The following is a 288,358-nucleotide window of genomic DNA, read 5'->3' on the forward strand; positions in this document are numbered from 1 at the left end:
AAGAGGACATACATCCCTACTTCAAAATTTACTACAAAGCTACAGTAATCAAGACAGTTTGGTACTGATCTAAGAATAGATACATAGATCAATGGAAAAGAAGAGTCTAGATAAGTCCTTAACACTTACAGTCAACTAATTTTTGACAAAGATGCCAAGGCAATTCGATGGAAAAGAATAGCCTTTTCAACAAATGGCAGTGAGACAACTGGATATCCACGTACAAAAAGATGAATTAGACTCTTATCTTACCCTTCTTTCACATCAGACAAAATTAACTCAAAATGGATAAGCCTAAATGTAAGAGCTAAAACTATAAAATGTCTTGAACACAGGATGTAAATGTTCTAAAATTAGATTGTGGTAATGCTTGTACAACTCTGGAAATTTACTAAAAATCACTGAATCGTATACACAGAACAAGTGAATTTTATGGTATGTAAATTATACCTCAACAAAGATGTTTAAAAGCAAGTCACCTCTAAAAATTGACAATGGCTATAAATAAATTCCAAAATTACAATTACATAGTATACTGGCAGAGCCAAAAGGCTAATAATGGCTATATAGAAACAAAAAAATTATAAGATTGGAAAATGATGATTGCAACTATCTAAAATTACAAATATTACAATAATAGAGACCATAGCAAATAGTTAGAAGAGCACTTAATGTTGCACACATTTTTTTTAAGTGCTTTACAAGTATTTACTCATTTAATCTTTGCTACAATGTAGTTTCCCCATTGTAGAGCTGAGGAAACTAAGGCACAAAGAGGTTAAAAAAACTTAATCACGAATCAAGAGGTTATTTCAGATAATGAATGATTTTTTTCTCTTTACCCAAGTATCTTTAACAATACTATTATATTATTATGCATTTGAAAAGGAGAATAGTGGACATCATTGGTTGCCTATGCAGCATTCATTCACTGTTTCAATTTCTCACCCAGATTTTTATTTTTATTTATTTTTATTACCCATACAGCCCATGTACTTCAGAGAATATTGACCCCATCCTTAGGTATAGCAGTTGGCCTTGGTTTGCTTAAGCCAATCAGTACATTGCCAACGGCCACAGTCATTGGTTCAGTGGTCCAATCAGGACTCTTGGTTGGAATGTTAGGACAGAGAGGCTTTCTCTCCCAAAAGATGTGAACAGGAATACATATGGCCCCAACTGCCACTGGCAGCCATCCTACAACCATGAAGGGAACAGCAACAGATTGAAGCTGACATCACAGAAAGCAGAACAGAAACAGAAAGAAACTGGTCTTGGGCCGGCCCCGTGGCTTGGTGGTTAAGTGCGCGCGCTCCGATGCTGGCGGCCCAGGTTCGGATCCCGGGCGCACACCGAGGCACCACTTCTCTGTCCATCCTGAGGCTGAGTCCCACATACAGCAACTAGAAGGATGTGCAGCTATGACATACGACTATCTACTGGGGCTTTGGGGGAAAAAATAAATAAATAAAATCTTAAAAAAAAAGAAAGAAACTGGTCTTTAATATTATTGAGTTACTCTAAGTCTTGCCCTACCTTTGGACTTCCAGATAAATGAGCCTATAAATCCTTTTTATAGCGTTTAAAATAGTTCAAGTTTTCTATTCCTTATAACATGAAGTACAAACTGATGGGGTAGGGGGAAAGCCCATTAACAAGCATGTTTCTAGACAGGATTACTCTCACCCCTTAAATTTATGATGGCAGGCAGTAAGGAGGAAATAATTCTAGATACACACATCAGAACAGAAACGTGCTAAATGATTATCTCTCTAACAAAGATTCATACAAAAGCTTCAAAAGTAACTACCTATGTTTTATGTGTTCCACACAGTATTTTCTAATATTTTAATTTGACATTTTAAAATGTTATTTTTTTAAATCTAGATTTCCAATTCTTCCTGAAAAATCAAAAGGTATGACACCATTGGGACCATGTTACTGTAGGACAACAATCAGCTAGAATGGAATACCAGCTGCGCCTACAAGTATACTCTCTGCACACAGTGATACAGAGCCTTGTGTGATCTGCTCAGCTCCTGCAGGTATTAAGAGTTTGCACCATTAATATTTAGTAGAACCCATATCAAATGCCATATAATGAACAATGAAAAATTATATTCCATCTTTTAAGGTTTAACATTTTAATTAAAATCATATACTGACTTTTTAGACAAAAAAATTTCAGGAAAACATGTATTTGTCACCAGCTCATGGGAAACACTATTCTTGAATTCAATAGCATTGAATACCTTTAAATATCTGATGGAGGCCTTAAACTCAGCAGCAAGTTCCTGAAAACATGCCAATACATTAATTATTCTGGGTCCAAAAGTTTGACAAATTACTTTAGCATACAGATGAAGACAAAATAAAATGGTTTTAAACCACAACAAGAAAAATGTAAAAGTTGACCAGAAGTTTGGAACACTTGAATACACAGGTGTACTATTAATCAAAATTTATCTATAAAACAGATTTGCAAAAGAAATTACAAGAAGGGTGGTAAATTTCAAAAGAATTTACAACAGAGTAAGGTCAAGCTATATCAGCAAAGTTGGGAGGCAGCAATTTGTAAAAAAGACCTCTGGAGTTATATGGTTCTACCACTTACTATTTGGACAACTCTGAGGGAGGGAAGGTTGTTTAATTTTAACAGTACAAATTTTATTGTTTAAAGTAGCTAATATGTAACTAATAAAAAAGAATCAGTAGAACATAATCTAAGTTAATAAAATGTCTAAAAAATAGGAAAAAGTTATGATAGTTATAAATGATAGTTTAAACTTACTAAAGGAAAAACCAGTGAAGATAGGATAAAGGAGGAATACACATGAAGATTCAGCGATATTGGTAATATGCTGGTTCTTTAAGTTAGATGGAAGGTTCACAAGGCTTATATTGTTATAATACTTCATTACTTACATATGTTACCTTTTCTTTTGGCTGCATTCTATTTTTCACAATTTTAGAAATTTTAATCCAGTATACTGACTGTAAAAAAAAGTTAATCAACTTTCTGCATCCACATTCTGAGTGAAAAAAACAACTGAATGACCTGAAAAATGTTTTTTTTTACTTTAAAGGTCTCTCTCAAGCAGTTTTTTGAAAGCTATTTGAATGTTAACTAAGAAGAAATGAAAAACTGATGGAAGTTTCACTGTTCATCTTTAGTAGGACCAACAATTTCTGTGTCTTTAAATTGGGAAAAGCTATGCCTAAGCTATAAATACCTCTACATCAACTCAAAAGACAAATGTACTCCTGGAAGGGTTGCCATTCTAAAAATCACCAAACCGTAGACAATCTACTTAACCTCTCAATGTCTCAGTTTCCCCATCTATAAAATGAGATATATGAGGGAAGAATTAAAAGATACATGTAAAGCACCTGGCCCATTGCCTGGCACATAATACATAGTAGCAACTTTTTTTAAATCACACATTATTAGTTAACGTAACTTCCTTTTTTGAGTAGAATCAGACTAAGGCCGATAACTACCAATTAAGAAAGTGCAGCAGTACTAACAACATTGAGATGGACCAGCTTACCAGACTCCCAACATTTCAGTTCCCAAGATTTTCTAAAGACTGGCCACGATCCTAGATATCCACCAAGGAGCATGAGAAGTATTGTAAGGAGAGGAACTAATCTAATGCTCTCAGCAACTTTCTTTGCTCTACATGAGAAGAGAATGATGGTGAAGAGGACATGTAATTGAACCGATTTTCCCTCTCCTTCTACCTTGACAGCTATTACCTGCAATCATGTAGCTATGAAGGACTCAACCAATAACCTTAAAATCTCTACCAGGCCTACAGTTCTAGGCAGCATATAGGCAAACTACTACTAGAGAATTTGGATTTTCTTTAATGATAAAATGCAAGTGACTTATGTTTGGTCATCCACCTCCACACAGGACATTCTAAAGAACAGAGGAGTCTGAATCCTCCTTCTGCCAGAAGAATGTTGTGTTTCACACACAAACAACTAATTAAGGACTAGATCGCTACCACAGATTTCTGTTTATCATCCAAAGTACAAGAGGTTTAGAAAAAGAAAAAAAATCAAAAAAGAAAGTTTTCAAGTCTCTCTATTTTGAGGTAAAGAAATACATCAATTTACCATTTATCTCCGTGAGACTCACAAACTTTTAAAGTACACACACAAAATCCCCAAAATGTTAGTAATTGTTGAAGCTGGATAATAGATACCAGAGTTCATTATACTGTTCTATTTTTGTGTATCATTTGAACATTTCCATAATATATAGTTAAAAAAACATAGGTGTACGTGTGTGTCTGTAGGAATTTGTATATAAACTCCCAATACAACAAACTGGTAGAGAAATACTCTATTGTTCAAAGTTTTCATACTCCAAAAGTAAGGGAATTTCATTTAGCTATTTTCTCATTCTAGAAGTAGTATTGCAGGTGACCAGACTGTCTAGTGAAGGAAATAATTAACTGCCCTGGAATAAAACAAGCCTAACCTTGAAAACACAGAGGCAAAGGAGAAAGGTGCTAAACAATTAATACAACTATTGCACATTCATATTTGTTCCCATCTATTATCTTCTACCATAGATGAGTAGGTAGAAGGGGAAATATTTTAAAGCCAAATTTACTTTTTATTCTTTAAGTTGATGGGCAACAGAGGTTGGAATAAAGAAATCCAAAAAGTCCCCATTAGAAATGATAACCATTTCTAAGAATGGAACAGTGAAAAAGAAAGTACTGCATATCCACCTTTTAAAAATAACATTCATGGGACCGGCCGGGTGGCGCAGTGGTTAAGTTCTCACGCTCCGCTTGGGCGGCCTGGGGTTCGCAGGTTCAGAGCCCCTGCGCGCACCGATGCACTGCTTGTCAAGCCATGCTGTGGCGGCGTCCCATATAAAGTAGAGGAAGATGGGCACGGATGTTTGCCCAGGGCCAATCTTCCTCTGCAAAAAGAGGAGGATTGGCATCGGATGTTAGCTCAGGGCTGATCTTCCTCACACACACACAAAAAAAATACAACATAAAAATAAATAAATAACATTCATAGCTCACAGTAGTATAACCAGCGACTTCCAATGAACAAATATGCTTTACTGCTAGACATGAATTCACAAAAGAAATACAGATTATACCATATCTGCGCAATCCTGTTTTTAAAAATTGCCATTCAATTTTCACAAGATGTAATCCAAAATTCATTCCAAAATTTCTTGTTAGTTATGCCTAAAAATAAAACTAGTCAAAATTAAAAATAAATACTAACTTTGAGCAAATTAATCTATCATCAGCCCTATGAACGAGAATTTTGTGTTCAAAACTTACAGTAAAACATAACTTAGGCAGACTCAACAGAGTAGGTAAGGCTACCATATACATTATTTCTCTCAAGTTCAAAAAAAGGTCACAAGAACTTATTTAAAATGTCAACGAGAAATGCAGACTTAGATATACATATCCCCTAAAAAATTTATAGAATAAAACTCCTCCACTGAAACCCCCCAAAATACTTCCATAGCAACAATTATTTCTTTAGCACAAAAGTGATCTGTTCAATTTCACAAAACCTGGAGCATCTAAGTTTACATAATTCCCCTTAAACAGAAAAAAAATTCCCCTTAAAAAGAAATTGTTTCATTTAGGTCAGTAGAATTTTGAGTTTCTATCCATGGGAAAAAACCGTCATCAGTCTGAGTAAACAAAGCACATGGCTCCAGCTTTAACGTCTTGTTCCCCAACCCACTGAGAAGAATATATGCTTATAAAATAGATATCTACTTACCAGGTTAAAGACAGTTTCTACAATATCCCTATTGGATACTTCTCCAACTTCAACCAACCCCGTCAACACGGCAAATTTCATTCTGATGCCCCTGATGGGGAGCCCTGGTTTCGGGGACAATGCACCCTCTTCTCCTTTCCCTCCACCTCCCCCGTCATCACCTGTTGGTGGCGGGGAAGGGACATTATTGTCTTCACTAGCCATTGCTAGTTCACGAGAAAGGACAACTCGGAGTCACACTGGGACAGCAATCGCTGCACTAGTAAAAAGCACACACACGCAACATAAAACGCAAAGGGTCACTCTTGCAAGTTGCGGAGAAACCCCAAAAACAGTTGATGTAGAAAGTCCTTGGCGTCGCCCTCCTCCTCTTGGAGAATATTTGTCCAATCTCTCTCCCCGAGGCTGACAACAACGCCAAACCCTATTGGAAGATTAGATAAATGTTAAATAGGCTAGGTTTTGTTTTAGGGTTTTTTGGGGGGAGAGGGGAATAGTTACTGTCCGTCAAATAAGTTGCTAAAGGGGCCCCCCCTACCAGCCACTCGCTGCTCCCGGGCTCGAAGAGCTAGGTTCTGAGTGAAGGCGGGTTCAAGAGGCCCCTGAACAGGTTCACTCCTCCCCCACACTCTCGCAGGTTATCGGCGCAGGGCAACCTCTCCTCACAGGTGCACGGAAAGAGAAACTGTCGCTGGGAAAGGAGGGGTCGGAGGAAAGGAGGGGGCCCCCAAGCTACCATAGAGGTAGAAAGTTCCTCCTCACCCAGATACTCCGGACTCGTCCTCACCCCCCGCCAGGGAGCCGCGAGACAGAGGTGGCGGCGGAGATCTAGGGCAGGAAAAGGCGGGGGAAGGGGGCGGTGATTATTCTCAACGCTCGGCCCAGGGGGAGGAGTGGAGCACCTCTCAGGCACCTGAGGTTCGACGGGGAGAGGAGGGGTGGTGTGTGTTGTGGCCAGAAGGGAGGGGAGGCCTGGTGGCGACGGCGAGGAAAGGAGGGAAGAGAGAGAGGTCAGTGCACCTGGTCGCCGCCTCCAAGTTTCCCTAGTCCGCTCCCCGGGAGTCCGCGGCTGCACAGAACTCCATGGCTTCCTGGCCCGCCCCAACCCTGCGCTCAGCCTTTGCAAAACAGCCGCTGCTAGCGCTACGGACGCCGCGGCTGAGGCTGCTGGCGGTGGTGAGGATGCTACTGCCACAGTTCGCCCCGCCACAGCTCGTGCGGTTGTCCCTGTACCCACTAAAGCTGCTCCCCGCCGCCATGACAGCGCCGAGGGCTGCCGGGCGCGGCGTGCGCGTGCGCGAGCGCGCGGGGCTGTGGGACGGGCGGGCGCGAAGGCGGATGCAGCCGCGCGGCGGGGTGGGGACGCGCGGGCCGCCTTGGGGGCCCGGAGAGGGCGGGGGTGCTGGGCGCGAGCTTGCTGGCAGGACTGCGCGTGAGGGCGGGCATCTAAGCTGGCGCGCTGCTGAGGTAACACCAGGTGCGTCCCCAGCCCGGCGAGAAAAGACCTTTCCGTCCAGGCGCCGACTCTTCCCCCACCTACCCCTCCCGACCTGGGAAGGTGCTTTGGCAAGTGCTGAGGCGGTGATTCTGACGCTCCTTCTGTTGTTAAGTTACCGTAGGGTCTCTTGGCTCGGAGGGAACCCGCCCCACGTTGCCAAGGTGTCTTCTTGGACGTGGAGAAGGACACCTGAGGGACCGCTACGAGCCAGAGAGGTGGCAGCGCTGGAGCCAGCGAGGCTGCTGTCCTTGTCTAAGGGGAGCAGAGTCCCCACCTCTGACTGATTTCAACTGCTGCCCGCCCACCGCGCTCCGCGAAGACTTGGAAAGAGATTCCCACTGGGATGCCCCGGCAGCTGCCACCATTCGGAAGGGGGTGGGGGAAATCGCGTCGACGAGGAAAGGGAAAGATTCCTTGCTTTGCAGCTGCCGCCCCACCAAACCTCTCCCACATTCTAAGGAAGGGAGGATTCCTGAGACAGCTGCTCCAAACAGCCTGGAGGCGGGGTTCATATTGCCTGTAGACCTCTGAGGGGTTTTTTTCCTCTCGTAATTTTCCAATGTGGAAGTTAGATTCGCCTCCTTCTCAGATTAGCTTAAAAGATAAATCATATTAGGAGTGAAGCCAGCACAGATCATCATAATGTATCCTTTCCCTCCACCCCCACTATTAACAGTAAAGCATTCCTCCTGAGGCATTAGTGAAAAACAAACAAATATCATAGAAGAAAGTGGTTTTTCACCCTTATAGTACTCCTTGAAATCATAAGGCCTTAAAAAAAAAATGTTTAATATACTCGTAGTTCCCTAAAATGAAAGTGAAGCAAGAAGTGGGGTCAAACAAAAGTCAGGAAGTACCGTGGAGGAGTTAGAAGAAAAAATTGTATTGGTTTGAGAGATGAAATAGTTTCCTAGAGAAAGGGTTTTTTGAGATGGGCTTGAAAAGTAAACTGAATTTTAACTATCACGTGGGAATTTGGGAGGAGGGAGGCAACGTGAGAAAAAACGAGAAGCACAGGAGTGTCTTTCAGAAAAGTGTTACATCTTTTTTAAAATACTAAAATGAATTCCACTGCACCAAATCTCATGGGGTTGCAAATGTTTGTTAAAAAAGATTTGTTTTCTATAACTGGGTTTAAATACTCCAAAGATGAGGCTGATATTTTTCACATCTGAATTGGTGATTTCGTGCATTGCCAGGGTTAAGAGGCAAGCAGCGTCAGTGGCTTGCCATTCTCTAAATCCTTGAAAAACTAAACACTTCAGGTTTATATTTCAGATCATTAAATGAATAAGTCTAGAATAAGGGGAAGTGGAGTGTACCTACAGGAAAGAGACAACTTGCACTTGACTTTTAACATGTGTAGGTAGGGAGGGAGGCATTAAACAAGGAAAGGCTTCTTATAGCATTTTGCCTCCTCAGATTTAGGCAAATAGTCTAACATTAAGTATGTTAATATATCTGGCATATAAGTGCCAGTAAAGTATTTTTTAAATAAATAAATGTCCTCCATAATGAAGGAGCAGATGATGGTAGTGAAAATGCCCTAAACACAGTGTGGTCACAAATATTCAGTCTAAATGATCTAGGGCTAAGGTTTGCATCTGTCATGGATTTGTCAACTCACTGTTAACACTTGCCAAACAAAAGGGGACGTAAGACAATTATCCAAATATTTCCCAGAAAATTGTTAAATATTTTCAATAGTTTTTCAGAATTATTCAACCTCCTGCTTTAATTTGCCCCCGGTTACAGTAAAATAGTTGGCAAAAATTGGAGGTTCACTGCAGAAGGAAGGGTAAGGAAGGTAGAAGAAGAAATTTCACTTCTAGCCACAGTTACAATATGATAGCTGTGTATTGTTGTGTAGGTGTGAAGAATAGAACCATGAGTGCTTCAGAGTGAATTATCTGTCCATCAACTATTAATCTCCTTCATGGCACAATACACTGAACATGTAGGTACTCATTTGGATTGAGTTAAAACTCTAAAGTTACTTGCTTTAATTTTTCTGACCTGAAAGCCCTTGCTTGAGTCTATACAACTACTACGAGTTAGAGGAAGGAAGATCTTGATATAAATAGCTATATTAATATGGAAAGCAGTTTTACCATCTGTTAAAATTTGTTTATATTTTTGGTACTATAATGGAAGTTTTCTAGTCAAAAGTCTTCATATGAACTATCAGCAGATGAGTTTATAGGCCTGCCTCGCTTGTATCACTGTATCATATACTCAACTACAACACAAAAAGAAAGAAAAGAGGAAAAGAAAAGAAGGGAAAAAAGATGACTTCCTATAAAGCCAGGCTTAAGTTTTCTATCACCAATTTGTATCTCTCTCTGACATCACCATCTTGACAGAATTAAGGACTAAAGACTTTCATAATTTTAGTCGCCTTCAGCATACATTGCAACCATAGCAGAAAAAAAAATGCACAGTGGATTCGGAACAGGAAGCCTTGTGCATAACTCAGAGGAATTCAAGCAAAGAGAATGTAATTTCATAGTGAAATCAAGAAGATTATTGATCTACAAACCCTTATCTATATATACGAAGAAAGGAAAATTTTGATAACAAAGATGGGGTGGAATTTTCTTTCTTTCTATCAGAAAGAACACCCAATCCACCCAATTGTAACTTCTTGGCATTTTGCTAGGATATGGATTAAATGATAATTTAGGGGAAAGGTGTCACCTACATGATTTGCTGTGCACCTGGATGTGTATCCCTGGATTTGGAGTTTTCTTCAATTTGTTATTCAACATAGCTTATTATATCACAGGCTGGAAGTTCATGGCCCTGGCTTGCAGCACCCTCCTTGTGAGAAAGTCAAACATTGCTTTTACTATTCACTAAATATTACAAATGTTAAATACAATTTCAAATGTTAGTAGCCTTAATTAATGACATTTTTTATTGGGCATTAGATGCTGGGCAGGCACAATTACAATTTAAAAGGAAAAGACATTGCCCACTTTTATAGTTGGAAACTCAAAAATTTAAGATTAAAAGTTCATGTGATTGTTCAATATCTAGAAATTCAAAATGATCCACATCAACTTATTACATTTTGGGCATTTTTAAATTCTTCTTTTCTTATGTATGTCACACAAGGGGTAGAGCCTTTGAATAGGGCAACTTCACTTGCAGTAAGTATGCTGGCCAATACATGCTTTTTAAGACATAAAATATTAATGCAGTATTTAGTGTAGTTGACATGGACATAGACTAGGTTGGTTGATTTGCCTTTTCTATTTTCCCATCTCTATTTTGTTCTTAAATAATGTGTAAATAGGTTGCCCATTTGCAATGTTCTCTTAGGATAGTAAGATAGTAATTGTCATGAGACTGCAATGAAATGTACCACCACCACATCCCACCTTTGCAATTTATATAAGTGCATATCCCTAGAATGACTATTGGCATTGTCAGCTAAATTCCGAATTACTTGTCCAGGAGGTCTCTGAGAGGTCAGTGTGTCACCTGAAAGAGGTAGATTACCATTTCAGTCATCAAGATATAAGTAGGGGTTCACATAGGAAATAAGATTGACCTCAAGCAGACAGGAGAGGAAATTTTTTTTTTCTGGCCCTCACCCTCTGAGGTTTGAGCTTTGAATTGCTTACTAGTACTCCAAGTAGAAGGAGAAAGATGACTTCCATCATGTGGAGGCATGCTTAGAGCCTTCCTTCTTGAAACCCAAGCCACATGGAGAAGCTATGTGGAGAACAGTCAAGGCCCTTCAGTCAACAGCCCCAGCTGAGTTCCCAGCCAACAACCAGCACCAACTGCCTATCATGAGAGTGAGCCGATTTGGATGTTCCAGCCAGGTTGAGCCTTCAGATGACGACAACCCTGCCACATGGTATAGAATTGCACTGTTGAGTCCAGTTAACCTGCACAGAAATTGTAAGAGATAATAAATAGTTGTTGATTTAAGCTGCTGAGTTTCGGGATTGTTAGTTATATAGCAATAGATAGAAAACTAAAACAGATTATTTAGTTTTGGATTACTCTTTCTAACCATATTACTTTTGTTTGTCCAGAGTATATACTTTTTAAAATATTCCAGCCTGGTCACAGCTGTGCTATAAATTACAGTCCCCATAATTGGGCCTATATATTAAAGAAGGTGGTAGCACAGTATTTAGCCAAAGATCCTGAAGGGAAAGGGGAATTTTCTGGGATCACATTTGGGGTTATAAGGTCCACAAGAAATTTTCCAGGGAGGTTTTCTCTTTGTTGCTCACTGAGAAGACCTAGGTTTAATTTTATTAAAGAAAGCACCCATTTCCTTACAGACACTGCAAATTATTTTCTCTGCTGAGAAATGTACAGCCACCATGGGTAAGCATACCTACATTAAAAATACAGGGAAAAAAATGTTCTATTCCATTAATAATCAAAGAAATGTAAAATAAGACAGTATTGATGTAAAATTTTTTTACCTCTCTCATTACAAATATTTATAATACCCAGTGTTGGCAAAGGGGAAATGTGTACTTTTATTCGCTGCAAATGTATAATATCACTGAGGCAGTTTAGCAATATACTCGTCTTCCTCTCTTAAGAATTATCCTAAGCATAACCAGGTACCTCAGAGGCAGAGTTAAAATCATGTTCACTTTAGTATTAATTATAATTTCAAAAACTTAGAAGCAATCTACATATCTAATGAACAAAAGGACAGGATGAGTTGGTTAGATAAATTATAGTTCTTTCATGCAATGAGATTCTTTGCAGCCGTTAAAAATAGCATTGGAGGAGCTAGCCAGTGGCATAGTGGTTAGGTTCACGCACACTGCTTCAGTGGCCCAGGGTTCACGGGTTAGGATCCCAGGTACAGACCTACACGCCGCTCATCAAGCCATGCTGTGGTGGCATCCCATATACGAAGTAGAGGAAAATTGGCATGGATGTTAGCTTAGAAACAATCTTCCTCAAGCAAAAAGAGGAAGATTGGCAACAGATGTTAGCTCAGGGCCGATCTGCCTCACCAAAAAAGAAAAAAAATAGCATTGGAGATAAATAGTTAATAGACATAGAAATTTTAGTGATTTATAAGTCAAGAGACTCATTACTATTTTGAGTTATGTGCCACTGATAATGTGGTACCAAGCAAGAGGAAATTCACTCATTAATTCAAATCATTCCAAAAAACATTTATTGAGCATTCCTGTGTATTAAGCACTGCATTAGACATTTAGGTTAAAAGAGAAAAATCCAGTTCCTGCCTTGAGAACTCACAGTCTAGTCATTGAGACAGACATTACAACACAGTATGTTACGCCTATAAAAACCTAAAAGAGAGACTTCCAAGAAAATATGATATCAGAGCTGAGTATTAAAGAATAAATAGAAATAAGCCAGATGAAAAAGTCGAAGAAGGCTATTCTATGATATGAAAAGTCTCCAGAATGGTTGGACATTTTAACCTTAGAAGACAACTGAGTCCAATTGTCACTCTTAAATAGTTAGATTTTTATTCTGGATAGAGCTATAGGCAGTAAAAAGGTTACTCTGTTAATATATATTGAAAAGCACATCCTACCACCCCCACTTTATCACACCCTCTTTACCACACATTATGTATGAGGAACCTAAGTGTGGGTAACTCTCATCCCATGACATTAAATAGTATTGTGATTGCTTAAAATGTCATTATAGTGTTTATTGTCCCTGCACAAAGGAGGAAATGGAACTGAATCTGCTTACACAATAGGCTACAGGAGGAAAATGAATAGATTATGATCCGTTCTTGGTTTTATTATGAATGAAAATTATGTTAGCATAACTGAGAACAGCAATGAGAAGTTGACTAGAGATGAAGCTAGAGGGATAAAGTGGACCACAGTAAACCAGGCTAAGGACTGGACTCTACCCTGAAGACAACCTGCGACCTTTAGGGGATTTCAAACTGTAAAGTGATAGCCTCTTAAGAAAACCATTAGCAGCTACCCAACCCCAATACATACTTGGGTGGAATCACCCACTTTATAGTATTGGTAGAATGCAGTGTTTATATTACTTTATAATAATTTGCATTTATAAAGGTGCAAAATTGGGATAATGAGATGATGAACATATTCGTTGAGGGAAGGTACTTAGCTTTAGGCCTTTTCCTCAAAATGATGATAAACTGAAGATAACGTAAAAGTGTCTTAGATTATCTCCCCATAGATATCACACTATCTTTAGTGAGGAGCTATAGGAGTGTATAATTTATTATTATTTTATAATTTGTTATTTTATAACTTGTTATTGTTATATATAAAATAATATTTTATAATTTGTATAATTTATTAATAGTTAATATTATTTAGCTGTTAAGCAAATACTTGCGTTGAAACATATTTGGAAGATTGACGTTACACAGTTTGAGGAAACTGGTGTGGTGCAAACCTGGGAAAATATATTGCCACTGGAAAACTGAATAACCACATGAAAAATGAAATTGGACCCTTATCTTACACCACTTACAAAAATTAACTCAAAATGGATTAAAAACTTAAACATAAGACCTGATACCATAAAACTCCTGGAAGAAAACATAGGGAAGAAGCTCTTTGACACTGGTCTTGGCAATGACTTTTTGGATATGATACCAAAAGCACAAGCAACAAAAGCAAAAATTAACAAGTAGGACTACATCAAACTAAAAAGCTTCTGTACAGCAAACAAACAATCAACAAAATGAAAAGGCAAGCCATGAAATGGGCGAAAATGTTTGTAAACCATATCTCAGATAAGGGGTTAATATCAGTGTATATAAAGAACTCATATTACTCAATAACAACAACAACAAAAAAAACCTGGTTAAAAATGAGCAGAAAAACGAAATAGACATTTTTCCAAAGTAGACATCCAGATGACCAACAGGTACATGAAAAAATGCTCAGTATCACTAGTCATCAGGAAAATGCAAATCAAAACCACAATGTGATATCACCTCACACCTTTTAGAATGGCTATTATCAAGAAGACAAGAGATAACAAGTGTTGGTGAGGGTGTAGAAGAAAGGGAACGCTTGTACGCTGTTGGTGGGAATGTAAGTTGGTTCAGCAACTGTTGAAAACAGTATGGAGGTTCCTCAAAAAATTAAAAATAGAACTACCATATGATCCAGCAATTCTACTTCTGGATATATATCCAAAGGAAATGAAAACAGGATATCAAAGAGATATCTGTACTCCTATGTTTATTGTAGCATTATTCACAATGGCCAAGATATGGAAACAACCTAGGTGTTCATCAACAGATGAATGCATAAAGATGTGGTATACATATACAATGGAATATTATTCAGCCAGGAGAAAGAAGGAAATCCTTCATTTGTGATAACAGGGATGGACCTTGAGGACATTATGCTAAGTGAGATAAGTCTGACAGAGAAAGACAAATATTGTATGATATCATTTGTATGTGGAATCTAAAAAAGCTGAACTTGTAAAAATAGAGAGTAGAATGGCAGTTACAGAGGCTGGGGGGGTGGGAGAATTAGGGAGATGTGTAAGGGTACAACTAGTAGATAAATAAGTCCTGGAGATCTAATGCACAGAATACTGATTATAGTCAAGAATACTGTATTATAAACTTCAAAATTGCTAAGAAACTAGATCTTAATTGTTCTCACCACAAAAAAGAAATGATAATGATGTGATGTGATAGAGGCGTTAGCTAATGCTACAGTGGTAATCATATTACCATATATAAATGTATCAAATCAACACATTGTACACCTTAAACTAACACACTGCTATGTGTTAATTATACCTCAACTTTTTTTAAAAAAAGCTTCCTGGAGAAGGGAATGCCTTGAGCCTTGAAGGACAAAGAAGATAGTGTGACTTAAGAAAAGGAGAAAAAGGTATTCAAACCAAGATAGCAAAGTGTGCAAAGACCTAAAGGGCCTGTGGGATATCAAAGGGGAGATGTCCAATGAATAGTAGCAGCTGGAGTTGGAGATAGAAACGTGGTATCACCCACAAAAATGAGAAAGATCATTAGGGAGAGCGTGTAAAGTTTGAAGAGGAAAGCAACTACAGACTATGGGGCTTGTGGTAGGCAGTAGAATGGCCTCCCAAAGATGTCCACATCCTAATCCCTGGGATGTGTGAGTATATTACCTCACATGGAAAAAGAACTTTGCAGATGATTAAGTTAAAGATCTTGAGATGAGAGATTATCCTGGATTATGTAGATGGGCCCAATGTAATCACAACGGTTCTTATAAGTGAAAAAAGAGGCAGAAAGGTTAGAGTCAGTGAGAGACTAGAAGATGCTACACTGATGGCTTTGAAGGTAGAGGAAGACGCCACAGGCCAAGGAGTTCAGGCAGCCTCTAGAAGCTGGGAAAGGTAATGAAAAAGATTCTCATCTGTAGTCTCCAGAAGGCATGAGCCCCTCTACCAATACCTTGATTTTAGCCCAGTGAAACCCACTTTGGACTTCTGACCTCTGAACTGTAAGATAATAAATTGGTGTTGTTTTAAACCACTAAATTAAAAAAAAACGGTATATTGGCACCTTTTTCATACATGCAGCTAGCCTCAACTATAGAAAATGACATCTTAAAACTGTAATTGCCTAATTCTGTGGGTCTTAACCTTGGGCATGCTTTAAAATCACCAGAACCTTTTATGAATCCCAATGCCCAGGCCAATTAAATCAGAATCTTGAGTAGGACCCAGGCATCAGTATTTTTTACAGCTTCCCAGGTAATTCCAGTGTGGGGCCAAGGTTTATAATCAATGAACCAATTTATTTTTATTTGATTTCATAGTACTCCTTTGATGACACACACATATATCTACATAATAAGTTTAATTTTAATTTAAAATAACTTGTATAAAGATTTTAGTATCACTCATTTAAATTATTGGAAACAATCTAGAGTGTCCCTAAATCTAGACTATATATTTCTATTCCAAAAGCAACAATCTTCTAAATCAAAAGGGAGAAGAATTGAGAATTCTCTCTAAAGACAAGAACAGACAGTTGCTAGATTTCATGTTAAATGCAACACAGAAATAGTCATCTTCAAAGTAGTTTATTTCTGAAGCAAAATGTGGTTAGTAAACATGAAATTACCATTTAGGAAAATGTACTCTAATTTCCAGGATCTAAATGAGATTACTAGAAGTTCTGTGATCAGCAACTATGGAAGAAATAGCTGGGGAAAATCATTTTATGTTGTACAGTAAAATGAGCAAGTCTTTATTCCTCTGCTAAATCCAATTTCTTTTCATGGGAGGTTGTTAGACAGTTTAACTTTGTGTCTAAGCTTCAGAAAAACAAAATGTGTTTGCTTATGTCATTTTAACCATTTGAGAAAAATCTAATACAGAAAGTAACACATAGCAGTACTGATCTATTTCCATGAGTCATAGTTGTAGAAGCTTAGAAGGCACAAAAAAAAGAAACCAACTGAATTGAGGTCCTGGGAAAATAAGGTAGACTAACCTAAGTGGAAACAAGTTTGGTAAGCCACCCCCAGACTATGATACCCATTTGTTTCAGCCTTTCTATTTTGTTCTTTACAGATGGATGAGAATTAAGAATAGAATACAATTCTCCTTTTTTTCAATTCTCTCTCAACCATTGTTAACCAAGGTGGCAGTGTACAAAGTGAGCAGAACAACTGAGCAAATAAATTTTGTTGCTCTTTTCTTTTAGGTTTCCAAATATTTGACAGCTAACAAATCAAAATGGATTCACTTTTTTTTAGTACTATTAAATTAATTCTGAATTGTAATAATTAAGACAAGCTAGGTAAATCTTACCTTATCAATGGGAAGAATGAAAGAAGACCAGAGCCACATCTTCTGAGTTTTCAATTGCAAATCTAGAGATTAGTATGACTGACTGTGTGTGAAGAGTAGATGGTGGCCAGGGGCAAGAATACAAGTAGAGACCAGTTAGAATAACACTCAAATAGCCTAAGCAAGATGGAGGCTGAAAGAGGAAAGAAAAGAATTCAAGATACATTTTGAAAATAGAACCAACAGGATTTGCTACTGTATTGGATGTGAGGGGGTGAAGATGAGGAAAAGGAGGCAATGAAAGATGGCTTCTAGATTTTTGACTTGAGCAATTGGTAGATATGCTGTTGAATGAGGTGGAGGTGATTACAGTTGGGCTGGTGGAAGAGCTGGCTGTGAAATTAAGGACTTGCTTCACTCACTTGTTACTGGCCTGGCTCCTGAATGTATTTTATTTTTTCCTCCAAGGTAGATGGTGAAGAGGAGACCCAAAGCCAAGCCTGGGGCTTTTTGAAATGTAAAGGGAGGTGAGGAGAAGAGAAGGAACAAGGAAAGGAGATTGAGAAAGGGGAGGCCAATGAGGTCGATGGAAAATAGGAGAGGGGAGTTACGGAAGCCAAGGGAGGAAAGCAATTCAAGAAGGAGGAAAATGATCAGGATGTGATTGTGCTTACTCATGACCCTGGTTAATATGATATCAGCTAATGGAAAATTATGAGACATATCTGCACTGGTGGCTGCACCTGTGAAAGAACATGCATTTGTGTCACAGCTACATTCATATGTTCAGTTCTCCCCACCCTTCTTTCCCCACAAAATTTCCGTTATCTGTCACAAAATCAATGATGGTACATTTGTTATTCCTCTTACTATATTTCTCTCTTCGACTTTAAGTAACATTGAAAGGTCTTACATAATTTAAAAAGTAATGCATGTTAATTGTAGAACATTTGTAAAATGTAGAAAAGTTCAAAAATGAAAAGAAAAAAAAAAACCGTAATTGCAATCCCCAGAGATACCATCTCTAACATTTGTTGTATGTCTGTGTTCCCACTAAATAAATGTGTATTACAACATTGAGATCATGCTAAACTTACTACTCGTAGCCTACTTTTTTTTTCACTTAGAAATGTATCATTAACATTTTCCATGTCACTAAGCAGTCTTTTAAATATGACCTTAATAACTGTATATTATTGGTATTATATAGAATACCAATCTTCCATCGTTTAAATTCAAGTTGTTTCCAATGTTTTGCTATTATAAACATCATAAAATTGTGTACTAGTTAAGAGCAGAGGGTTTGACACCTAACACATCAGGTTTAAATTCTACTTCCATGACTTACTGGCTGTGTGCTTTTGAGAAATTATTGAACAAATTATTGAAGTTTCAGTTTCCTCATTTATAAAATAACTATATGTAATAATAGTACTCATTGTAAGGAGTACAGATAAAGTACCCCCAAAGCAATTAATGCTTAATAAATATAAGCCTTATTACAATAATTAAAGCATATGTTGTCAAATGACTGTATTTTTAATTTTTTGAAAAACTTTATAAAAGCTTTTCTGGGGACTGGGCTAGTGGCATAGTGGTTAGGTTCTCACGCTCTGCTTCCGTGTCCCAGGGTTCACGGGTTTGGATCTCGGGTGCGGACCTACAGATTTCTCATCAAGCCATGCTGTCGCAGCATCCCACTTACAAAATGCAGGAAGATTGGCAACAGATGTTAGCTTAGGGCCAATCTTCCTCACCAAAAAGAAAGGTTTTCTGATCAATTTAACTGTTTACTGTTCTATTTATCAGCTAGTTTGGTTAGCATTTAGGACATCCAAATAATCTTTGATTCTGTCACAAATTCTATTAGTTTCTTGGATCAAAAGAGCCAACTTGTGACAATGGGTTCTTCTTTGCACACTCAGACCATTAGGAATCCATGAAGTGAAACGATTTAGTTGATTTTTTTCAGAATCAGAATCTCAGGTACAATTCTTTCAAATCACATAAACAGTACTATTCTGTTAAAATATATCAAAAAGAATCTAACACCAAACACAACAAACCGGTACAAACTCCTGCTCTGCCTGCTCAGCTCCCACTATTGCCTACTTCCTCTCCGCCACTTTTTATTAAGTAGTGAAAGGAGAGAAGGCTGAACAAAGTTCACGTGGCACCTAGGAAGAATAGAGTTACTGAATTCCGTCCTGCTCACTACCACACCCCCATCATCCTAGACCCTCCTCTAGCGCTCCCCGACTGCTCAGAGACTACAAACTCCACTAGGTTTCCAACCTTAACAGATTCTTTTGTTCCTGTGTCAATAAAAAATTATTCTGACTTCTTTTGTAGTGAACTGAGTTCTCACTTAGGTCTTGGTCACTTTTTTATCACTGAAAATTGTTCAGGGTTCCTACGTGTGAGTTACTTGAATCAAAAAGTTTTGGCCAGAAGGTATTTTGGACAAAAGCAGAAGCAACCAGACACCCTCCTCGCTCCACTTCCACCCCACAAAAAACCTCTGTTTTGTGGATTGTGGGTTGTCTCCTGTGATCTCTTTCTGCTGGGTTCCTAGTGTGCCATGGAAACTAGAGAAAGTACAGGTACTGTGTTTACACAGCCTTCATTTCTATTTACAAAATCTCTCTGTGAAGATTGCATGCAAAATTTTTTGGTTTCTGTTTTTTTCTTTTTTTCACCGCCACACCTGTCAATCCAACTCTAACCATTAGCCAATGAGCACTAAGGTCTGAAGCCAGTTTCTGATGGGGGAAGTAGGAGGGGTACCCATCAAACTGGTTTGACTGCCTGAAGATGACTGATTACCTCATTTTTAGCAAAAAATGGAACATATGAAATAATGTCAGTCTTTGGATTTCCTAATGCTGAAATTGAATTTCAGGGCAGCAAACAACTACTAATACACTTTTCACTTTTTAACCATTTTAGGATTGCCATGTAGACACAGCTTTAGAGAGCTGCATGTTCTTACCAGCATTATAGACTATTGTACCCTCTTGGATAGAAAGGGTTGTTATGTCCCCAAGCACCTAAGGGATTGCTGGGTCACTTTGACAATGAAGAACATGAGTCTCCTGGGTTAAATACAAGTTACTGAATCCAAGGGTCTGTGAATCCATTCAGTTTAAGTGCTGGCATTTAGCTTCTAGACTCAGTAAAAACCAAAAGAAAGAGTATACTTGAGTAAACATTCTGCCCGCAGTTCCCTTAAGAATTCATTTCAAATAATGAGGAAATCAGAGTTTAATTCTACTTGATGTCAGTCTCCTACATTCTTATTTACTTCCTCTAACTTTCTTCATCCGTAAAACAGGGCTAATAATACCTACCAAGTAGGATCATTCTAAGGATCAAGTGAGAAAAGGATTACCATTAGATATAGTAACCACTTTATAAAGGAAGTTTGTTTTTGTTTTTGTTTTTTTGGTGAGGAAGATTGGCCCCGAGCTAACATCCTTGCCCATCCTCCTCTATTTTGTATGTGGGATGCCTGCACAGCATGGCTTGATGAGCGGTATGTAGATTCGAACCTGCAAACCTGGGGCTGCTGCCAAAGTGGAGTGTGCAAACTTAACTACTACACCACTGGGCCGGCCCCAGTTTTAAGTATATCACCTTAACCACTTGGCACTACTACCTGTTAAAAAAAGGAAGTTTTAATATTTATAATGTAATGAAGCAATAATGCAGGAGGAAAAACAATTTTTCTTTAAGAATCACATAAACTTTATAACTTAGTTTTTCTTCTTAACCAATGGGTCATTGGTAATAAATGCCCTCACGCTTGGAAAGATATGAACAGTTCTTATATTCAAGGTCACTTTTAATTGCTCTTGCTTTTTGCATCCATAGAATGCTGCTTATGCTTCTTATCAACACTTACTTTTTTCTGCTTTGAGTTTTAATTACTTGTTTACTAATCTCTTTCCTCCACAAGACTGGACACTCCATGAGTCTTTTCCCCCTTACAACATCTGGCATGGTGCCTTGGATTTTTTCCATAAAAGTTTGTGTTGAAATGAAAGAAGTTGAATGTAGAACCTGTTGTAGAACTTCACTGTTTCCCCTTGACAGCCATATCCTAATCGGAGCCTATTTTTGTTCTCTGTCAATGGAAAAGGGACCAGAGGAGGGAGTATAGGTACCATCAGAATGAGATGGAGAGGACTGAGTTTTAGGAAAGAAGGAAGATGAAATTGTTGAATGCTGCAGATAGGTAGGGAGGGATGAGGGCTGATCAAAGCCCATTGGTTTTTCTGGTGGTTAAGGGTGACCTTCAATAGAACTCGAAGTTAAGTGATAAGGAAAAACCAGATTACTGTAGGCTTGAAAGCGAGTGGGTGGTGACAAATGACTGGAAGAGACTATAGACTCTATTTCTGGGAAGTGTGTTCTTCCTGGGTTGAGCTCCACTCCAGCATGGCACACCAGCGCCCTCCACAGTTCTGTGCTCCAGCCAAGCCAGCAATACCACAGCTTCCTCTTTACACACTGTGATTTCCCATCTGCAAGATTTTGTTCTTGGTCTTCCCGTAAGACCTGAGAGTCCAGGGTCAACTACTCTGAAACTCTGAGGTCTTTTCCCAATTGCTGCAGCTTAATGTGTTCTGTTTTGCCCTGAGGCCAGTAACATGTAAGCTGTAACTTTCTGATGGCGCTTAACACATTCAGCCTAGTATTAGAGTTAGGTAAATGTATGATTTCCTTTACTAGTCTATAAGGGATAAACAAACTTTAACAAATACTAAAACTACTTTTCATATTAAGATGCTACCTATTCAAATGGGTAGTAGTTGTGTAGAGCCAGACAAGGAATTTTAGGTCAGAAAAATTAAATTAAGAGATTTTAGAGTTTCAATTCAATCCAAAACACATGTATTGAATGCCCTCTATGTGCAAAGCACTGTGCCCTCAAGAAGTTTAAGATCTAATGCAGGGGTCAGCAAACATTTTCTATAAACAGTCAGAAAGTAAATATTTTAGACTTTGTGGACCATATAGTCTCTGTTGCAAATATTCAACTCTGTCACTGTAGCAGGAAGCAGCCCCCGACACTACTTAAACCAATGAGGGCAACTGTGTTCCAATAAAACTATATTTATGAACACTGAAATGTGAATTTCATATAATTTTCATGTCATGATATGTTACTCTTTTGATTTTTTTTTTAATGATCTACAAAGGTAAAAACTATTTTTCGCTTGTGGACCACACAAAAACAGGTGGCGAACCAGATTTGGCCCGTGGGCCATAGTTTTCCAACCTCTAATCCAAAGAATGGACAGATGGTTCACTCAAAAGCACTTTGAAATTCTATTCTTAACACCATAATAATCTACCACGTTGCTGCCATTTTGACAGGATTTGTGATTAATTTATCCTATAGAAGGTAGATTTTCATTCATTTATTCAAAAAATATTTACTCAGTGTCTACTTTATTCCAAGCATTGAGGGTACAGCTGTGAAGAGGTCAGAAAAGATGACTGTCCTTAGAAAAATCACCATTTTGCAATTCCCACTGTAAAATGATTCAAGAATTATCCAAGGAGGCTAAAATCAATGTGTGAATGATCGTTGAAGAACTAAATATTCACACGTTCTTGACATCAATATTAACTATCAAGGGGGAAAGGTATTTTTACAATGAAGCCATCTGTTAGACCCCATATTAACCAAGTGATCAAACTTAGCATCACCAACAGCAGCACAAACTAATAGTAGGTGTCTCCTGATTTGATGTAATGAGAAGTACAACATCACTTATGTTAGTATTCTTAACCAAAAATAGGTTGTAGAAGAATCTAGAAGACAAAGGGCCTGGACTCTTAAAAAATATCAATGTTAGGCTGGCCTGGTGGCATAGTGGTTAAGTTCACGTGCTCCGCTTTGGCGGCCTGGGGTTCGAGGGTTCAGATCCTGGGCGTGGCATAGACCTACACACTGCTCATCAAGCCAGGCTGTGGTGGCATCCCACATACAAAAAATAGAGGAAGATGGGCATAGATGTTAACTCAGGGCCAATCTTCCTCAATAACAACAACAAGTAATAAAACTTAAAAAAAAAGAAAATATCAATGTCATGAAAGACAGAAAAAAAAGGTAGGGTGACACTTTTGTAGATTAAAAGAGGCTTTAAAAGACTTAATCAGGGGCCGGCCTGGTGGCACAGTGGTTAAGTTCACGCATTCTGCTTCAATGGCCTGGGGTTCGCCAGTTCGGATCCTGAGCGCAGACCTACTCAGCACTCATCAAGCCAGGCTGAGACAGTGTCCCACAGAGAAGAGCTACAACTCTACATCTGTGATATACAACTATGTACTGGGGCTTTGGAGAGAACAAGAGAAAAAAAGAGGAAGATTGACAACAGATGTTAGTGCAGGCCAATCTTCCTCCAAAAAACAAACGAAAAAAAGAATGAAATAAAAAAATGACTTAATCAGATACAATGAATGATCCTTGATTGGATTCTAGATTGGGAAAAAAGAGACATAAGGGATAATTGGGGAAAATTGAATATAGGCTATATTAAATAATAGCATTATAGCAATAGTAAATGTCTTAGAGTAATAATGGTATTGTGGTTATGCAGGAATGTTTACTCATTCTTAGGAGATTCAGGCTGAAGTATTTGGGGGTGAAGTATGATATCTGCAACTTTCAAATGGTTCAGAAAAATATAGATGTACATATATAAAGAGAGAAGTATAGCAAATGCGATAAAATGTTAACAGTTGGAGACTAGGTGAAGGTATATGGGTGTTCATTGTACTATTCTTTTAACTTTTCTGTAGGTTTGAAATTTTTCAAAACAAAAAGTTGGGAAATTTTTTAAATAAAGAGAGCTAAAACAAGCAAACAAAATCCCTGTCCCATGAATTGTATGTTCCAGTGGGAAAGCCAGGCAATATACCACTAACAAATAAGTAATACAAAACCATTTACAGATTTTAAATCCATTGAAGAAAATAAACAGGGTGATATGACAGAGAGTAGCTGGGTGGATGGGAGGGCTTTTTTTTTAAAATTTTTTGTTTATTGCAGTAACATTGGTTTATAACATTGTATAAATTTCAGGTGTACATCATTATACTTCTATTTCTGCATAGATTACATCATGTTCACCACCCAAATACTAATTACAACCCATCACCACACACATGTGCTGAATTACCCCTTTCGCCCTCCTCCCTCCCCTCTTCCCCTCTGGTAACCACCAATCCAATCTCTGTCTCTATGTGTTTGTTTGTTGTTGTTATTATCTACTACTTAATGAGGGAGATCATACAGTATTTGACCTTCTGGGAGGGCTATTTTGGATACTGTGTTCAGAAAAACTTCTCTGCAGAGGTGTCATTTCAGCTGAGACCCTCAAGATGATCCAGCAGTGTCAAATGCAGTGGAAAAAGTATTCCAGGATTCTAGGTTAAGGAAATAGCAATTGCAAAGGCAAATGTGTCATGAAATAAATTGGAGAGGTGCAGGCAGGAGCCAGATTACACAAAGCTATAGACCATTGTTAAGAGTTTGGATTTTACTTAAAATCCAATGAGAGATATTTGTACAACTTTATGACTTGTACACTTTATGATTTTTTTTTTTTTTTGGTGAGGAAGATTGGCCCTGAGGTAACATCTGCTGCCAATCTTCCTCTTTTTGCTGAGGAAGACTGGCCCTGAGCTAACATCTGCACCTATCTTCCTCTATTTTGTATGTTGGACACCGCCACAGCATGGCTTGATGAGCGGTGCATCGGTCCACACCCGGGATTCCAACCTGCAAACCCCGGGCCACCAAAGTGGAGTACATGAACTTAACTGCTATTCCACCAGGCCAGCCCCTGAGTTGTACATATTAAAAACCAGACCAGCCAGGTGGCGTAGCGGTTAAGTTTGTGCGTTCCGCTTTGGTGGCCCAGGGTTGGCCAGTTTGGATCCTGGTTGCAGACCTACTCACCGCTCATCAAGCCATGCTGCGGCCGCATCCCACACAGAAGAGCTACAACTCTACAACTATGATACATAGCTATGTACTGGGACTTTGGGGAGAAAAAAGAAAAGAAAAAAAAAGTGGATTTTATGGTATGTAGTATATCGAAATAAAAATAATTTTTTAAATTAAAAATAAATTCAAGAAGAATCCATAAAAGGTTTTAAGCAGGAACATGACATGACCTAATTTAGCTTTAAAAAGTTCACTCTGGCTGACTGCAGCTTCGTTGTCACATATCCTTACTGCCTTGTATTAAGGTTCCAAATGTGTCTGATCTCCCCAGTAAACTGTAAGTCATGGAACTGGTGTCCAATTTATCTTTATATTCTTCAGTGTCAAGCCCAGTGCCTTACTCATGTTTTATGTTCAGAAAACATTTGCTAAACAAAAGAATTAACAAAGAGAAAACCACATCTCAATGCTAACTATATGCTCTGTATATTTTACACAATTTACATTTTTGGAATCAAGAAATCAGTGTCCAAATACATATTCAAAAAGGTTTATACTCAATTTCAAATGTTATTGATATACAATACCCCAAGATAGTTTCATTCAGCCATGAGATTGTTTATGCGTGACTTTAATTTTATTTTTGTATACTTTGTCATATTTTTCAAGTTTCCTACACATAGACTTATAATACTTTTATAATCAGAAAAACAAGTGGTTCTTTTAAGCCCTTGAAATGCTCACCTCTTCTAGACTATAAGTAAAAATTTTAAAAAACTTAAGATCATTAATTTAAAAAACTGAGTACACATAATCCGAGAATGATTCCTGCCTGAATTTCAGTCTCTGCAGCGCTCTTCCTCACCCAGCTGAGGCTACTCATTCGTTTATTCATCAATAAAACACTGTCAGGCCACGGCTGATAGTTACACAATTCCAGGGGGGACCCATTCACATAGAATACGGTGTGAAGTGCACCCTGTGGAGTTGTGTAACACTTAGGCACGAAGCAGTTACTGGTCCGGCCACTTTGTAAGCCCTGGAGGTAAAAGAGTGAACAGAGCAGTTCTCACACTGTTTTATAATTACGTGTTTAATTATCTATCTCCCCCAGTGTAATCTAAGCTCCGTGAGGCCAGGAACCAAATAGACTTGGTAAATCAGATTTCTGAATGTGTTTACCAAGTAGAGAAGGGTAAAGTCAAGAAAGGGGATTCCATTCAGAAAAAAACAGTAAGTGGGAAAGCAAGAGAGGATTGTGTTTGACAAATACTGTCTGGCTAGGAAAGAGAACAAGAGTAGGGGAATGGAGAGAGACCCATGTTGGAGGGATTTGTGCATAATAAAGAATTTAGACTTACTCCTAAAGGCCACGGGAACCAATGAAGAGATTTAAGCAGGGAATGGCTTGATCAGATTTGTGCATTCCCAAACCAGACACTGGATTAGAAGTAGAATCTGACTGAAGACAGGGAACCTTGTTTAGAAGCTACAGCCTAAAACCAGGGTTCATAACCTGGGTCTATAGTAGATTGAATTCAGATACGGAAAAAAAATTTTTACTTTTACTAATCTCTAATTGAAATTTAGGAATTCTTCCAGTTATGAATGTAGGCAATAAACCAAAGTATTATTAACAATATCTGTGACTTTACAACCAATAGAAATCAGATATTTTCATAATACATCCCAGTTACTCAAACATGGTTTATCCTCATTGCTACTGTCAAATTATAGTAGTTATTACACTCACTGCTGGACCTTATTATTAATGGATTAATAAAGAAATACATATATTGCACTTGTATTTTAAATATTCTGATAAATGCACTGTAACATAATAGTTTCCTACTTTATACATTTAAAAACAATGCTCCAAGAAGGGTTCATTGGCTTTACCAGATGGACAAAGTGGGCTGTGGCACAAAAAAAAGGCTTAAAATCTCTGGTTAGGCTCTAGTTCTACTAAATACCTGTGACTCCTCTAAAGCACCAGGCTCCCCTCTCTGATCTCCACCCATTTGCGCAATCTCTTCTGCTTTAAATGCCGGTTCTTTTCTCCACCCTCAGACCAACTCCTCCAGACCTCACCTCAGGATTTGCTGCGTCCACTCCACCTTCCTCACTCAGGCTTCCTTTCTATCTACTCTCATGACAACCTGTTTTCACCCCCAACATAGTACTTACCACAAGGACCTGGCACCCCACAGTTTAACATTTGAGGTTTTAAACATCACAAGTGGCCCTGAAACTCCAGGACATGTAGTAATTTGTCAGTCTGCTGAGGCATGAAATAGGATTGCTAGTGCTGAAATGGAGTCACTGAGCCAGTCAGGAGCCCACCGCCCAGGGTTCACATTGCTACATGATGTTATTTAAGGCACACAACAGAGCTATAAATGAAGTCATATTATCCCCATTTTACAGATGAAGAGTTTGATGAAATCACAAATTAGAGTAGAATGAGAGGATCTGGAGATTTTCAAAGGTCTGCAGTCACATCTCTTAAGACTACTGTATTGTTTCCGACTCAACCATAAGGAAGTGAGCTCCCTGAAGGCAAGGACTATGTCTTTAATCTTGGCTCCCCCAGGGCACATACTAGGCCTGACACTTAGTAGGTGTTCAATAAATGGTCTCCTGATTAATGAGAGGAGGAATCCTAAGAATTCTGCCCTCCCTCACCGAAAGGGAATTTCCTGGAGATCATGGCCTCCATCTTGATCCCGCTGAATTCCTAGCTCCTAGAATAGTGCCTGGCTCATAAAAAGTTAAAGTATTTATTAATTGACTGCTTGTCTAACTACTTAAATTTGTGTTTGATACCTGACACACATTTTCTTTTATTGAGGGTTTTCTATAAAGGTCTTTGAACAGCAAAATAATGTACAGAAGTATAAATAAGACCAATTTTATAGATGATAATTCTTTTCAGCTTTCAACTTTTATATTGTTTGGAATAACTTGAACATGAGTCTCCTTGATCATTATAGGAAGTTTTTACTTATAAAAAAATGGGAAATTGGGGCTGGTCCAGTGGCCTAGTGGTTAAGTTTGGTGCACTCAGTTTTGGCGGCCCAGGTTTGGTTTCTGGGTGCAGACCTACACCACTCGTCAGCGGCCATGCTGTGGCAGCAACCCACATACAAAATAGAGGAAGATTGGCAACAGATGTTAGCTCAGAGCAAATCTTCCTTGGCAAAAAAAAAAAGAGTATATTTTGTTTTGGCTATTGATCATCAGTATACATACAACTGACACACACAGGTAAGTGTACTTTTATATAATTATATTTTTCCTTAGGTTCAAATAAAGTAAAAAAAATAATATTTAATTTCTTAGTTTTTTCAAACTAACACTTTATCTTACAGAATGAAAAAAATTGAGGGGCCGGCCCGATGGTGTAGCAATTAAGTTCACGTGCTCTGCTTCAGTGAACTGGGGTTTGCAGGTTCTGATCCCAGGCATGGACTGATGCACATCTTATCAAGCCATGCTGTGGCAGTGTTCCATATAAAGTAGAGGAAGATGGGCACAGATGTTAGCCCAGGGCCAATCCTCCTCAGCAAAAAGAGGATTGGCAACAGACGTTAGCTCAGTGCTAATCTTCCTCACCAAAAAAAAAAAAAAAAAAAAAATTGAAGCAAAAATAAATATAATCAGGGAAAAGTCTTGATGAAAACTTTTATTAAACTGTAACATTTACTTAGGCGTAAGTTTTGTTTTTGAGAGGGATTAAATTTTATGGTACTATTGGTTCAAAGAAAGAAGGGTACATCATTTTCCACGTCTAGAATGTGTTAAGTATAAAAAGTGTCCTATCTCAAAATGCTTCCCTTCCTGACAGATCCAGAAATAGATAAATAAAATACTAACACGAAATGTATAAATTTCTACTTAACAGCCTCTTGCCCTTTTCCCTCATTAGCTTCAGTTGAATTGAGCTTGCTCAGACAGTCACTAATAACTATGTGCCCCATGTATATTTAGAAGCCACCTTGCAGTGGCATTTGTCTTTGCCTCTAATTGTAGAGTTTAAATAAGTATTTCAGTTACTGTTTCTTACATATCACAAAAGCCTCAGCTTTGTAAAATTAGTCACTTTCATGTTTTTTTTGTGTGTGAGGAAGATTAGCCCTGAGCTAACATCCAATGCCAATCCTCCTTTTCTTTTTTCTTTTTTGCTGAGGAAGATAAGCCCTGGGCTAACATCCATGCCCGTCTTCCTCTACTTTATATGGGATGCTGCCACTGCATGGTTCAACAAGTGGCGTGTCGGTGTGCGCCCGGGATCCAAACCTAGGAACCCTGGGCCACTGAAGTAGAGCGTGCACACTTAACCACTACACCACTGGGCATTTTTAAAATAATGAATTCTCGTGTGGTAAGGGATGACAAAAGCATTTGGTACTATTTCTTTATGTGTTATGCAATAAAAGTGAATTTACTAATGATTTTTTAAACAATTTACATAAATATATGAATGAAATGTAATAAAGGAAAAACAGTTTCAGTTCTTCTTTGTGAAATTTGGGGATACATTGACAAATGGGAACATTTTATTGAATCCTAACACATCCTGAGCCTACATATGAGTGGTGTGATATAATGGGACCAAAATCATCTTCCTATCAGTGTTCTACCACACCTAAAAAGTCAACAATGAGATTAGTCATTAAAGGTTTTCTTAGCACACAAACATTTTAACTGTGTTAAGTCACTCTGTTAATTTTATCTATGAATTCGTTACTACTAATGTCATCTAGAGGAAACCATGGCCCTGATGAAATGGCATACATAACAGCTAAGTTTTTATGAAGAAAACCTTTCCTAGAGAAAAAGGCCCACCTCTTGATATGCCAAAATAGGGACCCAGCATAGCCAGGAATGAATGCTTCACCATCTTTCTCTACGGCTAGTTCTGATCCCAAGGAATCGTGACTTTGACTTGGGAAAGAAGTAAAGAAATTTAGTAAACATTGTCAGTCAAACCTCACACATATGTCTTGCTAAGTGATAATTCTAAAAGACAAATCCCAAAAGCTCCCACGCTTAGCACAAAAGAGGCAAAGATTTAGTTCAGATCTAAAATATACTATAATCTTATATCTGAATGATATTAAGTAAATAAGAAAATATTTTCCAAATCTCTGAGCTAGGATGGCAGATCAAACAGAGGCATTCATTTCGCTTTCCTTCCCAAATACCACCAAAACTAAAGAAGTACAGGGGAAAAAGACAGCAGCATCAAAATTTTGGAAATTGAAAAAAAAATAGACCAATGTTAACTGACTTAGATCCAAGAAACCTGAATCCCAAGACATTAGTAGGAAAACTGAAAACCAACTCAATTTATTCTACTAAATCTTCAAAAGACATGGGAAATGGCAGCAACAGGAACTTCCAGAACTTGCAGTTAGGAAGACCAGGGTAAAAACATTTTGACCTCCCTCTTCAACTGCGAGCAATTGCTCTGCCTCAAGCCTGGTGATAGATCAGACATTTATTCTCTGAAGAAAGTAAAACTTAAGGTCTCCAGACTGTGAACGTGCCTGGCGCAGTTGAGGGGATAGGTGTTGTACCCCAATAGGCAGACTTATCAACTTTATGCATATTGAATGCTTACTGCAGAGACCCCCCCAGCCCTCTTCCCTCACTTAGTGCCCAGAATGCTAGCAAGCAGGCACTTATCCACCTGGCAGGAGATTGGATGTCTCTTACCTGGTGAGTCTAGCCCAAGAGTTAAACTTGCCCACCCAAGTCATCCTACGGTGAAGTGTAGTCACTAAGCCCCATGTTTAGCACATCAAATGAGTTTTATAGTCCCTCATGCTTAATCATGGGGGTAAGTCCCCACGCTTAATTGTAGGGTTACATACCAGTCACTCAGGGAAACTTTTAATGTGAAAGATACAGATAAATACAAACAGAAGAAAAGCAATCTGGAGGAGTTAAAGACTATTCAGGGAGAAGAAAACTTTAAAAAGAAAAAAATGTCTTTAATATCTTTAGAGTTATTTAAAAAAACATACAGCATCCATGAAACAAGAACAGGATGCCATGGAACAGGAATTCTCGGAGAACAAAAAAGAGTCCTTGGGAATTAAAAACTTGATAGAAGAAATAAAAAACTTTAAAAGATGGGTTAGAAGATAAAGTTGAAGAAAATATCCCTGAAAGTAGAACAGAAAAAACAGAGATAGGAAATAGGAGGAAAAAGATAAGAAAATTGAAGGAACAGAAAAAGTAGAACAAAGAAAATCATCAAAATAATTCAAGAAAAATTACCAGAATTTAAGGACTTGGGTTTCCAGATTAAAAGAACTCACCAAGTGCCAAAGAAAACATGAAGATAGATTCATAACAAGTCACCCATTGTGAAATTTCAGAACACCTGGACGAGGAAATGATTCCACTAGCTTTCAGGAAAAAAAAGTAAACAGGGTGGTTACACACAAAGGATAAAGAAACACAACAGCTTTGGACTTCTCCCCAGCAGTGCTGGAAGCGAAAAGATAGGCTTTTAGTAAGCAAGAGAAATACAGTAAAAATTCTGAACAAAATGATCTCTAATCTAGAATCCTATCCTCAGAAATTATCAATTGAGAATGAGGATTGAACAAAAATATTTTCAGACATTGAAGGTCTCAATTTATTTCCCATGTATCTTTTCTTAAGAAACTATTGGAGAATTTGCTTCACCGATATGGGAGAACAAACCAAAAAAGAGGAAGACATGTAATGCAAGGAGTAAGAGTTCCAAAACAGGGGAGAGGGAATCCCAGATGATAGCTGCACTCCTCACAGGGAATAACCAGTCCAGGAGGGGCAGTATGACTCAAGAATCAGACATGGTCAGCACTGTCATCACCAAGATCCTCTGCCATTATATCCTCTTTTTTTGTGTGTGTGAGGAAGAGCAGCCCTGAGCTAACATCCATGCCAATCCTCCTCTTTTTTTTTTGCTGAGGAAGACTGGTGCTGAGCTAATATCTATGTGATCTTCCTCCACTTTATGTGGCATGCCACCACAGCATGGCCTGACAAGTGGGGCGTCAGCGCGCATCCAGATCCGAACCCTGGCTGCCAGCAGCGGAGCACACGCGCTTAACCACTATGCCACCAGGCCGGTCCCCATTATATCCTCTTTTAGCCTGAGGATAGAGTACCTGAGTGAGCCTGCCCAGGTTCTTATCTGTATTTGGCTTGTGTTGACCGTGTATTGATGGAGTTCTGCTCTCTTCTTCATCTGAGGACAGTCATTTCACCCCAATCCCCAAAAAGATTCTGGCTTCACCTACTCCTAAGACCTAGAGGTAGGCCATAGGAGTTAAAAGTAGAAACTTGTAACTACAGAGCAGCCATCTCTGACCAAACTTCAGCTGTGTGACCACTATCTGGTCCACACTACATCCATGTCAGATGGGTGGATTCTAATAAGCTCTCTGTTTCCTAGGAGTTACTACCAATAGAGGACATCTCTTGTAAACTCTCAGAGGAGCTAAAGCCAGACTATGACCCAGAGACTCGGTTCAGCATACTTTTTCCTGATAGCCTTCAACAAGAGATGACAATGACGCCTTTTCCTTTACAACTAGGTTTGTGATTGCTACTCTAGTTTTCAAAACTAAATAATATATTCTTTTTTTTTAAAGATTTTATTTATTTATTTATCTTCCCCCAAAGCCCCACTAGATAGTTGTATGTCATAGCTGCACATCCTTTCAGTTGCTGTACGTGGGACACAGCCTCAGCATGGCCGGAGAAGCGGTGCGTCGGTGCGCACCCTGGATCCCAACCAGGGCCGCCAGCAGCGGAGCGCGCGCACTTAACTGCTAAGCCATGGGGCCGGCCCCTAAATAATATATACTTTAGGGATGTATACACAGATGATGGGGCTTTGGGGAAAGCAAATGAATGGTGAACACGAAATCGAAATAATAGTTGTCTCTGTGGAAAAAGAGGGAGATGCAATGGGGAGGGACACACAGAGCACTGGTGCTAGTAATGCTATCTCTTCTTGCTGGTGGTGGGTACACGGATTTATTGCAATTATTTAAAGCTATGCATGTGTGGTTTATACACTGTTCTATATAGATGAAGTAGGCATTTTACTAAAATTATTTAACTGCATTTTATTAAAAGATGCTTCTGGGGCCAGCCCTGTGGTGTAGTGGTTAAGTTGGCACCCTCCGCTTCAGCAGCCCCGGGTTCGCAGGTTTGGATCCCCGGTGCAGATGACGCACCACTTGTTAAGCCATGCTGTGGTGGGCGTCCCATATAAAGAAGAGGAAGATGGGCATGGATGTTAGCCCAGGGCTAATCTTCCTCAGCAAAACGAGGAGGATTGGCAACGGATGTTAGCTCAGAGCTAATCTTCCTCACATACACACAAAAAAAGATGCTTCTTTTTTACTACCAACTTTGATTTCAGATCTTAATCAAATTCAAAGTGTTTATAAAACTTCATCTCTCTTGGTGCAACTATTTGTTTCAAATAAAAACATTTAGACAAAACAAACAAAACACCTCATCTCTCCTATACTCATGGAACATTCCATTCAGAAGGAAATCAGGGGCCGCCCCGTCGCTTAGCAGTTAAGTGCTCGCGTTAGGCTACTGGCAGCCTGGGTTCAGATCCCTGGCCTGCACCGACACACCACTTGTCTGGCTATGCTGAGGCGGCGTCCCACATACAGCAACTAGGATGTGCAACTATGACATACAACTATCTACTGGGGCTTTGGGGAGAAAAAGGGCAAAAAAAGGAGAAGGATTGGCAATAGACGTTAGCTTAGGGCAGGTCTTCCTTAGCAAAAAGAGGAGGATTGGCATGGATGTTAGCTCAGGGCTGATCTACCTCAAAAAAAAAAAAAAGGAAATCAAATGATATATTATTCCTGCTCTATGGAAAACAGAAAGCAATTTCAGGGGGCCACCCCGGGGCTTAGCGGTTAAGTGCCCACGCTCAGCTACTGGTGGCCCAGGTTTGGATCCGTGGGGGCACCGACGCACCACTTGTCCGCCCATGCTGAGGCAGCATCCCACATACAGCAACAAGAAGGATGTGCAACTATGACATATAACTATCTACTGGGGCTTTGGGGAGAAAAAGGGAAAGAAAAAAAGGAAGAGGATTGGCAATAGATGTTAGCTCAGGGCCGGTCTTCCTCAGCAAAAAAAGAGGAGGATTGGCATGGATGTTAGCTCGGGGCCGGTCTTCCTCACAAAAAAAAACAAAAGAAAAAGAAAGCAATTTCCTCCCAAAGAAGCATAACGGAACATGCTTTTGTACTGTGTAAGTTTTCTGTTCCCCTGACTGGCAATTTACTTGGTTATATTACAAATATAAAAATTAGGAATGTTTGCTCAATATTTATGATAATTCTATAAGCTATTCAAATAAATATCAAATATATTAATAATATTATTTAATTAGGTAACATTAAAAGTATATTAAAAATCAGAAGATCTAATGTTGCCACTAATTTAACAATCTCAGGTACTATTTACCCTTCTTAAAACACTGAAGTATATATGCAGATTTACTTATTAAATCAACTGTGGCAATCTTAAGAGAATCTACTTACCTTTGGTTTCGAGATTAGCTGATGAAATACAGTGATATTTTGATGTCCCTGTTTTGGATTTTGGTTTGCTTTATTTTTAATCCCTGAATCATTGCTGAGGTCAGGTAAAGGAATTTTACAAAGGTTCACAAAGCACACAAATATTTTTCTAGCTTGACTAAATATAAACTATAGTTAAGAAAATTTCAATTTTCCTCTAGACACATTGCCTCAGGCAAATATCTACTTTTACCTACGCCTAGGGGTTGTCTGATTCATCATTCATTAAAACTGCAATTCACTTTATATCTGAAAAATGCTAGTTATATCTACTTTTTCTAATATGTACTACAATTGCAAAGCAATTGTTAATCTAAAAATAAAAATAAGTCATTTGCTCTAGTTATCAATAGTCTAAGTACTTTCCATATAAAAGTCTTTACTATAAATAGTAAGGTCTTCCTGATTAACAAATTAATTAAACGAAATTTTATTGAGTACCTACTATGAGTGAAGCACTCTACTAGGTGCTTTTGATACACCAGGGTATAAAACAGACAAAAATTCCTGATCTCATAGAGCTTATATTCTAATGGGGGACAGATGATAAAAAATATAGGTACATTATATAGCATATAACAAGGTAAGAAGAAATGTGGAGGAAAATATAGTAAGCAAGAAATGTGTATGTCATGGCAGTTGCAATTTTAAATAGGGTGGTTAAGGATGGCCTCACTGAGAAAGTGGTATTTGAGCAAAGAGTTAGAGGATAAGGATGTGAGACCTGAGGATATCTGGGAGAAGAGCATTTTAGGCAGAAGGAACAGCAAGTACAAAGGCCCTGAGATGGGAGCATGCCTTGTGTGTTTGTGAAAAAACAAGAAGACCAGTATGTCTAGAGTGGAGTGAGGGAAGATTGTTGTAGATGAGATCAGAAAATTCAGAGGCCAGATCATGGATGGCTTTTAGGCCATTGTGAAGAGTGCAATGGAAAGCCATCAGAGGGTCTTGAGCAGAGGATGGACAGAGTTGGCATATAGTATTTTTAAAGAGTCACTCTGGCTGCTGGATTGAGAATAGGCTGAAGGCAGGACAAAAGCCAAAGTACAAAGGCCAGTTAGAAGAATCCAGGCAAGAGATAATGAAAGCTTTGACCAGGGTAGCAGCAGCAGAAGTGGTAAGAAGTGGTCAGATTCTAAGTATATTTTGGAGATAGAGCTGATAGGTTTTAGATGTGGAATATGAAAAAAAAGAGAGGAGTTGAGGATAATTCTAAAGTGAGCTATTGGAAGAATTCAGTTGCCATTGCTTACCTGGGGGAAGGCCACATTCTATCATGAATATGAGCCTCTGGGTTTATAATGTTGTGAATTTATTTCTAAATAATGTTTCATCACTTATCAAAGTATTTTATGGTAAGGGATAATTATTTATAACTAAAAAGCAACTTGAATCAGAGTGTGATTTTTTTTTATTCCTGAGGATCTGATAAATGAAAAAACATTCACAATTGTTTTCTAAAAAAGCACTTCTTATATAATTGTTAAGTGTAACTTGCAATCTTTGCTCTAGTTGAGCTGCCTAAGTCCTTGTTGTCTTATTGTGGGTGTTAAAGTACTGGTGACACATGCTGGTATTGTCTATATAGCATTTTAATTGTAGGAATTATCTCTTAGCCTATCCATCTTCTGATTTTTAATTATCTTTAGAGAGAATTATACATGGAATTTCCACAATGATTACCCACTGTCCTACACTGGTAACGCTTAAATCCGTTCATTATGATGTAAATAGGATGAAACTATATTCTCCACTCTACTTCAGAGGATATATTTCACTGTAGTGTCCCTTTCCATTTCTACAGATAATCCAAATCTAAAAATATATGCTCTTCTCTACCTTTTTGTTTCTTGAAAACAAAAATTCCTTGTTTTCAGAGATTTACTCTTATTTTGACAATGGTTACTGTGCCTGCATTTTATTCTGATATTCTTTAGTGGAAATGTATTGTTTCTATAAAATGAGTTTTGTTTTGTTTTTAAGATTCTGGAATTCTGTTTTTACTGCCATCATAAATACTGGTCTTTTTATATTCTTTTTAACCTTAAAATTAATATGGAATCACATGTTAGACTTGGTTGGAAGCTTGGAAGCAATCCGATTCAACTTAATGTCTAATTAAGCAGGTACCCAGGCCATTTATTTTAACCATTTCCAGTATCAGGGAGCCCACTACACCAGATAGCAGTCCATTGCAGTTTCGAAGAGTTCTAATTGCTAGAAGGTTCTTTCTCAAAACTAATTAAAGTTGGTCTTCCTATGGCTTCTATCCATGTATCCCTGGAGCTACAACAAGCACAAATGCCTTTGATTTAGACATCCAGAGTTATATACTCAGGTCAGCCAGTAACTAGCCATGTGACACTAGGTCAGAGTCATAACCACTCTGAGCCTCACTTTTCTGATCTATAAGATGAGGGAGTTAGACCACTGAATACCTCTTCTAGCTCTTAAATTCCAGGTTTCTAGTAGCTCTTCCATAGGATCTTATGATACCTGAGAGTAGCTATCAAATTCCTCCCTAAATTTACTTTCTTTCCACCCTAATGTCCTAAGTTGTCTCGACGATTCCTTGTGTGACACGGTTTCTAGCTCCTTCACAATCCTAATCTCCCTTCCCTGGGTACACTCCAGATTGTCAACATGCTTAAAGATAGCACCCAGAACTGAAGGAAATAAATTCTCTAGATGTGGTCTGGGCACTGAGTTCCATGTTACTAGTATTCCATTGTCCTTGTATTACTTATCTATTCCTGCATAATGAATTACTCCAAAATTTAACAGTTTAAAACAGCAACAAACATTTATTAACTCACAATTCTGTGGGTCAAGAGTTCTGAAAGGGCTTAGCTGAGTGATTCTGGCTCAGAGTCTCTCATGAAGTTGCAGTAAAGTCATTGACCAGGGCTGTAGTCATCTCAAGACTCAATGGGGGCTGAAGGATCTCTTTAAATTGACTCATGTGGTTGTAGGCAGGCTTAACTTTCTCACGGGATATTGAATTGAGGGCCTCAAATCCTCAACACACCATGTGGGCCTCTCAAAGGACTGCTCGATTTGTGACAGCTTGCTCACTCTAGGGCAAGTGATCCTAGGGAGGGAGGGAGAGAGACAGAATGGCCACAGTTGCTTTACAATATAATCTCAAAAGAATACTGCCATATTCTATTTGTTAGAATTGAGTCACTGGGTCCAGCCCATAGGATTACACATAGTCATTGAACATCAGGAGGCAGGAGGCTTGGGGACTATCTTAGGGGCTGTCTACTTTAGGTGTGAACACCAACTTTCTATAAATGCAGCCTAAGATTGCATGATGATTTTGTGCCAATGGTTCACATCAAGCTTCTGGACAATTAAAACACAAAAACTTTCTGTTTGTTTCACAAAGCCATTGATTTTGCACTTGATCCTTTGAACCTAGGGGCAGGAATGATCTCTGATATTTTATTTCATTTGCCTCTAATACATTTTTAAAAAAATTACCTCCTATATCTTATAAGTTAAACTTCTATTGAGAGAATAGGGAGTCTGCTAAAACATATTGTTTCAGATGTTGGCCAATTTACTTTCAGTAACTCCTGCGATATCTCCTGAGGTTTAGGGGGTTTAAAGTAGTATCATGGGGCCAGCCCCGTGGCTTAGCGGTTAAGTGCGTGCACTCCGCTCCTGGCCACCCGGGTTCGAATTTGGGCACGCACTGACGCACCACTTCTCCGGCCATGCTGAGGCCGCGTCCCACGTACAGCAACTAGAAGGCTGTGCAGCTATGACATACAACTATCTACTGGGGCTTTGGGGGAAAAAAGAAAAGGAGGAGGATTGGCAATAGATGTTAGCTCAGGGACAGTCTTCCTCAGCAAAAAGAGGAGGATTAGCATGGATGTTAGTTCAGGGCTGATCTTCCTCACACACACACACAAAAAGTAGTATCATGAGTAAATGCATTATCTTGTTAAGCCTTAGAGGTCTGTTACAAAACTTGATAAACATTCTTTATTAAATTAATTGACTATAACTATAAATAAATGATTATATCCGTGTTGGTCTCTAAGGGCCCTTTCAATCTGAGTACTCAAGACTTGCAGGAACTGAATAGTAGTTAATATCTATCCTACTTTCTATTTCTCTGAGTTACTTGAAGTCATTGTTATCTGTGATTAAAAAATTTTATTTTTTTGACTCGGTTAAAATAAAATTAATATTAGATATAGTCTCCACTTGGAGATTTATCCTCTACTTGTTTGCTTTCTTTTTTTTTTTTTTGTGAGGAAGATCAGCCCTGAGCTAACATCCATGCCAATCCTCCTCTTTTTGCTGAGGAAGACTGGCCCTGGGCTAACATCTGTGCCTATCTTCCTCCACTTTATAAGGGACGCCGCCACAGCATGGCCTGACAAGCGGTGCGACGGTGCAGCCCGGGATCCAAACCCCGGGCCGCCAGCAGCGGAGCACAGGCACTTAACCGCTATGCCACAGGGTCAGCCCCATACTTGTTTGCTTTCTAATTAAAAAGTTTTAGTGTGCAAAGAGAATATACAAATTAAAAATGACACAATCATTAATTTTTAGACTAAAGAGATGCAGTACAATTCATTACATTTTTTAAATCAACAATATAAAAAATGTATTTAGGGTTATAAATCCTGTCAATTTCAGTTTCTAAGTAATTCTTTTTCCTTTTATGGAGAAAAGAGAACCTAAAAAATAAATACGAATAAAATGGCATCTTTAAATGTTGTAGTTGTGTTGTAATGGTTTTGCAAAATATGAAATAAATATCTTTTGAATGGATCTTTTTAGTAGCATAGTACAGTTGTGTACTGTAAGTTAAGGAGGTGCATTTCATGTTAGGAATCACTAATCTGATTCAGAAGTACAATGAAAATAAAAATCATATAGGTTTTTGATAAGTGGGAGAAAAAGAGGTTTCAAAGGTGTTTTTCTCTTTCAATAAGAAGAACCATTTTTTTATGAGTCAGAAGACTGGGGCTCTGGACATGGCACTACGTGTATGGTATGATCTTAGACCAGTCATCGATTCTTCTATATCTTGATTACTGGTCTGTAGAAGGAAATGGTTGGACCAAGCTTTCTTTCAGATTTCAGAATTTCTGATTCTATGAATTTCCTACTGTTCCCTCTCTCTTCCTTGATAATTTCAATCTAAAGTTATAAGGAATTGTAGAGAAGACAAGCATAGGCAAAACTAAATGAGCATCTGGGTCCTGGTCCATTGCTATACTTGGGAAGCTTCACTCCTCTTTTTTTTTTTGTTTTGAAGACTTTGTTTTTTTAGAGAAGTTTTAGGTTTACAGTAAAATTGAGAGGAAGGTATAGAGATTTCCCACATACCCCGTGCACTCACACATGCATAGCTTCCTCCATTATAAACATTACTCACCAGAATGGTACATTTTTTTGCCAAGGATGAACCTACAGTAACATCATAATAATCCAAAATCCATAGTTTACCTTAAGGTTCACTCTTGGTTTTGTACATTCTATGGGTTTGGACAGAAGTATAATGACACATATCTATCATTATAATATAGAGAATTTTCACTGCCCTAAAATCATTAATCTTTTAAAAAAGAACAAATAGCATTTTTTGATCATAAAATGCATAATCTTTACAAGAAATTCAAATATTTCAGAAATGTATAATTTAGAAAATAAAAGTATACTCAACCACTCCTAGAATTAATCTCTGATAGTTTTTTGCATAAATCTCTAGATTTTAAATGCACAATTTAACCTTCATATTAGTTAATTCTAACCTAACAAGTATTTAATGAGCATCTATTAGGTACTTGGATTATTTAAAATCATATAAATATTAATTTTACAGAAGTGCAGTTACATTATTCACCCAATATATACTATTCAAGCCAATTTCTTTTTTCACCTAATAAGGAATCTTGGAATACTGCATGGTATTCTGTTGCCCCATTAATGGATTATTGGGTTGTTTCCAATTTTCATTATTATGAATAAACTTTCAGTGACTATTCTTGTGCTTACATCTTCACACACATGTGAAAATATTTCTCTAAAATAGATTCTTTGAAAATGGAATTGCTGAGTCAAAGGGTATACATATTTAAGATTATAATCAACATTGCAAATTAGCATCCAAAAAATGATCAGACCTTTTATTCTGCCATCACCAGTAAAATGAGAGTCCTTATTTCCTAACACTCTCTTCCACAGTGGATATTATCAATCTTTAAAATCTTCACCAATCTGGAAGGTATAAAATGATTTCTCATTGTTATATTAATGTACCCTTCCTTAATTTTTGGTGATGTTGAGCGTCCTTTTATAGATTCATTTGTACTTCTTCCATGATCCATCATCCATGATCCATCATCTAGGGGGCATCTATAGATGATGGATCAACACTTTAGAGTAATCTACACTTAATCATCCACACTTACTAAGAAATGGTGACAAATCCAATAAATGGCAAATTTAATTGGAACTTAAAACTCTTAAAATGTCTCCCTTTTTAAAAGTCCTACTTAAAAAAGAGACAGAGATCGCATTCTCTGGATGATAGCTTACACTTGTTTCCTTTTTGAAATCTGACAGTTTGGAAATAAATTGGCTGGAGCAGATAAAGATGAGTACTAATTTTGACTCCACCTCCAGCCAGTGGCAACTGATAGGCTGTTATTTTAATTGCAGCCTTTACCTCCTCAAGGACATTTAGAGAGATCTCTAGAGGTAGTTAAGTTATCTCATTGCAGAGAACAGTACTTCAGGGGAAACAAATGTGTGTGTAAATCATGGGTAAAATATTTGAAAGAGTAAAGTGTGAATTTGTACGATTCATCATTGTTGACTATTGATATTTTTCTATATACTTCTTACCTTGACTCTGTATTCCAGAATTAAAGTTTTGTTACAATAACAGAACCTAAATAGATAGAAAATTGAATTGCCTTTTTATTGAGATATAATTCACATGTTGTATAATTCACTTTTTTAAAGTGTACAATTCAGTAATTTTAGTATATTTGCAGTGATGCACCATCACTATTATCTAACTTTAAAACATTTTCATAACCCCAAAAAAGAAATCCCATACTCCTTATGGGATGAGCAGTCACTCCTCATTCCTATATCTCCCCTCAGCCCCTAGCAACTACTAATCTATTATCAAACTCTATGAATTTGCCTATTCTGGAAATTTCATATCAATGGAATCATACAATATGTGGCCTTTTGTGTCTGGCTTCCTTTACTTAACATGATGTCTTCAAGGTTCATCCATGTGTAGCATGTATCAGTACTTCATTCCTTTTAATGACCTGTCTTAGTCAGCTCGAGGTGCTATAACAAAATACCACAGACTGGGTGGCCTAAACAACAGACATTTATTTCTCATAGCTCTGGAGGCTATGAAGTCCAAGATCAAGGTGCTGGCAGATTTGGTTCCTGGTGAGGGCCCACTTCCTGGCTTGCAGGCTGCCACCTTCTCACTGTATCCTCACATGGTGGAGAGAGGAAGCTCTAGTGTCTCTTCCTTTTCTTGTAAGGGTACTAATCCCATTCTGGGGGCTCGTCTCTCATGACCTCATCTAAACCTAATTACCTTTCAAAGGCCCTATCTCCTAATATCACATTGTGGGTAATGGCTTCAACATATGAATTTGGGAGGGATACAAACATTCAGTCCATAACATGAATCAATAATATTCCATTGTATGGATATGCCACATTTTGTTTATCCGTTCATTCATTGACAGGCATTTGGGTTGTTTCCACTTTTTGGCTATTATGAATAATGCTGCTATGAACATTTGTGTACAAGTTTTGAGTGGACACATATTTTCAGTTCTCTTGAGTATATACCTAGGAGTGGAATTACTAGCTCATATAGTAACTCTATGTTTACTCTAGGAACTGCCAATCTAATTTCCCAAGTGGCTGCACCATTCTACAATCCTACCAGCAATATTTGATGGTTCTAATTTCTCCGAATCCTCACCAACACTTGTTATTGCCTGTCTTTTTTTTTTTTTGGTGAGGAAGTTTTGCCCTGAGCTAACACCTGTTGCCAATATTCCTCTTTTTTTCCTTGAGGAAGATGAGCCCTGAGCTAACATCCATGCCAATCTTCCTCTATTTTGTATGTGGGTGGCCACCACAGCATGGCTGCCAATAACTGGTGTAGGTCCATTCCTGGGAACCAAACCAGGGCCGCTGAAGCAGAGTGCACTGAACTTAACCACTAGGTCATGGGGCCGGCCACTTGCTGTGGTTTTGATTTGTATTTTCCTAATGACTAATGATGTTGAGTGTCTTTTCATGTGCTTATTGGTCATTTGTATATCTTCTTTGGAGAAATGTCTGTTTGAATCCTGTGCCCATTTTTAATTGGGTGTAAGAGCTCTTTATATATTCTGGATACAAGTCCCTTATCAGACATATGATTTGCAAACATTTTCTCCCATTCTTTGAGTTGTCTTTTTACTATCTTCATAGTGTCCTTTGAAGAAAAAAAGTTTTTTTTTTTTAATTTTGATCACAAATCGCTTTTTAAAAAAGCTTTTGGAGGGGCTGGCCCCGTGGCACAGCAGTTAATTGCGCGTGCTCTGCTGCTGGCGGCCCGGGTTTGGATCCCAGGCACTCACCGATGCACCGCTTGTCAGGCCATGCTGTGGTGGCATCCTATATAAAGTGGAGGAAGATGGGTACAGATGTTAGCCCAGGGCCAGTCTTCCTCAGCACAAAGAAAAAAAAAAGAGGAGGATTGGCATGGATGTTAGCTCAGGGCTCATCTTCCTCACACACAAAAAAGTCACCCTTGTAAAAAAAAGCCTTTGGAGATGTGGATCCAGAATAATGTTTTCCAACACATAATGAATAGTTTCATAGAATTTTATAGGAGGTAGGAAAGTAATTCAGGAGGGTATTACAAGAAGAACAGGAGAACCTAATTGATAATTAAAAGGAAAAGTATTTTGATGAGTAGGAAATTAAATTTCACTTAGTTACTATATAAGAATAAAGGCTTTGTAATATATTTTGATTTCTTTTCATGTGTAAATGTACATAAAGCAGACTGCAAGAAGTTATTTTACAAACAAAAGCCAGAGAAAAATCTGTGCATACCCCTAAACCTGACTAAGTGGAACTGAAGGGAAAATGGAGTTTATTACTCAAGTTAATGAGTTGGTGTCTATAAATGACAAATGGCTGTATTAAAGACATTATTAACTTTATATACTGAACTATTGCTAATGATATTTTAATCAATAAAAGTTGCTCTTGAAATAAACCTTTCTGGTTAATTTCTCCTCTCTCTTTGGAATCTTTGGTAGTTGAAAAAAACTAAATTCAATATGCATCTGAAACATTTACAACAGTTCATGCAGAGCATACCAAGTTAACAGCTTATAAATTCTCCTTACCTAAAGAAAGAAAATGGGCATAAGAAATTATGAACCACTATTGTGGTCACTCCTGCTAAAATACTTCTCCAAAGTATTTTGGCCTATTCATTTCCTTCTTGCGAATACATTTTGCCACGCTTTAAATAAACATGAAGACACAGAAAATCAAAGAAGGCATGGATCAGAAATTCAGGTAGGCAGGGGAGGCTTAAACAACGAGGGCGATCTTGAAGGTAAGCTTGGAAGTAGTCTCTTCAATTTGTGTCAGTAAAACAGGCAAGAAGGGGAAGATGGAGTCAGAAACCTATTCAAGCAGTCTATTCGAAAGAGTTCAGAACTTAAGCAGAGTTTAAGTAACAAATATAGGCACCAGCAGTAAGCAGGATCTTGACACCTGGGAACTTTCATATGCTTCCTGTTAAGGACAGAATTAAATTCTCAAACCTGGCCTGAGTCTGCAAGGGAGGTCAGGGGAGTACCTGGTTGAAAGGCAGAGAATAGCAGCTTTTGACATAAACTAATCCTGACAAGACATTGAGGGCTGGGTACCTGGGAGAGTTTCTAAAATTTTGGAGCCATGTATATTTTCCAGAGGGTTCTCTAACTACACTGGAAAATACAGGATAAGTTGAAGAAAGCATTTTACCAGCTTTTGGGGAAAATCAGTGTTACCAAGTGGCACTAACATTCAACAGATCAATTAGAATGCTTTGGCCGTAAATAATTAACAAAACCCATTCACACTGTGAATAATACTCAAACAATAAGGAAATTTATTATGTCATATGACAAGGAAATTCAGAGGTAGGGCAAGGGTGATAGATGCAGTTGCATAACAATGTCATGAAGGATCCAGGGTTCTTCCATCCTTTTACCCTGTCATCCTTCAGACAGAACTTCATCCTTCAGGTAACAGCTTCATCCTCAGGCAATAGAAATATGATAGCAGAAATTCTTGGCATCATAACCCAGACATGCCAACATCCAGAGAAAGAAGACCACTCTTAGGAGTGAGGAAGTATTTCTAAGAACCCTAGCACAATTGGTCACATGCCTAATTTGGAACCAATTACTGGCAAAGGAATAGAATAACCACAGTTGGTTTAGATTAGTAATCTGGGGTGGATTAAATGTCAGAGTCAACTATTTATATTTAGTAAGATTTTGCTTTTGTTGAGATTTCCTTAGTTTTCCTTTAAATTGTCTATTAAGTTATTATAAGTTATAATTATTGACATATCACTAAAGAGATATCAGTTAACATTTTTGATCATCTGTTTTGATAAAGAATTCTTTTTTTTCCCCTAAACCATGAAGCCATAACTGAGGTGCTACTGTCTTTCCATGATAACCTAGAAGGAAATGGATATCTGAGTACTCGGCTTGTAAACAAAACTTATAAAATAACGAAAAATGTCTGGAAGATGAACTCACATTAACTACGGCATACATGTATCAAACAGTTTAGTCACATGTAATTCAGTAGGATTAATGTTCAGGATTAATGGTATAAATACTTACTATTGAACTCAAGGGAGCAGGGGGTATGAGAGGGGACATGGTGACCTGTCTTGATCCCAGAAAGACGGGTAGTTAAATTATACAATGATGCGAACTTATCTAGCATCACACTAAGGTAACAAGGACCAAGCAATTGAGGGGTGATGAGTAGTAGTTCATTGTCTCTGCAATTACAACTGGCAGTGTTTCAGGTGAAGAGTCACAGCGTCCCTGTCCATCAGCAGGCCTGGGTGAACAGTGCCACAGATGTGACAGGGGAAGGCCTAAATCTTTCATTCTTAAAAGAAGTAAGGAGGTTAAAGAAGTTCGAATTCCATCAAAGATGGAATTTTGCTGCCAGGCACCTATGCTCATAGCAGATTTGTGTCTTCATTCCTGGCAGGCCAAATAAAGGTGTTGACAGAGCTGTGAACTATGAAATAGTGCAAAATTCATGAATGAAAACACCCAAAAGAATTTTTCTAAGGGAGGTTATTTTTTATATATGTTAAAGGGCAAAATTGCTGAGTGTACAAATAATAAAGTGAAAAAAAATACAAGGAAATGTAAGGATTTTTTCCCTTGATAACTCTAATTGATTTCATTAGCTATATACTTGTAGCAGTAGTTTTCAAACTTTTCTGATCATAACCCATAGTAAGAGATATATTTCACATGGTGACCCAACACACACACACACACACACACGCTTTATGTTTTTTAAAAACTGAAACAAAAGCTCATGAAACAATAAACTTTCTAAGTACACGATGGTTTCTATTCCATTTCATTTAAAAAGTGCTGATTGACATCCACTAAATTGATTTCATGACCTACCGATGGGTTTGACCTGCAGATTGTTCTGAGGTAAATAGATAAGGAACCGCTGGCTTCCTTAATACAAATCACATCTCTGTTCCTCCTTAACAAGCAGTGGAGAGGAGGAGTTCATCCCATGGACAACGGTGAGACATGGCTGGGCTGCTTACCCCGCAACTTTGATGTCCTGAGTTTTACCTTCTCTTTGAGAGCTCACAGTGAATGCTGCCACCACCAAGCTGGCCTCAAGGGGACTACTCTCCCCTTTTAGCCTCTGGTCTAACTTGAACAGAGCTCTATTCTTAACTCCCTGTGTCCTAGTTAAATCAGGCAGAAACATTTAAATAAGATTTTACTAAAAGCTGAAGGATAACAAGAGGAAAATGAACAAAAAGAGTAACATGAACCTAGATAATGTTTTGTTACGATAAGCCTCATTCATCTTCAGCTTTGGTGCCTAGGCCTGTCTGCCTCTGAGCTGCAGAGGTCATCTCTTCTTTTCCTTCCAGGAAGGCCCTGAAATGAATTCTCAAGAAAACAAGAGTGAGTCCCAGCCAAATACCTGCAGTTCCCCCTCCTGACCCTCTAGTCTCTGGTTTCCTGTTTGAGGTCCCACTTGTTCTTTGATGCTTAGCACAGTAAAGGCCAACTCTTTGGTGGAGGCCCCTCACTCGCAACCTCAGGAGTGTGCACCTTGCTCTGTGGTTTTATCTTTCCCAGACTATAATGCAATGGCTTAACATTCTTATAAGAGATATACATAAAGAAGTCTTTTATTGACTCTCCAAAAGACTGATTAAAATAAATATGTTTAAACTTCCAGAAAGCTAACAAGTTTACCCTGGCCCTTCTGCAAGACCATGATAAGCTCAGATGGAATAGAGACATGATGATTAGAGCAGCAAAAACACCATGCTTCTCAATTTTAACTTTTTTTTTCCTTTTTCCTTCTTAAGAGCACAGGCTTTGGACTCAGGTTTGAAGTCCAACTCTCTTTACCTTAAAGGGCAAGTTTCTTATTCTCTCTCAACTCCAGCTTACTCATCCATAAGATGGACCTAAGTAGTGTTCACCTCACAGAGCTGTGAAAGAGGATTCAGTGAGCTAATCAGAAAATATGTATCAATGATCAATAAATGATAGCTGCTGCTTATCTTAGGCCAGTTGGAGATGGATTAAGAAAGCAAACATTGAGGGGCTAGCCCGGTGGCGCAAGCAGTTAGGTGCGTGAGCTCCACTGCAGCAGCCCAGGGTTTGCCGGCTCGGATGCTGGGTGTGCACCGGCGCGCTGCTTGTTGAGCCACGCTGTGGCGGCACCCCATATAAAGTAGAGGAAGATGGGGGTGGATGTTAGCTCAGGGTCAGTCTTCCTCAGAAAAAAAAGAAAAGGATTAGCATCAGATGTTAGCTCAGGGCCAGTCTTCCTCACACACACACACAAAAAAGAAAGCAAACATTGTAAACTCTTTGCTTAATAAAAAAGTTTTAGGCTGCCCAATATTTTCTGGTCTAATGTTTTCCTTGGAGAAGCTCTAAATATGCCTGTATCTAGAAGGATACTGCTATATATCTTCTGGTATGTTAACTTCTGCTACAACAGTAACCTGATTGTAGTTGCAGTGGATATAAAACAAGACAAAAGGGTAAATACAGGCTTTTGTGTGTTTCTTTCCATTCCTACCATGCCCAATTCAGGGCCTCAAGGGGCTCAGACCATTTCAAGAGGTCTTGTGCCTCCAGTCCATCTTCCTACAATCGAACTGTGATGCCAGATGGACTTCCTAAGGCAGATTGTGTCACTTTGCCGCTCAATAAAGTACGTTGGCTCCCACAACCTACCAAAGGAACTCTGAATTGTATTTTTTGTCATCTGGTGTACCATTTGAAATAAAAGGCTCTAATTTGCTTTTGTTTTGTTTTAAACATTTAAAAATCCATTTTTATTGTTGAAGTCAGTTTGATTTTTTTGTATTTGAAAGTTTTATTTCTTAAACTGGACAGCAGGTACATAGATTGTTTTATTATTATTATTATTATTTTTTTTGTGAGGAGATCAGCCCTGTGCTAACATCTGCCAATCCTCCTCTTTTATTTTGCTGAGGAAGACTGGCCCTGAGCTAACATCCGTGCCCATCTTCCTCTACTTTATATGGGACGCCGCCACAGCATGGCTCGACAAGCAGTGCATCAGTGCATGCCTGGGATCTGAACCGGTGAACCCCGGGCTGCCGCAGCGGAGCGTGCACACTTAACCACTTGCGCCACCGGGCCGGCCCCAAAAGGGTGCTGGATTTTGTCAATGCTTTTGCTGCAACAATGGAAATGACCATGTGGTTTTTGCTTTTAATTGTGTTGATATGGTGTATCACATTTATTGATTTTTGGATATTAAACCAATCACTTTCCTGAAATATATGCCATTTGGTCATGATGTACAATTCTTTTTATATGTCATTGGATTTGATTTGCTAGTATTTTGTTGAGGATTTTTGCATTAATATTCATAAGAGAGATTAGGTTTTAGTTTTCTTTTTTTGTGATGTCTTTGTCTAGTTTTGCTATCAGGATAATACTAGCCTCATAGAATGAATTGAGAAGTGTTCCCTCATCTTCTATTTTTTGCAAGAGTGTGTGAAGAATTGGTAGTCTTTAAATGTCTGGTAGAATTCACCAGTGAAGCCATCTGGGCCTTGGCTTTTCTTTGTGGGTAAGTTTTTTATTAACAATGTATTTGTTATGGGTCTCTTAAGATTGTTTCTTCTTGAGTCAGTTTTGGTAGTTTGTGTCTTTATAGGAATATGTCCATTTCATCTGCTATCTAATTTATTGACATACAATTGTTCATAGTATTCCTTTACAATCCTTTTTATTTCTGTAAGGTCAGCAATAATGTCCCCTATTTCATTTCTGATTCCAATAATTCTAGTCTTTTTCTTTCTTTCTTAGTTAATCTAGCTAAATGTTTGTCAGTTTTGTTGATCTCATTGAAACATCAGCTTTTATTTTCATTTATTTTCTCTATTGTTTTTCTATTCTCTGTTTCATTAATTTCCTTTCTAATCTTTATTATTTCCCTCCTTCTGCTCAAGACTTAGTTTGCTCTTCTTTTTCTAGTGTCTTAAGGTGGAAGGTTATGTTACCAATTTAAGATTTTTCTTCTTTTTTGATCTAGCCATTTCCAGCCATAAATTAACTTCTAAGCACTGCTTTAGCTGCATCCCATATGTTCTGGCACGTTGTGATTCATTTTCATTCATCTCAAAGTATTTTCTAATTTCCTCTTTGCTCTCTTCTTTGACTCTTTGGGTATTTAGGCATGTGTTGTTTAATTTCAACATACTTTCCAATTTTCCCAACTTCTTTCTGATATTGATTTCTAATTTCATTCCATTCTTGTTGGAGAACATAGTTTGTATTATTTCTATCCTCTTAAATGTACTGAGGTTTGTTTTATGGCTTAGCATATGATCGATGCTGGAGAATCTCCCATATGCACTTGAAGATTGTGTGTTCTGCTGTTGTTGGGTGGAGTGCTCTATAGATGTCCATTAGATCTAGTTGGTTTATAGCATTATTCAAATCTTCTATTTCCTTATTGGTCTTCTATCTAGTTGGTCTATCTATTTTTGAAAGTGGAGTATTGAAGTCTCCAACTGTTATTGTAGAACTGTCTATTTCTCCCTTTGTTTCTGTCAGTTTTTGCTTAATATATTTTGACGATCTGCTGTTAGATGCATATATGTTTACAATTGTTATAGCTTCCTGAGAGAATGACCCTTTTATTATTATTGAAATAGCTCTCTTTATCTCTAATAACATTTTTTTTAATAGAATTTAAATCTATTTGGTCTGATATTAGTACAGTCATTCTAGCTTTCTTTTGTTGTTTGCATAATATACTCTTTTCCATTTTTTTACTTTCTATTTGTACCTTTTAGCAATTTTTTTTTTAGGAAGATTGGCCCTGTGCTAACATCTGTTGCCAATCTTCCTCTTTTTTCCCTTTTCTCCCCAAAGCCCCAGTGCGTAGTTGTGCATCATAGTTGTAGAGTTGTAGCTCTTCTATATGGGACGCCACCACAGCATGGGCTGATAAGTGGTGCAGCAGTCCGCACCCAGGATATGAACCAGGGAACCCCGGGCTGCCGAAGCAGAATGTGCGAACTGAATGGCTACGCCACCAAGCCAGTCCCCCGACCACTTGTATCTTTGAATCTGAAGTTTGTCTCCTGTAGACAGTATATCATTGGATCTTTGTTTTTTTCTAATCCAGTCTGCCAATGTCTGCCTTTTGACTGGATTGGTTAATTTATTCACGTATAATGTTATTGGACTGGATTTACCCCTGTCATTTTAATTTTTGTTTTCTATAAGTCTCATGCGTTTTTTGTTCCTCTAATTTATCTTTTAGTGCACAAAAAAGGAGTGTGTGTGTTTCAAGAGGAGTAACCTGAGTTGTTCCCTAGCCAGTATATTCTGGGTTTCCAACCCAATGTTGAATACAGTGCTATAGATACTAGATGATAAATACAGCAGAGTCTTGCCCAGCGGTTCTTAAAGTACGCAACCCAGACTAGCAGAATCAAAATCACCTGGGAATTTGTTAGAGGAAAAAAGTTAATCTCTGTGATCCAACTTGGGTTTCTTTTTTTCTTTTTTTTTTGTGAGGAAGATCAGCCCTGAGCTAACATCCATGCTAATCCTCCTCTTTTTGCTGAGGAAGGCCGGCTCTGAGCTAACATCTATTGCCAATCCTCCTCCTTTTTTTTTCCCCAAAGCCCCAGTAGATAGTTGTATGTCATAGCTGCACATCCTTCTAGTTGCTGTACGTGGGATGCGGCCTCAGCATGGCCAGAGAAGCGGTGTGTTGGTGCGCGCCCGGGATCCGAACCCGGGCTGCCAGTAGCGGAGCGGGTGCACTTAACCACTAAGCCACGGGGCCGGCCCCTCAAACTTGGGTTTGAATCCCAGCTCCACACTTACAACTCTATGATTTAGGGCAAGTTACTAAACCACTGAATCTTGGTCCCTCATTTAATAATCCTACCGTACAGTGTTGTTGTGAGGACTAAAAGAGATTGAGACAACGTAAATAATTCTACTACTAGGTCGGGATTTCCATAATGTTAGTTTTCTTTCCCATTGCCATAACATAGAAAAGCTTCTACCTCTTTTCTCAGTATTTTTCAGTGTAACTACCATGAGAATAAAATACTTAAACCACTTCTCATTTTAGCAATTACTAGGAAGGAAAAATGCAGAAACTGGAATAGGAATAGAAAATATGAGGTTCTGTGGTAGTTTAGCAGAGAAAAAGAGAAATTCAGTCTAAGCTCATCTTTCAAGGTGCTCAGAAAAATTAGGTGGCAATTTAAATACCACCCTGGATGCTGATGTATACTCAAGGCTTGAAATTATAGAAATTTTTAAAATATCACTGTTTTATGTATTTCTTACTTTTACTAAGAGCATGGCAATAATCCTGTGAGGCAGACAGAGCAGACATTATCATCTTCATTTTACAGAGACCTAAAGCTCAGAAGGATTTGCCTGTGATTACACAACTAGTTGGTGGGGACGTTGGGACTGAAGCCATGTCAATTAACTGCAAATTATGTAGTATCACTGTTTTTGAGGTCTCAAAATAAAGGACCTACTGAGAAGATAAAGGTCACTATGCACATAAATACTTTTTAATGAATAAATACCTGATATACAAATAAAAATCTTGTTACAACCAATACCATTGCAGAGATCCTATTTAGAGGATCTCCACGCTATTCAAGAGGAGACTCTATGCTATTTGCAATACAGATTTCAGGAGAAGAGGGTAGGAAGTATGCACGTGGATATTTATTCTGACCAAAAGTTTAAATAACATGCACAATGTTTTTGAAGGCTTTGTAATTTGACTTGATGGTAGTTATGTATTATAACCACTGCTGTTTCACTATACATGGACTTTATGGTAGTTATGTATTATAACCATTGCTGTTTCACTATACTATCTGAGGGTGTCACGGAATAGAATCCATATATAGATTAGATAATGCATAAGTATACAGGCCTACATTACTCAATTTCCTTAGCATACTAAACCATGAGATTCTTGAGGTAAAGCCTATGTTTCTCCCCCCTGACTTCACAGTGCCTACCACTAGTGAATGAATAAATACATAAATAAGGGAATGAATGCATTTTCTTTAAAATCATCCTTTGTTTACTTCTCATCCTGTCAAAATCACCTTTCTCTATTTCTGATCCTTTAGGTTTCTCTTCTCTTGTTAGCCAAAAATATTTCCACCCAGGTCCAGACTAAATTCCCTCCAGAACCAAGATCCTTTCTTCCCCAGACCACTGATTTATTCCGTAAGTGACAGATCAAAGCAAGTCTCATGGTCATTTGGGCCCTGACTACGTTGGAGGTCCCCTGAATTGCTCACATAAATTTGCTTATCACCATTTCCATCATCCCGCTCAGCTCTTATAAACTAAGCTTCTTTCTGATCAAAACCAGCACATTCAAGGTTCTTTCTGGTGCTTCCCTTTTCCAGGCTTTTTAGTTCTGCAGCACCTTTCATGCATTCATTATAGTGCTCCACATTTTATTAGATAGATGAACTTTGTGATTTGCCAGTTAAGAAAAAAGTGAAGTCTATACAATTCTTACTGATAGGTTGTAAATGTATTGCTAATGAATGGCTGTTGGAAATAGCCTTTTTGGGTGAAAGGGTGATGGGAATGGGAAAAAAGGAAAAACTTTGAGCATCTATCTTATGCCAGGTACTTTGCTATGCATTTAATTTTCACAAAAACCTTACAAGTTAGGGAGAAAGAGACTAATAGTTCCTAAATATCTGTTCTTGGAAAGAAATACAAGTTTTGGTGGGCACATGGCTGTACAGCAAAGGTTTACATTTCCCAGCCTCTCTTGCAGTTAGGGATGGCAAAGTGATATGAGCAGAATGGAGGTGTGGAACTTGTGGATGGTATTCTGCAATGAAAGGAATGTGCCCTCCTCTTTGCTTTTCCCTCTCCCTGCTAGATTAAATGTTGACTTTTCATCTTGCACCAGATGGATAAGAGTAACCCACTATGGATGGAAGAGTAATAAGACTGATGAAACCATTGAAATCTAAGTCCCCAACACTATGGAGCCTATGCATCAGCCCTGGACTGTATACACTTGGACAGTCACATAAGTCAGAAATAATTTCTCCCTTTTTTATACCACTATTATTTAAGTCTTTGTTATGGTTTCTGAACCAAGTTGTTGCTTAACTCCCTGTGCAATCTATGTGAGTAGTGCTCCGTGGAGTTCTGCAGCATGGCAGCCATAAACTGAACTTCCAACTAATTAGAGTGAGGAAACAAATTCAGAAAGATTAAAAACTTTTCTGAAGTCAAACTACTCTACTACTACAAGATATCAAATAGTGACAATACTAGATACTACCCCTCGACTTTCACTCTGTGAAATATTGTTGACCAGAAGGAAAATTTCACCACTTGTACTCTTACAGCGTAAGGAAAGCAGTTTCAATTCCCACCTCAAAACATCAAAAACAATGGCCACGTGGGTATCAAAAAAAGTGAGTGTTCCCTGGATGTGTGCTGTTTTTAGTGATAGCAATGGTAATAAGAAATTTAGTTTGATTGTGCCACTATACTTTTCTAATGACACTAGTATCATGATGTACAGATTTAATCTCAGCTTTCCTTCTCAATTCTCTTGCTTTGCTTCCTGGAAGAAGTTTCTTCTTCATATCTGCCATCCACAACGAACCACACAAGCTGAGGTAGGCAGAGGAAATGACTCGAACAAGAGCCAACACTTGACATTTAACAAGGTTAAGGATAGAGAGGTGTTGACATGAGTGTGAGTGGGCAGCTGATATTGATTTTGGAGAGACAGAAACGGAGAATTAATAGTTACTATATGCTAAGGCCTGTGCTAGGCTTCTAATGTATATTGGGTCATTTAAACTTTATAATAATCATAGAAGATGGGTATTATTCCCACTTACCAGTGAGAAAACAAAGATAATATAAAGTCTGGTGACAGAGCAGTGATTTGAAACCAGGTCTGACTACAATATCCATGTTCTTTCCACTACATCTTGCTGCCTTTAAACTCTTTAAAGTCCTTTCAAAAACTTTATTTTCTCATTTTCAAGTATAAGATTCTAAGTATCATCTCCTCTATACAACTTTGAAGATTATCTTGGGACTTAAGACATTTGCCAGGCCTTTAATGTGTTTGGAATGCCCAATAAAATATTCTGCACCATTCAGGCAATCCAGCAGATCTTTTGCTGTAGTGCAACAAAAGGTGCCAGTTGGCAACAAGATAAGGAACATAAGCCAGAATGCAAAACAGCATACTACTTCCTTAACAGACAGAGTTTTGCTATGGAAAAAAAAGTCAGCTGAACTAAACAGCATATTTAATGACACAATTGATTTCATTCTGTCAAAAGCTCATTATCTCATTGCTAACTGCTAATAGTTTATTGACCTGCAACCTTCTGAAGACTGTGCTTTGGGAAGCACCAGTGTAAAGTACATTTCAATAATCCCTTCTAGAACCCCTCTAGAATAAGAACTCATTATTACATACTATTTCCACTTTGTAAATAGAAAAGCAAGGAGAAAAGCTATATTCCCAAAGAAAATGGGTAATCTGCTATAAAGTAAAAATATTAATCAGGATTCATCCATTAATTAATGGAGTCATTCACTCATTCATTCAAGATTAGTATACAAAGAAAGATATTTAGAACAAAGTCTGCCTTCTGCCCAGAGGAGGGAGTCTAGGTAAGCACCAATAAAAAAATCATTATAATACAATGTGATTACCTTTCATTCCTCTTTTTCTTCCCACACAACAATTCATCAGCAAATTCTGTTGGTTCCTATCTTCAATTTATAACCAGCGTTTTCATTGCATCCCTCCACCCAGGACAACCGCATTTCACAACTCCAGAGGATACCATTTGCATCTTAGTCTCTCAGTGAATGGTGTCCTGTTTCCACTGCTCTCCACCCTCTGCACTTCCTCCTCTACCTCCCTAGACCAAGCTATCATCGTCTCTTTTAACTTCTCGATTCTAGTCTGGCTCTACTATACCGTATTCTCCACTCAGCAGCCAGCGTCTCTCTGCTGCTCAAAATGCTCCAATGGCTTCTCATCCCACGCAGAAAAAACATCCAGAGTCCTTAATGTAGCCTGCAAGCCCCGACATTATCTGAAGTAGGCAGCAAGGTCATTTTCTAAAAATGACAGGCGATAGGCCTGAGTACGAGACAGGAGGACGGCGAGGGATTGGACTGTCAGACATTGAGAGGCAGGGGAAAAGGATCTGACAGGTAAAAGGACTGACAGGGGCCCCAAAGACCCAACTGAAATGTGAAATCATTAATTTGTAATAGTTTCAGTCTGAAATGTGCAGTTTCCTCTAATCACACTGTGAGGAAATGTAAGAGTAGAGAAGATGCATGTTAGTGTTTAATGCAAAACAAATTCTCCCAACACTTGACTTGAAACAACAAATATTTATTACTTCTCATGATTCTTTGTGTCAGCCGGGTGGTTCTTCTGTTCTGGGCCAGCTCAATTGGACTGAACGGTTTAGGATGGCCTTATAAATACCTGATGGTTGGTAGACTGGTTGTTTTGCAGAGACCTCAGCTGGGACTACTTATTTTTGCTTCAAATGATCTCACTCTCCAGCAAGCTAGCTCAGGCTTCTTAACTTAATGAGCTCAGTGTTCTAAACAGCAGAAAGAGAAAGCAAGTCCCACATGTGCCAGCATTTTTTAAGCCATTGCTCAAGTCATATTTGTTAATGTCTCTTGATCAAAGCAAGTCACATGATCAAGCCCAGAGTCAGTGTGGGAGGGGAGTGCACAAGGTCAAAGATACAAGTAGTGAAAAAACTAGGGGTGATACTACCACGGAAGGTAGATTGCATATTGAACTAGGGTTAGGGTTTTCTGGGCAGGGTTGCAGAAGGATAAGGCTGCAAGGAAGTACAGAGTTTTGGTGAGAAAGTAATTTATTCAGGTGAATGACCATGGGCTGCAACTGAGAAGGAAAGGAAAGTAGATCAGGAGGTGTTTACAGACTGGGAGAAAATGTTAAACAATTCTGGAACCCATTCCATCACGTGTGTGGGATGTCCCCACACCAACAAGCGATTCTCAGACACCAGGTAAATGTCCTACAATTTAACTCAATTCTGACACTATCCACCTGTAGATAGTGTCACATCCCACAGGTTAAGGGCTCAGTTCTACAAGTCTGCTGCCCATCTTCAGACAGCAATCTCAAGTCTAAGTTACCACCTGTGCTTCTGACTGAAGGCCTACAGGTCCCAATGACTCCCTCCTTGGGTTCGTTTAATTGGCTAGAGTGGCTCACAGAACACAGAGAAACACTTTACTTACTAGGTTACTGGTTTATTATAAAGGATATAATTCAGGAATAGCCAGACAGAAGAGATGCATACGGCAAGGTATGGGGAGGGACTTGGAGCTTCCAAGCCCTCTCTAAACTCTCCACTCTCCCCACATCTCCATGTGTTCACCAACCCGGAAGCTCTCCGAACCCTGCCCTCTTGGGTTTTTATGGAGGCTTTGTTACATAAGCATGATTGATTAAATCATTGGCCACTGGTGACTGAACTCAATCTCCAGCCCCTCTCCCCTTCCCAGACGTCAGTGGGGTAGGACTGAAAGTTCCAACCCTCTAATCACATGGTTGGTTCCCCTAGCAACCAGCCCCCATCCTCAGATGTGGTTCAAAAGTCACCTCATTAACATAAGACACCTTTTTTTTGGGGGGGATGAGGAAGATTGGCCCTGAGCTGACATTTGTTGCCAATCTTTCTCTTTTGTTGCTTGAGGAAGACTGGCCCTCAGCTAACATCTGTGGCAATCTTCCTCTATTTTGTATGTGGGACACTGACACAACATGGCTTGATGAGCGGTGTGTAGGTCCACATCTAGGATCCGAGCCCACAAATCCTGGGCTGCCAAAGCGGAGCATGTGATCTTAACCACTATGCCACCTGGCCAGCACCCAAAAGACACCTTTATTTCTCTCTCGGCTCTTAGGAAATTTCAAAGGTTTTTGGAGCTCTGTGCCAGAAATGGGGACAAAGACCAAATACATATTTCTTACTATTGTGGAATTGAAGAAAGATGGGAGTCTCTCATGTTAAGGCACTAAAATGGAGCTGGGGAGACATGAGAGGAGAGGAACAAATTCCACCTTCAGGATGAACTCTTGAACTCATTAGATGCCTGAAATGAATCTGCAAGTTTTCTCTAGGAAGATAAGATTATCGGGACAGAGACCTCATTCCTGTCAAAGGTCATCTTCTACATTCCTAAGTTTTAAAGGCTTGTTTCAACCAATCCTCATCCCATGACTACCTTGAGCCTGGAATTTTTTAAGACATTCCTTTCCCTTTTTTTTTCTTTGCTTTTGTTAGCCATGACTATAAAACCTTTCCTCTTCCTTCAAGGCTGGAACACAATTCAAGTGCTGCCTGAATCTGTGTTCCTGGGCTGCAGTCCTAACAAACCCTGAAAAAACTTCATTTTATTTAATCTATCAGAGTCTACCTCATAAGTGGTCAACATTATAAATCACAGTATCACAGATGTATTAAAGAGAATGGAGGTTTCCATGAGGAAGGAGAAGGGAAAGAGAGCTGGAACCACCAGAGTATGATATTTGACTATAAAACTGCAGGATTGGCATTTAAAAATTTTAAAAAGATCAAACATTGGGATATTTCATGAATAATATTCACTTTAGAAATTATATCTTTAATTTTTAAATAACAGCTTTATTGAGCTATAACTCCCATACCACAAAGTATACCTTTTATACCATAAATTGTATACCTTTTAAGGTATATAATTGAATGTTTTTAGTATATTCATAGAGTTGTGGAAACATCCCCACTATATAACTCATTTTTATATTTATTTAAAAATTATTCATTTTATACTTAATATCATAGGAAACTCAACAAGAACAGAAGAAAAAAATAATGCCACCCTAATACAAGGATGTTGATTTCCTCTGAGTCTGGAATAGATGGGCTTACCAAATAACCTGGGAGATTTTATTTTTATTTTATCTATTTATTTTTATTTTTTTTGGTGAGGAAGATTGGCCCTCAGCTAACATCTGTTGCCAATCTTCCTCTTTTTTCTTCGAGGTAGACTGGCCCTCAGCTAACATCTGTCCAATCTTCCTCTATTTTGTATGTGGGACGCTGCCACAACATGGCTTAATGAGTGATATGTAGGTCCATGCCTGGGATCTGAACCCATGAACCCTGGACCCCAAAGCAAGTGCACGAACTTAACCACTATGCCACTGCGCCAGCCCTTCAGGGAGATTTTAAACTGGTAAAGTTTCTTGTTTTTGATATGTCTTTTTTCACTGCATTTGTCTTTTGTATAGTTATAATCAAGATGTACATAAATTTTGTATCCTGCATTGACCACTTTATCATTAACATTTTCTATATGTCTAAATAATGTTCATACTCATAATTTATAATGGCTGTATAACCATCTACCAAGTGGATGTGTCATAATTTACTTAACCATCCCCTTATTTTAAAGATTTAGGTTATTTCTAATCTTCTAATTTCATGATTAAGACTCTGTATATTATCTTTACACATTTAGGTTTTTTCCAATTTTGGATTATTTCCTTATAATATATTTGCAGACGGCATCAGGACTTTGACGGCTGTTGAATCATACTGTTAAATTACTTTTCAAATCGCTTATCATTGTAAAATAACAAGTACAAATGAGAGAGCACTGATTTCACTGCAATCTGGTTAGGACTTAGTAATATCATTTAAGCATTTTAAATAATGCCATCAGTAAAAAAACACCTAAAATTTGCATTTATCAGGATGATGAACAGATATAGAATTTTAAAATTTAAGATAACAAAGTAAGATTTCCTTAAATTTCTCCATCTATGAGAGAAATTTCTAACCATGAGCTAAATAAATGACCTACTATATCCCAAGCTCCCAAACTAAAATTCTATTTAAAATGCTATTCTTTTTAGTAAGGAATTACTTGTCCAAAAGAGAAGAGAGAGAGAAAAAAAAAGGAATACACAATATAAACAAATACCAAGTTACTTTTGCCCTAAGGGTACTTCTTGGTTTCAGAAAATTGGAACATTTATTTGGACAGCCACTCTGGGTGACAGGGATATGAATCTAATCGCAGGTCCACAGAACATGTGAAGTCTAACAGGACATCCTCCTCTCAATAAACTGTGACCTTAAAGGGGTACACCCTCAAGATAAGAGCTGAATCCAGAGTAGCACAGCTCCTAGAAGGAATTACAGCTGGGTCTGAACTTCCTGGGTTGCCCAGGAAGCCTAAAGCCACAAGCTGTTAAATGCCTGCAAGACTCCAGCAGAAGGATATGTATATCCTTTCTGGAAGAGGGCATCTTCACCCTAGGCCTCAAATTATTCCCACAAATAAGTTTTCAAATGCAATAAGCAGTGCAGAAAGATAACTAGGAATTTAAGAAAACTAGACTCTATGAGGGAGAACTAGCACAAAAATAGACAACAGAAACAGACCGGCAGAGACTTCAGATACTGAAACTATCATACAGTCACTGTAAAACAATCATGGTTACTGGGTTTAAATCTATATTGAAGATACCTGCAAAGAATAAGAAACTACAAAGTGACATAAATTAAAAAAGAAATGGAACTTTTAAAAATAAAAAACACAATAATCAAAATTCAAAAGTCATTGGATGGATTTAATAGTCACAGATGAAAAGAAAATTAATGAAACAAAAGTAACACCTTACTAGGTTTGATATATTGTTAAATTTTTCTGTTCCATTTTATTCTATCTGAATTTCGAAATTCTCAGATAGTTGAGACCCAATAAATTGTTTCACACCCTCTATGCTATCTTTTCTTCTCCTGTTTTCCTTTTTTTTTTGAGGAAGATTACCCCTGCGCTAACATCTGTTGCCAATCTTCCTCTTTTTTTTCTTTTTTTCTCCCCAAAGCCCCAGTACATAGTTGTGTATCACAGTTGCAGAGTTGTAGCTCTTCTATATGGGACGCCGCCTTAGCATGGCTTGATCCGCTGGTGAGTAGGTCCGCACCCAGGATCCGAACCAGTGAACCCCAGGTCACGGAAGTGGAACGAGAGAACTTAATGGCTACACCACCGGGCCAGCCCCCTATGCTATCTTTTATTCAATATAATTAAATTAAAACTGATGATTACACCATTTAACCTAACAGTATCAGGGAAACAATTTTTTTTTTAAAAAGCTTTTATTACAAAACAAAGTTGAAGGCTGAAATACCTACCTCTGACAAATCCCTTAGGTGCTGGTGTCGCTAGAACAAACTAGATGCAGCTGACTTCATTAATGCCTCCCCTGTGGCTTTTTCACTCTTGGGCAGAAAGAAGAATCAGACCAGGAAAAAAGTAAGTTTGGTTTTTATTCTGGAGTAGGTATCCTGGGGTCTACAACACTTTTCATCGGTAAAGCTTTAAACTAGTGAACTGCCACCTATGAAGTACACACAGTCCAGGTTACTGTAAGTATAGAATTAATACAGAGTTTATTAGACTCAATATTATATTTGGAAGGACTCATTGATTTCACTGGTCACTAGTTTTCACCAGTCTGCAATGAGACAAGAAAAATAACATTTATGAAGTTTCTCATAAAGCTGATTTATTTGTTTAAAAGAGCTGACTTTTCAGATGATACGTCCTCTATTTTTATTTTGGGGGTCAAAATATAATTTTAAAATGAAATGATGCTGATAGTAAACAGCAGTTGTTTTTGTTTTCATTTTATAGCTTGGTGAAATTTAAAAACTGCAGTCCTGGGCCGGCCCCGTGGCTTAGCAGTTAAGTGCGCATGCTCCGCTACTGGCGGCCCGGGTTTGGATCCCGGGCGAGCACCAACGCACCCCTTCTCCGGCCATGCTGGGGCCGCGTCCCATATACAGCAACTAGAAGGATGTGCAGCTATGACATACAACTATCCACTGGGGCTTTGGGGGAAAAACAAATAAGTAAAATTATTAAAAACAAACCAAACAAAAAAAAACTGCAGTCCTGTTGGTTCCCAAAATTATTGTGAAAATCTGGGTTGATCCACCAAGTCCAAAAGAGTGGGAACACCACTGACGGCATCTACCTCTTCTTTGTTCATCCAACAAACATTTTCAGGGCCTACTATGTGCTAAGAGATGGGGCACAAATAAGAAAACGACTGCACTGTATGCCCTCCTGCTCACAGTGAGAAAGGGACACTTTTCAGCAACAGCTACAAGAAGTTGTGTAGTGCTAAGTCTTCCAGGAGCGGGTCTGAGGGAGAGCCTGTCTGTCTGGGGAATCAGTCTCTTACTGAAAGAAGCAATGAAGCTGACTGTCTTGAAAAATGTACAGCTATTTGCCTGCTGATGAGGGAAAAAGAGTGAAGGCCAGAGAAAACTGTTTCGTCCAGGGAATTTTAAATAGTTCTAGATGGCTGGAGTTGGGGTACCTGGTAAAGGCTAAAAGGTGGTAAGGATGAAGAGGGATGAGTAGGGCCAGATAGAAGAGTTTTTGTAGGCTTGCTAAGGCTTTTGATTTTTTTAATTGCGGTAAAAAAACACGTAACATAAAATTCACCATTTTAACCATTTTTAAGTATACAGTTCAGTAGAGTTAAGTATACTCATAGCATTATGAAATAAGGACTTGGACTTTACCCTGTAAGCAACTGAGATTAATGGAATGATTGAAAGATTTCAGGACAGGATTGGAGATCGAGGAAGATTGTTTTAGAAGGTGGCGGTGGGAGCGGGGCGGGGGTGGAGGCTAGAAGGGCTGGAAGGTATTACAGGCTTTAAAGGCTGTGGGGGCATTGAGAGAGGGAGTCGATTTCTGGCTCTGTCATGGGTTTTCTTGCCAGAGGGGAAGTCAGAGAAGGGAACTCACAGACCTCTGGCTGAGGACCAAGCTCGTATGCGCCAGCTTTCCGGGGGCTGCGCATTTGAAGCTAGCGGGCCACATCTAGGCCGCTATCTTGTTAAACCCCTACAATTAAAAAAAAAAACAAAAAAAAAACCTGTTCTTGGATTAGTTGCAAAAATTGAAAAATTTGGGGATTTTCACACAAAATAATTTCCAGCTTTTCTGGAAAAATCAAAACATCTGGGAACGCTGGACCCAGAGTCCCTCAGGGAAACAATCAGCTGAGTTCACTCCACCTTTTTTTTTTCTTTCAATGTTATAGCAGCGTATAAGAAATATAAAGAAAAATACACAAATAAGTGTAGCTTGATGGATGTTCACAAAGCGAACGTACCCCACTAACCAGCACCCATATCGACAACCAGAACGTTACTAGTATTTCCGAAGTGATACTTATTTAACCCTACTAACAATCTTATGAGGTAGATTATATTACTATCTCCATTTTTAATTACGGGGAAACTGAAGCATAGGTCATAAGGCTTAATATTGCTGAAACTACCATTTGAACCTGGATCCGCTGTTTGATTCCAAATCCCACGCTTCGAGAAACAACACGTTTGAAAGTGAGACGGCGAGTTCAGCTTTGAGCGACGTTGACTGGGCCTTTCCTTCCACAGAAACTTACTTCCGGTCGTCGGAGCCACGGAAAGCCCCGGCAACCAGAAGGCTGCACCTCAGGCCGCCAGAGCGCCCCTCTCCGGAGCGCACCCTCCCAGGGAGCGGCCCGCCACATGCTGCGCTGTCTCCCCACACGCGAGGGCGCTGGCGCAGTTCCAGTCGGAAGAGTGGCCCTTTCTGTTCTCGCGATATTTTTGAGGCCGGGAAAACGCAGGATCGAAGGTCACGTAGACGGCGCGCCCCGCCCCGTACAGCGTAAGTTCTCGCGCGAGTTGTACTTCCGCCCTTTTGGCTCTCTGAGCAGCGCCATGGCGGTCGGCAAGAACAAGCGCCTGACGAAAGGCGGCAAAAAGGGAGCCAAGAAGAAAGTGTAAGTGGCGACTGTTGTGTCCCCCGGCTTTTTGGGGTCCTGCTGGTGTCGGCGGGCGGGTTCTGGATCGCGGCGAGGGGCGGATGGCGAGGATGCCAGTTGGATTGCTCGGGCCGTGCCGGGTTGGTAAACGCCGAACCGCGGCCTGGCGGATCTGGGTGCTGCGTCGCGGCGGGCCGGCTCCCTTTCCCCTGGCCTTCTGGGTCTTGTGCGCTCCTCTTTTCAGCCACATTGTTCTCGTGACTCGAGCCCGGCATGTTCCATATTGCGTGCTCACGGGCCTCGTAAATTCCACGGGTAATCGCTGCCACTCCAGGAGCTGGAGTTGAGGAAGGCACGCTTCTTGTCCACCCAGGACCCTACACTCCTCCTCTGCTTGGGCCGGGTGGAACCTGGGAGATCCTAATAGGCTCGCGTGAGGCCCTGAAGAGCCTGGGTTACCAGTACGTGTCTTCATGTACCAGTAAAGTTCGAGAGATGTGCATGTTATTTGGAGGCATTGCTGTCTGTGTAGTCGAAGGACCGATGGGGGTGGGGAGTGTGTACGTTTGTGGCATAGTTTTCTCAAAGCATCCGGTCTGTACGGTGAAACAGACGTAGTGGGAAGAGCTAAATTTACAAATGCGCCCCTCACCTCACTGTGAGAGAAATAGTTTACTCTGGTGTCCACATGCCAGTTAGCCCTTTAAAATGATCAGAATGAGGAGAGTAAAAAAAATCAAGAACTACGTGATCTGCGATAAAACCTAAGCATTTTTTTAAATCCAGGGTTGATCCATTTTCTAAGAAAGATTGGTATGATGTGAAAGCACCAGCTATGTTCAATATAAGAAATATCGGGAAAACGTTAGTCACGAGAACTCAAGGAACCAGTGAGTATCTTATTCTTGGTTTGTATTTTTCTTAAATTGAGACGTGTGTATGTTGGTCTCCTGTTGGTCCTGGTGAGACTTGAAGGAAATGTCAGCTCTTGGTTGCAGCTTTGGACCTCGTGGTGCTTGTTTTTTGGTACAACACTTGTAGAAGCATTGTGGTGCTTTTAGAATCACTAAGAAAATGTGCATGGGTAGTTTTGTGCTTCTAATGAGCACTGTCAGTAAATTATTGGTGTCTAGATGGACTTGGTTAAAAAAGTTAAGGTGTTTATAATTTACCATTAATTTAATAATCTCAACTTTATGTATGAGCATTATTTTATTTGGCTTGACTTTGCTTTTGTGGTTCCTAATGTTAAGACAATTGATTCTTGTTTTATAGAAATCGCATCTGATGGCCTCAAGGGTCGTGTTTTTGAAGTGAGCCTTGCTGATCTGCAGAATGATGAAGTTGCCTTTAGAAAATTCAAGCTAATTACTGAGGATGTTCAGGGCAAAAACTGCCTAACTAACTTCCATGGCATGGATCTTACTCGTGACAAAATGTGCTCCATGGTCAAAAAGTGGCAGGTGAGAACAGAAGTTTTAGAGTGCATGGTCATGTGGCTGGCATGACCAAGAATGTCATGGTGTAATGACAGGAAGGAGCAAATCATGTGATTGAGGTTTAGGTTTCATTTTAAATCCTGGATGTTTTCTTGCTATTATTGAGTGCTGACTGTGGGATTGTCACTCCTGAACTTGAGCAACAGCTGAGCAAGCCATGTTCCTCCTATTCGTTTAAATTGAGTTCAAGATTTAATCCTGGGTTATCGTCAAAGTTAGTTTTCTTGCTGCATGTATTAGTGGCTGGTTGGGGTCTAGGTGCAGGTTTGCAGTTTTCGCCTATCTTGAGAATATCTTTAGACCTCGAAACTCAGTGAATTTTATAGTGAAAGGGTGGATTGGGCTAGTCTTGATTACCTCTGGTAATATAGCATAATAGGAGTGGGAGAGTCTCTGGTGTGAGGTTGAAATCTTGGCTTCATTTCCCAGTTGTGTTCTCTTTGGCAAGTAACTTAAAGCTTCCTAAGCCTTAGTTTCTTTATCTGTAAAATGTAGGTAAGAGTATCATCTCATGGAGTTATGAGGATGAAATAAAAGATCCATTTAAACATGCTTAGTATAGTGCTTGGCACAGAAAGATTTAGTGAACAGTGGTATTATTACAGGAAATAATTACATTGGTTCAGATGTGTCTGGCTAACCATCCAGTTTGGGGATATTTTGTATGTGGGAATGAATGATGACAAGATGTTTCGGTCCCAGATGATACATACTGATTATACCGTTACATTTATTTCTGACATTCCCCTAAGGTTTTATGGTTGCATTTCTGGAAATATTTAAGATCCTTTGGCTATCATTGTATTATATTCATTTTTTAAACTGAGGTATAAAATTTACAAAATGCAAAGAAGACAATTCAGTCACTACCTGAGATTGTTCTTTTCTTCTGGTGAGGAAGATTAGCCCTGAGCTAACATTTGCTGCCCATCTTCCTCTACTTGATATGTGGAATGCCGCCACAGCATGGCTTGAGTGGCGTGTAGGTCTGTGCCTGGGATCCGAACCTGCAAACCCTGGGCCGCCGAAGCTGAGTGCACGAACTTAACCACTATGCCACCTGGCCGGCCATAAGATTGTTTTTTAAGTTTAGGCAATAATATGACTAATTATGGATATTTTTATTCTGTTTTAACTGTGAAATTGAATATTTAATCCTAGGCATGGATTTAGTTTGGAACATAAAGACCATTTAAAAATATGTGCATTTTAGTATTGTTACAACAACATTTCACCTATTCAGAACACATTTTTTAAAACGGTGGAGCAGGGCCGGCCCCATGGCGTAGGGGTTAAGTTCAGTGCACTCCGCTTTGGCAGCCGGGGTTTGCAGGTTCAGATCCTGGCGGGGACCTACACCACTCGTCAGTTATGCTGTGGCAGCGACCCACAAAGAGGAAGATTGGAGGGGCCAGCCCAGTGGTGCAAGCGGTTAAGTGCGTGCGCTCCGCTGCAGCGGCCCGGGGTTCGCCGGTTTGGGTCCCGAGCGTGCACCAATGCCCTGCTTCGCAAGCCATGCTGTGGCAGTGTCCCATATAAAGTGGAGGAAGATGGGCATGGATGTTAGCCCAGGGCCAGTCTTCCTCAGCAAAAAGAGGAGGATTGGCAGATGTTAGCTCAGGGCTGATCTTCCTCATAAAAAAAAAGAAAAAAACAAAGAGGAAGATTGGCACAGATGTTAGCGCAGGGCTAATCTTCCTCAGCAAAAAAAAAAGAAGTGCAGATGTCTTTATTGTAGAGTCTCTCTTAGAACCTGTTTTCCTCTTATCTTGCGGAGTTGTACAGTTGATTAGAGGGGAGGGCAGGCTGTTAGAGGCTGGCATGTATATGTACAAGGTGTGGAGTGGATGCTGTTGATACAGTGATAGTGGGGATAGAGAAGTCACCTAGAGAGGAGGAGGGAAGACAGTTGAGAGGCTGTGGTATTTATTTAATTGGATATGAAGGATAGTAAGGATTTGGGGTAATGTAAGATTACAAGGAAGTTAATTCTGTAAATTAGACATGTAACTTATGCTTTATATTGTGTGATGAATACTTGATCTTCCAGCTTTTTTATATTAGAGTTTAAGGGATGAAATTGATAACATTAAAACCTGGTGTGTCTGACAGTGTCTTCTTTTCACTAGACCATGATTGAAGCTCATGTTGATGTCAAGACTACCGATGGTTATTTGCTTCGTCTGTTCTGTGTTGGTTTTACTAAAAAACGCAACAATCAGATTCGGAAGACCTCTTATGCTCAGCACCAGCAGGTCCGCCAAATCAGGAAGAAGATGATGGAAATCATGACCCGAGAGGTGCAGACAAATGACTTAAAAGAAGTGGTCAATAAATTGTAAGTATTGCTTTCCCTCACACAACACAACCTGGAATCTCTGACAGTCTCTCAGATGAGGGAAAGCACATGAGACAAGGTGGAGTCAGATCAGTGTTTAAATCCTGTCTGTGAAACCGCCTAGCTACATCCCTTGAAATAAAAGCATGTTAAATACTCAGTAACTGTTATTTGGTTTCTTTATCCTTTTTTTTGGATGAAGCTATCGCAAGGCATTTAGTGAGACTTGAAGCACAGGAAATGCTCTTGCCTTAATTGGAAAGTACAGTGAGTAGACAAAACCTTCCACAAACAATTATATATGGGAATAAGTGATGACAGAATGTTTCGGTCCCAGATGTCCAGTGATAAAACTGTTAACATTTTTCTGATGTTCCCATGCAGTTGGCTAAGAGAGTGTAATGGAAAAGGCATAAGGCTTGGACTCAGAAGGCTCAAATGCTAACTTGACTACTGAGCCTTCTAACTAGCTGTATAATTCAAATCATTTAACCTTCACCTGTAAAAGGGGCGGTAATAGACTATTTTGCATGAGGATTCGTGTGGGTTAAATGAGTTATTATATGTGTAGGTTTATTCTAATCTATCACTACTGGTTTGCAGGATTCCAGACAGTATTGGAAAGGACATAGAAAAGGCTTGCCAATCTATTTATCCACTCCACGATGTCTTTGTTAGAAAAGTAAAAATGCTAAAGAAGCCCAAGTTTGAATGTAAGTGAAAAATCACAGGATTCCTGAAAGAAAAAATTGTGTGGCCAAATATATTGTTTGGTGTTTTGTTTTTGTGACTTTCAGGCCAGATGATGGCTTTTTTTTTCTGTCATGCCTACATAGTATTGAAGGACCATTGTTTCAAGATACGGTCTACTCTAACAGAATTTTTCTTCCTTTTAAAGTGGGAAAACTCATGGAGCTTCATGGTGAAGGTAGCAGTTCTGGAAAAGCTACTGGGGATGAGACAGGTGCTAAAGTTGAACGAGCTGATGGATATGAGCCACCAGTCCAAGAATCTGTTTAAAATTCAGACTTTTAATGGAGACGAATAAAAAATCTTATTTGTGATGTTTTATTTCTGGTCATTCTTTTTAAATAATCCGATAGCTTGGTGAATCAGATATTCTGAATTGATAGTAGCATGGTGGACATGTCTGACTTGAATGGATTTTATCCGTTGCTCTTAGATACTAACTGGCTGAGAGGGTAGTGATTTATTTTAAAGCTGTAGTGATGAGGAAGCATTACAGGTGGTTAATAAAAGGAACCCTTTCTTTACATGGCTTAAGTTTTTAGATGGTTCTCAGAACCATCTGGAAGGCTTGTTAAAACAGATTGCAGGGCCCTACCCCCAGAGCTTCTGATTGAGTCGTGCTAGGGTGAGGCCTGAAATTTTGCGTTTTTAATAAGTTCTCAGGTAATGCTGATGGCCAGGGACTACACTTTGAGAACTGCTGTGCTAGACAGATTGAATAATGGAAAGGGAAGAGCCCCTTGACTTTTTGGGGGGGTGGGTGAGGAAGATCAGCCCTGAGCTAACATCCATGCCAATCCTCTTTTTGCTGAGGAAGACTGGCCCTGGGCTAAGGTCTGTGCCCATCTTCCTCCACTTTATATGGGATGCCACCACAGCATGGCCTGACAAGCGGTGCAGGCCCAGGATCCGAACCTGGGCTGCCAGCAGCGGAGGGTGCGCACTTAACCACTACACCACGGGGGCAGTGTCCCTCGTTGATTTTTAGTTTCGTTTTTTTTTTAAATCCAAATGCTGTCTTCTTTCTCTAGCTGTAAAATGCCCCGGTGTGCACCTGCACTGTGAAGCTAAACTTGGCTAGAGAAATTGGTTATTGATCTGTTAATAAGGGGGCATTTAATGCTGCCTACTATACAGTATTGCTTCTCTAGTCACCCATTCTGTTCTATACCCCTTCTCTCAAACCTCCAGCTTTCTCATTGTTGCTCAGCTGATGACCTTAAAATCATGAAGAAAGTTTCAAGTAGATGAGAAAACAACCTCACGAATTCCCATTACTTCCACCCTGCCATCTATGCATGGGTTCACATTTTCTGCCTTCCCTCTTGTCACTGAGTGAATTGTACTAGGAAAGCCTTTCTAGTTGAGCATCAAATCCCACCTCTTGCCTAATCAATTTCATGGTTCCAACAATTCTCACCTTTATTGATATTCCTTCTTCCAATCCCATAAGCATAGAAACAAATCCTCTACCCTTCCAGGTATCATCCTACTCAAACCACTTATACCAAAGCTTAAAAGGGTTAACCATATTTTTTGTATGTAATTTTACTTTTCTTGAGTCTGCTGCAATTCGGCTTTTCCCCTCACACCACTCAAGGGAAGCAGTTGCTGTCATGATTACCAGTGACTTTGTTGCTAGATCCAGTGGTCCATCTTTGGCCTTCATTTTATTTGGCTTCTGTTGGTAACATTTGATAGTTGATTTCCTCCTGTTTTTCTTAACTGCCTTCCAGAATCACCTCAAAGTTTTCCTACATCATTGGCTACTCCTTTGCTAGTTCATCTCAGACCTTAGTGTTGGAGAGCCCTAGGGCTTAGTCCTTGGACATTTAGCAGTCTCTAGATAATCTTACTCAATTTCTTAGTTTTAAATAAACTGACTCCTAGATTTTTATTTCTAGCCTATACCCTTTGAACTCCAGGTTTGTGTATCCAACTGCCTACTTGATAGTTTCATTTGGATGTCAGATAGGTATTTCACATTTAACATGGTAAATGTTTAAAATGGTATTTCTAATCTCAACAATTCTACTCACCCTTCCATTTTAGGCCAAAATCTCCTGTGGTCATCCTTGACAGTTCATTCAAAATATATCTGGAATCTAACCATTTCTTACCACCTCCGTTGCTATCACTTTGGAGCAAGCCATTATTAGCACCATGACTGTTAATTGCCTAGCTGGTCTCTGAGTCCTCTAGTGCAATTTTATTTTAGATGGTCAGTTCACCCGAAAGGTCCCATGTGATCTTGCCTCTGACCTGTCTCTTACTACCATTCTCCTTATTCTTCTAGCTAAACTGCCCTCACGGTTCCTGAATGAGCTAGGTGCAATCTTAGGGCTTTTGCACTTGTTTTCCCTGTGCTTAGAATACTCTCCCTTAGGGCCGGCCCCGTGGCTTAGTGGTTAAGTGCGCGCACTCCACTACCGGCGCCCCGGGTTTGGATCCCGGGTGCGCACCGACGCACTGCTTGTCCGGCCATGCTGAGGCTGTGTCCCACATACAGCAACTAGAAGGATGTGCAGCTATGACATACAACTATCTACTGGGGCTTTGGGGGAAAAATAAAATTATAAAAAAAAAAAATACTCTCCCTTAGATGCCATGGAGCTTGCTCCTTTTAAGTCTCAGCAGACCCTGATGATGTTTGTCTTATTAAAAATTGTACCTTATTCTACACTATTTCCCCTGTTATTTTTTTCTATAATTTTACTTGTGTCTACTAGAAAAACTGGAGGACAGTGCTTTTTTGAGCCTGCTTCACTGCCCTACTCCCAGTGCCTAAAAGTTCAGTATTGAATAAAGGAATGAATAACATTCTCTACTGATAATCCCATAGTGAAGAAGCAACTGTTTCCAATAGAAGAGGTTACATTAGTTGTAGATTTGGGTTTCAAATGACGGGCTTTCTTTCCAGGGTGGACAGAAGTTGGGTCTAAAGAGGTCATTGAGGGTGGGGACCAGGAATAGGGTTATGTAAAGGGTGGTTTTCTTCTTGACGTTGGACATCATTTAGTGAGATAGGATATAATTGATAGTTAAGCTCCAGTCTGCTACATCTCTGAATAGGGCTTAGCACAGTTCTCTTTTGTCTTAGAAGGATTCATTTGAAAAGGGTTCCAGGGCCAGCCCCAGTGGCCTAGTGGTTAAATTTGGCATGCTCTGTTTGGTAGCCCAGGTTTGGTTCCCAGGCGCAGACCTACACCACTCATCTGTTGGTGGCCATGCTTTGGCGGTGGCTCATACAAAATAGAGGAAGGTTGGCAACACATGTTAGCTCAGGGCAAAACTTCCTTGGCAAAAAAAGAAAAAATGGGGTTCCAAAAAGAAAGTATTTTATTTTTTAAAAATGGTTTGGCCTGTTTGGTGATGAATTTTAGTCAAGTTACTTTCCCCACAGGCCAACTGGAAGGTGGTTAACATCCATCTAATGAAAAATACTGAAAGGGGTAACTCTAAGTTTCCCATTTAAGTATCTTAAATATACTGAATATGTAGATATTAAATATTCACAGATGGCTTTTCTCTACTTGATTCTTCTTGGAACAATTTTACATTGTTCTTTCATAGAACCCTCCATGGGTTCTTAAATGTGGAAGAGAAAGGCAGAAGAGGAGGCTGGGATAATGCGATGTGAGGACTCTGCCTGATGTCACTAGCTCTGAGGATGGAGAAAGAGGGCCATGGGCCAAGGGAAGTGAGTGGTCTCTAAAAGATGGAAAAGGCAAGGAAGTTCTCAGTGACATCATGGATGATAGAATATCCCATCATTATATATCCCACATTGCATGCACAATAGTCTCAAAATAACACTACCACCAATAGAATTACTGAGAACAGTTAAAAAAAAAATTTGGCTTATGGCCCACTAAGTTTTTATAGTTGTACCGTGTTAACACTGAACACATGGCCATTACTTATATTCTCACTTTTAGCCCTTATGTCGTCTCAGTGCTACAGGTATATGTTCTTAATGGCCACTTCCAGTCCTTAGTTTGACAGCTCTCTACTTATTTTGGTTGAAGCTTGTTCTCTGGTCAGTTCTTCAGGAAGTTCTCATGGCAACAATATTTTCCGAGTTCTTGCATGTTGAGTACAGTCTGTCAGTGTGCTTTATACCTGGAAGTCACTTTTATTGGGTATAAATTCTTGATTGACTCTTTCTTTGAGCATCTTAAATATGCTGCTCCATTTTCTTCTGGCGTAAAGCATTGCTAATGAAAGTCTGATGATAATCTAATTTTCTTTTCCTTATTAGTCACTTTCTAGTTTTAGCTAGAAGCCCAAAGAATTTTTTGTTTCTTTAAAACAAAAAAATAATTTTATAAAATATGTCTTGGTAGTGGTTCTTCTGATTGAATAGCCTCAGATATGCAATATACTCTCTTAATATATAGTTTCAATTTGTTTTTCAGTAAAGTTTTCCTAAATTATAGTTTTTAGCATTTGTTCTTTTCCCTTGATTTGTTTTCTTTATTGGGGACTTCTTGGACTATGATCTTCTGGCAGCTGTTCTTGTCCTTAACGATCCATGTGATAAACAACTTGGGCTGTATTTCTGGAAGGGGTTGGCTAATTACTACCCATGGGCTAAATCTGGCCAGTTTCTGTTTTTGAATGGCCTACAAGCTAAGAAAGGCTGAAAAAAATATATTTTACTACATGTGAAAACTGTATGAAATTCAAATTTCAGTATCCACAAGTGAAGTTTCATTGGAACACACCACACTCATTCATCTTTATGTGTTGTCAATTGCTGCCTTTTGCACTACAGAGGCAGAGTTGAGTAGATGCGACAGAGCCCAACCATATGTGGCACACTCATCACATTAAGGAGCAGCACTTTGCAAATTGCAGTGACATAGTTATAACTCAACGTTTTGAGTGCCACATGTATCACCTGTGTGAAAAGACATCTTCAAAGCTGCAATACTAAAATCTCATTACAAATCATTTGTTTCCTCTTATTATGCCTACATAATATCCTCAATTTTGCCCCTTGACCCTTTACAGAAAAAGCTTACTGATGCCTGCTGTAAATAAGGAAATAAAGCATTCAAATTCAACTGATAGGGTTTGGGCAAAACTTGCAATGAAGAAAAAGTTATTTTTTAATTTATAAAATGTTTTATGAATATTTATTTTGTGTGTGTGTGTGTGAAGTCTTCTGGGCCAGTTCAGTGTACTGTTATACCTTCCACTGCTAAACATGAGATTGATAATGTTACACGCTTGTGCTGTAAATGCTCATCAAGTTTCAGAGGAGATTATCCCATTCAGAGGACTGCTACTGTTAGAAGAGTGTCAGTGGACAACTGCCACTGGCCACCAGTGGGTGGGCCAGAATTTAACGCAAGGGCCTCTACCCTCTGATGTTCAAAGTTTTCACTATATAGATGATGTCCTGTTGGTTGGCAAGTCAGAATCCTCAATCTCATAGGCCTTGACTGGTTTTATCACACCCCCACCAAGAGGGGTGTTTGATACACCAATAAAATTCAAGGGCCTGCTCACCAAGTATAGTTTCTTGGAACTGTGTGGGTAGATTCACAATGCACCAGTCAAGGAAAAACTGCTGTCTCTTTGACCTGCCACCACCTAAAAGGAGGCCCAACTCCTTGGATGCTTTGGGTATTGGAGACAGTATGTGCCTCAGTAAACAGGCCTTTCTGGTCAACTAAAAACAGTGTGTTCTGGAGTGCAGCAGCCTTAGCATCTTCATTTTGCATGAAGTGGTGACAGCAACTCTTGGAAAACCATGTCTCCCACCCCTTCATCCAAAGCATAGCTGCTGGCTCAGTGGGGCCCTCACTTCACAGAGATCCCCTAAATACCTGGACCCAAATCACTGCTGCCTTAGCTAAGTTAAAAGCTGTCCACTGTGCTGCTGTGGCTGTCCAACCTCAGCACCAGCTACACAGAACTAAAGTGAACATGGTCACTGCTCAGTGGGCTGAACTCAAGGCCATTCTTACAGATCTGGCCAATACTTCCCTTGATGAACAGTCCCCTTTGTTGACTCTTGGGCTTTTGCCCATGGTCTACCCATCTAGTCTGCCACTTGAAAGACTATATTCAGGCAGACTAAAGATACCCCTTTTTGGGGGTGTAAATTGTGGGAACAAATTGTGGCTGCTAATGGGACCATCTGGGTCACTCATGTAGATGCTTATGGTAAATGCCAGTTCTCTGATATGACCTAGTAGAATCAAGCTGCTGATCAAGCCTGCACCACCCAGATTGCCCCATACGTGGCAACATGTCTACCATCACGTGCTGTGCACATGGTGAACACTTTCTCATGCATGCCAGACTTGTGACTCCTGCCAAAAGTTGTCTCGAGGTAAATGAGGCCATATTACACAGATTGGCTACTGACAGACCAACTACACTGGATCTCTGGCCACCTCTCAGGGCGACTGACTGATGGTGCCTCAGCACTGTTGACACATTTTTAAGTTATGATGTTGCTGTTCCAGTCCGATCAACTGACTTTGGCCACACAATTGTAGCCGTTGAAACTAATGTGTCCTATGTGTCATGTTAGTTTTCCAGACCACTTACAATCTGACAATAGGCACTTTTTTGTCACAAAGACCACCCAGCAATGAGCCAATAATGAGAGTATTTGATGGATATCTCACGGCTCCCTACCATCCAGATATCTAGCATTGTTGAGCATTAAAAAGGTTTCTGACTCTACTATCCTCACCTCCTCCTGTTCTATACAACTGAGTAAGGTAGTTGGATCACAGAATACAGTAATCCCCAGAAAAGGATCATCTTCTCTTGGTTGCCTCCTGGGTGATAATCAGGACAAAAGGTTTGGGTGGAAGTAGGGATGATTGAGGAAAAGATGAAATTATAGGTACCAATAATTTGTGTCAGTGGAGGGACGACAATAACCCTGGCACCTGGGGAGAAAACATCTTAGATCCCAGGAGGGAGGGAAGGGGAACAAAGAAGCACTTTTTGTTCCCTAGATCACCGTTTCTCAATCTTGGCACTATTGATAGTTTAGGCTGGATAATTCAGTGTTGTGAGGCACTGTCCTGTGCATTGTGGGATGTTTAGCAGTATTGCTGGCCTCTACCCACTAGATGCCAGTAGCACCTTTCCCCCAGTTGTGACAAATAAAAATACCTTCAGACATTGCCAAATGTCCCCTCTGGGGGGCAAAACTGCCCCCAGTTGAGAACCACTACGCTGAACCCAAAACTGCTACCCAAGTCAAGCGGCAGTTGCAGCTAACAGTCTGACCTGCTGCTGTGTTTGGCATCTGTCCATGGGCTCTGAAAACAGAAAAACTCATGTAGACATGGTCCTGAATTGTTCTGCTGTGCCTGATGCCGTCAACAGCAACTCCCAAATGCAAACACGTACAAACTCACAGATCAATACAACCTTGATTCAGTCTGGCTGATCACAGTCTGAGTGGCCTTGGGCAATGCCAAAAATGGCAACTGAAGCTGCACCTATTTGGTGACACTGTCCATGTGACTTAACCAAACCAATGTGATGATAATCCAAATCAGGTTTGACAACAAATCCTGAAGTCACTTGTGTGCTTTTGGGTTATATTTTTGTATGTGGCGGAAAAAAGTGAGTCATGAGATATCTCTCCACTGGGGACAGGGGTGGCTTTTGGTCCGTCTATTTCCCCTCTATTTATTGACAATGACCCCAAAGATTAGCAGATCAGTTTAAATTCACTGCACAGGTCGTACTTAATGATAACATGGACTTAGAATACATAGTAGCTGCCTAAAATAAGATCCACTGCTCCCCTCTTGACTTATTCACAGTTGGCCAAGTCTGGGACCCTGGAAAGAATGACAGGTCAATACCACAGGTTGGCTTCACCTGCTGCTTGGAGTATTACCAATAGTGGCCTTAATTAAATGTTGTATGAGATTCTAACCTTTGTTGGTTAGATTAATGAGAGTGGCTGATGGAGGATACTCATTCAAGTTTGGCAAGAACATGTCAGGCTGAGGAGTGAATTTTGAGAGGCAATCTGCTATAGAGCCTGCGTGTCCCTGCGTGTTCTTGTTGGGTATGCCAAGAATACAATTCTCTGACTGCTCTTTACCTAGGCCATTTCTCAGGGTTCTGTTTGCATCCTCATGAACAACCTTGAGGAATGAGGTAATGTTTCCCCCTGGAAAAAGAGCAGGCTTGGTTCCACTTACTATGAAAGAAGTAAATCTTAGTGTTCCTCTTCTGTAATGCAACCTACCAAGAGATGGGCCCTTTGTATCACTTGTGGGATTTGGGGGTCATGAGAAACTGACACAAATGAACATGAAACTCTAGCTATTGATTTTGCTGTGAGTAATCAAGTCCTTTGTTTTCGACCCAGGAGTCTCATGCCTTTCGCCAGCATCTACGAAACTGTGGCAGACTAACTTTTTAGCTTACAAGTTGGGTAAAATGTCAAACACTGCACAGTTCCTGACACTTTCTCCTCCCCACTTATTTTGAAGCAAATCTCAGATATCAAATGTTAATATTTCAGCACGTATCTCTAAAACAATTCCTTAAAAAGAAAACAACCACAATCCTATAAACACATGTCGAAATGTCAACAATAATTCCTTAATACTATTAAGTATCCAGTCACACCAATTTAATGGGTGGTTAATTCTCTGTTGGATATAGTGCTGTGGTAGGCAATGCAAATGTAAAAGCTATGAAGGGTAGTGAGTTTCCATTTGCTAAAACTATTCACGAAGTCAAGGTCAAGAAATTATTGCAGGTGCCATTAGCTCTTAGAAGTCTGTTCACGGTACTGTAATTGTTTTGTGTCAAAAGAAAATATAACTCACTACAGTGGCTGAAACTGACAATACCAATAGACTGATAAAACCAAATGTTAGTAAGGATGTGGAGTAACTGGAACTTTCAAACATCACTAGTAGAGTGTAAAACGGTACAACCACTTTGTAAAACAGGCAGCTTTTAAAATAAATTAAACATATATCTATTTTACTACTTAACAATTTTACTCCTAGGTATTTATCCAAGAGAAATGAAATCCTATGTGCACAAAAAGACTTGTTTAAGAATATTCATACCAGTCAATTATATCTCAATAAAGCCAGAAAAAAAAAAAAAAAGAAAGAATGTTCAGGGCCGGCCTGGTGGCTTAGCGGTTAAGTGCGCGTGCTCCGCAACTAGCAGCCCGGGTTCGGATCCCGGGCGCGCACCGACACACCGCTTCTCCGGCCATGCTGAGACCGCGTCCCACATACAGCAACTAGAAGGATGTGCAACTATGACATACAACTATCTACTGGGGCTTCGGGGAAAAAAAAAGGAGGAGGATTGGCAATAGATGTTAGCTCAGAGCCAGTCTTCCTCAGCAAAAAAAGAGGAGGATTAGCATGGATGTTAGCTCAGGGCTGATCTCCCTCACAAAAAAAAAAAAAAAAAAAAAAAGATTTTAAAAAAAAAAAAAGAAAGAATGTTCATACTGGCTTTATTCATAATAGCTAAAAACCAGAAAAAACCTGATAGGAGAATGGATAAACAAATTGTGGTATATTCATATGATGAAATACTACTGAGTAATAAAAGGGAATGAACTACTGTTACACCCAGCAACATGGATAACCTCAAAAATATTACATTGAGCAAAAGAAGCCTGAAGAAAAGAGTGGATGCTATGTTATTCCATTTTTATAAAGTTCTAGAACAGGCAAAACATTTCTATGGTGATAAAAATCAGAACAGTGGTCTCTGCAGGAGGAAAGAGATGAGGGAGGAAACAAGGATGTGGTGACTGACTGGAAAGAGGTATGAGGAACTTTCTAGGTGATGGAAATGTTCTATATATTTATTGATGGTTCTACAAGTGTATATAATTGTCAAAAGTCATAGAGTTATATCCTTAATATCTATGCATTTTATGCAAATTATGCCCCAATTAAAAAAAAATGTTGGTCTAGCCAGACAGGTCATAGACTTGCTGCATTTTAGTGTCTGTCTGTCCCATTCTGGGGTATGCTTTCCACCCAATGAAATCAGCACTTCGTACCTATTCAGGTCTGGAACCAAACCTTTTTTTTCTGTCATGGGCTTCTTGGCTGCCACAGTATTCAGGACCTTGGCTCCATGTATGGCTCTGCATGGTGGTGTGGACATCACCTCCAGGAGTCACATGGCCAGGTCTGATCATGATGTCCAATAATCCAGTGGTCATGGTTAGTATTTCCACCTATGGCCTGATGGTAGAGGTCTTCATTGCTGAATCCTAAACAAGAAAATCTTACTATCTGCAGCTGGGCACCAGATTGAGTGATTTGGTTGCTGGCTTTGTGGGGACCATCAGTGTGTGAGGTCTGCTCAGCAGCCCTATTTGTGAATATGATCTTGATTCTCATCTTCCCTGAGGTACTCAGCTTCTATGGTCTCATTATTACCCTTATGCTCTTTATAAAGTAGTCCTTCCCTGTGTCCATCAATAGGATATAATATAGAGGCCATCCAGCCCCATCTAGCAGGAACAGCCTCATATACCTGCATAGGGGCAATCATCCCACTACGTAGTCAGTCTTATAGATGTACAGTGTTTTAGTGCCCTATTTTCTGTTGCTCTCAGCGCTTGCCCCCAACTCCCTCATTGCAGTGGATACGTAGGCCTTCTTATAGCCCAACCAGGCACCTCTGACCAGCAAAGATACAGGCCTCTGCCTGCTGCCCCACATTCATCTTCCCCTAAAGTACTCTGTATATACAGATGAATTGGATTTTTTAAATCGCTGCATGTTGTTTTTTTTTTTTAATAGCTTTGACATTTCATATGTCTAAAGAGGACACCACTATCTCCCTAGTATAGAGTAATCTTAGATATAGTACTGCACTGGAGGGTTAGCCACATGGTCTGAGGCTCTTTGGAAGTAACAACTCTGCTGGCCACTTGGGGCCCTGGGGAATAATGTGGTAGGCCTCAGTGATCCTTTGAGTTAGGGCTCTATCCAATAAAAAACTTGGATACGATTGGGGAAATAAATGTAGTTGTTGTTTCTTTTAATTGTAAAAAAGAACTAAATATGGGCCAATATGTTGGTATTAAGATTGTCAGTCAATTTCTGTTAAAAGAGGATAGACACTGGCAGGTAATTTTCCTTTCTGAATTATGGATTTGAATCATTACTTCTCCTGAAAAATATTGCATTGAGTTATTGCCTAATTTGCAGTATTTGAAGATAAATAAAGAATCCATGGTGTACATACACTTAAGATTCCTTTATAAAAAAAATCCAGAATGTGTCCCGGACTCTGAAATATAAATTTATTAGCTTAACAGTGCTTGAGTTAATGTGTTGGTCTTCAAAATACTAAAACAGTGTTTTGCGCTATATGTGTATGAAAACCTAGGTTTAGGATTTCTCTGCTGTTACCAAAAGCACAGCCCTATACACACCTTTTCAAGATCTGATGTTCCAAGCATTCAAATATTTCCTATTAAACAAAAAAAGGAATCCCCATTAATGATCAGTTCATGTTTGAGTGTCTAGGTAACATCAATATAAATTGTCTACATAAAACTGTGAAGCTGAGCAGGAATTTTCTTTTCTTCGTGAAAGAAATAAATTCAAGGCTTTAATTTATTCTCTGCAACTCATTCTAATCAGAAGTATTATATCTGAGAAGTTACAACTGTTACAGGCCAATAAAACAGATCAATTTTACTTGTTTAACTGCTAAAGAGAAACATATCACTTTAGCACAAAAAATGAAAAAAGTACTGAATTGGGAATCAGTAGAGCTAGGCTTTCCTTTATGGCTCTACTGTACCTGTATGATCTTAGGCGAATCATTTAACCTCTGCATGTTGAGCTCTGGTCTCGAACCTCTCTTCTGCAGTTTAACAGGATGAGCTTGCAATTAGGTGAGAGGTCCCTAGATGGTGCTGTTGCTCTGAGTTAGGCTTTATATTTTTTCTATTAATTACAGTGAAGTAAAAAGGCATAGATTAGAAAATGATTTCCTTTCAGTTCTGAAAAAATTCACTGTTAAAAGAGTTCATTCGATCGCATTCAAAATGGCATTGAATTATGAATCATGTGGCCCACGTACATGTGACATTAATTAAAAGGAATAAACCATTAATGATTATATACCAAATATCCCCTTATAATTAGCCCATATATCCATCACTATTTCTAGTATATTTATCTAAACTTAAGAAACTAAATAAAAACTAAACAATTATTGTGAAGAGTACTGATGTATAACAAACTCTTCAGAAAAATGACGTTTTGTTTTTTTCAAATGCCAGCTCTAAATAAATTTTGATAAATGCATTGATTTTTTTCATTATTAATGTTTCAGATTATATTCAAAACCTGTGATTTCCATGAGCACAAGGACAGATATATTACATTACCCCTCCAGCCATGTAAATGAAGGCCTCTTTTAAAGAAATCTGCTTTTAGTGTTCAAAAGGGTAAGAATAATATACTAAATGACTTCTCTAGTTTTAACCCACCACAGAAAAAGGATTTGGAGATTCTAGTTTGAGGAGGCTTGGATGAGCAATATGAGGTTTTCATTTAAAATTCCTGGAAGGAAAAAGAATACGTTCCTATTTCTCCCCTATGAAACTAAGTATAAAAATTATGTTCAATCAATATACAGAACAAGAAAATACCTATGAAAACCCATTCCAAGCTACATTTTGGCTTCTTGTCAGTTGATTGGGTAATAAATGGCAAGCAAAAAAAGGTAGCATGACAGAGTGAAATAACATAAAACTGAATTTTGTTTCAATATTTTTGTCAAAAATTAAAAAGGAAAGATATTGGATCTTGGTGGATCCAAGATAGTATATATGTGAAAATTATCCGTCCATCCAACCAACCAACCAACCAACCAACCAACCAACCAACCAACCTTTACTGAGCCTATATGGTGCAAAGAGCTGGAGATATGAAGATAAGATACCATCTCTATTCTCGAAAAACTCAGTCTAGTATGAGAAAAAGACTGAAAATTTCGGTTCAGTTTATTATAGTGTCAAGTAGATTTACAACTATTGCACTTATCACTCAGCTGACAGAAGGCCAAAATTTAAGAGGGATATTTTTCTCCAATAAAGCCAGCTTTTCACGATCTTCAATATACTAGAATTATACAAAGAAATATACCTCACGTCCTACTGCAGACACTCCCTCCTTCCTGCTGTCATATAGCTTGCTGCAAATGGGAATTTAGTTGGGACAATCTGTTTCTCATGAAATTACTCTTGAGTGAGATCTGACAAGAGTTTTCTTTATACTGTCTTCTTTATCCAAACTATGTGGAAAAAACAGCTCCCATACTCCAAAATCAATTGTAACCATATAACTGGGAGATAAATTTTAATCAAAGACAAAGTAAATATCTCCTCCCTTACAGAAAACCACATGGTGTTCACATAATGGTTTGACCACGGGCTGCCTAACTTTGGACAATGGGAAACAACAAAAGCTAAAAAGTGGCCCAGCATATGAAACTCTTCTCAAAAACAGAAGAAAGTCATGAACATTGTTGGGAAAGTGTTTTACATTTCCAATGAAATTCTATTCCATTGATCTGTTTGGAAGATTGTCTTCGACCTATTTGGCTTTAGCCCATAAACGAATTGATTCAGTCAAGTAAAGAATCACTTTTATCTTATGCCTGGAATGCAGAACAATGGACAGCAAGAAAGTGGTTTTTTAATTTACTCTAACAATTGTGCAGGGATGAGGGGGTGGGGGAGACCCAAAAAGAGTATCAGCATTCGGTCTTCTTAAATTATTTTTCATTCTGATTATATTGGGAAGAAATGAGCTGTGGGGGTTTGGCATTGTTTTCCATCTTAACAGTTGCTCTGTACTGAGATATATGTGATTCATAATGTACCACTACAACAAGACACAGCTTTTATATATTACTGGGGTAACGCAAAGAAAATGAACTTTTCTTTGGATACCAGTAATTGTCAAAAGAATGATTGCAGATTCAGAAAATGTGCTTTATAATAACCCTGTTAACATAAAGTATACATGGAGGACAGAAATAAGTACGGCAGGTATGTGGAAGGGTTAGTTGTGTTAGCAAGGCATTTCAGGATGGTTTTGGTTCTTCTGACTAACATACATAAAATGTTAGCCCCCTTCAAATCCTTGGACAAAGGGGAAAGCCTTAGTAACACAGGGAGCATTTGTTGAGCATGAGCTGATTCATCCCGTGCTCACAAAGGCTCCAACTAGTCAAGAAACTAACCCCTCCTGAAGCAAGGATTTGCCCTGGTAATGAGGAAAATGCGCTCAAGCTGTTAGAATTAATTTGAATATCAAAAATGAAATTCAGATTACCAACCATGTCCTGATAGTTACAGCATGTAGAATATCAAACGTCCTCTTTTTAAACTGAAGTAAAAAATGAAGAAGCACGGTTAATTTACTTGTGCTGATGAAAATAGATGTCCAAGTGCAACTTTTACTTGTAAGCCTCCCCATGCTGCCATGTCCCCAGACATTTTCTCTGGGGGAAGGGTGTATCTGCCTTGCTAATCCTGCTTGATGTTTTCCTTGGTAGAATACTTGCTTAAGGGCTTCCACGTGCATGTTTCTACTGTGAATGAAAGCTAACTACAAAATCTAGACATTTTTTGCTTTCAGAAAATTCTAGTGTACCATGTACAGCATAGAGATTTCTTTCAGTTTAAAAAATAGTGCAAAAACATCTGATAGTCAAAGTGATAGTTCAAGTGAGTTCTTGTGCCAAGGAACACAGTCAAGCTTCACCTTTAGCTGACTTGTAAAAACTGAATGTAGTTTTTGGGAAATATTCCAGATTTTCCCATTAGTTCTCCACTCATCCAGTCATCATCCACAGATTCCAGCTCTGTTATTATATCTCCAGCCTGTAGGAAGACAGAAATTGGAAATTATTATTAGTTTCTGTTGAGTACATGCATGGTAAGCAGCCCACCTTGAGAGGTACGTATAATCTTCTCTTTATATAACTCATTTATCTTGATTTGCTGAGAAGATTAAATGAGGTATCACAAAGATGATCTGTACCTGATGATGCCATTTACTTGGCTACTGCTGTTCCTCAAAGCCCATTCCTTTGCCATTGTCACCTGAGTTGTATTTTGATTTTCCTGCTTGTATTTTGTGTGCCCAAAATGCACCACTCCTGATCTAAAGTTCTTCTTTAATAAATAATACCAACTATCGTGTATTACATATATATTTTTTTAATTAAAAAAATTTTATTTTTCATCTGACAATTATTTATTAAGCATCCACTATGTTTCAGACACTGCTCTGCGCACTACAGATACAGCAATGAATAAAGACCTCATTCTAGAGCGGGTAGACAAATAAATAAGCTGGCACAGGAGGACAGAAAGTGTGGGGCTGCCATTTCATTAGGGCAGTCAGGGAAGGTCCCACTGAAGGTGACACTGAAGCAAAGACTTGGAGATGAGAGAGTGAGCCATGTGCTTACTGTACACCTTGTCCTAGTCTATGTACTTCATAGGAATTAACTTATTTAAACAACACTGCAGTCCTAAAGATGAGTATTATTACAATTCCCATTTTACAGAGATACTTTTATAGATTTCCTTATTTTAAAGAAAAGAAAATGGAAGCTCAGAGAGCTTAAGCAACTTGCTCAGTGTCACACGTCTAATTAGCGGTAGAGATAGAATTCAAATCTAGTGTGATTTCAGGGCCTGTATTGCTAACCATTAGGCAATGTGGCCACCACATTTTACAGTGGACCTTTTTACTTAGAAAGGCTTTTACTATAATTGCCTTTTCCCAACATCCTGAGCATTTTGTACTCTACATTTATTCTTCCACATAATGGTATATTCTCCTCTACCATCTGGTTTTATTCCACTCCTCCATGGCCTCAATATCAAATTTGCATTCTTTCGTGTCTTAAAGAGCTTCACCCTGACTCAGAAGACTGATTTATCCTCATCAGGTTAGCCAAAGGGGCTGTATGTCTTGTTCATGTGTGAATTATAATTCCTCAACAGATAAAGACATAATTTTTGAAATTATCTCCTGAAACTATTTTGTTCTTTATGGTTTCTAACCATTTCCTAGAATCTGGGTTTAAGATTCTATAATGGTCCAAGATGACCCTGGCTACTTTTAAGAATATCTTTATAGGCTAAATGGATTTATTTGTAGCCCTAGTACATTGCCCTCTGGAAAAATGGTTTGCTTTAAGGCTTTTCTTTATGGAAAATGGAAAGGAAAAATGCTATCAAATGTCATTAATTTACTCTGCTAAAATCTGTAAAAATTCTGGCTATTCAAAGTTTCTCTTATAAATAAATTCCTTCTGGTTCTTAAATTATAACACAATGGTTGACTAAAACTATTTTTCCTAGCTCTGGTCCACACATACACACCATGTCAGTTTTCTAGGGACTAGGACAATTTTTTAAAAAAAATAAGTGTTATCTACTAATATTCTGTGGATATTTAATAAAGTATTAATGATAACAATACTGAAAGCAGTGCAGAATCCCTTAACTAAAAACTCTAGAACTATCTTCCTTACAGTCAGTCATTTGTAAAATGAAGACAACTTATTTTCTGGAGGATACTGTTATATGAGTTCTGTTATTTATACTGACATAACTTAAAGGCCAAAATAACATCCAAAAAGTGTGAATCCAGATTGTTCACCTGCAGTAACATTTTATGTAAAGAAAAAAGGAATTAATTTTGAGCCACTGACTCTCAAGACTGAAAGGACTAGGGCAATAGTTTCCAAACATTTGGATTTTAAAGACCAAAAAGTTAAAAAAAAAAGGAACTGATATAGGGTTACCAAATTATAATTTTGCAAAAGAAATATCTATAATTTACTAATAATATTTTATAATAGAAATGATATTTTAATATGAAAAAGAATAAATTCTTAGAAGAAAGGAAAACTCCATCACAAAATAGGAAAGTTAGCAACCTTATACTGACATATCTCAGCATGCCCCCTCCTTACTTATGATTCCCCAAAAGCCTGCATATACCCAATATCACCTTGTTTTTCTCATTTTGTTGTAGACAGGTGAAAACCTGTTTCAGTGAAAACACCCACTGTTTTATGTCTCACCTTGTCCAATCACTCCTTGATGCTTTAATTACTCCTATGGCATCCCTGCCTCTGACTATCTCCAATGATGAAGAATTTACCACTGTCTGACACAGGTTCTTCTGACAGCAGTGACTACTAAAACCACCTCCTTCCTCTGGCACAGTCCCATAGCACTACCTGGGTGCTTTTCTCTGACCATGGTCCAACTGTGGACTACGGAAACAGGATCATGGACATATTCTGTTTTTACTTTAAAAAAAAAAATAAGAGGCTTATTAATCTTCCTTTGATGAAGTAAGATTAAGATTCAATTTTGGCTTCTAAGAATACCTTTGCAAAGTAGCTTAACCTTTGGGATCACTTCCCTAAAGTCTAGTCAGTGTCTTTGTGGACAAGACTCCAGCATCTTATGAGGCACTGCCGCAGTGGCCAGTTGTAGTAGGTACCATCTGATTTCTCCACTGATGTCAAAGACATGACAGTAGCAAGCTGCAAGGATCATCCTCTACTAGGGCTACCAATGAAAACTCCAATATTACTGACATCTGATGTTATAAGACCTAGGAATAAGGAATTCACTTGGGAATTGTGGGACTATCAAGTCAATAAGGTTTTCTTTAAGTACCTAAACACCTTGCTGATAATTCACATTTGCCCTATTCACCTTCTCTAAACTCTTCCTTTAGAATTAGGGTCTGAGATCTGTTCATTCTTGGCTAATGAGCAATACTTTCTCCAATGCTCCATCCTTAAATAGAAGACATTTCAAAATTTATAGTTGCTTAATGCAGTTACAAAAAGACACACATTCTGACCTTGAAGGAAAGCTCATCTTCATTCTCCCCATGGAAATCATATAAGGCTTTGGCCTTCCTCCCCTTCAGGGATAAAGCAGACATACTTTTTGCCTCAGCTGTGAAGACACCAAAAATTCAAATATACAGAAAGACGTTGAACTAAAATATGAATCAAACATGTTAAGAAATCCCCTTGTCATTTCCAGGACAGATTATTTCCAATTAATTTTGAATTTATTTAACTTGCAAAAAGACAAAGGATGTTCTCTTCGCAGGAAAAAAATTATACAAAATATATTTAGTAGACAAAATTAGCCATTATTAAGTGAAGGCATTTTTATCTTTTTCCCCCCATAACTCCAACAAAGTATAAAGAGAATTTACATAACTTTATGAATCAATTCTTTCAAATGTAGGCAAACAAACTGAACATGGCCAGAGGAAAAAGGAATATACACTGTTTCAAAGGTCTTGGGTTCCCCTTAGAGAGTAATGGGTCATTTCTTGTAGTTGTCATACCTGGGCAGGGCCGCACAAAGACTGCTGGGAAGATCCCCTCCCTGTCACGCAGTCTCCCCTTGTACCAGTCCGAGTCCAGATGCTCAAGGATCAGGATCCGGTCTCCCCTCTTGAAGGATAAGTCATCACTGGTCTCTGCCGTAAAACTGTGAAGAGCTTCGCACCATTCTCCAGAAAAACTGTTATCCTGTTACAAATCAGAAGTCTGGTAAGAAACATAAGATTTTATCTAAAATTGATTTCTACAAAGCTTATAAAGTGGTGGGAAAAAAGCTAAGGGGTCATAAGATTTCAAAGCCTAAAGACTTTTTTAAATCACTCAACATTTTATGTTACCATTGAGTACCCAACATAAAAGTTTCCAATAACTTTTTTCTTAAAATATAATTCTAAAAAATTTGTGACTATTTTGCTTTTAAGGGATATACAATGCTTAAGTAAAAACTTTTCTCTAATTATCATCTATGACATTAGTTACATTAAAAAAATTAGGTAAAAGCATACAATATTTATGTACAGTATCTATGATACTTTGAAAAAATTCTGGTAAAGCATATAATTTTCAGTAAAGCTCTTCTTTACCTAAATTAAGAAGGATCAGTATGGGCAGTCCGTTAACTTCCAGGTCTTTACCTGATTCAGAGGCTATCAGATTCCATGGCATAAGACTTCATTCATTCGCACTTTTAATTTTATGAGGATTAGTTAGCTCTAAGGTGGGCAGGATAACGACCCAAATGAGGTGGGTAACATGATGGAACGCTCCAACAAGAATGCTTTTACCCTAAACATATCAGAGGAAGCTTTTGATCTGTGAAGAGGTGTCTGCCACATTCGAATGGGAGCCCTATGTTCAAGAAGCTCAAGCAGGGAGAAAGAATAATGCTACGAGCAAAGGCTTGGAGGCAGACAGGCCTGTGTTCCAGACCCAGCTCTGCCGCTTCCTAGCTGACACTAGGCAAGATGCTTCTCTTTTCCCAGCCTCAGCTTCATCTTAGGGTTGCTGTGAGGATTAAATGAGAAAATGCATGTAGAACGCTTAGTTCTAACATCTTAAGTTCTCAACAACTGATAGCTTATGAAACAAGAACAAAAAACAGGCAAACAAAAAATCCAAACACCAGCCCTCTTGCTCCTGCACTTGAGTAACTAACCCTAAAGAATAGTACTTATCACTCCCAAGAAATGCAGGCAACCACGTGACCATTTCCTTTTGGAGAACTGTAGTCACTTTATTTCTTGTTTCACTTGATCAGTGGGCAAGGAAGAAAGAATTAAGAGACACAGCCCAATTACCAGTGACATTTTGAGTAACAACGACTCCAGCAGGCTCACTCTTCTAAAATATGTCACAAAAAACATGGAAGTCACCCACATTCCTATTCAGTTTAAACACTGCTGAAGTCATGTTATACAGTGTAAAATTTTTAATCCATTTTTTTCTCTCTCCCATTATAAAAATAATACAAATGTCCCTAAACATTTGGCAAGTTTGGAAATGTATGAAGAAGAGGGAAAAATACCCACCCACCTATACTCTTACCACCTAAAGGCAACTGAATGTTAATAACTGAAATATTTTTCCTTCTAGTCTTTTTATGCTATATATTCAATTTCTCCATATATGTTTTCCTCTCATGACATTTACTTTATAAATCTAGTTTTTCACGGCCTCAGAACATTCTCCCAATAATGGTCATATTTAGGCTGTTTTCAATTTTTTCCTATTACAATAACACCACTATGATCATCTTTGTGACTAAAATCTTCTCTCATTCTTTATCATTTTCTTAGAGTGAGACATAATAATAATAATAATCTGTACTTTCTCTTTTTAACATTCATATACTTATAATTACTTGTTTAGTGTTGAGATGTATTGAATCTTTAACTAGATATGTTATATAATATTTTATTGCTGCTTTACAAGGTATTTCTTTGATTACAGTAAGTTAAAATATTTTTTTGATATCAGCCACTTATAGTATCTTTTTTATGAGTATTCCAATCATGCCTCTTTCCTTGTTTTCTATCAGTTTGCATGTCTTTCTAATCCATTTGTATGAGTTCTGTATACAATAAAGATATTAATTAACTATTTAATTTATTTCAAACATTTGCTATACCAATTGAAAAATGATTTATAACATTTTCTCTTGATAATTATGATTTTAATATTCCTCTCAGAGTTGAAAACTGGCTTTCACTACAGTTACCTATTCAAGCAGCCTACCTGAGAATTTGCACCAGAATCCTCTTTTTTGGTCTTTGATGGTACCTTTGTGCCTACATTAAAAAAAGAAAAAATTCAGATGTAAAGACCATACAGTATTGGAGAAAAACTGTAGGGGGAGAGTGAAAAGTCTGGGATTCTAGACGAGTCTCTTCATGTATTGGCTTCGTAAGTTTGAATGGCACTACCCTCTCTGGGCTTGTTTACTGTAAAGTGAAGGAGGATACACATTAGTTACACTCTATAGCCCATTTCTGTTTAAAAGTCTATGCTTCTTTGTTGGCCATTTCTGATATGAAGCCATGGCTAATTACCTAAAACACCAAAACTAGCTCTTTGAGAGATTACCACAATAATGACTACCCCAATAATGACTATTAGCATTTAAAAATAATTTTTGCTTCTATCTTAAAAAATATGGCAATATGGATTATTATACAGCTTACATATTATCCTATTATTTGGTTTAGTTGTATTAGGATAGGACATAATAAAACAATTATATTCTCTATACTCACTTAAAACATTTGTACCAGAGGTGGGATGATCCTCAACAAGTTCCACAAAGTTAAGAGGGAAAATCCCAGTTCTGTCTCGAAGTTCTCCTCTGGCCCATTCTTCATTCACATACTCTTTAAGAATAATAATTTCTCCCTCTGAGAAACTTAATTCATCCTTCTGGTCTCCAATATATTCAAATCGAGCAACACATCTTGGGCCTCTGAACAAAGAAGATCATATTTACGGGTTAAACTAAAGAGTACTAACGTTCAAAATGCTTTAAAATCTTCATTTAGTCTTTCAATAAACACTTATTCTGTTTACTATGGAACAAGGTATACTAGGCATAATTTAAAATTTTCCATGACAAAGAATAAGCTACATTTCTAAATGATAGTGCTTACTTTTTAGATATGAACATATTCACTCAGAAAGGCTAAAGTCAAGGTCACAGAGGACATGTAGAATTCCAGATAAGCAGCTGGGTGGTCAGTTTATGCCATGTCTTTTGATCACCTTTACTTCATTACAGAATCTCCCCAGTCTCCATGTCTTTGTTTCCTTGAGCCACAGTAATCATGGTCGAGTCTGAACCCTCTAAATCACAAATGCACTGAGTTTAGAAGTGCTAACCCTGAGAATCTCAGGGCAAGACTTCAAACTTCCATGGCAGAATGCAATGGGCATCAGCTGGCAGAGTAGATGCTCAATATATGCTGAATCAATCAGAGAGTTGTATATATAAATGAATGGCTTTCAAAACTAGAAGGTTCAAAGAAAACACAAATTTGGCATATTTTATCTTATAATACCTAATCTTATACCTAACACTGTTGTTTTAAAAATGATTTTTGTATTTCCTTTTAAAAAGGCTTCATTTCTGAGAATTAGAACAATCCTTAAATGATCTGCAATTTTGACTAAGAATAAAAGTAGAGATGAAATTGTGTCTCTAGAAAGTATGATTTAATACCAAACCTTTGATTTGAGGCTTTAGAAAGGAAGTTTCAAAAGCAACAGGCTAAGGATATGCAATTGCCTGAAGAGAAAAGGTTGGTACCGGCTCCAATCAAAGTCTGATTTAAGTCAGGTCAATGGATCAACGGCTGTAAAAGCCCACTTTAAATTCAACCTGCTGACACAGTAAACACAGCTTAAAAATAGAAGAAAAATTGAAGCCAAAGTAGAATTCAACTACTGTGGCAGCAGAAGTTTTCTTATTTGTGATAACCTTTGCATTTATTTTCTAAAGTCCTCAGGGAGCATCTCCTCATGTCTGACCTATTCAAAGACAGGTTTACAGTCTTCAGCAGGTAGTGAATTCTATTAATTTGCTCATTTAACTGGAAAATAAAGTTGCACTGTGGCAGTGTTTTAAATCACAAAGGAGTCACAATGATGCATAAAAGGTATATAAATTCAGAGAAAGGTCTTCAGACATAAAGGCAGACCCTTCCAACTTAACTCTTCCTCTCTTCCACTTCCTCTTAAAAACAAAACAATACAAGATGTCTAGCAGTGTTTTTTTAGGGTTCATATTTCTACAAAGTTTCAATATTTTCGATGACAAAACTATTTGAACCTCCTAAAAATCTGTTGGTAGATAAACACCAGAAGCCCAAAACAAAATGCACTGGATGACAAAAACATCTCTGCTCTAGCTGAGGCCAGGCTGTGGGAAGCATCAGGATAGACTCTGTTGCTGTCATATGTCCTATAGTGATAGGGAGAGTTGCTTATGTCAGCTTCCATCAGCATGTTGCACTTTCATCAGAATTTTAATCCACTAAGGCTTTTTTTAAAATTTATTTATTTATTTATTTTTGTGAGGAGATCAGCCCTGTGCTAACATCTGCCAATCCTCCTTGTTTTTTGCTGAGGAAGACTGGCCCTGGGCTAACATCCATGCCCATCTTCCTCCACTTACATGGGACACCGCCACAGCATGGCTTGCCAAGCAGCGCGTCAGTGCGCGCCCGGGATCCGAACCGGCAAACCCCGGGCCGCCGCAGCGGAACGCGCGCACTTAACCACTTGAGCCACCGGGCCAGCCCCCACTAAGGCTTTTTAAACAAGTATTCCTCATAATTAAAAAGACACATTGAGAATCTGAATAATCATACATCTGAAGTGTTGAAGCTTGGTAATTCTTTATGATATAAATGCTCACCTCCTTTGTATTTTGTGCAAAAAAAACACAAATAAAACTTACTTAACACAATGAGATGAAACCGATTCTCTTTTCCCATTTCTTCCTTCTGGAACGTCAATCTAGTAAAGACAAAATCAAGACAATAATTCTACTTTTTCAGATTCTAGTAAGATAAATTTAAAGCTAAGTAATTAGAAAATGCGTGATTGAAATTAACCAGTTTAGCTAGGTGTTACACTGATTAAGAGTTACCATGGGTGCTGAAAGGTGAGAAATTCAGAATTTGGATTTTGAAAAAAATGCATAACTTGTAATGTAGTCTTCCTTGAATAGCCCATCAATCCTTCTCTTATTTGCTGGAATAAGTACATTAAAATCATTCTACCCCTGACTGAGTTTTCTCTATCCTATATTCTCCAAGTTGAAAACTTCAGACGAGGAGGACTGAAGATAGAAACTAGGCATCAGGCATTCGTGCACCACCACACCTACTTATAGTGTTGGCAGAATTCTGCAATACTTTCCTGACCCCAAAATAAAATATTTTAATCAAACTTGTGGATTCTCTCCATTTTCATAACTCTGGAACATCTTTTTCCCTTCAGTATGAATAGGGAAGGAAGAAAGGAATTAGTACTCAGTGAGCATCTGCTAAGTCACAAGCACTTTATATAGTACTTCATTTATAAGGCTCAGTAGAGCTGTGTTGTAATAAAATATTTGACTGTAATGTACTAAGTCTGAAAACTACTTAAGGCTCTGAGGTTTATATTAAATAAATCAGTGCCCTTCTTGATGAATTCTAAAAGTTCGAAGTTTTAAAACAATTTTTTAAACTTGTAGGCTTAGAAATAACACTTATACCAATAATGTGGCAGATTCAGTGTGATTGATTTCAGTGTGGTAATTGTGCTTTTTAAAGTACTGCTACATTGGGAAGAAAAATGAGGAAGAGTGCTAAAACTAACATTATTCTTAATATTAATTTAGAGAATGTGGTTGGATTTCTCCAAAGAATCAGGGCATATATATCCTGGTCAATTTTTAAGACCCACATTTTGTAATTCAAGAGACTCAAACTCATTTATATTTGAAAAATACAGGTTTTCTGTTATATTTGTTTTCTAAGTTTTTGATGTAATGGAAAATCATTTGCTTTTTTCTTCCAGATAAGCTGTTAATGCTCAACTATTTAAGCTAGTTTTATTGATAGTTTCCAGTATCAATAAACTATATCAGGGACTGAGTCACACTCTTCCTATTGATATAAGTGTTCAAGTGGCAGTCTGATTTTATCCCCATGTTTCACAGCCACCTGGCCTTAGCACTCAGGGCTCTACCATTTGGTTCTGCTTTCACAAGTTAGGTTGTGAAGGTGTATAAAATTCTGATGCTTTAATATAATATTTCCAAATCAGATTTGAATTATTATGTGAAAAACCATTAATGGACAACTACCTCCAATGAAAGTATTCCCAAATCTACTTTTTTAAAGATGGAAATAAACAGGAATGGAAAGGATGAAAAAAACCAAAAATGAAATGCACTCCAAAGAAAAGAAGTGGTACCATAACCTCAGAGAACACTCCTTCAGGACAATATAGTACCATTCAATTCTTAATGTTTCAAAGAATTAACATATATCCTTAAGTGCTTAGCAACCCTCTAAGAATAGTGGCTTCACCAGTTAACCTGTAGTAGTTGTTCACTTTAGGATTTCAGACAGCTTTCAGGCATTAAGTTCTAATACTCCATAATATAATAATTAACCATTATTTAGTTTAACAAACTTTTATTTTTGGAATTCTCCAAACACCAATTGAATCCATGGAAGAGAGAGAACTAGAACCCAAGAATCCAGGCTTCCTTCCAGTTATTTTCTCCAAACTACAAGCTACACAGAACCCACTGAATATATGACCAATTTAAACAAGCACAATCTACTTACAATTACTTTGACGTAGTTGGCAGGAAATATGCCAGTCTGGTTTCTACATTTCCCTCTGTACCAATCTGTATCTATTTTTTCCAGGAGATAAACAATTTCTCCAGAAGCGAGGTTCAAATCATCAACCTGCTCTGTAATATAAAATTATAATTATGAATGATGAATTACCCTGGTTGCAGATTTGATTAAAGCAGCAGTTGACAAAGTAGCATTTAGTTCTCCCCACTGAGAGAGTATGTTCTACTGATTCTGTGAACAAATTACACTAATCAAATTGAGTTAAAAAATATATTCTTTTTTTTTGATATTGTTGTTATGAGCTTCTTCTTTTAAGACCAAATTAGATGTATTTACCATGCATTAACTGATAGGAAATGGTTAAAAAAAAACAAAATATTGTGCTGGGCAATGATTCCTACTGTGCCAATACGAACTCTTTGCTGAATATATATTGAACAATAAGAGAGTTTTATAGACATGGTATAATATTCTTATTATTCTCAGTCATGCTTAAAAATCATTTCAATCTCAAAATATTAACTAAGGGAGTGCTACAGCTCTTTAGCAAGTAAATTTACTCATACTGAAATAAAAATCAGTCTACCAAGTGGATAAAAAGAGATTATAAATAAATTAGGGGGCGATTTTCTTTGGATATAAAAGGTGTGCAAAAATTGATTACAAAAAATTTATATTTTCATCTCATAAGTACTAGCTGAGCTATGTGTTTAGGCTTTACAACTCTTAGGAGAAAAGAACTTCCCTTACTAAATTAGAATTAATTTTATTATAATTGTTAATTGGTATCCACTGTTTTGAAAGAGTTAAAAAGTCTGCAACTGGTAGGTAATTTGCTATTTGTTCATTTGTAAGGGAAACTAATTCTCTCTCTCTCATGGGGAGTTTCAAAGGCATGAGTATGCAGCTAAGCTTTCTGGAATGATTGGGTACAATCGACTCTTCCTGAAGGTGAGGTGAACGATAAGATGACCTCTCCAGTCCAGGACTCTGTTGGCACAGAAAATGAAAAAGGATGTCCTGGAGAGGTTAACCCAAGGAGGACACCTGCTCCTGGATCCTAAGGCTCTACTACCTTATTATTTATGTCCTTACCTGCTGGAAAATCATGAAGAACGACAGCATGAGGAGCATTACTGTCAACAGGCTTCTGAGCATGGCTTGGATCCTTAGGGGGAAAACAGGGCTGTGAATGATGCATGCAGGATGGATGCTGGATTTATTATTTACTCTGAGACCATTTTTTTTTCCTCATTAGAGTCCTCTTGACACAACTACATTATGAGTACAAGATGCAAACCACAGAGTTGAGCCAAACAGGGGAATCATTATCAAGTTGAAAAGGCATGTGTCCTTGCCAAGGGAGGAGAGAAATAACTCTCAATTATAACGTCTTCTAGCATTTTTTTTTTAACCAAGAGAGTAAAACAAAAGGGAATTACTTAACTTTTCTTTTTTTTTAACCAGTACCTATTCTACCCTGAAATAGTTGTTATGGATCTCTTTACCTAACATGGGTTGCTTTTTCCTTAAACTGTGATCAGGACTAAACCTTAAGAACAGAGCCTTTAAAGTTGTGTCTTCATTAAGACAGGAAAAGAAGAAAGGCCTGCAATTTATGCTCTTGCTTTTTGTAATGAAAAGAGCTAATGACTTCCACAAAAGTATAATTCACAAAAAGTAAAATCCATTTCATTTATTACCACTTAACTGAATGCTTTCTCTAATTTGAAAACTGACGCTACCTCCAACACCTGGCTTGAATTTTCTATTTAATCTGAATGGTTTATTCAACAGTAATTCTAAGTAAATTAGTAAAGAGAATTCAATATTCTCTATCCATCTAGCCAACTGCCTTGATTGGCTGAAGGAGAGGATAAAGTTGAAGAGTGACCTTTTCTTTCTTTTTTTTTTTTTGTGAGGAAGATCAGCCCTGAGCTAACATCCAATGCCAATCCTCCGTTTTTTGCTGAGGAAGATTGGCCCTGGGCTAACACCCGTGCCCATCTTCCTCTACTTTATATGGGATGCCGCCACAGCGTGGCTTGACGAGCGGTGCGTCGCTGTGCGCCCGGGATCTGAACCCGCGAACCCCAGGCTGCCAAAGCGGGGCATGCGTACTTAACTGCTGCGCCACCAGGCCGGCCCCGAGTGACCTTTTCTTATTGACAAGCAGTTGTTAATCTTAGTTTCTTTATGTGAACAGACAGCCTTATTCACATCATGAGCATCATAAAATCTGACTGAAGGGTATTATTTGGAATTACAACTTAAAAACTCTTCAACACTGGCAAACTTGTGAAATAAATGAAGGCAGATTTTTGTGCCCTTTCTGGTCTCTTTATCTCCTTCAATGACTCTTGTCCCCTTAGGGGTATCCCCACACTTTTATTCCTCTACCCCTTCCTGGCCATGATGCGCCAGGTTGATCACACTGTACTGTGGATAATGGCCCGCTTTCTCCATTTCCAACCCAGCAGCCTCTTTGCTCAGATCTTTTCCGAATATCACCTGCACTTTCAACCAAAATGTGCCTGTGGAGGCATGCTGCATTCTCTCAAGTTAGGTAAAATAAAATACTAATTTAGGTCAAGACAGTAATGGCTAATAGCAGCTTACTATATTAGCTTACCAAAGTAACACTGACATTTTCTTATAGGCTTCCCAGTGCTTTCCCTAAATAAATGAGCATGATGGGAATTTCAGGGATTGTGGAAAGGAATTGTAAGATATTTTAAGTATTTATTTAGAGGGGCTTTTAAAAATTATTATTTACATAATTTATTATATGTGTGGTTTTCATTTTTTTCTGATTTACATCTGTGGAAAAAGGAATGACTATTCAATAAATAGTGTTAGGCTAGATGGCTATCCATTTGGAAAAAATGTAGTCAGAGGCCTACCCCACACCAAACACAAACATGAATCTCCAAATGGACCAATGATCTAAACATAACCAAGCCCGAGAGGGGAGAAGAGCTTGGACGGTAACTTGCATCTCCCAATTAGTTTCCCTTCTCTGCCTTCAATGCATGGATATCCTGGCAACGCTGCTCATCAACCTGGCCTGGCAGATGAAGAGCAAGAGGAACAGGCTAAACAAGGTTAGCCACAAGGGGTCAGTACAACTTAGACCACACCATTAGGGTTGGTGTCTGGTAGGTAAATCTCATATATTTCAAAGCTCTTTCTAACATGACTATAATTGCTAATAAAAATGAGTCATAAGAATAGCTAATATTCACTGTTCGCTCACTATGCGCTACTGTATTAAACACCATATATGCATTAATTAGCTCATTTAATTTAATAAACATCTTTGAGATATAATTCACTTGCCACAAAACTCACCCATTTAAAGTATACACAGTTTTAGTATATTTACAGAATTGTGCAACCATCACCACAATCTAAGTTTAGAACATTTTTATCACTCCCAAAAGAAAGCCCCTACCCATTAGCAGTCACTTCCCATTCACCCTCCCCCCAGCCCTAGGCAACCACTAATCTACTTTCTGGATTTACTTATTCTAGACTTTTACATAAATAGAATCACATGATAAATCAATTCTAAAAACAACTTTGTGAGGAATTATCATACCTATTTTACACATTAAAAAAATGAACATTAGAGAGGTTAAATAACCCCCTAAGGTGGTGGAAGGTGAACTGAAACCAACTCCCTGAAACCCAAATCTGTGCTCACAACCATGCACTAGGTAACAATCTCCCATTTCTCCCATGATCTGACAGATTCAACCTCAACCGATAACGTCCAATATTTTCTGTTTACTACGATATGGGTAGACATTTTTAGAAATCTTTACCTTAAAACCAGGCTTTCAAATAGGTAAGTTTTATTTGTCTAAAAAATGTAATGCTAGCCATGAACCCAGAAGCCTAAAGGAGGCTTCATTTTAGTATCACCAGAAGTTGGCCATCGGAGGTCAACTCTCTGCAAGTCTATGGTACAAGATGAGTAAGGTAACGTCTAAAGTGGAAAAAACTTTGGATTGTTATAAAAGAATATCTTCTAATTTTTTGAATTAATAATTAGCTAATTAATTTAGAATAATTAATTAACTAATTAATAGCTTCTATTTTTCATCAGGGGAAGCTTTTTGGCAGTACAACTCCCATTGTTACCCATCAGTGTGTTCTGACAGAGGAAGGACAGCTGTGACAGATGGATAATGCTGTATCAAAACAAGAGGAAAATGAGTATTGGAAGAACTTGCCCTGTGTGGACTAAAGTTAGAATTCTCAGTATCCCAGCTACAATTAGCTTAACATATATCTTCTCTGCTCTCCAAAATACTAATGTTTAGTTTCTCAGCAAACTTCAGAAGATAAAAAGCCTTCTAAAAAGAAAGAATTGGACTAGATTATGAAAACTAGGATGAATGGTAAACCAAATACTTTCTTCGGGTTAAATGTTTGGTGAGTATTATATTTCATGTTTAGTACATTAACTAATAGATAGTGAGAATTTAACTGGATAACTTAAGAAGCTCTTTTAAAAATATACCTCTATAAATTGTTCAATGGCCTTTTTCTTGCCAAATAAACGACCTTCGATAATCATTGTATTCTCCCAGGCTCTACAAATTTGTTAGGCCTAAATTGTGACTTCAGGTTGTTGGATTACATTTTATTTCATTATTTTATGAGCTATGATCAGAGAAATGAGGTTTATACTAAGCTTAAATCTTAAAGGGAAGTGCTTTTTTATGTCAGACTTAGCATTTATAGGGTCCCCTTTAAAATAATTATCCATTCAACTAGGAAACTAATCTCTGGTACTTTGGTAAACATGTTTACCTTATTTCAAAAATAAACAGCTCTCACAGTTGAAAATTAATGACTGAGAGCTCTGGTTGCTATAAGTCAGCACAATATGAAGAAGGCAAAACACATGGTAGTCACACTGTGTATCACAGTGATTAGTGTGGCAGTGACAAGTCTCTTAGACGTAATTTATTCTTAAAGTGGAATAAAACGCAATTGTAATTTTTACTCTGGTTAAAATAAATGTGCTAATAAAAACCTGAGGATGAGAGATAATTAATAGTCGTATGAAATGTGCTGCCGTGTGTGATATGAGGGCTGTACAATATTAATTCCTTACGTTTGGTCTGCTTCTAAGATGTTCATCAAGTGGGGTGATAATCTTTAACTGAGACAGGTGAACTCTGCCAGTATCTTCTCCCTTTTGGCATTCCAAGTAATTATTTTCCGCCTGCTTCAGCATCACAAGTACGTCCCCACGCTGTAAGGTACAATACCACTCTCTGAAGCAATTATTATTTAATAAAACATTATTACTTTTTTCACATTTTAATCTTTGGAGCCCAAAGCATTTAATAATGTGTAAAGTGGTAACAGAGACCAGCAATTTTTTGCATTAGTCAGTAAAGAAAGAGCTCTACTTCACCTTGCAAGAGAGTTCTCCAGGATTGTGTGAGACAATGTCTTCATTGGCAATTCCATGAGGCACAGACAGCTTAAATGTAAACCAATAAAAGGATTATTCACAATCAAATTACCTCCTCATAAATTGCTGGTCATTTGGGGATTTGGCATGTGTGCCTAAAGTGCAACTTCTCCAGCAGTTAAATTCTCTACTTGGCTTCCTCAAGCTCTGGATCGAGTGGGACCTGCCATCACTCATGGATACTAAAGTCCTCAGGGGTGTGTAGTTGAGCCCACAGGACTACAATGGCTGAATGTGGCCTAAAGTTCCCTTTAAGAACCACAACCAGGAAGTTCTATTCTATAGAAGGTCCACTAAGCCCCCTGAGCATCTGAGGGATAAATACTCAGCACCTGACCTCACAGCCCATCAGACACGTCTTTAATTCAGGGTTCTCGATGGCTGCCTTCTAAAGGCTGATAGGGCACTGGTGCCTCCTCTGTAGTGCTTGTCTGACTGCTTCCATTTGCCTTGAATTGCATCTTCTCCTAGAGTCTCTCTGACACCAAGCATCTACTCAAACCCATTTCACTGCCTGATCCCAGTCCCTTCCTGATCAACTCAGCTCTGTCTGATCTTAGAATGGCTTTTACATCCATACCCCAGCCTGGCCAGGGGACTCTGTTCCCTGCCTTAGTAAATTTTGGCTGATGAGTGCAGGTCAGAGGGCCCATACAATATAAAAGGCATACCCAGGAAATGTGATCACACAAGCTCACTTCCAACAAGGAAAGGGAGGCTGCCTGGGCCCTCTGATCACTCAGGATCAAAGATGCAGAGTGCAAGGGTGTGGCCCTGTAAGGCTGGGTTGAGCGGTGCTGCTTCCCAACATCTGTCAGAGTCTCAGGGCTCCCAATGTACCCAGATTCCTGGTTAGCAATTTAATGGTAGGGTAGCCATGGAAAAAACGAGAGATTTAAGGAATTATTTTATAACATAGTACTCTAACATACCATCATTTTGATTTTATTAATTTCTTTGAGTTATTCAAATGCGTTATTGACATTATACAGCTATGATTAGAACCATAAGCAAAATCTGGTTCCCCTGAATAAGGCTCTTACCATGGAACAGCCAAAGCAAGTAGAGACTTTACAACTAGTAGCACTATTTTCATAGTTTGGCTTAATGGTTAAGAGCATGGACTCAGAGCCCGCTGATCTGTGTTCAAATCTTGACTCTAACTGGCTTTGTGACCCTGGACCAGTTACTTAATCTCTCTGTGTCTTATCTTCCTCATTTGTATAATAGAGATAATATCAACCTTACAGGGTTGGTGTGAGGAATAAATGAGTTATTTAATATATATAAAGTGCTTTGAACAATGCCTGGATCATAATAAGTACTCAACACATCAGCTATTGTATTTATTTATTTACTATTTTTAAGTAACATATCCCAAAAAATTGGGTTTTAGCAATTAAAATTTCATCAGTTTAAATGAATATGTATATACATGAATATACTACCTCCTCCTTATCTGTTTACACCCTTCTCTTAGGAGAGATATCTTAAAAAATCCTAAATGGCTTAAAGTGAAAATTTCTGGCTCAGTGATGGAAATGTAGAATGATATAAAATTATTAATTACTGTTCATATTAAGAGCTACTGTTATACAACTGTTTTAAAACTGCAAACAGTCCTGCTCTCCTTATCATTTTTATTTGTTCTAGATTTTATCATGTTAACCTGACCAAAGTAGAGAGAGCAGATCAACTCTGTTTTCAAATGTGGGAAATGGAGACAAAGGTTTAAGGTCATACGATGACAAAAACATTCAAAGAGAACAAAATTAATATCCCAATTATCGATGAAAATTTCTTTAGTTTTACAAAGGGGAAAAATGAGGGAAAAACCATCCATCTTAATAAGAACTTTCTACTTCATACCTTCTGTGGGCAAGGTAGCTATAAAATATAAACTATATTAAGATATAAACTATAATATCTGTCAGAGTTACTCCCATCAGTAGATCTACTGGGTCAGGTTTTTCAGAGTTTCTGTTTGGTCAAGCCAGACAGCAAGTCACAATCCTGTCTGTCCTGCTTCCTTTTCCTATATTTCTCCTAATAATGAAACCCTACTTTAAAGACCTAGGTTTTATTATCACCTACTTATCTAAAGCACTCCTAGTGTGAAGGGGTAATTCCACATTTGTCTTATCGCCTTTTTCTAAGGAATAATGGATCTTATATATACTTTAGGACAAACCTCTTGACAACAAACATTTTTAAAAGCTAAATTTACCATGTATTTCCTGTAGAGAGGGTGTCCTGGTTTGGGGCGAGGGGGCAGCACCGGATCTTGATTTTTAAAGACTTGACTCTTGGCTTTTGAGAGTCCAGATGCCAAGTTACTTTGTTTTTTCTGAAGATCCATGTCAGAAGAAGACCGATTAAAAGGTAGTTTTTTATTTAATGTTCTGGTTGCAGAAAGTTTGGGGGGAGGTGGTCTCTCAGGGGCTCCTTTGGGAGGAGGCTGTCGAGCTGGTACGACTTTTCCATTTGCAGGTCTGAAAGTCAATGTGGTAGCTGTGAGTCAATGTTTGATCAATATTAGGATCTGTTTTGTCCTTTCTCACACACACACACACACACACACACACACACATACACACACACAGAGCTTTCTGCTAGTGTAATACAATTTACTGAAACATGCAGGGTATGCTCTTTTTGAACAAATGACTGCTGCATTAAACATTATATTATTAGAGGAAATGCCATGATGTTCCAGCTTCCTCTTATCTTGCACTAGAGATTCAAGCATTTACTATCATGAGCTCTCTAAGGCCCCATTTGCTCTTAAACACAGCATGACTGTTTCAGAAAACTAAGCACTTTCTACCAAAGTCTGAGATGAAAAAATTATAATAAGACATCAGGTATACGTGATGGGGGCTTATACATGATTAGAAAAGGAACATCAAACTCTCCTGATATTCATGTTATAGGAATTATTATTAAAACTCTAATTTATGTTAATATAAAGAAAGCAAGTTCTGAAAATGGGATAGGACAACTATTAATCTGAAAGCCTTGGGGCCGGCCTGGTGGTGTAGCGGTTAAGTTCTCGCACTCTGCTTCAGCGGCCCGGGGTTTGCTGGTTTGGATCCTGGGCACGGACCCACTCACCACTCATCAAGCCATGCTGAGGCGGCATCCCACATAGAGCAACTAGAAGGATGTACAACTATGATATACAACTATCTACTGGGGCTTTGGGGAGAAAAAAGGGAAAAGGGGAGAAGATTGGCAACAGATGTTAGCTCAGGGCCAATTTTCCTCAAAAAAAAAAAAGAGAGAGAGTGCATTCTTTACAAAAAAAAAAATCTGAAAGCCTTTCCTTAATCCCTATGATAAAAATAATTTCCAACCTAGTAACGTCTTTTGATAGCATCACAGCTTTTTGTTCAAAAACCCCTGGAACTCAGAAGGGCAGGTCACCTCTGAGCTTACAAAGCCTGTCTCCCTTTGGAAATGCCAAAAACCAGGCTGGTTTCTCATAACGGGGAAAGACAGAGAGAGAAAGAGAGAAAGAGAGAGCGAGTGTGTGTATTCATGCCAGAAGTGGAGTTGTTTTAGGTTGAAAAAGGAGTCTTGTTCATTTGTCTGAGGAAAAGTAATAGAGATCTATATTTGTGCTCTGTGAGTTTTTGGATTGTGTTAAAAGAAAGCAGCAGAGATTCCTACAACCTTCTGTCAGAAGCAGACAGTAGGCTGGCAGCCTGGATGAATTTCTGAGTTTAATGTATTTCTAAAAGAAGATCTAAGGCCAACAACACTCAGTTTTGGTGACAGAAAATAGAGTCCAGTCTCTGAGTCATTAGTTTTTCTCTAACTTACTTTTTAAAAGTTTTCCCACTTACTTACCTTGGTGGCAACCTTGGGGGTCCTCGCACAGAACCTCCTGTTTGACCAGTGTGGTCAGATTCCTGCAAGTATCAGAGAATGCTTTTTAGTTAAGGTTAATCTGAAACAAGAGGTTGTCAAGAGGAATTATGGACAACTTTTTGGCTGGATCTATAAGTGGAAATGTAGCTGAGTTACAGAAAGCAGCTTAAGAGTTTTTAGTATTAAGCAATATTAACTCATTACTTGTTCCTACCTAAACTGTCCATGTCCTAAAACAAGTGAAAACAGAGAGGAGGAGACCAGGGGGTCTGCTGTTGTGGACCACAGCCCAACCAATTTCACTGCATGGTTATACACCCAGCAGATTCATGAGGTATTAAGGATTATGTTTAAATCATGATAGGTTACACAGTAGCAATTTAAGCAGGCAAGGTAGGGAATTAAAAAGATACATGGCCTTTACTTATCCTACAACAACATGTAAGATATGCGCTGCTGCTAAGTTTAAACATATAATAAGCGAGGTGGTGATTAGTTTGTTTTGCTTAGAAGGGGCAGATCTCTCATCACTGGATGGTTTATACATTGTGCAGTGGGTTTTGAACCAGAAGGAGGTGGGAACATAAAAGAAGCTTAAGGGATGGCCTAAAAAGAAGGCATGTGAAGAGGATTAGAAGAGGCCCAAGAAAGCAGAGAGCTTGTACCACTACAGAAAAGGGGTTAGATGTGCTGAGAAGAGTTTTGTAGGAAAGAGTAAAGGGGGATAATATGAAAAACAAAAGATTGGCAGAGTTGGAATGTTTTAGCCTAACAGTAGATGAGAGAAATTGGAAGTGTGGAGACCAATAGGAAGATTTCTCTAGGGGAAGAGATTCAAACTGTGCCTTTTAAATAGGTTTTCCGAACATGTTATAGGCCAAGGATTGGGAAATAAGTATAATACATGGAAAATATTTTCAGATTCTCTGTTGAGTGAGAAGTTAAAGGATCTCAAAGCCAAAACTTCTGTTTTTTTAAGGAAAAGTTCTCATCAAATTCTTTTAATTCTGATTGTGTCTCTTTTTCTCACCATTCTACTTTCTAAGCTGCCAACACTGACATCCAGGAAATACTATTTCTCCAAGACCTCATAAAAGGAAAAAATGCTAGCCCTTTAAAATTACACTGCCTTTTTTTTTGTAAAGAAAGTTTAACTATAGCTTGGGAATCTCTGGGCTAATTCAGACTGTTTCCCTCCTCATCTTATAAATGACTTAAAACTCACTTCCATGGTTTTTAATTCAAACTGAATGTTTACAACTTTTCCTTAAATACCAGATGATTGATTGCCAATAACTGTGATCATTTAAATATGTTTCAATGTTTTAAAAATCCCATTTTTAAAAACAAATTAAGCTTGCCCTTAAAACTTGGTTTCACTAATGAGTTCAGTTAATGTAGTGAGGCAAGTCACCAGCTCATAAACCCTGCAATATTCCAGACTATAATCCATGCCTTATAAATAATGCTGCTGCCTATATTTCCCCCTGACAAATACTGCTATGATACTTGAAAAACTCAATTATTTCTTTGGCCACCTCTAAAATTAAAACAAACAAACAGAAAAACACTCTAGGTGGGAACTTTTACTGCTTTTCTCAAAATGATAGTTGTTAGATACCTTAATAATTAAGGGCAATTTTAAAAATATAGATGTATAAATTTGACATGGAAAATAATAGATGACATACTTTTTTTTTTTTTAAATTTTTTGTTTATTGCAGTAACATTGGTTCATAACATTGTAAAAATTTCAGGTGTACATCATTATACTTCTATTTCTGCATAGATTACATCATGTTCACCACCCAAATGCTAATTACAACCCATCACCACACACATGTACCGAATTATCCCTTTCACCCTCCTCCCTCCCCCCTTCCCCTCTGGTAACCACCAATCCAATCTCTGTCTCTATGTGTTTGTTTATTGTTGTTATTATCTACTACTTAATGAAGGAAATCATATGGTATTTGACCTTCTCCTTCTGACTTATTTCACTTTGCATAATACCCTCAATGTCCATCCATGTTGTCACAAATGCCTGGATTTCATCGTTTCTTATGGCTGAGTAGTATTCCATTGTGTATATATACCACATCTTCTTTATCCATTCATCCCTTGATGGGCACTTAGGTTGCCTCCAAGTCTTGGCTATTGTGAATAATGCTGCAATGAACACAAGGGTGCATGTATCTTTATGCTTTGGTGTTTTCAAGTTCTTTGGATAAATACCCAGCAGTGGAATAGCTGGATCATATGGTAGTTCTATCCTTGATTTTTTGAGGAATCTCCATACTGTTTTCCATAGTGGCTGCACCAGTTTGCACTCCCACCAGCAGCGTATGAGAGTTCCCTTCTCTCCACATCCTCTCCAACACATGTTGTTTCCTGTCTTGTTAATTATAGCCATTCTGACGGGCGTGAGGTGATATCTCATTGTAGTTTTGATTTGCATTTCCCTGATAGTTAGTGATTTTGAACATCTTTTCATGTGTCTGTTGGCCTAGATGACGTACTTTAATAGATACATAGCATATAATCCTAATCTTGTACCAAATATTAGCTGTAGTTTTCTCTGGGTGGTGTTATTCTTATGAGGAATCTTAAATATCTTTTTAATTTCTCAATTTTCTACAATGAGAAAATTTTAAATCAGAAAAAGAAAGGCAGTATACTCAAATCTGTCAGGAATGTTAGGCACATTCTGGAAGGCACTGCTGTATCTGACACACTTCAAATATTGAGAACAGGGGATTGGTTCCTGCAGAAGCAACTGTCTTAGTGTTTGTTCAAGTTCAGGTTTGTGCACAGGCTCTGCCGACAGTCTTTGGAAGACCATTGATTAGGGATTTCCTCCTCTTCAATATTCCACACATAACTGGAGCCTCTCTGCATCTCCTTTTTGTAGTTTTTCTCTAGCTCTGACATCCCTGAACTTTGGCTTTTGAAGTGTTTGGATAAGATTTTAGTTCCTGGTGAAGCTGGTTTTTCTGCTTGTACTGTCCCTGCAGATGCCATCTTTTTGTTCATCTGCTTTGGAATGGTTTCTTATATTCTAATTTCAAAATAATTCCTCAGTTTTTTGCTGTATTTTCACAAGACAGATATTTCTTCCAAGACCACATTCTTGTCTGAGCAGCCTCTACAGATGTTTTTTCTCTTCTTTCTCCAAGAACTGGTACCACCTTCTTATATCCTGAATTCATTACCCAGCTTCTGTGCTATAGCTTTGATTCCTCTTACATACTGGGCAGTGTCTCCCAACTCTCCTCCTGCACTGCCTGGCAGCCTCCTTGCCTGGCTTTGGGATTCCTGGGTTCCCATGGTGGGCAACAGGGCACACAAAAGTGTCTACTCCTGCTGACAGAATGGCTCCAGTGGCTCCTGATATTCTTCATCGTTTAAGCAAAGAAAATGAGATTTCACAACTACGGCCATCTTGTCCTGAGATGGAAAGTTCCCCAGCACTCAAGGCAGGAGAAATAGTAGAGGGTTTTTGTCCTGTGCCTCATCAGAAGACACAGTTGGCAAAGACCATGCCTATCCTCATGGGTCATTACCCTGGTGAAATATTCTTTCTAGAGATCCTCGCCCACACCTGAAGCCTTTATGCCTCTGGTCTAAAATTCATTCAGTAATTGTAATTCTCAAACAAAAGGAATTTCTCAGGCGTAGATTTGACTTTCTGGCCTTGGAAATCTGTATGTGTGACTTCAGCCAAATCATTTAACTTGTGGTCTGTTTCTCATCTCTTCTTCCTTCAGGCCCAGTGTGTCTATTATGGTGTGTATTTTTTACAGTACAGCACAGAAGGCTTTGACCCCCCCTCCCCGTTTGTAAACAGTGCAGGAAAGGATTTTTCTCATGCTGTTCGTGTGAGGTACAAACAATTATGAATATAATACCTCTCCAAATAGTTTAGTTTATTCTAACTTCCTTTTCTTGTTTTTCTAAAATGTAGGAGTTGCTTTGTGGACTGCTTAATACCAAATGTAATAATACCTAACATGTTAATAGAGCTTTATGGTTTACAAAGCCCATTACATGACTTAATGAATGATATGGACGCCTACTCATCATCCTCTCACTCTCTTTTACAACCCCTTAGAGTAGAAGCCAGTAACCTTCTCAAGTAACTTTTCCTCCTTGGAAATTTGGGATTTTCCTATTCAACAACATATGGTAGGGGCCCTATCATCTTCTTTTGGGCTTTCTTGGCCCAGTTTTAATAAAACATTTATTACCAAGTACTTTGAAAATGTAAGTGATCACTAAATTTTAATTCAGCTTACAGGAAAATCTCATTAACTTGATATTGGCTAATTCAAGTTAATGTCTCCTTCAAAGAAATTTCTCTTCACTAGATGATTAGATGAGTTTGCATGTATAAAAAGCATAGTTAATGCACAATGTAAAACTATTATGAAATTTAAACTGAAAATTTGGTTCAAAGACTTTAAGAATTGATTTCTTTTGAAACAAACCTTAAAGATACTCTATCATATGGGAATTTCAAAAAGGATGGTATTGAGATTGAAATTAAATATATATATATATTTAATACATATATATTTAAAACTCTTTGACCACCATCTGTTAACAAGTACATGGTAAAGCACTATCTTTTAAACTAAAAAAAAATTTTTTCCCTAAATTTCAGATGAACAAATTCTTATAGTAATTATCTTAAAATTGCATCACTAATTGGGTATTTTAAATAAAAACTGACAACTGAACCAAATCTATTTTGACAAATATTAAAGGTTTTTAGAGATTTTAATAACTTCCTCATTATTAGTGCCGTTTAAAAGACAATGCTATTATATCAGTATAGGACAAATTACTTTATGATGAAGTATAACGGATTGGCCAAATTCTTTTGTTCTATAGGGATTTTTAAAATATTGAATATCACATTAAATAAGTATATGGGTCTTAGAAATTGGTTTGTAATAAAAGTATTTTTTGATCTGACCAACAGTAAAATAATGAAGATGAGTATTTAAAATTAGTGCATAGCTTGGTCTTCGACCTAAGACAGTCTATAATAACCACTTACCAAGTTTCTAGTTCTGTCCACATTACTGAGTTTTCCAGATACTGTACTGTGAGTGTTTCCAATAGGTTTTTCAGTAGGGAGAGGAGGTGGGCTTTGTGGATCCTCATGTAAACCTAGAAAAATAGCAGTAATTCATCAATAATTTCTGGTCTTTGGGGATTCCAAAGGATGAAATGATTGCAGCTTGGTTCCTTAGGAAAATGGCTATCATAAAAGATCCACACAAAAAATGGACAGCTAAGCAAATGAGAAAGAGTTCCCACTGATGGGTTAGTAGACATCAGTTAATTTTACTGAATGTTTTATAGAGAGTAAAAGTAATACTAAATAATTACAACAGCAGCCAGCATTTTTGAGAACCTTCTATGTGCCAGGCACTTTATTTATATACATTTCTCCAATCAACATCTATCTATGTGCCAGATCCGCACAGTCCGCTAGCTAGTAGCCACATATGGCAATCTAAACTTACATCGCAATTAATTAAAATTAAACAAAATTAAAATTTCAGTTCCTCAGTTGCACTAGCCACATTTCAAGTGCTCCATAGCCACGTGTGGCTAGTGATTACCACATTGAACATTTCCATCTTTGCAGAAAGTCCTATTGGACAGCACTACGGTGCTAGATAATATCCTACCCATTTTACAGATGAAGAAACTGAGAAGAAATATCCTACTCCTTTAATAGATAAAGCTGAGAAGAAAATAAATGAATTATCCAAGGTCTTAATGCTAGTAATTGTCAGATCCAAGGTTTTGAACCCAAAAGCCTGGGCTCATTGTAATAATAATAAGGCATTGTAATTAGTAAGGCATGCTGCTGCTTAACAGGTAGTGTCTCCAACCTTCCCCCATCCAAATAATTAAATGTGTTTTCTAATTCATTAGCTCCAGATTAATGGGCTTAATTGCCCTCAATTTAACAAACAATATCTTTGTATCCTTAACTCAGTAATAGTGCACCCCCAACTTATTTTAAAAAAAACAAAAAAATCCCCATAGATGACTAGATTTAATTAGTGTCAGCTAATTAAAATCTGTGTGCAAGAACACTTGGAGAGAGGATGACTGTAGCATACTAAAAGAGGCTAAAGCCACCTTTTACACACTGGTTTAGGCATTTAAAGGAGATGGGAATTTTTCTCATTCTTTCAAATGAACACTCTCTGCTTCCATTTCACAGGAAAAACTTATAACAAGAGGATAATTTCTCAGGTTCCTGTTTTATCCACAGACAGGAAACCACTCTCAAAAGGAGGAAAATACCCAGGCCAGCTACTAGGAAAACAATGATTTACAGACAGGCAAGCATTCTTAGTGAGGCAGGGCTGCTCTGGGAATTAAGACACATGCAGGAACATTCCAACTCAGCCCCCATCCTGAAGACTTTCTCTGTGCTACAGTTTCCTTATTCTTACAAGGAAACATGAAACATTTAGGATATAATACTGTCATGACAAACAATTACGGCTACAAAGTAATAATAATATGAAAGTAGAGAGGAGGTAGTTTACTGGCAGGAAGGGACATAGGGATTATCTGGTGTGGGTGTGTGTGGGAGGTGGAGATTTCCAATTTCAAATAATGTGGTCAGTGGCGGTCTCAATGAGAAAAGTGGCATTTGAGCAAAGATTTGAAGGAATGGTGAAGGAGGGAGCTATGCAGATATCTTAGAAAGGACATCCTAGTGAGAAGAAACAAGTCCCGAGGTGAAGGAGCTGACAGGTTCAAAGAAAAGCAAAGAGTTTCATACCACAAAGCTGTGCCTTTCTTCCTTTGTCCATTCCAAGTTCTTCAGACACCAACAGTCTTACTTTTTTTTCTCTACAGCATATATGCATTGCTTAATAATTGTAATAATAAAATTCTGGGGAACGGGTTTTTTATATAAATAGAAATAACTTTCTAGAAACGGGCACTTCATTTCTCTCACATGTAGTAGTATATATAGAATTCAACTTTCTAATAGTTCCTGAAGCTTTGTCAGGATAATAAATAAAGGTGCTTCCTCAATATATCCTGTTTAGATTTCAGGACTATTAATACAATTTATAAGTGTGCAGAAAAGAGTAGATATAGCAGGTCTGAGACTGCTTATCCTTAGAAAGCCCTGCTTACAAGGCTGGTCCTTGCTGGCATAAAACAAAAGAATATGGCTTATGCTGAACACCTGCTTTCCTTCTGGGTATCTGGAATTTTGGCACGTGCCAAAGTTCCTAGAGGTGCCTATGTGACCAGTCCCCAATAAAAAGCCTGCAGGTTGAGTCTCTAATGAGCTTCCCTGGTTGACAACATTTCACACATGTTGTCACAACTGGTTCCTGGGGAAGTTAAGTCCTCCCTGTGTGACCCTACTGGGAAAGGACTCCTAGAAGCTTGTGCCAGATTTCCTCCAGACTTCGCCCTATGCACCTTTTCCCTTTGCTGATTTTTCTTTGTATATTTTTGCTGTAATAAATCACAGCCGTGAACACAACTATATGCTAAGTCTTGTGAGTCCTCCCAGCAAATCACCAAACCTGAGGGTCTTGGGGACCCTGACACAACAGAAGAACAAATTTAAATATAAAAGTTGTATTACTTAAAACCCACATGAGCTTCAGGCAATATTTATTATCATTATATCTTACCATGCCTGTTAAAATCCAGAATACATTTAACAGGGCAACAGCAAGCAGGCAAACAACCCAATGCGCTACCATTTTACTGATTTGTCGGCTATATAATGATGTCAAAATACAACCGTATAACCTCCTAAGAAGCTAGAACCCACCAGAATTTGGTACCCTTGATTTTTTCTCCTTCTCATTCTTTATAGCAACTCAGTTCAATCTTCTTGTTACTTGGCTTAGGGCCATCAGTTAACAACAAAACCATCAAGAAACTAAAACCAATATGATCCTTCTGGGTAGTATTTTGTAGAGAAACCAAACCCCTAACCTAAAGGAGTTCCATGGCATTCCAGGGTATGCCTGCAATACAACCCTGGGATGCTACAGGTGAAGGACTGGGACACTTGCTCTGCTGTTAGGAGGAATGGAACGGCGGAATCTCTTGTTAGACAAAAGCAAGGATGCCTCTGGGCCATGGAAAGGCACTGAATGAAATGAAAGCAGAGGCTCACGAAGAAAGCTGTGTGATGACTCCAAGCAATGCCAGGAACTGCTTCGGAGCCCATCGTATGTGCATGCGCAGGCACATACACACAGGCTTTTACACATACTTTTTAATAAAAGTATGTCTGGGGTCTAAAATAAATAGTTCTGGCCCTCTTGGCTTCTTTCTTACAATAAATATCAGATTTCTTTGCAGAACGTATTAAAGCTTACAAAATTTCATTTATTGTTCCATTAAAAAAATCAAGTCAAGAAGTACATAAAAATGTAGTGTTACACTAATTTAAAAAATATTTTTATACATTGTTATATATTTCTATAACTTTTGGTTACTGCTCCTTACACAATTCACACATAGCGATATGTAGATTATGCTGATTGAAATAATATATTCCTGACAGACCTATACAACTTGATCTGCTATTAGTTTCAATTATTTTCCTACCATCTTTGCTAGAGGAACTAACACAGGATACTACAATTGTTCTGAGCTTCAGTCTCCCTCTATTCTCTCTGCCTAAAGACAATTGAAATCCAAATTTACTGTAGTAATTGTCTAAAGAATTGTGAAAAAACAACTTGGTTTTAAATGTCCTTGACTATGAATAATAACAAATGGCCAATTACACATAATTTCAAAAGCAGTCATTGATAAATTAGCATATATTTCCCCCAGGCTCTCGGAGAAGCAAATAAAGAAGGCAGAGAAGTGCTTACATTTTCCTGGTTTGGCTGGAATTCGAATCACAGTGGGCTTCCTGGTGGGCGCTGGTTGAACTGCTCGTTCTTTTGTTGGTTCTGTTTTTGTGGGGAGCTGAAAGGGATCTAATGAAAAACACAGTTTGTTTTGTGTGTTTTAGTTAACACGGACTCAAACAAAAAACCTCATTCATAATTAAAGAGCCATATTTTTCATGCCCCAGGGAAAACTATTCACGGATAAACAAAATCTCAGTTTGCAGAGACAAAAACAAAGTCGGAGCTCATGAAAGGAAATAACTTGGTGATCTGTAAATAATTCATACGGCTTTTCTTCCTCTCTGATGACAGAGATCCAGGACAATCTTGAATTATGTAGAAGCTATCTTTCATGGGAATGCAATCATTTCATAAGTACCCGCCTGAAAATGAGGGGCAGTTGAAACAAGGAGCCAATCTTCCCCCTAATGTGAAGCCTCCCAGATCCCCCAGTAAGGAAGACCTCTTCTCCCCCACTCTCCTGTGCCTGGACTGGAAAACTTATGCACCGGGCTCATTAAGGGCCCTCATCCTATGCATATCGTGCCCGGCACAGGATGGGTGCTCAGCAGAGCCTTGAATTTAGTAGTTTAACTACACTTCAGCAACATGGAAATGAAAAACAGAAAAATGGAAATAAAATAAGATATCTCCCTTCAAATATTTAATTTTGGGGCAAGGATATACGACTCGGCACTTTTCCATCTTAATTGATTCATTTAAAATAGACAGTATATGCTTAGAGAAAGTATTTTAAACAAAAGCATAACTACCAAAATTTTGAATGAAAGAAATGTCTTTTTTTTTCTTTTTTCTCCCCAAAGCCCCCAGTACATAGTTGTATATCCTAATTGTAGGTCCTTCTAGTTCTTCTATGTGGGACACTGGCTCAGCACGGTTTGATGAGCGGTGAGTAGGTCCGCGCCCAGGATCCGAACTGGTGAACCCTGGGCCACCGAAGCGGAAGGCACGAACTTAACCACTGCGCCACCGGGCCGGTGCTAAGTCTTTTTTTTCTTTAGTGTAAATGCTCTTTTCAGTAGTTTGGAAAAATGACCATAAAGTTTTTAAAAGATGAGAAATCTAAAAATAAATAGATTAGTAAAAATAAAATAAAATGCTGTATAATGAATACTCTCTACAGCACACAGGATCTCGTGAGGCTGCCTTTGCCTTTAGTCAACAAGAGGCAGAATGAGTATATGCAGTAATTCTGCACCTGTTCTATGGATCTTGCCTGTAGGGAGATACTCCCTGTAAAACAACGCACTTCACAGCTCCCATGATGAACAGCATTCACGTTCTGCCTGTTATAGCTACAGTTCAGTAAGCACCTTTTGCTGACCAGCTCTTTTCAGGATCCTTTTAAGGATAAGAAGGACTTTTAGCTCCCTGATACTTCCCCTTCCCTTCCACCCAGCTCTCAGGCCCCACAATCATATATCCCACCAAAGGCATCACTCACTCACTAGCCCCTTGCTCACATAGTATGTCTACTATGTGCCAGTAACAGTGCTAGGTGGGGAGATACAATGGTAAAGTACAATCCTACTTTAAGTTTATTATCTACCACCTAAGAAGAGCCCCCAGATGGCATACTAGGTAAATAATTATTATTAGGCTACTGAGAAAAAAAAATTAGATGACCCCTCTATGGAAACCTGTCTATCAACTCACAAGTCAGGTAAGCCTTGTCTAAGTTTAAAAAACCAATGCAAGATTATCAAAACAATACCAAACTTAAAGAAAAGGCTCTTGTAATAATATAACTTTCTTCCACTGTAACCTATATCCCCACAAAACAAATAAACAAACAAAGCTCCTTCTTTCAGGTCTAACCAAATTCTTTAATTCCTTATTTTGTTATAACATTTTTTACTTCAAAAGTAATATTTATTGTAAAAATGGGAAACACTAAGAAACATGTAATAGAAATCTCTTCTAATCCCATCCCTCCAGTAATAATTATTATTTAAAATTTGGTATATCTGTCTACAGATTTTTCCCCCTATATTACATGTATTATTATGTAGGTATTTTGAAAAACAAGAAACAGGATAATTTCATATCCATTTCTTTGTAATTTGCTTTTCACTTTTGTTCATTCACTATTGATTGGGTGCCTGCTACACATCAAACACTATTCTAGGCGCTGGGAATACTTCAGCGAAGAAAGCAGAGAACTCTGCCCTCATGGCACTTACATTCCAGCAGGCAGATGGAGACAATAAACAATAAACATAATAGATAAGTAATTCATGTGGTATATTAGAAGGTGAGATATACTATTGAAAAAAGGAAAAAGTAGAGCAAGGTGAGGAACTGCAGGTGTGAGCAGAAGGGAAGCACGTTACAGCATGACACACAAGTGTAGGGGGTGAGGGAGGGGAGAGCTCCATGACCATCTTTCCAACAACTGCATTTTACATATTCTAATAGTTCTTCCAACTTAAATAATACACATCTGGTCTTTAGGAAACAGCAGTGCCAATGGATAAAAAGGGGTAGGTACACTTGTATTAAAGCCCATTATTGCAAGTATTACCTGAATCTGAACTCCCAAATGGTTCATCTATTCTGAGTAATGCTAGCTAAAACAAAAGAATCTGAAGACCCCATGTAATCTTAGCATACATTTTATTCAAACACAGAAACACAGTATCTTTCCTCTGTGTGTATCCTTCCTTTCTGTTCATCTCTCTCTCCCCTGCCATTGCCTCTGCTCTGCCTCCCTGGCCCTCACTGGAACCCACTGACCTCCAAGGAGCCACCTTCCTTCCCCCAGCTGCTGCAGAGACTTGATTGTTCAGGAACTTGACCATCCTCCCTCCCTCCAATCTTGTTGTAATATCCCATTCTCTCAGGGTCTGTTTTCTGCTAGGAAAAGGACCAAAAATTTAAGAAAAGGATTAAGGCTGATCATTGTAGTTCACTGTGTTCTATCTTTCAAGTGGCATTCTGCTTTAACAGCTGCTTTTCGTGCCTATAATCTGCTGGTTATTAGTACACATTTTTAGTTGATTTCTTTGGGTGGGTGTGGAGGCGGAAGAAAATCTTGAGCATGGAACGACTTCCATTGTTTCCCAACTCATATTCAATTCTGGGCCAGTATACCACCTATACTCTCCCACATTCCCGGAGTGAGGGCACAAATAAGGGAGGCAGGGAAAGGAGAAAAGAGGCCAAACAGTGCCCTTGAAGGGCTGGGCACTTCCAAATGTGCTTGTTGTTGGAGGACTGGCCACAGGGAACCCTGCCCCAAATGCCGCACACGGTGCAGCAGATCTCACCTGTCGCATTACAGGGTCCAGTCATCTTTTTTTTTTTTAAACCTGAAGGATTTAAATTGAAGTAGCATAGATACAACTTAAATACAAAGTATTCAAAGTGTCCTAGCTATCCACTCTTTCTCTTTTTTGGTCTTTATTTTTTATTTTTTAAAATTTTTTGTTTATTGCAATAATATTGGTTTATAACATTGTATAAATTTCAGGTGTACCTCATTATACTTCTATTTCTGCATAGATTACATCATGCTCACCACCCAAATACTAATTACAACCCATCACCACACATATGTGCCAAATTATCCTTTTCACCCTCCTCCCTTCCCCTTTCCCCTTTGGTAACCACCAATCCAATCTCTGTCTCTATGTGTTTGTTTATTGTTGTTATTATCTACTACTTAATGAAGGAAATCATACGGTATTTGACCTTCTCCCTCTGACTTATTTCACTATGCATAATACCCTCATGGCCTTTATTTTTAATATTGTTAGCTACTCTTTAATAATTGGCACTCAGATCATGTGTAACTATTCTACTATACATGTCTCTTGAAAAAAAATTTCTTTCTCAATACAGTGAAGTGAGGAATTCTTAGTGTTCCAGCACTGAGGGCTGTTTGGCAGGAGTGGGTCTGTTTAATGACCTACCCCAGCTGTGCTCACTGAGTCAGTGAGCTCGGCATCTGCCTCTCTGTCTGCATGCTGTCCCGGGCTATAATCCAGACGAGGCGTGCAGATGAGTGGGGAGGACAAACAGCATCACTTCAGTGAGAAGGTGGAGCCGGAGGCCTGTTTTTCATCTTGATCGTGTGCAAGTCTCCGTCTAGCTACACAGCATGGAGTTTATTTTTTACGTCTTTTCATGAGAGGGGTATTTTTTCCAACAGAAATGTAAGTAGGCAACATATAAAGCATGGATGGCACCTCATGTCTGGGAACTCCAGGCACTGCCAGGTGGGAAACTGGATCATCGGTACTATTAAAATGTTTCAAGTCCATAAGCTTTGACCCAGAAGTCCCATATTTGGAAAGTCAGTCTTCAGAAATAAAAGCACCAGTAGAAGTGAAAATGTTTATGAGACTGTGTACTGCAGCATTTTTTGTAGTAGCAAAAAAAAAAAAGCCAAAAAAATTCAAAACAAATGAAACCACCTGAATGTCCATCAATAGGGGAAATGGTGAATCAATGACAATACACTCATACCAGGACTATTAGACAGTTATAAGGAAACAAGGAGTTAGACTTAGATCTACTGGCCTGAAGAAATGTCCATAAATCTAACTGTTAAATAAAAAAAGCAAGCTGCTGAGTGATGGGTATAGTATGATAAAAATTTTTCAAAAAAGCAAGAAAAACACATGTACATGTTTGTAAGCTTTGGTTTGGAATGTCCAAAGGCACAGAAGGCTACATACAACACTGTTCACATTGGTTACTCTGGGGATTTGGATGGACTGGAGAGAGATCATTTTTTTTCTTTTACTAAATGTATTGTCTGACTTGTTACAGCAAATATATGTTACTCTGTAACTAAAAAAAATCCAATAAAATAAATTCAATCACAAGAAAAAAGTCACAAGATTAAGCTGAAATAACATCCCTGCCAAACAAACTAAAACAAAAATCACTTAAAAATAACCAGAAAAAAAGAGAAAATTTTGGTCCCTTTAGTTGCTTTTTCAAGGCAATAATGGCCATAAAATTTTCCATAACGTAACCAGAAAAATAAAAACTCTTTTTTTTGGATACTATTCCTTGGTGGGTTTATTTAAATAAGAGATAATGCAGATATATATTTTTGAATTTGTCTAACTTAGACACATTTTGTTCCTAATAATTAGCTGTTATTTGTAACCTTGAATAATATAACTGTTTAGAAAAATCATGTTTTACTATTTTTAAAATTTCTATTCCTCAAAAGGCTGAGGATCAGTGTGGGAGGTGGCTCTCTTTCCGTGGCAAGGACGACAAGATGTAACTCTCCCAGTTCCTTTCATCCTAATTCTGCTTATGTTCAGCTTTGAAAACCAGGTTCCCCCATCCTCTCCTGCCTACTCAGTTCCCTCGTAAAAGACAACCTTTGTTACCAACTTTTTATACATCTTTCCAAAGGCATTGCATAGTTGTGTGTATGTGTGTGTTTCAACACCAACAGTAGCTAAAATACCCCGAATACTATCTGTACCTTGCATTTTTTACCTAATAATATCTTGGAGGTTGGTCCATAGTGGGAGATAATAGGTGGTCTGCCTCCTTTTTAATTACCACACAATACTCCATTGTAAGGATGTACCATAATTTATTTAAGCAGTCCATTGAAGGTTATTTCCAATATTTTGTGGTAGAAGTCCTTAATCTGGTGTCCAAGAATAGGCCCTTGAAGCTCTGGAAATTGTACCTCCAATTGTGTGTACACGAGCTAAAGGGCTATTTTCAAGGGAGAAGAAAGATTCACAGCCTAATCAGATTCTCCGAGTTCTGTGATCCAGCAAGGCTTAAGAACTGCAGTGCCATAATTCTATCACAGACTGTTTGCTTTTGCTTCTACAGAAAAAACACAAAACATCTCCAAAAGAATCTCCTATCCAAATCTAAGGAAAGTCAATGGCATCTTTTTTTACTTTTATTTGCAGTATTTATTCTGCCCTCCTTCTAGCCCCTCACACCAACCCAATTATTCTACACCTGCTGCCAAGCAAGCAGGCCCCATTACACCTATATCCACATGGTCTTCATTACCGAGTTGAGAGAAACATTGATGATAATGTAGTTTTCTGCCCATTACCTGTCTCTAATAATATGCTTGTCATCATAATTAGTTTCACCATCCGTGGCTTGCTTTTCTGTCATTTCTTTCCCTTGAGTTCTGTTAATAGCAAAAATTGGCTGCTAAACTATTATTCTGGTCTGTGTAATGGGGCTGACAGCAGAAGCATTCTGCTTTTTTTGACAACTGGGTATGATTTGTAAAGGTGTGAAGAGGAATTGCTAATACTTCTCAGCTCCATTACATTAACCTGGAAGGCATCCTACCCAAGAAATGAATCCAATATTAAATTGCCTGTTTTATGAGTTTTCCTTTAATAATTTTTCTAATCTTTACAATGTTTTCATAGCTTTGGTATTTTCTGATCTCCATTTCCTGAGATTAATATGGCAACTTCATTTTATGAAAACTATTTTATTAGATTTTCTTTATTTTTGAGGGAAGAAAAAGAAAAGGAAAGACATCTGTGAGTTTCTCTCCTTTCTCCTGTGTTCCTCTCCCAGTTTCTGGCTGATGCCAGGACAATTAGGCAAGGTTTCACAAAGAGACCATAATCCTTTATTACACTGACATTGATATACCATCAAAAAGTCACAAAGCCCAAATAAATAAAGAACAAAAATCTCTCTGCATGTTGGGGAATTCAGAGGTGATCCTGAAGGCCTCTGGAGGTCAATAAGCAGGGAAGCAAGATGGTCCAATGTACACTCTAGAACGATCCCTTGGGTAGCCATAAATAGATGATGATGGGTTTGAGGCAGATGCAGGGGCTCAATTTAGGAGGCCACTGCAGTAATCTGGGCATAGAGGCCTAAAGTGGGGTAGGAGGAGGAGGGACGGAAATGAGAGGAACATTCAAGAACTATTCAGAAGGTAAAACCAGCAGGAGTTGGTAACTAATTGGATGTGAAGGGCAAGAGGTAACAGGAATAACTACTACTTAATGAACACTTACCATGTTTCAGACAATGTGATAGGGCTTTCCTGCATAATCACATTTAATCCTTGCAATACCTCCATGAGGAGTATTATTATTGTGTTTTATAGATGAGGAAGCAGAGGCACTGTGGGGTTAAGTAAATTGCCCAAAGTCACAGAGCAATTAAGTGGCAGACCTTGGCCTGTATGACTCCAAGTCCAAACAACTAGCCATTGAGTGACAGGAAGGAAGACTCAAGAGTATTTCTAGGATTATCTAGGGAAGGCTGGGTGTGTGAAGGTATCACTACTAAGGTGCAGAATATAGGAAGAGGAGCAGGTTTAGAAAGAAGATAAAGTGTTTAGGTCAATATAACTCCACAGCCAAGAGCAATGGTTAAAGTCAGGTACGGCAAGCAAATTACAGATTTTGCTAAAAGACTGCCTCAATAATTAAATGATGTGCAATGAAGTGGTAGAAATCAAAACAGAAAAGGCTGAGCATGAAGCATCAGACTGTATTCATGTTGAATGTATACTACTGACCTTCCTTTTTGAAGATGATTGTAATTATCTGCTTGATGACACAGAATAAATTCTCAGCAATTATTAACCAAGTTGCCATCCCCATAGAATCCAGCAGGTTCTACAAAAGGTGATATTTCTTTGCCCTTGAACTGTTTCCACTCCTTAATGGCTTGCTTCTGTTGGATTTACCCATTCCTGTCCTACCCTGAACCTTGTAACACCAAAAAGGTTTAAATAAGAAAATGAGATAACAAACACTTGAAAGTTTTTAATGTGTTGCCTGGTTTAAGGATTCATGAAAATGTTGAATGCCAACATGATATAGTGAAAATAAACTAAATTTAGAATAAAAAGACTGTGTTTGAATCCTGCCTCAGAAAATTGTTAGTTTTCTGACACTGGGAAGTTACCATACATTGATATCTCTCAACCTTATGTTCTCTGTCTACAAACTGAGGCCAACGATATGCTGCAGAGGGTTACTGAAAGTATTAAGTTAAATAATGTATGTCTGGGTATCCAGCAGAGGGGTTGGAACCCTGCAGAAGCTCAATACATTCTAATGTTCTTCCTTCCACTCTTTATGGACAAGAGGCATTCCATAGCCAGCTACAATATTATGTGCGTGATAAATATTTAATAAATGTGTTTGTTATCATTTAAAATACACCTGTGCTGTGCAGAATTTGGTTTTAAATCACAGAATGTATACCATTTTGACGCATGTTAAACATTTATAAGATGACAGCTAACCTTTTGAAAATACTATCAAGTTTACATGCTCACAAATTCTACCCAAATAAATAAAGAGTAGTAAAAGGAATCTTATCAATGACAAGTAGGGCAGCTTAGTTTGACAAATCAAAGATAAGCTTTACCACCACATCCTCCATCTGAACAGCACGAGGAAAGAAAACATCCTCTCTGCCTCTTGGGAAATTTAATTGTCCTGATCTTGGCAGGAAACTTAGAAGTGTTATATTTTATTTACAAAACTTTGCATTCCCAAGGGAAGATGTTCCGTGAAGATTATGGGAAAAAAATTGCAACATATGGCTGGGTCCTCACTCCTTGCACTGCTCTTGCCGGAGTCCTCCCCAGGGCTGGCCCTTCTGCTGACACTCCCAGCGGGGCCAGTTCAATTTTAGGGGTCCTTCTGGGGCCACTGCATGATTTCTCATCTATGAGAATTTCCCCTGCATCCTCCTAATGCGTGAATCTGTACCTACCAGAGAAAGGGAGCCAGCCTCACATCTAGTTTCATCCTTAGTCCCAGTCTGCTTATTCCTGGCTCATAAAACAGTAATCACCATGCATGTCTCCCTCTTTCTCCATCTCCACCTCCCCCATCCCATATTTCCATTCCTCTCTGTTTCCAACTCCCACCCAGTTCCATGTTTCTTAGTCTCTCTGTATTTCCCCGTTTCTATACACACACATGCATGTGCACACACGCATACGTATATACCGCAATAACTTATGTAGTGGAAACTAAAACAGCAAGTGCCATTCAAGATACCCTATGATGAGTTTAGATTCCCCTCCACTTCTTATTTACTCACCCAGAACCAACGCTGAACCCAGGGAGTCTTCAACCAGGTTCCCAGATGGGGTGGGTAAAACATCATCATCAAAACTGATGAGGTCGATGTCCCCCAGAGGCTTGCTTTGCAGAACTGGAACTGGGGGGTTGGCTGGGGGTCCTTCTCCCAGTGACCTGAATGCTTTGGCTTGTGATGCCACTGAGAGTCGGGGAGGAACAGTGACCGGTTTCAGCGAAGCTGCAGGGTAGGTGGGGTTTTCTGAGGAAACCGATTTCTTCGGCAGCAAAGGCCGAGGAGCAGGAGTTGGGACTTTCTTCCCACCATCAGGGCTCTCAGCCACGGGCCCTCCTCCCAGAATCTCATGAGTAACACTGCGTATAAGGCCAGGATTTGGTTTCTTTGGCAATTCAGGTTTGGTTACTGGGATGCTCCCTGCTTCTTGCAGTGGAGAGTGTGGGGTGAGCCCTTCCCTAGAGGCCACCTTGAGTCTGTTTTCAGTCCAGGAGTTCCATTCTCCAGAAGCTCTGTTAGCAGCTGGTTTGGGAGCCACAGAGGGTTTCCCTGAGGAAACAGTAGGCCTTGGGGGGAGTGTGCGGGGAGCAATTTCTGGTTTCTTGGGCAGTCCCGAGGTTTCTGTATTTGTCTGACCCTCAAATGCTTTGATCCTTGAAACAATACTATTTTGGCTTCGTTCTGTGTTCATAATGTTCATTACTGCCTGACTATCCAAGTCGTTGGTATTGTCCAGCAGAGACTGGGGCTGGCTTGGGGATGACTCTTCTTTTGTGGCCGCAGAGCTGATTTTCTGGTGATTCTGCTTTTTAATGTGAGTATCTCTGGCTACTGGTCTGAGGTTGCTTTTTGATCTTGGTTTTGGCACTGGACATCTTGTAGCACTGGAGTTTTCTGGACAATTCTGTTCTTCAGAAACATCAAAGACTATTAAAGGCGCCACATTTGTCAGAAGATCACTGGCTGAGACTGCTGGGGAAGGCTGAAGAGGTTTGAGAGGTGCCTGTAGTGCTGAAAAGACCAAAACAAACAAAAAGAAGTTGCAATGCTATAATTTAAAAGAAAAAATAACAGAAGATACACAGATTTTTAAAATATATATGTAGAATACAAAAGATTTTGGTTTCCTTAATTTGTAAAAAATAATTCCAAAACCAGTGGGGAAATTGTTTATACTCAGCTTCCTGCAGGAGTGTTCTTTAAGTTATATTTATTCATATAAGAAATATTCGCTATATACTATTTTAAAACACCATTAAATTCCTGATTCTCAGTAGACTTATCACATGAACCATTTCTCTCATCAAAATTCCAACATTTCTTGCTTTACTTTTCCAAAGTTATCCAAATACAATGCTTTTTAAAAACCTAACAGGACAGCCACCTTTAGCATCCTGTCAAGTTTAAGTTGCTAAACATAACATCTTTCTCTATGGGAATAAAGGGCATAAGCAGTAATGCCAACTATGAGTTAAAAGGATGATGTTTTTGTGACATGAACTAGTGTGAGCCCAAGAAATTGGGGCTGTGGCTCGTGAGAATGATCTATTATCATAATAATCATAGCAAACCCAAATAAAGAAAGTACACAATGATCACACTGACTGGGAAGCAGAACTCAATGAATTATGCACAAATTGCAAATTATTTTAAAGGCTAGAGCCTACTACTGACCGCTCCCCTAAAACTAGGTCAGAATTAGGGAAGACAAATTACTTGCATTACTTTGAGGCAGATGGTTGTCTATTTCTTCTGAAAAGTCAGTCTGAGTTGCAGAAGTAATAGTGTGCCTTGGAGTTGCAGCAGCATTATTATTATTTGTAGTATTAACTTGAACTTGGTTGATTTCTTTTATGACTTGTTCATAAGATGGTGGGAGCTGCAAAATAAAGAATGAAGATTTTAGACATCTATGGGCAATAGCCAAGATGTTAACAGTCCCACTGTTCTTATTTTTGAACTTCATTTTGCAAATAAAATGCAAAGAGATAATGTGATATTTATTCACCTCAGTAGGAACCAGCTCACTGGGCCTCCAAGAGCATGCTGCAGAAGATGCAGGAAACCCCAGTCCCGGAGGTGGGGCTCCTGGAAACCACGAGGCTGGCCTCAGTGGCTCAGCTGCCACAATGGTGATCTCTGGGCGCCTAGCAGACAGAAGCCTCAGTGAGGTTTTGCAGGCTGGTAACAAGCTATTGTCTATTCGCAGATGTTCAAAGATTCATGAAAACAACTATCACCCAAAAAAGTTACATGAGAACTTCCATAGTCACAGAAATGACCTCTCTGGCCTGGGCTGTCTCTAACAGTACACCCAGGCACACTTCAAGGGAGCAAATGACAATCATTCTCTACAACTTTGGCCTCAAAAAGTTAGAGATGTACCCTGAACTCACTTAGCTCTGCCTTGGTTGATAAGAATAAGGACTAAGTAAAGCCCATACAATCTCTTTGTTCCAGGGCTCTGCTATCTAGCCTATTGCACAAACAGAAACATATTGGAAGGTAGAAAAGTACACTGGTTGAATAGAACTGTTTAGTTTTCTGTTATTATGAAGTAGATACTCTGAAATGATACTATATAAATAGAATATTCTCTTTCTCCTCACTCCACCTGTGCCCCAATTCAAAGTCACCTTTAAGTGTTTAGAGTTTACGTGTTCACTTTTGGACCCTGACGTGTGTGTCTGTGTTCCTGGTCAGTTTTGTGTATGAATTTGATGATTAATCTTTAGTAGTGAGGAGCCATAGTGATTTGGGCACGGCTCCTTTCATTCTCTTCTTTTCTTTCCTTCCCTTCTTTTTTTTTTGCGAGGAAGATTGGCCCTGAGCTAACTTTCGTTGCCAATCCTCCTCTTTTTGTTGAGGAAGATTAGCCCTGAGCTAACATCTGTTGCCGATCTTCCTCTTTTTACTGGGGAAGATGCGCTCTGAGCTAACGTCTGTGCCCATCTTCCTCCATTTTGTACGTGGGATGCCGCCACAGCATGGCTTGATGAGTGGTGCGTCGGTCCGTGCCCAGGATTCGAACCTGCGAACCCCAGGCCTCTGAAGTGCAGTGCGCGAAGTTAACCACTACGCTACCAGGCCAGCCCCTCATCATTTTCTTAATCTGATTCTATAGTCTCATGTTTAAGTTTTATTTTCAACATGATTTCTTAACAAACACCAACTGTGTGACCCTGAGCAAATTAATCAACTTCTCTGAGCCTCAGTTTTCTCATCTAACAAATAGGGATGATGATATCTGTTCTGCTTTTCTCTAGCACTCTACGGAAAATAAAAATAAAAAAGCACTGCCATTACCAAAACTGTGCACATACACATATTCTCATGCTAGCTTGTGAAACAGTAAAACCTACTCATTGATTAAATTTGAACCGCATTACCCAAGAACCTCTGCTTACAGCTTTGGTCTAACTAAATAAAAAGAGTTAACAGTTAATAAATGTTAAGCACCATACACAACAACCTTATGAGGTAGGTATGATTAGCACCATTTTAAAGGTGGGGATACAGAAGCTAAGAAAGACTAAGTAGCTTGCCCCAGGTCACACAGTAAGAAAGTAGTGAAGTACTTGGTTATGTCTGACTCTAAAGTCCTTGTTCTACATTACTCTATACTACACTGTAAGAAAAGTGAAAGCAGGAACCACGTCTTATAAAAAATCTATTTATCCACCTGTCCACACTTCCATCCATTCTACCACCTGTCTGTCTGTCTATTGGTCCTTCCTTCTATCTACCCAGTGACTCACTCCTTCCTCTTCCCCTCCTTCCTTCTCTCCAACCAATCATCCAGTCATTTATCTATTCAGCTGTCTATCCAGCCTGCTTGACTCTTTTCCTTCTTTATCCTTCCATTCCATTTTTTATCCTGTCATCTACGCATTTATCTGTGCAACATTTACTAAGTAGCTAGGCAGTACAAAGCATTTCTTTGAAGCAGTTACAACAATGCTTTACATATAGAAGTTGCTTAATAAACATTTTTTAAATTGACTTCAGTAAATAATCACTGTCAAAAGAACATTTTCAGGCTTGTATTGCTTCTTCTCTCAAGGAAAATCTTCATCATTCAAACTTACAGATTAATTCAGGAAGTGTACTAATGGGGCAAAACACTGTAATACATTGTTTATGAAAGAGAAATATTTAACTTGCTGATAATACATTTTGATTTCATTATTTGCAGAATATATGCCCTTTGTTACAAATATAACCATACCTCCTCTCTCGATGAAGCTCACTCTGAATAGAAGTCCGAGAAGCTATAGAAGAAAAAATAAACTGATATAACACAAAAATTAGTACATTCTATAAAGGCTTAAATTTGTATAGGGTACCCCATTAGAAAAAGTTAGCTTATACTTGATATCATATAGAATGTATGAATTTTAACATTGATAATTGAAAAGGAAATCAAAATGATCTTTTTACATGGCATAAAGTTATATACATATTTGAACTGCATAAGAAAATATAGATTTCAAAAACTCCCCAAAACATATTCTGTGGTTCTGAAAATAATCTGAAGAATGAACAGAGATAAGAAGATAGCTATTAAATACAAAGTGCATGGTAAGAGCATTATGACAATGACATGAAATAACAATGAGCAGAAAAAAAATTAAATATCTATTCTCAACCACATGACTATACTTTTGTCATATTTGTTTATAACTCTATTGCAAAGAGAGTGGAAGTGGTCAAATTTTCATCTATTTTCTAACTCTTCTGGAATTTTATAACATTTATGTTGTTTTATTACCTAAATTAAGAGATAATAAGAAAAGCAAAAAGTGTTCAAAACACTTTTATAAACGTTTATAACCTATACAACTGTATATGCAGCATCGACTTTTCCCTCAAGTCTCAAACTCAAAAAGCTAGATGGCTTAAATTTTTTCCAAATTTTATTTTAAAACTAAATCAAGTCTTAATCAGATGATCTGGAAAATGTCACATATGGGGTCACATATTACCCATATGTGTAATAGGGAATATTATCCCTATTTTCAAGGAGCACATTCTAAATATATCTCTTAAAAATCTTCAAATATGTACTACTTTGTAAAGATTTGTGCACAAAAGGGAATATGTTTCAGATAGAAACTATTTCTACCAGTTGCCTTTGTATCTCTACAATACTTTTTCTGATTTCAAATCAAATTCTTCTGATTTGAAAAGGTTGAAGATGTGAATCTTTTCTTTCCTCCTCCTACTAACTTTTGATTCTCTCTGAACAAGGAGGCTGCCAAAGCCGGGGAGGCAGAGGTGGAGGTGGGAGGTGAGAATGGAATTTAGGCTGGGGTTGGAGCTGTGACAGCTGAACCTATGCTGGGTTGGCACAGCAAACCCAACATCTGAAACCAAACCCTCTGGATCTTGAGTTGCAGGATGTCATATATTCCTATCATTAACTGGTCTGACTGTTACATTTTTGTCAAGAGCTAAATCTTGTACATTTTGTCTACTGGAATAAAAGAGGACAGAGAGGCTAAAGCTCTGAGTGGCGCATCTGATTCATAAGAATGGCTTCATTAAGTCAGAGGCTCACCAAGTACTACAATCACATCACCGCTATCATGAAAGCCAGAATCAGCAGACAGCACTATTAAAAGACATCATGTTATTGTCACAAACATACCTCTTCCACGGGGCATTTTTGCTGTGCACTATTCATGAGTGCTAAGGGAAAAAAAGAAGGGGTTATAGAAGAGGAAAGGGAGAAAAAGGAGTGAACCCAGTTGCCTATGCTCTAAAAGGAATTCAGGAGGAAGACTGTTTTGCCATGCCACTGTCCCCACTCTGCACACTTCGACAGAAAAGAAAAGTTGATGAACCATAGTTTCAGAGAGTAAAGCAATATGTTGCGGAAAAGATAAGTCTGTACAGACCAGGATGCTCCTACACATAACCACAGTAAAAAAATCTACCCATCATTTTTAACAACAGTGCAAAAAAATCTAAAAGCCATTTTGTAAAATCAATTTGCTACTTCAATAGGAATCAATTCTAAAGTATGAATACAACACTTAAAAGGTAATTCAGTAGTCAATTTACATTCTTTTAAATCAGTGGCTTTGCACTTGATTCTGCCCATTCACACCAGAGGTCGTTAGCAACAGGTCCCCCTGGTTAGCAGAGTAGTATTCCTACTCTGGATGTAGCAGAATGAGAGGAGAGGAGGTCTCCCAATCATACTTACAGATCTTTTCCGTATCCTTTGAGAATCACTGCTTTTCCTTCTTCTGCTCTTAATTTTTTTTTTCAATTTCACTCATCTATGAAATCTCTTTTCTCTCTTGAACCTCATAGAAATGACTGACACTTTTCGTCAGTGTTGAACAAGTTTAGCGGCTAGAAACACTCGATTTTCATGTAGTGTCTCACACTCTTCCTGCTATTTTCTCAACTATCTGCTTAATCTCATCCTCATTTTTCCAGATTACACAGATTTGGCATAGATGTTGCCAAGAGAATTGAATTTGCCACCAATGCCCATACAGACAAACATGTTCCTTTAATCCCCTGCCACAAGCTACTCGTGTTTCATGCATTTTGGATTAAGGCCACAGAATAAAGGCAGTATTTTCACTTAAAGTTATTCTGCCATTTTACAGAACTATTTTCAAACTTTCCTAGTTCATATAGTTAAATTCTAAGTATAAAACAAATTCATATTCAGCTGTTTATAAAAGATTGAGATCTGGACTTGCAATATTAGCACTAATAAAGAATCCTCCTAAATTTCAACAGGATCATAAGCCTGGAAGGATCCTCAGTGATCATCCTACTCCTCACCTTACAGATGAGGACACTGAGATACAGAGAGGTTAAACAAATTATCCCAGGTCACATAGCCCATTACGGGAACGGCTGGGAGCAGTTTGTTCCTTGAAGCAGTTTAACTCCTTGTAGAGCCAGGAGAGCTGGATACTAGTTCTGACCCTAAATAATTCAAAATTATCAACTAAATGATGGTAAGAAGAAATAAACACACAGAAGGATTATTATACTACAAGCATCTTTGCTATAATACTGTCTTACCAATGAAAATCACAATAATAAAAAATAACTCACTAACTCAGTAATAACTACATTTGCTTGAGACAGCGTATGAGCTGGATGCATTTGACATGATAACAAGAACATCCGTGGAGTAGAAAGCTCAATGGCCTTGGAGTCAGGAAGTCTAGGTTCACAGCTCAGATCTACCTTGTGAAGCATTTAACCTCTCTGAGACTCAGTGTCCCTACCATCTGTAAAATGGGGTTAATACCTACCACGTGGAGTGTTATTTTACAATGTATGTGAACAGTTCCTGACTTACAAGAAGCAGTGAATATTAGCTAAATCTGAATTTCAGAGAATAACTTTCTCTTAAACAGTTAATGAAAGGAAAAATCATGAAATTCCAGATATATTCAATTAGACACTTTTAAGATCTTTACTCAAAATATTTAGGGATCACAAGAATGAATGCAAAAAAAAGGACCTCAAGGCTTTATTGGGACCAGAATCATTATGAAAGAATTTAAAATACAACCAGTTAAGGAATATTGCTTTAAAAATCTGATAAAGTCTTTCTCCTTGCCAGGGTTAGATGACTGAATCTGGGGTAGTAAAGCAAACATTTCAATGGGTTGGGTAAGACAAAAACTGTTTACAAATTTTTCTTATAGAATGGGCAAAATGGGGAAAAAGACAAGGGATGACACAATTATTCCTCATTCTGTATTTACATGGCATCACTTGAGGATTAGGTTTGGCCTTCTTGCCTAAACATCAGGGATAAACACAACCAACAAATATTTCTTTAGTGTATACAAAGCGACTGACACCTAAGAACTAAAAGACAACTGGGTTAGTTGTTTTTTTTTTTTTTTAAAGCCTCAAAGCAAGAGTTTTCCCTTTGTTTCATCTCCTTCCTCTCTCTTCTAGGGCCCTGCTTCACCAATTTCTTCTTCTGATCTCTGTCTGATTCCTTCCCCGCTGCCTACAAATGTCTCCAAGCTTCCTCATCCTAAACAGTCTATGAAGACATTCAAATCTCTTCTCTGCTTGACCTTCCTCCTTTCTCAAGCGACAGCCCTTCCCTCTCCTTTTGTTTACCACCAAATTTCATAAAAGAGTGGCCTACCCCAGCTGTCCCAACTTCCACATATTCAATTTGTTCAAATTGAAGTGTGGCTTCCAACTTCAATGTTCTACTGAAACTGCTCTCTCGAAGGTCACCACTGACCTCCTAAGTGCCACATACAATGACCTAGTCTCAGCCACCTTTTGTTTGACCTTGCTGCAGCATTAAGAGCTATTTGTGGTTCACTCATTCTTTTCAAAAACCTCTCTTCCCTTGACCTCTAATACACGGCTGTCTCCTAGTTTTTCTATTATTCTCATCATTCTTTTTCAGCCTTTTTTTGCACACTCCTCCTTAGCTGCCTTCTCCTTAATCCTTGCACAGCACAGATGCCTCAGGGTAAGTAAAATCCATCCTGGAGGATCTATGGGAAGTCAGGAACAAATTACAATCCCCAACAAAGAGGTCCTGAAATCCAAGAGGTAGGAAAGGTAAGAAGCCAGAGAACAAAAGCAGGAACCAGCAGACAGGACTCAGAGAAAGGAGGCCCTCATCCTCAGCAGGTCTGGGTTTTGGGGTCAGGCATCTTTTGCCCTGCGGCAACGTAAAGGCATAGTCGGCCTCAGATATCAATGTTTCCCAAGATTCTGCCTTTGTCATCTTCTCTATCCTCTACACTTTCTCCCTAAATGTTTAGCTACTCCCAGGGTTTTGCCTATAACCTTGATTACCACAAATTATATCTCCAACAAGAGATTCTTGCCTAAATTCCAGACCCTAATTTCCTTTTTAAATTCTCTCCCTGCCCTTTCTCCCCCTACCCCTACTCCAAGGTCTTTAAGGCATGTAAAGCTATCATGCATTTTTCATTTTGATATCTGAATCTCCTTCACCATACAGTGTGGCATTCTCACATCTTTATAACTCACCACCATCACCAACAAAAGGAAACGTGGGGAATCATGGAATATCTTTCTGTATTGCCACCTTACAAATTTTTCACCGCAATCGTTCCAATGGATGCTCTTTACAACCTGTGGATATCCTAAATTCATACTAAATATTACAAATTAATGTTTCTAAAAGCAGGATGCATCCTCCTCAGGGTGGTGACCTCAGCTCAAATAATGTGAAGAACATTTAAAAATCCCTCCTTTCTTTTTTTAATAACAGGTAATCCATGCTCTATTTGGAAAAGAGACCTTTGTAGAGTCTTTTATTTTAAAAAATGTTAAAGTCTTGGGGGCCAGCCCAGTGGCGCAAGCGGTTAAGTGCGCATGCTCCGCTCCGGGGGCCCAGGGTTTGCCGGTTCGGATCCCGGGCGGGCACCGACGCACCGCTTGTCAAGCCATGCTGTGGTGGCATCCTATAAAAAGTGGAGCAAGATGGGCACGGATGTTAGCCCTGGGCCGGTCTTCCTCAGCAAAAAGAGGAGGATTGGCAAATGTTAGCTCAGGGCCGATCTTCCTCACACACACAAAAAAAAGTTAAAGTCTTACACCAAGAGTAAGTTTTAAAGATTTAACTAAGAGGTAAAGTCAGAAAGTACGAATGCACCATTTTGGAGAGAATATACTACAGCATTTCTATCTTGTATGTGGAAGTGTGAGCTGAACTCCACAGGCATTTATACAGTTAAATAAAAATACTGTGGGAGCAAATGAATCAAAAAGGACAGGGTCTGATATTTTTTAAACCCATCAGATGTCTCTATATATGGAAAATGGTTACATAAAATTTATATTAGATCATGAAAATTGACTAGAAATCCAGATTTTTTTTTTTTTTTTTGTGAGGAGATCAGCCCTGTGCTAACATCTGCCAATCCTCCTCTTTTTTTGCTGAGGAAGACTGGCCCTGGACTAACATCCGTGCCCATCTTCTTCCACTTTATATGGGACGCCACCACAGCATGGCCCGCCAAGCAGTGCATCGGTGTGCGCCGGGGAGCCAAACCGGCGAACCCCGGGGCGCCGCAGCAGAGCGCGCCCACTTAACCACTTGTGCAATCGGGCTGGGCCCCAGATTTTTTTTTTAACAGCTTAGTTCTGTAAGAGAAAAATATTGTTCTGAGGAACTGGCATATTAATAAGTGAAAGTTGAAAAGAAAGTTGAAAAACGAGTTGCTTTTCTGAAATGGTTTATTACTCCTTAGGAGAAGTTACTCTTGTTGGATTCTTTGTAAGATCCATCAAATATAATCATTTGCTGGAAATCTATATCATCATTTAAAATTATTACAGAGGAAAATACAGAGCAGGAAAAAACAAACTTACTTCTCTTGATTACTGCTCTAATGGATGACAAAGGTCCTTGGCTGGAAAAAGAAAGAAAGAAAACTTATTACACATTCATTAATCCTTTTGAAGAAGAATCATTCACAATGCCAGGTCATTTCTGGGACTCAATATGGCACCAAGCAGCAAGTTTGATACATTAGTTACTGGTCTATCCTCTTTACAAAACACAAATTCTTGAAATTGCCTTTGACAGTTGAAATGCTTTATGGGAAGTAAGGAGGCTGGTAAAGTATATCTACAGTGTAAATAAAATTTTGCCTTAAAATTGCTTTCATAGCTACCTACATACTGCATCTTCCAGTAAAATTCTAGACACTGCTCGAAGTCAGGTAACAATTACATGGTACTCAAAAGAATTCTGGTCCTCTGTATCTCTTTTGTCTTTGACATTGGAATTCCTGTCTTCTCATATCAGATCAAAATAGATCATTTTTATAGTCAATTTGACCTAAGGATCAACAGCATTTCTTTCTAAGATTAGAATTAAAAACATCACCACCTAAAATAAAAGTCTCTCCTTGCTTTGAGTTTTGTTCAATAGCTGGTTGATCCTGGCTGTCTCTGACTGTGTGACCTTGGGCAAGTCACAGAACCCTTCTGAGCCTCTGTTTACTCATTGGTGAAAACCTTCTAGCTGCAAAGGCTAATGCTACTAGTTTGCAAGGTTGTTTGTTTGTTTTTTATCTTTATTCAAATCAGCTGGACTAATTGTTTTTGAAATCATTTAGAAAAAATATACAACCTTAAAAGTTTAATGATATTATTTAGAAAAAAAAAACCCTTATTTATAAAATTCTTCACTTTTTTCAGAATGCTCTTAAAATTTAAACTTATTTTTGAATTTATGCTCTTTTTAAATTTATGCTTGTGGCAATCTGTATAAATCCTCTTTCTGTTTCTTAGATAGATAAGATAAAGCTTCAGGAAGATGCAATAACATATCAGTTCATTTTACAGGAGGGACACTTGAAGAATATTCTATTCTGCCAGACAAGAAAAAAACCATTAAGCTCCAGGAGGTCTCCAAAATCATGAAGTTAGGACCGTAACATAAAAAAATATGTGTATTCAGCAATACTGATTTTTTAAAAAAGTTCTTACAGGCTTTTGGTAAACAACTACTTGAAAAAAAAATTAGTGTAAGGCAATATAGAAGCGGTAACAGCACTAAAATGCAAATAGGTTGACTGAAGTTGGAGGAGAAACTTCTGGGTACAAAATTGGAGAAAATCTGCATGTTAATATTGTGTCTGTTGACTCAGGTACAGTAATTAAAAGAATCAAAATCAGTATTTAGAAGCAGGGCCAAAACAGCCGAAGTTCCATGTGTGTGCCCAGGCAGGGCATAAGAAATGTTACTGAATGTGTTCATCATAATCTCCTTGCTCATTAGCACTGATTTGGTGGGATGTTACTATTATTTAAAAACATCGTTCGTCACCTTTGTGAAGGAGGAAGGTGTATTGACTAAGGTGAAACATAGCGGGTGTTTGGGTCGAACTGTTCCCCCTTCAAAAAAGACATGTTGAAGCTCTAACCCCTAGTACCCCAGAATCTGACTTTATTTGGAAATAGGGTCATTACAGATGTAATTAGTTAAGATGAGGTCATACTGGACCAGGGTGGGCCCCTAATCCAATATAACTGGTGTCCTTAGAAGAAGGCCATGTGAAGACAGAGACACAGGGGGAAGTGCCACGTGACAGCGAAGGCAGAGCCTGGAGTGATGCAGTTGCAGGCCAAGGCAGGCCAAAGGCTGCTGGCAAACCACTAGAAGCTAGGAAGAGGCAAGGAAGCATTCCCCTATGGATTTCAGAGAGAGCATGGCCCCGATGACACCTTGATTTCAGACTTTTAGCCTCCAGAACTGTGAGACAATACATTTCTGTTGCTTTAAGTTACCCAGTTTGTGGTACTTTGTTATGGCAGCCCTAGAAAATGAATACAGGGGGCCTTCTGGGGTGCTAAGTAGATGTGATCATTCACTGAGCTGTATACTTTGTACACTTTTCTGTCTATTATACCTCAAAAAAAAAGTTGCGAGGGGTGGAAACTGTGGCACAAAATAGAATTTTGACTGAAGTCAGCCCATGTTCTACAATTCTCAAGATTTGCAGTGTCATATTTAGGCTAGATCTATAAACCAGCCAATCAATATCTTCTATCTAAAATAGCACTTTCCAAACTCTAAAGTTTAAAGTTCTACTTAGAGGTTAACACGTTTTGTGGTAGGGAAAATCAAGAAGGCCTGTGGTCAAATACATCCCCAGGGGAAGCAGTTTTGGGAGATGCTGGAGTAGCCTCCTGGCTGTGCAGTGCATACAACTTCTGTATCTCAAATATAGCTACGGATGCAAAAACTGTAGTATTGAAGATGACCCCTTATCTCTGTCTTTCTGCAGGGCAAAGGCTACAGGTGAAGGTACCACTCTATAGTTTTAAGAGAAAGCCTCATGGGAGACCTCCCTCAGCATGAGCTCAGGCTCAAGTCTCAGCTGAGAACCTCCAAGAAGGATGGCCACCATGGGACAGTAGACATGGCCACATGACCACTGATCAGAGGAGGAGGCAGTAGAGCCTGCTGGTTCAGAGAGCTAGTTCTGAAGTCCAACTGTCCATATTCATTCCTGGTGCCTCCACTTACTAGCTGGTGTGACTCTGGCATCTAGTAAATTACTTAGCTTCTCTAAGGCCTCTTGTTTCCTCATGTATAACTCAACTCTCTCATGAAGGAGATAGATAAGAGGGAGAATCCATTAAAGCATTTTACACAATACATGGAACAAAGCGTGTGTTCAATAAATGTGGGCTGCTATTATTGTTATTCCTGTTTGTTCATAATCTTTAGGGGCATCACAAAACATCTGACAACACGTACAACCCTTGACAGGTTCTCACTTTGTGGTCTGATATCATGTAGATAGTATGTCTAACAGTTTATGTTGTTAAAAGATTTTTCTCTTTTGAGATTTACTTTGCTCTCCTCTGGTTTCTGCTGTTCAGATGAAACCTGAGCCTAGGCCACTCCCTGACAAAACAAAGAACAGCAAAACGGCATCATCACTCCATTCTAAATCTATAAGCCTATATCCTGGTCCTTGGCAGAGTTAACCCAGATCTTTTGTCTTCCACTCTTCAAGCACTGCTGCCCCTATTATCAGGTGCCCTTATTCTTGGTGGGGCAGATAAATCACTCCTGAAATGTGACAGCCAAAGATGCTTCCAGGAGGGAAAAGAAGGGTTAGGGGAAAAGGCTTTCAAATCCTGAGAAAGAGAACTAAAAGTTGGGGTCAAGAAAGAATTGTCTCAGGTCTAAGTGCCTGATGATTTAGCTTCCTCAGGACTCTGGGGGGCTCCCTAGCTGTTCAGAGTCTCCTTCTATCCTTTCTTCTCACTCTCTTACAATAAGCCCTTCTCAGGCTGTGCTGTAGGATCACTCTCTACCACTGCGTTTGCACATAACCTCAGTAAGTTGTTAAGAAAGTGTTTTTAAGAAAGACATTTACATTTTAAAAGTTTCTTCACCTAATGAAATTAATTTCTAATGATGAGATTTGAGAGATAAAGATGATGATAACAGCTTATTATTATGTGTGCCAAACACATGATCCACTTTTAAAAAAATGAAGAAAATGAAGCTTAGAGGTTTGGTATTGCGTCTGCAGTCACACAGCTAGTAAGTGGCAGAGCCAGATGTGAATTCACTACTGTTTGACTATAGTCCAGAAGTCTATAGTTCAGGTTTGGGTGGATGCGTAAAAGTTTCTGGATGTTCCACAAAGTTCAATATGTAGGCAAGTACCCCCCAAGCATAAAGCTGATCCAAAAAATTACACATTAGAGTCTCGTCCAGACTCTGCAGATGCAGGAGAAAACAAAATAAAAGTTGCTAGGTATGACATTTTGATGTTGTCAAAAACAACAACAAAGCAAACCACAATGGTCATTCTTAATCTCACCTAAGAAAATCCAACCTCTCTTTTTATTTTGGATTATGTTTTATTTATCATAAAAAAACAGATTCTAAAAAATATTTATAAAACTTTCAAAGAAACAGCTCATTTCCAAGTTTAAATTCATTCCCCCTCCCTCCTCTCTTTGGTGAGGAAAAAATTGTTTTCACAAACCAGTAACTGAAGTTGCTGGATTTGGCTTGTTTGATACACAAATCAGAACAACGCCTGCAAGTGCCCATCGTCATCATCACATCTGGTTTTGGAGTTCCGTGTGCAGAAGCAACTGAATATATTTTTTAAAGTGCATTCTGTACTTTTTTTTTTTTTAAAAGGTACCTTTGTAAAAACCCTCAATAAAGGCCCTGGGCATATCATTAAAGTACTGGTCAATAAAGCCATTAGCTTAACAAAGAGTTAACAAGATCTAGATCTTGACCTCTGGTCAAGCTGCCAGTGAATATAAAGTTTATCTCCTTGTACCATCTTCCCCAAAGACTCTCAACATTGGGATTGACTCATCTCTATTTTCTAGCAGAAAGGTTTAACCAGATTGGTGTGATTTTTGCAGGCTGGAAGAGGTATTCTGTCTCACTCATTCTCTCACACACCCACTACTTATTACATGTATAATATGTGCCAGGCACCAAGAATGCCTTGACAGCACAGACTCTGGCCTCAGTGAGATAGACAAATATTGCAAGTGCCTTTCTATTAATAGTGTATAGCAGTAGGCACAAGGTGCTATGGATAAAGAGAAGGTATACATCACTTGATCTTGGGGTCTGAGGAAAGGCTTCCAAAATGTGACATGTGTCTTGACTGAGACCTGAGGAATGTGTAGGAGGAAAGAGTCTAAAGAGGGAGTGTCAGGCAGCACGTGCAATAGATCAGGAGTGAGGAGACAGTTGAGCATGGTTTGAGCACAGCATATGAAGAAACCATGGTAAGAGTTAAGAAGGGACTGGAACTCAAATGCCATGCCAAAGGATAAGTGGAAACATGCTACAGAGTAAAGTGTTGATGCCAGAAATCATCAGCCAGGTTAAACACTAAGAATCCATCGGTCAAGGATATGATGGCAAAGAGTTTCAAAAGCAAGTGAGAATTTGACTGGGACATCTCCCCAGAACAAGCATTGTTGGCTGTAGCTGGTCTGTATGCACCAACCATGGTGTTTGTGGCATGCCTGCCTTTTTAAAAGGGTTTATTCATAAACCCTGGAGTGCTGGTATTCTATGTCTTGAATTGTGGGCAGATTCACATTTGTAGGAACTAAATATATGGATGATGGGACTGACACACTAATATTTGATGAGAGAAATAATGAGTGGAGGTAGGGAAGAGAAGATAGAAGCAAGAAGAGGTTTCTGGAAGTGCCAGAAAGGCACTGGGCAAGTCTGGAGTGTCTTATTCACACGTGCATTTATTCATTTATTAAAATCTCACTGTCTACCTGGCATTCTATCACAAACTGGGGACACCACTATAAATACCATACAACCTCTGCCCTCAAGAATTATGCAGTCTTATTGACAAGATCAACAAATAAAAGATAAAAACAGAACGTGAAAAAAAAAAAAGTTATATAAGGTATTATGAAAGCTCAGAAGAGGAGTGTCTAAATTTAGTCCTGGGAAAGTTGAAGAAAACATAGAGCTGCTACTTGAATAGAGCTGGTGCAGGGTTCTCACCCTTGGCACTATTGACATTTGTTAAGGAAGGGGGTTGTCCTCTGTATTAGAGGATGATTAGCAGCATACCTGGCCTCTACCTTCTAGATGCCAAAAGCATACTTCTCCCCACTCCCTGCCAGTTGTGACAACTCAAAATGTATCCAGACATTGTCAGATGTCCCCTGGGGGGATAATCGCCCTCAGCTGAGAACCACTAAGCTAGTGGCAACAAAAAAAAGAGTAATAGGATTTATATAGATAAGAAAAAAGCTGACTTTGCCATTTCTGGTTGCCAAGCTGATGGTGGCAGTAGTGGGATAAAATTGGGGGCATGTGAGAAAATAGGACAAAGGCAGTGAGGAGAGAAGAAAGAAGTAGAAGAAATTTCTAGCACCAAGAACACTTTTTAAAAAGTGGTACTATGGCTATACCAGGAGAAAAAAATGAGTCTTTTTATGAAGGAACATAGACAGTCAATCACTCTATGTTTTAAGTCAGGTGTTTATAAATCAAGGGTTATCTGAACTTTTTAAAAATGCCACATTTCAGGACTACAATAAAACAAAAGTCTTTAACTTGCTGCATTTCAAAAAGAAAAATAACTACATACATTTTTATAAATAAAGCCTTGAGCCAACCCTGATTTGCTTCTCAAAACAGAAAGCAATAATGTTATAGACTAACACAAACACCTGTGTTTTCATCTTGTGTGTGCATCAGTCAAGCTTTTATCACCATATATTACCGGCTAGATTAAGGCAACATTATGTAATGGGAGAAGCAAGTATGAGTTAGTAAATAGTACTTTGCCACTGAGACAAATATAAAGCTACAATGCCATTTTAATAGTGTCTAAATTAATATCATCATCGCAATATGTAAGGTCAGATCTGATAAACTATGGAGAATGGAAAAGAATAAGATTAAATGTAATTACTTGAAACTAATGAAAACAAATTATCTTTTAGTTCTAAAACTCTGATAAGCTTCCACAGTTTAAAGTTTGGGGATGGTGAGGCAGTGAATTCCTTCTTGTTTCTTCTTTTTTTTTTTTCTTTTGTGAGGAAGATTGGCCCCTGAGCCAACATCTGTGCCCATCTTCCTCTTTTTTTGTATGTGGGACACTGCAATAGCATGGCTTGATGAGCGGTGCATAGGTCTGTACCGGGGATCCAAACCTGCAACCCCTAGGCTGCTGAAGCAGAGTGCACAAACTTAACCACTATGCCACCAGGCCGGCCCAGCAAATTCCTTCTTAAGAATTAGAGAATAAAGATTAGTAAAGAAAAAGAATTGAGACCCAATTGGGATGGCTTTTGCTAAACTTAAAAACTATAACAAAACTACAAAATACTTCTATTAATACTCTGAAACAGGGCTGGCCCCGTGGCGTAGCAGTTAAGTTCGCATGCTCTGCTTCGGTGGCCCAGGGTCTGCCCTTCGGATCCTGGGCATGGACCTACTCACCCCTCATCAAGCCATGCTGAGGCAGAGTCACACACAGAAGAACTAGAAGGACCTACAACTAGGATATACAACTATGTATTGGGGCTTTGAGGAGAAAAAAAAAAAAACTCTGAAAGCTTTAGGGAAAAAGTTATATGAGTTCTGAGTTAACTTATTTTTTCATCACCATTGACAGTTCAATTACAATCATTAAGATCTATAATATAATGTCAAGTTACATCAGTTATTTTTCTACTTAATCTTTTTCAAGGACCAGCAAATCATATGTGTGACCTTTATTTACACATTTAGTTTCAGGACAAACAAAGCCAATAAGTTTTTAAATGAGTTTCATTAACAAAATCTATATATTATAAAATTCGTAAAATGAGTTCTATTGACGGTCATATCTGTGAGCATGAAGAATATGGGGGCTAGGTAGAGAAAAAGTAAATAGGATGCATGATGTACCTACTGGAGCATCATGACTATAGTGGGAAGAGTATAGAATTTGGAGCCAGCCAGAGACCTACTTTCCTATTTGTGTGAGCTTCGCCAATTTACTTACTTGCTGGAATCGTTTCTTTATCTGTAATATGAGGACACCAATGCCTATCTTTTGGCTTGTTACTAAGACTGAATGAAAAAAAACTATGTAAAATATACAGCACAGTGCTTGGCACATATTAGAGTTTCAAAAATGTTAGTTACATTTCCTAATGTACATTTCCTAATTTTCCAATACACGAATTTCTGTAGTCCATTATTACATGAGGCTGAAATTTTTGGAGCTACCTTGCCAACACCAGTAGAGTTGCCCTATAGTTATCATAACCCTACCTTACAAATTCAAATAATTGACCATTCGTATTTCAGTTGCAATTATTATTTGCTACTTACAACCATTCAGAGTTTCACAATGCATACATCTCATATACCTAATCCCCTGTGAAGCTGAAGCAATAACAAAGCCAAAAGAACAAAACAGACTGACAAGCTTTTGTGAGCACTGTATTATCCCCCTTGGGAACAGAGATCTCTGTTCCTTTAGGTCTTCCTTCCCATGATGTTTTTCACAAAATGGGCATGGTGATCAGTAGCTCTGCAGACTTAGTTTCATATTTCTTTAGCTCTATGAAAAAAGAAATCCCACGAAAGTGTTCAAAGATCCTGGAAAAGGCTTTCAACTCCATTATTAATAACTACAGTACATTTAAAATTAGAATATGTTGCCCTGTCCTTCCCAACTCTTTAAGTTGTTCTTTTTCTTCCACACACGCATGTCTTGACTTTCTAATTAAACCACAAACTTCTCAAGAAGAGAGACTGCCTTCTACTAATTTTTATAGTGCAACTGTATCATGTGCTCATTGAACTAATGTGAACTCAATCCTACTCACAGAGAGAAAGAAATATAATTTGAAAGATACAGGTGATTCCACCTACAATCTACTTAACAAGCAAATCCCCAGGAACAATTTTGTTGCTGGTTTTGTTCTCTTGGTCACAATTCCCAGTTACACTTTGTTGTATGCACATCTTGCGAAAAGTGTCTGGGTCTAATGTTTAAAAATACGTATTTTTCATACCAAATGTCACCTTTACAAGCACGTGGTGCTCAATGAAGAACATTTTGATAGTAGCATGGAAAACTGGCCAGGTTTAGCTTATTAAGAGATGATGCAGACTCCAACATGGTACCTAATTTGCCAACAAATACTGTACTTTAAGTGTCAATTAATGGAACTTCAGGGGAGATTCTGCCTATTCACAATTTTTCATTATACATTATCTTTAGAACCTGTCTTTTTATAAGTTAAGCCTTTGGTAATAATTCCCAACCAATAAGCAGCACAAACTCTTCGCTGGTGTGCTGCTAAATTTCAAACCCTATATAATACACAATAACATTCAGTGATGTGAACCAGATGCAACTTGTCCAAGTGGGTTATGTTATATGATGCAGAGCAGGTACAACTTGCTTTGAGAAGAGGTATAGAGCATAATGTCAAGTGAGCACCCAAGAAACGTGGCATTTACTGCAACATGTGAAAACAGAATCTTTAACTTCTTCAAATGTGAACACAAAAAGGTTGAAAACTATGGGTCTGATGTCCCACACCACAGTTGGGACAACTGTGTTCAATAAACACCTATTGAATGAACCTAGGAATTAGTAAAAAGAATAAATCTTGTCTGGGGTTATATCCTTCCTCCACAGTCAACCTAAAGTGATCTATAGATAGAGTTTATACAGAAAAACCTAGAAAAATAAAAAGGGCTAAAATCCTATCCTCTCTTTTCTGGATATATAGCAATATAGAAAGATTATATTTTATAATTAGAAGTTATTTGTTGGTAAAAGGCATGAAAAGGATCACATAGTTCTAAAGGGGTGTCCACTGTATGCTGGGACAAAGTGAGGGTAGTAAAATATTAAACAAATATATGGCAGTTTCAGTTTGAAGCATCCATAACATCCAGAGACTGATTTTTTGAACTTTTGTCTTATCAGCTGATGATTTCTGTATTTTTGACCAAAAAAGACAAGCATGCACTTAACTGTTAAGAAAAAATTTTAATTTTCAAACAAGAAATTTAATGCTTATTTTATTCTAGGCATTATGCTAGGTACCAAAGAAAAAGATCAACTAGGACATGGACCCTGCCTATAAGGTGATCATAGTCTAGGGAGAAGCCTATAGACAAGAGAAGAGCTTACAATTTGTGTGTATTTCTGCTTTTCTTAAAATTAGGACTTTCATATACGTTTTACTTTCTTTCTTTTTTTTTTTTTAATTTATTTTTTTCCCCCCAAAGCCCCAGTAGATGGTTGTATGTCACTGCTGCACAGCCTTCTAGTTGCTGTATGTGGGACGCGGCCTCAGCATGGCCAGAGAAGCGGTGCGTCGGTGCACGCCTGGGATCTGAACCCGGTCCGCCAGCAGCGGAGCGCGCGCACCTAACCACTAAGCCACGGGGCCGGCCCCGTTTTACTTTCTATTACAGGTATTTTGGTGCATTATTTCCTCTACTGGACTACAAACTCCTTTTCAGGCAGTGTACATATTGCAGTGATGTTGCCTATAAACCTTAAATTAAAAAAAAATTATGGCCAATTTTTAAAAACTAAGGCAATTTTTAAAGTCCTCTTGGCATGTTCAGATTCCATGCCATAAAATATTTTAGATCATATGGAAAGAACAAGTCTCCTACAAACAACTGACTCACGCAATGACACCATATTTAACAATGACTTTTAAAGAATGTAAAGAGAAGTTCTTAAAAACAAAAAAATAGAAAATCCACACCCTTCCCCAAAACCTGTCATCCTGGTTTTAAAAACTATATGCAGCAAAGCTTCTACCTTAAAAGACTGACACATCCCTTTGGACACTTCCTTATTGATGTTCAGGGAAAACCTGATATAAACTCCTGTGATAGACACGAGACTGGCAAGGGACACCACCTGGCAAGAGAAATTAGGAACAGGAAGCTTGGTGGAAATCCAAAGAGTCACTTGGTTACACTACAGAAGGAAAAATTAAAGGTAGGTGTTTCCTACATCACAGTTCATATATAGAGTCCCAATGCCTATATAAGAAGAAGCAAACACCAACTAAAAGCCCTCTGTCCAAGGATGAAAAGAATACTCAGAGAGAAGAGAGAAGGGGAAAAGGTTTCTCATTACATACTAGTTTACCACTTACCTGGAAAAATCTGCTTTACAGTGTTAGTTTTTACTAAACATATAAATACTCCAATATACTGGTTCTCATCAGAACATATAATCTATTTTTCTCTTCTCTTGGTCCTATTATAGCTAGAAGATGGTGGTAAGTAGAAAGTGGTCATAATACTACCTCCTACACTTGTTGCTGTAAACTCAGAGGCATACCTAGTAACACTTTTTGATGTCAGAGTTATGGAGAATAGCTCTTAATTCTAACATTTCTGGCTATAGCTTCTAGCTATCTTTTTAATTCCTTAGTGCATGAACAAATCTAACACTTAAAAAATAACCCAAGATTAATTCTGCTCCTTTGGAGGTACTGAAAATTGAAGGAACATATATGTAGATAAGTAACTGACAGTATCTGATTAATAGATTATTTGAATTTTAGGTCATATAAAGGGTACAGAAGGAGAGGGTAGGAAGGATGAAAGGAGGAAAAGAGGTACTAGACTCCATATACAACCTGAGAACTCTATCAGAGTAAGAGTGGGGGGATTAATTTTTAGCGGAGGTACAATTAGTATAGACAAACATTTTGGGCCTTCGTTTTGACATCATTCCTTACTTTTAATCATTTAGTATTGAAACCTAGAAGAGATAACTGCATAGCAAAGGTGCCTGGTGTCTCCTGATGATGTGGCAATCAAATCAGCACCAAAACTCAAAAGTTCCAGAAGCAGCTGATATTTGAAGCTGGGCTAGCAATAAAATATGTTACAAACAAAGAGGTGTGTGCACGCATATGAATATTTGGGAAGATGCCTTAACCTCAGCATGTGGTAGTTTTCAAATGAGAACAAATTCATCTCATTTAACCAGTAATATTCTCTTATAAAAAATAAAACATTACTATTGATAAAAGCATATGAAATTTCAGTGGGTTTAGTAGAAGGCAGCAGGGAAAGAAAAAAGGCAAGAAACATGATTTTGTGTTTTTCCATTCTTTATGGGATGAAAATAAAACTGTCGTGAGTGATGATATTTTGCTATTTTTCATTGCAAAACAAAATACATATTTTCAGCATCTGAAACTGATCAAAATATTAATTGACAGTTCCACGCGATAAAAAGAAATTAGGTCAGTTTGAAACTCCGGCTTTAAGATCTAAAAAAGGTATTAGTTCTAAAATGTTAGCTCCATTTTTTATTTGAAATAGGCAGATATTTTTTAAAAGCTAGGTTTAAATGTTATTAATAAAAATGCATAAATTATTTAAGTTGTTATAAGACACTACAAGATTTTTCTACACCAATAATTTTTTAAAAATATCTTTTAAATGTGAATGTTGTAGCCACCCATGTCTTAGCATTGTAATCACTTGATCAAAGGTTTTAGGTTGGCTAAGCCCTTCTTTTTACCCTTTACAGTTTCCTACAGCATTACATTTTTATCTTTTCACCAAATCTCAGTGATGTCTAAGCCAGAATAAAATAGGCTTAATCAATGGTGGAGGAATTAACAATGAAGCAATAAACATACAAAACAGGAAAACCTAATCAATGTAATTTCCTATATTAAAGGCCTAAAAAGGCCTTTATTTTGCTAGTAAAAACAAATACATTTAAAAAAAATTCATTTAATCAAGTCCTTCCAAAACTGCCAGTTCTTAAAGAGTTTCTCTTAAAGCTGAAGGCTTTGACCAAGAATGTAAAATGGAACATAGAAACAGCTGAGTTCATTCTAACAACACATGGATTTGTTCTCCTCTGGGAATTGAAACAAAAACTTCAATAGTGGGTAGGGATGAAAACTTTTACTGAAAACATTCAACAATTTCTCCATTACATAACGAGTGCAAACAATACGTCCACCAGCTAATATGTATTTTTTGCAAAGCCACTGGAAACTGTTTCTATTGGATACCAAGAACATACCTGGTAGCTAAAGGACTTTAAAGTCATTTAAAATTATGACTACCAATAGTTATATGAAATTACCCAACAGGTATAGTAAATTTCTAGATTGGGGAGCCCACAGAACAGCAGCTTTTAGGATACATATTATGTTGTTCAGGATACCTTCATTTAAGGGTACGACTGTTCGTTAAGACTGTAGGGCCTGAGTCCAACTGCCCCCAAACAAGTAGTTCTATCTTGATAGAACATTTTAAAAGATTCACAGAGAGTAAATCTGCCTCCTATAAGCATCAGAAGAAAAACGCAGACAGGAGGGAAGCAAGAAGATGCAGAGGGAGAATATAGGAGAGAATGGAAGGTATGGGGTCCAGCTGAACAAAGGATGGAGCACTGTATTGTGGATGCGGGGAGCAAGGTTTCCAAATGCTCTCAAGGTAAGGACTCTGCCTGCGGAATGATGAAGTGCCCATTGGCACCATACTTTGAAATAACCAGCCTACTACACAGGAGATTTATGCTGCCCCTGTCCCCATTCATTCTCTCCTCTTACCACCCACACTGGAGAGGAGAGGTATTTTATTCAGCCATTCTCACCAAATCCCCCTTGTGACCAGCTATACCTGCTGTGAAATGGCCTGAAGTGCAGCCTGTGGCAAAGTAACAGGGCATGACCAACTGATACTGGAATTCACTTCTATATGATAAATAAATAGGTCCCCAAACTGAATATTTTATATGATCCCAATCTTATTTCAAAAATCTTACTTAAAAAAACTATATATACACACACAAATATATATATAATATATATAAATATATATATATTTTTTATATTTATACAAAAAGAATGAGAACACATCTACCCAGTGGTGTGCTGGAGCCAGCTCATACTGGCTTGTCAAAGCTGACCATTAAATTTTCAGAAATTTGCAGGCCAGCTGTTAAACACAGCCATTATTAAAAATTATATAAACAAACTATATAAATTTATAATTAAATAAATCACATAAAAATAAAGGTAAAAAGTCCTCAAAACTTATCATTTTCTGATTATTTTACTATTATCTATGCTCTTGAGATTATTTATGTCTATTATGTCTGTATGGTGGAAATACTATATAATGATGTGCTATGGTTCAACTCTTTCCAATTCACCATCACTTGTGTCATGTTGGTAGCTTGAAATTGGCCATGGTGGGAGTATTTACACCATGAAAATTGGCAAACAAGGGCTTAATTTATCATTTTATTGATGGTATAGACTAAAGAAAGTAATGGAGAAAATGTTAATAACGCAGATTCAACATAAAAGCATGTTGTGTTTGTAGCTGTTAAATTATGAATAGCACAAAAAATTGAGGAAACATTCTTCCAGTATTTGAAAACTACTATCTAAACCAGCAAAGAAGTTGCTCAGGCCACTGACAAAACGGGTGGAAATTCTGAAGTATGTCTTGGTTGTTTCACTTTCATCTTACTCATTAATATAAACAAAAATATGAACCAACATTCCTATAGCATTTATCATTTATCAGCACACCAGTGCATATGCCCAAAATGTTAACAATAGTTGTCTCTAAGAGGTAGAGAATTATGATTTGTTACCTACCTATGTCTCCGTATTTTCCAAGTTTTATATAATGAACATTATTACTTTTATAATTTGTAAGTCATTTTAAAAAAAAGATTTGCTATGGCAAAAAAAACAAAACAAAAAGTAATTTGTTCATGTCAAATTCATGACTTTTGAATAATTAAAATTACAAACAAACCATCAGATAATCAATCACTTTATGGAAAAAAACTGGCTGAGATCAAATCTAAATGCCATTATAGGCATGAAAATCCCCCAGAATCCCACCATGAATAGCAGCAGGCATACAACTTCAAAAAAGCTTACAGAAAGAAAACGATCTATATATTTCACCAAGTCCTACTGCTCCAGCATAAAATAAAAAAATGAGTTAATAATCAAATTAAATGAACATAAACATTTATAATTTAAAAATCATTAATGTAACTATTATTTCCTTAGTGTATTCTATGTTCCAGGGATTCTCCTAGGCACTGGGGACAAGAGCGAAAAAAATGAGCCCCTGTATTCAAAGAGCTTACAGTAAAGTGGAGAAGACAGAAAAGTCAACAGGCAAGTTCTTTTGTGTTTTTTTTTAAGCAGGCAATTTTTTTTTTTTTATTGATGTTTTAATGGTTTCTAACATTGTGAAATTTTGGGTTGTACATTTTTGTTTGTCCATCACCCCATATATGACTCCCTTCACCCCTTGTGCCCACCCCCCACCCCCACTGCCTGGGTAACCACAGTCCAGTTTTCTCTGTCCATGTGTTGGTTTATATTCCACATATGAGTGAGATCATACAGTGTTTGTCTTTCTCTTTCTGTAAGCAGGCAATTTTAATACAGATTAGGAAATGTGGAACCACACAAGGATATCTGGAATCTTTAAAAAATATTATCACAAATGTAGAACTAATCATGAACGGCAATTCAAATGAAACACAACTGAAAGAGAGGGTAAAGTATAACCAAACATTAAAAAATAATAAAATAGACTCTCAGTGGCAAGACTGTGCAGATACAAATAACAACATTTACCTTTTTGCAGCAGCCAAAGTCAGTCACTCCTCAAACTCCCAGCTAGTCCAGTGTTGGCGTTTTTAGAACTGGCTTGGCATGACAGTCCAGTCCTAATTCAAACGTCTAGCACCCAAGATTATCCTGCTCACACCTGTAACCAATGGCTATGTCACCTTAAGAATGTCTATAACATATGCTAATTGTTTCTTGGGCCATGGCCCTTCTTATTATAAGAATTTCTAATAATAGAAATCAACTGAAATGAATGTGTGGATGGATAGATGGATAGACAGGTAGGCAGGTAGACAGAGAGGCAGATGGATAGACAGATCAACTTGTTTTTTCTTAACAACCTTACTTTCAAAAAAGAAGACATTATTTAGGGAATCCCACTACCTGTAGGTCCTACCTATCTAGTAGCTAATATTGTTCCTGTTTTATTAATGGAGTGGCAGAGAGATGAACGCCTTTCCAAACACTTGAAGCTGGTGTGACAGAGTTACACATTTTGCTTCTAGACAAATACTCTGTTAAAATTGGGGCCACAATCTTCCTAGGAGAGATACACAGCTGTTTCAGGCTAAGTTGAACCCAGTCAGACAATACTTGGGATTCTTCCTGGAATTTCAAGAAAAGAAGAAAGAAAAGGCGATGGAAACAAAAGAGGAAGAAAAATGTCAACTGCTGGCAGTGGGGTTAGAATCCAAGACATGCTTCCAAGATCTACTCCTAATTCCACCTCATTCCCACGAGCCATAACCCTAACACCAACGGGCTAAGAAAGACTGAGTGGAATTCCTGTGACAGGACAATCAACAACAGCTGCAACCGTTCCCCCATTATCTCCACCAGCACCTTTACCAGAAAGTCAGCTGATGTGGAACAATCCTCAGTAGTGGAGTAGCAGGGCTATTGGATGATTTTAGCAGCCTGAGAAGACAACAGCATGTGAAGATAACCAACACCCAAATACAAATCAGAAAAGTTTTCTCTAGCTCATTTGCTTACTTCTGCAACTGGCCTCAAGGTGGGGATCCAGACTTATACAATTATAAACTATATACAAAGGGATTTGTGCTCTAGATAGAAGTATGCCAAAGTTATTAGGAAGCAGTCTTTAGTTAGTTTGTTCATTCATATATATATATATTTTTTTGTGAGGAAGATTGGCCCTGAGCTAACATCTGCCAATCCCCCTCTTTTTGCTGAGGAAGACTGGCCCTGGGCTAACATCCATGCCCATCTTTCCTCCACTTTATATGGGACATCGCCACAGCATGGCTTGCCAAGCAGTGCGTCGGTGGGCGCCCGGGATCCGAACTGGCGAACCCCGGGCTGCTGCAGCAGAGCACGCACTTAACCGCTTGTGCCACCAGGCCAGCCCCTGCTCGTTCATTTTTATCCCTGTGATATCAAAATGTTTCAAAAAGTAACTTGAGGCCCATTTTTAAATTTTAACATAACGATTGTATTTATACTAGCTTTTAAATCTAATCCTTAGAAATGACTGTTTTCAAACTAGGATTTTCTATAAGAACAATGACCTTTCTCTTACTGAAGTAATTTAGCACTGACCATTTTATCTTATATTATTTGGTAGAGCTAAATAAAAGCTGCTCACCATGATAAGATTGAATAGCTATAACTTATTTTGCCATAGTAATTTTGTATGTATGCTTTTTTGGGAGGATCTTTTTTTAAAATAAATTTTTAAATTTTGTAATAGTTTTAGATTTACGGAAAAGTTGTGAAGATATTACAGAATTTCCACATACCCCACACCCAGTTTCCCCTGGTATCCACATCTTACATTAATATGATACATTTGTCACAATTAGGCATGTGGGTTTCTAAACGCTCTGATCATGCAAACTTTTCCACGTTTTATTTATAAGAGATTATAGAAGGTACTAGAAAAGATCCCCTACAGGAATTAGTGTAACATTGAGCTGTAAACACTGAGTGACAGCACTGTTCTCCAGAGCAACAAAAATATTGTCAAAATCCAAATATTTTTTCTCAAGGTGAACTCATGTCCAAACTGAGGCAGGCCTAATCACGGGGCTCGACACTGACTAGCTCCATGTAAAGACAGAATGTTTGGGGTGGTGTTTTGCAAAGAAGAGAAGTACTAGTAAAAGGAAGAAAAATTCAGGAGACAGGAAGACTGCTAACCTTATTGAGTTTAAGGTAAATCAGGGTAGGGCAAAATTTCTGTAGATTTACTTTTTAGGGTTCTAAATCTCTAGGTTTAGTATAAACTACCTCAATGCCTAGCAGAGTGCTTATCACACACAATAACTATTTGTAGAATATAAGTGAATCCCATTTTCAAATATATCACTGTTCAGAAACCCCAATACATCTATTTGATATCAAATGTGCATTCATCAATGTTTCATGGAGATGTTATTTTTTTAAGTTGTGATCCTTCCAACATCAGGACTAATATAAATGCAAGTTGTGGTTTTGCAACAACACAGAACACAGAACAAATCTGTGGGCGATTTGAAGGCTATATTCTCAACAATCACTATTTAAAAATAATAAAGGGTAGTACTTTATTTAAATACTGAGATCAAGTCTCTTCTTTATGCAAGTAGAGAGCCAAACAGAAGAGGGGAGATGTGACCCACCCTTCTACATAAAGCATCTGCTTGCATTAATGCTATCAGTGAATTCCTGGAGACACAGGGCTTGTAGGGCTCAGGACTAAGGATCCTTCTGATAGTTGTCAGACAGTGAACTGTGTGAGGAGTTTAGAGATCTGAGGCCCACTTTCAGCCCTGACACCACTCACTCTGCGAGCATAATTGCGTCACTTAATGTCAGTTTCCTCATCTATAATATAACATTATTAGATTAAGTGATCTCTACTCTACCCACTACTCTAAATTTTTTAAAATATGAAAGTTAAAAATCTCCACGATCCCAATTTAAATTCCACTTTATAAGAATCAATTACTTGACCCAACTGGAGTGAAGGGAGTTGGACTTGATAACTAATCCATTCCAATAACAATAATAGCTAACCTAATTGAGAACTGTTCTAATGCCTTACATCTTTTAACTCACTTAATCCACACATCCACCCTTAGAAGAAGGTACTATTATTATCTCAATTTTATAGATAAGAAAAGATTTTACGCAATTTAAATGTCCAAGGTCTCACAGCTTGCGAATGATGAAGCCAGGATTCGAACTTGGATAGTCTGGTTCCAGAGTGAGTTCTTAGCTGCTATGCTTCACTGACTCACAAAAAGTTCACCTACACTGAATGTTGAGAGGAAAACACAAAAAACACTTACATAAGTGAGAATTGTGAATTAATTACCAAACAACTTGGAGAACTTGTCTTCTTTCACTGAATATCCCACGGCTGGAAGATTTAAATCAGATGCGATGACAGAAGAAGGGGGAAGGTGTCTTGAAGAGTATTAGAAAATGATTTAAGACTTTCATCACTTCTGGGATTTATTCATAATATATAACATGTCAAGGAGTATATGCAAATAAATGTTCAGAAATTCATAGATCTGGCTGTATTTTGTGCTGTTTTAGGAGATCCCACCTTAAAAAGGGTTTTTTTGGTTTTGGGGTTTTTTTTTTTTACCTTTTGTTGGTGGGAGACAAAACAATAAAGCCTTCTATTACTTACCAAGGCATAGACCCGGTGTCAGTGTTCATAAGACAAGTAATACATTTCCCTCTTCACACAATATATTATATAGCAGGGATTTAGTTTGTACATAAAATACTCTAAAGCACTACTCTGCTCTGTTTTTTCAATATATTCATGGTATCCTAAACTATGTAGACATAAATCCTAGAATCAAGGTGATAGTCTGGGATAGTCCTAAAGCCAACGTAAAGCATGCAATGTTCATTTCTATATTACAATATTGCTATTGTTACTTCTTCTTATGGTATTATATTATCTCGTGAGGTTAAAAGCAACTGAAACCTCTTTAAACGTGAATTAAATAAAGGGGTTTTAATTACGAGCATGTAAGGGTATCTCTAGAATTCCCACCAACAGGAAGTACAGGTGAACTTCATGCAGCACTGGGAAACAAGGTAGTTTCCTGCACAAACCCTTATTCTTCCTCACTTTCTCTCTGAGACCACACCATCTCTGCTTTTCTCTTCAAATCTCCTGCTACAGCTGGACTCTCTCTGCTTGTTCACCAGCATACCTGGCCAGTGTTCATCAATATGTACATCCCACCAAGCCCAAATCTAAATAATTTTCAAGCTCCAGAAACCACGGCTCTCAGCTCTGTCTTTAGTTTAAACTTCCAAGAGAAAGAACTTGATTATCACAGAGTATAGGTCAGAAGTCCACCAGCTACGGCCAAATGGGGTAAGGCCATGTGAAAACCAAGTCACAGATGGCTATCCTTCAGTGAGGAGGCAGTTCTCAGAGAAGCAGGCAAGGGCTGGTTGCACTGCAACACTACAGCATGAGGAAAGGTTTAGTAGGACTGTATTATTACCCCACTGTTCAAAACTATGGAAACAAACCAAACACTGAAATGCAGTCCGAGAGAATCCACAAGAGGATCAATTACATGGGTTGTTTCCAGAGCGACTGTTAAAAGCTTTGAAATCCAAGACCACCAGGAAGTACCCCAACAATGTTCATCGTGCTTTTTCCATTAGTTATTTTACTCCTGAGTGGCCTGTCCTTTCCTACTTCGAGTGAGGGGACAAAGAAGACATCCTGTATTCAGATTGAGAGGAGGTTAGGGTTCATTATGCTCAAAGGAATGCAATTAACTTCCCAAAAGGAAGTTCATCTGCTGTTTGGAAAAATCAGCACGAGTCAAAAGAGAGGACGAAATGTATATCTTTTCTTCAAGTAGTCAAAGCTAATATCTTGTCACTATGTAAGAAGCCCATGAGACCATTCAACAGTTGCTGACAATCCCAGACTTTACCAGTCTACACAAAGCAGACATGTGTAGCAGTGTACTATCCAAGCATGGAAGGGTAGCATGAACATGTTAAGAGGAGATACCATGCAGGTCAGAATGTTTACGCAGATGCCAGTTTACGTTCTTGTGTAGAATCCTGCCATGACCAGACACCCTGGCTCCAGTGGAAAGAATCCTTTACGATCATGAATAATACAACTGTACAGTTACTTATGATAAAACTAACAGATATCAAACAGATCTGTCAGATAGAACTTCTGGGTTATAGAGACTTGAAGAGCCCTGACCTTGAAAAGCGGAGATAACACTGAAACTCACTCCCAAGTGGGGTTAGTCTGCTTAACTGAGGTCCAAAACAACTGTGATGGTCAATTTTCAGGGTCAACTTGGCTGGGCTACAGTCCTCAGTTATTCAAACATGAATTTACGTATTGCTGTGAAGGTATTGGGTAGATGTAGTTGAAGTTCATAATCAGTTGACCTGCAGTACAGGAGATTATCCTAGATAATCTGGGTGGGCCTGGGTGGGCCTGATTCAATCAGGTAAAAGGTCTTAAGAGCAGAGGCTAGGCCTCCCTGATGAAGAAAGAATCCTGCCTGTGGACAGTGGCTTCAGTCCATGTATGTAAGTTCCAGCCTGTCCTTCCCCGTGTATCTGCCCTATGGATTTGCTACTTGCCTAGCAGGCCCCACAATCACATAAGTCAATTCCCTACAATAAATCTCTTAATATACACCTCCTATTGGGTCCCTTTCTCTGGTTGAACCCTAACTGATACAGCAACTAAACAATCATCATAATAAACCTAAGAGGCAGGTATTATTATTAGCCCCATTTATAGATGAGGAAACTGAGGTACAGAAAGATTAAGAAGCTTCCCCAAGGGGACCTAGTTCCTAAGTGGGGAAGCTGGATTCTAATTCAGGCAGCTTGATTCTCAAACACAAGTACTTCATGAACTTCTACTTCACAGCCTTTCTGAATGATTCTACCAATACAAGCAGAGCCTAAACAGCTTAAAAAGTATTTTTTAAAATTCATTTTGGATTGCCCTAAAAAGTTCTCCAAGCTTGGGTATGATGTGGGAGTATTTCTTGTATTCATTTTGGATTACCCTAACAGTTCCCCAAACTTGAGCACAGACAGTCCTGATTTCAAATACAGGCTCAAGGGGTATGCACTGATGTCTATGCCTCTAATCCAGGTGATCTGACTCCCAAATGCCCTCGAATGGGCCTCTGAAAAGCTCCACGAAAGGGGATCTCCAGAGGCTGTGGATTAGTACAAGATTCCTTTGGAAAGTATTGTTTTGGGGCATGAAATGAAAATTACAGAAATTAGCTGTGGTTAACAAATCTGAGCATTTTAATATAAAAATATGAGTCAAACTGAAAGAAACAATATTCTTATTGGTTATTTTCTTCTGGTTCATCCATAAGCAACACAGAGCAAGAGATCTTTAAAGAACGTTATACTGGCGAGAATGCAACGTTTTACTTGAGGCAGCTGGGCAGTATATATGAAAAGTCTTAAAAAAATTTTTTTTTGATCCAATAATTTTTATCTGTTAGTTCCACTGCTAGGAATTTATCACAAGGAGGTAATCAGTGATGGTCCATAAAAATGCAGGTATAAGAATCCTATCACAGCATTGTTTATAATAGTAAAAAATTGGAAATAACCTAAATGTCTGACAATAGAAAAATCAGTAAGTTTAGTGTACCTACATAATGGAATACCGTTAAAAATCATATCATAGGAAAATGTTTATAAACTACTGTTTTGTGAAAAAAGTTTATATATGACACTATGTATAATACAATCTCAATTATGTTTTAAAAAAATACACCAATTACAAGAATATTTACTGAAGTGGGAAAATGTTCATGATATAATGTTAAATGAAAATAATAATTTAAAAACAGCATATTCATGAGCTTCTATATTAAAATTATAGTATCTGTTTGAAAAGATAAAAACTAGAAAGAAATCACCAAAATGTAATAGTGATTAACTATGAGGAGGTGGGATTATACATGATTCTCCTTTCTTTTACACACTTAGTTCTTCCAAATTTTCTATCATGAACATATTCTGCTTTATAATCAGAACAAATGAACGTAATTTTACTTAAAAATTTTAAAAAAAGAGCAATGGTATAAAAGATAGGAATTCACCACATGGAAAAATTCTGAAGAATGCAGCTCAGCTTATAAGGACTTTCTCTCTTGGAGCTTCTCTTTGGAATCTGTAACCAAAGAGAAACCACTGGGCAATAGATGGTGATAAACTTTAAGTCCTGCTTGTCATCCCTTGATAGCATCCCTAGACTGCCTGCACAAGGCAGTGTGCCAGGGACAATATTATCTCTAGCAAACAGGTTTACAACTGAGGGGATGTTTGTATTTTAGACACAATGTTACTCTGAAGCATTCAGACAGACAATCGATACTTTCCTTCTGTTCTTTTATTTTGTTAATTACCAAAGGGTACTGACTTCAATCTTCCTTTCCAAAAGGAGAGAGAGTCACACACAAGTCCTTCTTTGGCATGCCTGCCTTATTTTTGCTGCATTTAGAAGTGTTGCACAAGGGTGGGCAGGCTCATTCTGCATCTCTGGAGGGCTGCTCTTTAACTGGAACAAGATCGGAAGTGACAAAAACTTGTCACTAGGGAGGAACTGAATGCTCTGATTTATTATCTGGAGAAGCACCTAATTAAAAATGAAAGTCCCCAAGCCTGAAATTGTATTTTTGGGACCATGCCTGAATTCTGGTTTTAAGTATAAAACAAGACTGAATTTTGATCAACAGCAGTTTACTGTTAATAAGACAGGAGGTGACTGGGCTATTGAATGATTGTTTAGCAATTCTGCTCAGACTAAGATTCTTCCAGGAATTAGTACACTTTTGTGGTTTATATCCTAATCAATATATCTGAAGAATGTGATACATGCTGCGCCAGTAAGGGAAAACATTTAAATAAGAAAATAAGTCTGTTGTATAAGGATACTTATTAGTTGGTGTAAAACCATAACCTAAGGACAGATTGAGACATACAAAGATGTGTACAAAGTTCACTCAACTAAAGGCTATTTAATAAAGATTTTGTAGAACTGTGTAAATAACTGCCTCTAAATTACAATGCAGAAAAGTAAAGAACTAATATAAAATATAACCCAAGGGAAAGAGAGGAAAGAATTAGGATGAAAAAATTTAAGGGCCAGGAGTTCCATGTGCTCCCTGGACTGCTGAGAAATGGGCAGCCACCTATGCCCATCTTGAGAAAAATAAATACAGGACCTCCTGTTCCAAAGTTAACTGCCTGCTGATAGTTTAATTTGAAACAACTTCAGAGAAGCCCCTACACTAAGTACTGTGTCAGTAGTAGGCCAGCTGACAAAACGTTTCAATTACCCAACTAACACACCATATAAATGCTTCATTTTCATTCCCATCACACTAGGGAGAAATGCTTAAGTCACATTTCTTAAAACCACAATAAAACAACATTTTATATATATATAAAAATATATAAAACATCTTATATATATATAATATATATTTATTTATTTATTCTTCCATAGAATGACATAAAATATTAATTTTTTATGTCATTGTGAAAGGATTTTTTTCCCCACAAAATCTGTATACATTTTAAATTTTCACCTCATTTGTAGCATTACAGATGCTACAGCAAGAGCAATGTTTCTCTTATAGCTTAGAAAACACAGTGCCAGAAAGTAATTACACACAAGCTATAGTTTATAGAGGTACAGGAATCAAAACATATGGGCAGGGAAATGCTACAGAATTACAGTAGTTAAACTAAGCTCAGCAGAGCATGACATTTTAATAGACATATTTAGAAAGGAGAAAAGCAAAAACAAGTTAAATCTTTTGCTTTTAGCTAATCTAGTTAAACCATAATACGATGATGGTAAAGCGTCAAAATAAAATCCTCAACATCTTTATAAGGTCAACAACAGGATACCAGTGCAGAGAACCAAGACTCTTTCAAATTCTTAACGACAAAGTGGCTGCTATGAGTTTCAACATCATCAACTATTAATTCTGAGTGTACTGAACTATGTGCTACAAATATTCTGCATGTTGGGTTTGATTCCCTTCCTATGTGAGGTGGCATTTCAGGCCACATTATGGGGAGGGGCATTGAAATGGGCCCTACTGAATCTGGAGTGGCACCAAACCACCATGAAGCTATTTGAGATTTGCAAAGAAAATAGAAATATAAGATACATAAAATTTTAAAACTCAAAATAATTGTGAATGAGAATAGAAGTTCAATAGAAACTTGAAAAAAAATCTATCTTGGAAGGAGCAATAGAGGTTTTCTTACACATGTATACACAAAGATATGAATATAAAGATGTTTATTGCAGCATCATTTCTGTTATGAATTGGAAACAACCAAATGCTATCAATAAAGGACTGGTTAAATGAATAATAATATAACTGCACTAGAAAATTCTACGTAGCAGTTTAAAAAAATAATGAAGTGGAAAGTGACATGGTAAAACTTTCTAAAATGTAAGTGAAAAAGGCAATTGACATAAATATATATATATACACACACATACACACATATATATACATACATACTACACACACATACACACATATATATCCTCATTTATTCTAAATATTATTTGAATATGTGCCATATATATGCATAGAAAGCAGACTAGGATAGACATGGAATCAATAGACTTAATAATAGCTGTCTATGGAATAAAGGCAGACACCACATATTTCTGAACTACTAAAAAATATTTTCACGTGTTATTCATATAACACTCACGTGACAAAAAGAGACAAAAATCCACAGAGCAATAAACGGTGCTTCGAGTAAAGGGAACCACAAGAGTAGGACCATAAGTAGACGTGAAATGGAACAGTGTTCAATCATGTTTTTTTCTGAACATTCTTGACTATTTCCTCCTTTCAGAAATAGCCAAAGAAATTTTCACTCAACTTTATGCTCATGTCTTATAAAAACATCTTTATTGGTGCCACAGGATATAAGAAGGCCTTCCTGAAGGCCTTTTTGATTAATTAGGAAAAATTTCAGGATTTTTAAAAAAGTGTAGATAACATTGCACAGCCCATTTCTTAGCTTAAGAAATAAAGCAGTATAGATACACTTGACGCTCCCTGTGGACCATTCTCTGACCCATCCCTTTGATAATCAATACCCTAAATTCACTATTTATCACTTCCATGTCTTTTTATACTTTTATTACATATATATGTAGCCATAAAAAATATACAGTAAACGACATATTGTTTTTCTCTTTTGATAAAGGGAGTCTGCAAACTTTTTTTGTATCTGGATTCGGGAAACTTTTTCTATAAAGCGTGAGATAGTAAAGATTTTCAGCTTTGAGGGCCATATGGTTTCTGTTGTAACTAGTCAACTTTGCTGTTAAAATGTGAAAGCAGCCATAGACAACATGCAAACAAATGGGCATGGCTGAGTTCCTATTAAAACTTTATTTACAAAAACAGGTGGCAGGCCAGATTTGGCCCATTTGCTGAACTCTGCTTTCTATAAATGGTATCATCCCTACCCTTCTACAACTTGCTTTTTATCATCCAAAATTATGTTTCTGAGATTTATCTATGTTGTCATGTCCAGCTGTAGTTCCCCTAATCCAAACAGTGCTACTCTCAACATGCTTGTACATGGTTCCTTTGACACATGTGAAAGAATTTCTCTAGGGTATACAATACCTGCTGGGTGGTAGGGTGTGGGCATTTTCAGCTTTACCAGATATTGCTCAACTGCTCTCTAAATATGATATACCAAATTATTCTCATACACACTTGTTATTGTCAATCTTTGAGATTTCTGTGCCAACTCGATGGAAGTGAAATGGTATCTCATTATCATGTTAGTACATATCTTAATAGTAGCAAGGTAAGAATCTTTTCAAATATTAGTTTCTATTGAACTTCTATTCTCATTCACAAAGTTTTAAAATTTAAAAATTTTATGTATCCTACATTTCTATTTTCTTTGCAAATCTCAACTTAAGTTTCATTTTTTTGTGAGTTCCCTGCCCATATTTCACAGAGTTGTTTTTTTCTTTCTGATGTATAGTTTTTATTTATTTTGGACACTAACCTTTGTCACCTATGTGCATTGCACAGTCATGACTTGTCTTTTCCCATGCTTCTGACGTCTTAATGTACATAAGTTTTAAATTTCCACATAGTCAAATTTATCAATCCTTTTCTTTGTAGTTTGTACGTGTTGAGCCTTGTTTAAGAACTAATTCCTTTCCCCAAAGATAAAGACTCTTGTATATTGCTTCAAAATGTTTCCGTTTTACTTTTATGTCTTTAGATTCTACCTCATGTGATAAAAGAAAACAAATTCCATCTGGATTTTTTGAATATGGGTAATCATCTGTTCCTGCACCATTTGTTGACATATCTACTTTCCCCACTGATCTGTAATGCCACCTCTATCATAGCACATGATACAGAACTGTACATATCCATCTGTATCTGTTGTGGACTCTATTCTGTTCCATTGACCTGTTTCTCTGCCTGCTGACAAAAGACTGTCTTAATTACTTGCAAGATGCCACCTCTCCCTCTTCAAAACTGCCTTGGTTATTCTTGCTCTTCCTTACAAATTTTAGAATCACTTTGTTGAGTTCAAAAAAATTTTTCTTTGGTGATTTTTTGCTGAAATTTCAATTTTATGAATAGGTATTAAAGGGGATTATAACAGATGGCTTTAAGAAGGCTTTAGGAAGACTAAGATTCAAATGATAATTTGTGAGTAATAGATTCAGGGTTCTCTGTTTTGTTGCCTTCTTTTTTTGCTACTGTAAATTGTTTCCTTGTAGTAGGTAAAACATTCAAGATGAAGTAGCAGGTTTTTCAGCCCCCGTAAGTCATCGGGATCTATTATTCAGAGCTGGAGAGGTGGTAAAAAGAGCTCCTAATTTTCCATTCATGGCACTGATTGCCACAGGGCTTAATTTTCTTTATTATCTTTAGCTCCTTCTTCCCTCTCAATTAGTTTCCCAAACTGCCATTCCATAGTACATTTTCTAGATGTTATTAATAGCTGTGTCTGGGAAAGGAAGTTACAAACTCAAACAAATTTTCAAAATCCTGTATTGTAAATCTCTCACTTGAGTTTTATAACGCAGTTTAGTACATCAAAGACTCTTAGTGGAATCACAGTGAAGAAAAATATGTGTAATTTTGTTTTAACTCCACATTTCACAAATTTTTTTGTGCATGAATGTTTATTTCTTGCATACTGATTAATATCCTACAGAAGAATGTTCCATGGAACATCAATTTGGGAAATGGTGTATTTCAACTAACAAGGAAAAGACAAGAAAAATTCAGACATTTCTGACTTCCACATTGTCAATCAGCAATAAGCAAATTTTTAAAATGCCAACTTCAAAACAAACTAATCAAAAAGCACCCAGCAAGCCTTTTAAAAATGCATAAGCATTGTTTTTTTACCTTGGGGTCTTAGTCTTGGCTTATACCTGATTAAACTTTTCCTTTAACTTGACAAGAGTTATGCTTTCCTTCCTATATCAGCACCGAAATCAAAGAACAGGCAGACATCTCAGATTTATTCTCCTCTCACTGTGAAAGCTATAGGAGTGTTGGCCTTATAACAACACAAACAAAAGAAATGCATCTGTCTTGCCCTAACTGGGCTTTAAGCACATCATTCTTGCTGCTGAGGGGCCTGAGGAGAACCAACAAACATACCAAAATTAAGTGACTTTTTGTTTATATTTTCTTCTTTCTGCTTTGTTGACACAGCAGGTATTAATCTGCTTGATGCACTGCTGGCCTGGTGGGGTAGGCCTGCGCAGCCGAGGATGGCAGGGGAAGAAGAGGTCACTGTGCCAGTCTCAGCAGACACCCTGGACAGAAAACAATGGTCTCTCCTGAAAAACATCTCTCCTTTCCAATAGGGCATTACTCCTTGCTGTTGTTATAACAAACATCTTCAATAACAGTCGTGGGTGAGTTTTGAGAGCCAGGCTCTTCCCAATTTTCAAGAGAAAAATATCGGCATTTCCCTTTCTCTCTTCAAACTACATTTGGCATTCATTCAAGAAACATTTACCTATTAAGTGCTTATTGTGGACCAGGCACTATACTAAGAGCTAGGGTTAGCAAAACTAGTAGTACAGTCCTTGAGAACCGGACAGTATAAATTAGAGGTTAAAGAATAAAATACTTTTTGAATACCCTCAAGAATACCACAAGCATTGCATGAAGTATAACTATGAAGACTTGGATCCTGACTTTAGAATAAATAGGCTCTCAGGATTGGGAGTGTGCCGGGGACTTTTTCTTGTTTTCTCTTGTATCCTGAGCCCAGATAAGGGCCTCTCAACAATATTTATTGGCTATTGAAGGAGCAAGGGGTTAGAGCCATCTAGAATGATTTAGCCATGCGTGAATCTTTTCTATTTTATTCCCAGCACTAGCCTGTCTAGCTTTCCCTTGACAGTGCTCCCTCACAGAGTGGCCCATTCCATCTTTGAGCAGCTATGTCAGGAAATCCTTCCTTACATGGCACAGAAATCCACCCCCCTCAACGGTCCACCCACAGATGTACATTCTGCCCTCTGGGACTCCACGGAAAACACAGAACAGTTCCCTCCACTGTTACTTTTTATTCTGAAAATTTTAAGTCTACAGAAAAGTTGAGGAACAGTACAATTAATACCCATATACTTTTCATCTATTCACCAATTATTAATAATTTCAAATATTTTCGGTTTTATCTCTTGCTGGTTTTTTTCTCATGAATCATTTGAGAGTATGTTGCAAACATAAGACTACATCACCTCTCAAAGTTTGGTATATATATCCTAAGAATAAGGATATTCTCCCATATAACTGCATTTGTATTATACAACTAAAAAAATAATATTAATAAAATATTATCTAAAATAAAATTTATATTTAAATTTTCTTAATTATCCCCAAAGTGTTTTTTTTTTTTTAATCTGGGATTTTAAAATTCCAGATTAAAAAAAATTCACATTATATTTTAATCTATAATATTTTTTTAGCCTTTTTGTATTTTTCATGACATTATCTTTTTTGCAAGGATTACTACTACATACGTGATATCTACATGTACTGCTAATGCACCATCTGGAGGCACATACTATCAGGTTGTCTCACTAGTGATAATATATAAATTGACCATTTGATCAAGAATGTGATCACCAGATCTCCTCCATGAAAAGGTACATTTCCCCTTTTGTAATTAAAAACTTAAAAACATATTTTAAGGCAGTGTGAATATCTTTCCTCCAACAACTTTTTATACAAGTTTTAGGAGCCATTGATGATCCCTGCCTGAATCAACTATTACACTGAGAATTGCAAAATGATGATTTTCTGATTCTATGATTTCTTCTACATGGATTTTTTAAATTCAATGTGTTAGAATCCATTATCATTTAAAATTTTTTTGATACCCAAATTGTCCCGTATTTGGCCAGTGGGAGCCTCTTGAAGGTGCCTCCTAGGCCTTTTTGACATGACTTCATTAGTTGAGCATTTCCTACCTTTCTGTCACATCAGGAGTCCAAGCTTACCTGTACTTTCCTCCTCCCCAGACCTAGAATAAGCCATTCATCAAAGGATCTCTGGTTCCTCTTAGTGGGGAATAGCATTTATGAGGAACAATTTTGCTAGTCTCTTCTACATGGCAGCCCTCCAGTTATTTCTGTCCCATACACCTCCCCAAACTGCCACACCTAGGCTAAATTCACTCAATTCCTCACACAAGTCTTCCTGTGACTTAGTTTTGATTTCTACTGTACTCTTCTGTTTCATATTCCCTGTTCCAACTCAGCTGATGTCTTCTATTCCAGTGGTACTTAACCTGGCTACACACCAGAATCACTGGGGGACTTCTTTAATAAACAGATTCCCAGGATCCACTCACTCCACTTACTGAACGAGAATCTCTGGGGTGGGGCATGGGACTCTTTCTTTTTTTTCTTTTATAGTTCCCCAAGTGCTATGAATATAGCCAGTCACTGCATACTTCAATTTTTCAAGGCCTAGTGAACCCAGAATTGGATATAATATCAAAAGTATGGTCTAGAGCTATTACTTTTCTTATACTGGACATTATACTTCTTTCAATGTAATTAAATCAATGCCGACATTTTTTGGGAGGTGGTGACAATGACATAAAAATTTGACTCTTGACAAATCTATGAAGAATTAAATCCTTCAAGACTTTTTCAAACATATTGTTAAGCCACATCTCCCCTATCTCCTCATGTTCCATTGCTCTTTCAGGCTTAAGTGTAAGGGTTTACATTTGTTCCAACTAAAACTCATATTGCTTGATTCAGTCAAACCTTCAGTATGTCAAGGTCTTATGCATCCTGATTTTATCATCCCAAGTATTTTTTACCCTTCCAGCTTTATGTCACTCACAGTTAAGCATGCTGTCAAAGTCCTCTCTCTTAGGTTGTCTTTTCTTTTCTTTTCTTTTTTTTTTTAAAGTATTAAAAAAATCAATCTTACAAACTTTTCTATGATTGTGATGGTGGTTACATAACTGTGTGTGTTTGCCAAAACACATAGAATCATACACCAAAAAGAGTGAATTTTAATGTAGTTGAATTATACCTGAAAAAAAAATCAGCCTTACATTTCAAATACTCAGCTATATTTTTCTCCCAGATTAGGTCTCACTAACTTATTTTGATTGACAGTTTCTGCAAAATGTATTGGTATTCTAACAGAGTTTTCATATTTTTATCCATTTGAGGCCAATGCATTCCAGGGTTTGATACCTTGAAAAAGTATGAGGGTTTGGTTTACCAGGCCAGTCAACCCAATGAATTCATTATCATCATTTTATCAGTTCCCACAAAACAAAATGCAAAGAAGAAGTGATGGAATGTGGAATAAGGAGAAAATAATATTAGAAAAATTACAATCCTTCACAGAACTGGGTTAAAAAAACTGAATACAGGCCTGTCATTCTTGCCTAGGAGTGGAAATTACACAATTTTCCACCTATAAGTTTGACAAGGATTTTTAAGAATATTCCTCAGTGCTGGAGATGGTCTTGTGAAACACACTCTCAGACAGCGTGGGTGAGAGGCTTAAGTGATATAACTTTCCAGGTCATTTGAAACTATCTAACAAGAACTTAAAGAATTCAATTGTGGGGACGGCCCCATGGCTTAGCGGTTAAGTGCGCGAGCTCTGCTGCTGGCGGCCTGGGTTCGGATCCAGGGCGCGCACCGACACACCGCTTCTCCGGCCATGCTGAGGCCAGTGTCCCACATACAGCAACTAGAAGGATGTGCAGCTGTGACATACAACTATCTACTGGGGCTTTGGGGGGAAAAAAATAAATAAATAAAATTATAAAAAAAAAAAAAGAGAATTCAATTGGAGTACATACATACTGATAAAAAATCTAGAAGGAATTACACCAAATTTTTAGCAGTAGCCAGCCATCTCTAGCTGATGGAAGATAGGCTGTTTTGTTTTGTTTTTTTTTTCCTTTTTTTTGTGAGGAAGATCAGCCTTGAGCTAACATCCGATGCCAATCCTCCTCTTTTTGCTGAGAAAGATGGGCCCTGGGCTAACATCCGTGCCATCTTCCTCTACTTTACACGGGATGCCGCCACAGCATGGCTTGACAAGCAGTGCATCAGTGCACGCCTGGGATCAGAACCTGCGAACCCCGGACCTCCAAAGTGGAGCTCACACACTTTGCTGCGCCACCAGGCCGGCCCCTTGTTTTGTTTTTTAATGCTTTGTATTTTTTTAAATATTTTTTAAACTTCTACAATAAACCCATGTTAGTTATAGTTAGGAAAAAATCAATACACATTTATACAAATATCAGTTAAAGAAAGGGAAGGAAAATAAACCACAAGAGGAAGGAAATGGAGATAAAATATTTTTTGTAAAGATTTATCTGTTATTGATAGGAATTCTCAAAATAAAATGTCTTCCAAGTGGTCAATAATTTTATAAAGAATTTTTGTTCATTGAATGAACAATATTTCCCTTGTGAAGTTTCTTTGAATGCCACAGAAGATTCAAATATACAGTAATTCTAAAAGGGATACTTGCACTGCCTCCAAACAATATTTTCCAAATAAGCTTTATACAGAATTATTAAATACTATAAATTCATACCTTGAAGAACGATGCTCTGGCTTATTTCGTTCGTTGCAATCTGTAAAAAAAGAAGACAGCTACATGTCAAAATGCTCTTTAGAAGCCCTGGAGAAGTTCTTAAATACCAGCTGTCATACCATTAGATTTCACAAAGGGATGTTCCAAGGTCGCTGTGTCCTCCCATGTATAAAGCTCTCCATCAGAGTTGAGAGGATCTGTCTAACAGAGGAGGTAGAAAGGATACAAAGAAAGACCGGCAGATCAAGTCTTTACGGTTTGTTAAAATCATGTACTTGGAAAATATATCATTGCATGTATTATTCCATTTTCTAAGATCTTTGCTGTTTTAAACACTTTGCTAAAACCAAAACAAATTTAGCTAAGGAAAGAAAGTAAGGAAACTGAAAAACCACAAATTACTCAGCTCAAAAAAATCATTCCATGAATCATGGTTGGCAAAAGCTTCTAACAGGATGGGGAGGGGCAAAAAATGAGCAGTCAGCTACAGCAACATCTGCAAATACACTAAGACCAGTACAGCCTCATCCTTAACTCTCTATTACCCAGAACTTTTCGGAAGTTGGATTTCAATGTTTCACAGATAATTAGGTCTCATGTGCTATATAGGTCAGTGGTTCTTAACCAGGGTGATTTCACCCCAGGGGACATTTTACAATGTCTAGAGACATTTTTGGTTGTCACAACTGGGGAGGAAGGAGCTACTAATGGGTAGAGACCAAGGATGCTGCTAAACATCCTACAATGCACCCTATAACAAAGAATTATCTCACCCAAACTGTCAACAGTGCTGAGGCTGAGAAATCCTGCTATAGGGTAAGAGACAAGAACACGGCTGCTTGAAGTTTTCAAAAGTGCCTCTTTGGACTGCTGTAAAATGCTGTTAATAACCTGAAGACTATTATACATAAGAGAAAGACCTATAAAACCTATAAGTTGTCTTTTTTGACTCTAACAATTTTTTTTCAGTCCATGCTTAAAAATAAATAAATAAAGTAAAAAGGTCTCAGTGTTATGGAACAACTAACAGAAAGCAATATGTAAGCCACAATAAAGTCCTACGCAATGACTTAAAAAAAAAATCCTACGCAACGTTATCAAAATATAGGTTTTAAAGTATCTTCCAAATTAACACTAACAAGATAGAATTTAATGGCAAAACAAAGATTAGACAGGAATTCTTGTTTTTTTTTTTCTTAATTTTATTGCTGGTGGAGCAGCATAAAGATAATGAAAACATACTCTAAAACTTCTAGAGAGAATTATGGAAGAAAAGGAATAGGATCAATTGTTTCTGAATGGGTTTATAATAAAAAAGAAATTTTTTTTTAAACCAAAGAGTTAGTACACAGGAAGATACTGTTCTCTGACAGACTAACAAGTAGGAACAGTCACAATAAAAAATGTTTGTTTAGATATAATGCTCTCCAAAATGCAGAATGTTAATATGCTTCTGGTTCCAATTTCTCTACACAGTGACTTAGTGTTATTGCCGCTTTTAAAACTTTTGTTTTAATTTAACTTGGTTTTGTGCCTCCCTTAAATAAAAATATTATGGTTTTTCACTTATTGAGTACTAAAAATTTCAGGTCTTAGCAATACATACAGCACATTTTAATCATTTTTTCAATCATTCCTCTTTAGCTTTTAGCCTGCTAATTTTGCTAGCAAAAGTAAAGTATAACGTCTCAAAGTAAAACGAGAAACTGGATGCAGATCAGCTATCCTCATACACAAAGCAACAACTCTTACCTGTGGCTAAAGATGAGCTAAAACTCTGCCCGTAATGCCATTTGATGTGGCTGTGATCCTAGTTTTGCATGTAATAGCAAATTCCCCCACAAATCTTCCTAGTGGTACGACACACAGGAGGAAGGGAGAAACAGAGTCACAATGCGTGTAAACAAGACTCAGCATCTGAGGGCTTCCCTCCAAGGCCTGTTCTCATTGGCAGATGTGCTATGACCAGTCTGCACAGCTGGAATGCAGCCACTCAGGAAGCAAATGGCTCATAGCTCTCCTTCGTTCTTGGTTAAAACAGGAAATTCTACAGTCATTTTTATACTTTCTGCTCTAAGAAAATACAAATGCCTCCCCACAGTACTTCTCTATTGAACTAATAATTAAAAACCAAGAAAATAACTTGATAATCTGTTGGAGGTCATTTTAGACATTTCTTTCCAAATTCACTCTTAGCATTATACGTGTTACATTCCTATGTAAATACGCATACACAGTGTTTATAATATGTTACTCCAGGACCCATATAGTTGATAATTTGAGGATAAGGGTAAATTACCCATTACAATATTTCCCATCCTCCACCTCTTGACAATGGAAAACAAATTAAAACACATGTTCTTTGCTTCATCTTTTTTCTCAAAGTATACAAATAACTGGATTTCACATTTTGTCAGAAGCCATCTTTTAGCCTGAATACACATAAACATGTAGTATGTATATGTTGTGTATTGTGTGCCTACACATATTTTTATATACTTATTTTAAGCAAAGTAATTTTCATGACAGCCAAAAATATTGTGCAATTGTCAAGAAATATATTAGTGGTAATGCTGAATTTCTGGCAAAATAATAAGGGTTATTATTCTGGTCCAAAAGCCAAGAATGAACAAAACAAAGCACTAAGGGTAGATTTGAGATCTGGATCTTGCCAACAATAATAAAACATTTGGATAAAATAACCCCAAGAAAAATGAGAACAGATCTATAGCAAACATAGAAATTTCATTTTGACTGTATACAGCACTTGAAGCATATGGATTTTATTCATTTCAAGTCAAATATTCTTTGGCACATTGCCCCAAATTTTTTTCCGGAGTTTCTAATTTTTAAATAATTTGAAGGGAATATACTTGCAAAGTCTTTCCAAACTTTTACATAATTAGAAATCATACAAACAACTTACTAGCCCAAAGTCTCACCATTTCTACAAAAAGTTATTAAAAATAAGAACGCCCAAGGGCTGGCCCTGTGGCATAGTGGTTAAGTTCAGCGCGCTCCACTCCAGTGGCCAAGTTTGGTTCCCTGGCGCAAACCTACACCACTCATCAGTGGCCATGCTGTGGCAGCGACCCACATACAAAATAGAGGAAGATTGGCACAGATGTTAGCTCAGGGCAAATCTTCCTCAAGCAAAAAAAAAGAGGAAGATTGGCAACAGATGTTAGCTCAGGGCGAATCTTCCTCAGCAAAAAAATAAACAAATAAATAATAAACAAGAATGCCCAAACTCTACAATTTAGTTGGCAAATGCTGCACATTTGCTGTGCATAATGTGCTAACTTCAGGGGCCCAAGCAGAGCATGATGATTTAGGTCACTCAAAGATCAGAAGTACACTCTCAAGGTAAAGATCAGCACGGCTGGATGGCTATGTAAAAAGTCTGTTGTTTTTGTAGGTATATGTCACTCATACATACATACACACACACACACACACACACACACACCACTAGAGAGCACTTGCGTTCCCTGACTCTACTCATCCATGTCTCCTGGTTAATGAAGCTAATTGAGGAAATGGGAGAATACTTTGGAAGCAGATCAAAGGCAGAATGTTGCAAAGGGTGTTGATGGCTGTATGTGTGTAAATGTTGTGGGGAGATGTAAGGAGGCAATGGGGGAACCCATGGCACATCAAGGGGCCCAAGAATCTGCATAGTGGTAGGGAGTTACCATGGGTCAGTGACTCTGTATGAGAACTCCATATTACCCCAATTTTCCTGCCAGCATCATTCTGGTTCTAAGTAATCTGGACATATCTGATTCTAATGCTTATGTATTTAGGTGGTATACCACTTATGTAGAAATGAGCCCTGTTCTGGCAGGGACAGCTTTTTAGGAATGGCTAGACAGATCCTACTGATGTATAACCATTCAAGGTGGTTCTGAATCTAATAATATGACAAACACTTTGAAATGAAGATGACAAAAATGCAAATGTCATCTTTTGCTTTGATTAAAACTAAGAAGAATGGCCAACTCAAATCTTATTAGAATCTATTGTAAGACATTCAGGCTTTGAGGATTTGACTTTGATCACTTAACTGGAAAGAAAATCAAACCCCATTGTGTAGGGACTTACACTACTAACTCAAGTCGGCAGTGTAAGGTCCTAAATCATTCTTTGAAATTAGTGGTAAGACTCAGTCCACATGAATGAATACAGTCGTCCCCCCTTATCCATGGGCATACATTCCAAGACCCCCAGTGGCTGCCTGAAATCATAGATAGTATCAAACCCTATATATATATGTACTATGTTTTTTCCTACACATACATACCTCTGATACAGTTTAATTTATAAATTAGGCACAGTAAGAAATTAACAACAATAATTAATAACAAAATAGAACAATTATAACAATATACTATAATAAAAGTTACTGTAGATTTTAGCAACCTCAGCATATAATCTTTTTTTTTTTTCTTATTAAGTTAAGAACTTTCACCTTTTCACTTAAAAGAAGCACTTTACGGCTTCTTTGGCATATCAGAACTGCCAGCGTCACTACTCTTGAGCTTGGGGGCCAGTATGAAGTAAAATAAGGGTTACTTGAACACAAGCACTGCGATACCGGGACAGTCGATATGATAACGAGAGGGATACTAAGTGACTAACGGGGTGGGTAGCGTATACAGCGTGTACACACTGGACAAAAGGATAGTTCACCAGGGCCAGAGGGGGTGGGACGGTGCAAGATTTCATCATGCTACTCGGAGCGATGTGCAATTTAAAACTTATAAATTCTTTATTTCTGGACTTTTCCATTTAATATTTTCAGACCGTGGTTGACCACAGATAACTGAAACCATGGAGAGCAAAATTGTAGATAAGGGGGGACTACTGTATACACAGACACATTCACAATAGAGTAGGAAGCGGTATAAAGGAATCTGTCTTGTACCTTATATTGGAGCACTAAAATCTCTATTTAGAATGAGTATTATCTATAAAGGGATTTTGAGTCATACTCCCAAGCATTACTGTCAAATTCCAACTTGGGAGTATATAATATATATTATTTTTAAAAAACAGATCAATCCTACATAAATGCTTTGTGCCATTCAGTATTAACTAAAGGATACACAGATCCTGAAAAAGAATTCTTTGCAGTAACAATTATCATTACGTCTTTACTTATGATAAGCAGAATAAATAAAACAATGAATCCATCCATTAGAAGACAGAAGATATTCAGGGTTCAGGAATCTTACTTTGGTGAGATAGCAATCAAAGAATCTTACTTTAAAAGATAGCAAAATTGGTTCTACTCAAATAGAATACAGATGGAATTTTACATCTGAGATCAGAGTTTCAGAGACTTTTCTAAAATCTTTAAATGATTCTAATATTAAGGCAGAGAAAACTGCAAATATATGTCTACTTGAAAACAAGCCAATGTTCATTCTACAAAATTACTGACACCAACTAATACCTATTCACCTCCTCTTTCTAATTCCATTTCACCACCTTTGTTCAGGTGTGTTTTCAAACTGATTTTTAGTCACTTTTGAGACTCCCACAGTGACTAGTATATTCCTCTTTTAAACGGTAGGTTTTCAATAAATATATTTGTTGTTGAACTTAAGTAAGAAAGTTACTACTTTTTTAGTCTAAAACACCTGTGTTTTAGAAATTAGAAATTAAAGACAATCTCTGTGAGTTACCAAAGCAGGAGAAAAATGAGGCATCTTATAGAGAAGTTTACATGACTGCTCCCCACACTTTCATGGGTAAGTGGGAAAGTTTGGTCTACAGCATGTCAATACTGACATCTTTCATTAAGTGCCTAAACTCATTAAAATGCAGCACCCTAATGGCACATGGAGGGAGAAATTAGAGATGGAAGGGAAGTTTTTTCAATACGGGAGTTTATGTTTCAACCAAGAAGCAGATTGTCTCTGGAATCTGTTTTCTCCTTCCGATGCCCGCTGTCTGTACCTGCATTTTAGGTTCTAATCAGCACTTGTCCAGACTGTTGTGTCTTGACTAGATTTTCTGGTTTAGTCTCTTCCTCTCCAATTCAGCCATATTGCTGGCCAGATAAACCCATTATCTTAGAAATTTAGAAAAATTACAAGTCACTACATGCCGTAGATCTTGAGAGGATTACATGAGATAACCACAGCAACATCCTTAGCACCTTGCCTGTGCGTGGTAACCACTCAACAAATGTCAGCTGCCATTGTGTTGTTAACAGGCTAGCTATTAACTAGCTGTAGTGACTAGTACTGCATTGTAGTGATTGGACAAGTTACTTGACCTCTCTAAACCTCAGTTTTCTCATCTATAAGATGGGGAAGAATACTATCCTTACAGAGTTTTTGTGAGGATAAATGTATTAAAGGACATAAAGAGCTTAGCTCAGTACCTGGGACATAAATTCTACAACTCTAATTCTGTTACTACTGTTCTTATGATCTTTAATGTCTGGCTCAAGCACCATCTTCTTGATGAAACCATCCCTGACTCCTCTTTTCCTTTAGCATCCATGTATTTGTTTCCTATTGCTGCTGTTAACAAGTTACCACCAACAGTGGCTTAAAACAACAGAAATTTATTATCTTAGAGTTCTAGAGGCCAGAAGTCAAAAACAGGTCTCACTAGGCTATCAAATAGTTTGCAGGGCTACATTCCTTCTGGAGGCTCTAGGGAGAATCTGTTTCCTTGCCTTTTCCAACTTGTCAAGATCACCTGCATTCCTTGGCTTGTGGCCCCTTCTTCCAACAGAGTAGCATCTTTAACTCTCTAATTCTGACTTCCTCTTCTGCCTCACTCTTCCACTATAAGGGAGGTTTACGATTACTTTGGGCCTGCTAGGATAATCCAAAATAACCTGTTTATGTCAAGGTCAGTTGATTAGCAACCTTAATTCCTCTTTGCCATGCAATATAACATATTTCCAGGTTCCAGGGATTAGGACATGGACATCTTTGAGGGGGGAGCATTATTCTGCCTACCACATCCAATCTGAACTCTCATACTATCTATACCACTCACTTGACACTTAGCACATGATAGTGTGTATTGTTATTTAAGGTTTTAGGCAGGTGTCTGTCCCCTTATCTAACCAGTGTGTCTGACGAAGGTAGGACTCTGTCTCAGACTCTGCTTCACAGTCAGCCCTCTGTAAATGTTTGTTGATAATGACAATATCCAATGCCCGCCTATTCCCTTTTCTACCCTGTGTCCTTTAGGCTGTAGTTGGTCATTGATACATCTGATATTGCTGAAAAATGTGTCTTCCTACAAATTCCCATATATTTTTTTACTTTTTATAAACACAATAGTGATTTAAGAGTCATCTTTGCCCTAAAACAATCCACATTTGGTCTATTCTTCTGTCTCAAAGTAGCTCTCACCAAACCAAACCATACATAAGAGAAAAAAACTACAGCACATTTGAAGTGGAAGAAGAATCAGCTATTTGGCAACAGGCTGCTACTTCTTTTTAATAGTCTTTAAAATGGTTCAACTGAATAATATTGATTGTTGAGTTCAACTAACTATTGAATCAGGCTTTTTATGATTTGGGTTTTTTACGTTAGCCGTCTCAGAGATGAAAAATCAGAGTCACCATCTGCACTGCCCCTTTTCACCCCAAGGTGAATGGGGCAGAGACTTTGGGAAGATGGACATTTCATCAGTGCCACTCAGGTCTTGGGAAGCAAGGTGGTGCTGTTACCATCCAAGGGGGGTCGTCTGCTCTCCACAAGACATGCCAACAGTCAAGAGGCAAGGTGGTAGGAGAGAAAGGACTTTATTACAGCCTGTTAGCAAGAGGGAAGATGGCCGACTAATGTCCAAAAGAACCATCGTATAGAACAAAGACTACAGGCCAGTTATATAGGGGGCTGGTCTCCGGGTGGGGGAAGCGTCTGGTCTTAGTTCCTGATAGTTCTTTGTTTTACTGGATATGCATCAGAGACGGACGGGAGCAATGCCCTATACTCTGATCTTTCAGTTGTCATTGATGATGGCTATCAGCATAGACTCTCTGCCCGGGGGTCATCACATTCCTAAGGAACTCAAAAGAACAAAGTCATCAACTTATAGAAGCTGGGAGGGGCCACAAAATCTACAGAGCATGTCTTGGTTAGTTAATCAGAAGTCATTCAAAGTTACAATATGGTTTCTTTTCTACAATATGGCTTCCGTTATGTCAACCTTGTGTTGAGCCAGTATCCGTGTGGGGAGCGGAAATGGAAGCAGGCTTAGGAACAGGGTGTGATCAACTCTCCTTGATGTTCCCACCTCAAGCTCCCTAATGATTCTCTTATCTTAATAATTACTTTCATAACTCTTTTTGTTACAAAAGTCTCACTTTTTTCAGCAAGTAAAACTTGTGATTTAAGGAGAGATAAAAAGACTGTTAGTTAAATATAAATCTCAATTCCCCCAACTGCCAAATAAAAATATTAGGCCCATATTCAAAATATTAGGCCATTCCTAAGAGTTTTTCTAAAAGAGTCAAAAATTTTACCTGGAATAAGATATGCTACAAGGAAGGTAACCTGAGAAAGCGAAGCAATAACAGGGATAGCTTTCAATGTTTCCCAAATTTTAATAACCTCTTGGATAGTCACAAAGCATATTAGTATCTTAAAGGCTCTGAGAAATCTTTCAATTAAAAAAATTTGTTTAACTTTGTTTAACACAGCACTTTCCAAACTAATATCTAGTAACTCAGCATGAACAATACTATCACATTATCACCATCCACTCCCCTGGCAAACCAAGATCCCTTATACGGAGGTGGGCATTTGTCATCACCATGTCCAGCACCATGCCTGACACACCCTTCTCTAATGAACTGAACTCCAACTGGTGTAGGGTCAAGCACAGGATCCAAACACAAAAGGGATTGGGAAGTAATGACAAATGAATCTCTCTTCCAATCAATTAGGTCAAACCCTGATCTTCTAAGATTATATTAAATGTGTCTTTTCTTTTTTCTTTTTTTTTTTTTAAGATTTTATTTATTTATTTTATTTTTTCCCCCCAAAGCCCCAGTAGATAGTTGTATGTCATAGCTGCACATCCTTCTAGTTGCTGTATGTGGGACACGGCCTCAGCATGGCCGGAGAAGCGGTGCGTCTGTGCACGCCTGGGATCCCAACTCGGGCGCCAGCAGCGGAGCGCCCGCACTTAACTGCTAAGCCACGGGGCCGGCCCAAATGTGTCTTTTCTTTAATCCCGTCACTTATTTATCTTGGATTTTGCATCGTTTAGGTTAGTTTGTTCATTTTAGAATTATAGGTTCCACAAAGAAGGTGAGCACTTAGTGCCTCCAGGTATCTACTACCACATCATACCCATAATGGGAAGTCAAGAAATATTTCATATGACAATCTAGATAGAGGTTAAAAGCAGGACCTCTAGGGTAGACAGGCCTTGTTTTAAGATCTTGCTTCACTATTTATTTATTACCTGAATGACCTTAGCAAGATATTTAACCTCTATAAGCTTCAATATCCACCTCTGTAAAGGGGCGATAATAGTAATACCCATCTTACCAAGTTGAATAAGGATTAAATGAAGAAATACATGTAAAGGATAGTACGGTTGCTGACTATGAAAAGTGCTCAATAAATGTTTACTATCATGATGATAATATCAGGGATTCAGAATATTCACAAAGTTTCTGATATTGTGGGTTATCTAAAAGGTTAATTATCCTTTGTCCAATATGAATTTTTTTAATTCTGTAGGATTTTTTTCTTAATACTGCTCAAGAGGACAGGAATGTACCAATAAATAATTTCCACACCTTCCCCTACCCAACTGCTCCAGCTTCTTTCTGTTCCCAGCCCTTTTGAACCAAGGGCTACTATGAAAAATTAATTAATCTGATTTTCACTTTTTTCATTTTCCCACTGCAGCTTCTGACAGAAGTGATAAATATGCCCTAGAAGTAAGCAGCAGAAGGGAGAAAGAGAACTAAAAGGCAGATAGAGGCAGTTTCTTCAGGATGAAAAACTGTGCCAACCATGGATTGGTATCCCTCCCGTTTCTTGAAGCCCACTCCTTGAAGTCTTTCCTCATCTCTAGTTCATCCTGTGGGTATATAAGCCCTCACACTCATTTCTTGAGACTCAAGAACTCTAAAATAAATTTCCTGAGTAGGATGAATGAGTGATAGAAAGAAAGAAACTAAATAAATTAAATATAAATATTTTATCTATTTATGAAATTACTGAAATCTGCCTCCATATTTTAGGATAGTATGGATCTCCTCTACAAGAATCCACAAAACAAAGATTAAAATTTTTTTATTTCAGGTGCCAAAGGATAAATAATATCTCTAACCACAGGTTGCTTTTTCAGCTGTTAGGGTAAAAACAAAGATGGTTTTTTTCTTTAAAGGGCAAAAGGCCCATTCGTACTGTTTCTTCTTCCTTTCGTTCTGATTAATTAGCAGATCTCGTAACAAAGTTTTACCTTCATACAGCTGACTCTGCAAAGCTAGCAAATATCAGAAACCACTGTAACCAAGAGACACCTTCATCCACAGAGAAGCAGGAAATGAAGGGAAGACCACATTATTCCTAATACCAGGCACCTCAGTCTGGTGTAAGAACACTCAACTGTGCAAACCTTTCCTACATGGATGAGGATTTTTCTGATCTGAGTCTTCAAACAGATTTTTATCCACAGTAAGGCAGTTTTGGTCTCTAATCTAGAACGATGAAAAAAATTTTTCTCTTTTAATCAAGAAAAGGTAAAGCCGCATCCAGGCCTTGCCACATTACCTTACCTAGGGATAGAGAATGCATTCGCTGTACAATACACTGCTTCTTACAAATTCAAGCCCACCTATCTCCTTCCTCTCTGCTTTATTAACAAACTTCCATCTGTACAACTAGCTTCAAAAGGCTACTGGAACACAAAGAAGGAGAATGCCCAATTGTCTCATCCTATTCTTCAACTGCGTAGAATGCCTCTAAAGTTAAGTGCTCAGTTCTGATTTTTCTCAGTTTTAAAGACTCACAGGATCCTTGCATGAGAGGAGACCTGAGTGACATCTCCAACTCTGCTTTGAATCCTTATTTGATTTCCCACAGGCAGATATAATACTTCTACTCCGCCCACCCCCACCCCCCCAACACACACAGAGTGCGTAGGACCTGTAGGCATTTATCACATTTTGACTCATGTTATAATTCTCTTTAACTATGTCTTATTGCTTCCACTATTACAAGTACCTTCAAGACAAAGCCTTTTTATATACCTTGTAATGCCTGGCAAAGCACCTTACAAAGAGTAGGTACAACATAAGTATACTGGTATGAGTCCTCTCCAACACCTCTGCAAATTGGAAATCAGCTGAGCTAAAAAAGCCTTTGTGTTGTTGGTGTTTCTTTTGGGGGCTGGGGGTGGGGAGGAGCCATTGTTACTAATTCATAGAAAAGAAAGATTTTGCATTACCATGCAAAGGCTTCATATAGTTCTGATTTGGAATAACAACATTTTAAAGTACTACCTCAGAGTTGCAGAATTAGTAAAACCATTATTTTCATGTAATAAAAAATGCACTGTTTAAGGGAGGAAAAAAGCAATGCAATTATCACAAAGAAGCACAGGAAGCTACACAAAGGATTCACTTCTATGGCTCCCAGGTCACAAAGAACAGCTGAGATAAGTTCAAGAATTGGCCACCAGCATAACAACAACGATGACAACGACAATGACAACTATTATTCATCGAGTGTTTACTATGTTAGAGGCATTCTTAATACATTCTCATTTAATCTTCACAGAAGTCCCATGATGCAAGTCTTTTCCATTTTATTGATGAGAAAGCAAAGTCTCAGAGAAGCTAGTTAAATAAAAAGGGAACATGAATTTTCAAACCTGGATGTGAAGTATCCCAAAGTCCCTGCTCTTTCTGCTACATCAGACGGCTGGAGGACCCACTCGTTTGATGAACTACATGGCAAAAGTGTAGAAATCTGTTCACCACAAGCCACACTTATATTTCAGTATCAGATAGTGTGTTGTTTACAGACTGAGTCCAGGGTCTCAAATTCCTTCCAATTGTCTCTGAGGTTTTCTTCAGCTCCACAAAACATACAAACATCCTCTCATAAATTCCTAAGCATATAGAAAATTTTGACTTGGGCGTCTTAAGACAAGCTCTCTGAGCTGAGAGAACAGCTCCAATTCATTACCTAGTGCTATCAATAATCTTATGCTACTAACTGCAAAGGTATGGGCTCAACAGAGTTTGGATACAGGTACATCATGATAGGGACAATTATTATAAACTTAACAGATTGTGAGGTATATTTGGGTTTTGTTAGAATATTGTTTGTTGTTAATTCCTGTACCTTCAGAGTGAAATTTTTAAAAAAGAATAAAGTGACCTGAGAGAATTACTATATTTTTATAGGACAACAATCTGGGTCTTGCTGATTTTCTTTTTAAATACAATTAGCCATTTTTTATTGCAATGCAAAGTCCATTCTTTGCACTGCAATAAAAAAAAACTATCTTAACAATGATAGTTAAGGGCCGGCCACGTGGCTTAGCAGTTAAGTGCGTGCGCTCCGCTACTGGCAGCCCGGGTTTGGATCCCAGGCGGGCACCGATGCACCGCTTGTCCGGCCATGCTGAGGCGGCGCCCCACATACAGCAACTAGAAGGATGTGCAACTATGACATACAACTATCTACTAGGGCTTTGGGGAGAAAAAGGGAAAAAAAATAATAATGATAGTTAAAACATACAAACATTGGGTGATAAGGAGGAAGAATTATAAGATTTATTAGCCACATACCAGAAATTGGCTCTCGGGCAGCTTATGTGTCATTGATGCAAACCAGACTTTCAGATATCTTGGGTTTGCCTGTCATCACCATCGAAGAAGATTTCCACACTAACTACTCCACACCCAGACTCACTGACCCATGTTGAAATATGTTGTTTGCATCATTCATGGATTAACCTTCCCACCTAAGGCAAGTAAAAAACAGGTCTGAGAAACAGAGTGATTATTTGGTTAGGGGCCACTTCCAGCAATACAGAGATGAAATACAGGACCTATTCTACTTTATCAGAAACCCAAATAAGGTGTTGTGTGCTTTCTTCTCACAGAGCCATGGATGAAACACCTGCAGATGCAGGTGAATGGGATCAACCTTAGCACCCTCTGGCTCAACTTGCTCCGCACAGATTTCTCAGATCTAGCCAGCTCTGGCCCAGAGGAAAAAGAAAAAAGATAAGGTTGACTGTCTTGGAGGATAAGAGATTGAGGAATACAGTTGGAATACAACAAAATCTACTTTCAACAAACTTATAATCTACACTGAGATGCAAGAGCAAACAATCTCTAACACAAACTGCGAGTACAAAAAGTGCAAAAAGACCTTAACATTCTTGATTGATACTGTGGGAGATCAAAATTTGGCCACCCTGAAATATATCTCTTTACCTTGATTGTTTTCTCTGAAGGACATTTGACCTCCCCCACTAACTGCCTAAAGAATTTAATATGGTGGCTCCTTCCTGGAACAGATCTTCTATCATAATGGCTGTAAAGATAATGTAGGATAGAGATTACAATAGCAAAGGCACCAAGCCTCTTTTATCAAAAACTCTGTCTCTCCCTGACCATATTATCTATAGATGACCCCGAAAAGAATTGTCCTCCTGCCCTCTGAAGTCCCAGGCCACTACCCACCCCCAACACGCTCCTCGCCTTTAGCTGCAATACTTAAGCAAGCAGCTTAGACAGAGGGACGAGTTGCTCATTTCTGAGTTTCTCCCATGTATACATGTTATTAAACTTGGTATTATTTTCTCCTGCTAACCTGTCTTGTTGATTATTTGGCCAGCCATAGAACCTTAAGGAAAAGGGCAGAGGGAGATTCTCCCTCTTCCCCCGACAATACGTCAGAAGAATTGTAAGAATCTGCAAAATCTTTTAACAAAAATGTTTGTACAAATTCCTAGACCTCTCTCAAACGACAATTTCACCAAAATCCATGCATTTTCTGTGCACATCTTTATAGCATGAGTTAACTGCATTTTCAACTTTCACTACAGTTTTACCAATCACTTGGACTGGTGTATTTGCTTTGCAGCAGGAATAAAAAATTCCTGCCTCAGCTCACATGCAAATTACTTGGACTTACAGGGTGGTTAATGAATAATCAAATGGTGAATATTAAATAAATGAATGCCCAGGAGCTACTGAAATATAGAATTAGAAGGGAAGGTTGTGACTAAGAAATCTTCAAAGGCTTTCCAGAGTACACAGCATTTGATTTGAGCATAACTTTAGGTTGGCAAAATTTGAGAAGTAAATATGGGATGAAGGGCATCTAACTCTAGGAGAACCACATATACAAAAGAGTGAAGGTGCAAAGAACTGAGGGAAAGTGTTGAGTAATCTAGTTGTAGGTAGAACTCAGGGTATGAGGAAACTATATTGGGAGATGATCCTACAAAATTAATTCAGAATCTTATTGGGGCAATTCACGAATGTTATGCCTTAGCATTTGTACTTTTCTGTAGGCAATGGAGAAAGTAACCTGGTGGGATGGACTGGAGTGGAAGGGTGGAAGATGGAAGCAGAAAGACCACTAACAACAGTATAAACCAGGATTAAAAGCCTAACATAAGGAAAGAGTAGGAGGAAATGAAAGTGAGAGGGTTGAGTGGAAACAGACAGGATTAGAATGGGAAATATGTATTCAGGGAGGAAGCAGGAGTAACGATACGGTACATGGTATATGCTACCGTCAACTGAGGTTAGGAACAAAGGAAGAGGAGGAAGCAAGATGGCAGAATGGGTGGGAATATATCATGTTTAGGATAGATTAAGTTTGACGCCTCTAAGTGAAAAATCGCATGGAAATGTTTACTTGACTCATTCAAGATGACTGAATATGTAGTTATATCCACCCTTCCCTGCCACTAAACGTGAAATGATAATAAAATAAAAAAAAAATCTGAATGGAACCATAACAACATTAAAAAAAAAACACACACACAACAATGAAAGTCATCAACGGATCAGACTCCTGAGAAATTTGAAACCAGAGTCCAAGACATCAGAGGTTAAATATGAATTCCCCCTAGGGAGCTCCTCCTGAGTCAAAGAATAAAAAGTAGGCCCCTGGGCAACCATGAAGACAGTTAATTAAAGAGCTGCACCCAGCTACTCAGGACTGCCCAGCCCACTCCACAACCAATTACACCGAGGAGCCGGTCAGGGATTCCCTTTTGAGCTAAAGGCAGAAAACTGCTATCCATACAAAGTTGGTGATTTGCCTGAGAAGACTCCCAGTGGGGGACTTGAGAGAGAAAAAGAGTAGAATTTAAAGTATTTAGGATTTAAGGTAACTTCGAACCCAGAAATTGTTGGGAGACAGACTCTAGAGGTACAATACAGTAAACCACTCCATCTCCAGATATATCTCACCCCTAGAATAACAACTTCCTTACTTTGGCAGTTTTGGGGGTCTGAGCTTGCCTTCCTCCTCCCCTACAGGAAAACCCACCTATTGGTATGCCACATGAGTATACCCATTGACACAGTCAGTTATATCAGAGGAAAGCATTTTTGGAGAAACAAACCCACTACTTATATTAGTCAATTTAGTCTTTCATTGTTAACATGTACCTACAACCAATAATAAAGAAACATCTAAGGAAAATCAATAGTGTAAAAGAGAAAGACCAAAATGTACGATCAATTCTGGATCAAAGAGAAAGAGAATACTTAATATATTCTAATTGGTATCCTCATAAATGAAAAAGCATGTTACATCTATAAAAGAAGGAAAATCTGCTGTGAAAAAGGAGTAAACAGAAAATAAGAAACAGTTCTTGGAAATTAAATATATGATTATGGATATAAAAGATTAAGCAGATGGGCTAAACAACAGAATAGACACAGCTGAAAATTGAATTTGTAATCTGAAAAATAAGTTGACAAAATTTTAAAGAACACAAGTAAAAAACTCAAAGAGATGAAAGTGATAAAAATTAAGAGCAATGGAGAATAGATTCAGGAGATCCACATCATTCATAAAATCAGCATTTCAGGAGAAGAGAACAGAGATAATAGAGGGGACAAGATGCTCAAAGAAATGACAGATGAAAAGTTATAAACAGGAAATAATCCACCGTGAGAACTTAATACATAAATGTACAAAAGGAGATTTATTTTAAGAACATGCTCCAAAATTCTGTTAGGAGAAAATCTTTCAAGGAGAAGGATAGATAAAGGAAAGGCAAAAAGAAAAGGTGTTATGGATCTGTTCACTCTGTTATAATATCTATAGAGAGGGGCTGCTGGAGGAGAAGTGATAAGCCCAAGAGAACTGCTGGAAACAGAAAACTGCAAATCAGGAAAAAATGAAATAGAGATCATGGGAATAAAGTAAAAGTCTAGAAAAGGTCTGTTCACTAGGTATTCAATAAGTAGAAGATTCTTCATTATGAGCCTTCACTTCTTAATCACTCTCACCATTGACCAGATATTAATTAACAAAGCATGAACAATATGATTTTTATATATTCAATTTTAAGAAGTAGCTAAGAATCCACAATGAAATACCACTTGACACCCACTAGGATGGCTATAATCAAAAAGGCAGATAATGTGGGGCTAGCCCCGTGGCCTAGTGGTTAAGCTAAGCGAGCTCCACTTGGGTGACCCGGGGCTCAGTTCCCGGGCCTACACCACTTGTCAGTGTCCACGTTGCAGCAGCGACCCACATTAAAAAGAGGAAGATTGGCACAGATGTTAGCTCAGAGTGAATCTTCCTCAAGCAAAAAATAGGAAGTTTGGCAACGGATGTTAGCTCAGGGCGAATCTTCCTTGGAAAAAAAAAAAAGGCAGATAACGTACAGCATAGACAATATAGTCAATAATGGTGTGATAACTTTGTATGGTGACAGATGGTTACTAGACTTATTGTGGTGACTTCATAATGCACATAAATGTTGAATCACTATATTGTACACCTGAAACTAATACTGTATGTCAACTATACTTCAATTAAAAAAAAGGCAGATAATAACGAGTATGGCAAAGGATGTGGAGAAAAAGGAACTATTATACACTGCTGGTGGGAATGTAAAACAGTGCAGCTGCTTCAGAAAATAGCCCAGTAGTTCCTCAAAAGGTTAAATATGAAGTTACCATATGACCTACAAATTCCACCCCTAGGTGTATACCCAAGAGAAATGAAAACATATGTCCACACAAAAACATGTACTTATTCGTAATAGGAAAAAAATGGAAACAACCCAAAATCCGTGAACTGGTGAATGGATAAATAAAATGTAGTAAAGTCATACAATGGAATATTATTCAGCAATAAGAAGGAATGAAGTGCTAATACATGCTACACATGGATGAACCTTGAAAACATTAAGTACAAGAAGCCAGTTCACAAAGAGACCACAGATTGAAGGATTACATTTTATGTGAAATGTCCAGAATAGGCAAATCTATAGAAAGATAGATAAAAAGTAGATTCATGGTTTCCTAGGGCTGGAGAGTGACGAGAAGTGAGGGCTAAAGAGTCAGGCTTTCTTCTTAGGGTGATGAAAATGTTCCAAAATTGATTATGGTGTTGGTTGCACAACTCTGTGAATATACTAAATACCATTGAATTGTACACTTTAAATGGGTGAATTATATCTAATAAAGTTTTTACCAAAAAAAGTCGCTAAGGATAATAGCCCTGAGTAAAGGAGTGAATGGCTGAGGTTTTCATTTTAATATTTATGGGAGTATAAGACTACATGAATTGGAACTCTGAAATAAATATACTTGCAATAGATGGAATTTGGTATAATATTCAAATATTAAAAGTTCACATTTCCAATTAACAACATGCTAGAAGTAGGTCTCCTGTTCATTACGAAAAATAGTTATAAATTTCACATATTGGCCTGGTCAACCAGATCTATACCAAACTGAAAAGTAATGGTAATAATCAGAGCTGCGTTTACTGACTTCCATTCTATTTGCTGTGTGCATCAACTCTAACCCTCACAGCCCTGCAATTATTCCCATTTTAAAATGTGGAAGCTGAAGTTCCCAGAGCGTAAGCACCTTGCCCAGGATCACAAGAATGCAAAGGGCAGATCTGGGGACTGGAACTCAGCTTCAGAGCAGCACAATCCTGATGTATCTTTTTAAATAAATAGTGAAAGAAAGTAAAAACATCACATTTCTATTAACAAGCAAGAGTTTAGCTTGTAAAAAGGAAAAGTGGCAATGGAACAGAAAGGAGAAGGTATATTTAGAAGGATAGGTTTTATATGACTTTATATGGTTCTTTATACCCTTGAGTGACAGTTGATTGGGAATTTAAGGATAATATTCTAAGACATAAAGCCTCTGGTACGAGGGCTTCAATGATAAAGGGGTTGTATTTAACTAGGGCCATAAGAATCTTAATCTCTAAATATGATATATGGGAAATAAGAAAGATAAATGATCTTTCAGTAAAAAGCTGTAAGAAAGTCTCCCAGGTACAGATAAGAAGCTGAACATAGATTTGGCATTGATGGTACAAATAACTAAGCTGTAGGAATCAAGAGGAAAAACAGAATTAGCAGAAGCAACTCCCCAATAACAACTTCAGGTGACAGACATAGTGATAATTCCATGGAAGTAATTCTGTCGATTAGACAAACTGTAAAAAGATTTAGAGAGAACAGAATATCCGCAAACTTCTCTTCCATTTCCCCAGAAACAAACAGGATTATAAAGAGGAAAGATTTGTCACTGATTCTCTCTCCTCAGTCTTTATGATGCTAATCAACTAAGAGCAAATAAAGCTGCAATCAAGAATTTGTATACTTCCTGAGTAATCTGTGTCCAAATATTTATAAGAAAAATCATTTAACATCTAAGAGTACTCTGTTATAAGCAAATAGAAAGTATAATAAATAGCAAATAAAAATGTAAGGCTTTATAATATAAAAAGGAAAATGAAATGAGAAAAAAGAAATGTCTCTTGCTTTCTATTACCCTCTATAAACACCAGTAAGATGTGGGAGTCAGGGCCGGCCCGGTGGCGCAGCGATTAAGTGCGCGTGCTCGGCTTTGGCGGCTCAGGGTTCACAGGTTCGGATCCTGGGTGCACAATGACGCACCGCTTGTCAAGCCATGCTGTGGTGGCATCCCATATAAAAAGTAGAGGAAGATAGGGGCCGGCCCGGTGGCGCAAGCGGTTAAGTGCGCGCGCTCCGCTGCGGCGGCCCAGGGTTCGCTGGTTCGGATCCCGGGCGCGCACCGACGCACTGCTTGGTAAGCCATGCTGTGGCGGCGTCCCATATAAAGTGGAGGAAGATGGGCACCGATGTTAGCCCAGGGCCGTCTTCCTCAGCAAAAAAAAGAGGAGGATTGGTGGTTGTTAGCTCAGGGCTGATCTCCTCACAAAAAAAAAAAAAAAAAAAAAAAAGTAGAGGAAGATGGGCACAAATGTTATCCCAGGGCCAATCTTCCTCAGCAAAAAGAGGAGGATTGGCATCGGGTGTTAGCTCAGGGCTGATCTTCCTCACCAAAAAAAAAAAAAAAAAAAAAGATGTGGGAGTCAAACTGTATAAGCTGATGTCATAGACCCTCAAAACAAAGATGGAGGTAAAATAAAGTGATTCTTGTCTCTGGTAAGGATGTCACTAATAACATGAAGTTCTTAACTGGAATTAATATTATGTTGCCCAATGGCAGACATTAAGTCACAAATGGATAAGAGATTAACAAATGGTAATCATGAGTCTTGTTATTTTGAAAGACTGAGACAAAGCATGAGATATTAGATCTATACCATATGTTTCCAAGGCTATTTCCTAAGTCAGTGCATGACATCCTGTTGGAGAAAAGCTGAACATTCAAAAACTCTTAATTTATTATTCCATTCCTGAGTATTGAGGAAAACTGCCATACTTTTGTATAAGCTCAGGGAAGACTGAGAAACGTGGTTCGAAAGCCACTGCTAAAAAGGAGACAAACCATAAACATAGAGATGTTAAAATCCTTGTTAGAACAAGAACTATACAGGGAGTATATTTCCAAACATGTCCTCTTCAAAGAGTGAAAAACTCAGTGTATTTTCAGGCTCATTGTGAAATTTAATTTCCAAAGTGTTACATACATTTCTTCAAGGCATTAACTGGTGTTGATTGGTAGGGAGGCTAAGCGATTTTTGTGGGTTTTAGTGAAACAGCTATTGGCCCCCGAGTTTAATAACTAGGAAACAGAAGCTGATTTGACCTTTAAGGGACTACAGTAAAGCAGACATGAACAGCTTATTGTGGTGCCACAGAATCTTTTCACATCTCTGAAAAAAGAAAAAGTATTGGGGTGCCTTGATTCAAAGACACCCTAATACATGAGTTTGGGGAACTACACCTTTAGATTTCAAGGAAATTGTTCAAAACTTTGATGGGGTATAGGAGGAAAGTTTAACATCCAAGTTAACCTAAGGAAAAGAGAATTTGCAACAAAGTCAAGAAAGGATGATGCTCATCAAGTAAAAAATACTTGATTCTAAATTGTTTCTTTCTACATCTGAGGATCACAGGAATGACTTTTTCTCAGAATTAGCTTTAAAAAAAATAAGAAGATTAAAACTGAGATTTAAACATAAATCCAAGGTTTATTTTTAAAGGGCCTGACTATACCATGTTATAGTCAGAGACCATAAGAGATATATGCCAAGTGAAATGCACATTCTGGAAGAGCCTAAGACGCCAATGCATATCAGAACTGTGGTAATCTCTCAGTTGTGCCATCAAATTTAAAATAATCTGTACAGAAAATGTGTTTCCAATATTGAATTGAAATATTAACCAAGTGTCAATGAGTGTAGTGTCTCTAAAACATAGCCATAGCAAACCTGACAGGTAAACAGGAGCAATCTCTACTGTATAGATCCAAACATATACAAGAATAATTAAATTGCTAAGGAGTTTTATCACTGCTGAACCTTTTGGACTTAAAGCCTTTAAACCTACTAATATATTAATATTGATTTAAGTTTTGAATAAATAGTGTAACAAGACACAGTTCCCTGTTAATTTGTTTTTTAGGGAAAAAGTAAGGGGACATTGCTGTTTGGCAAGATTTCAAATGAATGCTCTACTATAGGAGAAGGGACTCCTCCCTTAGCAGTGTCAAGTCCAGGAGAACAAATCCAGGGCAGAGATGGGTTCTTGCCACCTTCCCAGCTTTTAGGGGGGACTGTACCCAGGGCTCTTCTATATTGCTAGGACAGACATACCCATTCTCTGTAAAAGATCGTAAAAGTTCCTAGTTTGTTCTAGCTGAAAAGTCGTCTCAATTAAAATTTAATTGGACGGATTTGCATTGGCCCAATGCAAGCTATGCGTCCTTCTCTGGGACTTGACCCATTCTCACTTCCCAAAGATTGGGATGAAGTTAACTGTAGAACGACAAATAAGGGGAAGGACTGGAAAGATCCATGACTTTATAACTATCTCGGAGACAAAAAAAAAAATAAGGCTGAAAATATAAAGTTTTTACCTGGCGGCATCTGTTGTGGTAGATCATTATTTTGTGCGTGTGTGTGAGAAAGACCAGCCCTGAGCTAACATCCGATGCCAATCCTCCTCTTTTTTTTTTTTTTTTTTTTTTTTTTTTTGCTGAGGAAGATTGGTCTGGGCTAACATCCGTGCCCATCTTCCTCCGCCTTATATGGGACACCGCCACAGCATAGCTTGACAAGTGCTGCGTCGGTGCATCCCCGGGATCCGAACTGGCGAACCCCGGGCCGCCACAGCAGAGCGTGCGCACTTAACCACCACACCACCAGGCGGGCCCCAGTAGATTATTTTTTAATTGATATTTTTAGGAAAATTTCTCCATCAGATTAAATAGCTAAAGCAAAGCTACAAAAGGCAAATAGCCTAACATTATGTAATATTTGAATATGAAAAGGAAAACCCAACTCCCGGTATCCATCTAGCAGAATACTGACAACATTTCTACTTCTCAGAGTTTCAGGCGTTTTGCGGTAACATTTTGAATTAAGGTTGTGTTCTATGCTTTCAGTATATGAAGGATATAAAATGATTACATTCTATTTTTGGCTTATCAAATTACCTAAGAATTTCTTTTCATTGATGATATTCAATACTGGTGCAAGCAGTGTAAATATAGACTCTTATCTACCATTGGTAGGCATGGGTATGATCTTTCTGGAGAGCAATTTGGGCCTTTAAAAAGTTTATGCCTTTTTGTCCAAAATTCTACTTCTAAAAGTCTATCTTCAGGCATAGAAAAGTGAGGGAAATTTCCATATGAAGATATTTATTGCACTGTTCTTTACAATAGCAAATCCAAATGGTCAACAAGAGAGGAATGACAAAATAAATTTTGACATATTCATAATTTTTTATAAACTATGCACTTACTATCAAAGTCAACATTTACGGAGTGCCAGGCACTTACCTAAATGCTTTACTCACTCGGCTTTCAAAAGAACCCTACAAGGGCCGGCCCCGTGGCTTAGTGATTAAGTGCTCGCGCTCTGCTGCTGGCGACCCGGGTTCAGATCCAGGGCGCGCACTGATGCACCGCTTCTCCGGCCATGCTGAGGCCGCGTCCCACATACAGCAACTAGAAGGATGTGCAGCTATGACATACAACTATCTACTGGGGCTTTGGGGGAAAAAATAAACAAATAAATAAAATTATTAAAAAAAAAAGAACCCTACGAAGTAAGTTCTCTTATTTACTCATGCCATTTTACTGACGAGAAAAGAAAGAAGTTCAGTTACTTTTCTGAGGTCATGGAGCTAGGAAGTGATGGTACTGGGATTCCAAACCAGTCTAGCTCCAGATCCCAAACTATTCAGCACTATATTATTTTGCTGTTTTGTATTTTACTTTTCAAATGAGATACTGGATTCTATTTTAGAATTTTTCTTGCATGGATTTTTGTTTCAATATTCACAGGCAAAACTGATCTCTGGTTTTCTTCTAGGAGAAATATCTTTTCCTTGTTTCAATGTCAATATTATTTTCCCTTCATAAAGAAGAATTTGGAAACTTTCCTTCATTTTCTATGTTCTGAAACAGTTTAAAATAGCATTGGGATGATCTATTTCTTAAAGGTGTGGTAGAATTTCCTTGTAAACTTGGAGGAGAGGGAAGGGAGAGTAGCTCTTAAACAATGTTCTCTATTTCATCAACAATAAATGTTCTTTTAGATTTTCTGTCTTCTCTGGTCAGCTATGGTCATATATTTTCCACTTCATTTTTTAAAAAAGATTTAACTGCTTTATTGAGTTACAATTTACATGCCATAAAATTTACCTGTTTGAAGTGTACAATTCAAAGATGTTTAGTAAATTTACAGAGTTGTGCAATCATCATCAAAATCATTTTAGAATCTTACCATCACCCTAAAAAGATCCCTTATGCCCATTTAGAATCAATCCCTGCTGCTATCTCCAGCCCCTCCACTTTGTTGGGTTTTTTTTTTGTGAGGAAGATCAGCCCTGAGCTAACATCCATGCTAATCCTTCTCTTTTTGCTGAAGAAGACTGGCTCTGAGCTAACATCTATTGCCAATCCTCCTCCTTTTTTTTTCCCCAAAGTCCCAGTGGATAGTTGTATGTCATAGGTGCACATCCTGCTAGCTGCTGTATGTGGAAGGTGGCCTCAGCATGGCCGAACAAGCGGTGTCGGTGTGCGCCCGGGATCCGAACCTGGGCTGCCAGTAGCGGAGCGCACGCACTTAACCGCTAAGCCACGGGGCCGGCCCTCCACTTTGTTTGAATAGTACAACTCTATAACCTTAGTGCATATGAACAGATGCATTTATTTTATATGGATTAAGTAAAATAGTAGAGTCAAATCTTAGACATATTGCATATAATGTGACTATATTATGTAAAAAATTATTTACTTTTAAGAAAATGTGGTGCTGTGCACAAGTGGTATAATTTTCTTATAGTTCATTAAAGCTACCTGGTACTTATGGAAAAAACAAACAGTATGATTGTTCTCATTTTCCTATGTTCAGTACTGAGACTTCCATAAACATGTATTCTTAATAGTCCCAATAGGAAGAAAATACTAAATATGATCACAACCACGCTGCCTCCAGACATATCAGAAATTGCCATTTTTCTTTACTTCATGTTAACCATATTTTCTAACTATGAGATATGAGATAGTTTTAAATTATTTCCTTTTTCTTAATTTCTTTTCTTTTCTTTTTTTTCCTAATGAGAGTCTGGAAAAAGTCTAGCTACTTCTGAATTGGACAAAGTGTTTTACCCATAATGTTCAGGAATTTAGTGCTAAGAATTAAACCCAGCTGATTACAAATCCAGCCAATATATTTTCAGTTAGCATTTAACAGAGATTTCTTTAGTTAGGAGGTATTAGTGTCATTTGATTTCTGATCCTTGCTTCAAGGTTCTCCCCATACAAAAGGAAACATTAAGTATAAGATTAAAACTAATTTAACAAGAAAATATTTTTACATGTTCATACATGTATTATCCAGTCAGTAGCGTATTTAGATCTAAGATTAGGAAAAACTGCTTTAAGCATTAAGAATTTCTTCCAATGATAAAAGTCAACAGAAAACAGACTCTTGAAGAAGTGGAAAGAGTGCTGACTTTGGAACCATAAACATGGTTTCAAATCCATCTTCTTCCTCTTGCCTCTTTTTCTCCCTCCTCCCTGCCTGGCAGCCCCCCTGCAAAAACACAACAAAACAAAACACTTCAGTGGAAATATACTCCCAAGATTTTCTTAAAGTATATTTATACCGATTTAAGCTTTTTTTATTCAGGAACTAAAGCAACTCAATTAAGTTGCTTCCTTGTCAGCTTAACATCCTTGTTGGCCATCTGTTACTTTTCTATCATCTTCTCCTCAAAGACATAAAGTGAGCCTCAAAAACATTTAAGTGCGTATTATAACATTGTTATGAGTTTTAAACAGATGTGTACTTACATGAAAGCCCAACTATAAAGCACTCAAGGGTATGTAATTATTGTGCTGACAAGTATGAATTCACAATAAAGGTATCCAAAACATACGTATACTCATACGTACTTCCAGAGTCTGTACATAACCTTCATCCTAGGTATATATTCATTATATCCATAAAAGTCACAATATTTTAAAATGTGTTCTTAGTTAAATAAAAGAAAAAGAATTATACTTGGCTCTTCTAGAAGTTTCATACCTAAAACTTGTTTTCAAAGATTTCTTTGAAAAAAGTTTTAGAAAGTTATCAAGCCATCAATGAGAAGTATAAGTTTTAGCTGGAGAGAGATTTAAAAACAAGATTTTATATAGAATAAGCATGAGAAAATGAAAAAGCAGTACTAAATCTGTACTATGATATATTAAATAAGTACTATTACAGGTCTCTCCTTCCAAAAAAGGTCAGTTTAAAGATCTGAAAATGTGATTACTGATATAAAATTTCTTTCCAATTTTGTCACCAGAAACTCAGAATTAAACTCAGATAAAATCTGAAATTGATACCTTATAAAGGCTTATCAGAAAACTTGAAATCTTTGCAAACTTGTTAAAAAAAATAGATTTAGAAACAACATTTTCAGGAACAAAAGAAGAAAAATCTGGTCTGCTCTTTTATTTTGATGACTTCCTTTACTCTCCAGCCCTGCCTCTGATCACTTTCCTCTTTAACTAAGGAATTAATTAAGGCCCTCTCTGTTTTAGCTAAGTCTTAGAATTTGGAGAAGCATTAATATTACATCTGTTGCACAAGGAATATAAATGAAATATCTTCCTATGTTTCTTATTCCTCAATTTCAGTTATTGCCCCCAAATTAGTGCAGTATTGTTTGGTTAAAACGTTTTCTCCTAATAGTTCTATTACAGGGAGATAAATAACCAGTACGAATGAGGAGGTGGGAAAACAGATGCCCTCAATCACTATAAATCAGTGCCATCGTTTTGGAGGACGATTTGGGAATAGAGATCAGACTTTAAAACTCACTGTCTTTGCTTTGGTAATTCCATGTCAGAGCAATTCATGTCATAGCAATTATACAAGTACACAAGAAGAGTGGTAAAGAATATATTGTTGCAGCATGATTTATAATAGCAAAAAAAGAGAAAACCTACATGTCCATCAACATGGACACGATTTTAAAGTTATGCTACTTCTGTACTGTGTAATGTTATGCGGCTGTTCTAAAGAAAAAGTAATCAGGTTGGTATATACTGGCATGGAAGGACTTTGGTTGGGAAAAGTTAAGTTGCCTATAGAACACTTCCACTTTTTTCTGTGATATAAACATATATATGCACAGATAGATATGTGTATACAGACCCCACATAAAAATATATGTATAGGCAGAAAGAGAGGGAAAGACAGGGGGAGAAACCTGTAATGATGCTCAAAAAAACAGCCCATGAGGTGCTAGAAGTAGACAACAAGGAAGGAAACTTTCTATTTTACTTCATACATTTCTCTACTGTTTAAATTTTTTCAATAATTGTAATGAAAAAACCCAACCATATATTATACCCAGCATGCAGCAGAAGAAGAACCAGGCCTATTAATATTTTAATAATAACTATTAACTCCAGATTTCTTTCCATCTGCATGCCTGGAGAGAGAGGGCATTCTGCTCTGATCGTATGCAACTAGACCTAATACAGTCTCCTCCCATGATGGTTTTCCGAACCAAATGGAAAACTGTGACTGAAAAAAAATAGCAGTTTGGCTAGATTAATCCCAGCTGGAGATCAGTCAACAAAGCCTGCCGACTGATGGATGCAGTCAAGTTTCAGTGGCCCTCTAGCCTGGGGTCTTGGCGTTCAGATCCTCACTCTGAAGGACTCCAGGGAAAGTGAAAGAAAGAAGAACCACTGACCTCTGCATGGTCCTGATAAGCTCCTCTCGGTTCCTCCCCAACATTCACTGCCTTTCCACCAAGGCAGTCCTGCCTTCAGGACTAAATGATCTTTCACCTGACCTCAGTTCCTACTTCCACAGTCTTCCCTGGCCTTGTTATCACCTTTAACTACACCCTTACCATGATCTCGATTTTAAGCATCTCATTTTCCCAGCACATTTATTATCTTTCTTGCACTCCTTATAGCAAGAATGCCAATTCAAATAATTTTCAACCCCATTAGGATTTATAATCTGCTAATTTTTACCTTGCTTTACTCGCTGCACCCACCCCCTTCATTCCTTAGTTCCCTCCTTTCCACCTGAAGTTCACAATTTATCATTATAATCACTCCCTTCCTCTCTCCCTCTTCATCATACCCACTTCAGAAAACCTCACCATGGCTGTAGCCAACCCTCTGCCCTGTCTATGCCTTCACCCACGTTGCTGAACACAGCTAGTGAACATACAACCATGCCAATTTCACTTTAAATTCAAGTGGATCCTTTCTGCTGCCCAGCAGTCACACTACTATTTCTCTGGTCCATTCACCCCCTACACTCATACATGACTAGTAGTTCACTCCTTCTTAAGTCCTCAACACTTTCCTTCCCATCTTCACTCTCAATAGATGATTTCTTATCTATTCCACTGAGGAATCGGAAACAATCAGCAGAGAACTTCTACCACCACATCTCCTACCAAATGGCATCCGTGCCCACATACTTGCTTTTGCTCCTCTTGTATGAAAGACCTATTGGTGTTCCAATATAAGCATCTTCACCTCGCCCCACCTCCCACTAGTGAGTTAGGTTCAGTTCCCTTCTGTCTGCTCAAGGATACCACTTCAGCAATTCCTCCCACTTTCTCTCCTGCATCATCAATCTCTCCCTCTTTACTGGATAATTCTATTAGCACACAAACATGATGTAATTTCTCCCATCTTAAAACAACAAGAACAAAAAACTGCACCACCCAGGCTCTTCTGCCAGCTTTCTCTACTTCCTTTAACAGCAAAACTACTTTCAAAAATTGCCTATATTTGCTATCTCCAATTACTCCCCTCTCTCTCTTGAACAATCCATGATCCTAAATCCAACAGTCTTCTTCGTTGTCTGCAGCATTTGGCAGCCAATCACTTCTTCCTCCTTGAAACACCTTCTCTACTTGGCTTCCAGAATACCACTATCAGTTCTCTGCCTATCTCATTGCTAACCTCGCAGTCTCTTATTTGTTCCTATTTATCTCATCTAAACTTTGGTGTGGTTAATCCATAAAACTCACAGTGGGCTTTATTTATACTCACTCCCTACGTGACTTTATCTCATCTCTTGGCTTTAAATACTATGACATGCTGGTGACACCCTAATCTAACCCTTCAGTTTGTGGCAATCTCCCAATTCCAGATTCAAATATTCAACTGCCCACTGGATATTTCCAGTTAGACATCTATTAAGCATCTTAAACTTAACATGCCTATAAATGAACTTCTCTACCTCCCCAAAACCTGCTCCTCCTATTGTGCCCCATCTCAGTAAATGGTAATTTCATACTTCCAGTGGCTCAGGCCAAAAACCCTAAAGTCATCAACTCCTCTCTTTCTCTCATACCCACTTCCAAACCATCAGCAAGCCCCATTGGCTCTACCTTCAAAACGCAACCAGAATCTGCCACTTCTTACTACTTCCGCCTCTGTAGACCGGGTCCAAAGCCACCATCACCTCCTGCCCAGATTATAGTAATGGTTTTCTGACTGGTCTCCCGGCGTCTAACCCTGACCATTCTCAACCCAGTGGCCAGGGTGATCCATTTAAAACTTTAAGTCAGATCAAAATCTTCCTATTTTACTAAGAATAAAAACCAAACCAAAGTCCTCACAATAGCCTAGGAGGGCCTACGTGCTCCGGCCCCCATTCCCTGTCTGACTTCATTTCCTATCACTGGAGCCCCTCCCTCACTCTGCTCCAGCTTCAGTGTTTCTCAGACGGTCCAAACGCACCCTTGCCTCAGAGGCTATGTACTGCTATCCTCTGTGCATCAACCTCGCTTCCCGCAGTTAACCACCTGGCTGACTGCCTCTCTTTCCTCAGATACCTGGTCAGAAAGTACCTCTGTGAGGCCTTCCCTGACCACTCTATTTAAAAGTTTATGCTCCACCCCAGCATCCCTACTCTGTTTTATTTTTCTCCAAAGCATCTGTGACCAGACCTAAAACTAGAATGTAAGCTCCATGGGGACAGGGGCTTTTTCTATGTTGTCACTCCTCTATTCTAGAACAGTGTGTGGCACGGGCACTGAAAAAATAATTGCTGTATAAATGAATGATGTCTCCTGGACTTGGGAAGCTGCCGTAGCATGGAAGAAAAGATTACTACAGAATGAATCAGGAGGTCTGGATTTGAATCTGACTACTAGACTAAGAAATAGAAGCAACTCTCAGCTTTGCTAGTGCACAGTATAACACAACTAGTTAAGACACTTAACCTCCAAGGTCCTCAGTTTCCTCAGCTATAAAATGGGAATAAAAACATGCTTCTCTCACAGAGCCACTGTGTGGATAAAAATTTTATGCAAATGTAAAATATTGTCCAATTTCTGTAACCGATCACATGTTAAACTATTTAGAATCAATTTAACATTTCTAGACAACAGTTTATTCTCTTTGTAAACCAAAAGGACAACTTGAATTAAAACAAAGATTTTCAACTGTCCTTCTCTCTCTAGAGTTTGTAACTGTCTGTATTATTAACCATACACATTAGTATCCTATAACTCTAACTTCTGGGAATTATGGCTGAAATTATTTTTGCTTTCTATTCTGAGACTTTATCCATTTCCTTCTAAATGGGGAGAGATGAGACTTCATATCTTGAGATCTTTGCCACTTTTATTTGGCTCTGGAATTGTTCTTCCCATAGGCCTTCCTGCAGCCCATAACCAGGCAAAGCTGAGATGGGCTCTCACAGAGGCAGAAATAGAAGCCAGGCTCCTTAGTCAAGGAAATAAAATGTCAACAAAATGTCAGTCCCAAGAATGTCTAGAGAATATGGACCTCTTCAAAGCACAGCTGGAAAGAGTGGTATTTGAAAGAGGAAAGAGGCATCTTCTCTAAATTCTACTTTTGTTTCAAGTTACATAACAATACTTGATTTAAGTTCGTTTAGTTCTTCACAGAAATGCCTTAGTCATGATTCAAAATGACGGCATCAGTATTCATTAAGAGACAACATAAAAAACGAAGAACGTTTCTCAGTCCCGTACAAAATGGCTTATTATGTTAACAAATGTGCTTTTTAAAATACTGTAACAAACTCATTGAATTTATTGCCAAGGGGAAAAAGATTATCTCCTGACTAAAGAGTATGCCTCTTACTACCAAATGATGTGAGCTATATAGCTTTTTTTTTTTTCCGCCTTGGTCTCTAGAAAGCTTCAAGTTAAATTAATTCTCAATTTCAATAATTATAATAATCTCATTCTTGATTTTTGGAAGTATAATCTCCCCTTTATTTCTACAGGCCTTCTAATCCTGCTCATTTTTATTGTACCCATGATGCCCTCCTGTGTCAAGCACTGGGCCTAGAACATTAAAGAGGCTCAATAACTGTTTCATCATCACCACGTTTTCAAAAAAGCAACCACCAATTGCTCAGCACTTATGTGCCTTGTCTAAGCTCAAAAGTTCTCACGGCGGCCTGGTGGTGTGGTGGTTGGGTTTGCACCCTCCTGTTCCGCGGCCCAGGGTTTGCAGGTTCGGATCCCAGGCGCAGACCTATGCACTGCTTATCAAGCCATGCTGTGGCAGGAGTCTCATGTATAAAAAAAGTAGAGGAAGATGGGCACAGATGTTAGCTCAGGGCTAATCTTCCTCACGAAAAAAAAAAGTTCTCAAAACCAACCTGTGGCAGAGCCAGGAATGAGGCTGAACAGCCCGTGTCATGCACACAAATGCTCTGTCATTCAGCTTTCAGAGCCCCCTACCCCTGTTTTTAAATAAACAGGGTATCAATTACAAATGAAAACATCCTGAATTATTTCCTTATCACACCTCTCTCCAACCAGATGGTCAACTCCTTGAAGGCACGCAGCTCCCATGATTCATGCTTCTCTATATGTCCTGCTCCACATTTAGCACAATATCTCATACACAGTAAAGACCCAATAAATACTTACTGACTTAGGAAGGCAAAGAACAAATTACAACAGGTAGAAATTGAAGCAAAAAAGGGGAAGAGAGAAAGCAGAAAATATTGGTCAGGTAACTGACTGGCTTATTTCCTCTATTTTATTTCCTCTTGCCCTGTAATCCTTCTAGAGGCCAAGCACTTGGAGCAGCCACTCTGCAGAGCCATTTGTGATTCAAGCGCAGGGACCTGCCCCAGGTTGGTTTACTCTCTGTCAGGGGGGAATTAGATGGAAGCAACTAGGGCAGGTCCCTGAGATGTAGCAGGTTGGGCAGAGGGAGATCTGTGAGCCCGGTCCCGCCCCATATCAAGGTCACTGTGCAGAGCGACCCCTGCTTCTTCCAGTGCCCACACTCCTCTTCCCACTGCCCCTCCCCCACCCCACAGGCAGGAACCCCAGACACCCTGCTCTCCCCGGACAGCAGGGGGCGCCTCAGGCCCCAGCTCCTCCCCCTGGGTCCTGCAGCTGCACTTCTGAAGCCTGGTCCCTTCAGTGCCTGGCCCGGGGTAAAAACCAAAGGAGAGGACAGGGGTGAAGCTGAGGAATCCAACTAGGAGGAGAAGCTAGTCCTGCCCCCATTTTCCGGCTGCTCCCCATTCGGCCTCTCCCTGGGAGCCTGAGTCCAGGAAACAGGAAGTGCTGATTCTGAGAACAGAACATGGGCCCTGCTGGCTGTGTCTTCCTATTGTCCCTTCTGCTGGGGCTCTCAGGTGAGCCCCTGGGGTGAGGAGAGTCCTCCGCGAGGGTAGAGGCTCCAGCCCAGGAGAGGCTGCACAGGGCATGGGGCGTGGGCCTCCCATGGCAACAAGAATCCATCATGGGTGTCTCCTACATTTCTCCTTTTCTCTCCCTAGTCACAGATGAGGAGGAACCAGAAAATCTCTTGAAGTCAAGTAAGGCACCTCAGCCAGGGAGAGCATGCCTGGGTGGACCAAGGGAAGGGAATTTGTGCCAAGGAGGCGAGAGGACACCAGTTTGGGAAATAAGCAGGGAGAGGTGGGGGCAGAGGGGCAGGTTTCTGGGGCAGGTCTCCCACGCCTTTCTCCTCTTTGTCAGCAGTCTGTGGGCGGCCCGCAGTCTCCTCTGGCATCGCCTCAGGCAGGGAGGCCAACGGGGGGCAGTGGCCCTGGCAGGTCAGCATCCGCCAGGGCTTGTTTCACGTCTGTGCCGCCACTCTCATCTCAGAGCGGTGGGTGTTGACGGTGGCGAGCTGCTTCCGGTGAGTGCTTCGGGAAGAAGTACCAGGGGACGCGGGTGACCGGAGCTCCTTGGCTAAGGTCAGAGAGGAGTTTATCTTGCACTGCCCCATAAAGTAGTTGTGCCGCAGAAGTGGGTCCAAATGTTTCTTGCTCTAGCTCTCAGTTCACTGCAGTTACTCTCAGACTTCAGGCTTCATATTTGACAATCATCTTGATTGAAATGAGCGCCTAAAAAAGTGTGGTCGTTCCCCCCCCCCCAATCTAAGTCTCTACCCAAGGAGACATTCCCCTCCTTTTACAGCCCACATCCTCACACCACTCGGGATGCACAGTCCTGAGCCCTCTTCACTCTCTCTAGGTGACCGTACCCATCCATTACTCTGGTTTAAAATGTTGTATATTAGGGGCCTAATATAGGAACTTAACTGCTGGGGGTGTAGCAGTTAAGTTCGCCTGCTCCACTTCCGCGGGTGGCCCAGGGTTTGCAGGTTCGGATCCCAGGCACAGATCAAAGCACCACTTGTGAAGCCATGCTGTAGCAGTGTCCCATATAAAGTAGAGGAAGATGGGCACGGATGTTAGCCCAGGGCCAATCTTCCTCAGCAAAAAGAGGAGGATTGGCAACGGATGTTAGCTCAAGGCTAATCTTCTTCACCAAAAAAAAAAAAAAAAAAGTCATATATTTGCTGATAACACCCACAATTACGTCACTAGCTCTGAACTCTAGTTCTGATGCATTTCCATTGGATATCTCATTGGTATCTCAAAGGTAATGTGTTCAAATCAGAACTATAATTTTTACCACCACAAATATCTCCAAACCTATTTCACTCTCTGTCTTTCCCATCTCATTCAACAACATAACCAGTTGCTCAAGCCAGAAATACGAACCTCACTTTCCCTCACCCTTCACATCTACTGCATACACCAATTCTGTCAGTTTTACTTCCAAAATATACTTTGACTCTAACATAGCTATCTTCGGACCACTGCAATAGTACAATAGGTTTTGCTACCTTCATACATACAACAAAGTGATTTTTTTCAAAAGTCAGAGGCGAGATCATGTCACTCCCTCCTTCAAATCTTCCAGTGGCTGTCTAGACACCTAGAATAAAAGCCAGATGCCTCACTGTGGTCTACAAGTGGTGAATCATCAGATATCTGCTCATTTTTTCAACCTCATTCCCATTCTATTCCAGGTTTATTTCAATTCCTAGAAACTGCCAAACTCTTTCTCACCCTCACAGCCTTTGCATACTCTATTCCCTCTGTCTGGAATGCTTTTCCGTATAGCTCTCATGGCTGACTCCTACCTTTTGGGACTCAGTTGAAAAGTTACCTCTTCAACAAGACCCTCCCTGATCACCCAATCCAAAGACTCTTTCCCTATCCTTTACTCTCTAACTTAAAATCCTGTCTGTTTTCTTCATATCATTTATCACAACTTAAATTTTATATTTGTTTACTTGTTTGTTGCTTGTCTCTCTCTCTCCTCTCCACTCCCACCCCCACCCCCCCACATACACAGCCACAATCCTTAAGACCAAAAGCCCTCTGAGGGCCAGATCACGTCTAAGTCTCATTTATATTCTCAGGAGATGCTCAACACTTATTGCAGGAACAAACGCTTAGAAAGAGCTAGAGTAAAAATGCAACTTCCAGAACTATGGGCTCTGCTGTGACACTCCATGACAGTGTCACAAGAAACCCATGGAACCTGTTCTGCTTCTCTTCTTCTCAGGTCTAAGGACACCAGAAAATACAGTGTATTGGTGAGGTCGCTTCAGGTCTTTGGTCGCGCAGACTCCAAAATGACGATAATACCTGTGTCCAGGATTATTCCCCACCCTGACTTCCAGGAAAACACATCTAGCGCCATCGCTATGGCAGAACTGGCCTACCCAGTTTCTTTTAGCCCTGTTGTCCTGCCCATCTGCCTCCCCTCATCTGCAGTCCAGCTGAAGAACTCAACCTCCTGCTGGGTGACTGGCTGGGGCTATTCTGGGATATACCAATGTGAGGATAAGTAGATTTTCTGAGCTGTTTCCTCAACTGACATTCTCTCCCCCTACTCTCTATCCCACCCCTAGCACCACATGTATTGCACTCTCCAGGCAATTAATCTGAGGTATATGCAGACTTCGCATTCTCCCTGATCCTGTACCTTCCCCTTGCCTCCTTCATATTTCTTCTGCTGTACTTTCTTTGCTTATTCATATCTGCTTTTGCTCTTGTTTAGCAATAGTGCTAAGACCTTAAAAGTGAAAAGGACAGGGCAATGAACTTAGAGAGAGGATACTTCTCAGTCTAAGAAGTAATATAGTTCTCCCTCTACACCTGAGTAGAGTGTGTGCGGGCAGGTGGACAGGGGAAGCAGACATGAAGATGTATTCAACAAAGTAAGACTGCTCAGCAAGTCCCGAGTCAGATTAGGAAAGTAAAGCTTCATTTCTGTATCAACAATTTTGATTCTTCTCAGTATATTAGATCTACCTTTTTATAGTCTATGAAATATAAAAATATATTCCAAAGCCAAACAACTTAATTCTACTTCAATCATTGTTTTGGGTTTTTCTGAATCACAAGACTTTTCTATTATTTGTGGTATCTGAGCAGGAGCAACTGCCTTTGGCCTTGTTCAGATCCAGAGAACTCAGCCTTCAGGCTATTTCCCAAATCAGAAATCAGAATGCTGCCTAATATGCGGCCAGAATATTCTAAATCAGAGCTACTCTTGAAAATCAGAGGCATGAAATCTATATTGGTAGCTGAAAGTTTCTTCCTAATGTTTTAAGACAGCTTTGACTCTTTGACCTAACAGATATGAAGCCATCTTCTATACTGAAGGAGCTAAAAGTGCCCCTCACTGATCTCCAGACATGCAGTGACTACTATCAGAAAGAAAGCTTGTTGCATGGAGTCAAGCCCATCATCAGTGAAGCTATGATCTGCTCCAAGCTCCCTGCGGGGCAGATGGATCAGTGTATAGTAAGACTCCATCCTATAGGCACCTTTCAGAGCCCTTCCCTTCCCCAGTGTGCTTCCTCCATGTCTCCTATCCTCAGAGTCCCCAGGTGAACCCAGAAGTGCCTGGACAGGCCCTAACTCCACAGTTCTTGGCTAGACTATTGGAGAGTCTCTCCCTCTGCACAGTGCATCGTCTAGCCAATTTTCCTCTCTCCCCCAGGGCAGTAGAGGAGATCCTCTGATGTGTAAAGTGGAGGATTTCTGGGTCCTGGCAGGAGTGGTGAGCGGGGGAATCAAACTGCATCCGAGCCAATGAACCTGCAGTATATACAAACATCAGTTTCTACAAATCTTAGATTGAGAAATCAGCCATCTCACATACTGACTTTTCTGCTACTCCTAGTTTGGACATCTCTGGGCTCCTCCCTGTTATACTTCTGCCTCTCATTTTCTTGGAGCTACCCTAAGCGGATGAGGTCAGTATAGCCAGGGTAAAGTGGCAATTAAGAATGAGGGAGTAGGGGGAAATTCTATAAGTTAGGGATTTTGAAGAGAGATTTTGAAGATTAAGCAAGACAAATGCAGTTCTGCTACCTCTAGGCACAGCCCCCATAAACCTAATCTGTTTGTTGCCTTTTTTCCCCCAGGTCAACCTGGAAAGCAAGATCCCCAGTGTTAATAAAGTTTGATTGATTCTAACTATTATTTCTCATATTCATTCTTTTGATGAAACTGGAGACAGGACCTGGGAAAATCCAGAAGCACAGAACTTCAGGGCTGAAAGGGATCTGGAAATCACCCGGCCCAACTAATACCCACATTCTATAGATGAAGAAGCTGGGGTCCAGAGAGGTTAATTAGTTTGCCCTTGGCTGAATTCAAGATGGAAACCATGCAATCTGGGACTAGACTAGGTTCTGAAGAAAAAGCAGGGACTCGGAAGATTAGAAGGTTTCAGTTGAAGCACGTTAGGCAAGAGGAGCCTAGGGCAGTGAATTAGTTTCCTATTGCTGTATAATAAATTATCCCAAAGCTTAACAGCTGAAAACAACAAACACTTACTATCTGACAGTTTCTGTGGGTCAGTAATCAGGGAGGGCTCAGCTAGGTAGTTCGGGTCAGGGTCCTTCAAGAGGCTGCTGCTGCTATCAGCCACAGCTGCAGTCATCTCAAAGCTCAAACAGAAAAAGATCTGTTTCCAAGCTCATTCATATATCTGTGGCAGGCCTCAGAGGATCTGCTTCTAAGCTCACTCATATAGGCCTCTCTGCAGGGCTGTCTCATGGCAGCTGGCTTCCCCCAGAGTGAGTGATCCAAGATAAAGTGACAGCATCCAAGGTGGAAGCCACAGTCTTTTTATTTTTATTTATTTATTTATTTATTTATTTTTGTTTTGAGGAAGATCAGCCCTGAGCTAACATCTGCCAATCCTCCTCTTTTTTTTTGTTGTGGAACACTGGCCCTGGGCTAACCACCATGCCCATCTTCCTCCACTTTATATGGGATGCCGCCACAGCATGGCTTGACAAGTGGTGCATCGGTGCGCACCCGGGATCCGAAGTGGCGAACCCCAGGCCACCACAGCGGAGCGTGCGCACTTAACCGCCTGCGCCATGGGGCCAGCCCCCGCCACAGTCTTTTTATAACCTAATCTCAAAACTAACATCTCATTACTTCTGTTGTATTCTATCCTTTTTTTTTTTTTTTTGGGAGGAAGATCAGCCCTGAGCTAACATCCATGCTAATCCTCCTGTTTTTGCTGAGGAAGACTAGCTCTGAGCTAACATCTATTGCCAATCCTCCTCCTTTTTTTTCCCCAAAGCCCCAGTAGATAGTTATATGTCATAGTTGCACATCCTTCTAGTTGCTGTATGTGGGACGCGGCCTCAGCATGGCCGGAGAAGCGGTGCGTCCAAACCCGGGCCACCAATAGCAGAGTGCGCGCACTTAACCGCTAAGCCATGGGGCCGGCCCCTGTTGTATTCTATTCTTTAGAAGGGAGTCAATAGGTGTGAATATCAGGAGGCAAGAATCATTGGGGCCATCTTAAAGGCTGCCTACCATAGGCAGAGCAAGGGAAGAGTCTGGACTAAGGAGCTGAGACTGACTGTGTTTAGTAGTCATGGATTAAATAGAGGCATGAGGGAGTTTTAAATAGAGGTATTTGGGGGAGAATGCCTTCTGAGTCACTCATTAACCCCACCCACTGAAAGCTCTTTATGATTGTGCTAATAGGTATACTGGGGTTAGGGAAGGTGTTTATTAGAGAGATTTCCAACTCATATTACCCTGTAAACAGAGAGTAGTCTGAGAACATGTCTCATATAAGAAATGTATCGCTGCTTTATCCATATCCTTTTCCTGGGCTTCTATTATACAAAGAGTGGGAAAGAATATGGGATCCAACACTGGCCAGAGCTAGGTTAATTTATGGATTTCATAAGATACTGATTAAAATAATAACAGGATACTCTGTATTACTTGACAAATAGTAGTAAAAAATAATTGGGAAGAGTTTTGGCGAGACAGTGGAATAAACAACAGCAAAGTGAACATCCTTTGCTCAAATTTCATTAAATACCAATAAAATCATTGTTTGAAAATGAAAATTTTCATTAATAACTGCAAAGATAAGATAATTACACAAAAATAAGTAAATTAAATCTGGGCCATTAAAAAGCTTGCCATATTTATGAAGAAAATAGTAAGAACCTTGTGAAAAATTAATTCCCCAAATGCAAAAATTATATAAAATACAAGCAGGATTCAAAGAATGATTACAATTTATTCTCAAAAGGACACTGTTCATGTTACTAAGATCTCCTCAGGATTTTTTTTTTATATGACAACACTACAGAATTGCAAGCAAGGCATAATTGACACTGTGGAAAATGCTTCAGCAAAAGAAAAGATAAACTCACTAAATATGTGGGATTCTCAGTAAAAAAGATAAAAGAATGTGAGAAAAGATGATGGATCTAGATACTAAAGCCAAGGAATCCAACAAGGAGATAAAAGCAGGTTTTAGAATCATAAAATAAAATGGTTGGAAGGCACCTTACAAGTTTTCTGATACAACTCAAGGCATAAATTTGCTTGTTTAATAGACCCAATGGATGATCCTTACATTTCTTAATAAAGCAGCATTGGAAAACTAACTAACTAACTAACTGTTGGGAATGGGGGAACTATTTTCACTACACAGCACTGTCTCACCCCTTGCCTACCAGAATCCCCTAAAACTGAAACTTAATAAAATAAAATATACAAATAATGGGTGAGATGGAGTGAGATAGTTATCTGTAGCAAGAACCCAAAAAATTTCAGTAAATACATGCTTATGTGTTTTAGGAATAAGCTATACTTGGAAATGTGGATATAATCTCAAAGCAACATACCAGAAATGAGATCATACCTGAGAAAGTGTAAATCTAATCAACAGTATTATGCACCCACTGAAGAAAAACAGTATTATGAAGGGGATGATCAATATAGAATCTATTAAAGCAAAAGCCAGACAACTATATGTGTTCATTAGACCCTAGATTGTTAAGAGAGACCGACTTTGAGTCTGAGGAATATAAACTTCACATTTATTTTAAAAAACATGTTCTGTTATGGAGAAGTGCTCTTTCACCTAGTTTTTTTAAAGAAGTGCTATTTCAACCTAGTAAGTGAAATGCTCATGGAGACTGGCCATTTCCACTTCTTCTGACCTGAAGCCACTTCAAACCACCACCCACTTACTAATTTGGTTTCCCTACTCATATCAAGAAGATGTGCTCCCTGGTAGGGAAAAATGAAAATTCCAAATAATGGAAATGAATAGGCTTCATTGCAAATAAACACTCTGGTTCATATACAAGTCTCTCAAAATTTAGTGAGTGAGTCTCTTGAATTTGATCTATTCCAGGTGCTCTGACAAGACCTGAATTTCAGAAGCCAAAAAGATAAGGGCCCAGAGCCTACACTGAGATGATTTGAGCCAAGTCATATTGCCTGTGAAAGACCTGCCTCAGTAGATTCTCTGGGTGACATGACATCTTTACCTCATCTCTAACTAGGACAGGAGTTTTTTTTGTTTTTGTTTTTGTTTTTATTGCAGAGGAAGATTCGCCCTGAGCTAATGTCTATTGCCAATCTTCCTCTTTTTGCTTGAGGAAGATTCACTCTGAGATAACATCTGTGCCAATCTTCCTCTATTTTGTATGTGGGTCACCACCACAGCATGGCCGATGAGTGATATAGGTCCATACCCTGGATCCAAACCCATGAACCCGGGCCGCCAAAGTGGAGCAGGCTGAACTCAACCACTAGGCCATGGGGCCAGCCCCTAACTATGACAGGAATTTATATGTTACTTTATGCCCCCTCTGTATTAGTTACTATGCTGGTCACTTTAAATATTATCTTATATAGTCCTAACAACTCAAGAAGGTATTATTTATCCCACTTTCACAAATGAAAACACACACATAAAACAACTGAGGCTCAGAGAAGCTAAGTAACTTGCCTGTGATCACATAGCTAGTATTTGATTACACAGATCCAGGACTGTCTAATAAAAGACACGGCTCTTTCCACAATACCAACTTACCTCCATTCATTGTTAGAGTGCTCTATTAAAGGTTCTTCCTTATACTATGCCAAAATAACACCTGCCTTCTAGTTCTAGTTATTTGTTCCTCTTATAGTCTCCATTTATATTATTTGGGTACACATTTTATCTATTCCTTCTGAATAGATAAAAACAGTCTTGAGAAGAGAACCTGCTGTCCTATTCAACTTCTTGAGCGTCTAGCAGCATCTAGGATAGTGTCTTGCAAACAGAAAGTATCAAATCTTATTTTCTGAACAATAAAATGAGAGCTATAGACTATAGAAAGCCAGCTGTCAAAACCATAAGGAAGAATTCCTTTAATATGAGTATAAGCAAATAAATATAAAAAGGGAAATCTTTTTTCTTTCAAAAGAACAAGACCAACTTCTGCAAAGGGTGACTGGTTAAAGGGCATCCAGTGGGCAAGTAGGATGGAGCTCAGAGCAGATCAGTCCCTGTGGAGAAGGTAAGTGCAGGCGAGGGAAACTATAGACTGGCCAATAAGGCAAAGAGCTGGGAAGAAGGTTGTCTCTAAAAGGTTGTCCAGGGCTTATATGAACTAGTTCCAGGACATACTGCTTAGTGGAACTAAAGTTGGACTAAAAATTTCTTGTCCGAGTTCAAGGACTAAGACCAGGCTGAATCTTTTTTTTTTTTTTTTGTGAGGAAAATAGCCCTGAGCTAACATCCGATGACAATCCTCCTCTTTTTGCTGAGGAAGATTGGCTCTGGGCTAACATCTGTGCCCATCCTCCTCTACTTTATATGGGACGCCGCCACAGCATGGCTTGACAAGTGGTGCGTCGGTGCGCACCCAGGATCCAAGCCTGCGAACCCCGGGCCACCGAAGCTGAGTGCTCACACTTAACCACTACGCCACCAGGCCAGCCCCAAGACTGAATCTTTTAATAGAGGGCATAGGTGTTTATTGCTGCAAGGTGACAGAAAAGACAAAAGCTAGGGCCTGCTACACATGTGCTAGGGAAATCAGGTATTCTTTAGGAGACTGTTTCATAGAGGATTACTCATTTTCCAATATAATAGATTGATCTGATGGGTTGAATTCAAAGAGAGACAATGGAATCCATTTGCCCTTCCTGGAAATAAAGGCAAAACGCTACAAAACTTGCAAATCTACTGTTGTCCCTGTTTTATTCTCAGTGTGCTCAAGAGAAGATTGCATTCCTAAAGTGGTATCCTTGCTATACAGCAGTGGTTTTCAACTGAGGGTGATTCTGCCCCGCCGGGGGCCTTTGGCAATGTCTGGAGACATTTTTGGTTGTCACAACTGAGGGTAGGTGGTATTCTCGGCATCTAGTAGGTAAAGGCCAGAGATGCTGCTTCACACCCTACAATACACAAGACAGCTCCCCACAACAAAGAATCATCTAGCCCAAAATGTCAATAGTGCCAAGGTTGAGAAATCCTGATCTATAGGCACCATCAACATCAATCTAAGCCATCACCAAGATGACCTGTTTGCCCAGAATTAAGTTAATATTTAATACTGGGATATTAGTTCAACAACAACCATAATAAAAATAGCTGCTACTATTTATTATTGCATGCTTAAATAGGCCAAACCCAAGCTAAGTACTTGCCCTAGATCTCATTTAATTCTTGAAAAATCTTGTCGGGTATTATTATTCCCATATTACAAAGAGGGAAAGGCTGTAACTTGGCCACAGCCATGTGGCAAGTAATAAAGTTCTTACCACCACCACCACATTGCCACTTCTCAAACCAACAGTTATTGTGTAGAGCAGACGTATTTATAGATAACTTTAACGATGACAGGGTAATGATCTGGGAACAGAGAATCTAAGATCTGGAGACTGAGCATGATGAGAGAAGCAGAAAGCTAAAAGAGCTATTTTCAAGAAAGTCTCTGGAGTGACCATTAAGCACCTACTCTCTTGCTTCTCACACCTTGGCACTTCCTTATCTTAAAAGAAGCAAGGGAGCAGTAAAATGGCAGAACCAGCATGCTTCTTGATTGGTAAACCAAAAATAAGAAAAATATCTCTAGAGGAAGAATCTTTGAGATCATCAACTGATTCCAAAGCCTTCATGGTACAACAGGAAAAAACAGGCCTTAGGGAAAAGGTGACTTGCTTAAGGTCATATACCCATCCCCTTGAAAATGACAGAAGAGCACTGTGGGCTGAAAACCAGAGATTTCTCTAATATGATAAGAGTTTAGCTTAGATTTAAAAAGGACTCATAGCTTCCAACTCGCTCTTTAAAAATGGACATTTTCTTACATAACTCAATGACGTTATCACACCTATCAAGATTAACAATAATTCCTTCATACCATCTAATACCCAGTTCATTATCAGATTTCCTTGATAGTATCAAAATGTGTTTTTAGAGTTGGTTTGTTAAATCAGGATCCAAACAAGGAGCAGACCCACTTATGTCTCTTAAGTTTCTTTTCACTTAGAGGAGTTTCCCTCCCTTTTTACCCTCATACCATTGACTTCTTATAGAAACCAAGCCAGTTGTTTTATAAAATGTCCCACATTCTGGATTTGTCAGTTAATTTCCTTGTGTTGTAATTTAACTTATTCCTTCACCCCCCCCCCCATTTGTTATAAGTGGAAGCAGCTTTAGAGATTCAAGTTTCACCTTTTTTTAACAAGAATACTTCATTGGATATTGCTTTATACGATGTCACAACAAGAGGCACATGTCTGCCTTATCCTACTTTTCATGATGCTAAGATTGATCAGAGGGTTCAAATGATTACAGCTTGAGCACTCCATCAACCTTTCATCTAAAGCTTTCAACTATTGATAATCATCCTTTGAATCAATTATCTCATGAGGGGCTACAAGTGGTGGTTTTCATATTCTATCAGTCCAAGCACATTTATTAGCTGGAATTCTTCCCTTATCAGCTAAGCCCATTTTTTTACTCTGAACGACAGTTTGGACAAGAAAAGCAAGATAACTATTTAATTCTTTCCTTTTACTTCCAATGTTCTGAGTAAGGAGCTGCTGTCTTACTTCCAATAAAGCTTATTTCCAACTAAATTGAAACCAAACCAAAAATATATTTTTATAAAACATTTAAACAGAAGGGAAAAGAAGAGATTCTGTGAGCAGTCCAACTAATATGTAAAGAGTATTAACCAATGACTTCAGATTTGTACAGGTACATAAAAGTCTACAGATCTAGGACAACCACAAGACCCTCACAGGGCAATGAGCATCTAGCAAATTTCTGTTCCTTTGATAAATCAACAGAAAGACCTGTACAGAGCTTTGATGTCTTTGCAAAAGACATCACAAAACACAAAAGTGTTTTTGCAAAATCACTACCTTTACTCCAAACATGAATTGAAGGCAAATCTCAAATTTGAGATGAGGTCTGACTTTTTTAAAAGATATACTTAAATGAGTTGACTAAATAGTTAAAATTGCCTATGGATACTATAAATTAATTAGAATACCCATACAGATGGTTGTGATATGAATAAGAAATCTTTTTCTTCAACTAAATGAGCAGGATAAAACTGCAGGTTGCGGGGCCGGCCCTGTGGCATAGCGGTTAGGTGTGCTTGCTCTGCTGCTGGCGGCCTGGGTTTGGATCCCGGGCGCACACCGACACACTGCTTGTTGGGCCATGCTGTGGCGGCGTCCCACATAAAGTGGAGGAAGATGGGCACGGATGTTAGCTCAGGACCAGTCTTCCTCAGCAAAAAAAGAGGAGGACTGGCATGGATGTTAGCTCAGGGCTGATCTTCCTCAGGAAAAAAAAAAAAAACTGCAGGTTGCAACATTAATTTCAGAAAAAATTATGGTGAAAAGTACTAAGAGAGTCATTATATGATGATAAAAAGCACAGTGAGTGATAGACACACAACCAGAATGAATGTATAAACCACACACACACAAATAGGATACATAAAACGAAAACCATTAAAAATGTAGGGAGGAACTAACATAAACGTAATAGTAGTAGATTTTCATTCCCATCAAGCGACACAAACGAATACAAGTGGATCTGAGAAACATAAGTTAGGTAAAAATTAATAGTTGTGGCAGTCAGTAAACAGGTAAATGGAAAATTAATTTTTTTCAAGTGTTCACTTCTAAAATCTTAAAAAATGTGTTTAAAGAAGTAAACATCTTACTGTACTGAGATATAGCAAATTTGGCGTCTGACCCACCACAACAGTCCCTGCTGCTTAGCTGGCCACATTTTTGCATCCTCATCTTCCCCGCTTCATGCATAAGGGCACTTACTCCAAAGACAATTAGTCCACAGCCATGAACCTATGTCCTGGTAAGAAAAGATAATCTGTTCAAATTCTTGGGAATCTGAACTAAAAATAAGGAAGAACTTGGGTCATTTATGGTAGGATAGAAAGAAAAGACATGAACTGTGGTTGAGCCATATAAATGGCAAAGGACCAGAGTGAAGATCCTGAACTCCTGCTATGAGCTCTTGAGCCATCATGAATCCTGAGCTCCCTTGCAGTTCTGGTCTCCCATTCTGGTCTCCAAGTCCGCCCTATGATAGCTCCAGATGTTCCTGTTACTCTCTTCTCTTCGTTGTTCCATAGGTATCTGTATACATTTGCTAGGGCTGTCGTAACAAGGTACCACAGACTGGATGGCTTAAACAGCAGAAACTTATTTCCTCACAGTTCCAAAGGTGAGAAGTCTGAAATCAAGGTGTCAGCAGGGTTGGTTCCTGCTGAGGCACATGAGGGAAGGATCTATTCCAGGCTTCCTTGGCTTGTAGAAAGCCATCTTCTCCCTCTGTACGTGTCTGTGTCCAAATCTCCTCTTTTTATAAGGACACCAGTCATACTGGATTAAGGCCCACCCTCAATGACCTAACCTTATCTCAATTACCTCTTTAAAAGCATTATCTCCAAATATGGTCATATTCTGATTAGAACTTCAATGAGTTTTTTGGGAGACACATTTCAACCCATAACAGAATCTTTAAAATAATCCTCTCTTTGTTTAAGCTAGTTTAAGTGAGTCTCTGTTGCTTATAACTGAATAAACCTTATCAAAATAGCTACATTTTCTGGTCTTCCATTATTTTTTAATTAATCACATGGTTCTTTCAAACCTCCCAATATTTTAAGCTATAAGTGAGTGATAACATGCTTTAACAGTTCACTGAATTCTGCCTCCACAGACCTAGTGCCCTACAATCAACTGGTACAGAAAACACAAAAGGCACAGAGAAGAATTCTGTAGCCAACGCTGTGCTGCACCACCCAGATCCCACTTCAGGACTGACGCATTCATTCTCCGAGCAACCAGGAGTGTTGGCTGCTGACAGTTCACAGCTAAGTCCCATCCCAAGAATTGCCAACAGAGCCACCTCACCCTAGGTAACGCCCCCTCCTTGGAGGCAGCCTGCATCCAATCATGCAAAAGTCCAAAGGCCCAGCCTTCTTGTCTCAGTTCAGGACATCTCTGCAGGGCCAGCCCAGGTCCAGAGCGACTTGTAGGGCTGGCTGAGGCCTCTGTTTCAGATGCATTACAGTTTAATTCTCCCTCTACCAACCCTACCTCCATCCCCCCTTGCGGTGTTGATCCTGACCCCACTCCCCAATAAACTTCTTGCAAACAAATTTCTGTCGTAAGAGTCTATTTCCCAGAAAATCTGACTTGTAGTATATTCTATGGCTAACATTGTAATGAAGATGAAAACACAAAAAAAAAAAAAAATGAGGAAAAATTAGCCAGGTACTGGGTTTATTTCCTCTTTTCCATTTCTTGCTTTTGGAGAATCCTGTCCATCTTCCATTTCCTTGCAGACTGAGTCCTGTTCCTTCCAGTGCCCTCCAACCTGCCCAGGGTATAAGTAGCATAAGTGAGGCCATCTTGTTACACCAAATGGCCCTAGCCCCTCCTCCGTGTGACTACTTGCTGCTCTGCATGTACTCCAAAAAATTCACATGCTCTCCTGATTTATGGCCTCTGCTTATGTATGTATTCCCCAATAGCTTGATAAATTAAAAACTTTGTTCTATGAGTTTCTCTCCAGGAACAGTCTGACCACAGGCGGGAAACACACCTACAAGGTATCCATCACAGCTGACAGAATAATGGAACAATGTGATGCCTGGAGCCCGTCACGCTTGGAGACCAACATCCCTGGACCCCCTCCTTACTGCCCATTTTCCCTATATAACTGCCTCGAGATTCTGTAATCTTTAAAGATGAGTCTTTGAGACATTAGTCACCTGTCTTCTGATTTGCTGGCTAATCTAATTAAACATCTTGTTTCTCGATCTCTAACTCATTGTGATTAATTGGCTCAGATGGCGGCAAGCAGAGCGAGCCCATTGCTCCGTACCAGGGGCAGGCAGCTACCGCACTCACCCCCTTCTACTTTCCCTCCCCCACCCCACTGGCAGAAACCCCAGATAGCCTGCTCTCTCTGGACAGCAGGGGGCACCTCAGGCCCCAGCTCCTCCCCCTGGGTCCTGGGTCCTGGTCCCAGAAGCTACATGTCTGAAGTCTGGTCCCTTCAGCGCCTGGCCCTGTGTAAAAACCAAAGGAAAGGAGCGGGGTGAAGCAGAGGAATCCATCTAGGAGAAGAAGCTGCTCCTGGCCCCCTTCTCTGGCTGCTCCCCAGCTGGCCTCTCCCTAGAAGCCTGAGTCCAGAGCAGGAAGTGCTGATTTTGAGGACAGAGACATGGGCCCTGCTGGCTGTGTCTTTCTACTGTCCTTCTGCTGGGTGAGCCCCTGAGGTGGGGTGGGGAGGGGAGAGGCAGAGGTTTTTTGGCTCAAGAAGTTATCATATAGAATAATATGACACTTCACCCATGGGATATTACTTGTGAATAGTGTGCCCGGAGAAAGTCCTGAGGGGATACTATATGCCAGGCACTGTTCCAAGGCTCTTGGAAGTAGCAGTAAACAAAACAAAGATCCCTGCCCTCATGTGGGTTATAATCAATGCACATATTAAACATGTAGATCATAAAGCATGTTAGAAAGTAATAAATACTATGAAAGGAAAGGGGCATCTAGAGTACAGGGGCAAGAGGCATGTTGTAATTTTAAATAGGGTAGTCAAGGAAGGTTTCACTAAGAAGGAGTCATTTGAGCAAAGACTTGAAGGAGATGACTGATTTAGCTAAGAGGATCTAGGAAAAGAGTATTTCAAGCAGCCGGAACTCAAAGTACAAATGCTATTCAATGATTTCAGGCATAAGCTTGTTGATTTATTTTTCTGGCCCACAGTGGTTTAAAAGCAGGGTAGGCTGAGAGTAGCAGAAAGATAACAGGTAGCAAAAAAGAAAGTACAAAATACACAAGTACTACAAAATGCCAATTCAGTTAAAGAAAACAGGACAAAAGTAAACAGCTTATAAACCTCCAAAGCATCTGAAGGCATCATTGTATTTACAACCCAATATACTTGATATTCCTGATGACAACCTTGAATCATCAAGTAAAAGATTATGTTCCATGTATGCTGCTAAAGAAGGCAGGTAAGTATGTAATTATCAAGATTCCCACTAATGGGTAGACATTTATAAAAATTTGGCCTTTAACATCAATCTGAGAAATTTCAATATGTGGGAAGCCTCTCTTGTTCAGTGAATCTAGATATAAGATGTGTTATTATATATTAATGATATGGTGTGTTTATCTTAGGGTCTTGCCTATGCTCTTCTCCCAAAAAGAAAGATCTGCCAGGTGAGTGGTCTCCACTTGGGCCCAAGACTACTGGGTTTGGAACTGGAATAGAATGGAGTATGGAGGCTAGGGCGGACTCAGGTCCTAGGAATGGATGGAAGTTTGGGGACGATGAGAAGATGGGACTGGAGGAACAGGACACCCAGATTTCCACAATTCCCCCTCTCCTCTTTCTCTAGTATGTGGACGACCTGTATACTTAAGCCTTGTTGTGGGTGGCCAGGATGCTGTTGCGGGGCACTGGCCTTGGCAAGTCAGCCTGCACTTGGGACAGACCCATGTCTGTGGAGGTTCCCTCATCAGTGAGAGGTGGATACTGACAGCAGCACACTGCATACAATCGTGAGTTCTAGCTGGTGGCTAGCACACAGATAGGTTCTCAATAAACACTTGAATGATTTCGTGAATGAATCAACAGACAAATGAAAGTGGTAAGATGGGTAGGCAAAAGGAAACCCTAGGTCACCTTGGACTAAGGACAGGGCATAGAGGTAGAAAAAGAAATGATGGAGACAGGCACTGTATTAGAAACTTTTCTTACTTTTTGCCAAATCACTTCCTAAACACCAGTCAGGGAATTTTGTCTTCAGCTTTTTTGGGGTCACAAACACAATCTGAGCTCTCTCTCAGAGCTATTGCTGTGAGAGAAGCAAGGCGCCATGCGGTGAGTAGCCTTAGGGAGAGGCCCATGTAAAACTGATGTGTCCAGCCAACAGCTAGTGAAGACTCAAAGCCTGCCAACATAAGTGAGTTTGGAAACAGACCCTTCTGGAGTCAAGCCTTGAGATGACTGCAGCCCACCTTGATTGCAGCCTCGTGAGAGACCTTGAGTCAGAGGCACCCAGCTAAGTCACACCTGATTCCTGACTCACAGGAACTGTAAGATAAATATATGTTGTTTGAAGCCTCTAAGCTTTGTGGTAACTTGCTATGCAACAATAGATAATATACATATACACACACACAGAAATCAAAATGACAGGACTTTTCAATAACAACACTGAAAGCTCAAAGAAAATAGGGTAGTAACTTCAAAATGCTGAGAGAAAATTATTTCCAGACTAGAATTTTACCCATATACAAGCTATCAATCAAGTGTGGGATAGAATTAAGACATTTTCAAATATACAAAGCAGCAAAAATATTATCTCTCATGCACATTTTCTCAGGAAGCCATAGGAGAATGTGCTTCACCAAAATAAAGGGGGGAAAAAATCAGGAAAACACGGGATCCAGAAAAAAGGAGATAGAACACAGAAGAGAATCCCCTAGAAAATCATAAAGAAAAGTGCCAAGATTGGCGCAAGAGGGCAGAGGTCTCCAGAAAAGATAGTATGTATGGACTGAATGCCTGGCAGGTTTCAACATATTGAGAGATTTACACTTCCGGCAGAGTTTGGGGAATGAATAATGAATTAGTGATAGGTATACAGAAAACTAAGAAAACAAAGAAGGGAGACCACATTATTAACTCCAGGAGAAGGAAAAAGTTTTACAAGAAATGTAGTTACAGTACCCAATATGGCCCAGTAGTGAATAATGTTTACATAGTCACAAGAACATACACATTAAATACTGATCTAACAAAAAGTTGTACTTAGGATAAGAGGATGGTGAAAAGGAAGGGGGTGGGGGTTGGGAGTGATTGTTGGCTCAATCCTCACCTTCTACAGTAAAAATACAATATTCTAAAAGTGAAAGAAAAAAATTTTAATAGCAATATATAGGGTTTCTTGAAAATACTAAGAGAAAGAGCTAAGAGTTGAAAGTGATTGCCTTTGGATAGTGTGAATTGAGGGCAGTAAGGCAGAGAACTTCTATTTTTTATTTATTTTGTATATCTTATCAAACTACTTGACATTTTAAGTAGTATATATGTAAACTTTTATATATGTGTGTATATATATAAATAAAACTTTGGTGGTTATACTTTGCTTTAAATTTTTATTTAGAAATAAAGGTCTACTGCTCAGAAATAAAAACTGGCAATAAAAAAACAATGACTATTAAGCATAAAGGTGATGGCTGAAATGGGAAAAGGTGATGGAGAATGGGAGAGGTGAATAAGAGAATTAGGGAGAAAATGTAGGACAAAACTCTGGCCATAAGCATATAAGAGAAGACCATAGAAACAGTGGACAGCAAAAGAAAGAGTGGTCAGGGAGCGAAGGAGAAAACAGACAAACCAACTCGAGTCCAAGTTGGAAGCAGTCTGGTTAATTCCAAGTCTATTACCCTCCTTTCTTGCCTAGAGACTTAGTGCTACACATAGGTAGCTCGTTCTGATCCAGCTGTAGCACACAAGCATGCTCTACTTTCATTCTCCTCTTTCTCTTTCCCTTAGGACCTGGATTCCTTGGCAATATACTGTGTGGCTGAGATCGATTAAAATAGGCAATTCAAATAAAGGTGTGAAGCATCATGTGTCCAAAATCGTCATCCATCCCAAATTTCAAAATATAACTGCAGACATCGCCTTGTTGAAACTGGTCTCTAGAGTCACCTTCACTTCTTCCATCCTGCCCATCTGCTTGCCCAGTATCACAAAGCAGCTGACAGTTCCAGGCTCTTGCTGGATGACTGGATGGGGAAAAGTTAAGGAAAGTGAAGGTGAGAATGTCACCCTTTTGCACCTACTCCAGAACACTCACATTTCAGGCATATCATTACTATGGCAAATATTTTTCAACAAAACCAGATCAACCTATTGATATTATCTATAAGTCTTCAAATAAAATGTCTTTTTTCACATTTATATGTTTATTTTATTTACTCTTATATCCTGCCTAGAGTCTATAGCTGCAAGAACAGATACTAACAATTTAAACAAATAATTACCTCTCTGAAACAGAGGTTAACAAATCTGATTTAAAGTTTGGAGAGAGTCTAGCATTTTTTAAATCTGTTTTTAAAGTGTTGTGTCAACTCTTTCCCAGGATGGAGTAAAGACAAGACAGGAAATGAGCTGGGAGCAGAAAAATGGGAAAGGAAGAAGTTTTAGAATGCCTCAGAATACCCACATTTTCACTTAAACAAAATGTATCAGAATTTCTCTTTATTTAGAACATTAGGAACACCCCACATTGACACATTAGAAAAACCACAAATAAATAGAAATAACTTTGAATTATCCATTGTTTTAGATTAACTGTACCCAAAAAAATTCTTTCATTAGCAAATATGACTGGAAAGTGATTGTATTTTGCTTTTAGATTCCCATTCAGAGATTTCTGCACATCATGACTGTATGTTGCCCTTGTAGCTTTCCAGATTGCTTTTCCTTTCAACTCTGCCTATCTCTACAGATACAGATTACCATTCCACCCTCCAGGAAGCAGAAATACCCATCATTGACCACCAGGCTTGTGAACAACTCTACAACCCAATCAGTATCTCATTGCCAGAAGTAGAGCCGGTCATCAAAGAAGACATGATTTGTGCTGGTGATACTCATAAAATGAAGGATTCTTGCCAGGTTAGAGTTTGCTCTTGAAATTTTTTTTTTAACATGAGATCTTAATTTGGATCCACGTTTTTCTATCTGTAAACAACAGTGGATTGGGAATCAGGAGAAAAGAGTTCTGACAATAATTCTTGTGTTACCCTAAACAAGTCACTTAACCTTTATCTATGAATTTAATCTCTTCAACTGTTGATCTAAAGCAATGCTAACCATTGGTCATTGAGTTTTCACAGACTTATACATTTTTATAAATATATTAAGAAGTTGACACAGAATTACTAACATTTTAATTTTTCAAGTAGAACATTTCATTCTACACTTAAAAGATGTCATTCTGGCCCAGCCTGGTGGCATAGTGGTTAAGTTCCCACACTCCGCTTTGGTGGCCCGGGGTTCATGGATTCGGATCCTGAGCGTGGACCTACACACCACTCGTCAAGCCACACTGTGGTGGCTTCCCACAAGCAAAATAGAGGAAGATTGGCACAGATGTTGGCTCAGCGACAATCATCCTCAAGCAAAAGGAGGAAGACTGGCAACAGATGTCAGCTCAAGGCCAATCTTTCTTATCGAAAAAAAAAGAAAAAGATGTCATTCTATTGTCTCCTAATCATAACTGATGGACAATCATCCATCACCTGTGTCTTCCTCTATTGAGTGTGATATGTTGTTTTGCTCTGGCTGCTTTCTATATATTTCCTTCATATTTGACTGGCAGAAGTTTGAATGTGATGTGCTAGGTGTGATTTTCTTTGTATTTATCATATTTGGAATTCATCGAGTTTTTGGTTTTTTTAATCTAGTTTTTTATCTTTCATCAAAACTGGGGAAATTTTCATTCATGTTGTCTTCAAATATTATTCTACCTCATTTCTCTCTTTTCTTCTTCTGGTTGAAGCCAGAAATTTATGAGTTAGATCTTTTGATATTTTCACCCAGGTCCCTGATATTCTGTTCATTTTATTTTTACCTTTTCTGTTCTTCAAATTGGACACTTTTAAATTAATCTATATTCAAGATCATTGCCTCTTTCTCTTGTCATCTACATTTTACTGTTAAGTTCATCCAATGAAATTTTTATTTCAGATATTTTTTTAGTTCTAGAATGACCATTTGTTTTTATTCCTCCCACACACACACACAAGCACATTTTTCTGTATCTCTGCCAAGATTTCCCATCCATATATTCAGTATTTGTAAATCAAACAACAATGAGACACAGCTTCACACCAACTAGAATAGCTATAATCAAGATCGATAATAACAAGAGTTGACGAGGATGTGGAGAAATTGGAAGCTTCATACACCTAAGTGGGAATGTAAAATGGTGTAGGCGCTTTGGAAAATTATCTAGTAGTTCCTCAAAAGGTTAAAGTTACTATATGACCTAGGAATTCCACTCCTAGGTATACACCCAAGAGAAATGAAAACATAAGTCCATATAAAAATTTGTACATGAATGTTCATAGCAGCATTATTCATAATAGCCAAAAAATGAAAACAACTCAAATGTCCATCAACTGTTGACTAGATAAACAAAACGTGGTAAATCCATATAATGGCATATTATTCAGCCATAAAAACGAATGGAGTATTGATACATGCTACATTATAGATGAACCTTGAAAAGAGTATGCTAAGTGAAATAAGCCAGACACAAAAGGTCACATATTATATGATTCCATTTATACAAAATGTCCAGAATATGCAAATCTGTAGAGGCAGAAAGTAGATTACTGGTTGGCCAACGACTGGGAACGTTGGAAGGAAATGAGGGTGACTGCTAATGGGTATGGGGTTTCTTTTGGGGGTGATGAAAATGTTCTAAAATGGGTTGTGGTGATGTTTGAGCAACATTGTAAGTATACTAAAAGCTACTAAATTGTACACTTCAAATGAGCGAATTGTATAGTTTGTGAATTGTATTTCAATAAAGCTGTTACAAAAAGAAAGAGACAGCAAGATTCAGAGCCATACTACAACTACTATCACTATCATTTAATATAAGAAAGGATTATTTTAACATTAAAAAAGGCAATAAGAATCTGAGAATAGAAAAATAAGGACACTTCATTCAATTGAATAAATTTAGTGAAAAAACTCATCACATTAATTTCTTTTTTATCACAGATGAGTATTTTGAAACTACTGATATATCTAGCTAAGTTCTCTGCCAACTTCAAATTCTGTGATTCTAGAATCCCCGTGATCTCCCTCTAATGCAGTGGGAAATCCAGCTCCGTCCAGAGTTCTGTAGCTCCATGGGCTCCACTGCCCTGTTAAGGAACTCTCTACCTCTTATGACCACTCTTCTCTTCATGGTCCGTTTTCACTATGCTCATAACCTTTATCTCTTCCTTAGGGTGATTTTGGAGGGCCTCTGTCATGTCAAATTGATGGTGTATGGATCCAGATAGGATTGGTAAGCTGGGGGATAGGATGTGGTAAATCTCTGCCTGGAGTCTACACCAATGTGATTTACTACCAAAAAAGGATTAACACCACTATCTCAAGAGCTGAGATCTTGGATACCAACAATCTGGACTTATCTGACTTCCTGTTCCCTATTGTACTGCTCTCTCTGACTCTCCTGGGACCCTCCTGTGCCTCTGGGCCTAACATTTTATCAGGAGAGTAGGCAGTGTAGCTGAAGCCACTGGCCAAGTACAGGGCTACGAAGGAAATGCATGGAGAATAAGCCCCAGGGGCAGAGAACTCACAGGAGAGTCACTGGGACTCTGGATGACTTCATTAAAATAATTAGAAATGATTTTGGTTTGAGGTTCTTGATTCTGGAAGTATGTATCTGTGGCTGGAATCTGAATAGGCGAGAAATAAGGCACCACTTCTGTACATGGCATTCTTTGTTCCTGACTATGCATCTTGCAAGGCAGGAAGCATGCCTTCTATAAGTATTTATGGACACAAATTAAATGGCCACTGGAGAAGCAGGCAAGAAAAAACGTATTGGTGAAGGCAAAAGAGAAGGTCCTTGGGGCCGGCCCGGTGGTGTAGTGGTTAACTTCGTGCACTCCACTTCGGCGGCCCAGGGTTCATGGGTTTGGATCCCAGGCGCAGACCTACACACCACTCATCAAGCCATGCTGTGGCAGCATCCCATATATAAAAGTAGAGGAAGACTGGCACAGATGTTAGCTCAGGGACAATCTTCCTCAAGCAAAAAGAGGAAGACAGGCAACATATGTTATCTCAGGGCAAATCTTCCTCACCAAAAAAAAAAAGAGAGAGAGAGAGAAGGTGCTCAAGGAATTATATTAAGGGTTTACTTTATGCCCATGGGTTGCATTATGGGCTTCTTACCTGGTCTATATTTCTCACCTTCTCTACTATCCTACACTTCCCCTCTATAGCAAGTGGTCAAATAAGAAATGCATATATGTAGTTCAGCTCTGTATTTTTCTGAAATTTTTACTTTTTGAAATACTAATGTGACCTACTAACAAAAATGAATGATCTCAAGATCTAAGGTCTTAGGTTTCAATAATGTGGATCTGTCCAGGTTGTTTAATGTCACTTCTATAATAAAGTACTTTAAATGTTTATAAGGAAAAGGTTATATCCCTTGCTTAACTAGCATACTTCCTTTTGTTAAACAATCACATGACCTATACTATTTCCTTCTCTGCCTTGGCTTCCAGGAGCTCAGAGCTGTTTTATACTCGATTTCAGTCATTATCTCTATCCTAGATTATGTGATTTAATTCCACTCATATTCTTTTTTATTTAAATCAACCTTCATAGAATGAACTTAAGTTTTATTGCACCTGTATCTTTTCTGGTAAGTTAACTTTCAAAAATAATTTTTTGGATAAATAAATACATTTAATAGGGAGTGAGGATAGGTTTGGAAACTTAAAATCCTTGCTAACCCTTAACTTCACCTCTCACCTGGACTGCCACTACAGCCTCCTAAGTGGCATTCTCACATCCTTTCCCTCGCTTACACCTATGCTCAACTCCATTTATTCTCCACAGCATTCAGACTAGTGTTTTAAAAATGAAAAAGTATATATATATTTTTCTCTCCTTTTCCTCTGCTTACACACTTGAAAAGCATTCCATACTCATAGAATAAGGACCAAAGTCCTGAACAGGGCCTACAAAGCCCTGCAGGATATGACCCAGCCTGCCTCTTCAGCCTCATTTGGCCTCACTCCACCTGCTCTCTATGCTTTCACTTCCTCCAACGCTCCAAGGCCCTTCTCAGCACTGGACTTGTGCATCTGCTATTCTCTCTGCCCTGCCGCCTTTGCCTAGTTAATTCTTTCTGTGCCTTCAGATCTCAGCTCACCCTTTACTGCCTCAAGGAAGCTGTCTCCGGCTCTCCTGACCAGAACAAATTCCCCTAATATATATTCATAGCACTATGGAGCCCTGCTTCATAGGACTCAACATAGCTGTAATTTGACATTCATTTGTGTAATGGCCTAATTAATATACATCTGTCTTACCAAAATGTAAGGTCCATGAGTAAGAATATTTTGTTTTTGCCAACCACTAAATGCCAGTCTCAATAAATATTTGTTGAATGAATGAATGAATGAATGATAAACACTCAACCTCTTTGTCTCCCCAACTGAGAACCTGGGTGTTTTGTTTACTGAGGTAGCCCGGAACCTGGCACAATGTCTTGCATGAAGCAGATATTTAAATATTAGTTAAATAAGAGGATGAAGGAAGCCCCCTTCTTTTTCTCACATCTCTCCAGCCATAAGGAACAAAGGAGAGAAAAGAGTACACAAAACAGGTAAATTGAAAGGTTTCTCAGAGGTAAGAATTCAAGCTAAGCAAGCTCTGGAATAACACAGAGGACAAAGCAAAATGGCAAATGAGAGCAAAGAAGAGAGAGAAAAGAGAGGCAAAGAAGGAAAATGGAGGAGAAAAAACAGACTAAAATCAAGAACTAGAGAAGAACAAATAGGAAGAGAAAGCACACGAATGTATACACCAGGAGGACTCAGCAAGGGACGTAAAGAAGGTCAAGAAAGCCAAAATACTGCTTCCTCTCATTCCTCCAGACCCTTAGGAAGCAACTGTTCCATGGCATGGGATCTGGCAAAATTTTTCTCATGAACCTAGAGCTGAAACTTAAAACCTTTGGAGAGACCAGCCCATTCAAGTGGAAAGAAAGGGATAGAGAAAAAAGAGATCACACAGCCACTACTGATTAGATGTACCAAGGATGAGCACCTGACTTAACAGCTGCCCAAGGGGCAGTGGGGCAGTTGGCCTCGCATCTTACCCAACAGATGCACTCAATACTGGACCACCCAACAGATCCCTTCTCCTGGGAAGTCTGAATGTAGGTCGTATAGTATGTCAGCATGCATTCAACAGTATTAAGTGCCCACACACCATGTTCCAGGTACCGAGTATACTGCAGTACATACAACACCCCAAGCCTGTCTTCAAGGAGTTTACGTTCCAGTGGAGGAGAAAAACAATAACCAAGTGCAAAATAAATGTTTATTATAATGTCAGGTACAGGAAAGTCTGATAAAGAAAAATAAAACAGAAGAAGTACATAGAGTATCAGGGTGGGGGATTCTACTTTATACAGGTCAAGGAAGTTTCTCTAAGGAGGTCACATTTTACAGAGGCCTGTATGAAGGAGGGAAGCAAAAAAATACTTGGGAAAAAATATTCCAGGTATAAAGAACAGCAAGTACAAAGGTTCTGAGGGGGGAGTATGCTGGGTATGTGTGAGGAAGAACAGAGGTCAATGCTGGAACACTGTGAGCAAAGGGGAGAGGGGTAGCAACCAAGACCAGAGAGGAACAGGGGGCAGGTCCTGCAGAGCCTGGTAAGCCTCAGTAAGGACTCTGAATTTTATTCTCAGTAAGATGAGAAGGCACTGGAGGGCTGAGAGCAGGGCAATGACTAAAGAATAGAAAATCCCACACCACTGACCGTGGGAGTATGCAGAGGCCATGAGGGGGCTAGGATGGCAGAGAGGGTAGTTGGATCTTAGCAGAGTTAGACAAAAAGCAGAGAGAATGAGAATCAGATACCAATGTGCTAATAAGCCAACCACTAGAAGGCTACAGTACCCTGAACAACAGTGAGGAAGGCGACTCCATGAGGCTGTGTGCTGTTTCTCATCTTCCCTGTTCCCCATCAGCACTACCCTTACAATAAGACCCCATTTACAAAGGTGAAGAAAGGCACAAGCCCAAGTTTCTTACCATCTACTTTATAATTCATCACTAAGACACCTACCTTACTTCCTTTTTGTTTTTTTCCTTCTTACCCAGACCAACGTTCTCATTCCTTCATCACATTTCTACCTCAAGGCCTTGTTGTATCTGTTCTCTATACCTGGAATACTCTTCTCTGGTACACCTCAACCCACTTATTTCTGTCCATTGATAAGAAAAGGAGGTAGTGAATATCTGAAAAACACATTGAAAGAACCCTAGGAAATGATTTTAAAAATTAACAGGGAATGGGTGAACTATATAGTATGTAAATTATCTCAGTAAAGCTGTTTTTTAAAAATGAACAGGAAAGTTAATTTTCTGCTTAAACTAAACAAAAAACAACTAGTTTGTGATGTATTTAGGGCTCTCTAAAGATCTTCTAAATAATTCTTGTAATCGTATTTCAAAAAAAGGCTCAAACTAACTACATACATCTCCTGTTTCAATTGCTAAAACACAAAATGTAAAGCTTAACTCCATATATGAGATACACCACCTGGTAACACATTACTGGAGAAAAAATATCAATAAACATTTGTATTCACAAAACTAAAATGTCAAGCACTTACTGGTAATGAATTTAGTCAGTGACACCACAACTGACCAAATGAGGAGGAAATAAATAGGGACATCTTTACACTCTATTTTGGAGGGAGCCTCAACAGCATTTCTGCCTTAAAAATCTATTTTAATTCGCATAATACTTTATTTCTTGGAATATCTGATTTAATATGCTCCAATTTTCATTTTCATGTCTCAAGGAATTTTAATTAAGGTGGGATTTGCTATAACAAAGCTATACACTAAGACTGCTGAAAATCCAATCAGCATTTTTTTCCCCTAAAAGTGGGGAAAAACTTATGTAGTTATTTCCAGATCTTCTATTCATATAACAAATAGACTATTTCAAACAATCACCTATTTTTTCTTTTATTTCACTAAATTGTATAGTCATCCCCAAAATGTGGGGACATTACAGAAAAAGGACTCAGAATAATAAAATGTGGACGTTATATTTTGATATTATTTCAACAGTGGGTACTTTATCTTTTCAGATGCTTGACTTCACCTTGACTTCAAGCTGTAATATTCTCCCCACCAAATGTGATTATGTATAGTTTTTTTACCTACTAGAAATCAGCTGCCTGAGAATTTTGTTAAACATGTTCCTTCTTCAGGAAGGGGAGGAAGCGGTCATTCAAAATAATCAGAGATTAATTTTATTCTCTACTATCAATAATTGAGACGAAATGTTCACTGTCATAAGCATAAAAAAGATTGAAATCTTTAATGGGAAATTCTAATTGCCTTTCAGAATAATTATCCTCAACTGACCCAAATTCTCTCCACAGTGTCTTCTATCATGTAAATCTTCACTTCCCATCTCCACATGGTTGGAATAAAGTGATTGGGGTCTAGTCCTGTGGCACTTTGTACCACTCTTATGACACCTAGCCAACATCGCCTAGTACCATAATTAGCTATGGACACCCAGCAGTGAAAAGAATAGGAGAGCATGAGGGCCTAAGGCTCCAAAATGCTAAAGGCATTCTGATTTTAGTGGAAATTAGTGAGAAGAGGACCGATTCTAGATACAGTCAGGTAATAAAACTGTGATAACATTTTGGATTTGGATATGATTTGGTGGACTGGATGTGGGTGGTGGGAGCAAAGGTGGTAACTGGGATGGGAGGATGGGAAAAATAAGGATTTGAAAAGAGAAATCAAGAATGACTCCTAGGTTACAAGCTGAGAATGGTCATACTAGTCAATGAAATGAGGAAGGCTGGAGGAGGAACAGATTTGCCAGGCTATCAAATCCAGCAGTAGGCTGAATAATGACCCCCACGGACGTCCATGTCATAATCCTCAGAACCTATGAATGTGTATCCTTACCTGGTAAAAGGGACATTGCACATACGATTAAATTAAATAACTTGAGATGGGGAGATTATCCTGAATTATATGGATGGGCCCAATGTAATCATGAATCTTCTTGTAAGAGGAATGCAGGAGAGTCAGAGATGTTTATGAGATTATGTAGAAGACATAAGGACGGAAGCATTAGGAAGAGAGAAGCGAAGATGCTATGCTGCCAGTTTTGAGGATGGAGCAAGGTGCCACAAGCCAAGAAGTGCAGCTGGCCTCCAGAAGTTAAAAAAGGCAAAGAAACGACTCTACCCTAGAGCCTAAAGATGGAATGCAGCCCTACAGACACCTTGATTTTAGCAGTGAAACTGATTTTAGACTTTTGACCTCCAGAACTGTGACAATAAATTCATGTTGTTTGAAGCCACTGAATTTGTATTAATTTGTTGCAGCAGCAATAGGAAACTAATACATACATGTTGGATTTGCGACGCCTATTAGATATTCAAGTAGAGATGCTGAGTAGCCAGTCTGGAGCTCAGAGAGGGAGGACTAGAGAAATAAAATCAGAAGAATCTGTTTGTTCTGTGGACCCTCTTACCCACATAATTCTAACCCAAAAAGGTACTCATGCACACACACAATATTTTTTCATGTAATTTCAAGATGTTCAAGAATCCCTATATTCATAGAATCTCTGGAATACTGTAAGTAATCACAGACAGCCTGTTCTAACCCTGATAAGACAATTACTCCCTCCCTAAGGAGGAGGAAACTAAGTAACTCTTCATTTTAAAAAAATACTTTTTAAAAAATTCTTTTTCCCAACTCTGCTTATTAAAAAAAAATCAAAACGTTACAGAAATATCTAACATAGAAAGTTCAAATCCCCATGTAACCACTGTGTTCATCACTATCATCCTTTAGATGCTCTCCTCATGCTTAAGGATGTGGTCAATATGCCTCTGACTCCCTTTTTTTTTAATGTTTATACAGATGTAAAGTTTTTTGTGAACCTTACCTTTTTTAAAAAAAATTAAGCTTGCTTTTTAAAAATTAGCTTATGATAACAAAACTGTGGTTACACAACTGCAAAGCTTCAGAGTTGAGAGACATTTGATTCATTTTATTAAAAATTCCTTTAACTAGTCTAAAGAAAGGATAGCAGTTGGTTGATCAAAGAAATTTTGTGTCAATGAATTTTAAATAATGAAAACATTTCAGCCTTAAAAATTAAAATCACTAGAGCATCTTCAAAGGCAAGTATATAGATAGGAGAAATCTCCTATATCCCTATGAGTTCCATGAAGCTATTTTTATTTCTGAAACAGAGAACTAACATAAAAGACCTCGAGGATACAGTATTAAAAAAATGCATTTGTTTCATATTCTTTTTGTCCAGAAGCTGCTCAGTAGGTATCATAAGGAAAACTATGATAGCTCACTTAACAGTGAGCTAGAGGCCCAATAAATGACTAGTTCTAAAATGGGTACATTTTAAAACTCTAAAAACAGGTCACAGAGAAAGTTAAATAAAACCAATGTCAACCTACCCTTTTTTGGAGCCCATCTGTCTTAGCCAAGCCCTTCCAAGAAGGAACAATCCATGGAGCATCAGGATGGGAGCACCCTGCTTTTGGACCATGCTCAATACTGCACATAGTCAGCTTTGCACAATACTTTTCATCAAGTGTTTCTCTACAAGTGAAAAACATCTACCAAACACTATGTGAGCTCATAAAATATGCTCTAGAAAAATCTTTCTAGAAGAAAGATTACATTTTTCCAGTCATGAAAGTAAGCTATGCAAACAGGAGAGAACTGGGAATTCCCAGAAAAAAATAAAAGAGAAAAAGGTGCAAGGCCATGTTAAGAAATTTGAGCTTTAAGGGGAGGATACAATGTATATGACATTGAAAGGTTTTAACACAATCAGTTTGCCTTTTAGATTAAAAATCACTTTGGTGGTTGTGTAGAGAATGGATTACAGAGAAGCAAACCATGAGGTAGAAAGGCTGATGCGAATGGTGAGACATGCCTGGACCAGGATGGTAGCAATGTGGATGGAGAGAAGAGGACAGAGTCAGAGCTACATAGCAGATGTACTCGATAGAATTACTGACTGACTGATTAGATATGAGTAATCATGTTGGGGGAGGGAGGAAGTTAAGAACTTCACTCAGGTTTCTGGCTTGGGCAGCTTGACTCAAGTCATTCAGTGAGATACCAAACCTTAAAGAAGACAGCTTAGGGGTGAGAAATCTAAGTTCAAGACATCTAGCATCTATAAAAAAGAAATCCAAACAGACATGTTACATTCTTACATTGAGCATTTATTAAATAAGCAAGTTGAGAAAATTAGAATATACTCCAAAAGCTCAATGGCCAATTTCTAGTTACTTATTAACTGCAGAGAGTTTATGAAAAATAACACAGAATTCTAAAACCAAGCGGTTTTTTTTGGTGAGGAAGGTTAACCCTGAGCTAACATCTGTTGCCAATTTTCCTCTTTTCTTTTTTTCCCTTGAGGAAAATTAGCCCTGAGCTAACATCTCTGCCAATCTTCCTCTATTTTGTTTGTGGGTCGCCGCTTCAGCATGGCTGACAAGTGGTGTAGGTCCGCACCCAGGATCCGAACCCATGAACCCAGGCGGCCAAAGCAGAGCATGCTGAACTTAACCACCAGGCCACAGGGCAGGCCCTAATACCAAGTTTTTGACATTAGTTTCAGTCTGCTCCCGCTAGCAAACCTTTTAAGAAGGCTGTGGTAGATAACGATGTAGTTCCCAATGATTCACTGCTCTCTCTGTAGAGGGATTATCCACCCACTCAAGGTACCAGGTGACTTGCAGGGCCTTCTGCAGGATTATGCTTCCCTACATCACTAACATCACAGCTGGTCAAAGAAACGTAAGTAAAAGTGATATATGCCACTTCTGAGCAGGTTAGCTAGCACATAGTTTGTCCATTGCTCTTTTTCTCTGTTAGGGATTGCTCCTTCAGCCAGGATTCCAGAATGAATCAGACAACTGAGACTGAGCTGTAGCTCACCAGCTGAATATAACTGTTATAAGATACTGAGCTCTAGAGGTTGTTTGTAACCATAGCATTAACAACAAAATATGATGGATTTATGATGGATATAGGTGTTGAACAAATAACAATGTATGATGTGTGTTTCCACTCTTCCGGTTGAATTTTTCCGGTGATCTGCTAACAAGTAATCTGATGGAAAAAAAAATAGTTGGCCCAAGTGTCCCAAAACTAAAACAAAGGATTTTTAACCTGAAAGGAAACTTGATAGTCTGGAATCAGCAAACCTCTTCTGTAAAGGGCTGGACAGTAAATATTTTAGGCTCACAGGCCACAAGGACTCTGCTACAACTCCTCAACTCTGCAGATACATCACAAAAGCAGCCATAAACAATATGTAAATGAATGAGCATGGCTGTGTTCCAATAAAATTTTATTTACAAAAACAGGCAGTGAGCCAGATATGGCCCACAGGGCTATAGTTTCCAGATCCCTTGTCTAAATCCTTCATATTGTCAGTGAGGAATCTGAGACCCAGAGAGATTAAATCATGGCTAGTGCAAGCTGAGCATTAGAATGCAAGTCTCCTGAATCTAGTCCTCTAGACTAGGTTCTGTTGGGTCACAAGATGGAGATGAAATACACAGGAAAAAATAAGGCAGAGAATGCTAAGGGTAGGTTTTGATTATGTTCAACAGCTTTCAACAGTTTGGTTATAAATGAGGATTTGCTTTTCAAGTGACTGTGACTTTCATAAAAACAACTGAATGTCATAGGACCAGATAGGTGAACAAATGATAAATTAGCCATCGTTTGAAAAAGGATCTTCAGAGGAAACACAATTATATACCTCCTTCCTACTATTATTTCCTCGAACACTTTATCAATCATTTCTTTTATTAACAGGACAGCATTTGCTATGATCATTACAGTAACTCATCTTAAGGCAAAACGGGTTTGAAAAAAATACCGTAATATAAGCAACAAATACACTAGGACCAGCAAGCAATTATTTCACATGGCATTTTTAATTTATTTTTCTTTCTTTTAATTTCCAAAGTAATACTCATTGGAGGAAATTCAAACAATACAAAAGTATATAAAGTGACACACCCCATTCCCCCCTCAACTCCACCCCCCAGAGTGTTAACACATGACTGATTTATATCAGAACAGTGCAATAAAACTGCTTTCTCTGAGTCACTCTTTTAACAACAAAGAGGAATATGGCCTTCCCCTGGCCAGATATCCCTTGGAAATCAGGCTTTAAAAAGCAAGAGGGAGGTTAGGGATTGTCTGTGGCCTGGAACTGAGAAAAGCAAGCTGCCTATGCAGGGTTTAAATGGAGGCTCTTGACCCCAGCACTGTAACCAGATGAGTGAGGCTCCTGAAATCCTTGATAATGCTACTGTGGGATATACAAACACTTAAAAAATGAATAAGAATATCTATACCTTCTCTTTTGGTATTTTATTGGGAAAACCTGGACCAATTTGCTCATAAAAAGACTGACAATCTTAATCAGTTTTGTTTGTTTTTTTAATCCATATTTGAGTGACATCAATGAAAATGGCAGAGTAATGAACTCCAAAAGTTCATACTCCATAAAAGCAATAAAAAACTGGCAGAAACTGCAGAATCAACTTTTTTGGAACTCTGGAAACTTAACCAAAGCTTGCAGCAACTACTTAACGCACTTAAGTACAGCAAAACACTTAAGAAAAACTAGCTGGGTTTTGGTTAAAGCAACGAGCTTTGTGACATTTTAACTTACTCTGGTCCCATCCCCCATTCTCCAGCTCAGTGGTAGCCTTGAAAATAACAGCCTACCCTCCTAATCCCAGTACCAGAAGGAACCTCATTCACAAAGAATTGTAATAATTTGTTTTGACCTGTCTGGTGGTGCCCTGGAAGACCAGCACAAAAGATGTACATTTATTGTGCCTAATTCAGAACTGTCCCAGTACTAAAAAGTGGCTAGCTAGAGGCAGTTTGTTGAAAACATTTACAGGCAAATAAATCTATTAGTTGCTGTTGCATGAGGCAATGGATAACAGTTGGGGCAAACAAAAGACTAACCAAAAAAGTTGGGAGGAAAGGCCAGAGAATGAGATGCTTTGGGGAATAAGGGCTTTGAAAAGCTCTCATATATTCCAGGGAATCTAGAAGACCATGTGCATTCCCAGGGTGGGCACATGCTCAGAAGAGATCTAGGCCTGAGAAGGCCCTAAGCTCTCACCTCTGGCTGACCTTCAGGCTCTGCACAAGCAGAAAGTGAAGACTAAGGGAAATTATACATTGGATGAGTGTGGAAAGTGTGGTGTGATACACACATACAGCACACCTGCAGACTGAGAGGTTTTCTTTTTTGTTCTAGGCATTTAAGGAAAACTCTGTCCAATCACTAGCTGACCATTAAGTTTAATGAAACTGAGACTTTAGGGCCACATATCACAAAGAATACATACTTTAAAAAATTAGTTCAGAAAAGTCACTAAACAAACAACCACCACCATATTAAGCAGCAAGAACAAATACTGGGAGGGAGAAGAATCTGATTTCCAGAGTTGCTACATTGTAATATTCAAAATGTCCAGTTTTGGGGGCTGGCCCCATGGTACATGGTTAGGTTTGGCGTGCTCCGCTTCAGTGGCTCAGGTTCATGAATTTGGATCCCAGGCAAAGACCTACACAACTCGTAAGCCACACTGGTGGCGACCTACGTGTAAAAGTAGAGGAAGACTGGCACAGATGTTAGCTCAGGGTTAATCTTCCTCAAGCAAAAAAAGAGGAAGATTGGCAACAGATGTTAGCTCAGGGCTAATCTTCCTCAGCAAAAAAAAAAAAAAAGGTCCAATTTTGAACAAAAATTACGAGGCATACAAAGAAAGAAGAAAGTAGGGCTGACATACAGAAAAAAGAGCAACCAATATAAACAGTTTCTGTGGAAGCCCAGACACTGGACTTACTAGACAAAGACTTTAAATCAGCTATTTTCAATATGTTCAAAGAACTAAAGACACTGCTAATAGAATGAAAAAATAAGCTGCAGACTAGGAGAAATATTTTCAAATCTTATACCTAACAAGAGTTGAATGAAAAATATACAAAGAACTCTTAAAAACTCTACAATATGAAAACAATCTAATTGTAAGAAGTGCAAAGATTTGAACATTCTTCACCAAAGATGATACATGGATGGCAATTAACCACATGAAAAGATTCTCCACATCATTATCCATTAAGGAAATGCACGTTAAAGCCACAATGAAATATCACTACATATCTATCAGAATGGCTAAAACAAAAACAAACAAGAAAAACCTCGCAATAGCAAGGACTAGTAAGGAAGTGGAACAATTGGAACTCTCATATATTTCTGGTAATAATTCAAAATGTTATAGCACCACTCTGGAAAACAGTTTGGCCGTTTCTTATAAAGTTAAACATATATTTACCATATGACTCAGCAAACTGGTATCTAGGTACTTAAACTAGAGAAATAAAAACTTATGTTTACACAAAAACCTGTATATGAATATTTATAGCAGCTTATTTGTAATCATCAAAAACTGAAAACAACCTAAATATCATTCATGAGGTAAACAGATAACAAACTGTGGTACATTCATACAATGGAATACTACTCAGCAGTAAAATGTAACAAACTGATACACATAACAACATGAATGAATCTCCACAGCATTGTGCTGGATGAAAAAAGCCAGTCTCAAAGGCTATATACTTTATTATATGTACATATCATGTACAGACATGATATCATATTCTAGAAAACGTAAAACTACCAAGACAGAGAACAGATCAGTGGCTGCCAGGGGTTAAGGGTATACGGAAGATTTGACTACAAGGGGCAGCACAGGAATTTCAAGGTGATGAAACTGTTCTGTATCCTGACTATGGTGGCGGTCACATGACTCTATACATGTATTAAAACTCATGGAACTATGTACCAAAAAGAAGTCTACTGTATATAAATTTAAAAATTAAAGTAGAAAAAAGACTGCAGGGGTTCAAATCCCAGCTCCACTTCTCTTTGCCCCATTTTTCTCATCTTAAAAAAAGAACCTGACTTTCTGTGTTGTTAGGATTACATGAGTTCCTGACATACATTAAACACTAAATAACTGATAAATAAAATGTTTTCAGATATGCTAAAAAGTTGGTACCTTTAAAAAACCTACACAGGAGTAAGAAATCTAGTTTTCAATTAAAAGAGCAAAGAATTAAAGAATATTGGAATTAAAACCCCTAATGCTTCATTATCTTCATGAAACATTCATTGGAAACCTACGAGGGCATCAGTGCCAAATTACCTTCTACAAGGTTTACGAAATCCTCGCACTCAAAGAGCTACTGAAAGGTTTGTTCCTAGTGCTCCATTAAGTACTCGTCATTATATTTAGCACTAACAGCAAACGCACTCTAACTAAGGCTTAATACTAAATGTTCAGTATCATTGCCCCTCTCCCGGAGAGAATGTCCAACGGCAGCCTCCTTTTCCCAAGTCAGGGAAGGTCAGCAACGTTGGACTTGGCACCCTACATCCCACGTGTCGCCTGATCAGTCAATCTTTCCTCAGAAATATCTCCATCATCCACCCTCCACACTATTCCACATATTTATGGGGTTTAGGGCTTTTTAAGCAGCAGCAGCTGCTGCAAGTCATGGCGACTCCTATCTTCCCAGTGCCCTTCTCCTTACCTGAAAATTAGCCTCCTTTTCTTGGCCAAATATCCAAATCTACAGTTTAACTATAAAATCCGATTCAGTCAGAATCCAAGATGGCGGCGCCCGGGCGCCGGGAGAAGCCGCTCACAACGCAGAAAGAACATCGGTCAGCGGAGGCCCCCGCGCCCAGCCCGAGGAGGCGAGGCCGGCGCCACCGGGCGCGTGCGGGTCGACGGCCGCCGCCTGGGGAAGGTCCTCAGTGCTCAGGGGTTCGAGGCCCTGTGGAGCCCCTTCACCGCCACAGCCAAAAAGACCCGGAAGCGAGGCCGTTAGGAAGGACTCTGCGCCCTGGACCTGACATCCATTTGCTGCCCCTCAGCCCAAAGCCTGGCGCCAGCTGTACTGATGGCACCAAGTGGCAAACATCTAAAGGTCTTAAGACTAAAAAGGAAACAGGAAAATGTGAAATTCCTGCGTGTCAGAGCATACTGTTTCTTCTCAACAGGGTCAGCCATGGGCAGAATAGGAATTCCCTTTCCATCATTGTGTACATAAGGATTTGGCTTAGAATAAAATGCAATCAAACGAACAATAAAAACTACATGAAATCATTTTTTAAAAATTCAGTTCCATTCTAATTGACAGATATGTATTGAACATATGTGCCAGGCACTGTTCTGAGTTATGGGGCTATAACAATGAACAAATAAGTCTCTTCCCTCATTATTGAAAGTCAGAGTGTTCCGGTCATGCGTGGAGTCTGCCAATTTTACCCTCTCTCAGTTACAAGAAACCTCAGAACATTCCCCAAGCCCAAAGTCCCATCTGACAGAAGCAGCTGCAGACGATTCTCAATTCTCGCATGCTGGTAGCCAGGTGGGTACCACAGGACTCTACCATCCTCCCCCAGGAGAAAGGACCAGGGATGAGTCTGAAAATGTAGTTATGTATAGTTTGTCATAGGCTCTGAGGTAAACCAGCATGAGAACCCAGCCCAAAAGAGGCACTCAGTGCAGGAGGTAACTTGCCAACCTACTTAGAGCCTCTTTCTTGGAGAGGCTGACTGTAAGAAAAACAAGAAAGAACCAATTATTCAGTAACTTCAGAAGCCATGGAAGCAGAGGTAAACTGAGTCACAAAAATGGTAGTGTCATTGACGTAAAAGATAACAGTCATCCCAACTTAACGAAGGAATGTTCTCTGAAGTAGCTATTTGCTGTCAGCTTCCTAGAGCTACTCTTATATCCAAATGACTTCTGAGACTACTTCCTGTGTCTTCCAACTTACGCATGTATCCTTATAATAAGCCTCCATCAGCTGAGGTTAGCGGAACAGGCCTCTCTTTCTTGCAATCTGAAAGAACGTAGCTATCACATACATTGCTTTCCAGTTACTTCAGTGATGGCTCCTTACACCATTCTTTATGTGGAGCCTTCTTGGGCTCTACAATAGAGGGATTGAATAGAATCATGTATAAAATGCATGATGGATTCCATTTATTTATTCTGTTTGACTAAAAGTCATCACATGAATTACTTATGATGGAAAAACATAGTTCAAATTGCAAGAAATCACACTAAAAACACTCAACATCACATTTTTTAATAAGACGCTAAGCCAGTGAGTCTCACCTCACACAGAAATTCAAAAATCCAGCTCCCCAGCTACTATTCCAGAGTAATTAATCAGGAAATCTGAGGGTGGGGTCATGAGCATATGTCTTTTTTAAAGCTCCCCCGTTGATTCTGATGCCCAGCCAGAGTTGAGAACCCTGGTACTGAGGTAGAGATAATTGAGAGCCTTGTCACTCAAAGTGTGGTCCAGGGACCAGCAGCAGCAGCAGCAGCATCACCTGGAGCTTGTTAGAAATGCAGACTCTCAGGCTCCATCCCAAACCTACTAAATCAGGATCTGCATTTTTATAAGATCTCCAGGTGATGTGTAGGCATACTAAAGTTTGAGAAGCACTCTTTAGAGGTCCCATAGCTACAGAAATGTGAGAAATACCACACCACATTATAAAGTTGAATACCTCAAGAAATTTTCTATGAAGAAGAAATAGGAATAGAAAAGCATGAGAGAGAAAATGTTTGTGATATTACACATTTCACACTATTAAGCATCTAATTAAGAGTGATATCCAAATGCAAGTCTGCACATTTTAAAACTTGAAATACCACTCCTTCTTCCAAATGATTTCCATTTACAAACCACACCCTCCACTGGCAAGAGTTATACCTCAACTGAGTAACACAAATCTACCTTGTAATCTCCAGATAGCTCCAGTTATCTCCACTGAGCTAGTATGTGTGTTGAGGGGCAGTCCTGTGAGGGAATAAAGAAACAAGGGGTGTGGTGACAGTACAAGAAGGGATCATTCACATGGGTGGCCCCATGTTGGAGGACCTCCAAGTGCTACATGAACACCTCTGTACTAGTTTCTAAGGACTATTTGGAGAAGGCAATGTTTATTGCCAGAAACACGAATTCTCCACATGTTGTACAAACATTTTCTTCTGTGCCCTTGTTGTTGGCCAGCTCGCAGAGAAAAAGCATTTAGCTATCTTCTAGTATACTGATTCCTTGATTAATGTATCTTCGGAAAACAACACTCCGGTACAATGGAGGCAGCCATATTGAAAACAACTGAACTCTGATCTTAAGCAGCAGCCCTGGCATGCATCATAGGGCTCATCAGCAATGCAACTGTTAATCTGCTCATAGGCATCAGAGTAGGAACAAAATCACCTCCCTTCACAGCTTCTATTGATTTATTCCCTGAGAAGTATTTAGACCTGGCACTAGGCAAAATGTCAAAATCTAAAAACTGTTTTCAGATTCTATGGTTTTCCTTTTCAGTCCCCCTAAACTTGTCCAAGGATGACCATGACCCACTTCAAGAACTATACATCACACATGAGAACTTGAAGTTTACAAGCATGTTCCCCATAATAAACTTGTAGAGTAGTTAGAGAATGAATAATTCCTATTTAAAAGACGCAAAAGAAAAGGGGAGGAGGAGGGACTCTTAAGTGGTCTGTCCAAGGTCACACTATAATAAAGCACAAAATAGCAAAAAAAATCTAGGTATCCTAAGGTAACCTCATGTTAACAAAATGCATTATAGCCTGGTGCTAAGGAGAGGAAAACAAGAAGATCGTTAGAATTTCTATCAGTTAGGTATTGCATTCAGCTGCTAGTTATAGAGGCCTAAGATAACACTGGCTTAAATAAGACAGTTTATTTTTTTCTCAAATAAAGGAGGAGGCAGGCAATCAAAAGCTCATATGATGATGCTATTTTAATCACTGGGAACTGAGGTTCCATCAACTTTTCTGCTCCACCATTCTTAGTTCATGGCTTCCATTCTCAAGGTAACCTCATGGCCCAGGATGGCTGCTGTGAGCTACACATCCTTGTTCCTGGTAGGAGGGGGAAGGAAGCCGATAAGGGCAAAAGGGTATTCCGTGCAGTTGAGCCCCCTTTAAAGAACTTTCCTAGACACCTCACTCAACAACTTTTACTAGCATCTTATTAGCAGGCTGGGAGAAGTAGTTTTGTCCATGGGCACTTTGCCACATTCAGCAATATAGGTTTCCATTTACCAAGAAGGAGGGAATGAATATTGTGTAGGCAACTAGGAGTCTGCCACAGAATCCTATTCTGTCACTTCCTAGCTGTGTGATCTTGAGTACTGTACATGATTGACCCCCTCTAGGCCTCAGGTTCCTCATCTGTAAAATGAAGGAAATTGTCACACCTACCTCATAGGATTGGTACGAGGACTAAACAAGAAAAATACAGGTAAAACAATTAGAATACTACTTGGCACCTAGCACACAATAAATATAAATTCATTATTTGATTATGTTAGCGTCCTACTCTAACTCCCTCTCCGTTTCCAAAATTGGAAAAGAAAGAAAATTAGTCCTTTGTACCTGTTGATACTCTGAATGTGCATGAGTTTTAGTCATAGGTCACCTCAATCAGACATAGGTATTTCATGCCTTTCCTTTCTAATTATGAAATGAAATTATGTGCCAGAAATCAGCACACGTCAGATACTTTGGACAGAACTAGGGTGGAGGAATTGAGCTTACATTCCCCAAAAGGCAGGGTCTAAAGACAATCCCAACGTAGATCTTTGGAGAGACTGAAAAACCTAAGGATAGAGTAAAAAAGAATGCTGTCTCCTGTGCAGAATTCTGAAAAATTTGTGTAGATACTCTACTGTCAAGGAGGTGGAACATAACTCCTTACTCCTTAAGTAGGGGCTGTGGATACTGACTTCCTTCACTTCCTACAGTATGGAAATGGGGGTCGCGGGTAAAAGTAACCTTGGAGTAAAGAAATCTGATAAACATCACCTCAGCTAGGTGATGAAGGTCAACATCAACAGTGATAAGTGATGTTAATATAATGTACCCTTAATATGTGACAAAAATGGTACTTTACCTCTGTAGTTAACACTCATACCTCCCCAACACCCATAACTCTAGTCTAATCATGAGAAAAACATCAGACAAATCCTAATAGAGTGACATTCTACAAAATATCAGACCAGTACTCCTCAAAATTGTCAAGGCCATCAAAAACAAGGAAAATCTGAGGAACTCTCACAGCCAAGAGGAGCCTAAGGAGACATGACAACTACATGTAATATGGTATCCTGGATGGGATCCTGCAAAACAAGAAGGAATTAGATAAAAACTAAGGAAATCTGAATAAAATATGGACTTTAGTTAATAATACATCAATATTGGTTTATTAATTGTAACAAATGTACCATACTCAGATAAGATGTTAATAATAGGGGAAATCAGATGTGGGGTATATGACAACTTTCTGTACTATCGTCACAGTTTTTCTGTAAATCTAAAACTATTCTAAAAAACAGTTTATTAAAACAAAAGAAGAGTCTACTGTCTATACCAGCCCCCCTCTCCAGGCACCCATCCCCTCCCCAAGGGCAACTTAGAGCTCCTAGAAGTGAGGCCTAAATCTGCTGAGGGGCAGGAACTGATGTTTTACCATCTTACAAATGAGGGGGCCAGGCCTTCTTCTTGCCCTGTGTCAGACTATATCCCCTTCCTCCCCAACCTTAACCCTACTCAACGCTCTGAAGCTACTAGACATATATTTTCATCTTGTACTCTATTGATAACATTTCCATCATACATATGTTAGTACTATACATTCCCCGAGAACATACCCCCTGTCTCTACCCATGAAGTGGAACATCATCACCTTATGAGTAGAGCTCCTATCTTGAAAGGGGCCTGCAGGACAACTTAAATTAATGCAACGACCCTCTCTAACAGAGGCAATGTCTTGAGCTTTGCACCTTTGGCTTCTCCCTCACCAACAGAGCACTTCTCAAGGAGCCCAGAGAAATCCCCCAAGATCTGACCTAGCACACTGGCAAACATCTGTAAACCAAGTCAGAAGTTATTTTTCTCCTCATCTTCCAGAATTATGAAATGTAAAGCTGGAAGCCTCATCCCTTCAATTAATAAGGCAAAAACTAAGGCCCAGAAAGTCGCTGTAAATTGCCAGAGGCTAAAGCTAATTGAGAGAGACATGATTCGAACCCAGGCATTCAGAGGATGAATCTCCAAGTACTACTGAATGCAAAGCTGAAATGATCTGAGGGAAAACAGAGTGACGATGTTGCCCCCAGAATGTCATATGCCAATGAAGTTACAGACATGCTGGATGAATAGTGTCAAAGTTGAAAAAAACAAACAAACAAACAATGAAGGGATTAATCCTGGTTAAAAATAGGATGTAAAAGGGGCCAGCCTGGTGGCATAGTGGTTAAGTTTACATGCTCCACTTTGGAAGCCCAGCGTTCGCAGGTTCGGATCCCAGGCGTGGACCTACGCACTGCTTACCAAGCCATGCTGTGGCAGGCCTCTCACGTATAAAGTAAAGGAAGATGGGCACGGATGTTAGCCCAGGGCCAATCTTCCTCAGCAAAAAGAGAAGGATTGGCAACAGATGTTAGCTCAGGGCTAATCTTCCTCACAAAAAAGAAAAGGATGTAAGATCATCAACTTACCTCTGATTTGCTGAAATCACTTGGAACATAACTGCTTACATCACACGAGTGAGCTTTTTGTTTATGACAATGAAGAAAAGTTAAATATCACTACAAACCACATTAAAATAGTTTGTATGGTGTAAGGAATGCCAAATGAAGAACCAGTTTCAGTCTTTGGGGATCTTGTAGGATTGATATAGTTCCAAGAAATGCATGAACTCCAAAGCAGAGCAACTACATCTGATTATCAAATGGTAAAGATGCAGATTTATATCCTTTTTCTCTGCCAACCTGAAACCCCATAACTATTGCCCAGTAAAGAAAAATGTACACTCAACTAAGTGTCAGATATCTTAACAACAATAACAAAAGTACACATAAGTAAACACTAATAACTTTATAGGTATTTACTATGTGCCTGGCCATCCTCTAAGGGTATTACATATATTAACTCATTTAATCTTCAAACCCTATGCAATAGGTTTTTTAATATTCTCATTTTACAAATAAAGAATGGAAGCACAGAGAGGTTAGGTAACTTGTCCAAGGTCACACAGTTAGTAAGAGGTGAGCCAAGAAAGGAACCAAGAGAGTCTGGTTCTCTTATGCTAAACTCCATTTGATAGTCACCATGGACTACTTTATATTCTTATTTACCTTCTTTAAAGTGTATTAGTCTTACCTTCCCTAATTCTATGACATGTTCGTTAAAAGCAAGGAGCCTATTTTAGATATCTCTTTGTATTGCCCAGATTTTCTACACCATTTTGTAAACATTATGTTGATGGGGATAACAAGACAGGTCTTCTTAAAGAACTTGGCAAGTGCAGGATTTTTAAACAACGTGTAAATATATCCATAGTTTCCATGGGACTTAAAATAACTTTCCAAAATAAATTAGACAGCTTTGGAATTCTAATAACAAAAACTGTACAGTGGTGGCCCAGAAGAATTAATGCAGTTTTCAAAAGTGTCTAACTTATTAGACGGAGCCGCATATTCTCTGGGAGAATATGACTTGGTATGTGATATGAATTAACTCAAAAAAACTATAGATTATGACTTGGAACACACAACAGAGGTAACTGAGGTGCAGCTATACCTACCTAGCTGTATTATTTTAGATTAAGTCTTCTAACATTTCTGAGTCTTAGTTTACTCACCTTTAAAATGGGAATAATAAAATGTACCCTCTTCCCTCTCAGGTTGTTGTAAGAATCAAATTAAATGAGGCTGTGAAAGCCCTTCCCAAGCAGAAAAGCACCAGATAAATGTAAAGTATTTTTAAAGTATAACAAGCACCATGCAGCTATAAATGTGTGGAGCATTAATAGCAACAGACTTTATCAGCAATCAGTGCGATAGCTCGGAAAAACATGGACTTTCAGGTCAAAAAGACCTGCATTCAAGTCCCCATTCTGCCATTTACTAGCTGAGGGGCCTTGGGCAAGTTGCTTACACATTTCTGAACCTCAATCTTTTCAATTACAAAATGGAGAAAATAATACCCACCTCACGGGGGATAACAGATAAGAAGCACAACGAATTTCTTTCTGTGCCCTCATACTGACAATATTAGTTATTTTACTCAAAACACATTGGAGAAGTCAGCCCTTCTAGAGTTTACCATAAAGACATCAATATACAGAAAAAGTACATTTATTAGTATTTATTAAACCCTATTAAATGTCTCCCACCCTTTCAAGTGACAAGGGGAGGACCTAGAATTTTGTATTCCCTGCCCATTGGAGAAACAATATAAAAATGCTATAGGTCCATCAGAGGTTCTCAGACCCATTTGAAGGTCCGATGAAAGCTATGGCACTTCTCCCCAAAGAAAGCTACAGAACTTTTAGGAGACAACAGGAGATACAGGACAACATCTTCATGACCTTGGGGCAGGGAAAGCATTCTTTTTTTTTTTGTGAGGAAGATCAGCCCTGAGCTAACACCCATGCCAATCCTCCTCTTTTTGCTGAGGAAGACTGGCCCTAAGCTAACATTCGTGCCCATCTTCCTCCACTTTATGTGGGACGCCACCACAGCATGGCCTGACAAGCAGTGCATCAGTGCGCGCCCAGGATCCAAACCCTGGCCGCCAGCAGCGGAGCGCATGCACTTAACCACTAAGGCACAGGGCCGGCCCCTAGGGAAAGCATTCTTAAGCCAGGGGGACAGTAAGGGGAGGAGGGACACTAACCATAAAGAAAAAGATTCATATATATCTAAATTAAAATTAAGAATTTCCACATTGAAAGAAACCATAAAGAAAATTTTAAAAATAAGCCAGGGGCCGGCCCCGTGGCTTAGCGGTTAAGTGTGTGCCCTCTGCTGCTGGCAGCCTGGGTTCGGATCCCAGGCACGCACCGAGGCACTGCTTCTCCGGCCATGCTGAGGCCGCGTCCCACGTACAGCAACTAGAAGGATGTGCAGCTATGACATACAACTATCTACTGGGGCTTTGGGGGAAAAAAATAAATAAATAAAATTATAAAAAAAAAAAAATAAGCCAGAGTGGAAGATATTTGCAACACACATAACCAACAAATGTTGAGATTCCTGTGTAAAAAAAGAACCCCCACAAATCAATAAAAAATGATAGACAAAAAGTATCTATACAATGAAAAGAAACTACAGCTGCATGTACCAGTATGGATAAATCTTACAAACTTAATATTGAGTGAAAAAATCATGACACTACATACAGGGCCGCCCCGTGGCTTAGCGGTTGGGTGCGCGCGCTCCGCTACTGGCGGCCCAGGTTCAGATCCCGGGCACGCACCGGCGCACCGCTTCTCCTGACATGCTGAGGCCACGTCCCACATACAGCAACTAGAAGGATGTGCAACTATGACATACAACTATCTACTGGGGCTTTGGGGAAAAAAAAAAAAAAGGAGGATTGGCAATAGATGTTAGCTCAGAGCTGGTCTTCCTCAGCAAAAAGAGGAGGATTAGCATGGATGTTAGCTCAGGGCTGATCTTCCTCACAAAAAAATAAATAAATAAATAAATAAATAAATAAATAAATAAATAAATAAATAATAAATTAAAAGGGCTAAGACATTTAAAGAAAATGTAAAAAAAAAAATACAGGATGATTCCACTCATAGGAAGTTGTAAAATAGGTAAAACTAAATTATATTGTAGAGGGATGCATTTGTGTATGCATCTGCATACAAGTAAAACTCTACAAAAAAGCAAGAAAATAATAATTGAAAAAGTCAAAAAAGTGGTTCCCTAATGGGAAAGGAAGAGGCCATGACTGGGAGGGATGGAAGTCTGCTTCTAGGGAACTGACAAGATTCTATTTCTTAACATGAGTATAGGTTATAAGAGTTTTACTTTACAATCTGTAGGTTTTATATGCTCTTCTGAATGTACATTGCAAAAACAAACACACTTCCACAACCACACCTAAATTTAGCAGGAAGAGAAGGGGTTCACAGACTCCCTCAAGTCCATAAACCCCAAGTTCATGGTGTCAAGCTATGTGAGATCAAAGAAAAAGAGAAAATATTTAGATTGTAAAGTGGTGGAAGAGGTGGGAGTGATGAGAACAGGAAAGGAGAAAGATTAGAAAGATATTAAGTAGAAGAAACATTAAGCCTCTGGGTCAGTTCATACTCTCACTCGGAGAGAGAACATCCAGTACAGACCTAACTAACAAATGCCCAAGCTTGGTAAGGAATGTGATGGTGTCTGAAAAACACATTAACTAATGAGGGGAAGGAAGAGCACATCTTGTAAAGAAATGTAAGCTATTAAACACCGTATCCTGAAAGAAAGAAGACCAATAATTGCAAGTTTAACCCTCTACCCACTCCACAATATCTCTGTCCCTCACCCCTTAATGGAGAGAGGGCATATTAAATGGTTAGAAACTGCAAACACCAATTTCCAAATGAAAAAGTACACAATGTCATGTCTCAGCAAAATATTATCACAGAACCTAGAAAAGCTTCTGCCAGCCTTAGGAAATTAAGGAACTGGTAAAAACAAGTTACAAAATGCCATTTCCACCAGCCTTGGAATAAAAACACATATTGCAACTAAATGATAAACATATATTTGGATCATATCTAGTCTGACCTCCAATCCAGCTCTTCACAGTAAAGTCCCTTGTAAGAGAGTGAAGCTTTTTGCTGAAGGTAACAGGAATTCAAGGTACCCCACACTGTTTAAATCAGTAATTCAATGGAGGTACATCTTTGTAAAGTTTTTTCATTGGATTCTTGCAAGAAGTATTTACTCATATCCAGCAATTACCCATTATTTCATTAGGTCTGGGTTTATACTGAACAAAACTATCAATTATTTCCAGAACAGTTGGTGTTCATGTAGATAGTCAAATGCCTTATTTTGGTGGCAAGTCCTTGTAATGGGGAAAAGGAATTATTTTTAAGGTTCCAAGATCCTACAAAGGGCATCAAATCGACTATTTCTTCATGTTCCAATTAAATTCTTTCCTTTCATCCCATTTTCCACCCTCCATTTGTTCCCCACAGATCCATTATCTTCTCTTTAATTCTCCAACTTTCTCTTAGGTTAAGGGAGCCACAGAGGAGAACTTCTCCATGGCTTGATGGAATGTTCACTACATTCCACTTTCTAAAGAGGCTTTAATGGACAGTTCTCATCTGAATCCGTCTCACTTCTCTATCTCCCTTTTGTTGTCATCTCCCCAGGTTTGTTCTTCCCTCTTGTTTTCAGACAACTGGCTTATCCAGTTGGAACCAAAGGCCAGAGAATTTCCTCTCTATTATGTCTGATTGAAAAGCTGCTCCGGGAAGAGGGAAGGGCTGTGGATCTACACTCCCTCACTGCTTACTCAACTTATGTGCCAAACTATTGATCCGTGGCCGCCTTTCTGCACCCAAAAACACAAGATCATAAAAGTAATTACAGACCGGGAAATGATCCTCAGTCCAAACGAATCTGCCTTTTGGGATGCTATATTCTGGACTAGGGGACTCACAAAATAACTCTAAAGCAAGTCTTACAGAAAACTGGTCAGCGCCACCATGGTGGGGGTGAGGGGGAGGGGCGGGAGGACAAACAACCACAGGTCCGAAGTTCACGAGACATGGTAACCAGACTTGACCATTAGCACACGGTTCGACCAGGTTGCGGCAGCGCAGGCAAACCTATCGGGAGGGGTGGTTCTCACCGAGACCGCCAGACCCAGCGAATTCTCCACCGGCCTTTCACTCATTCGGAGATAAGTAATCACCCGGGCCACAAATTCCAAGCCTGCAGCTCCTGGATTTAGTTTGCACGGGAAATTTGTAGTTTGGCTCCAGGGCCACTAGCAGGTAGAGACCAGTTTGAAATTCCTCGGGCTCCGCCCGAAAGTGAGGATGAGGATGGAAAAGCCACTCTCCCTCGTTTTCGCCTCCGAGTTAAAGGTGCCGGTCCCGTCCGGGCGGGTGAGGGAGCCGCCGCGGTCCGGGGCAGGACCTGCGCGGCCCCGGGGCGCCCAGACCTCGGTCCCCCGTGCCCCTGTCCCCTCTGGAGCTCCCCGCGCCCCTCACCTGCGGCCGAGTGGCCCGAGAGCGCACGGCCCCGGGCGCGGCGCGGCCCCCCGAGCTCGCGGCGCTCGCGCAGCTCTTCCTCCTCGTCCTCCCGCCGCCGGCCCTCAGCCATGGGCGAGGCGCGGGGGCGCAGCCGGGGCACGGCGGGTGAGCTGCGGGCCCCGGCGCCCCCTCCGCGAGCACCGGCTGCCCCACGCCAGCGCCCTCGGGGCCTGGAAAGCTGGTCCTGGCGAGGAGGTGGCGGCGGCTGCGGAAACGGCCACCTCTGCGGACTCCACCTGCAGCCCGCGGGGGAGAGGCCGGCCGAGCCAGTCTCCCCGCCTCCTCGCGGCGCACCGGCGGCCTCCTGCCTGCTTTCTCTCTCCTACTCTCTTCCCCCTTCCTCTTTCCCTTCCCCGCCCCGCAGAGTTGGAGCCAGGGATCGGGCGGGTTCTGGCGGGGCCTCGCCTCCTCGGGGAGGGGTTAGCGGCCACCGAGGCCGCCCCACAACCACACGCGCTGGAACCACTCGCTCGACCAAAACAAACATGTACAAAATAAATAAACGGGATAGGAAGAGGGGAAAGAGGAGGTGGCCTGGCCTCTTCCTGCCCCTTCACAATATTCCGGTGTCAACAGGAAACCCATTTGCTTGACACTTAAACAAAAGGAGGAGGAGGAGGAACCTGCCCTAAGCCGGACTTGGAGGGATGGGACAGCTGGGAGCCGCTGAACTTGGGAACAAACTAGGCTTGGAATTTAGCCGAGCCTCTGCGTTGCACACTTTTTTCTTTCCCTCTCTTTTCGTCCTTTTAAATCGAGCCTCGTCAGAGCACAGGGGATTTTTAGGGCAGAGAAACCACTCTGTATGGATTCTGTATTGATGGCTACATGTCATTATACATATGTCCAAACTTATAGAATGTAGGACATCAGGAGTGAACCCAAATGTAAACTATAAACTTTGGGCGATTATGAAGTGTCAATGTAGGTTCCTCAGCTGTAACAAATGGACCACTCTGGAGGAGGTGTTGATGACGGGGAGGCTATGCATGTGTGGGGGCAGGGGTTATATGGGAAATCTCAATCTTCAGCTCAATTTTACTGTGAACCTAAAACAGCTCTAAAATATAAAGTCTAATAAAAATATATGTTTTTTAATCGACCCTCGCTGTATTCTAATTAACTTAAGGTTAAGAAATGGCCTCAATCCCTAGAAGAAAACATGCTTAAGAGCCCGGTACCTGATTATTTTTAGAGAGGGATTTAGTGAAGTGGCAGGAGCACTGGCTCTGGAGTCAGAAACTGTGATTTGAAGTACTTAGCTGAGACCAACCCCTGTGAAAAATTTTCAAAGGTGAAAAGAACAGTGTAAGAAAGTTCTGAGTATCTGCATAGTACAGATCTTGGATTCAGTACTGCACATACATACTTTCACACAGAGAGGAGCAGATTCTGGAATCTCAGAAAAAGATACCAGAGCAGCAGGAACATTGCCTGGACATGAATCTGTAGGAATCTCCCTGGTGGAATGAACAGGCCTTTATCTTCAGCTTCTTGCTCTATTTCTGAGAGATTATGAGAGCTCCTACTGTTCAGCATGGAAGAGAGAAAAAGAGAGGGAGAAAGGGTCACTGAAAATAGAATTGCCTGCCATATCCGAGTGCTGTTTCTCTGCGTTTTCAATAGTCGTTGTTGCTGCCTGAGAATATCTTTCTGCTTTTAGGCAGATAAGAACCACAATCGATTCTGTGGAATTGCAGTCAAATCCACAAGTTAAAACTTTATTACTGCATAAGCAGTTGAATAAGGAGACATCTGGAGAACTTGAAATTAAACTAGGAAGAAAAAGGTTCTGGACCTTTAGAGTTGTTTTAAGTGTGTAGGTTCACTTTAAGTGAAAGCACATTTGCCACTTACCTTCAAAGATGAGGAGTCATTTGGAGGCCCCTACCCCGACAACAGCACAACTTCACTAAGCTGTTGGAGTCAGTCTCTGCTATTATTCAGATTCTTAACTTGAAAAGGGCTGAAAGTGTTGTGGATCTCCCATCCAATCAGCTTTAGGAACTCACACCTTTATTTTGGGGTGCATACTCAAGCCCACTTTACATTCAGTAAATATTTATGATAACTATTGTGTGCCAAATACCACACTAAGTGCTGTGGAGAGATTCAAAAGAAAGAAAGGTTTACTTTTGGGCTCTATGGTATGTGATTTTCACAGAAATTTTCTCATTTTAAATGAACAAAACAGGGGCCAGTTCAGTGGCATAGTGGTTAAGTGCACGTGCTTCTCTGGGGCAGCCCAGCCCAGGGTTCTGATCCCAGGCGCACACCCACACACTGCTTGTAAAGCCGTGCTGTGGTGGCCTCCGATATAAAGTGGAGGAAGATGGGCACAGATGTTAGCCCAGGGCCAGTCTTCCTTAGCAAAAAGAGGAGGATTGGCAACAGATGTTAGCTCAGGGCTAATCTTCCTCACGCACACACACGAAAAAATAAATGAACAAAACATGTTCCTTGTTCTCCAATGACAGACAAAGATTTATCTAGTTTACCACAAAACAAGGCAAAATTTGGTAAGTTCTATAATAAAGATATAACCTTAGATCTAAGAGTGCCAAGATAATTCGGTGAAGAAGGAATTGTCTTTACAACTGGATATTCTCCTGTAAAAGAATGAATTTGAACCCCTACTTCATACTATACCAAAAAGTAGCTCATGGATCATAGATCTAAATGTAAGAGCTAGAACTATAAAGCTCTTCAAAGAAAACACAGGATTAAATCTCTGTGACCTTGAGTTAGGCAATGATTTCTTAGGGTGACACCAAAATGTACAAGCAACAGATGAAAAAGTAAATTGGACCTTGCCCAAATTAAAAACTTTTGTGTTTCAAAGGACATCATCAAGAAAGTGAAAAGACAGCCCTCAGAATGTGAGAAAATATTTGTAAATCACATATCTGATAAGGGACTTGTATTCAGAATATATAAAGAACTTACAACTGAACAATTAAAAAAAAATGGCCCAATTTAAAAATGGACATTGTCCAAAGAAGATATTCAAATGTCCAATAAGAACATGAAATGATAGTCAACATCATTAATCATTAGGGAAAGGCAAATCAAAACATCAAGGAGATACCACTTCACACCTACTATGATGCCTAAGATAAAAAATATAGACAATAAGAAGTGTTGATAAGGATGTGGTGAAATTTCAACCCTCATACATAGCTGATGAGAATGTAAAATGGTGCAGCCACTTTGGAAAACAGTTTGGCAATTCCTCAAAAAAGTTCAATATAAAGTTACCATATAGTGCAGCACTTCTACTCATAGATATATACCCAAGAGAAATGAAAACATATCCACACAAAAATTTGTGCATAAATGCTTACAGTGGCATTATTCATAATAGCCAAAAAGGTGATACGACCAAATGTTCGTCACCTGGTGAATGGATAAACAAAATGTGGCATATCCATTCAATGGAGTATTATTTAACAATAAAAATGAAGTATTGATACATGCTACAACATGGATGAACCTTGAAAACACTACACTAAGTTAAAGAAGCCAGAGACAAAAGACTGCTGTATATATGATTCTCTTTATATGAAATGGCCAGAATAGGTTAATCCATAGAGGTTGCTGGGGCAGAGAAGAATGGGGAGTCACAGCTAGTAGACACAAGATTTCTTTTTGAGGTGATGCCAAATCTCTAAAATCGGATAGTGGTGATGGTTGCACAGCTCTGTTGGTCAGACTAAGGGAAGAATTTTATGATATGTAAATTATATCTCAATAAGGCTGTTATTTAAAAAAAAAAAGTAAAACCCACTCACTGTAAAAGCGCAGAAAACGAAGACCAGTGAGAGGACTGCACTTTGAAGTCTTCATATTAAGGCAGAGTAACGAGATAGGACTTACAAGCAATAAAGATTTAATCATATGAAAGAAAACCAAAAGTGTGACCAACTAGCAACAAAACAAACATGCCAAATCATCCTACCCACCCAAGTGACACAAGAGCCAAACCCATAGAAGGAAAATGTTAAGAAACTTGGAACAAAAATTTATAGACTAAGAGTAGAACATCAGATTCACCTTCAAAGCTTTAAGGTATTAAAAAAAATTTTTTTGTAAGACATATCAAAAAAGAGTCCCCATTATAAAAGAAAGTGTTCTTTGCTTCTCACTTTAGATATATAGCCTGTGACAAAATAGTGTGCGAATGTAACACTATAAAAAATAAGAGTACACTGTATCAATACATATGTAGTACAGTGCTTGGCAAATAGAAGGCACAATAAATATTTGTTTAATGACTGAATATAATTCCATCTTTTTTCCTGCTAAATCATTAGAAGGTATGAGTCTCAAGTCCTTTAACTTAAATAAAAAGTAACTATCTGGAATTAATAATTTATGGCTGAAGATCTCAAAAAAGAAAAAGCAAGGATGAACAGGGATATACAGTGGATTTTAAAAGTACAATATCTTCAACATTTTGTTTCTTAAAATAAAATTATGAACCAAATATGACAGAGTTTTAAGATTTATTAAAGTAGGGTAGTGGGTTTATTATATTATTCTCCATATTTTCTGTGTGTTTCAAACTTTTCATTATTTTTTAAAAAAGAGTTAAAAAGCAAAAAGCACAGTATAGTAGACTGAGGTAGTTATAGTTTCTGTCTAGTGCACTTCACTTGAGGGAATTCTCCCTGTGGTAAATGGCTTGCAAAACTGTCCCCATTTCTTTATGGATCCCTCTACCTATACTCTTTACAATGTGAGTATCTCCTCCAACAAGAGGTGGTTCCCCACCCCGTGAGGTTGGGCTGGCTTTGGGATTTGCTTTGGCCAATAAAATATGGCAGAAATGAATACCATTCCAGTGTAGTCAAATACCATCAAAATATGATATATGTCATTTCAAAACTGACAGTGTGTGGATTTCCAGTCTAGATCTCAAGAGGCCTTGCTTGCTTCAATTTTTTCTCTTGGAGGCTTTCTACTACCACGTGAGCAAGCCAAGGTGAGCCTACTAGGGAATGAGACGTTAAATGAAGGAAAGACCAGTTGTCCCAGCTGAGGCCTCCTAGAGCAGCCCATGGCCAGCCAACCCCCAAACATGTGAGAGAACCCAATGGATATTGGCAGAGCTGCTTATCTGACCAACAGCTGACCACAAACACATAAGTGACCCAGGTAAGACCAAAACCGCTGTAGTAAACTCATAAGCAGTAAGAAATACTTAATGTTTTATATCACTGAGGTTTTGTGGTTGTTTGTTATGTGGTATGTGCTGGCTTTGGATCGCCCGGGAATCAGTCGCTGAAATAGAGTTAGAGGTGCAAAAAGCTTATTAGAGAGTAACACCTGTGAAAGGAGCAGGAGAGACAGAAATATTGGTCAAGGGGAACTGTCATACCACTATGCAGAGCTGACAAAGCCTCTGGTATCCGGTAGTGTAAATGGCTAGGCCCTTGAATCACCGCCTTACTCAGTCATTGGCCGCTTGAAAGCTGAGGCAGACACTGAAGGAGCTACCAACTAGAGGCTGCAGCTTACCACATTCTTTGTGCCTGGGCAGCAAGAGCTTTCTTAACGGGAATGACGCTTCTCTGTCTCTGCCAGAGTCCAGTCCTTGCACAGTGCAAATCCACTTCTCCATATATGTCCAGGGAGTGGCTCAGGTTAGCCTCCATCACTGCAGTTGGTCTCAGGGCCTCCACTAGTACTCACAGCCTCCCTTCTCCACTATCGATTCTAAATTCCTCTTGCCCTCAACTACCACCTCTGCTGGTGGTCTTGGTGGCTTACCCGGTGGTATGACCCAAACTTTCATTACTGAGGTATCTTAGTCCCTAGTAATCACATCCTTCGCAGGCTGGGGCTGCTTCACTTGTCTGTTCTATTACAATTGATCAAAGGAGAACCAAGAAGCATCCAAGTGAATTATCTGAATTCCTCACCTATGCCTCTCTGTTCCCGTTGTGCAAAATCAGCCTTACCCCCCACTGTTGATCAGAGTTAATTATCCCTGCCAAGATGGTCATTCTTCTTACCTGGTCCCTGGCCACAAGGAGCTCAAAGTACCCAGATGGCAGCCATAGTTTGTAATTCAATTGGACCCTTGCTGTCTTCTGGTGAGAGCATGCCCCTATTGGCAACCAGAACCTCTAACCCTGTAGAGTTCAGAAGCATAACTCAGTAGATCATCGGGAGTGATGGTAAGTGGGCGACATCTGCTTCCACTCTCTTGTTTCCAGATCCACATATTCTTCTGACTGGAGACACAGCACTATAAAAAGAAAGGTCTCTGATAGAATGTGCATACTGCATTCTGAAGGATTAAGCCCCATCTTCACAGGCTACTGCCTCCAACTTTGCACTTCAGCTGCACCTTCCTTCAGCAAGAACACACACACACACACACACACACACACACACACACACATATATATATATGAAACTAGAGGTAAGAGGCATAATATATAATAGCTTTTTAAAATAAGTACTATTTCATCCATCAAAAGCAAATCCAAAAAGCATGGGAGCATAAAATCCAAATCTCTCAAAGTCACATTCATGCAGCAAGCGATTATTATTTGTCCCTCTCTTCAAATAAAAATGAAGTCTATATTGCAAAATCAAGACCAGGGCTCTTAGGGGCTGTAGCATCAGGTTCAAAATATAATAAAATACGTGGAAGTGTGAAAAACAAGAGTTCATTTCCTGACAGAAGGACATTTTTATTCAAACTCTTGACACATCTGAAAAAGGAAAATGTTAGTGGTTTATATACAGTGACCTAGAGCTTCTAATGTTGTCTGGCCAGGTCAAGTTTTAATCTTTTTCCTTTGTTACTTCTTTCTTTCTCTTTATTCCTGTCTGCATTTTAACTTTTCAAAAATTTCCCCTTTTCCTCCTCTTTCCTTCTTCCTTTCAGATTGTCTATATCTCTTTCACTTTATTTCTCCTTGGCATTCTCTCTTAACTGCTGTGTGCCTCAGTTTCTTCATCTGTAAAATAGGGATAATAATAATAGCTATCTCACTAGGGAGATGTGAAGATTAAAATGAATTAATATATTATATTAGTTTGTTGAGGCTGTCATAAAAAAGTACTACAAACTGAACAGCTTAAACAACAGAAATTTACTGTCTCATAGTTCTGGAGGCTAGAAGTCCAAGATCAAGGTGTTGGGAGGGTTATGCTCCTTCTGAAGGTTCTAGAGAAGGATCTGTTCCAGGCCTCTCTCCTTGCTTCAGGTAGTTCCTTGGCTCCTGGCAGCATAACTCCAGTCTTCACGTGGTGTTCTCCTTGTGTGCAAGTCTCTGTGTCCAAATTTCTCCTTTTTTTTTTTTGCTAAGGAAGATTCTCCCTGAGCTAACATCTGTGCCAGTCTTCCTCTGTTTTGTATACGGGTCACTGCCACAGCATGGCCACCAAGTGGTATAGGTCCGTGCCTGGGAAATGAGCCCGGGCTGCCAAAGCAGAATGAGCTGAACATAACCACTAGGCCATGGGGCCAGCCCCAAATTTCTCCTTTTTATAAGCACACCAGTCATATTGGATTAGAGGATCACCCTACTCCAGTGTGACCTCATCTTAACTAGTTACACCTGCAGCTACTCTGTTTCTAGATAAGGTCACATTCTGAGGCACTGGGACTTTAACATAGGAAGTAGGGGGGATGGACACAATTCAACTCATAATGCATATGTAAAGCACTCAGAACAGTCACTGGGACATAAAAAGCACTATGTAAGTATTTCCTACTTACTGAGTGCATACTATGTGTGTAGCACTGTGCGAGGTACTGAGGATGTAAAAGTGAATCAGACACAGGTTTGTTCCTCAAGGAGCTCACAGTATGATAAGAGCCATGGTAGAGGTGACATAGGGTGACTATCATACATCCCTCTTTACTTGCCCATGATTGGGGCTGGGGATGGGAGGGGGTTCCTGGGACACAGGACTTTCAGTGCATACACCAGGAAAGTCTGGGGCAAACCAGGCCAAGTCAGTCACCCTAGAGGTGAGCAAGATGGGAGGATATAGGATCCAAGAGAGAACATAGGAGAGGCACTGTAGTGGAGACTGCTTATTTCCCCCAATATCTATTACCTTCTCGGCATTTGGTGGTCAAAAATAAAGACTACATTCTCCAGTGTCTCATGGCACTAGACATGGCCATGTGACTAAATTCTAGCCAATGGGAAATGGTGTACAACTTTAGAGAAATGTATTAAAGGGAAGGGGCATGCCCTTCATCACTCCTTTCCTCTGTTGACGAGAATTTGGATGTAATGGCTGGAACTGGAGCAACCATCTTTAACTATAAAATGGAAGCCAGATATTAAGAAACTAGAAGCCTGGACCATGATGATTATGGAGAAGGCATACCTATCAGACCTCACACATCTAGACTTCATTTATGTGAAAAAGAAATCAACTTCTACTCTTTAAAGCTATGATTATTTGGGGTTTTCCGTCACATAGTTAACGTAATTCAAACTAGTATGGACATTAAACTCTGTCTCAAACAGTCATGAAAGGAGGTAAGAGGCAAGGAAAGTGTTCCCAACAGGAGAAACATTATATGTAAAGGCTTGAAAGCAAAAGAGAGTCTGAAATAACTTTGATTTCACAATAGAGTGGACTAAATAATTGGGAAAAGACATTCCGATTACAAAATACCCCTGTCCCCAGTTCCAACGTGGAGGGGGTTTCCCCACACCACCAAGCGATCTTGTACACCACCTGAGTGTCCTACAGTCCAACTCAATTGTGCCACTCTCTACCTGGAGATAGCATCAGATTGGAGGTTCCAATGACCCGCCTTGGGTTTGGTTAATTTGCTAAAGTCAGAACTCAGAGAAACATTTTACTAACTAGATTGCTGGTTTATCCTGAAAGGATATAACTCAGAAACAGCCAGATGGAAGAGATGCATTAGGGCAGGGTATGGGGAAAGGGTGTGGAGCTTCCATGCCTTTTCTGATTGCGCCGCTCTCCCTGAATCTCCACATGTTCACCAACCCGGAATATCTCCCAACCTAGTCCTTTTGGGTTTTTATGGAGGCTTCATTGTGTAGGTATGGTTGATTAAGTCATTGGCTGTTGAACTCAATCTTCAGCCCCTCTCTCCTCCCTGGCGGTCCAGGGTGGGACTGAAAGTTCCAGCCCTCTAATCACATGCTTGGCTCCACGGGCAACCAGTCCTCGTTCTTAAGTGTGGTCCAAAAGATACCTCATTAACATCACAAAAGACACTTTTATTCTCCCTCATCACAGGAAATTCCAAGGGTTTTAGGAGCTCTGTGCCAGAAGAGGAAAGGAAGATTAAATATATATTTCTTATTATAAATCATGTTATCACTCCCCTAATAAATTAAGGGAAATCTCCAAGGGCTAAAAATGAGTTAGGAGCTATAACCAGAGTATTAATAATAGCTGACACACATATGGTACTAGTCTAACTGTTTTAAATATCTTAACTCACTTAATCCTATGAGTGACAACAACCCTATGAGGTTGATACTCTCTGTATCCTTATTTTACAGATAAGGAAACTAAGTCACACAAAGGTTATGGAAGATATAATGACAAGGTACAATGGATGTCCAACCAGAATTATAGAAAAGAGAAAAGAATTGAGGAAGGCAACATTTGAAAAGACAATGACTGAAAATTATCCACAATTAATAAAAATCATGAATCCTCAGATTAATGAATTACACCAAATCCCAAGTAGGTCTCTAAAACAATACTAACACACAAAAGAGTGATAGCTAACATTTATTGAGTACTTAAGAGTTAGGCACTATTCTAAGTGCATTATATAAATTATGTCATTTAACCTTCACAACAACCTTAAGAGATAGTTCCTACCATTGTCCCCAGTTTGCAGATAAGGAAACTGAGATACAGGGAGGTCAAGTGACCCTCCTAAGGTCACTGAGCCTGCATACGGTGAAGCCAGGATTGAAACTCAGACTATTAGATTCCAAAGAATGCACTTTTCACATCACTCCTATGCAAAATCTTCTCTAGGGGAAAGCAGTGAGTTTAGGATATTTAAGTGGAGTAGACCAGAAGGCAGTTAAAGAGATGGATCTCTTCTGTGTCCAAAAGAACTTTCTGTGATGATGGCTCTTGATCTATGTTGTTCAGTGTGATAGGCCATAAACAACACTAGCTATTGGACACTTGAAATGTAGCTAGTGCATCTGAGGAACTAAATTTTAAGTTTTATTTAATTTTAACTAATTAAAATTTAAATTTAAATCCCCACATGAGGCTAATAGCTACCATATTGGACAGCACAGGTTCAGAGATAATGAAGAGATCCAACCTGAAGACAGGTTCACTTGTCATCTGACCTCATAGAGAAATGGCTGGGTGCCTCTCAATTTTATTATTATTATTTTTTGGTGAGGAAGATTAGCCCTGAGCTAACATCTGTTGCCAATCCTCCTCTTTTTCCTGAGGAAGATTGGCCCTGAGCTAACGGCTGTGCCCATCTCCCTCTACATTATATGTGGGACACCTGCCACAGCATGGTTTGATAAGCGGTGTGCAGGTCCATGCCTGGGATCCACACCCACGAACCCTGAGCCACCAAAGCTGAGTGTGCCAACCCAACGACTACACCACTGGGCCAGCCCCTCTCTCAATTTAGTCGAAAAAAATTAAGATAGAAGTTGTTTCTTGAGCAGAGGACAGTCAAAATTACCTTTGAATAGCTTTGATTGCCTATGAAGAACTGTATGTATGTTTTGTTTATATCACCCTGCAGGGTAATATGTATGTGTAATGTATATAGAATGTTTAGAGTTAAGGAAGATGGAGAGAAACCTGCAAAAGACTGAAAATAAGTGTCTGGTGAGCTGAGAGGAGAACCAAAAAAAAAAAATATTGTCCAGTAGAACATGTGAAAAACATTGCAAGAAGAGAGTGCAACTCTGTCAGATGTTGCTGATAGCTTATTGAGTGTAATAACCAAGAGGGGTTATTGCCCACACTATTTAAATTATTCTTTTTCTCTCCAATACATATAGTAGAATACATACAAGTTAAATGCACATATCATGTGAATACATTATAAATATATGTATATATGTGTACATATATATTGCACATTTTTTGACATTTAAAACGTTGTATTAATTTTCTATTTCTCCCTAACAAATTAGCACAAATTCATCAGCTTAATACAACAGCCATTTAATACCTCACGGTTCTGTACGTCAGAAGCCCAGGTTGGCTCAGCTGGGTTTTGTGGTTAGGGTCTCCCATGGCGAAAATCAAGGTGTGGGCGAGGCAGGCTCTTATCTGGAGGCTCTGGAGCAGAATCTGCTTCTAAACTCATTCAAGTTGGCAGAATTCATTTCCTTGTGGTTGTAGCACCAAAGTCACCACTTTCTTGCTGACTCGCAGCTCCTGGAAGCTGCTCTCAGGTCCTTTCCACGTGGCCCCCTCCATCTTCAAGCCAGTAATGGGACGTCAAATCTTTCTTGTGCTTTGAATCTCTGGCTTCCTCTTCTGTAACCAGCCAGAGAAAACTCTCTGCTTTTAAGGGATTCATGTGATAATGTGAGGCCCATCCAGAAAATCTCCTTTTTGCCCTACAACATAGCATAATCACAGGAGTGATACCTCATTATATTCATTATATTCATAATTTCCACCCACACTCAAAGAGGTGAGGGTCATTGGGGATCGTCTTAAAATTCTGTCTACCATAAATTTTATCGCATCTACCTTTAAAATGATGTAAGATGGAAAATACTTTTGGGTTGAGAAATCTAAGTTTCCTAAATAGAGTACTTTTTGATTCCATAATGTCTTGAAAATCGGTGAAATACCATTATACAAAATCTGTATTTAAAATTTGGCCAACATCTGTTGAACCTCTGTTATGAATTAAGCACTGTTTTAGGCACTGGGGATACAGAAGTAAATAAGGCAGACCCAGCTCCTCATGGCTTCTCCTCACTATCCTATCTCTGTCTTTCACTCCTCCTTCACTTTTGTCCCCCATACAAGGATCAAGTAGGTAATATGAATGAGTAAGACAATAAGGAGTTGAGAAGATTGAGGTAAATGGGAGACTTCACATCCGTCTAACAGGAGCTCAGCTCCAATAGGAATGTAGGACCAGTCTTGCCAAGTGTTCTGGTTAGGAGAGCAGAACCCAACCTGGTACCCAAAGCAACAGTTCACCAAAAGGGATCTTAGGGCCAATGCAAAGAAGTCTATTACCAGATATCCTGTCAGGAAAAAGTGCCATGCTAGAAAGAGAAAAGTATTAAACTGGGAAATGATAGGAGCAGGGGAGGTATCGGTCAGTAGCCAGAGGAGCTGAAACACAGGGATACCTGAACTGGGCACCAGACAGAGCCTTGAGCAACAAATCCAGGTACTGTGTGCTATACATGCAGAGAAAATGAGTGAAAAGAAAGGTTAAGGTCTTTGGATCCATTCTTAGGAGTGTTGGGGTTGGCATCGCTGGAAGTGGTCTTTTATCAGGTAAGGCTTTTCTGTAGACCTCCTTTCCAGCCTTATTTTTCCTGCTTCCCTGCATGGAAAAGCTGCCAAGCAAGACCACTAGCTGGTCTCTGAATGGGCCCTGAGCTGACCCTTGAAAACACCAACATTTGGTGTTTTCAAGGGTCAACCTGGAGCACCATCTTGCCCCACTCCACTAGTGGACATCCTCCATGTCTTTCTGGCTCAATTAGACACGCTACCTTCCTTAGGAAGCATCTCTTGAACCTCCTTCCCTTCGCAGTCTGCGTACTGTTTAGCCTCTATTTAGCCCCCTTGCCACTTTCTACTTCCTCTTGTGAACATTTCATATTTATCTGGTATTATAATTGTCTGTAGATGCATCTCATTCACCCATATATTATTGCCAAGTGCTCTATACCCCAAGAAAAGACAAAAATTTAATATTACTCTATGCCTTATGTCTGAATAGTCTATGCCCTTACAATCTTACATCTTAATAGTCTATGCCCTTGCTACAAAGTGTGGTCCATGAACTACCGGCATCAGCATTACCTGACAGCGTGTTTAAATACAGAATATCAGCTCCACCCTAGACCTACTGAATCAGAATCCACATTTTAATAAGATCTCCCAGGTGATTCACGTGCAAAGTCTGAGAAGCACTGTTCTATGCACTCACAAGTCCAATACTCTTGCAATATAGTAATAAAAATGTCTAACTTTAACCCTCTGATACAATTGCTTGTAGTTTTCTGGTATTATAGACTCCAAACTCCACCAGAGCAGGGACTGCCTCTGCCTGGATTGTGATTGTATTCTCAGTGCGTTACACAAGCTGGGCACATTGTAGATCCTCAACAACCAGTTTGGTTAAATAAGTAAATAAATATTGGCAGAAAACAGTTAGATTTTTATTATAGGAACAAGAAAGTATGGTATTGAAATGACCTCTGTTGGTTTGCTTTCATTTAAAATGTACTTTAAAAATATATCAAATTAATCAGTATTGGTAATGTTCTTAAATTATTCTTAATTGAAATTCAATGCTAATGTTTTTTTCTGTTATATTAAAATCAATGCCAAATATATTATTGAAAATAACTAAACAGAAATTAATTTTCATTTTCTCAACCGGAAGAGTACAAATAGCATTCAGCTCTTTCAATTTAAAGCGTATGATGCTTTCAAAGGAATAACAGAGATCAAAGGTGACTTTCTACTTATTTCTATTTCTCACAATAAGAAGCCATAGGATGATGAAAGGAAATGCCCCCACATGTAAGCATTCCAACCATCTAGGGGAGAAAGCAGATGGGTCTTCTGTAAAGGCTTGGACTTGGTCAATTTCAATTTCATTTCCTGAAGTTTCTTTGCAAATTGGTTTCTTTGCAAAACTTGTTATGCATGGAATCTTGATTTGCTGTGCTTCCCTCTAATTTTGCTTCTGGAAGACAAACATTTTTGCTTGTCTTTGCTTATGTAGCATCTCCGTAGCAATTGTCAGAACTCTTCCTCAGCAACAAACCCACCACATTGACCTTAGCAAGCCCAAAAATGTCTTACACAGAGCTTGTTTTATTTCGTGCACTCCAAAGGGAATGTTCAGCTTCAGCAGTTCTCAGAGCTAAATATCATGAGCAAATTAGTGGGACTGACACATTGTGTGAACTTCGGTACTTGGAAGCCTTTTGTAGCTTGACTGTGACCAGTCTCCACCGACCACTGTTGCCCTCCCAAATCCTCTGTGCTCCAGTTACACTCAGCTTCTCTCTGTCCCCAACACACCCTTCTCTTTAATATCTCTGTCATGAGACGTGATATTACCTCTGCCAGGATCACTGAGACAGCAGGAATATAGAGAGAACACGGACTTTGGGTAAACCCAAGTTCACTTCCTTATACTGTGACTTTTGAGCAAGTTAATTAACTGCTTTGAACTATTTATTGATCAGAGATAGTAAGAGATAGCAATATCTAGTGGTTAGGGCTATTGTAAAAACTAAGTGAAATAACAATAATAATAATTAACATTTAATGAGCACTTATTATGTGGCATTACTGGGCCGAGTGCCTTCATTATCAGAATTAATTCTTATATCAACAGGACACCTACCTTTTTAGTAACCCTTTCCATACTGTGAAATGAGTTTTTTTGATATATCTGTCTTACATACTAAATCATTGGCTCCTCAAGGCCTAGAAAATTATCTTCTTATTGCTCTTGGAATCAAGCAAACACTGTGCCTGACATAAAGTAGGGAGCCAATGAATGTTTATTTAATGGATTGATGGTATGGCATTGTTGATGTTTTGGCTATCTCTGCACTGTCACCTCCCCTCTCCAAGTCTCAAGTGTTCACCTATTAAAAGTAATACTTACCTTGGAGAGTTACTTTGAAGATTAAAAATAACAATGTGCCACAAAAAGACATGGAAGAAACTTAAATGCATATTGCTAAGTGAAAGAAGCCAGTCTAAAAAGACTACATACTATATGATTCCAACTATACGATACTCTGGAAAAGGCAAAATTATGGAGACAGTAAAAAGATCAATGCTTTCCAGGGGTTCGAGGGAGGGAGAGAGGATGAATAGGTGGAGTACAGTGAGTTTTTAGGGCAGTGAAACTATTATGTATAATGCAAATGTAACTATTTGTCAAAACCCATAGAATGTACAATATTATACATTTGTCAAAACCCATAGACTGTATAACACAAAAAATGAACCCTAATGTAAACTGTGGGATTTAGCTAATAATACTGTATCAATATTGGCTTATCAATTGCAACAAATATACCATATTAATGCAAGATGTTAATAAAAGGAGAAACTAGGTTGGGGAGTGAGGAGTATATGGGAACTCTGTACTTTCTGCTTAATTTTCCTGTAACCCTAAAATTGCTTTTAGAATTGCCTATTAAGGGCCAGCCCCGTGGCTAAGTGGTTAAGTGAGCGTGCTCTGCTACTGGCGGCCCGGGTTTTGGTCCCGGGCGCGCACTGACGCACCACTTCTCCAGCCATGCTGAGGCTGCATCCCACACACAGCAACTAGAAGGATGTGAAACTATGACATACAACTATCTACTGGGGCTTTGGGGAAAAAAAAGGAGGAGGATTGGCAATAGATGTTAGCTCAGAGCTGGTCTTCCTCAGCAAAAAGAGGAGGATTAGCATGGATGTTAGCTCAGGGCTGATCTTCCTCACAAAAAAAAAAAAAAAAGAATTGCCTATTAATTATTTATAAAGAAAAAATAAAAATAATGTGTGAAGGTAATAATCTTTCAATATATGATAGGCTTTATAAGAATTACATTCTGCAAGTATTTATTGAATGCCTATCTGTGCTAGGCACAGTGCTAGGCACAGCAGTTGCATAGATGGAAGACTTTGTCTCTATCTTCAAGGGATTCAAACCTAACAAAAGGCACAGAGAGATAAACAGATAGTTTTCAATATAGTCTGACAAGCACAGGTATGCTCTGAGGAAGCTCATCTAAGCTGGTCTGGGGAGGAGCAGTGGCTGGGGCAGGGAAGTCTTACTGGAGGAAGTTATGTCTGAAGTGAGTCTTGAAAATAAGCAGGCATTAACCAGGCAAAGAAGAGGGGAGAGTATAAGAAGGTACTTCCAGGCACGATCAAAGAGAGAGTTGTGAACACACTATTCAGGGAATTACAAATAGTTGAATATTGTGAACAAGAGAAAAAGGCTCTAGGGGCCACAGGTAAAACTGGCAAGATAGGGAGAGGTGAAATCATAAAGTGCCTTTGTATGCCATGCTAAGGGATCCATCGATGGGGCAACAGGAATCCATGGAAGGGTTTTAAGCAGCAGAGTGACCTGGTAGCCAGGAACAAGATTGAGAAGGGCCAGTATTTTGGACTCAGCTCCCTCTCCTTGTCATATCCTTAGCTTCTGTGCAGCATTGGTGCTACCACTTAGGTGGTTTGTTTTCCTGGAAAGGGTCTAGGTGCTGGCAGCAGGTGAAGACTTGGAATTGGAGATTTTGGCTGCCAAATGCAGATGATGTAGGCCATGAAATGGAAGCAGAGAAGATGGATGCTTTCTCGGGCTGCTCACGGCCCATTGAGGCTGCTTTTCTGCAACACAGACTGTTTCCTCTTCAATCCACTACTCATTGGCTCAATCCTCAGGATACCCTCTCCAAAGTCCCAGGAGAGGAAATAATCGACATGTGTAAGGAATACCCACTATCAAACATTCTTTTTTTCTCAAATATTTTATCAACCACTATATGTGGTTAGTATAAAAACTGAGCAGCAAGCAGAAACCCAGATGTGTAAGAAAAAGGCATGAAGGCACTGTTAGATGAAGATCTCAAAGGTAAACTGAACAGAATTTCTAGTCCAAAATCTGGCTTTAGCTTCCTTGAAAGTATGTAATAGCCATTTCTGGAGAAATCAGTGGGCAAGGTCATAGAGTGAGACCTGGGAAACACAGAACTTATTATAGTTGGGACAATTGGCAGGTGGCCTGGGTAGAGGACATCTGGCAAGACTGGTGAGGGTTGCTCTGTATTTTTTGCTTCTAAGTTCACCAAAGCCCATCTCCAGTTCTGGAGTAGGTCAGACAGAAAACTTCCGTAGAGTTTAATGAGCGTCTTCTGCTTACCCAGGCAGTAGTTCACAGTGGGGGGGATGAGGCGAGAGGTGGGCAGAACAGAAACTCCATTAAAACATGGGTAAGGCAAAGCTAATACAAATAACAGGCTGGATCAGGCTCACCCAGGCATTCCATACTCAGATTTTAAAAAGTGGTATAATGGCTCCACTTCTCTTAGGGTAGGGAGAGGGGCAGTCACTCAGAAGAAAGGAGTGGGAGAAGAGGGTATAAAAGTAGTACAACTTCTCAAGCAGCTTCCAACCTCCAGCCAGTTCCCTTATTTCAGCCCTCTTGCATCTTCACTCCATATCCAGAAGGTCTTGCAATGCCACTAACTTAGCATTTGGTTTTCTCAGGTCTGCCAAGTCCTTGATCATTGCTTTCTAGTCTCCAAAATTCTGTTGCTGTTGCTTCTTCTCTCTCTCTCCCCATCCTTCTGAGTTTTAATGGGGTTCTAGAGGGAGTTAAATTAGATGCATTTGTTCAATCCATCATTTTTGCCTAGAACCAAATGTCAAACATTCTAAAAAACTGAGATTCATTTGTCTAACAAATATTGAGCGCCTAGGATATTTCGGGCGCTTTGATAAATGCTGGAGAGGAACTATGATTTATCTTCCATCGTGAGGACTGATGCTCTAAGGTAATGGTGTGAGAGGAAAGGGTCTCTTTCCTTGCTACCACTCTGAAATCAGAATTTTATCTTATGGGGACTGCTCTATGCTCGGGTTACTTGGGCAGCTTTGTAACTGATCCTGATTTGAAACCACATCTAGAAGCTTTGGATCATTTCTGATGTCACGAACCCATTCCCCCCACCTTGGCTGTGTTTCTGAGTGTCTGTAGGTTAATTGGCATAATACCTAATTCCAAGACTGTATGTGGTGTCAGGGCTGATTTATCTTAAAGACTGCTCATTGTGAATACTGCATAAGCAGAGATCAGGCTCTCAGACGCTGACTGAAGGATAGGTATGCAATTGTCTTAACAGAATCCTAACATGCCCCTGATTGTGTGTCTATTCCTGGTGGCCATTTATTCTAGATCTTTTCTTCTCAAAGTTTGGCAATGAGCTTCGATGATTACCATGGTAGAAGGAGGATAGGAGAGAAGTGTGACAATTATTGAGTGCCTACCATGTGCCAGGCAGTGACCTCGATACTTCACATTTAGTCATTCATTTAATTTAATGTTATTCTGTAATAAATTCATAAGCACGGCAAAATTCTCCTGGAACAAAGCAAATAATTCAAGCATTTGTCAGACTCTATTTTCACTCTTCTCCTCACTTAGACTTCATACTCCTGTTCTACATTTCTTGTATTCTATTTTACAAAATCTCTTGAAGCCAAACAGACATATTTACATAAATCACTGCATATGTGGGTGTGTTCCCAGGATATGTTGATAACCCTAGTCCACCTTGTTTTTATATTTCCAAGAGATAAACTACATACATGTAGCAGCACAGCCCAGCTGCTTTGAGGGCAGGTTTGGGGCACCAGTGGAATGGAAAGAGGCCAGGCAGGATCCCATCAGGACTAACCCTCATGAGCAATACAGGTAGCTGCTGTTTTTGTCTGAAATGCCAGAGTCCATCAATGATAAGGTTTTACTTTGAACAAACTTTCTTTTGGCCCCCAAACATTGTCCTGATGTTAAAAGGATGCACAGCCTTGTTTGAATGGATTGTGTCATTTGAAGTTTCTGGCCCTGACTGTTGATCAGAGTCCAGATGAATTGGGAAAGAGAGAAAATTACCTCTGCTTGTTACTGGTATCTTATGTTGACAAGGAACTGAAAGACCTCTGGAGTTCTTTATCTTGTACATTGAGTCAGGAAAATCACACACTAAGGACATCTGTTAAGTAATACCGATATTAACAATAACGTCTTATTTTTGCATAGTACTCAGAGGTTACAAAGCATTATTATACACACTAGTTCCTTTAAATAGCCTTGAACTTGGTTTTCTTTGATTTATTATTGTGTAATTTAAAGATTACTCTGTAAATTTATTAATGACTAACACAATAAACATGCTTTATCAACTAGCAATTTTCTAATCTCAACTTAAAGGTATGGTTTATATTGAAAATCGTCCGCCTACCCCTCGCAATAATAGCACCTGAAAAAATCAGGAGAACAAGGAAGTATGGTAAAAAAGCTGTTTGAACCTTAAAAACAGTACCTTAGACAGAATCATAAAATCTCAGGAAGGGGGAAGAAATGCTGAAGGTCAGCTAGTTCAAACCTCTATCTAATTCTCTTCTACATTCAAATATCCTCCCCCAGGGGAAGGCCCTGTACTCTCTAGGAAACACTTTGCATTTCCTAGATAGTGGATTGCTCCTCAGATCCAGAAGGCAGTTTACTGCAGGAGGTGGGAGAATAAGAGGCAGTGGATAAGGAGCTGGAAAAGGAGGACAGAAAGGGAGAGAAATGGGAACTGCCTTAGGGAGAGAAGTGAGAGGAGAGTTTATTCCTTCAATAGATCCTGATCCCTCACAATGGCCCTAGCATAGTTGGTGCTGTGGGGATACATAGGGGGCAAAAATAGACCCTGACTTCAAGGAGTTTACAGCCTAGTGCAGGAGGAAGAGCCTTTCATATGAAGCAGTTAAATGTAGAGTGTGCCAGTGAGTCACCCCTTGAACTCTGAGAATTGACTAATAAAATAACAGCAAATCAAATGACACTGGACACAGGTACTTTAAAGGCACTGAACAACTCAAAGTCCTGGTGCGTGATTTGTCTAGAGCGGAATTGGAGATACTGACTTATCTAAATGAAGAATTTATTAACCAATTAGAGAAAAGTTACAAGTTAGGACCAAAAAAGGAAGTCTGAGTGGGTCTTGGGTTCTGTCAGAAAACAAAATTCAACCGAGCAAATTTGAACATCTAACTGGCTTTATTCAAAGATTCATGACTCTGGCAGCATTCTGTGTAGCAAGTAGAAAGGAGTTCTGAGGAGCTGTACAAAATGGAAGGCTTTTATAGGCAAAAGGGGGTGGAAAAAGGAGGTTTCTAACAAAGAGTGGATTGTTTCAGGCAAAGTCACTTTCCTTTGGGGGAAGGTCAGGGGTCTGTCATGTATATTACCTCACTAGTGCTGACCAGGTAATTCCAGATTGACTGGTTAAAGGTCACATTCCTGAGAGAGGCTGAAACTGCAATTAGATTAGATATTAAGTCTTGGTTTGCTGATGTGGGGCTTAGCACAAGTGACTCCATTTTGGGCCTATTATTTCCTTTTATACAGTTCCTAATCCCATTCTGAGGAGAGACCCAAACTCAGCCTGCAAAGGAGTTCCCAGTTGGGGAGAGGGCTTGACAGGAGCCTGGAAGTGCCACAGCCACGACTGCCCACTACCCTTTAAGTCCACCCTTAACAACAACCTTCTGCATGATACTTGGTTTTGAAGCCATATCTGCTTGTGAAGTTTCCCTGAACACGGTCCCCCATCTTCCAGGTAGAGTTAACCACTCCCTCCTCTGTCCCCCTTGTGTACATACCACTCTTTTGTGTGTGTGTGTGTGAGGAAGATCAGCCCTGAGCTAACATCCATGCTAATCCTCCTCTTTTTGCTGAGGAAGACTGGCTCTGAGCTAACATCTATTGCCAATCCTCCTCCTTTTTTTTCCCCCCAAAGCCCCAATAGATAGTTGTATGTCATAGTTGCACATCCTTCTAGTTGCTGCATGTGGGACGCGGCCTCAGCATGGCTGGAGAAGCGGTGTGTTGGTGCGCGCCTGGGATCCGAACCTGGGCCGCCAGTAGCAGAGCTCGCGCACTTAACTGCTAAGCCACGGGGCCGGCCCCTGTACATACCGCTCTTACGGACCAATCATACCACACAGTATTTGTAGTGTTCAACTTACACATCTGTCTTCCCTACCATACTGGAAGACAAGGAGCCAGTCCTTGACATTTTTGTGTTCTTGGTGCCTCTGTACAGTGGCTGGCACTCAACAGATACTCAATCAATATTTAAATGACAGGATGAAGGACTGAATAAATGAATGAATGGATAAATGATTGAATAAATAAAGGGGTACATGGAGAGTTAATATGAGCAAAAACTTCAAGTCAACAGAGTGTACCCAGGGAACAATGGCAAGAACAACCTGCATGAAGCATGTTTGGAAAGAGTCAAAAGAAAATAGGTTAATAGAATTAGGCCAAATAATGGAGGGCCTTGAGAGTCAAGAAACATTCCTTTGTTTATTCATTTGTTCAACAAAAAATTTGCTGTAATCTCTTTTAGGTAGTGTGGATGATATAAATCTAGTCTTTAGCCTAAGGGAGTACACAATTGAGTAGGAGAGGATGCCATCACAAGAGCTACATTAAAAGGCAGATGATGGTAAGAGTGGTCGGAAAGGCACAACCAAGGAGCCCTAGGAGTTCAAGGATCAATAAGTCACTTCTAGTTGTGCTGATAGAAAAGCATCTGAGCTGGCCTTCAAGGGTAAGAGGACCAGCAGAAGGCATGACATCAGCAAGGAAGCAGAGATGGGACCACGCAAGGCATGGAGGTGAAGCTGAGAATGGCTCCCCAAGGCTGAAGCAAATCCGGAAACAGAGGGGTGAGGCAGAGGATAAAGATGTCAGGAGAGGTTGGCTGAGATTGTGGAGGGTATTTGTCAGGCTAAGGCAGTTACACTCTATTCTGGAGGAGTTGGGGAATGTGTGGTGACTTGCTGCATGTTAGGGTAGTGCTAATTACCGTGAACACGTCAACCCAGCCCTGGATAAAAAGGCGAGGTAAATCTTTTTGACAGGCCTACCTGAGGTTTTGAAATTTATAATTAGGTGTCAAATGCTGAGATAGTTTCTGAGGTTTTTACGTGGTAACCCGTTCTTCACATGCTGCCCTTTCATTGCACCAGATACTGTCATTATCATTGCTTAGCGTTCTAAGACAGACCTCAGTTGAGACAGATAACCACAGACTGGGAACATGGGAGGTTCTCCCCCTCCTAGTTATAATATGCTTGATCATGGGGTCAGTGAAGTTGCTTGCAAAACTACTATGGAAACGTTCAGTTTGAGTTAACAGTGCCTGGCACTTATTAAACCCTCATGTTAGCCATGTATAGCTAAATTCAACTATGGGAAAAAGATTTCATTTTCTATAGTCTTGGAACAGAATCCAAGTGTATTTTTCAGGATTCTATTGGTTGTAAGTGACCAAAGCCCAAACCGGCTTATTCTCAGCATTAGATTTATTGGATAGATACTGGGATTGCTCACAGGGCTGAAAGAAAAGCCAGAACAGACAGAGGATTCCCGGGAGATGGCAGAGTAGGAAGCACCAGGAATCTGTCTCCCCAACTAGACAACAATTGCACTGGTAGAATCTGTCTGATGTAACTATTTTGGAACTCTGGAGTCTACTGAAGGCTTGCAACTATCAGCGGAAGGCTGGAATGGTAAATTGTAGTCAATTTCAGCTCTTAGCATGCTAGCCCCTATCCCTCTCTCTTAGCATGCTAGCCCCTGTTCCCATCCCCCACCTCTAGTCTCAGGGTAGGCAGCTGTGCATGTGTTCTTGGAGCAGTTTGCACACAGCTTGTGGGAGCCAGGGTGGGCAGAAAGGACCTTGTCCTCCAAATATTGGGGATCTGTTCTCTGATTGCTCCTTTTATTTTATTTTATTTTTTTTTATTGATGTTTTAATGGTTTCTAACATTGTGAAATTTTGGGTTGTACATTTTTGTACATCACCCCATATATGACTCCCTTCACCCCTTGTGCCCACCCCCCACCCCCACTTCCCGGGTAACCACAGTCCAGTTTTCTCTGTCCATGTGTTGGTTTATATTCCACATATGAGTGAGATCATACAGTGTTTGTCTTTCTCTTTCTGGCTTATTTCACTTAACATAATACGCTCCAGGCCCATCCATGTTGTTGCAAATGGGACGATTTTGTCTTTTTTTATGGCTGAGTAGTATTCCATTGTATATATATACCACATTTTCTTAATCCAATCGTCAGTCGAGGGACACTTAGGTTGCTTCCACTTCTTGGCTATGGTGAATAATGCTGCAATGAACATAGGGGTGCATAAGCCTCTTTGGATTGTTGATTTCAGGTGCGTTGGATAGATTCCCAGTAGTGGGATGGCTGGATCATAGGGCATCTCTATTTTTAATTCTTTGAGGAATCTCCATACCGTTTTCCATAGAGGCTGCACCAATTTGCATTCCCACCAGCTGTGTATGAGGGTTCCTGTTTCTCCACATCCTCTCCAACATTTGTTGTTTTTTGTCTTGGTAATTATAGCCATTCTAATGGGCGTGAGGTGGTATCTTAGTGTTGTTTTGATTTGCATTTCCCTGATGATTAGTGATGTTGAGCATCTTTTCATGTGCCTATTGGCCATCTGTATATCTTCCTTGGAGAAGTGTCTGTTCATTTCCTCTGCCCATTTTTTGATCGGGTTGTTTGTTTTTTTGTTGTTCAATTGTGTGAGTTCTTTATATATTATGGTGATTGCTCCTTTTATTATTATTTTTTTTTATTGGGTAACATTGGTTTATAACATTATATAAATTTCAGGTAAACATCATTATATTTTGACTTCTATGTAGACTATACCAGGTTCACCACCAAAAGTCTAGTTGCCATCTGTCACTGTACAAATGTATCCTTTTACTCCTTTCACCATCTCCCCCCCTTGCTTCCCCTCTGGTGACCACCAATCTATTCTCTGTGTCTATGTGTTTGTTTGCTGTTGTTGTTCTTTTTATATTCCACATATGAATGGAATCGTACAGTATTTGGCTTTCTCCATCTAACTCATTTCACTTAGCATAATACCCTCAACATCCATCCATGTTATCGCAAATGGCAAGATTTCATCTTTTTTATGGCTAAGTAGTATTCCATTGTGAATATACACCACATCTTCTTTATCCATTCATCCACTGATGGGCACTTAGGTTGTTTCCAAGTCTTGGCTGTTGTGGATAATGCTCCAATAAACATAGGGTGCATGTATCTTGTTGAATTTGTGTTTTCATGTTCTTTGGATAAATACCCAGAAATGGAATAGTTGGATCATATGGTAGTTCTATTCTTAATTTTTTGAGGAATCTCCATACTGTTTTCCATAGTGATTGCACCAGTTTACATTCCCACAGCAGTGTGTGAGGGTTCCCTTTTCTCCACACCCTTTTGAACACTGTTTCTTCTTTTTAATAATAGCCATTCTGATGGGCATGAGGTGATATCTCATTGTAGCTTTGATTTGCATTTCCCTGGTAATCAGTAGTGTTGAACATCTTTTCATGTACCCCTTGGCCATCTGTATATCTTCTTTGGAAAAATGTCTGTTCAGATCCTCTGCCCATTTTTTAATTGGGCTGTTTGCTTTTTGTTATTGAGTTGTATAAGTTCTTTATATATTTTGGATATTAACCTCTTTTCGGATATATGATTTACAAATATCTTTCTGCAATTGATAGGTTCTGATTGTTGCTTCTGATCTCAGAGGTGCAGCCAAAGAGGCCATTGTTGTTGTACCTCTGAGATAGGTATCTAGGTAGACATGAGCAGGGGATCATAGTCGGAGACCTTGCTGCATCAGTGAAGCGTCTTGCTGGCATCCTACAAGATGCAGATAAAGGGGAACTGAGACCTGCCTGGTGCCGCCACCAGAGTCTGAGATCTTCAACTAGGATGATAAAGATAAAAAGTGCACAAACAACACACAATGCCTTCTGCTATACACCTCTAGAGGACATTGAACTTTCTCTAATTTACATACACATTCCATATGCATTAGCCCCCCTTCCACGGGGGATGACTGCCATGACAGTTCTGGAGAATCCCCTACAAGGTCAAGAACTCCTCCTCCTGATGTGTGGGTGGAGGAAAAACCATTATTGGCGGATAACCAGATAATGCTGATTTTCTTCTAAACAACTCAAATAAAAATAAAAGTAACTCAAGACCTGGGACAGATGTGTTCACTGGCCCTGCTGGCTACTCACTTGGAGTGTATCTGACCTTTTGTCTAATAAATCTTTGCTTGCTTGCTGTTGCTGTTGTTTTGGTGTTTGAATTCCTCTCTTATGCTGACCAAGAACCTGGGCAATTGGAATTTTCAGTCAGGTTACACCTCCACCCATTGTTGCAATTCCCTCTCCCCAACTGAAGTGACTTCTAGGGGATTTAAAGGGCTAGTGCCCTTCCCCCGTTCATTTTTTCTTTATTGCCTTTTAGGAGCCAGACATTAAAGACTAGGATGTTCAAAAGCAACTGCTTATATGAGGGAAATTAGAAAGTCACTGAAAGGCATAGACTCAGAAAAGACCTGAGAAGACCTTAAATTTACACTTTTGGCTGAACCTCAGCACAGATAACTTACAACAATAAAAAAAAAACCAAAACAACAATAAAAATAAACAAAAAACAGCAAACACTGGGAAAGGAGGAGAATCTGATTTCCAGAGTTTACACATTATTAGATTTAAATGTCCAATTTTCAACAAAAATATCACAAGGCATACAAAGAAATAGGGAAGTATGGCCCATTTAAATGAAAAAAAAAAAAATCCACAGAAACTGTCCCTGAAAAAGTCTTGACGATGGGTCTTTTAGACAAAGATTTGAAAACAACTGTCTTGAAGATGCTCAAAGAACTAAAGAAAGTCAAGAAAAAGATGTATGAACAAAATGGAAATAAAATAAAGAGATAGAATACCTAAGAAGAAACCAAAGAGCGATTATGGAATGGAAAAGTACAATAACTGAAATGCAAAATTCTCTAGAGGGATTCAAAGGCAAATTCAAGCAGGCAGAAGAATCAGTGAACTTGAAGATGGGGCAATGGAAATTATTGTATCTGAGGAAGAGAAAGAAAAAAGATTGAGAAAAATGAGTAGAGCCTAAGGGACCTGTGAGACACCATTAAGCAGACTGAGATACGCATCATGAGAGTCTCAGAGAGAGAGGGGGGAGGTCTTGAGAGAGAGACAAAGGGCAGAGAGAATATTTGCAGAAATAATAACTGGAAACTTTCCAAGTTTGATGAAAGACATGAATATAAACAACAAAGACGCTCAATAAACTCCAAGATGAATTCAAAGAGACTCACATCAAGACATATTATAACCAAACTTTCCAAAGACAAAGACAAGGAGAATCTTGAAAGTAGTAAGAGAAGCTGCTAGTCACCTACAAGGGACTCTTAATAGATTATCAGCAGATTTCTCATCAGAAACTTTGGAGGCTAGAAGGCAGTGAGCTGATATATTCAAAATGCTAAAAGAAAACACTGTCAACCAAGAATGTCTTTCAGAAGTGAGGGAGAGAGGCCAGCCCCATGGCTTAGCGGTTAAGTGCACGCACTCCGCTGCTGGCGGCCTGGGTTCGGATCCCGGGAGTGCACCAACACACTGCTTGTTGGGCCATGCTGAGGCAGCGTCCCACATACACCAACTAGCAGGATGTGCAACTATGACATACAACTATCTACTGGGGCTTTGGGGAGAAAAAGGGAAAAAACAGAAAGAGGATTGGCAATAGATGTTAGCTCAGGGCTCGTCTTCCTCAGCAAAAAGAGGAGGTTTGGCACGGAAAAAGGAAAAAAAAAAAGAAAAGAAAAGTGAAGGAGAAATTAAGACATTCACAGATAAACAAAAACTGTGGGACTTAATTACCAATAGACCTCCCCTGCAAGAAATGCTAAAGGGAGTCCTGTTGGTTGAAATGAAAGGACACTAAACAACAATTTAAGCTGTACGAAGAAATAAAGATCTCATTAAAGGTAAATACATGGGTGATTATAAAAACTAGCATTATTGCAACAACAGTTTATAACTCCACTTTTTGTTTTCTATACGATTTAAAAGATTAACACGTTAAAAAAATCAATTATTAGTCTAAAAACTAGTATTATTGTAATTTTGATTTGTAACTTCACATTATTTCTACATAATTTAATAGACTAATGCATTTAAAATACTTATTAGCTTATGTTTTGGGGCACACAATGTCTACAGATGTTCACCCCTGTTCATAGCAACATTATTCACAATAGCCAAAAGGTGGAAACAAACTAGGTGTCCATTGACAGATGAATGGATAAGCAAAATGTGGTACAGTCATGTGCTGCATAACGACATTTTGGTCAATGACAGACCACATATTAGACTGTGGTCCCATAAACTTATTACCATATAGCCTAGGTGTATAGTAGGCTATACTGTGTAGGTTTGTGTAAGTACACTGTATGATGTTTGCATAGTGATGAAATGGCCTAACGACACATTTCTCAGAACGTATCTCCATTGTTAAGCAACACATGATTGTACATACATACAATGGAGTATTATTCAACCTTAAAAAGAAGAAAATTCTGAAATATGCTACAACATGGATGAACCTTGAGAACATTATGCTAAGTGAAACAAGCCAGTCATAAAAAGACAAATACTGTTTATTTATATGAAGTATATAGAGCAGTTAAAATCATAGAGACAGAAAGTAGAATGGTGGTTGCCTGGATCTGGGAGGCAGGAGGGAATAGAGAGGTATTGTTTAATGGGTATAGAGTTTCAGTTGTACAAGATGAAAAGAGTTCTGGAGATGGATGGTGGAGATAGTAGTACAACATTATGAACGTATTTAATACTAGTGAATTGTACACTTAAAAATGGTTAAGATGGTAAATTTTATGTTATGTGTATTTTACCACAATAGAAAAAATTGGGGAAAAAGAAGATGCTATAACATGGATGAGCCTTGAAAACATTATGCTAAGTGAAATAATCTAGTCACAAAAGGACAAATATTATATGATTTCACTTATATGAGGTACCTAGAATAGTCAAATTCATAGAGACAGAAAGTAGAATAGAGGCTTCCCGGGGCAGGGGAGAGGAGGGAATGGGGAGCTATTGTTTAATGAGTACAGAATTTCAGTTGGGGAAGATGAAAAAATTTTGGAGATGGATGGTAGTGATGGCTGCAAACAACGTAAATGTACTTAATACCACTCAACTGTACACTTAAAAATGGTTAAAATGGTAACTTTTATGTTTTGTATATTTTACTACACCTACACACATAAAAGTTCACCACCCTCTAGGCATGAGTTCACTAGGAGCTCCAAGCTAAGGGACCTACTCAGGTCATCTTCTGTTCCAAAATTATGGGACAGAGGGGAAAAACCCCTGCTAGGGAATCTGACAAGTGCCTGTCAGTTACCCCAATACCCTCCCAGGACAGTCCCTGCCTTGGTTGGGGAGGCAGACTCCAAAACAATTTTAAAATAGCGTGAGAGTAGAGTAAGAATGTCCAGAAAAGACAAAATCCACAGAGACAGAAAGTCGGCTGGTGGTTGCCAGGGACTGGGGGAGGGGGAATGGTGAGTGAGTGCTAATGGGTACAGGGTTTCTTTTGAGGGTGATGAAAATGTTCTAAAGTTAGAGAGGGGTGAAGGTTGTACAACCTCATGAATATACTAAAATCCATTGAATGAATGGGTGAATTTTATGGCATATGAATTATTTCTCAATAAAGCTATTTTCTTTTTCTGCTGAGGGAGATATGCCATGGGCTAACATCCACACCAGTCTTCCTCTATTTTGCATGTGGGTCGCTGCCACTGCATGGCTGCTGACGAGCGTTGTAGGTCCACACCTGGGAACCAAACCTGGTCTGAAGCGGAGTGCACCAAACTTAACCACCAGGCCAGGGCCGGCCCCGTGGCTTAGCGGTTAAGTGTGCGTGCTCCGCTACTGGCTGCCCGGGTTCGGATCCCAGGCGCGCACCGACACACCGCTTCTCCGGCCATGCTGAGGCCGCATCCCACATACAGCAACTAGAAGGATGTGCAACTATGACATACAACTATCTACTGGGGCTTTGGGGAGAAAAAAAGAAAAAAAAAAGACCACTAGGCCATGGGGCTGGCCCCAGTAAAACTACTATTTTTTTTTAAAGTTATTGTTTTTAAAAAATTAAAAAAAAAAAAAAAGAAAAGCCAGAACCAGGCAGCTCTGGGTTCTTGGAGATTATAACTGGGCTTGAGGCCACCAGGACTCTCTATTTACCCTTCTCTTCATTTCCCTGGCTGGTGGGGAACATGGCTTCTGACAGCCCCAGATTCACAGCCTTCCTGCATCATGATCCAATAGGCAAGAGTGAGCTTCCTCCCCACAGCTCCATTAGAAAATCCTGGATAAGGGCTGGAAATGACTTGGTTTGATTCGTGTGTGCCTCCCGGGCCTAACACTGAAATGGGGTGGGTGGTGGGTATGGGGATGGAGCACCATGGTCAGCTCAGCATGAGTTACATGAACTTCCCTCTGGTCAGGGGGTCTGGGCTGTCGCCAGAAGGAGTGGGGAAGAGTGTAGGACAAAGAAAACAGCTGCTATGCAAAGGCAAACTGTCTCATGTAGATGCTCAGCTGATTTTGGCTAGAACTCAGGATTTCCTGATTCAAGCTCCAAAGACTTAAATTTATGATTGGGTTCCACTTCACTGAGTACGAATTAACTCTTCCTACACTTGAGTGTACCTTAATTATGCCTTAATTACTTCTGGGTCACTGACACATAGTCTAAGTCCCTCAAATTGTTTAATTTAAAAGGTATTACTTTTCACCTCTAAATCTGTTTATCTTCAAGAACATCTGTTTTTTAACTTTCTTAGCTCAGAAATAGAAATTTCAATATCGAAAAGCCAAGCTTATGCTTTAAAAGATACCTACAGTAGATTTTGTGAGTTTTTTCCCTGGAGACAGGGCAGTGATGTGGTCATGACTCACCAGCTGCTGATCTGTAGCAGCTCCTCCAGTGTCTGAACCTGGAATGGGAGCATTGGTGTCACCCCTGCTGGCTTAGAGCTGAAGAGGGAATAGAAGGGGAGGGTTTCATTGCTCATTCTTAAGCATCCAGTGTCGCTTGAATTCTGTTATGGGTTGAATCATATCTCTCCAAATTTCATATGTTGAAGTCCTAACTCCCTAGTACCTCAGAATGTGACCTTATTTGGAGATAGGGTCTCAAGTTAAAATGAGATCATTAGGGTGGGCCCTAATTCAACATGGATGGTGCCCTTGTGAAAAGAGGAAATCTGGAGACAGACTTGCACACAGGGAGAATGCCGCGTGAAGATGAAGGCAGAGATCAGGGTGACGGTTCTACATACCAAGGAATACCAAAGGATGCCAGCAAACCACCAGAAGCTAGGGGACAGGCATGGAACAGATTCTTCCTCACAGCCCACAGAAGGAACCAACCCTGCTGATACCTTGATCTTAGACTTCTAGTCTCCAGAATTGTGAGAAAATAAATTTCTGTTGTTTAAGCCACACAGTCTGTGGTACTTTGTTATGGCAGCTCTAGCAAACTAATATAGATCCTTCATAATGCTGGTGTACATTTACTAACACCCGCAGGGTTGGAGACACACCTTTTACTTTGCCTCTTTGGCCCATAAGCACGCCTCTTTCAGCCTAGTTCGGACCACGCATCTTTATCTCCCCCAGCCTTGTTCTCCTCTTACCTTGCGTTCCAATTTTTATCTCCTTTTGCCTACTTTGTGATCCACCATTCCCAGCCTCTCCAACATCTATTCTGGATCCTCCTCTGTTACCAATCCCTGCAGTAACCCACCTTGTGTCACCTCTTCATAGATCACAATCTGACTTAGAAGTTAACCTGTTCCCGGCGTGGGCTGAACTCAGCTGTCTAAACGCACTCCTAAAAGGCACTCAAAGAGGAAATGCTCCTTGAAGGAGCAGCAATGGAGTGATGTTCCTAAGGCCACAGTGGGCAAGAGTGAACCTTGAGTGAGAGAGGACCAACCATCACGTCACAACCATCATCATTCTTTTGCAACACTCCCAGTGGGGCCGCCAAAGTAATCCCTCTGGGATTTTGGATAATTTATTTCATCTCGTGGCTTTGGTTCCCTTATTCTGGGATTTAAAAAGAAATGGTTAAGACATAGGATTTGGAGTCAGAAAGATCTAGGTTCTAGAGGTAGCTCTGATATATTCTGGCTGTCTGACCTTGTGGAAATTCCTTACCTTCTCTGAGCCTCATCTGTAAAACAGGAATAATAATTTATGTATCAAAGGGTTGTTATGAAGATTAAATAAGATAATAATTATTCAAAGATACTGAAAGCTAACATTTATGTACAAGACACTAAGCTGCCTGAACCATTTCATTTAAAAATGTTTTTAAGCATTTAGGACAGGATCTGGGTATACAGTAAGAACTTCTAGTAGGGCAGAATAGGAGAGGTGGGCAACCTACGGAAACATTTTTCTTCCTTATTCAGAGAGATGTTTTGAATAAAAGCCTAGTACATCAAATACACTTGATTAAGAAGGGCAAATTACAACAAAATTGAAGGGTCCATTCGATTTTTTAATACTCTAATTATGTTGTATTTTATATTTCTTGAAATAAAAATGACTCTCAGTTGGAAATATTTCAGTTCTAATAAATTTTTATATGGTTGTACTTTGTAGTGCATTGTGCCTGTGTATGTATAGTCCATCAAGACCATAATTCAAATAATTCACTCAACATTGCTCTGTATCAGTCCTTCTCAACCAGGGACAATTTTCCCCACTAGGGAAAATGTGGCAATGTCTGGAGACGTTTTTGGTTGTCATGACGTTACAGTCCCTCACAACAAAGAATTTTCCAGCCCCAAATGTTATGAATGCTGAGGTTGAGAAACCCTGCTCTCTCCCCTTCTATATATACATGTATATATATATATTTAAACCAAATATATATAGAGAAATTTATATATAATATATAACAAATATATAAAAAGATTTATATATAATATAGATAACAAATATATATAGAGATATTTATATATACGTATATATGACATGCAAATGCACAGTCATCAAAGAAACAGAACAAAAGTGAGCTACATAGTCAAAAAGAATTTTTTCAAGCAAAATGCTGATGGGGAGGGGAGGTGGTGAGATTGAGATTGAACTGTGTGTCAGAAGAGTCTGTCTGTGGAGGCTGGAGATGATCAGGATGTCAGGTTTCTGAACAAGTCAGCAAACTTTCCAATCCATCTGCCAAGAGCATAGCCCAATTCTGCCTCGGCCCAGTGACCCATCTGTGAGCCTTGGCTGCTGGAGACAAAAGTGTTACTATCTCTTCGTAGAACTGGGCACAATTGCGGAGCAATGCACACTAGCATTTTTGTTAGAAGTTGGCAAGTTCACAATTAGCGCAATTGTTTCAGAAAGTGTGCGAGTGCACTATTGCTTCATGTCATTAATGTCTGCAGTGTGCTAGGAATAAAAGGATGGCTGGGGGAGGGGGTACCTAGTTTTAATTATTCAAATACATGCAGAATTATACAGCCTTAAAGACTCCGTTTCTGAGGCTCCTTCCTGCATCAACACAATGTGTTAGATTCTACTGAGTACTCAAAATAACTGCCTTGCTTTGAGTTAGGAATTGAGAATAGATCCATTAATTCTTTCAGGCTACCAGGTGATAATTTGGTCATTCCTGTTGTGGGCAAAAAAAAAAAAAGCAAGAAAAAATCAGAAATGACACCAGACTGAACTGGTAAAAGTCCCCTGGTCTACCCACCACCTCTTTTTTTTACATTGTAGCAGCTCAGAGGCAGTCTTTCACTGTAAGTCCTACAGTTTATTCCATCATGTTTATCAACTGCTGTTATCATTGCTTTCTCTTCTTACTTTATTTTTTTTAGCTGAAATAAACATTTCGGGTCCTATCATCCCAGTATCAAAAGACTCACTCTGTGACAAAGTAACTTCTTATATCTCCAGAGAACGATATTAACGTCAGGCCTCCAAGATGCTATTTTGTGTTGGGCTTCCAGGTCAAGGTGTAAATCAAAGTAGAATGCTGCTCAGTCCTACGGGTATTTTTTTTTTTTTAATAATTTTATTTATTTATTTTTTCCCCAAAGCCCCAGTAGATAGTTGTATGTCATAGCTGCACATCCTTCTAGTTGCTGTATGTGGGACGCAGCCTCAGCATGGCCGGACAAGCGGCGCGTCAGTGCGTGCCCGGGATCCGAACCCGGGCCGCCAGTAGCGGAGCACGAGCACTTAACCACTAAGCCACGGGGCCGGCCCTCCTATGGGTATCAATCAACAAATATTTAACAAGTGACCATGGTACTCAGCATGGTGTTAGGTGCTATGAGATATACACATATATGGTATGGATCTGTAAATACAAATATGTAAAGGTAAAACCAGATTTTTTACTTTAGAAGATCAGAAGCAGTATTTGCGGTGAAGAGGTGTTTTGGTAGGGAGTGGATCAAAAGACTGTTTTATAGCAGCCAGTTAACAGAGTTTCAGGATATCATAATCTAGTTAGGGAGACAAATTACATTGATAGTAGAGAATTAATGATTGCTAAATAGTTTGGTCTTAATTATCAGTGCAGTGTGAGTTTATAAAAGGAAAAACCAGATTGGCTTAAGTAAATGGTTTATTCCGTGAAGTAGTTGGAAATAAGATGGGATGAATAATTTATATTATGGAGAACTAGTTAAGCTAAGAAGTCTGAAATTGATATCATGCCTACACACACTGAAGCAACTCCCCTGAGTAAGGGAATGACAGTCAATCAAGAGCCATATATGTGCCAGCACTGTAGCAGATGCTGGGGGCACCAAGATGCCCAGTATGTGGTTCTTACTCCGATGGAGCTCACAAAGGGGCATTTAAGGAAATGCGTTTAGCTGCAGCCCACAAGACAGACAGGAATGGGGACAGTCTAGAGCTGAAGAGACCAGCTATGAGGACTGGGAGGGGGATGAAGAGGGCCTGGGCTGGTGTGGTGGTCTCAGGAGAGCAGAGAAGAAAGTACAAAGTATTTGAAGCCTGGAAAAAGGGATTGAAAGAGACCGTTGCAATAAAGAGAGCAGGGACGTGGGAACAACGGCAGTGTCAGCAACTGAAATAGGGCACTTGCACAGGTGGCCAAGTGCAATAGCAGACATTATGAATTTTTTGAAGATGTTAAAAGTGACATAGTGGCAGGAAGGACATGTTGAAATAGACAGTATGAAGATGGAACTATGAACTGATACAAGATAAATGGGAATGGATGAATTCTCCAGGAACTGAGGGGAGAGAGAAAAAGAGAGAGAGAACCAGAGCCTTGGGGGTATCCCCACAGTTACGAGCTGGGAGGGGAGGAAAGGGGAATCAGAAGTAGTTGAAAAGGTCAAGAAGATGTTGGGAAATGTAGAGTCACTGACTGTAAAGGAGGAAAGAATTTGAAGGAGTGGGTGTCAGGGTGGGTAAATGCCACAGAGAGGCTGAAGAGAATGAAAACCAAGATAAAGCCATTCATTGTGTAAAACTGCACTCCATAAAACAGCTTGTGGGTTTTTTGTTTTAAAATGAAATGAAAAGTATCAGATATTAAGCTCTGAAATAAAACATATATGCAAATCAACAACATCAAACATTCAGTGACCTACAGGGCTGAGATAACAGTAACTTATAATCACATAGCACTTTTGTTTTCAAAGCATCTTTGAATACACTATGTCAACTGATCTTTTACAACATTCCTGGGATGATTATAGCCTAAAAGGAGTCAAATTTCCTGTTTTCATCATTTATTTGCTCAATTACAGTTTGCGTTTGTTCAGCTATCAATACTACTAACAATAAATAGCTATCCAGGAACTTTGCTGACAGAAAAAAAGATGATGATAATTGTGATGATACCCATAATAATAATACCCAACGTTTATACAATATAAAGTCATTTCACATACGTTATTTCATTTTATCTTCAACAGCTCTGTGAACTAAGTCTCATTATCTCCATTTTATATGTGTGGGTAGCTTTTAAAAACCCACGCCAAAAACAAATACATTGAACAGAGCTAAACTAGACCAAATAAACAGGCCTTTCATGCTTAATAAACTTAAGCTCTGCTAAGAACAATAAAGGAAATCTTATAGAACAAGAAAAAAATATATCAGGACACGCAATTAACATAGCCTCTCTCTATAAATAGACAGAATATAAAGCTGCTTATCTCATTTGAAGGTCTCATAAATTTCTGTGTTAGAAAATTTTTGGTTGCAAATGACAAAACTCACCTCAAACTCATTTAGGGAAGGAAAGTGGCAGAGGATTTATTGGCTCAATAATTGAAAAGGGTAAAAGTTCAGTCTAAAGGTTCAGATGTGACTGAATCCAAGTGCAATTCAAGCTGAAAAAGAAAGCAAATTCAGAGCTTGGATGGGCCATGTGTTCATGTACCACCTGTATGCGTGCGTGCGTGCGTGTGTGTGTGCGTGCGTGTGTGCATGCGTGCGTGCATGTGTGTGTGTGTTGGAAGGGGAGTGGAAGAGCAAGGATGAGAATCATCCCTGCCTCAGCTGCAAGGACTTAGAGTAGGGAAGGGGGATTCTCCAAAGGAAAATCAAGGTGCTCGTAGCAGAATAAAGAAGAATGGATGCTGGGCAGGCAAAACCAGCTGACCTCCAGAATTACTCCTGTCCTCAAATACTGTTCCACCAACTTATCTGGAATTCCCACCATTATATCTCACTGTTTAAGACTTTGGGACTCAGGAGTTTCCTACAATGATACAGCTACCCTGGGGCAAAGGTTCTCAAAGCTTGCTGTACATTGGAATCATGGGAGTGAGCAGATAAAGAATGCTTTAAAAAATATGCACGCCTGAGTTTAACCTCTCAAGTGAGGTACAAGTATTGGACCTCAACATCTCATGCCTTCTCATGGAGTAAGTGTCTGAAAGGAATAATAAACTGTGCAAAGTTCATAGCAGGAGATACCATAGCTCCTCTCTCCTCCCTTTTCCTCTCCTGTGCTGTCAGTGAAGACTCTTGGACAGAGTAGGCACCTCATAAATACTGGTGGATTTGAGTATAGTGGAACTGAATTGAGAGAATATACTGTACTATTCATGTTCATGTACTTTCCCCCTTTGAACATACTAGATGCCTACTTTCTGTTTGTGACTTACTGTCTCCAAGGCAAGAAAAGTGGTGGACAAAACGACGAGTCATGTGTGTGCTCAAAGATACTCCAGTCCACTAGGGGAGAGAGATGAGTTTACAGGAAATACTCTTCAGAGCTGGGAGAGCTCCCAGCACCAATCAACGTTCAACTCCATCTTAGGGAATCAAAAGGAATCTGTCTTTTTTTTTCCTGTGAGGAAGATCAGCCCTAAGCTAACATCCATGCTAATCCCCCTCTTTTTGCTGAGGAAGACGGGCTCTGAGCTAACATCTGCTGCCAATCTTCCTCCTTTTTTCCCCCAAAGCCCCAGTAGATAGTTGTATGTCATAGTTGCACATCCTTCTAGTTGCTGCTACTGCCAATCCTCCTCCTTTTTTTTTCCCCAAAGCCCCAGTAGATAGTTGTTTGTCACAGACGCACATCCTTCTAGTTGCTGTATGTGAGACGTGGCCTCAACATGGCCAGAGAAGCGGTGCGTCGGTGGGCACCCGGGATCTGAACCCAGGCTGCCAGTAGCGGAGTGTGTGCACTTAACTGCTAAGCCTTGGGGCCAGCCCAGGAATCTAAGTCTTAACTGAGATGTAGAAGACATGCAGAGAGAGGGGGTATGGGGTTTGCTTAGCAAGGGTAAAGTCCACAAGCAAAAAGAAGCCTGGCCCATTTGGGACTTGGACGTAGGTCATTATGGCTAGAGGATAGTGCCTACGGGCAGGGTGACCAGGGCTGAAGCTCGAGAAAAGAGCAAGGGATATAAGTGGTAAGTTTATCTTTGCTCTAAAGAAGTGTTCATTACAGACCCAAATACCACACATTCTATCATTTTGAGCTTGTACATTTTTTATTTGTGAGTTGAAGGAAAAAATTACAGTTTTAAATGGGATTTTAAAAATCAGTCCAGAAATGAATCCCACTGGCTTCCCTAAAACCACTGTGATTTGGTGCTCCTGTGCTGCAGTGCCGCGACTGGGCCACAGGGGTGCAGTGCAGCTCAGCGGACAGTGGGACCTGAAGCTGACCGCTGAGTGGTCTGGGGGGCCAGGGTCCAGGGAATCCCTCCCAAAAGAGACAAATACGGTTCTCCTTGAACTAGGTGGAACACATTACCCCCACTTCTACCCCATCCACGCTTCCTCCCTCTACCATCTATCGCCTTCCCCCGCCTAAAAAATACCCTATCATGAATAATGAGTGTGGAGCACAAAAATGTTTGTAAAATGATGGTTCCTATAGGACTTGCTTACATGTCCCCATATCCCAATAAACAGTGGGCTTGCCTTGTAAAAAATTTGGAAATAACCAAAATGTCCGATGATGGGGGGCTGACTAAATGACTTGTGTATATTCATACAAAGTACAATTCTTTTTGATGAATTAAAAAAAAATCTGATCTGTTTTAGAGATTATTTAAAGGTAGGAGAAATGAGAATGAGAAAATGTTAAGTGAAAAAACCCAAAATCCAAACAATATCTAGTCAAAGCCCAGTTTTATTAAAGTGTTTATATAATACATATTTACACAGAATAAAACCCTGGAAGTTACCAGTGATAATCTCTTGATGGTGGAATTACTTTTGATTTTATTTTCTTCTATACAGTGTTTTATATTTTACAAAATAACGAATATGAATACTTTTATATTTAGAAGAAAATTAATGAAGGAAATCTCAAAACAAATAAGTAAATATCCATCCCACCATTTGCAAAAGGATGAACAATTTTGTGATTTTATCACAGTTAACATGAGGCTATGGTTGGCTCAGGGGACTGATTCCATGTTTGCATATTAACAGGATCTTCCACTGATATAGGCTGGGGATTGAGAATCCTACTCACAAGTCCTTGAAAGAACAATGAAACATGAGAATATATTAGTAGTGATTATAGATAACCGTTTATTTTCTTTGAGTACTTTTCTGTATTTTTCAAATTTTCTATAGAAAGAATATATAGATTTTATTTAAAAAATAATAGCAGGTACAGACTGACTACAAATGAAAAACAACAATTAAATGAATAGGAAGGGAGAAACAAAGATTTGAAGGTCAATCTTATAGTCATTTAGAGAGAGTTCTTCCTTCTCCAGTTTAAAATAGGATCTTGACAGATGTAATTTGAGATAGCCATCATTTTTTCATGCTAAAAGTGACTATTTAGATAAATGTATCTTTCCAATCATAAAACTTCAAAAATTTTACTTTAAAAGCTTTTTTTTTTTATGCTGAGGACGTTTCCCCCTAAGCTAACATCCACTGCCAATCTTCCTCTTTTTGTATTTGAGCTGCCACCACAGCATGGCCACTGAGAGACAAGTGGTATAGGTCCATGCCCAGGAACTGAACCTGGGCCACCAAAGCGGAGCATGCTGAACTTAACCACTAGGCCACCAGGGCTGGCCCTAAAAGCTTTTTAAAATTACAAAAGCATTATGAGATTTTTTGTGAAAAATATTTGGTAATTTCTTTACTTAGAACTGCAAATATTTTGTTATATATTCTTCCAGATATATAAACAGGTATTTTTAAACAAAGTAGCAACCTGGTGTTTTGTGACCTGCTGAATTCACATAACTATATGTACTGAACTTTTCCCCATGTCATTTATTAAATATATTATTATTGATGGTTGAGCTGCATACATAAGTGTGTACCATAATTTATGTAACCAGTCTCCTATTGTGAAATATCTGTTTATTTTCTAGTTTTTAGCTACTAAGAATAATGATGATTTTAATATCTTTCTTCTTGTGTGTCTTTGATTATTTTTTTAGTAGAAGTTGCTAGAACTGAATTGCTGGGTCAAAAACTTTCAGCCATTTGCCTAATGATACATAAAAAGAGTGCTCCAATCTACACTCCTTTCAGTAGTATCTATTTTGAATATTATAGTGTTACAATAAGTCTTAAAATCAGGTAGGATTAGTCATTCAACTTTGTTCTTCTTTTTCAACGTTGTCTTGGCTATTTTCGGTCTTTTGCATTTCCACAGGAATTTTAGAATCACTTTGTCAATTTTTATTAAAAAAAAAAACCTGCTGGGATTTTGATTGAGATGACGTTCAATCTAGAAATCTATTTGGGGAGAATTGACATAATTTAATTGTATATTTATCTGTTATTTTTTCTTAAATTAATAGACTTTTTAGAGCAGTTTAGAACAGTAAAACTGTTAGTTTTACAGAAAAATTGATTAGAAGGGACAGAAAGTTCCTATATGCCCTCTCCACCCCTCAGTTTCCCATATTGTTTACATCATGAACTGTTGTGGTACATTTGTTACAATTGATGAACTAATAATGATACATTATTATTAACTAAAGTCTGTAGTTTGTTATATAGGATTCACTCTTTGTGTTGTACATTCTATGGGTTTTAACAAATAGATAATGATGTGTATCCACCATTACAGTATCATACAGATTAGTTTTATACTATTGATTTTTGTATATCGAGCCTGTATCCTACAACCTTGCTAAACTCACTTGTTAGTTCTAGTGGCTTTTTTGTAGATTCGATTGGATTTTCTACATAGACGATCATATTGTCTGAAAATAAGAGCAATTTTACTTCTTCCTTTCTAGAACCTCTAGTGCAATGTTAAAAAGAAGTGTTGATCCATGCCTGGCTCCTGATCTTAGTGGGTAACGCATTCAGTCTTTCACAGTGAAGTATGATGTTAGCTGTAGGTTTTTCATAGATGCCCTTGATGAGGTTGAGGAAGTACCCTGGTTTGCTGAGAAAAGGGATGTTGGATTTTGTCAAATGCCTTTCTGCTTTTATTCAGATGATCATATGATTTTTCTCTTTTAGTTTAAGATGGTGAATTACATTGATTAATTTTCTAAAGTTAATCTAACGCTAACTCTGCATTCCTGAGGTAAACTCCACTTGGTCATAATGTATTATCCTTTTTATATATTGTTGAATTTTTAGAATTTTTTGCATCTGTGTTAATGAGCAATATTGATCTATAGCTTTCTTGTAATGTGTTTGTCTGGTTTTGGTGTCAGGGGAACGCTGGCCTCATGGAATGAATCAGAAAGTATTTCTTTCTCTTAAATTTTCTGGAAAGTTTGTTTATAATTGGTATTATTTCTTCCTTAAATGTTTGGAAGCATTCATCAGTAAAGCTATTTGGGCCTGGAGTTTTGTTTTGGGAAAGGTTCTCAACCATGTACTTAATTTTGTAAATAGATATATAAGCCTATTTAAGTTACCTAATTCTTCTTGAGTGAGCTTTGGTAGTTTGTGCCTTTCAAATAATTTTTTTCTCTGACTCAGGTAGTTTTATCACACACAGGCACTAATCAATACTCCACTGAATACTTAAGGGGGCCCTCTGTACATCTCCAGGGTTCTCTCTCTGTGCAGCTCTTTCTTCTCTAGTACTCTGTCCTGTGCACGCTAGCCACCTTGGTTTTCTTGGACTATCAGCTCCACGTCAACTCAAGGAGTCCACTGGGCTGTACCTGGATTCCCCTCCCTGTGCTGCAGCCTGGAACCTCTCCAAAGCAGTAAGCTGCAGCAATCATGAAGATCTTCTTCCTTGTTACCCATCTTCCAGGGATCATCTTCATTGCCTGATGTCCATGGCCTTGGAAATTATTGTTAAATTTTGTCTTTTTCTTCTTTTGGCTGCTTCAGGCAGGAGAATAAACCTATTCCCTGTTATTCCATCTTGTGTGGAAACAGAAGCCCCTTATGTGTTTTTATATCTTCACAGCAAAGTTTTTCCTTTTAATAGTCCAAAAATTCTAAATGTACATTTGGCAGAGGCTACATATCTTTGAACAGCAATGAATTCAGCAAGAAGAATTGTTTTAAAATTATTTTGAGAATTCTTGATAAGTCTTCATTACTTACTCTGTGAAAACGCTATAAAGTTCTACACAGTTGTTAAGCATTACTATTGTTATGTATTCCATGCCATACAAAAGCTTTATATATATTTTAGGCTTAAATTGTGCTCCTGCCTTTCACACAAGATTTAGAAGCAACTGAATAATGAAACTTTGGAAAACAGTATCATGAAATGCTTAATTTTGGTAACTTTACCAACTATATTTAATAAGTTAAAATTTCTAGCTTAATGATGAGTCATTACACATAAGGATTTTGGATAGGACTATTTAAAAAGTTTATATTGGGAAGGATTTCTCTTAATAACTTGCCTTTACAAGTTCTAGAACTTTAGGAAATGTTTAAATGAAAGGAAAGGTGCAAAAATTATAGTAATTAATGAACATTAAGGACAAAAGTTAAAATACCCATTCAGAGCCACAAATGTAAAACCGTATCTCTTATCATGGTTTGAATTGAATATGCTCTAATGCACACTGCAATCTATCAAGTTCAATTATTTTATAAATGATAAAATAATCATAAGTTTCCAAAAATAGTCTCAGTGAGTGCTTTTGGAGCGTTGAACTCTACTCAGTTTTTTTTTCTTTTTTTTAAGTAACTGATAATAGCTTCGTGAATAGTTTAGCAAACTATTTCTTAAAACCTTTTTCACCCATGGTAGATATTTTAACTATCATATGAATGGGAAGAAGAATAAACATATGAGAGCCTGAAGACAAAGATTAAGCTAATGGGAAGAATTTCCCTTTCCAGAGAAATGCATTCCCTTATGCTGCCACTGTAGGGCGGAGTAACAACCGACCAGCCAGTCAGCCAAAAAAATTAACAACCAACGCTTTCAAGATCACCTCATTAGTATTCACGGGTAACTGTCTCCAAGGCTCTAGAGGTACATGAGTGAACTGTGAATCGTTACTTGAGAAAAATTCTATTCTCTTAATGATGAAAAGAGAAATAAAATTTTGATTTTATTTGATGAGTGAACATGAATGCAATACATATTTTAAAACGGTAAGGTTGCAAGTTGTCATAAACAAAATCAATCAAATAGAGTAAAGGAACTCAGATTCTGAATCAAACTCTATTCTGTATTTTGAGTCATCCAGTTTTGATTCATACTGTTACCACACCCTATCAAATACTGTACAGAAACCAGTGAGCAGGATAAATAGGACACCTGACAGCTCTCTGGTTAAGCAGTTGCAGGCTCTTTCACTAACTATCAGGAAATTTCTACTTGAGTTGAATAGAAACTTCTACTGAAGTTTCTTGTAAGAAAAAAAATGATTACTTACTATTGTATCAATTTGGAGACTTCTGGGTTCATTGAAAACAAGCAAAGGATATTTCCCATGGGAAATACATCACATCAGGCATAGAGAGAGTTCATCCTAATCTTCTTCTCCTTCCACACAAATATGTCCTGCTACAAGTACTAGGATGCTGGCCACCGTGAATTATTTTCTAGGAGGGAAACTTTAATCCTTTTCTAACAAATCACTCATAATAGCTCTGACACATGCTACAACATGGATGAATCTTGAAGACATTATGCTAAGGGAAATAAGCCAGTCACAAAAGGACAAATGTTGTATGATTCCACTTATGTGAGGTTCCTAGAGTAGTCAAATTCACAGAGACAGAAAGTAGAATGGAAGTAGCCAGGGGCTGAGTGGAGGTGAGGAATGGGAGAATGTTGTTTAACTAAGGTAGAGTTTAATTTTGCAAGATGAAAAGTGTTCTGGTGATTGGTTGCACAACAATCTGAATGCACTTAGCACTACTGAGCTATACACCTAAAAATGGTTGAGATTGTAAATCTTATGTTATGTGTATCCTACTACACATGAACAAACCAACCAATCTTCAGTGGTTTCTTATTGCCAACAAAAATAATTCCCAGTATTTTTTTTGTCAAGGCATACGTAGAAATGACCACTAGCACATTAGGGTAAATGAGCAAAGTTGTTTGAGGCCAGAGAGACCAGCTGGGGTCTCTGGCCATCTCAGGCTGCATGTTTGTCCAAGAGGCTGAAAGGATCAACCTCCTGGCACTTCGATAACCCATTCACAGATACCTAGTTGGGACTATCTGTTCACATTCTTCAGCCTAGCCTATAAGACTCTTCATAATCTGGCTGTCTCTGTCTTCCTAGGGCTCTTTCATTGCATGTAACTGAAATCCAACACAGACCTGTTTAAACAAAAAAGGAGGTTATTGACATATATCTAGGTAACTAACTATAGGCAAAGATGCGTTGAGGGGTGCAAACAATCTTGTTGGACTTGTGTGCATCTACTATTTGACTCTGCATCCCACTAGATGTCAGCTTCATTTTTCAGAAATGCTTTCTCCAAGTTACTGATTTTCAATCAGAAGAACTGCTTTGCAAAATGTTTCACATCTCTTGTCTGAACACTTTTGTGCATGCCTTCTGATATACATAGGAAGAGTTTCTCTAGGGAGATAGTTCTCAAAAGGTGGTCCCACTGTGCTTCTCAAACTTGAATGTGTTTACAAACCACATGCGATCTTGTTAAAATGCAGTTTCTGATTCTCTAGGTTTGGGGTGGGCTCTACCTTTTGTATTTCTAACAATCTCTCAGGTGACACTGATGCTGCTGGTCCAAGGGCTACATTTTGAATATCAACACATTAGAGAAAGTTCAGAAATAAGCAGGATAATTTTTGGTTGTCACATGACTGAATAGTCCTGGCAATTAGTGGTGGGGAGCAGGGATATTAAACTTCCTGCAATGTGCAGGAGGGTTCTACATAATCAAGACTTGTCCCACCCAAAATACCAATAGCTCCCCCTTTAGGAAACAGCGCTCTCATGCCTGATGTAACACATGCTTAGTGGCATCCTGAATATTTTAGGATGAAAGTCACTAAACTTTTCATACCACATCAAAATAGAATGTGACACTCAAGAAAAATTAAAACCACAGTAAACGTTTATAGGATACCATTAAGGTTTTTTATTTTTGGGGTTTTTAAAAAATACCTTTAAGGTTTTAGCATCTATTTTTCATGTGCTTAGACCAGAACTCAACCTGATGGCAAATCCTGTTTTTAATCTTAAAAAAAAAAAAGTGTTGAGAAGCCAGATTCTTCCTCCAAATTTAATGTGGAGGCTCACGCTTCAGTGGTATAAATATAAAGCCTGCGTATATGGCTGGAGCAGGTGCTTTGAGGTATTTTAGATAAAATGTGGATTCTGTGCTTGGTGGAGGCATGCCAAATGCAGATTAGACTCCATCTCCACTGCACCTTTTCCTCTCATTCTCATGTCATTTTTTGTTAGATGTTTGGATGCACCATCATTATACTAGATTTTGAACATTAAGCCAAAATGATGTGGTCTATGTTTCTGGGCGTGTGTGTAATGTTAAGGAAGCAGGATCTAGTCCCAGACGCCTGGGTTCAAATCCTGCTCCAGCCAGGCACAGTTGCGTGACCTTGAGCAAATTACTTAACTTCTTAGATTCTCAGCTGTGAAACTGGATAATACTGGCACCTACTTCCTGGGGTTGTTGTGAGTCATTAATAGATGAAAAACATTTAGAATAACACCAAGCATATAGTAAGCATTCAAGAGATGTTTATTACTACTAAAATATCCATTTGAGTTTGTTAAAATGTGTATTTTATGGTATAGTGTAGGAAGACAAATGAGTGTCGTAGTATAGAGAACACTTGTTTTTCATGATAAATGTGAAATGGTTCCCAGGATAAATAAACTGGGGTGTTCCCATACAATTGAATACTATGCAATAGTTTAGATCAGTGGTTCTCACTTTAGTGTGCATCCGAATCACCTGGAGGGTTTGTTAAACCATAGATTGCTGGGCTTCATACCCCTAGTTTCTGATTCATTGGTTGAGGGGCAGAGCCCCAGAATCTGCATTCTAACAAGTTCCCAGGTGATACTGACACTGATGGTCAGGGACCACTCTTTGAGAATCACTAGTTTAGATCAGGGTTTTGCAACATTGGCCCTATTGACATTTTAGACCAGATAATTCTTTGTTGTAGGGGGCTGTCCTGTGCATTGTAGGATATTTAGCAGCATCTCTTTCCTCTACCCACTTGATGCCAGTAGCACTGCTTCCTCCTCCCTCATTGTGACAACCAAAAATATCTCCATGGCCTACCCTGTGGCGTAGTGGTTAAGTTCAACGTACTCCACTTTGGTGGCCTGGGTTCACGGGGTTAAGATCCTGGGTGCAGACCTACACCACTCCTTGGACGTGCTGTGTCGGCGACGCACATATAAAGTACAGGAAGACTGGCGCAGATGTTAGCTCAGGGCTAATCTTCCTCAAGGGAAAAGAAAAGAATAAGAGGATTGGCAATGGATGTTAGCTCAGGGCTAATCTTCCCCGGCAAAACAAAACAAAACAAAAAACCCTCCAGATATTGCCAAATGTTGTCCTTTGGGAAGGGCAAAGTTGCCTCCTGTTCAGAACCACTGGTTCAGAGTAGTATCATGAACCAATCTTAAAAATATAGTTTATAGTTGAAAAAGCAGTCTGCAAAAAAGACATACAGACAGTATGCACCCATTAATGTAAAATTTAGAAATACACAAAACAATATATTTTTATAGATACAAACGTATGTATTAAAATTATCAAAAATATGGAATTGAAGGACACACAGCAAAATCATGAAAATGGTAGCCTGGGGGGAGCCAGGAAAGGTAGTGGGCCTGGGGCTGGGTATTTTATCTGTGATGTTTGAGTGCAGTGATTTATTACTTAAATATTTTTAAAAATCAGGAGCTCATTTGACAACCCAATCATTTTTGTTAATTGTGAGTACTAGGTATGTGGATATTTATTATACTATGCTCTATATTTTCCCATATTTAGAACATTTTTTCCAAATTAAAAAAACATACACAAATACTTAGTAAGTAAAGGAATCATCCACCTTGCTGTTTGTGTTACTCATGTACTGACTGAAAGTGTTGGTTTTAGGGTAAGAAAGACTAAGAGTTCAAATCCTAATGCCACCACTGATGAATTTATGACCTCTCTAACCCTCAGTTTTCCTATTAGTAAAGTGGAGATGATCACGGCATGACTGTTGCTATAAGCATTGACTAAAATAATGCATTTGCTGTGTTAGGCCAGGTCCTGTGAGAAGCAGCATTAAAGACACAAGGATTATTTTTTAGATTTCCCCCTGTGAGAGAAGATAGAGAGGGAGCTGGAAAGCGTGGGGAGAGCCAACAGACCACCTGCCAGTCTGACCATGAGTGAGGTAGAAAAGGAAGGCAGGTTGGATGAAAGCATCCTAGACTGCTGTACAGTCTACATAAGTTTGGCAAGGCTGTTGGGGAGGCTGCCAGCCGGTCGGTTGCCTGTGACAGGAGTTGGGTGTCTCCAGGACGGTGCCTGCCTTTATATCTCTATTATGCTCAGGCATTGGCTGGGAGCAGCCCATGGGAAGCTTGGCCCAAACAGGGCCAATTGATTCGGTTTGGAGGTCTGAGAGGAGCATCTGGGCTGCCACAAATGCATAGCATCCTACCA

The 288,358-nt window shown here is 39.0% G+C and overlaps 5 protein-coding genes and 2 non-coding genes across 15 annotated transcripts in view; 5 read left to right on the forward strand and 2 right to left on the reverse strand.

Annotated features, from left to right (window-relative positions):
* LRBA (LPS responsive beige-like anchor protein) overlaps positions 1 to 7,019 on the reverse strand; it is a 723,014-nt gene extending 715,995 nt beyond the window's left edge. For 4 of the 6 annotated variants that reach the window (XM_058550181.1, XM_058550180.1, XM_058550179.1 and 1 more), the window contains exons 1-2: positions 6,544 to 6,618; positions 5,782 to 6,205 (exon numbers count right to left, since the gene is read on the reverse strand). In XM_058550181.1, the coding sequence (XP_058406164.1) occupies positions 5,782 to 5,985 (204 nt within the window). In that variant the 5' untranslated portion in view covers positions 5,986 to 6,205; positions 6,544 to 6,618. Of the gene's footprint in view, positions 1 to 5,781; positions 6,206 to 6,319; positions 6,481 to 6,543; positions 6,619 to 6,801 lie in introns of those variants that run through there. The other 2 variants (XM_058550176.1, XM_058550177.1) reach the window with 2 other exon arrangements.
* A 56,289-nt stretch (positions 7,020 to 63,308) lies between these two features.
* Positions 63,309 to 68,298, forward strand: RPS3A (ribosomal protein S3A). Its single transcript, XM_058550184.1, has 6 exons — positions 63,309 to 63,415; positions 64,184 to 64,287; positions 64,673 to 64,860; positions 67,026 to 67,234; positions 67,838 to 67,947; positions 68,133 to 68,298. Exons 1-6 carry the CDS (start codon positions 63,354 to 63,356, stop codon positions 68,252 to 68,254), a joined length of 795 nt encoding a protein of 264 aa, XP_058406167.1. The 5' UTR covers positions 63,309 to 63,353; the 3' UTR covers positions 68,255 to 68,298.
* On the forward strand, positions 65,568 to 65,640 carry LOC131411638 (small nucleolar RNA SNORD73). The gene has a single exon (XR_009221620.1). It is a non-coding gene; the product is annotated as a small nucleolar RNA SNORD73 (small nucleolar RNA).
* On the forward strand, positions 67,541 to 67,609 carry LOC131411639 (small nucleolar RNA SNORD73). The gene has a single exon (XR_009221621.1). It is a non-coding gene; the product is annotated as a small nucleolar RNA SNORD73 (small nucleolar RNA).
* A 10,971-nt stretch (positions 68,299 to 79,269) lies between the features above and the next one.
* Positions 79,270 to 242,243, reverse strand: SH3D19 (SH3 domain containing 19). 4 transcript variants are annotated; one of them, XM_058550186.1, is made up of 22 exons: positions 241,808 to 242,243; positions 163,404 to 163,443; positions 130,963 to 131,003; positions 124,829 to 124,871; positions 122,609 to 122,747; positions 122,326 to 122,479; positions 120,607 to 121,611; positions 111,523 to 111,630; positions 107,688 to 107,800; positions 102,605 to 102,666; positions 100,980 to 101,244; positions 98,693 to 98,761; positions 98,387 to 98,527; positions 94,354 to 94,426; positions 93,241 to 93,371; positions 91,353 to 91,411; positions 89,158 to 89,360; positions 88,640 to 88,692; positions 86,407 to 86,593; positions 85,906 to 86,003; positions 82,768 to 82,886; positions 79,270 to 79,453 (listed from the first exon to the last, which is right to left on the reverse strand). In XM_058550186.1, exons 1-21 carry the CDS (start codon positions 241,917 to 241,919, stop codon positions 82,770 to 82,772), a joined length of 3,213 nt encoding a protein of 1,070 aa, XP_058406169.1. In that variant the 5' UTR covers positions 241,920 to 242,243; the 3' UTR covers positions 79,270 to 79,453; positions 82,768 to 82,769. The 4 variants fall into 4 exon arrangements, with proteins under 4 accessions (XP_058406169.1, XP_058406168.1, XP_058406170.1 ...); XM_058550185.1 differs by lacking the exon at positions 79,270 to 79,453 and having other exon boundaries at positions 80,982 to 82,886; XM_058550187.1 differs by lacking the exons at positions 79,270 to 79,453; positions 98,387 to 98,527 and having other exon boundaries at positions 80,982 to 82,886.
* Positions 194,630 to 217,178, forward strand: LOC131411390 (serine protease 48-like). Its single transcript, XM_058550190.1, is given in 7 exon segments — positions 194,630 to 194,698; positions 194,888 to 195,211; positions 211,135 to 211,297; positions 213,300 to 213,565; positions 214,261 to 214,430; positions 216,781 to 217,041; positions 217,044 to 217,178. Coding segments are annotated over 6 exon segments (1,047 nt in total). The 5' UTR covers positions 194,630 to 194,698; positions 194,888 to 195,159.
* Positions 195,164 to 199,357, forward strand: LOC131411389 (serine protease 27-like). Its single transcript, XM_058550189.1, has 6 exons — positions 195,164 to 195,394; positions 195,561 to 195,720; positions 197,445 to 197,719; positions 198,525 to 198,691; positions 198,891 to 199,146; positions 199,318 to 199,357. The coding sequence occupies exons 1-5, from the start codon at positions 195,319 to 195,321 to the stop codon at positions 198,984 to 198,986; spliced, it is 774 nt and encodes a 257-aa protein (XP_058406172.1). The 5' UTR covers positions 195,164 to 195,318; the 3' UTR covers positions 198,987 to 199,146; positions 199,318 to 199,357.
* Positions 242,244 to 288,358: the final 46,115 nt, after the last annotated feature.

Source organism: Diceros bicornis, chromosome 11 (genome assembly GCF_020826845.1).
Source record: "Diceros bicornis minor isolate mBicDic1 chromosome 11, mDicBic1.mat.cur, whole genome shotgun sequence".
NCBI classification, from domain to species: Eukaryota; Metazoa; Chordata; class Mammalia; order Perissodactyla; family Rhinocerotidae; genus Diceros; species Diceros bicornis.

Bases quoted from the DNA above. Each gene is read 5' to 3' on its own strand.
- RPS3A (XM_058550184.1), top strand. From the start codon at position 63,354: ATGGCGGTCGGCAAGAACAAGCGCCTGACGAAAGGCGGCAAAAAGGGA. The intron at 64,861-67,025 runs GTGAGAACAGAA...TCTTTTCACTAG, and splicing joins CCATGGTCAAAAAGTGGCAG to ACCATGATTGAAGCTCATGT. The intron at 67,235-67,837 runs GTAAGTATTGCT...ACTGGTTTGCAG, and splicing joins AAAGAAGTGGTCAATAAATT to GATTCCAGACAGTATTGGAA.
- LOC131411389 (XM_058550189.1), top strand. From the start codon at position 195,319: ATGGGTGTCTCCTACATTTCTCCTTTTCTCTCCCTAGTCACAGATGAG. The intron at 195,721-197,444 runs GTGAGTGCTTCG...TCTTCTTCTCAG, and splicing joins ACGGTGGCGAGCTGCTTCCG to GTCTAAGGACACCAGAAAAT. The intron at 198,692-198,890 runs GTAAGACTCCAT...TCTCTCCCCCAG, and splicing joins GGCAGATGGATCAGTGTATA to GGCAGTAGAGGAGATCCTCT.
- SH3D19 (XM_058550186.1), bottom strand. From the start codon at position 241,919: ATGGCTGAGGGCCGGCGGCGGGAGGACGAGGAGGAAGAGCTGCGCGAG. The intron at 107,801-111,522 runs GTAAGCACTTCT...CTATTTTTCTAG, and splicing joins TCCAGCCAAACCAGGAAAAT to GTTTACATGAGGATCCACAA. The intron at 98,528-98,692 runs GTGAAGTAGAGC...TGTACCTTACAG, and splicing joins CTGGAGAACTCTCTTGCAAG to CGTGGGGACGTACTTGTGAT.